The sequence below is a fragment of the Manis pentadactyla genome, chromosome 2 (genome assembly GCF_030020395.1).
Source record: "Manis pentadactyla isolate mManPen7 chromosome 2, mManPen7.hap1, whole genome shotgun sequence".
Taxonomy (NCBI): Eukaryota; Metazoa; Chordata; class Mammalia; order Pholidota; family Manidae; genus Manis; species Manis pentadactyla.
The window spans coordinates 85900795-86177790 of NC_080020.1; the positions used below are offsets into that span (position 1 = coordinate 85900795).

The window sequence follows — 276996 nt, forward strand, 5'->3', positions numbered from 1 at the left end:
TGGACAAATATATTTTATGTATTGTTCCCTGTATTTAGCATACAATGTTCAATTCTGTTTCTCAAGTTTTTGCATTTTCAAAATGTCTTAGTTTTTTGTTGTTGTTTATCAGGTTTGGTATCAGAATTGTGTTTGCTTATCAAATAAGCTGTGTAGCCCTGCATGCCTGTGGAGGGACATCAGTCAGCACGACAGTGTGGCTTCCTTCTGCTAGAGTGACTTATCGGTGAGTTTGGGGAAGAGCAGACACCTGCCTCCTGCCCTCCTCTTGGGAGCCAGCCTACCCACAAAGGACATGGTTTCTGATCTGCAACTCTCGGACACACATTTTACAGGACAAGACCCATGCGGGGAGCATGTGGTAATTCAGTGCTCCTTGTGGCAGAGGATGTAAACCATTCTAACTCTTGGGTTAGTTCTGAAAGGTCTATGGTTGTCACACATCTAAGCCACATACTCCAAACAGCATTTATTAGCAGTGAAGCAGTTATTTTGATTTCTGTCTGTTTAATTTCCTTGCTGGCCTCTCAATTAATTCTGACTTTTGGTGGGAGAAAATGGTGTTGTAGACTGGAACCCCTCAAAGCCAACAGTCTAATGTATGTTTAAAAGGAATTCTAGAAAGAGAGAATAAAATGGAGGAAAAACAATATTCAAAAGATAATGGATGCACAAATATGTGAATATATTAATACCGCTGAAAGGTACACTTTAAATGGGTGAATTTTATGATATTGAAATTATATCTCAACAAAGATGCTTTTAAAAAAGAGAGTGGCTGAAAATTTTTCAGAAGTAATGGAAGTCACTAATTTCAAAAACTACATATAAATCAAAATGAAGAAATTCCCAGATGAAAGTAACCATTATGATATAGAAAAGATCTTTAAAACTACCCAAAAGAACGAAAATCTGTAACAGTCTGGCAGTCAGGGTAGACGACTTCTCAGTGGAAGCCCATGAAACAATAGAATAGTCTCTCCAAAGTGCTGACAGCTAGAACTCTTTACCCAGCTAAATCCTCAGGTTGAAAATCAGGGTAAAATACAGACCTTCTCAAAGTCTGAGGTAATTTACTAATAATACACCTTCACCGATTAAGCCCAAAGTAGGAAGAAGGAAATAACAAGGGCAGAAACAGATCAACCTAATGGCTAGTAAAGGACATCTCTCCAGGAATGGCTCTGTCATGCTACTGGATCATTCTATTGGCATGTAAACATATGGCTATTTCTTCCATCTTGAAAGAAACACTCTTGACCCCACTTCCCCCACCAGCTCTACCCAGTTTGTTTCTCTGCTCATCTTTATTGGAAAATTCCTTGAAAGTGTTGTCTACACTCACTTCAGTTCCTTCCCTCCAGTCCTCTTTGAAATGGAGATTTGCATCAGGTTTTCATGGGTACACTTCACTGAAACTCCCTCTTGAAATGTCTAAATTGTGGATTTCAATACTTTGTACTCAATATCTCAGCAGCATTTAAACACAGTCTCTTCTCCCTGATTTCTCAATATTGGAGTACCACCAGCACTCAGCTCCTCATCCTCTTCTCTTCTCTATCTATACTCATTCCTTCATTGTTCTCAGTCACGTGGGTTTGCATGCCATCATATGCAACAATTGCCAGATTTCTATTTCCAGACCACACCACTCCTCTGTGCCCCAGACTCACCTATCCAATTGCCTAGTAGACACTCCACTTGGCCATCCAGTAGAAACCTACACTTAAGATGCCCCAAACTGACATTCTGACCTGTTCCCACCAACTGTTCTTCCCCAGTCTTCCCCATCTCGATTGTTAGCAATGGCATCTTTCTAGTAGCTCAACCCTAAAATCTTATAGTCTAAAAACAATTTTTCTCCTATATCCCACATCGAATCCAACAGGAATTTCTGTTCACTGTACTTCAAAATATCTCTAAAATCTGACCACTTATCACTATTACCATTGCTACTGCCCTGCTCTGAGTTTCTGTTTCTCACTGGACTCCTGTAATAGGTCCTGATTGGTCTCCCTGCATAGTCCATCCTTCTGCAGTCCAGAAACCCTTTAAAATGTTAGTTAGGTCATGTGTTTCCTCTATTCAAACCTTCACAGGCCCCCAAAGCAGAAGGCTTTCTCCACTACCCACCCTGTGCCCCCCCACCACACCTCACCTCCATTTCATCTCTGACCTCATCTTTAAGCTCTTCCTCTCCCATCAGTCCACTTCAGCCACACCATGCTACCCGCTGTTCTTCAAATGGCCAGGCTCCTGCCTTAGAGCTTTTGCTGTGTCCTCTGCCTTTAATACTCTTTTCCAGATATCTGCATGGGTAATGTCCCACTTCAAGTTTTTTGCCCAAATGTCATCTCAAACAGTCTTCTCTATTAAAGGTTGCAAGCAATGCCCCCCCAACACCCCACCACCACACTCCTAATCACCATACCTTGCTTTGTTTTCTTATGAGCTTTACTGAGATATAATTCACATATCATACAACTCAATCATTTAAAATATACAATTCAATGGTTTTTAGTATATTCAGAGTTGTGCAGCCATCATCCAAATCAATGTTAGAAGATTTTCATCACCCCCCAAAATGCCCTACACCCACTACAGTCACTCCACATTTCCCCCAGGTTCCCTACCTTAGGCAACCATTAATCTACTTTCTGTCTCTATGGATTTGCCTATCATGGACATTTCAAATAAATGGACTCATACAATTTGTGGTCCTTTGTGACTGGTTTCTTTCACGTAGCATTAAGTTTTCAAGGCTTATCCATGCTGTAGCATGTATTACTACTTCATTTCTTTTTATGGTTGAATAATATTCCATTATGACTAGATATACCACCTTTTGTTTATCCATTCATCATTTGGTGGTTTCCAGTTTGGGGCTATTTTTAATGTATCTGCTATGAACATTTGCGTACAAGTTTTTGTGTGGACATATGTTTCATTTTTCTTGGGTGTATACCTAGGAGCTGAATTAACTGGGTTCAACCTTTTGAGTAACTGCCACACTGTTTCCCAAATTGCTATACCATTTTATGTTTCTACCCACAAGGTATGTAAGTTCTAATTCCTCTATATCCCCTCCAACATTTATCATTGCCTATCATTTTGATAGTTGCTCTATTTTTACAACAGTACTTACCTTTACGATTTATTATATCATTTATTTTTTACATTTTGAAAAGAGTCTCTCCATCACAGTGGGAACTCCCCAAAGGCAGGGATTTTTGCCTTTTTTCACCTGTTGAGAGTGCCTGGAATATAGGAAACACTCAATAAATATTTGTGGGTTGGAAAGGAGTGAGTTTAGTACAACTGATACCCAAACTAGACAACTGCATGAGAAAAGGAAGTATAAGTGAGTCTCAGTTATCCATGCAGAAACAAACATTTAAATAAAAGATTACCAATGAAACACATTAGGATTACAAAAACCATGTGTACCTTAGATGGACAATATAAGCTAAAAAAAGACAAAGCTAGCTGCATATTGCCAACTACTGGGAGACATAGGGCCAAAGATTCCATGGCAATGTAATCAAGAAGTCATAACTGAATTTTGTTTCCTGAAGGGCCCATAACTCATTAACTATGAAAGAAGTAGAAAAACAAATCAAGGAACCAGTTTATCCTTCTGGAAGCCAGCAGACCAAATGGGTGCCAAATTGGCACCAAGTTTTGTAATAACTTGGGCAGATTCATGGGCAGGCTTCTGCACAGGAACACTGGATCTTAGCAAAGCTAGAGTGGGAAGGAAAAGTAAAAGGGAAGGGTATACAGGGCTGGGAACTAGTAGCTAAGAGGCTTGGTGCAATGCAGAATTCTAGTGAACATAAGCAGATGCTGGTATGCGATGGCGTCCATGTTAGTCAGTCAGTTTTGCCAGTAACCAGTCCATTCTCAGCAGGGCCCCAGCCACTGGCCCGGGAATAAAGAACAGAATCCAGGCAGGAAACAGGCAGGGTGTCAGACCAGCCAAATGGGTAGAGGGCAGGGTTCTAGTGCAAGAGAGGGGGCGGCAGGGGCGAATGAGAGGGAATGAAGTTCGGGATGGCCAATAAGTCTAGCTGGAGAACTGTCCAATATGGTGTGGTATATGAGATGTACTGGGGCCGGCGGGTGGAGAAGATGACAGGGGAAATCATGTCACGTATTTGTCTCTTGATTTTAATACTTTGTTTTTTTCAAGGGGAGATGTCAATCTAGCTCCCACAGGACTTTTTCAGCCAGCACCTCGATTTTGCACTCCCCACTGCACCCTACAGGATCCAACAAAATATCCAGTAAGCCATTCTAATTTATAATTGTGCCCCATTCCTTGAATAGAGAGGCTTTCCACAGTGCAGAATCTACCTCCACACAGTCCTCCCAACCCTTGCTTTTTTCCTTTAGGTGGCCCCAGATCGCCCCCAGGTCAGGACCGTGAGATTCACAGGACATCTGAACTCTGCCCACTGCACTGTGTAACCCTGGGGCTCCGCCTCTGACTGCCCTGACCTTTGAGGGTGGGAGAGGCTAGAAAACCACCCTTCCTTTACTCCTCGTTATCCTACTCTGTCACCTAGGTTTTCTACAAAACACATGTACGTTAGGAAGAAACGTCTTTCATCTGGGATGTGTTTTCTTTGCCAGAGCAAGTGTGTGGGGGAGGGGAAGAGGGAGGGGGTACCAACGTGCCCAACAGCCGGAGCACCTACAAAAACAATCTTCACATGGTGAGCACCGAGGGAAAATCTTACTAAGGAGAGTGACTTGCAACTCCGGGAAGGAGGGGCCGCTCTCCGTGGGCAGTCCTGGCGGCGATGGGGGGCGGAGGGATGAAGGGGAAAGAGATGGAGAGGGGGAAGGGCAGGGGAGGCGGAGGGGCGGTCCCGAGCAATTCAATGGCGCTTTGATTTAACAACTCCAAGCCCTTTGAAAACATTTTGCCAAGAAAAGCTTGCCATCAACACGTATAATCTCTTATCAGAGGTCCCTGAAAGCCCGGGCCCCGGGGTTAATTCCCCCATCGCAATGAGTTTGAATCAGCTCTAAACCCGCCGTGACATGAAAGCGCCCGAGCCTCGGGCCGCACAGAACCCACTGCGATCCGCTGACCGGGGAGGATTACGGGGCCTGTTCCGCGGCGAGCTCGCCGGCGGGACGGGCAGGCTCAAAAGAAAAAGAATAATTAGGGATAATTGCTTGTGTCCAAACATAAGCATTAAGGCCCCCTGTTCCCCTTTGGGACTTTGTGAGCCAGAATGAAAGAGACACCCCCTGTTTTGACAGCTGGACCAGCGGCCTGGATCCGTGACCGAGGGAGGAAGCGCTCCCGGCTGCTGGGAACGCAGCCGAGCCGGGCCGCGGGCGGGCGGGGGCCTGCGTGGCCGCGCCGGAGGAGTCCACGCGCGCGGACCCGCTTTCGTGCGCAGCCCTCCCTGCGCAGGAGAAAAGCGGGTTGTCTCCCCGGCCAGCGCCCGCAGCCTCGGAAGCGTGCTGCAGCCAGGGCCTGCGGCGGGGTGAACGCAGCCGCGGCCGGTTGGTAGAAGGTGGTGCGCGGACGTGACGCCCGAGGCGTCGGGTGCGGCTTAGCCCCGGGGGTTACTTCACTGGTTTGCACACCGAGCCCCAGGTGATTTCTTCAGACCAAGTAACGCTCACAAACGGGAATATCTGATGCCACCTCACTGGGAGTGGGGTGGCCTGAACCACATTTAGAGACACCCGAGTCCCAGGGTGGTCCCAGCCACATCCGGCTGCGCCCTTGAAGCTGAGGCCCGCGTAGGAGGCCTCCCTTCGTGGTTGGAAGTAGCAGGAGACTTAAATGCAGCGAGGGAACGGGCTTACTGTACACCCGTTGCATCAGGGCCGGCCAGCAAGGCCCACGATCTTGGGACTAGCTTCATGTTCTGGTTTGGCGCCAGGGCATTCTGGAGAGGAGAATGCACAGGCCTTGGCCAACAGACCTCCAGGGGCTGAACTTTCTGGAAACTTGGCTAGTTTGTGCTGAGTAGTCCAGAAAGCCACGGTGCCTGACAAGGCCACGCCAGGCCTGGAGGGATCCTGGAAGGAGGGGTGTGGGCGTGGGAGGCCAAACGTAGCTCCTGCCCGAGGGCTGCCAGCTCCTAAGTCTAAGAGCTGGGAGGGAGGACGGTGGAGGAGAGAGAACCTGACGGAAATGTGGTCTTGGAGACCACCCGGAACACCTGGACCACCCAAGCCGAGGCCTGGAACTGCGAAGCCTTGACGCCTTCGTGGCTAACCTGCTAGAAAGTCCAGAAAAGGGGAATGGGTCTTCCAGAAGGCCGATCTTAGAGTATCACCAACTGGAGTCTCTCGATGGCGTCGGCCGCGTCCACACCCGTGCCGCAGCCAGATGCTCGGCTTGCGTTCCCACTTCCAAATACGGATCATATGGGGGGCTGGAAGAGGAGTGGGGAAGCGGCGCGGCGGACACGCGGGCATAAGTGATTAATTAAAGGGAAACCACATCCGACAAGAAAAGTCTTCTGAAAGAAGCCGAGTCCGAGAGGAGCTCCCGACCCGGCAGCTGTGGCCCAGACGGCTCCGCTAGCTGCCGCGCCCTCCCCGTGCAGCCGAGGACACGCGCGGGGGCCTGCTGGACTAGCGGGGAGGACCAGGCTTGCCAAAACTGTGTGCTTTAAATAAAGCTCAAGGTGGAGAGTTTTCCCGATTCGGCCCGAGACTGAAGCCGGGTGGGGGGAATCTCGGCGCCTCCCACTGGGTCCTCCACAGTGGCGTTGGATCTAGAACCTAAACTCACCGAAGGTCCTGGGTCTGTACAGCAGAAACTTGTTTAATAAACCAAGCAAAGGCAGCATGGGTTCACCAGACACGACAGTGGTGGAAACAAAGATTTAAGATAGAAAGGTTCGGATCCAGGCAAAATGCACACTTGCCAACATTATTCTTTCCTCCCACTCCTGTGGTTTTGGGGAAATCCTATGAAAGCAACATTGCCAACAAATAGAGAAAGAATGCTATTTGCTGAATGTCTATTTTCATTTTGTTTCTTAATGTCCATGTTTATTAAAATACCCAAACCCCTCCCCGCCCCCGTTGAGGATTAAATGCAAAATAAATTTTGTAACTGTAGGAAGATTTTTAAACTTTTGTAACTGTAGGCTCCCAACAATTTTCTTGGCCAGAGTATAGCTGGGAAGATTCTGTACAAAAAAAATGTATTATTACGTTTCTCTGCTATAAAAGGATGGCTATCCCACATTTCTACTGTGAGTCTGAAAGTCAGGAAATTTAAAAGCCTGGATTTGCAAAGTACCAAACTTTTTCCTTCCACAGAAATGGGTGATGCTAACTGAATTTTTCAACTGCTTCACACGTTTCAGGTTAGGCCTCAGGCTTAGAGGCAATAGATGCTTTATTTATTTGTTCTAGAAGGGGTGGGGGTGGGATGGTTCTGATGACAGCAAGAGAGACCTTCCTGCTCCTTTCGCCTGATTCTGAATCCTCCTTTTTCTCTCTAGCTGCGCAATCAGGCTGCCCTAAAGAGAAGGCTTTGCTTTGGGGTCTTTTTTTGTTTTGTTTTTGAGATTTAATACTGCATATATTTCATCATGCCACGTTGGTTTCAACAACATATAAAAGCCATGAAATTTAATATTCAATTTCAGAACCTTGGCCAAGAGATAAAATTATTATTAAAAAATGATGCTTAGTCTTACTACGCTGATGGACAGTGACTAATGGGGTATGTGGGGGGGACTTGGTGAAGGGGGGAGTCTAGTAAACATAATGTTCCTCATGTAATTGTAGATTAATGATACTAAAAAAAAAATGATGCTTAGGAAAATGAAAACTTCCATGGACTATTTACTTCCTCAGAATTGTAACACTTTTGCTTAAGCGTCTGTGGGGCCCCCAAAAATGAGAGCAACACGAAAAGGTTGAGAAAGGGTGAAGTGTGAGAATGACGTAGTAAGTCTGAAGGCTGTGCCCCGCAGTCAGTCTGGCGTCCCGGAGTTACTCCTGTTTCGCCTTCAGGCCGCACCCAGACACCCTGGTAACCGAAGAGTGCGCGGCAGGAGGGAGGCGGGTCCCGGGCCCGCCGCCCGCCGCCGGCTGCGAGGAGGGGCAGCCACCGGGGGAGCTGCGAGCTCGAGCTTAGACAGCCAGGGGAAAGGGCTTTAAATAAAGAACACAACTCAGAATCCAGTATTGCAAGCTTTATTCTAGGGTGGGGCAAGTGACGGACCTGGGAGCTTAAGCATCGTGGGTTTTACGATAAATTCGCTTCGGCGTTTGTAAAACATATCTAATAGGCCCCCAACCCCCTCCGGCCTGCTGGGAGCCCGCCGTTCTACGAGGCGTAGGTTCTGCGTGGACGCGGCACTAGAACAGTGAGGACACTGCGTGATTACGAAAGTCCCCGCGAAGTTTAGGACTTTTAAAGAACCCTTCCTCGAAGGGCTGAGTGGGGAGACCGGGGCGTGAGCGCCTCCGGCCTAGAGCCAGCGGCTCGACAGGCTCACCCTCCCGTTCTGGCCCCGCGGCCCGGGAGGCCGCGCCCCGTCGTCCCGGTCTCCCCCCACGCGCATCGCGACCCGTGCCGCGGCTCTTAGACCCGCGAGTCTGGGTGAGGAAGGCGCAGCGTCCGGATCGCACTTGCAGCGATCCCGAGAGCCTGGGCCTGCTCCGCCTCCCGCCGGGGAGGTGCCGGGCGCCGCCGGCTCCCGTCCCCCGCAGAGGGCGCGCGTCTCCGGATTCGCGCGGCCAGGTTGGCCCGGGGTTGGGAGGGGGGAGCAAACAAGATCTTTCCCGGGGTGGGAAGCCCCGCCAAGCTGGGTGAACAGGCCACGCAACGCCCCCCTGGAAACTGGAAGACTGTGGGCAGCCGCTTGCCCCAGCCAGACGGAGTAAATTCTAGTTTTAAAGCAAATAGCAAGCTTCGCGGTTTAGCAGATGGATTCAGCTTGTACTTCTAAGAAGCAAATCAGAGTTCTGTTGAAAAACGCAGAAAGGTGTTAACACCTTCGAGTCTCCCTGATCTCCAAAGAGCTGCACATCCTCCATCCCCCGTGGCTGCCTGCAGTACTACTACAGCAACGAAACATTGGTTCGGTGGGGCGTTGGAATAAAGAACCATAAAAGCTAGAATTAAAACAAATAATACAGGTATTTTTACCAGTGTTCCTGTGCACATTCTGTACGTGTATGTGTATCTGTCTACACATAGAGAGATACATATATATATTTGCCAGAGTATATACTGGGGACTTAAAATTGCATTCTACAACTCCTAAACTACAATTATGCATCCCACCACATACAGCATGCTTGAGTATGCCGGGGTCTCCTCCAAGGCCAAATAAAATGCTATTTTATTTCAGTTTTCATCTAAAACCTCCAAACAGGAGCAACTGTACTTTTAGAATGAAGCTACTCTACATGTGAAGAGATTGGCATGCATAAATTATATTTACAATGGAATGTTTAAAACTCATTTATTTCTCTAATATAACCTGAGGCAGGCGTGGGGTTTCTCTTCTTGGCGGGGCCTTTCAGCCAAGTCGTTCTTGGCTTCCAGAGTAATGCCTGATGCTGTAAAACGCCAAATCTGGACAGATTTACACAGAACAGAAGCCTTACTCTCACCCTTCAAATTCCAGCCAGCTTTGGGGATTTTCCTATGTTCCAGACCCCCTGAATGTTTCTCCTGGCTATATGGTGAGCCTTATCCTATGGAAACTCAATCAAAATCATGACATTATTAGACACAAAAATGAGATGTGACATCATGTATTTTTTTTACTTTGTCCACGTTGTGGAACAAAAACAGTTGATTTGAAAGCTGCAGCTACTACAACACTGATGAAATGTGCATACATATGTGACAAAAAATTTGGAGATGGGTTTTATGGGTAAAAAAGGAATATTTGTAGTTCTTGAAACTGTCTTCACACAGTAGTTTTATTTCTTTCTAAACAATATTTTTATGGAGACAAAAAATGACAATAAAGGTATTCAAGGCCATTTTTCCAGACACCATCTGAATGAAACTGATTTCTTCCCATTGAGATAGGCATGGATTTTCCTCTGACTTTAAGACAAATCACTACTGTTTACATTGGTGGAAAGACCACTGAGAAAACTTCTTTCCTCTACTGCTAATGAAAAGTGTATTTAATTCCCCACAAATGAAACCTGGAATTCTTTAATTAGACTGCCAGGTGTATCACCATCAATAAATAGCATTTAAGTGCTATTTTAGGAGAGGGGAAGCTCCTCTGGTAGGCCTTGGCTACAGTTATACTTTCAAGCTGCTTATAACTTACCACACATAAACTTCAAGACATACATTATGAGAAAACATGCAAGTCAAATACGTATGTACATTCTGCAAAATCAAAGAAATTTGCATTATCCCACTTAGGACAGAGAATAGACAAAAAATAATTCTCCCTGATGGTAAATCTATTTGTAGCTGATAAGATAATTAAGATGATATTTTTCCCCACATAAAGTTAGTCACAAATACATGATGCTTGATGCAACCCTAACATGTACCAGCATAATATGCAGAACACCCTCTGAAGGACCCAAGTAATCCGGGATAGTTAAGGTACCCCTACATCTCCCTTCCCTACAGTCTCTGCTTGTGCAGAATAGTGCAAAGTACAACGTACTGAGTTAAACAAATATTTAATTTGTTCCATGTCCAAGGCAAATCAGATTTCAAGCCAACATATGGGCTCCAGCTCAGGGCTGGAGACATGGCCTCAGGTTGGGCCTGGGGGTGAGTGATGTGTATGGTCATTGCTGCAGGCTCTTACTGGGCCAAACGGACTCTAGGGCACCCACCTTCCCAAGGACTGTGAAGAGCCTGAGCTCTACTTTTATTCTAGAACCCATTACAGGTTAGAGCTCACTGCGGTGAGTCCCACACTGATGTGGTTTCAGAATTTAACTTCTTATTTGTCTGGCTGAGCTCCTTTAGGGCAGGCACTATGACTTATTGATTGGGGTTCCCCACATTTAGCATGGTGTCTGGTACATGGTAAGCACTTGATACAAGTCTGATAAACCACTTACATTGTTTATGTTCCTGGTGAAGAAGAGCCCCTTCATTAGGGTCTTTGGGTCTTCAGATGGCTGCAGATCACCTATATGCTGTGCTACAGTAACCACTAATCACATGTGGCTAGTGGTGCTTGGAATATGACTAGTCCAAATTGACATGTGCTGTGGGTATAAAATATATACTGGATTTTGAAGACTTAGTATATGAAAAAGAATGTAAAATATCTCATTAGTAATTTTTATATTGATTATATGCCAAATACTACTTCAGATATATTGGGGTAATTGAAATATATTTGTGGTAGGCCACCTCTAAAATGCCACCCAATGACCTCAGCTTCCTGTGGTCCTGCCCATATGTAATTCCCTCCATTAGAATGTAGGTGACTTAGTGGCTCAATTCTTACAAACAAGAATATGACAGGAGCAATGGGATGGGATATAACTTCCAAGATTAGATTACAAAAAGACTGCAGCTTCTACTCTGCGTGATCCTTCTCTCCCTCATTAGCTTGCTCCCTCTCTGTCTCTCACCTCAGAGCCCAGGTGCCAGTAAAGAACAGACTCTCATGCTGAAGATGCCAAATGTAGAAGAGTGGCCCTGTAAAAGAAAAGGTCATGTTAAGGAGAACTGAGGCACTTCAGCCGGCAGCCGGCCCCAACTGCCAGCCAGGCCACGTGAGAGGCGCAGACCCTCCTGCGCCTTAGTCAGCACTTCAGACGATGCAGCCCTGCCAATTCAATCTGACTGCCAAGTCAGGAGAAACCCTGAGCCAGAACTGTCTAGCCAAGCTGTTCCTGCATGCTGACCCACAGCAACTGTGAAATAACAAATACATGTTTTAAACTAAGTTTGGGGGTAATATGTTACACAGCAATAAATAACCAATACACTATTATTAAAATAAATTTCACTTGTTTCTTTTTACTTTTTAAAAATGTGGCCACTAAAGATTTTAAATGACACATGTGGTTCACATTATACTTCTATTGGACAGCACTAACCTCTGTGGCTCAAATGAAGCAAAAATGCTCCAGGTTTAATTTGGGACAGTAGGGAGCTGGAGTCAAATTTATGATATAGAAAACCATGAAATATTTAGGAATAAATCTTTAAAAATCTCTTATAATCTATAATCCCTTGACTAAACCAATTTCTACTACTCACTTATTAAATAGCTGTGGATTGAGAGTCAAGAGTTACCCTCTTCCCAGTTAGCCCCTAGTTGGCTGGAAACTGTATCCTGAGAGATCACTTCAATGTCCCTTCTAGCTATAACATTTTATGATTCAATAACTGCTCGTTTCAGCATTTTCTTGCTACCAAGGAGTAATGGTGGCACTAGAGATAGCTAGTTCAGTGTTTCTCATGGTCATGGACCAACATTCGCAGCCCCACCTGTCTAAAATGGTCTTTTAGCAAAGAGTGGTTGAGTGGGTCCAGGAGCAGAGTGGACAACCTGTGAGAAAGAAGCATTCTCCAGCACAGCCTAAGGGCTCCCACAATCCTGTGACCCTCCACAGTCTTCCCTGGAGTTCTTGCATCCCTGTCTTCACCACTCCTGACGTCTAGAACACCAGAAACTGCGTTTTCATTTAGGAGTTTCACAGTTAAGCTTTAAGTTGGGGACGAATGAAGGACTTAGCTTTCGATTTATTTGTAATTGCAGAACCACAAGAGCCAAGGTGATAATCAGGAAATCTCTTAGAAAAGCATATTTCCATTGGATTTTATTTTTCTACTTTAGTGACAAGTTCTCATACGTTTTCAGTGGCTACACATATCCGAATTTCCATCTTTTGGTCAGAAGGCCGCTCATCTGAGTCTGCTTTTCTCTGGTTATTTACAGCTAATCATGGAAGAGGACCATGTGACAAAAATGAATGTCATCTTCTGTGCTTTTTTCCTGCATTTAATTCAGTAATTTTCTTCCTTGTCTTAAATGCATTTTATTTGGACAGCATGATTGCAGATATAGTACGTGGCACTTCAAAGGGATGACTTCTCTATAATACTTTGACCAAAAATAGTCTACTAAAAGGATCATTGGTAGTTTCAATCACTTAAACATGACCTTTGATAAATGTTGCTGAAAACATTCAGCTTTGGCCTTACTGGATGAGGTGAAGGGCAGGGGACTGCTCCCTAGTGCATAGTGGCTGCTTTGAAATTTGGTGTAAGAAAGCTAAACAGGTTCCTAAAATAAGTTAGCATTAATTTGGCAGACGGCATGTATTGTTTCATTGTATTTCTTTCTGTCAGGTCTTTAATTTAAAATTATTATAACAATATTTTAGTCGATTTTAGATTTTCCTTTAGAAATGAGTTTTAGAAAGCTATTGTTAAACTGTAGTGGCAATCCTATGAGAGAATGGTAAAGTGATGTCATTTATATTAAGACAATTACAAATTCGAGCTTTGTATTAAGTGATAATTTTAATTCTAGACTTTGATTTTCAATTTTCTAAATCTACATGATTTTTCCTCAATAAAATCACCAGTGTTTGTCTAGATATACAAATATAAGAGAATCAACCATTTTAGATGGAACCAAAGCTTTCAAAATAATGGGATTAAAGACGTGTGTGTGCTTTCTGTTTCCATAGGCACCAACTCCAGATATTGCTTCACAGATATAAGCAAGCCAGCTTTCAAAATGCACTCAACATATGCTTCTGATAACTTTCTGAAACAAGTAATGAACAGCATGGTATGCTAGAGTATGCTTATTTAAATTAAAGTCCAAGAAGTGGTGGTTCTTAGTTTGTCATTTAAAAACCAATTTTCTTTGCTTTAGCATTTCTTACTAAGCAGTGTTTCCCAAATCTTGGAAAGCTTTTTTCTTTTATGTTTGCAGGCACGTGTTTTGTTTTATTTTAAGTAAAGCAAGCTATTATTTTACCAGTGAAATTCTATTACTTTCTTCAGGGATGGTGATTTATATTATAAAGGTGTAGAATATGAAATTTTATATATTCAGCTCTTGGAATTCAGTTGAACTATTTTCAGGCCTTTGCCTCCTCTTTAATCCTCCTCTCTCCTCCTTGCCCGTCTCCCGGCCTTCCCCAGCCACACACAATCTCACTAATCACTCACTCTCAGTAGCTCTCCCTCTGAGGTGGACCCTCTGCCTTTGGTGTCCCTGGACACCAGTGTCAGCATCAGCAGACCAGTTCTGGTTCCCGAGCCGAACACTAACCCAGTCGCTGGTGGCGAGTTCTGTGCCTCTTGTGGCCCCATCTGCACACACCCAGCAGGAGGATAGGTAGGATGCTGTCCCTTCCTCTCTTCCTTGCTAATACAAACAGGACTCCCCAAGCGTCTTGCCAGATCATCCCAACTTCAGCAAAGAAAGTGCTCACAGGGCAAGGAGGGGAAGAGGGAGAATTTATCAGGACTTGGCATTAACATTAAAAACTAGGAGAAGAGTTCCCAGGCACCTTTAAGTGTGTGCAGCATGCTTCCAATTGTCTTTCTGAAGTCCTGCCTGCTACTCTGTCAATGCCCCCAAGGCACTCCCATGTAATTTGCCATTACCAGCCATGCAAATATTTTTCTGATTCCCAACACAAACTTAGCCTTACAAACAGGTGCCTTTTAGGGCACTTGGGATATAACACACGTGTGGCTATTGTTCTGTTGCGTTGAAAAGGTGACAAAGGGCATAAGGGACTCTCAGGCCAGGCCATCCCTGGGTAATTTACCCTAAGCCTCTGTGTGGATCCAGACTCTCCTTTTGTTTGCAATCCAGCACATGATTCCTGCAGATGACTGACAAGGGCAGACTTGTAACAACATTATTTCAGGAGGATAATAGCCAGCCATCATAAATTCCTCTTTTAATAGTTTATTGCAGGTTGTAGCCTTTTAACAATGACTTTATTTTACAGCGTGAAGGAAAACAGTTCCTTGTTGCTTCTAGTCTCTAAAACCACCTTAAAACTTTTTAGTACCCTCAGAGAAAACTTAGTCTTTCATAAAATGAATCATAAATAGTTGAGTTAAGAAAGCCCCTGTTAAACAGGGAAAGAGAGGAAGGGAAGAGAAAAAAATAAGTAACTGCAAAACAAAAGAGACGTTCTGAGAGCTGCTACCATGAAGGTAAAATGTTAACCCAACTTTCATGGCCATCCTTCTATGTCTTACTTGGTGACAAACGAAATTGAACAAAGAAATATCTAAAAGCCTTAACCATAACTATGTAGAGAAATGAAAATGAGTTAGGAAGTAGCTCATCTGAGATTTGAACGAGCAACTCCAGTTTCATTTCATTTCTTGTTTTGTTGGGGGCACATCACTTCATTACCAATTCCTTGCAATGGAAAAGAGACATTACAACTTCCATTGAAATCTCATGTTTTGATAGAATTTCTACATTTTAACTTCAAATTATGCTGCAAAAGATCTTCACCACTGTCAGTACCTCTACTGTAAATGGCCATCAAGAAATAGATAAATAATTTTATGAACATCTAATCAGACGAGAAAGTTTGTAAGAGCATGTGTATCAATTTTTCTTTTCCTTAAAAAATGTATTGTCTTTAATTGGTAAAATTCATAAGCTTAAAATATCTTTTTAAAAAGCAATTCCTATAAAACACACATGGAGTTAAAACTATGCACATCAGGTACATATGTGACTAATCATATTTTTGATATATCTTTCTGCCTAATCATTAACTTTAAATGCCATATAAGAATTTGTAATCCACTGTAAATTATTTCATAGAAATAATTTAAGAGGGCTGCTGACTAATGTGAAACATTCTAGTTTCCACCAGCAGTTTGCTGCCAAAAGTTAAAAAAAAGAGTCCCAGATATAAGTTGACATAAATTATAGTGAATATAAATCTCTAATGATCAAGTGGCAGTTAGAAATTACTGAGTTTAGAAAATAGGGAAAAAACATATTAAACACCATGGAGTCTTTCCAGGTTCCATTTTCATATTAGGAAACTTGGTCTTTAAAAATTGCCACAAAGTCTTTTAACTTCTTTTAACATAGGACTTAGGGGTCCTATGTTTCAAAATATAATTTTAGGGTATATTGGGCATAGAAAACAGAGGGGAAATCATATTTTAATTATCAGAGAGACTGCCTAAGCTCTAATTTTAAACTGTAAGTTAGAAAACCTAGCTTTTAAACTAAAATGTTTAACTTTTTCAAGTGTTCTTCTCATAGATTCCTTTTGCAGCACCAATCAGATAACTCAAATTGTTAATTGCCCAAATAATAGTTATGAGGGGTTTTTCACCCTCTCAAGTTCTTAAGTTTTTCTGCAAAGGTGGAAACATTTGAGTGGAAATAATGTTCAGATTATAAAAAGAAGCAGCACATGAGTGAAATCAGGCAGCGTTGTCCTGACAGGGAGTCAGAAACCCAAAATAGTGACATGCAGCCACTCAAATGGCAGCATTCTTCAGGAAGAAATTCAAACTCAACTGAGTTTCCTGAGTTTAAAGGATTACCAGAAAGTATGGGGAAAAACAGTAAGTCTGGTTGAGAAAATTAATTCCCTCTCCAAATCTTATTCTTTCCTTCAAGATGTGACTCCAAAGAAAGACAATTACGTCAAAGAAGGTTAGGGGCCTAATTCTGAACACTGCCTTTTAAGCACATTCTAGAGGCCTATTAGACATCATGTAAACTGTAGACAGCAGCATTTCTACCACCCCAATACTAAACATCTGTACACCAGCTTCTTGGGAGCAGAGATGGAGACATATGCATTTTAATATATTCCAAGAATATAGTCCCAGGGGAAAATCTACCTTTCACCATATATGGCCATTGTGCAACTCTATCCAAGAACTTGATGCATATATTTATGTAATATCTCCTGTCCCTCTCCCCCCCAGGTTGGCAGAGGTTTAGGAAATACTTTGAGGAGGCCCCTGAAAAGTCAGCCTTCTAAAATATGAATGGTGCTGATGAAGAGAGAGCTGAAATGTTTTTTTGAGCATGAATTGGACTATGTGGGGTATGTCAGAGAATTTTCTAGCAGCCTTTCTAAAAACAAGTAGTTATATAAATGTATAGCTATTATATATAATAAACATTTTATTTGTATCAAGGGCTTTTGGTAAGTTGTGATCTTGACCCAATTCTCTGGGGAATATCTCAGGGTACACTGGGCTTCTGGTGATGGAAAAGCTGATCTGTGGGAGAAAGTGAATACTGGGTGATATTTTTTATGTGAACTTAAGTGACTTTGGGAAATTGTCCAATGCTGCTAGCTTAACACCTTGCTGATTATTAGGGAGGGAAATACAACTAAAAGGCAGAATTGCAATAATAGTATTCCAAAGAAGACATAGTATTAAAAATGACACAAAATGTTTTCACAAGTATAATTTGCATAATTAAAACAGTGAAAAGTTAGCATGCTCCAGGGTAGTGGTCATTTAAAGAACATAGAGCATGCATAATATAAGGCAAAATAAGAATAATAAAAATGCAGCTCTTTATTACAGAATTTTAATGGTATGTGGCAAGGCATGAGGTTGGGGTGTGGAAGGGGCAAGGGGTGTCAGAGGCCTGAAATCTAATTCAGCTCTGCTCTTACTAGCTTTCTGACTGTGACTACGTCTCCTCATCAGAAAGAAATGGAGATGATAATATTAGTCCTTCTTGTCTCACAGTTATTACGAAGATCAAATAAGAGGACAAATACAAAATTGCTTTGAAAACTGTCAAATACTACAGTAGGCGATGCTATTATATTCTCAACCATCATGTCAGTGCTAATGTAGGGCTCCCATGGGGAAGAGAATAATCCAAAGAATGTCATTGCCTCCATTCGAGCTTTCCTCAGAGGAAGGGCCTCCTCACCTCCCATAGTGTCCCCCACTGCTCCCAAAGCCACTGTGCCCAGAGGGTTCACCAGGAGCAGAGTTGGCACATTCATGCTCACAGAGAGGGCATGGCTCTATCAATCTCCCTCTACCTGCTGGTCTCCCACACATGTTAATAATAAAAGCTCCTCTCAAGCCTCCAGGATCAGAATATACCTTTGGAGAACAGAGAAGTTTCAAATGGCCAGTGCTGCCTGGCCTATTTTGTCTTAAAGCAACAGGACTGTGTTTACTGTGTTTCTACTCAACTCACCCTTCCTGCACAATATATTATATCTTAAATGTGTTCAGTACATTTTTACCTAGGAGTGATTTTAGTCCCAGTGGGGGAAAGGGACCTTAAAAATGTTAATTATCTGGAGCATAAAGCTTAACATTCTGAACTCCAAGATGGTATTTAAGCCTATTTAGATATTTTCCCAAATTCTTTAAGGCTAATGCAATTTCTGAATATACATTGTAATCCCTAATTATTTGTGGAAATGGTAGATGTGAGAAGACCAGATTAAATCTACAGATAATCCCAAAATCTCATTTTAGCCAACAACGCGGCTCTGTTCCCACCAAGCCAGCACTAGGACCATTATGAAGAGCAAGGCCAGGTAGAGCTCCAAGTCCCCCGTTGTCCTGCCCACCCTCTAGTGGAGATGCTAATGAATCAGCCAAACTGCCAGGAAAAAAAAAGCCAGCGGGAAGGAAAGTAGAAAATCACGGACCTGGGCCACTGCCAACCTAGAAAAGCAGCCGCTCAGGAATTGGAAGCCCTGGAAGCCTAGCACAAAGGAGCAGCCCACGTACCCACCTGGGGAGTCCTGAGCTGCAGTTCCCAGAAGCAGCAGGGCCCTCCTATTTTGCAAGGCTGCCGCACTCAGACTGTTGCTCTCTGCAGCTTCATCAGCTGTGTGTTCATGGAGGGTGAATAAGATCAAAGCTGCAGTTAGGAGCCTTCTCTCCCTGCTCACAGCACCAAGAACCAGTCAGTGGACTGGTCCAAGTGCTTTCCTCAGTTGAACACAATTCACTAACAGGATGAGGAAAGTAAGAGGAGGACAAAGACTGTTTTTGGACAATGTAAATCCCACTGACCTTTACTTTATTGTTTTTCCTCTCTGGATGATTTTTTTTTTTCTAACCTGATGGTTTATTAATGTGAGAACAGCAACGTTTCACAGTCCTTTTGAACCCAGGTCTAGTTTCAATAACATAAATTTTGACACAGTCTGTTAAGGTATTTGAAATTTCAAAATAAATATCAGTGAAACAAATCAATGCGAGTCATTTTAGAATAAAGGTTGTCAAAAGATGAAAGTATTTTATTAAACAATTTAATATTCTACTCAGCAGAAAACCAACAAAGATGCAGTTTGATTTTTGATAGGCTTATGTCTCCCCCCATCCTTTTCCTGGGCCACTTCCGTTTGTGTTAGAGCTCTCTGGCCTGGAACTTGTGGCTAGTGTTGGTTCAAATGCATCAGGAATTAAATCTGGAAGCGGGTTGAAGAGAAATAGAGACGTTTGAATGAAGGGAAGAGAACCGGGTTACCGCAGCTTCTCGGGGGTGGAATGATGTTAACACGTGGAAGTCTGTCCTAAGAGATAAAAGAGTTTGCGTGGAGGGGCCACGGTTGCAGAAAACAAGAAAAGGACCAGTATCCGGCCAATTAGATATAAAAAGCTGGCTCCTGAATTTAAACTTTCTGAACTACAGCGCTCAGGATTAACATAACTGGTTTATGTTCTAAATGATGTCCTTTAAGCTCGCAGCACCTCCAGGTCTCAGGATCTGCAGAGCCGGGGTAATACCCGGTCGCCCGCTGCCAGGAGGCCCGGTTCAGGGCTTAGGACAGAAGGGACCCAGGCAGCGGTTCGCCGCCTCTCTTCGCAGGGCGGCCTTCCTCCAGAGGCTGCACTGATTGTCCCCGGCTCTTGGGGGCGGCGGGACCCTCGGCCGGCACAGCTCTCAGCTCCCGAGCGTCCCTCGCGCGGGCCGGCAGCGGCGGGTGGGTGCGGCCGCGTCCAGGCTCCAGTGCCCGAATCGCCGCGGGCGTCAGAGCCGGGTCCGAGGAGGCGGGCGGCGGGCGTCCGGGCCGAGCGTGCTCACTCGCGACGGCTCCCGGGCCTGCGCCCGCGGAGACCCCGCTGCCCGCGCCGACCTTCTCGGCGGGCCAGTGTCCTCGGTCCTCCTTTCCTGCTCCCCGGCGGCCATCGGGGGGAAAACAGCGCGACCGCTCACCGTCACTTGCACGGCCGGGTCGCACGCGCGGGCGCCGCCCTTGAACGGAGCAGGAAAGGCTGCGCTCCCAAGGGGAAGGTGGCGATTCCTGCGGGACCGAGACCCCCGGGACTTCGAAAGTTCTGGCAGCTCCGCGGCGCCCCCTACCCGCCGAGCTAAGGCTGTTAGCTAAGGCTGAACAAGCGGGAAACCTCCCCGCGCCGGGGCTGGCCGCGTCGCTGACCGTAGCTTGATTTATCTATAGAGCGAGGGCAGCGGATCTGCAGTGTGGAGGTGGGAGATGGGGCTGGGGGCCGCCGCCAGCACCTTTGCACGTCTGGACTTAGGTGTTTACTTCAAGTCCTCCCTTTCACTGCTTCTGTCCGCCTAGAGGGAGTTACAAACGACTTCCACATCTTGGCACTACGTGGGTGCGTGGCCTTTCCTCTAGCCAACTCAGCCAGCAAGATTTTGGCTGCCAGAAAATGTGTTTCCTATCCAACATTTTTCGCATAAGGATAAAATATCATGTGTCTAAAAATGGTGAACTTCCTGTCTGGGCCTCCTTCACCCACCCTGGTTCCCCACTTAGGAATAAAACCCTAGTAACAAAGATTAGTTGGAAACCTGTTTTCTTTTGTACATCCCAGATTTCTGTGGGTTCAGTGTCCTGTGTCAGGTGAAATTATTCATGAGGCTCTGAACAGAGTTGATAAGACTTACTCCTTCCCCCTAGAAATTCCAAGTGGATTTAAATCACTCCTTGGTTGCTGCAGAAGGTCTGTGTTTTATGGGAGTTCTCTAGTGGGCTTTGAAGTATTTGCTTACTAAATCTGTTTCTCAGCTTCCAGATTCTGAATAAATTACCCACCCTTTCTCTCTGCTGCCACTCTGGTTGCCCCCCTCAGGTGTGAAGAGTGGAGATGTTCTCTGGACATTAGCTTGGAATAAGAGCTCTGGGACATAACAGTCAGCTGCCAGTCCTGGGACACCCATTTGCTGCATGCTTGACTTAGAGATTTAGAAAGTCTAATGGAATAGGCAGAGAACTGGGGCCCTTGGACCTTATTGTGCATGGATTTATCCCTTGCTCTTAGGATCACTTGACTAGTGTCACCATATACTATGTTGAGCCTGGTTGCCTTGTCAGGAATACTCATTTAGAGAATGCATTAAAATCCTCACAGTGAAAACATCTTGGAGTTTCTTTGAGGATTGCCCCTTGCCAGAGGTTAGTGTTAATTGATGTCAGGCAGGTCTGTTGCAAAGACTGTAGACTTCTATTTATTTTGTTGTTTGTGTAAGGGTTGGAGAGGGTGAAGGGAAAATGGGCAGCAAAGGCCCTTTGGTGAGCCAGGGAGCATTTAAGCTACTTAAAAAAGCACTGTGGCCTATCCTTCTGTGGGAGCAGGACGGAGTATGGCTCAGTTGTCCATTTCGGTGCCTGCTCTACTTGTCCCCACACTTTGCATACCACTAAAATCGCCGTTTCCCATTCACACAACGTATTGAAGAAGTAATTAAAGACTCGCCAGGAGATTCGAGAACACACACCTCTGCGTTGAGATTTGTCACATTTCTATGATTCACCTCTCTGGGGGCCTCAGCTGCACAGGGTTCCTTGATTCTCCAGCTGGGTCTTCCCAGGCAAGGACAAGGACCCTGTTACCCTTTTCTTATTCAGAGTTTCACTAAAACAACATCATCAACAACAACAAAAAAGTAAAACAAACAAGAAATCAAAACACACAAAAGCATCGACATCTGGCATATTTACAAAGCACAGATTTCTTACCCTAAGATAATTAAAGCCTGTCAGACTTGGCTGATCCTGCCTCTGGCTGGCCTCATGGCTTCAGATTCCTTTCGTTCACATCACTGCTGCTTCATCAGAGGAGGGAGCTCCTGTCACTCTGCTCCCTCATCTTTGGGGGCCTCTCCCTTGGCTGGACTCCTACTTTTGTGCACCCCTCACCCTCTTGCCTCTGAGTCTGAGGAAAGCATTCCCCAGTCCAGCCTCTTGGCGGTCCCAGGATTCCCCTGAGCTGCATGCAGGGAGGTTCAGAGCCCTCACCTGTCACTCTCTACTGTCAGACAGCCAGCCCAGGCTGGGGCGCTAAGCCCACCCTTCCAGAAGCCTGCCTACTTTGCACTCAGCCCTCCCCTGCCCACTTCTCCCCCAGCCAGCCAGCACCACTGAAAACCACCTGTTTTGTGTTTTGAAAGTCTGGAAGCACCCCCATCCTCCACCCTCACAGACCTCCCACTGAGTTCCAGTTTCCTGTCTAAACTCCAGATTCTGAGTTCTCCACTCATTGGAAGAACGTGAGAGCTCGTTGCATATTCAAACCTTTCCTACCCAGCTCTGACTGCAATGGTCCCCATCTCAGAGGAAGAGGGGTCTTGTGAAGTTCTAAGCCTAGCAGCCCCAGGGGCACTCCTTGGGCTGGTCAGAGGTCAGAGTGCCTGCAAAGTCACCATCATCTCTGCAGGGTGCCATGTCACTGATGAGTTCCCTAGAACACACTAGGAACTATTTTACAAATAAAATCTGTAACTCTGCTGTGGCATGTACTGTGAAATCACAGCCAGCAGTAAACCGGTTCACATACACACACACAAAAGGAAACTATAGGGTCACCTGATTGGCAGTTGCTGAATGTTCTGGAGATGCTGGTTTGCTCAATAATGTTTTTGGTCTTCTGTCAGTATTTGCTACCAGGTAAATGGAAGCAGGGTTCAAAGGTTGGAGAAAAACTTTTGGAAGATAAAAGGTTTAAAATTGACAAAGCTCTCCCCATATAGTAGGCAGAATAATGGCCTTCCAAAAATGCCCACTTCCCTCTCGCCAAAACCTGTGAATGTGTTACCTTACATAGCAAAAGGCACTTTGCCGATGTGGTGAAGTTAAGGATCCTGAGATGGGGAGATTGTCCTGGATTGTCCGAGTAGGCCCTGTATGATCACAAAGGTCCTTATAAGTGATAAAGGGAGCAGGAGAGTCAGAGTCAGAGCAGATTTGATGATGCTAAACTGCTGGCTTTGAAGACAGACGAAGGTTCCAAGAGCCAAAGGATACTGGAAGCCTGTCTAACATGCAAAGAGCCCGGGAGTGGATCCTCCAGAAGGAACACAGCCCTGCCAACATCTTGTGTTTGGTGCTGTGAGCCCCATTTCAAACTTCTGACTTCCAGGGCTGTAAAATAACAAGTCTGCATTCTTTTAAGACACTGAATTTGTAGTAATCTGTTGCCATGGCAACAGGAAATCAATGCCCTCCATTAATTTGTCTATGTGACTTGAGAAATACTTTCCTTTGGGTTTGATGGGAACACTCTGGCACAACACGAAGAACAAAACAGTGTCCCCATTCATTAATTTTCAACAGTAGTTATTTGCCGTGTGCTCAGTGCTCACTAAGCCCGGGCCTGGACCAGTCACTGTTATACAGCAAGAACCTTTTGTGGTAGGTATTGTCATGAACTTTTTGCAGAGGAGGAAACCGAGGCTCACCAGAGTTAAGTGACTTCCCCAAGGCCACACATCAGTAGCTGATAGGGAGACGAAAGGATATGAATTCTACTTCAGCTAATTCCAAAGCTGTTTCCCCCAACCTATCTTTATGTCCCTTCTCAGAAAGTAGCTTATGAACCCGTTTATCAACTCCATCCCATTCCATTTACAAGATACTCACTCTCATTCAGTCAGAGAACTGCTTTTTTGTGCAGGGTGGCGAGCCACAGTCAGAACTGCTGCCTGTAAAGCTCCTTTCAGTTGCAAATAAGGTTTGGGTTGACCCTTGGGCTAGTGGCATAATCGAAGTTCTTTATTTGCAAACTGGCCTTAGGTTCAGTTAAGGCACAGGTCTGAGTATCCCTTTATAGGTAAAGTCCAGGAGTGGAGAGATTCAGCGCGCCTCTCCCCTTGCTGGACCTCTGCTCTGTGCCGACTCCTCATGGGCGGTGAGGAAGGCACCAGGGGATGACCTGGCTGACGTACCCTTTGCCTGGATTCAGTGATTCTCAATCCCCGCCGCACTTGCAAATCACCTCAGACGCTAAAGAACCACTGCCAGACCCCACCTCAGCCAACTGAACCAGTCTGTGCTGTGGGGCCTGAGCATCGAGGGACTGTTTAGTCTCCCAGGTGGTTCTGATGTGCAGTCAGGGCCGCTGCAGGCTCCCTACCCAGGCAGAGTCTATCCTGAGCATGACATGTGTACCTACGTAGATATATGTGTCCGTGTGTCCATATACAGATATATGTGTCCATGTGTCCACATGCAGATATATGTATCTTTACATAGATATACAGATATATGGATCTGTGTGTACATATGCAGATATACGTATCCTTGTGTACATATGTAGATATATGTAGATGCCTCTGCCACTGTGAGGACTTGTTCAGATATTTCAGCTCAGCCAGGGCAGTAACCCTGCAGCCTGTCAGAGCACCCCATTGATTCTCCCAATCGTGTATAGAACCTCATTCACAGGACACTGCATGGCTGAGAAAACCCATAGGGCCTTTGCCTGAGCAGGGCACTTTAGGGTGACCAGTCATTCCAGTTTGCCCAGGACTTTGTGGGAGAGGGGTGTTGGCAACCATGAGATTTTAAATGGTAGCATCAGGAATGTGCCAGGCACTTTGGCACTACCAGGTCCACAGGAGTGAACTCTCCTGGCTGGGTGGTGGCACTCTGGCATCAGAAGACGGGTGTGCCTATGTGTATGTGAGTGAGTGTGTGTGTTGTGTGAGGGTTGCGTGAGTGTGTGTAGGGAGTTGTGTATTCATGTATGGGAGTGTGTGCAAGTGTGTGAGAGAGTGTGGGTATTCTGGGGACAGCAGGCCTCGCCAACCCAGAATCGCCCTACTGCAGTGGCTTCTAAAATATCTGAGCCTGTGCCAACCATGCTGGCCCTGAATCCTGAAAGGGAGCAGCCCAGAGGAAACTGGTGCCCTGAGTGGTTCAATGAGCTCAGGGGTAGAAATTGGACATTTATTTTGCTCTGTGACAGTATAATTAGCTTTTCGTCTTGTGAAGAATGAGAGGGCAGTGTGCTTTCTGACAGCTGTGGGAGCTGCCTTCCGGCCTGGATAAATCTAACATCCCCCTGTATTGTTACACCTGTTTAAACAAGGAACAAAATAGGTATTTATTTGAAGTTCAAGAGGCCATATGAGCCATGGCCTAAATATAGACCTGGATATAATTATAAAGATACTTAATTCTTTGTTCTGAGAGATTCTTGCAGTCTGCTATTCCCTCAGAGGCTTGGACAGTTTCTTTAAACACGTGTACTTCCCAGAATGAGTCCAGGCAGGGGCGAGGTGCCTCACGGAGTGCGTGGGAGACTCCCTGGCCTTGCTAGTCATTGGAACCACCAGGGAGGAGGCTTGATGAGGATGCCGATCTCCAGCTCCTCTCCTAGAGAGTCTTTCCTTTGTCTTAGAATGGGGGACGAGAACCTGTATCTGTAAAGCTCTCAAGGGGTAGTTCTGCTGACACTCAATGTTGGGAACCCCTGATCCAAGGCATGGAGGCAGGGGACTCCTCCCTGCGAGGCGTTTCTGGAACTAGGTCACAGATACTAATGCCATTTCCCAAGCACCCCTCCCACGCAGGCGCTTATCATTCTTCCCATTTTGCAGATGAGGCAGCTGAGGTCTTTCACTCATTTCTGTGCTATATACCGAGTGTCTTGGGCCTTTCAAGTCCCAGGCCCTTTTGAGACTGATGAAAGCTATAAACCCCCTTACCCTAAAACTGCACATGCACCCATGGTTTTGCACTTCGGAATGGTTCAGGGAGGCCCTGCAGCCTGTCCAAGAACCTCTGGTTAAGAACACCCATCCAAAAGGACGTTCCCTACAGGGAGTCTACGGACCGGCCTGGTGACTGAGCAAGGGCTTATGGGCATGTACTGTGGGGCTTACAGAACTTGAGAGCATGTTGAGGAGAGCTGTGGAGGCAAGAAGTGAGGGTGAGATGCAGCCCTTGCTTCCAGTGAGTTGGAAAGACACGACTGCACAGGAAGAAAGAACATGGAGTTCAAGGGTTGACACACCCAAGCCAGGGCTGACACAATGTGTTGCAGCTCAGTGAAGTGAGGTATCATGGGCTGTGGGAGGAACAAGAGGTCAGAAGTTAGGGCCAATCCTCGGAGGAGCCTGGCCTGCTCCAGACAGGAAGAGAATTCTGGGCAGAAGGAGCTTGGTGATGCTTTAGGGAAGGTGGGGAGAAAGCCACACCCAGGGCAGTGACAAAGAAAGCCAGCCCTTTGAAAAATGAAAATGCTGTGTGCTGTATGCTACGAAGTTAATTTCCCCCCTCAAAAAAGAAGGAAGGAAGGAAGAAAAGGGTAAAAAAAAAGTGCTTAACAGAATGATAACCTTTGTGGTCATCAAAAAATATGTTTACAATGAACAGTTACAGTATTTTAACACAAACATAATGTTGGATGATTGTGCTTTATTTTATAGAAAAAAATTACAATGATGAAACAAGTGCAGTACGAAGTTGTACATTAAGATTTGTGCACTTTCTTGTATGTACCTCAGTAGAAAAACTTTTTTAAAGTGAAATAGCCAAAATATGTTTATTTATAGTTCCCCACAGATAATGTGGTCCAGTAACAGGAAATGCATAGAAACATCCGTCAGTTTCTCTGAGACTCTACGCATAACCTCATTTGCAGATTCCTATCCGAAGTCTACATTAGAGGCTCTTTGTGAAGAGGGGGCTGGAACCACACAGCCCTCCAAACCACCCTCCCTACCTTGCACCCAGTGAGAGACACTAACAGTGTGGCTGAAGGTCTGTGCTGGGGAAAGGTGAGGAAAGTAGATGTGTGGGTTTGGATCCGATTGGAAAAGGCTCTGGGGCCCCACCGAGTTTCCTGCTTTGTCCTGTAGGGGGAGCGTCTGCTGTGTGGAGGGAAGTTTGAGGAGCGCCAGCCAGCAGGGTTGCAAGGCAGAGGACTCGGTTGGGAGCAGCTAGAGTTTGGGAGACGGGCCAAGAAATAATTGCAGAGGGCAGATGCAAGTAGGAGAGCCTGGACAAGAGCCAGGGAAGGGCAGATTCCAAGAAGGGAGGGTTATCCAGGCCTAGGGGCCGGGGAAAGAGAGCTCTGGTTTAGCCAAGGAGTGTCAGAAGCAGAATCGCAGAATCACTAAGGGTGAAGACAGCAGGCTCAGTGTTGCTCCATCCTCTGGTGGGAGGCAGGGAGGCTCGCGCTGAGCGCGTATCACCTTGCTTCCTCCCAGCAAGTGTCGCTATAGTTCCTTCAAGACAAATGCTGCAGGCAGGGGCCTTGGCTGGCCTGGCACTGTGTTCCCTGAAGGGGTTCAGATTCTGGGGAGTACTGCTTTATCCAGCTATCCAGGGGGTCCTTCTGTGTGCTCTGCCCAGAGCATGGCACCATAATGTGAGACTTGGGTTCTTTAAATATATAAGGGATTTCAGCAACTCCAGGGCAAGATGCCTTGCAGATATAAGCAGAATGTTTTCATAATAATAAACATGTGAAAATTAAAGTAAAAAACAAAGCCAAGAGTGAATCTTTAAGGTTAGATGGAAGCAGAGGGAAATGTATGAGCTGGGATGGAGTTTTACTCATTGGGAATAGCGGGAATTAACACAGAGATAAGCTTATGAGGAGGTAGAAGGAAGTATGGAGTCAGTATACCTGTTTCCCACAGTTGTCTGATTCCTTGTGAGCTTGAGAAACGCACATTGCCATTGTCTGGGACAGTGAAATTATTTCTTTATAAACTAGTTTCCTGCTTCTGAGTGTAATTTGTTTGCATAGAAATGAGCTTACTAAACACACCCAGAAATTATTACAAGATCTTTTAACCCATTTTTTTTGATTATTGAAAACATGCTGTGAATCTGATTTCCCATGTTTAGACAAAGCTACATATGTCCACTTTTAAAGAATAATAGCAACATAAAGATTAATTTAGCTCTATTTTCATTTAAACAATAATAGCAGAATAAAGATGCATTTACGCTATTCCCTGCAGCGGACAGGGACCTGTGACTACTTCTAGCCAGTGTGAAATGTCCACTCCCACCAGCTACCCAATGTGCCAGTGCCATGATCTTAGACGTCCCAGCCTCCAGACTGCAAAGGAATAAATGTTTCTGGTTAATAAGCCACCCACTTTAAGATACTTTTGTTACAGCAGCCAGAACACACTAAGATAATGGACATTTGCATTGTTTCCAGTTTTTCACTATCATTTACAATGTGGCAGTTGATACCCTTCCACATATCTCTTTACTCTCATGCATGAGAATTTCTTTAGGGAATGTTGTGGATAAAATGAGAGTTCCTGTGGCCAGAATTCTCACCTGGCCCTGGTTGACTAGCTCACTGCACACTTGTGGGCAATACATGGCTGTTGACTCTATATAAAGAGCTCCGCCCAGTGCTCTGGGCATGACACGGTGGCAGGGCTGCAAGGCTGCAGGAGAGCAGAGCAGAGGCTGGAGTGCTGGCAGCGCGGAGGACAGAAACCCAGAGGACCGCTGTGTGGGACAGCTGTGCAGAGAGGCCCAGAGGACAGCTGTGCAGGCAGAGGGGCCCAGAGGATGGCTATGCGGACAGAGGGACCCAGAGGATGGCTGTGCGGACAGAGGGGCCCAGAGGCAGAGACCAGCTTGCAGCATGCACACTCTCTCTGAGTGAATGGGATTCAAGTGACTGACCTGCCACCTGGAAATAAACTTGGGTATAACCCTTTCACCCCAAGAACATTTTGCTGTCATTTTCTTTGGTCACACTGAATCCATAGCAAACTTGCCTGGGGCTGAAACCCATTGGCAAGACAAATGTAACCAGAAGTAGAACTGGTGAATCATAGAATATGGATTTGCAGTTCTGGTTGATGTTGCCAAATGATTCTTAAGGAGGCCAGAACCAGCTATTTTTAGAGCTTTCAGTTTACATTCATTTCTTTGCCCTGTGTCCTAATACAGATGATGTTATAGATTTCACCTTTAGAGAATCTTCTCAACCAACCCTTATCCGAGATAGTTGTTTTACATTTTTAAACTTTAAGTCTTTTTTTTTTTTTAAGCAGACTCCCTAAAAATTAAAAGAATTCCTAAAGGTACAAGAACAAGGTAATAATAACCTGAAATCCTATCATCCAAAGAAAACCACTATTAACATTTTGGTGAATATCCTTCGCAATATTTCTGACAGAAATAGGTATGTCGATAAATGGAATCAGGCTTGTTTATCACCTGTCTTTTCACTCAACACCTGGAGATAGTTTTCCAAATTTACAAAACTCCTGTGATTTCTTGTAGCTTGGAGTTACTTTGAGGTTAGAAGATAAGGGGAAGGGAAAGGCAAAGAGAGAAGAAATAGTGGCGAAGGGCTCAGCATATGCTCCAGCTGATTCCCTGGTCCCAACCTTCCTAGGAGGCAGGTGCTGCTACCCATCAGACAGATGGGAAAATTAAGGTCACAGCAACAGGGCTGTGCAGTCAGAATCCAGTGAGATCTCCTGCTTACTCCACCTCATTTACTCCACCTATTGACTCCCTACCACTCTCCTGCGGGACTCCCCCCAGTCCTCTGTGAACACAGGGTAAAGGGGACTTGAAGACCCAGAAGATTCAAGGCCCACATCTCACCAAAACCTTGGTGACGCCAACAGGAGTGAGAATATCAAAACTGTACCCCACCAAGGTTGGCATCTCCTTTCCCTTCTTCCGCCACAGGGCAGAGAGGGCAGCAGTGTCTTCCTGAAGGCCTCTGAGGGGGTTACTCTGGAAATATCTTAGAAGGGACGGTGAGGAGACATGCCTTGAGTGGGTGGAAGAAGCCAGATCCTGAGAGAGGGTCCTAGCCTCTCCCAGACTGGGGACAGGAAGAAGGCTCAAGGAACAAGAGAGGCAGGGATTTGGCGGCTAGTGACCAAGTCTGTGGTCAGCATGGAGGAGAGATGTGGGGGCCTCTCTGAGACCCCAGGAGTGCCCAGAAGACAGATCATGAGGCATGGGGTCAGCTGTGCCTTCACACAGCCGAAGGAGCAATGATAAAGAGGAAACCACTGGGCCCAAGGACGTGGCCCCCTCATCATTGTTTAGCACCACCTACGCCCAGGTTTCTCATAGACTCCCAGGATTGGGAGAGGCAGCACCTTAATTTTTTTAGGCTCAATTTTATTTTGGAAAAGTAAAAGAATGAAATTTTCCTGGAATTTGACAATATGGGCATGGGACCTGTGCAGTCACCCCAAACCTCCCACTTAGAAGAGCTGCAGGCTTTAGTGCTCTGCTGTCACCATCTTGAAATTCTTAATACGTTTTGAACAAGGAATCCCACTTTTTCATTTTGCAAAATGAAGCCAGGCCTGCAAAAATGCATGCCTGCTGTATCCTCCATGGCAGAAGTTTCAAGAGTCTTACATCTTTAGGAGAAATTCTCCCTGAGAGCTGGGGCAGTAAATGGGAATGCTAACCACTGACCAAGCCCACTACACCACCCCGTACATCATAAGCACCCGTATTTGTTCATGGTACATTTCTATAATGCTTGTTGCCAAAGGAGTACTTTCACACATATTTCTTATGAAAATAGAGCTAAATATAAGCTTAATATGTATTACTATGAAACTAAATATGAAAACCATGATGGCCCAGAGAAGGGGTAGCTGAGATGAAAGCAAAGCTGCTGGTGGAGGGGGAGCGTTTTGGGGTGGCTTTCCACGGAGAGGGCTCCAAAGTGCCAGCGAGCCCTGAATGGTAACATGTGTGTCTCAAGCTCCCAGTAACGAGCACTTGCCTAGTGCTGACAGTTTGGAGCGTTTCTCTCTGCAGAATCCCATCTTGTTCCTTGGCTTTTAATCTGCGCAAATCTTCAGAAGTTATACATCAATCTGGAGTCTTCATATATATTTGGAACTAAGTAATCTGCTTGTGAAGCTGTCAGATCCTGAGGTTTAATGATGTCTCTGCAGTTGGTTCACAGGTTCTTGGAGCTTAAATGACTCCTTTTTGGAGTGAGGACACTTTTTTTCAAGGTCCTGACATTCACGCTATTCCAGCCTGAGGCTTCCAGAAGCACCCTGCAGAGACCTGAGTGTACGTGGGCGCTGGACGGAAATGCACTGGGGATGAGGGGTTTGGTATGATGGGTGTGACCAGGTGTAGGAGATGCCAGGGCCCTCCCTGTGGACTCCTCCCCCTCGTGCCCCCTCCTCACTGCAGGCTACTCTGTATAACTAACAGGAGCTGCTTCCTCTGTTTTCTTACAGGTACTGTTAAGCAGCAAGTACATATTCAGGCACAGACCAAACTACTGAGCAGAGAGAGACATCAGTGCCTTCAGGCTAGCCTGTAGTAAGAGCTTTCTGTGCTCTGGTCACTGCTCTAAGCCTCTTTGGTGGGTGATTCTGTTTTAACCCTTTTCAGTTTTCACTACCCAGTGAGAAAGGCACTCTTATTCTCCCCTTTTAACAAATGAGAAAAATAAAACACTGAAAGGCCAAAGTAATTGACTTAAGCTAGCACTTGTTGGAGCTGGAATTCAGAGCCTAGCAGAGTGCCAGTATGATCCTGTGCAGGCTACCCAGCGAGCTGGTGGAAAGAGGGAGCTAGCTAATTACAACAAGGACTCCGGAGTAGGTGCAAGCTGACACCCGCTGGGAAATTTGGGGTGTTTGGGCATGTATTACCCCAGCAGCGATGAAGCCCTGGAACACTTAGCCTCCCAGGCAGTGACCAGCCAAGGATAGGGCCCCCCCGGGGTGGCCATGGATGCATGTGTGCAGTAGGCAAAGAGGTACCACTCTGAGTGAGCACTGCAAGGGCGGCACTCAGGTTGTCCGCTGGTCCAGCACACCCAAGAGCACTGGGGCAGCCTCTACAGGAGAAGAGGCTATCACCCGAATGAAAGACCAGCTTCCATGAAAGACGTGGTCCACCAGAAGCTTGAGGGAATCAGAGAGGAGAGCTTGCTCTGCCTTGTGCTTGGACGGAGTGAAGGCAGTTGGGAAGGGCCTTCCCTTCAGGTCGTCGGAAACAGCTGTCGGAGCTAAGCAGAGGAGGCATCACATCCAGGGCAAGAGAGGAAGTATTCGGGCAAACCCCATGAAATTGCCATTGAGGTAGGTGAAAACAGTAGAATATCAGCAATTTCATTTGTTAATTTTAATTCAACCCAGCCTGCAGCAGAGGATCAGCTGTGGCCAGGAGAGGATGGTTAGCACACAGTGGACTGGTGAGTGCAGGGAGCAGAGAGCAGCCACCATGGGGGGCAGACACACTGGGTTTGGGCAGGGGAGAGACAAGGAGCACGTGCATGACACCTTCAAGAGAGCCCTTGAACTTGGACGAAAGCGTTTGCTGTCTGCAGCATTTCCCTAAGCAGGAGCGGGAGGCCATTTCGGTATCCCATGAATATCATTTGGGCCTTCTTCTGAGCTGGAGTGGCTCAGGAGTGAGGGTTGTGTGGCACACAGGAAGAGGCGGTCAGGCTGGCAGTGTCAGCTGAGCGTCATGGGAATGCATGGGCTCAGTGATCAGGAGAGGCTTTTTGGAGGAGGTGGTGAGCGCATCCTTCAAGGATGTGTGGGAATTGAAAGCAGGTAAAGAGAAGAGAAGACGGTGAGAGCTGGAGAAATCTAAAATTCCGAAAGTATTTTAGAACAGAGGAAGTCACAAAAATTCCATGGATACTATGATTCCTTTTTTGTTAAAAATATATATGAATATATACATATGCATCAAGTACACATATTCATAAAACAACGTATGGAAGAATACTTATTAAAATGTTAACTGTGCCATCATTAGTGGGTGGTTTTTACTTTTTTTTTTTTGGCTTATCTGTATATCCTAATTGTTCAGCAATAAGCATGTATTACTTAGATAACATTTTTTAAAAGGGTAAAGAATATAGGTTGCCCAAATCCTATCAATGTGTAAATGCTCCCTGTAGGAAGCTACTACCTGACTGTAAGTTAGAATTCTTCCAAGGTATTACTGAGATGGTGAACTCTACTAGATTTCTACATTGCTTAGTATATATAACGAAATGATTTACAAGCATGCACTCTGTAGGTTTGGTGCCATCTCCACAACTTGTTAGCTAGTAAAATGGAATAGTGGTAGTAACTATTTCATAGATTCTTTTTGAGCACTAAATTAAATGTTATTATTGACTTTTCTCCCTCTTTCTCTCACACACACATACACACCCCAGAATCTTACTTGAATGCTGCTCTTAACTGTCCTCATGAAGGCTTCTCAAACTTTAACATGTACACAAATAATCTGGGGATATTGTTAAGATGCAGGTTCTGACTCAAGAGGTCTGGGCTGGAGCATGAGATTCTGCATTTCTAAGAAGCTCCAGGTGGTGTCATGTGGCTGGTCCGTGGACCACACTTGGAGATGTGAGGTTGAGGATGAGTTAATGTCCTTTTCAGACATTCAGGAACAAAGTGCTCTTAGATGTATTCAGATATCCTTCTCTCTTAGGTAGTGTTATGTCATCCTGTTCATCAGAAAACATAAATCCTTACTTTGATGTGTAAGACTCTGTGCTGGATTCTGGGAAATCAAGGTATCTATTTTAAAGAGGCTTAAAGAGTTTATATTCAACACCTAAACATAAAAATGTAGGCAGCCATGAAAAGAACCTATCCTGGGTACTGAGGGCTGCAGACAGTGAATGGAAAGCAAGACTCCAGAGTGTATTTCAAATTCTACAGAGAACTAAAGTCCAATTACTTACTTTGAAACACTGAGGATTAACACATGCTCCAGATGCAGGGTTGCATTAATAAGTCTTAACTTTTAATGTGAGAGTCATGTCTCTCTATATAAATATATGCTCCCCTAGGATATGTAAAGTTGTGGCATATTGTTTTCGTAGTTGCTAGTCTTCCTCATTCCTCATGAGTGGAGGAACCATGGGTTGGGTTATGGAAGTCATCTGGAACATAAATATACGGGCTGTGGCCTCGCCACACCATTGTATCCATTGTTTAAGGAACATGTTTGTCTCATTTGGCTGCATTTTGTGAGGCTTTCAGCTCCTGCTTTATTCCATTTGAAGATTATTATTTGCTATGGAAACAGTGACGTCAAATTGATGTGGGTAGAACTTGGAGCCATGAATAAACACACAATAGTTCATAACACAGGGTGCCAGTTATTATCAGGTTCAGAGTTGCCAGTTTATATGGGTCACCCCTCCCAAGCTCTGTGTTTTAGATGGAGTGGCCTGGCAGACTGTGGGGAGAGAGTGCCCATTCTAAACAGCACCAGTTTCTTGGGATAGTTATATGGGACCTGCTGAAATAGGACATGGCTGCCCACAGGAGCAGTGGGGAAGAAGAGAGAGGTGACTTCATGGGGCACACTGAGGTAGGTAGTCAAATGTTGGAATATTTTCTTGAGTGGTTATTGCCCTAAGAAGCAAGAACTCTTTTTGGAGATAAGGAATGTCTATTAGTTGGGTCACTTTGGGATGGGCACTACCTGGAAAATGGGCCCTGGAGGGTCCCTAGAGTTGAGCAGACATGAAGTTGGCAGGAGCTGCCATGGAAAGCCCTGGGGCGAAGAGAACCTTTGGGCCTGGTTCTCAGTGAGAGGGGGTATACACAAGACTGTTATTGTTTTATCAGGTGTTAATTATGTTCCTGGAATTACATTCTTAGATTCGACCAATAAACCTTATGACCTGAATAGATGCATTACTTCCATCTCACAGATTTAGAAACTGAGACATAGGAAGGGGAAGACCTTGCTAAAGGTCATGACAGAATCATGGAGAAAGATAAGCCCATTCTGGCTCCAGAACCAACTTTTTTTAAACACCATTCTATGTCCTTCAAGAAAAAGAACGAACCACAACCTTAGAGTTCAAATGTATTCTGCTAAAAGTGCTTGTTACCACTAGACCCACGAAACACCCATGGCCTGGAGACAGAGCTCCCATCAGATCAGGGCAGGGGCACCTGCAGGGGGCCCAGGCTCCCTCTGCTGGTTCCCACTGGTGAAGGCCGTGTGAGCCGTAGACCCGGATCCCACATGCACAGGCCACTACCACCGTTCAGAGAGCTCCGACCAGGCTGCAGGCCTGGGCTAAGTGCCCAGCTGAGCCTCACAGAAACATCAAGGAGCCCAGACTATTCCATTTACAGATAAAGGAGACAGAAGTGTGCCAGTCTTCAGAGGCATACTCAAAAAGTCAGTCAGCCAATAAGGCCCTGTCCTTTGGCTACAGAAGTCAGCTCTTGTCTGTTCCACTGCACTTCATGTAGGCTGGAGACATGTGACTGTGACCTGGGCCTGCACACAGCCCACCAGGACAGTGTAGGAGGCCCCTTTATTGCTTTTGACAAGGCTAAGGGCAGACTGAGGCCAGAAAAACCTTCAGCCAAATTTACAATTTGTTAAGCAAAGCATGCTCCTTTCTTATCTAGAACCATAGCCTCGCTCTCAGAACCCAGCACCTTCCTCTGACCTGTGGCCTCCCAGCATGGATTGCCCCTGTATCACTCACCTGTGCACACCACTAGGCACTACTTACATTTCCCTTGTGTCAAACATGGGCCATAACTTTGAGGGAAGGATCGGCATGGCCATTTGACATGGGGCCCCAGTGTGAGGGTGAAGTTTGGCAAGAGGCAAGGATGAGGTTTCATCACAAAGCCTGATTTCACCCCTAAACTCTATCCTATAGGTCTTCCATAGGAATTGAAAACTCGAAGAAGGAAACAAAGAGAAAAAAAATCCCCAGTAGACACCATAAATGGAAAACCTCTGTGTAGTAACTCATGGGAAACTAATCCTCCAGTTCCCATGGCATCCAGGTCTGAGGGGGAAAGGCGTTCAGACTCCACAGACCAGGGCCAGATCTTTACGAGTTGTGTGACCTGATAAGGATGATGGGTATTGAAAAAGTGCTTTGTAAATTCAAAAATGATACCTGAGTACAAATTGCTTTTTTAATTACATAAAATACATGCCTTAGGAAATATCCAGGGAATGAAGCTCAGACTGGGGCAGATTAAAAGTGAAATTTAGGATCATGTAAGCCACTCAGGAACCCCGAATTGTACAATGCCTTAATTTCACCCTAGTCATCGGTTGTTGGCTTGAGGCCTGATTCCTAGACTTGCTTTTGAGTCATTTTCTTTCTGGAAGGCATGCTCATGTCCCAGTGGTCCTTTGCCGCCCCTTCACTCTCCACCCAGGGCCGAGAGGTCTGTCTGTGCAGGTTCAGACAGCCCAGCTGCAGGGGGCACAGTTCACATCAAAGTCTCTGTGAGTCAGACCATTGGTTCTTAAATTTGGTGGCACGTTGGAATCACTTGGGGGACTTTAAACATTAATGATGTCTTGGCCCCTCCTCCAGAGAGTCTCATTTAATTTGAGTTGCAGCCTGGGCACTGGGATTCTTCAAGCTGCGCAAGTGACTCTAACATGGAGCCAAGTTTGAGAACCGCTGAATTAGACTGTGCTGTGAATGGTGTCCACTGGGGATGTGTGGTACAGTCTGCTAGCCCTTCCAGTTGGCCTTGTTCACCCCCCACACATGATCTTCAGTGACCTCACCTCGCCTGTAGGAGTGTGGAAACTAAACACATACTTCTCTGCCTTTTGCATCAGAGTTTCTCTTGGGTTGGGACTGAGGCTGAGATGAGTGCAGGTACTGATCTCTGAGCCTTTGAAGACTCTCTTACACTTCTACATCCTTTTGAGGGCTGAGAGAGAGGCAGGGGTCTAATCCTGCTGAAAACTGGGAATTTTTCAAGCCCAGTTTTGGAGGCTGCCCAACTCTGGTGCTCCACCCTGGGCGAGCATGCTGCTTTGATCGCCTGGCTGAGTGATTTAGGCCCTCGGAAGAATCTGGCTTATTTCCCCTGGTGCCTAGGTCATTCCCTGGTCTTAAATCAGCCACTGTTAGCAGCTGCATTTTACTCTCTCAGGCCACAAGGGAACTGTGTAGCTTTTACTGAATTAGTGACTTAATTGCACCAAATATAGCACTAATGCCCCAAAGAAGTTATGGCAGCTCCCAAAGGTGTCTGGCTTCCCTGTACTCCACCACCCCCGGCACCACCTCCCCCACACCAACCCACTCCAAACTCAGGGAGTAAGTTTAACTCTGAACAATTCAAGTTTATTAAATCACAGCTTCTGAAATGAATGTACTTTTTTTTTTTGCATATGTCAATATCATTAAATCCTGCCATATGAATTTATTGTCACTGTTTCTGTAACAACTAATGTCCTTCAAATGTGAAAATGGGGGAAACCAAAAACCCGGAGAAATGACACAAAGATGTGACACAGCAAGTCCTTGGTGCTGTGGTTCAGTCAAAAGCTTGCCTATTTTACAGCTTAGATGCTCTGTAACTCATTGATGCTCCCCTGCTGACAAGTGCATCTGCCATTCTAAAATTACAAGTCCAGCTTCTTGGGCTGAAAGCTTGTATCTGGCATGTGTATTTATACTTGGCATTTCAAAGTTAATATTTTTGGTTCAGCAGAGAGGTTCAAAACAAACATTTCTGAAAAGCTGCAAATTCTTGAGTAGATATTTGAATCTAGACTGAACTGAGAGAGAAAGTACCAACTATGGAAGAGGCTGCTAGTTGTTTACTGAATATCTGTTCCACTCTTTTCCTTTGTAATAGAACAACAGTAACAACTCCATTTCCCAGACTCCTTTGCTGGGTATGGCCATGGGACCAAATGCTGGTCAATAAGATGGAAATGGAAATATAACATGGAGCCACTAGGAAGGCTTTCTTTGAATTAAAGTTATTTGGGGGTACTTAGGTATATGAAAACAAATCTAATCCTAAAGGATAGGTTATGGGAGGGTAAAAATTAATTGAAAGTCATTTCTCAAACTATGTTGGAATGTTTTTTGCCCATGTTAGTTCATCTTCTTGAGTGTACAGCATTATTTGAGAAAACATACATAACTATTTTTTTGTGCTCAGCAAGGTTAAGCAACTTGCCTAATGTCACCCAGCTAATAAGTGGCAGAGTCAGTATTCTAATTCAGCCTATGCTTTTATTTGGACCTGTCTTCCCTGTCAGGGGAGCAGGAGTTAATAACTACAGCTCTGCAGAATTTGTAGTTTTTAATCGACAATTTTATCATGTTTAATCCTCAGCAGGCTATGCAGTGGTTAGAATCCTTAATCCTTGCTAAACCCAAGGAGCCTGGGAGAAATTTGCTTTCCCCAAAGATGCTGTCCCTTCTGGCATCTGCCAGCCTTTGTAAGGCTTTTGTGTCTCTTTTCTTCAGGATGAGATGGTAAATGGTACAGACTCTGTGGAACAGGAGGGAAGAGACTGTTTGAGCTTCCAGAGGAAGTTACCTTTGCTTAGAAGATTTTAGTTACAGGTGGTGCCATGGACACGGTTTGTTGACCTTCTGCAACTGTACTTTCAAATCCAGCCAGTTACTATGCTGATAATGTAGCATGAGAGAACACTCAATAGCCGACATGGCTAATTAGGGAGATGACATTATGCCAACCCCTCAACATTAAGGAGAGGAGAGAGGGAAGCCTTTTTATTTAGGCCATTCTGGTTCAGTGAGTGTGGGTGACACACTTACTAAAGAGAATTTACCCAGAAAAACCAATTAAATGACAAGCTGTTTGCTTCTCTGTCCATATTGAGAATAGTCCGTTATGCTAATGTGGGGCCCACTGCAGAACTGTGAGGGCAAAGAGAGGCCCTGGAGTGAGGCAATTATTCCCTCTATGGACCATAATAGCTCTGAGGACAGGTACACCCGGGGTTTGGCTCACTGACTGCCAATAGAATGGGTTTCCTAAATGTTTGTTGCTTAAAGAGTTGAATGAATTTCTGAGTGCCTATAATGCTAACCCTGAATAATGTTTTTTCAATATCACACCTGAAGACCGTGGATGACATGGGAATAAAACCCCATCTTAAAAATAAATAAGAAATAGTTATATAATATATATAAAGTTGGGTCTTTTGTAGCTGGTCTTAGCACATTGTCACACTTAAAAGATATAGAATTAGATTCTCCTACATATAACAGACAAATCTAGATAACAGTGGCTTGCACAGTGCATTTCTCTCTCATTTAGAAGAGTAGACAGATGGCATCATGGACATTGGGGACCCATCCTTTTTCTATTTCTGCTCCAACTTTATAACAAGTAACTTCCATTCTCATGGTTACCTCATGGTCCATGCTGGCTGCTGGGGCTTCTGCAATCACATACAAGTTGTAGTCTTCAAGAAATGAGGAAAAGCACAAAGTCAAAAAAGGAATTCTCCCAGCTATCTGTTCACCAGGTAGCCCGGTTCAAAAATTTCTGCTTCCATTGATTGGCCAGAAGTTCACCACATGCTCAAACTTAGCTGCAAAGGAGGCTGGGAAATGCAGTCTTTTAACTGGGCACCTTGTCACTCCCTCTTTTTCCCCACTAATATAGGCCAGCAGTTGTCAACCTTTTTGGTCTTGGAAATCTTTTACACTCTTAAAATTTATCAAGGAACCCAAAGAGCTTTTATTTATGTAATATCTATTAGTGTTTACTATATTAGAAATTGAAACTGGAAAAAGAGGAAATATTTGTTTATTCATTTAAAAATTATAATATGTGCATCGATTCATCACCTAATACACTTTAAATATCTTACAGTTTTACTTGTCAATTACACCTCAGTAAAGCTGGAAAAAAATTAAATGCCACCAGGACTTTCAAAAAATTTAAAATGTAAGGTATAAAAATTATAATTATAACCCTATATGTGTAACATTTTTTTCCAAAGGGTGGGGGGAAAAAAGAGAGTGGTATTGTTTTACATTTTTGCAAATTTCTTTAATATCTGATTTAACAAAAGACAGCCAGATTCTCAGATCTGTTGCTACATTGAATCTGTTGCAATGTGTTGCTTTGGTTGAATTATATGATGAGAATTTGGTCTCACACAGGTATGTAGTTGGAAAATGTGAAAGTATTTTAAAAGTTTTTCAGAGAATTGTAGATATTACTCTTTGATGCCACACCAAGGCCCACATGGTAGTTCCTTAAAGGCTAATTGCACTGTGGAATCTGAACTCATATCAGTGAATATTTTGCACTCTTTTGCACACTGAATGCATTTTTTACCCACACATGACTTTGTAATATCATGTACTGGTCATGTGGAAAACATTTGTTTCCTGAATTACGCAGACTTTTCAAATGTTGACACATCTCATTATATTTTTTAAAATCACATTTTTAAATATCATTACTGATCTCAAAATAAAAGTCTACTTTTGGAGAAGTTGTCAGGCTCCCAATGACAAATTCAAGTTTTCAAAAATTGTAATTTTCACTTGAAAGGTTGAATGTTATCATTGGCAACAAATACTGTCAGTTATTTCCTGAGGAGTGACAAACTCACTTTGTTCAGTTTTGAGAAAATGTCTGCCAAATACACAAGCCTGAATAACCATAGTGCCTCCTGCCACAGGCCTTCGAGGACCACAGAGTAAGCTGGATGTCAGTCAGGGTGTCACTTGAGCACAGGGACCAGAAAGACAAGCCCTGCAGGTGAGCTCCCTCTGGCCTCCAAGGGGCTCAGATGAGGTGCAGACACACCCTAGTCTAAACCTGTCCAACTTTGGAACTTTGTAGACAGAGTTTTTTGTTTTCCCTTCACCATCTATTTGCCTTGTGAAGGATTCCAAACATGTTTTTGCAGCTCCCGTTCAAACTGTTGAAGCATCAGGGTGCCCTTCCCAGCCCGAGAGGCACAGGAGAGAGCAGGAAGGCCCAGGAGGGAAAGGCGTGGGGGCGGGGCCGGATGCCTGGGCCGCATCCCCTATCGCACCCACGCGGAGTGGGAGGTGGTGCACAGCTAAGCACGGTGGCTCCTTCTGCGGAGGAATCAGGTTTCTTAGGTTACTGTGTTTCCCCTCTGAAGGTACAAAGGTGAGTGAATGGCTGCCTGCAGTGAACAGCTTTTCCAGTTGTGAAGGTAGATAGAGGCTGGTTGAGAAAACTATCCAAGAACAGGGTGGAATCTGACCGGTGACTCTGTGTGTTGCTGTTATGTTGACATTGGTTGGTGTTTACCTAGCACTGGACGTAGCCAGCAAAGGACTTTAGCAACAACATGTAGGTGTGAAAAATCTTTTAAATACATGATGACAGCTCTATTCTCTCCCCCAGACTTTACGTGCATGTGTCCATATAGAAGTGTTATTCATGTTACAATATATTTGTGTCCACACAAATACATGTATACATACCACATTTGTATCTCTGTGTCTTGTGTGTTTACCTGTTCATACATAAGCAGCAATGGCCATGAAAATTATTTATTCTAGGACTCAAGATGATATTAGCAGTAAAAGTACATGGACAGAGATCATTTACTTCTCATTTTCCTCTATTCTAAAAATAACTTTATGAACAGCTAATATATGAACAAGGTAAAAAAAATCATTAATTAGCATGGAATTAAGTGAAAAGTGAATCTTCCTTCCTCTGTCCCAGAAGTGATTATTACTAGTTCTTATGTCTTCTTCAAGAGATATTCTATATATTTAAATAGAATATATACACACACATATCCCATTTTTAAAAAATTTATTCTTTTACCCTAATGAATGGGAGGGTTCAAACAGGAAAATCTCTAGCTTTTTACATAAGCTTCATGTTCAGCCCCTTGTGTGTAAGCGCAAACTCCAGCACACATATTTGTGTCTGTGATTTACACATGCGTAGGGTTTGTGTCGAAGGACAAATTCTTTGTTGTAAGAAAATTTCTGGAACGTAGAAAACTGATTTCCTTCCCAATTCATCTGGTTATTAATCTTCTTAAAAGCTCAAGGCAAATAAAAATCCCATATCTGAAACCACAAAGGTATCCCAGAGGCAGATGAGAATCATTCCCGTGAAGCTGTCTTCACTTTCTGATTTGTCATCAATCCTTCAGGACAATCCAGGAAAGGTTTATTTAGTACAGCTCTCTGCTGATTTTATAACCAACTGCTGACGACTAGGGACATAAAACTCTTGATGATTTACAAGTAGTAAATGGGCAAGAAATCCATAAATCACATCTTATAATAAGAGAACATTAGTGAACACACACACACACACTCACACACAATCTTATACATATCCACCTTCAAAGGAAGAGTTGTAACACATCCAGAAAATATATTTGTTTTTAATTTGAAGAGAATTGAGAAATCACTGGCAAGAGGTCTGCAATCAATAACCTCTGAGAGTTAAATTGTACCAGGTATTATTTTAATGTACAACAAGAGGCATTGCCCTTTATTTCTTAAAAAGGAGCCTCTGGTTCCCACTTATGAGATGTTCAAAGGAGTTCGTATTTTCTCTGAAGGGAAGAACTTTTTTTTTCCTAAAAAGTTTGCTGACAGAGTAAAAAATACTAAAGGTTGTCAGAGTTTTCTGATACTCTTGAAACTATTCTGGAACAGATATTTCTCAGGATAACTTTTTCATTTTATGTGTATATTTTTTCTAGGCCTGTGTTTAGAAAAATCCCTAATAATATGTTAAAAGTAGGAAAGATAAATTTCTAATTCCAGAGGTATTCTAGAGCTTCAGGGAACTGACAGAGAAGGTATGAAGTGAAAAATCTTGAAAAACATTTTTGTTTGTTAAGTGAAATTTAGCAAGTATGAATCTGCTGCCATGAATAGTTTGCCAACTGTCTGCCTCCCAAAATATAGTATAATACAGTTAGAACTTTAGATGAGTGCATTTGGCAAAAAGCTAATCTCATTTGGATCCTGATGCAGAAAAAGCAAAGAAGAACTAATAAAAAATAAACACAGAAAACTAGGGAAAGTTGAATACTGACAATATTTGATGATGTCAAGGACGTATACATTTTTTAGGTATAATAATGGTACATTTTTCTAAGTCCTTATGTTTTAAAGATACACAATGAAGTATTTTAGGATGAAATTATTTGATGGTTTGGATTTGCTTTTTAAAAATCCAGTTGGATTATATAAACATTGAATCATTATGTTGTATACCTGAAATTAATATAATGTTGTATGTCAGTTTTACCTTAATAAAGAAAAAAACCTTTAAAAAATAAAATAAAGAGGCAAAAACCCATGTGAAAAAAAAGCAGCCAGTTGGGGAATGGTGGGCCTGCATATAAATGAAACAAGTTGGGGGCCTAGATAATGGCCATGCCGGGTTTCATATACTATTCTCTCTACTCTTGTATTTGTAAATTTTTGTACTGTAGAAAACAACCACTAAGCTGAGCTAGAGAGACCCCCGATTATCTATTTAGAAAGCTCTTCATTTATCATTTCACACTTTTTATCAGCAGTAACAGAGGTGAGATGTGCACAGGGCTGTCCCTGGGGTCTTTGGTGCAGCTGGAGTCTCAGCCTACAGCTCCCTGGTTGCCGTGACAGGCAGGGACCCTGCTGAGGACTAGGCCCTGACACCTCCATGAGAGGCAGGAATCTCCCTTCTCTCAGTGGGTAAGTGGGCATTTATTCCAGTTACTGTGAGGAGCTTCTGTTTGGGGGAGAAACACCAGCCATCCAGGATGTGGGGCTTCAGCACAAGTGTACTCTCAAGATTGAACAGTAAACAAGGCCACTGAGGAGTCAGAGGTCAGAAGCTGAAAACAGAGCACCCCAGCCACCTCTTCACAAGCAAGAGGCTTTATTTTTATACTGTAGTGTGCGCCCCCTCCCCCCAAAAAAGAGGGAAGAGCATTTAAAGGGCTGGTTTTGTAGCAGAGAGCTGCCTGGTGTATTTGAAACTTAGACCCATGCCTGGCTCCAGGTCCGAAAAGGGAAAGTGACTGCAATCTCTGGGAGCACGCTGCTCTGCCCCAGCCGCCGCCACCAGTCCAGCAGCAGGGAGTGAATGCCCACTGCACTGCATGAGCCATCCAGCCGCTCTGTTCAGTCTCTCCAGCAGAAAGGCCCAGTCCAAATCATCTCCTGGGAAATGTTTCCAGATAATGGTAACTTCTTAAGAAAACGGTTTCCTTTGATTAACAAGCCTTTTTAGCTTTATTTTGAATTCCATATGGATCGCCAGAGGAGGCCCACCCACAGCTGAGGGCGGGGAAGGTGATGCCTCCTGGTGTTCTGGTCACTTAGATCTAAGCTATGCCAGCAAGGTCAGTATCACACCCCATGTGACTCTGGAACTTGGCCTGATTGGTAAATGTTCAGAATCTGGTGGCAGCTACCTCCTCAGTACCTTCCCAATTACTCTTCAGACACAGACTAAAATGTTGCACAAGGCTGATAAGGCCCCACAGGTTCTGGCCTGGACACCAAACCTTTTAGCACATGTGTAAAGCCAGGGCCACTTCCCGCAGTGATAATCTCAGGGTGGATAGTATAGCCAGGGCCTGACAGGTATCCCCAGAGCACAGCCTCCATTCACCCTTGACAACGTACTGAAAGAAGTGAGGAAAGGCAAATATCCAGATGATGGAGCAGAAACTCCACCAGGAGTGTGTCCTTACTGGTCAAAGAGATCAAGCAAGGACCTGGTTTTGGAATCCAAGAGCCACTCATTGGGCTTCCCATCCTGCTAGTGCCTGCAAGCCCCAATAAGGACAAAAAAAAGGTCATTGTGGAGCTGTCCTAAAGCAAGAGAGCAGTGAATGTAATTTCTTAGGCACTGGAAGGCAACTTGTTTGAGGCTATAGCAGCATGAAACACAAAGATTTCCACAGCCTGCAAGGTAGCTCCTAAAACTGCCTCCCACTCGGGATTTGCCAGGTGTCTCCCTCCTCTTTTCCTAGGTATTTCTTCAGCTCCTCGGACAGTCCCCAGAGATCGAGAGATACCAGTCATGTGGCCATTCATGTGAACCGTGCTCTCAGGTTATGCCAGGCAGGGCCCCTGACTCCACTCCGCCAAGCAAGCCCTCATGACCTACACAGCTAGGAAGCCTGATTTCCCCCTTACAGCTCTAAGACCCCTCATGAGTGTCAGAGAATGACTGATCGGTACCTGTCTTCCCAGCTAGACTAAAAACCCGACAGAGCAGAACCGTATCTACTCTTCTGTTTGTTTGGCTTTTCACTGTTATATTCCCATGTGATGGCCCGGTCCTGACACAAAGTAGGTGCTCAATAAATAAATGTTGAATGAATGAACAAATTCACATCTTCTAACCTTCTGGCTGTTGCAGGCCAGCCTCCCACCTCAAGCTCCTGAAGCCCGTTAGTCTGATGCGCTGCCTGAAGCATCATTACCTCCCTGTTAGCACCTGTTCTTGTCTAGGAACAAGGACAGTCAGTGCTGAATGACTGTAGTTTCTGCTAAAAACTCCCAAGGGCCATTTCCCTGTACATGAGACACCTGGCATCACAGAAACAAGTTGGCTGTCCTACTCACCTAGCCTCCACACACACATACCCTGTCCTAACATCTCTCTCCAACTTGAGCTTTCCTTGATGCTTATTATAACCCAAAGTTGGGACTATAAATCTATGGGGTTAGAAAACGTGAGGAGGGCAAGGGGGGAGGGAGGGAGGTATGCAGGTACCGAGTGTCATCGCCAGTAGCCAGGCCACTGGTGATGCTCAACCCTGTCCCTGTCACCAAACTTTCTCCCCAAAACCAATGGCCCACAGCCAGGAACATACTCAGTATTTCAAAAGTATGTTGAGCATAAAGCTAGTTTCCACAAACTCAATCATATTTTTCCATCATCTTCTATCATCAAACATGAAAATTAAGTTCTCATATAAAGAGGTTTTGTCCCTAAGATATAATAAACATCACACACACAAAAATACCAAGCTTATTTTAATCATATCCTTGGAAAGCTAGGTATTTCTGATAAAAATTAGTAAAAATCACTTCATGTATAAACAAGGTACCAAAAATTTATAGAATTACTAAATCCTGTCTTCTTTTGGGGTGAGCTCCCTCACCTTGAGTGGCCTTACCTTTATAGCTTAAGGAAAATATTTTCTTTTAAAGCTCGATGGTTTTAACTGTTCTAAAGTCTGTGAGTCTGTTCTGGTTGTTTATTACATCGTCCAGATTCAGAGAGATTGAGGGCACCTAATTCCTTCATAAAGAAGTATAAAGAAGGCAAGTATGTATTGGCCAGGATTTTCCAGGTGTTGACACAGCAGCTGCATTTTGTCTAATTCAACAGAATTTACTGACAGGTGCTTAGAGAAGCCTCCATATTCTGTTGGCCACTGGGTCCAGGTAGTTCATGCCCATTACAGACCGCACCCTGGGGTGGGCATACCAAGCTTCGCGCTTGCTGCTGTGAATGTCAGCAGCCAGAGTTGCTGTGATCCATTGATAACTTAAGGATTTATTGACACCATGGTCTTACTATTATTGATTTTGTATGGTTTAGCCAGCTCTCTAATACTATTCTAGCAGGAGGCATCCTTTATTTTATCTTATTCCAGTTTGTTTACTTCTTTGCAGCCTTTAAGATACTGATCCCTCAAGGGAAACTGCATAGCAGTCGAATTGCTTGGGATATGCAGATCCCTCGAGTACTGAGAACAGGCTCTGGGAAATCCCCAGGTGAGCCTCTTTTCTCTTCCCTTCTTCCTTCCCACCCCCCATGCTCACTACTGCGGAAACTGCCAAAGTCATAGCAGTAGTGATTTTTCCCATGGCTGCTGGAGTTACAATTGTGACACCCAGGCCTTCCCATAGGAAAGAGGTGGGTAGTGGAAAATCAGAAATCCCTGCTCCTGAACTGTATGCAGGGGATGTGTAGCTGTGCCAGAAGGGAATTCCCCCACCCCAGCCTAATTTGTACCAATCTGAGACATTTTACCTCCCACTTCCGCCTTCCCCCACCTTGAATGGTATCTGTCAGGCTGCCTGGGCTGCTCTGCTGTCTAACTTCTGAAGGTCACAGCACAGAACAGTTCATTCCTCAGCAACAGTGACTTTGATTCTATTTCCTTGGCTTCATAGTCTCTAGCGAGGGAGGGAGTATATCTCCTCATAGGGGGGAGGAGAGAAGCAAGCAGAGTCCTCATTTCCTGACTGTGTTTCTTCTGGCCCGTCAGCATCAGGGCTGGACCTGAAATGTGAGCAGAGAACCCCGATGTGTTAAAGCGCACAGTGCGACTCCCTGAACCAAGGCCACCAGGCTGGCAGTAGGCAGTCCAGAGATTTGTGTTCTCCCACCACCTTCCTTATAAACCAAACACAGCCATTGAGCACAACTGTGACAACAGGAAGGGATCATCCCTACTCCACACAGCATACCTGTCATTTCCACCATCCACAAAGGAAGGGTAGTCTTGATCATTAACAAATGCAGCGTTCTCGGGAGGGTAGATGGTGTAGTACTGAGGAGGGCTCGGTGCCGCGGTCACCACCCCTCTGGGTGGCATGAGACCACAAGCGCTCACCACTGGCTGCAGGTAGGCAGTGCTCATGCCAGCAGGCTCTTGAGAGCCGTATGGAGGAGGGATGTACTGCACCACGGTGGCGCCGTGGAAGGTGATGGGTTGGTTGATACCAGTGAAAACAAACGATTGTCCACCTGCTGTCTGCTCGGAGTCCAGGACCCTTTCCTCACCTTCTTTGCACAGCTGGCAGGAGAGCATTTTGAACTTGCACACGGCGATCAGGATGAATGTCACCCCAACTGACAGCAGGATGGGCCCGAGAAGCTGGGTCCATTCAAAGTGGGAGACACCTTGGTATTTGATCCAGCCCATGACGGTGAACGTGATCCCCACGAGTCCCAGGAAGATGCCTGAGAAAAGCAAGGTGGCGCCTGCCTTGTCATCATCAGACACCTGGATGTCAGCGGTGCTGGGTGTGTAAGGAGTGACCGAAAACACGTTGAGAGGGAAGTCCTCCAAGTGGCTGCTGCCCTGCTCCATCGTCCTCATGCAGTCACCCCACTTCAGGAGGGGACAGGGATTGTATGAGTGCTGAAGAGCAGAGCAAAAAAAATCACAGGTTCGGATTAGTTATAGAAGGACTTTGGGCTTCTGTGGTTAACAGAGTATAACAGGCAGAGACCTGAACTTTGTTTAGAAGAATAAAGGTCTGAGAAATGAAGCCTGAAGTTTTCTCATATATTGTCAACAATTGGAGGTCTCTGTTTTGCAATTCAATGACAAGGCTGCTTTCATTCACATTCATTCATTCACTCATTCAAGTGTTTATTGTGCCTGTCTTATGTGGTTGGAGGTGCTTTTCTAGACACTTCCTGCACTGTTCCAAGGCCCTGTTTGCATCTGCCAAAACCAGGAAGGTAGACATGGCAGTGAGCTCCAGGCCCTCTGGGGGTGCCGGGGCCCTTGATGTTTCTACCACATGCTCAGAAACCTAACCCAGTTTTCCTGCTGGGTCAGCTCATTGGAAATAGGCAGACAGCTATTTCTTGACTTTTATATTCTTTCCCACTTCAGGAATCTCCAGTTGTGATGAATGCTTAAACTTTCATAACTCACAAAGCTCTGGGGTCCTGCTCTTTTCTGGCCAGCTCCATATGCCTTTTGCTTTCAGGATCTGCAGAATAATTCCAGCTGTGGGAGAGGAAAGACACCATAGGACACCTTTCCATGTACCATATCACTGGCAGAGGCTGAATAAACACCAGGTATAACCTGGCTTCTTGGGGACACACACTCCGTGCCAACAGTGCAGTCCCTGGTCTCCATGGTGAAGCAAACAGCATCATTTTCAAGGCTGCTCTGTTGTGCAACCAAACCCAAGCTGATTTAGAGAAGAAAGCTTGATTGTCAATGACATTATCTGTCATTCATAAATACAGAATGTCAACACGTCCCCATGAATGTCCACCTCCTCAGAATAGTGATGTTAACCTTCTTCCTTTCCTAGACAGATCTCATCCAAACAAATGTCTCTCCTCAGTGACTAAATGTTGTATCAGCTCCCTCTTGCAGCATTGAGGAGAATGTCCAGGAAGAGTTGCCCTCTGGTTCTAAGGCAGGGCTTCCCAAACTTCCCTAATGATAAAGATTACCTGCGCCACTTTCTTAAAAGGCAAAATTGGAGTTCCCAACTCAGACCAACAGAACCACAATCTCCAGCAGGAGTAAGTGCCCCAGAAGATCCATCAGGAATCTCTGGAAACCCCACTTGAAGTTAATTCCAAGTGCTCCTGGGAGACATAGAACAAGGCCTTTAACCTCCAACTTCACTACCAAACATAGGAAAATAAGCAGTTGACCCCCTCAGGTATCTTCCCAGGTGTGTCCTAAAGCAGCAAGCATGGAGTGTTGCAGCAAGAATGGTGCAATAGGAGTGGTCTGCCCACTGAGCTAGATCAGAGATCCAGGGGAGCCAGTTTTTCTCTTTAATCCTAACAATTCTCGTGAGCTAGCCTGACATTCTTTTCAGGCTCTTAAACCCTGAGTTAACAGTTAAAACAGTCCCTGGCATTTAGGAAAATCTAGGCTATCAAAATTGTTCTTTTAAATCATTCAGTTTGTTTTCCATTTGTCTTTAGCTACACCCACTTGCAATTAAGAGAATAACTGGAAACACTGCAAGAGTAGGGGAGAGAAATCACCTTCCTGTAAACAGCCCACAAATATAAAACTGGAATAAATTTCAGAGCAGACAGGTCAGGAAATACTCCAATTATACTTTCAAGGTCAATAACCTCTCACCCCAGAAGCTCAAACTCAGCCTATGTGGTAAGCAGCAATTAAGAAAAAAAAAAGGTAACAAACCAAATTCAACAGCATGTTAAAAAGATTATACTTCATGACCAAGTGGGCTTTATTCCTGCAGTGCAAGGATGGTTCAACACACAAAAGTCAATTAATATAATACACCACATTAACAGAATGGAGAAAAAATGACGATGACAGCACATGTTCATCTCCATTAATGCCAGAAAACAAAACTCATTGAGATTTATTGGACACAGGCACAATTTTAGATATTTAGTGCCTTTACTCGCCAGTTCCTAAATGTAAAATCAGAACAGACATATTTGGTGATTGGCAAATCCCCATGTTGGCTCGGCTGCTATGGTAGGAAGAGCCAGGTACAAGTCCTTCCTTATCAAGATAAGAAAGCAAAGACAATGCCACTTTCCTGGAGAAATTGCAGAGATCAGCGTCACCACCAAAGACTCCAAATATCCCTGTCATGTCAGTATTTAATGCCCTGTTTGGCCTGTAGAGGAGGCAGACAAATCTTGGAGAATGACTGTTTATTTCAGGTGGTGATTCCAATTGCAGCTGATATTCTAGGTGTGGATCTTAACCGGAGTAAATCATTCACTGCCCTAGGTACCACATGTGCGGTGATTGTCCTGGCAAATGATTTTTTTCTACATCAACTTAAAAGAACTAATTCTGTCTCTACTATCTTCCAAAATTTTAATCAGTATAAATACACTGTCTCAAATGGCTTCTAGTCTCCATGATCAAGTAAGTCTCTTCATTCAATTTTCAAATTTGCTTTTTATTATAGTGATGTCATGTGCAATAAAAACACCCAGTTTTCCCTTACAGTTGTTGTACAAAAATATTTGGCATTGAAACTTGAAAAAGATTTGTTAACTAATATTTGTGAACCCTTTCCTTTGTCTTTAAGGTGAGCAATTAATTCACTCATTTCATCCAGAATTTGACCCTGTGTACTGGTGGGATAGTTCTTCTTCAATGAATAAAAATAATTCTTCTACTCTGAGTTCAGAAAGTCTGGCTGTTAAGTTTTTGAAAGTGTGTATATTCAATATACTATGTCCTTCTATAATAAAACTTACTTCTAATTAATTCCTTAAGCAAGAAAATGCAAAGGCAAATTCTTTGAGGTGGCGTTCTCAATGGATGCAGTAGCTGCTGGAGATATCTCCGGGCCCCATCTGACATTTTCTGTGCCATTTGTTATCTCATCAATGGGGCATGTCATCACAGACACAATGACTTTCCTTAAAATGCAGTTACAATGACAAATGAAAAGCAGTAAACTAGAATTAAATACTTAAAAGAAACAATGAAGATTGGTGAATCAGTCATTTAGCAATTTAGTTATTTAGCAAATCAACCTAGAGCCATTATACTATATAGAACAAAGACCTGTTAGGTCACTTTTATCCATGCTTTTATCAAAACATGAAAACTTAACCTCAGTTTCTCACTAATTGTCCAGATAAAGCTTTTTAGTACATTACAGTGTACCTTTTGATAACAGCACCCTTTTCAGGTTGGCTGGCCCTTTCAACTCATTTTTTTTTTTTTCCAGACTTGTACAGAGAAGCAAGCCACCTCCTTCAGAATCAGTTGTGACTCTGACCTTACAGAAAATTCCAGGTAGTGTTACATTTACTGGTTTGATCGTGGTTTATAATTAGGATGGACTTTGCTTCTCAGTGACAACTTCGTATATCTACTTCCAGGCTTTTAAAATTTTTTTCTTGCAAGCTTACACATTTCATTGAAATGAAATCACATTAAACTTTATTATTCTTCAGCTCTCTTTTTACCTAATAGCTCATGTCACCCTTCCCAAATCCATACAGTTTATTTTTTAATATTCTGACAAATGTGGTTGTTTGGTGCAATATAGCTGGGCTTTCTCAAGCAAGAAATATCAAGATATCAAATAGAGATTGTAAGGCTGGAGGCACTGGAGGGAGGAAAGCGAGGATAGTGCAAACGGAACAAAGACAGCACCAAATAGCTCTGTGCCATATAAGGAAGGAACAGACAGCTCTTCTGGGATTCCAGTCCCGTGACGTGCCGACAAACCCCGGATGCAGACCACCTCCATCCAGAAGGAGGAGACCTCTGGCTGTCCATCACCTGACCCTGAGCCAATAAAAAATTCCCCACATACCCCTGGCGTGGCCCACTTTCCCCTCCCCTCCCTGTGCTTATAAAAATTCCCGCCTATGTGGTTAGGGGCGACTTCTCCAACCTGTGTTTTAGACTGGTGAACGTTGCCCGGGATTGCGCTCAAATAAATTGCCTGGCCCTTTGTTGCCTCTCATCGCCTGCGTATTTCGGTTAGAATTTATCTTACAGAGATCAAGGATTAAGGTAATTATTTGCCACCGTAATAAAACAATCCGTAATCTGAATAAGAATGCAGGGTAAACAATTTTTTAAAAGTTAGTAATGGATGGTTGTGGCAAGCGTATAGGAAAATAGGCATCTTTAAATGTGCTTGGGGAGATTATTACTTGGTATGGCTCCTTTTTTGTTGGAGAGCAATATGGCGACATCTATTAAAACTTAAAGGCACTTACAATTCTCCTAGGATCATGACCTACATATTTACTTTAGACAAAAAATATCTTAGCAGAATAGATAATGAATTACTGTCTGTAATAACAAACAAACAAACCCTAAATGTCCATCAATAGTGGACTGGATAGAAAGTCATGGTGATAACAAATGGGTGTGGGCCAGTGTTAAAGAGCAAGACAGACTATGAGATAATCTCTAAGATGTGTTGTTTATCGAAAAAACAGCAAAATGGTATATTCAATATACCATTTGCAATGGGAGAGGCGTATGCTTACCATTGAATGTGTATATAAATATCACTGAAGGGATATCTGGCAAGTTGGAGAAGAGAATTGGGAGGGCATTTCAGTTATCTATTGCTATATAACAAATTACCCCTAAACTCTGTGGCTTAAAACACAATTCTGTAGGCTGAGTTTTGCTGAGAGTCGGGTAGGGCTGTGGTCATCTGTAAGCCCCACTGGTTAGACATCCAAGACACTTCACTCACATGGCTGAATTATGCTGGCTACTGTGGGGAGCTCAGCAGAGGGTGACTACCAGGCCTCCTATTGCGGCCCGTCCATGTGATTTCTCTCAGCATGGAGACCGGTTTCCAAAGGGCTGTCCTAAGGGCAGGTGTTCCAAGAGTCACAGGTTGAAGCCACAGCCTCCTGTGACCTAGCTTTGGAAGTCCCAAGATATCACCTGATTCATTCTATTGCTCAAGTAAGTCACTATGCCAACCCAGATACAAAATGAAGGAAATTAGATTCTTGCCCTCTATGGGAAGAATATTAAGGTCAGTGCCGAAGAACATGTGCAATAGGAGATATTATTGCCATTCTCTAGAAAAGACAGTCTTCTTCTTTTCACTGTGATACTGTTTGAATTTTTGTCTATGAGGATATCCAAGTGTGTCCCAAGATTTTAGATCAACCACATTTGTATACTCATTCACTAATGGTCAGTTAGTGACTTCACCCTTCTTTACTGGCAAGTTCTTGGTGGGCTCTGTGGGGACTACATTCTGTCACCATCAGTAGTAATGTCAAGTTCTGTATTCTTCTGAGTTTCTTGCATATTTTCACTGCTTTTTCAGAGTTATACCTCAAACTTCCTGTTTTTAACCACAATCCACATTTCCAGCTAAAGATTGTAATATTGAAATGATTATAGTTCAAAGAGATGAATGGAAAGTGACACTAAACACCAAAAAAAACAGAGTTTCGGAGGTTATCAGAGAATTCTTGTGGGAAGTGAAACTAAGCATGGTTATATATTTGTAAACAAAACATTTGATTGAACACAGTGCAGTGGGAAGAAAATTGCTGCGTGGAAGCTGTGTGTGTGTGTGTGTGTGTGTGAACCAATGACTTGTTTAAAAGTTTGATAAAGTGGCAAATTCATCTTTCAAAAATCTAGCTGCTTAGGCCATGATCCTGCAGTATTATCTATTTTCACAGCAATGTGGGCCATATACACTTTGATTTGACTACAAACAAAATACAACCAAATTTTCTGATAACAAAAAGTTACTAAATATTTCAACCACTCAAAGCACATAAAAGGCAAAAAACAAAGCTATGTGCTTGGAAAACATGGAAAAATAGTTATGTTAGGTTTGCTCTGATATATGTGTCTCAAAACCCTTGAAGATTTCAAAAGTTCAAAACGAATTTCCTCCCAAAAAGTTGGGTAAAAGAGACACTGCGTGGCTCCCTTGCTCCTAGCACACTGAGGGAGGGGAAGGGTCAGTGGGGGGGGAGGGGGCTGCATCAGGAAGCGGACAGGATGCTCCACCCTGTATAGCAGGACCCTTCCAGGATCCACATCACCCTGCAATCATGAGAAGATCAACAAAATCATAAAAGGTCTGGAGGGTGGGAATGGGTTCTCAAGGAAACTGGTCCATAGACCCAACTCTGCATCCAGTTATGAGAAGAAAACAGGGTCAGAATGCACAGCTCCTGAGCCCGCTGGGACTGTCCGAGAGCTCAGCTGGCCCTGGTATCCCACACCAGGCAGCTACTACCCCCATGAGGTATACCTATCGTTAGGGCTAGAGCAGCAAAAGCAGGCAGATGTCATGGAGAGGACAGCTAGGGTCCTAAAGCCATGCACTGGCCAGCTCTGTGCCTTCACAAGGCCAAGGGGAACATGAGCAAGGCCATATGCTGCTCAGCCACAGGCTCACAGGGGCTTGTGGCACAAGGATCAGTGCATAGTAAAGGCCCAGGGTGGACCCTTGACCCTGAGACAAATCTGCACATAAACGAATGTCAGCAGGAGGCAGAGATTTGCCAGAAATCTCAACAGTAGGAATTACCTACTGGTAGCCTGTTTAATTTACTTGATTGTGTCTGACCTTGGTGGCAGATAGGTATATTCACCTTTTACAAGAAAAGACATGGTGGTTGAATTATAGCTATGCTATCGTAACTACACTATGGTCATGTTGAAAATCAAAACTGTCCCAATGCATTTTACTTTGTTGTAAGAATAACAATATTTGGGGGCAGGATCACTGCTCTGCATTTATCCCATCTTCTTGTTTGAGCTTCCTCATGTCCCGGTGAGGGACAGTGCCTCATTTTTATAGATGATTAATCTCTGAAACAGGAAAGTGTATTATCTGACTGACTAGCAGCATAGGAGGACAATCAGTTTTCCGATTTTCAAATAGCTCTTCCTTGAAGGGCACGCACGCGCTGACATATGATCTGCCTGTGTTCCTGACAGGGACTGTGTCTGCCAAGGGTCTCTGGGGCAGGTGGTTCTCAGGGTGCTCCCTCGGAAAACCTTTAGATTTTTTTTCACCTGAACTGAATGTCACCTTGACGAGGCTAAAATTTAGGTCACAGCCACTGACATTTTCAGCAACCAAGGTGAGCCTCCCAGGCACCCAGCTCATGGTCTGAGGATCTTCTGGATGGTGTAGGTCTGTGTGAGGCCATAGCTCCCTTCAGAACTCAGGAATTTAGGTACTTGCGTACTTGATTTCTATGGTGCCACAACCACAGACTTAGAGACTTACAACAACACTCATTTAGTAGCTCAGAGTTCTGGAGGTCAGACCCCCGGAGGCTCTAGGGAAGAATCTTTTCCTAAGTTCATGCAGGTTGTTGCAAACTCAGCACCGTTGCAGGCACGGGACTGAGGGCTGGTCTTCTTGCCAGAGATTCTAGGAGTCACCACATTCCTTTTCCTGGGGCCTTTTCCACCTTCAAAATGGCTGTGGCTCTTTGAGTCCTTCTCAGACTTCAAATCTCTTTGACTTCTCGTTCTACCTTCTCCTTCTCCCTTATTCTGCTACGAAAGCCATAGAAAATTCTCTGCTTTGAAGGACCCATGTGATTAGATTATACCATCCAGATAATCCCTTTTTCAGGTGGACTGCGCCATATAACATAACACATCACAGGAATGACTCACATTCCACAGGTTCGGGGGGAAAGGGGTGTGGAATCTTTTTTGTGAGTAGCGCATTTTTAGAATTCTGCCTACCATACATGATCTGGTTCTGCACTGGGAGCCAAAGGGAGTTATTTAAGAACAAGTGACTCAGATAAGAACATCCCTACTGGGATGTGTTTGTCTCCAGCTTCATCCACATGGCTAAGGAAGTTTGAGCAATGACACCGCAGTGGGTCTTATGGCCCTTACCATGTCCCATCTGCTCTTGTGCAGTGGGTCTCAGTGTGGCCCCAGGACCAGCGGCATTGGCCTCACCTGGCACCTTGCCAGAAATGCACATTCTGGATCCCACCCAGACCTATAGAATTAGATGCTCTGGGTTGAGGTCCAGAGTTTAACCAGGTGATTCTGATCTTGCTCAACTGAGAACTTTTCTCTAAGGAGATCCCCAGTTTCCTCTTTTACGGAAATCAAAGGGGCATCAGATAGGTCATCTCTAAGATGACTTCCACTTCCAACAACCTACAATTATGTGACTGTCATAAAAATGAGTACACTGGAAACCAAAGGGTACATGTATACACCATCATGTGTGTGTGTGAGCTTACACACACATAGTGGTTCAGAGTATGAGCTCTAGAATCTTTTCTGCAATCAAATCCTGGGTCCAACAACTAGCTGTTTACCTGGGTCAACTGCTTAGATTCTCTGAGCCTTAAGTTTCCTCATTTATAAAAGAGGCTAATAATAGTAGCCACTTCATAAGAAGATGAGGATCCAGTGAGATGGTACAGGAAGAGCAAGCATAGCAAGCCCCGGGACCATCAGCTCTATTTTATCTTGCTACCTTTCTTTAAACTTTCCCTTGCGTACCTGAGGAGCTGAGCTGCGGTAGGACCAGAGCACCCAGGCCCTTGTCAGGGCGCCCGGAAGCTGCTGCCCGGGTACTAAGGATTAGCTGCTACTAGGCCTGAAGGCCAATGGGAACTTTCTATAATTCTTAGGGTCAGATTAAATCCTATTACTGCAAAGGAAGACATTTAGGTAAAATGTGTATATAATCCTATGACTGCATTTATCTCCTCTTCTGGAAAGCTCAGAAGCACAAGGTGGGGAAATAACACATCTTCATGTAGAACCCACCACAATGTGGAGAGAGGGACTGTAAACAACAGTCCATTGCTATCCATCTATGTCTTACATGTTTTTTATTGTTTTTATTTCGTGTACTCAAAGGGAAGGAGTAGGTAAGGCCTGGAATAGAGTCACACTGCGCCTCTGTGTAAAGTTTAGGTGAGAAAGTGTGTCAGTTTGGGGGGCATAAAGCACCCCTTCACCCAATCTCCCACCCTGATTCCACAGGCCTCACCAGTCAAGCTTCAAGAGATCTTTCCAGAGAGGTTTAGAATGGAGATTCCTGGGAGAGAGGAGAGGCTGTCAGCAGGGCCTGTTTTCTCTGAGGCGAGCTATGCTCTTCTCACCCTGCTGGGTAGTTCTTCTTGCACTGATGTGGGAGGGAGCCGGAGGCCACCCAGCATGAATGACGCTGCCTGAAATGGAATCCATTCTCCCTGCCTTAGGCAGGCAGTGACATGAGGGGCCGCTCCCCCAGCTGCTCCCCACCTGCAGACTGTTCCCAGACGCCACATGGCTCCATTAGCCTCAGTGCCACCAAGGGAGCGTCTCAGGCTGCGAGATGCTGCTCTGCTAATAACTATTAATAACCCCAGGAACTCTCTGGGAGGGATGCCGGCCAGGCCCTCTGCAGCCCGGGGCAGAGGGGTGAGAGCTTGCAGACACGTGCACTATTCGAGGTTGGTCTCCGGCTGTAGGTCTTCAGTAGCTGCCATTCTTTCAGTGCCTGGTGAAATAGGAGGCAGAGCCGAGGAATACTTGCTGCCCCCCCTGGAAAATGTCTACCGGCTTCATGTGTGGGGGTGCTCCCCCAGTGAGAGCTCACAGGGCTGCAGATCTGGGAGGTTTTGGAAGGCTACACAGTTCAGAGAGTGAGACGCGCAAAGATGCGTTCATAACTGCTCTTGATGTCCAGTGCTTCACTTATTCCCCATTGATATGTTCTACCTATTAATCCATTTGGCCTAATTAATCCTTAATGCAGACCAAGGTTGTACAATTTCGGGGGTGATTAAATATTCTTTCTTCTCTCTGTCACTCTAGAAAGCTCACTAATAATGTAATTCCAGTTAGTTAGAAGTCTGGATAACAGAGCATTCCACATTACAAAACAGTGTTTATAAAATGTCACTGTGGAAGGAGCCTTAGAGACCAATACCTAGCACCATGAAGATATTTTTAAAAGGTGCTGAATAAAAAACTGTTAGGAATAAAATTAAGTCTATAGCGCACTATAATGTATGTAAATTAAAAATCCATATGCCAAACAATATTCATATCCTATAAAACTACCCATCTACTCAAGTATAAATATCTTTCATACTGATGTGCTTGCCCATTGGGAGAAAAGGGATTCGTGCTGGGTATGGAGACATCTGACCCAAGGACAGCCCTTCCATAGCCAGGAGGAAAGGTGGCCATCCGTCCTGGTTTGCCTGGGACTGAGGGGCTCCCAGAACCTAGGACTTTTAGAGCTGACCCTAGAGAAGGCCTGAGCCAGGAGGACCAGTCACTCTAGCAGAAGGGGATTTATGCCACGTGGCCAGGTTCAGAACCTCAGCACAGGCAATCAGATCATCTGTCAGAAACAGGGAAACTGAAAGACTGCCGAAACTATGAGCAAAGAGAGGACACTGTATTTTAGGAAAACTGACTTTCAGTAGCTTCCTCCTTAAAAGCCACTGTTGCCAGTGGTGGATCCTTGTGGAAAGTCTTTCCAGATGCTTCCATTTGCCACTGACACATCTGCTGCCATCGCCAAGGAGACGGCTACAGCAGAGGGCTCTTCCTTTGGTGCTGAAACCAGTTCTCTGCACACCAGTGCTGCTAATCTTCCAAATTAAAAAGAAATGAGCAAAATCCAGCACACTTGAGAGTTCAAGTTAGAAAAACCAAGAGTGACTCCTACTGACTTCCGCCTTACGTCTTCTGGAGCTCATGAAGCTTTTAATCAGCCAAAGCTGGGCAGCAGTTTGTTTTCCCCACCGACAGCTGTGACAGCAGTTCCGTTTCTCATTCTCTTCTTATGTCATTACTCTGACACTGCTGTCATTAACTGGTGGGGGCTGTGTCCCCTGCCGTTAGAGCGGGTGGGCTTCTGTGACTGTCTCATAGAGTATAGCGGAAGCTACACCATGTGACCTCCAAGGTTAAGTCACCAAACACAGCTGCCACATTGTCCTCTGCAGCTCTGGCTCTGGAAGCCTTACTCACCCTGTGAGCTGTCTGACTGTGCAGGGCAGCCATGCTGTGAGGAAGCCCAACCTGTTCCCCATGCAGGAACCACACAGAGAGGCCCTGAGACAGCATGGAGAGAGACAGATGCCTGGCCAGCCCCCAGCTGCTTCAACCCTCCTCTCTTCCAACTCCAGCCAGCATGGGACTACATGTATGAGCAACCCTGAGCTGCAAGTGACCAGCCAAACTTTTCCCTAATTTCTGGTGCAGAGACCCACAGTTTATAAGAGATAATAAAATGATTGTGTTGCTTTAAGCCACCAAGTGTGGGGTGATTTTTACACGTAGGTAGATACCAGGAGCAGCTGGCCTTGAAGAGGTGATGAAGAAGCCTGTGGCATGATCTCTCCTCAGAACCATGGCTGCGACAGCAGGATCAGACAGACCTAGCCAAGGGCAGCAGGCTGTCCCATACCAAACCAGGAATATGACTGCACATTTGCGTGGAAGGCAGATTGGGGATATCTTAAAAAATAATTATTCATTTTACCAAACAATTAAAAAAATATTTTATGTATGGAAATATTTCAAATAAGTTAAAGGAAATAATTTTTTATTTGCAAGAATTGATCTCAATTCAACCTTCTCTTGGGAACATGCATGATCCACCACCAGCAATTAAAAGCAGCTGTTTTCTGTGTCTCTAGGCACTGGAACCCCCAGGTGGCCAGAGCTGAGGCTGGCAGACAGAAAACTGTGTACAGACCATAGACTGAACACAAGACTGCATGAACAGGCAAAGGGACAGAGCCTCTGCTAATAACTACTAATAACCCCAGGACAGGCAGAGGATGGAGGGTAAAGGGGGAAAGTTAGGGCTGCACATTTTTCCTTAAACAAGAGAAGTTGTGAGTTTAAGCTGAACATGTAATTGTTTGGGTAGAGAACATTTAATTCCAATCTCCCTTCTAGCCAGGTGTAGCCATATGACTAATTTCTGGGTAACAGAAGGTGAGTGGAAGTGAGTTATCATTGCATTCGTTTATTCAGTCTTTCATTTAGCAGCATTCATTGACCATTCGTGGTATGCAGAGTATGGCAGAAGATCTGGGTCCTATGGTCAAGAAGTTTCTGATGCAGTAGGGAGGACTTACTTGCAATCACAAACTCTGCTCCCAGACAGAATAAAAGATGAATTACAATGAAGTTAAACACAAACATCTAGAGTGTAGAGAAAGGAGTGATTAGTTTTGCGGAGGTGATCAGATAAGAAAGGTATACAGGAAGGTAGCATTTCACCTAAGCCTCCAAAGGTGGTAGGATTTTGGTAGCTAAGGATTCAGGGGAGGGCATTCAAGCAGAGGGAACAACATGTAAAAGGCACACACTCCGGGATGCAGGTTGTGCTCTCTGGCATACCTAGGAACCATCCTGTCTCCTTTGGTAATTTTGCTTCTCTCTGTTCTGTCCAACATGTGCTGAGCAGATTTTTTTTTAGGTTTAATTCTCGGAAGGCAATTATTTCCCTTATTGGTGTACTTCTGGAAGGAAGCCTTGTTACAGCCCTAAATATTGATAATTAAACCATTAGTGTTACTTATGGCAGCCACCACAGGGACCTGCTATGGGAAATGGCTGTGGGAATGACAAGTACACTCACTGGCCTCTTTAGCCCTAAGTTGGCACCATCTTCAGACAGGAAAAGCCAGTCTAGTTTAAATTGCCTCCAGGTAATAGTACCTCTGAGGCCCAAACCTACGTCACTTGGACATCTGCTTTTGAGCATGTCAGTTGCCCACCAAGAACAGGCTCATGAATGCAGCCCACTTCATAGCCTGCATCCTGAACTGTCTGCCTCAGGCACAGGGCCTCTTTTATTCATTTTTATCTCTGGATGGGCCCTAAAGTGATGCTTTGCACAGAGGTCAATCAATGTTTCTGAAACGGAATTTGGTCTACCTGCTGTGCCACTCTATTCCCAAAGAGAATGGATCCCAGTCAAGTTACAAACATTTTTAAAAGATATTCAGGACTGAAATGCAGGAGTTGGCTACAATGGCTACAGGGCCATGAGACTTCTCCCTAGAGATGAAGGAAGTAACAGCAGACTCTAAAAGGGGGTGTATCCTGGGAAAGTCAATGGCTCACCCAGAAGGGCACTGCCAGTCTGCTTTGCCCCGGGGGTTCTGTGTGTGTGACCCGCCTATCCATCTCTCAGTGGGTTTTTATGGGTCCTTCTTCGTACCTTCCTCTGCCTTGCTGCTCTTTCCATGCCTTTCAGGCACTTCATGGCTTGACTTGCCTCGTCATCTCAGATCCCCCACGTTTCTTTATTCTCCTCTCCTTTCTGACTTTCTTCCTGAATTAACTGTGATTAGAAGTAGGCCTACATCTGCATCTACAAGTACGATGAGGTGTATGTTTTCTGTTCTTTTTTTATTGAAGTGTAATTGACATATTACATTAGTTTCCGGTGTACAATGTGTATCATGTCATGATTTGATATTTGAATTCATTGTGAAATGAGCACAGTAAGTCTAGCTAACAGAGATCACCAGACACAGTTAAAAAATTTCTTTCTTGTGATAAGAACTTTTAAGATTTATTTTCCTGGCAACTTTCTAATACAATATTAGTAACTATAGACACTCATTTCTAAAGATGTGAATATAGAATGCGTAGTGGATGAACGGTCCGAGTGGTGCTGCATCTAGGACTCCGCAGCACCCCTCTTGGCCTCTCTCTTTCATTCGTCCATCTCAGAGAAGTCTCTTCTTGCTAAACAACCTCCGCATGAGTAATGATCTCATCCCCTCCTGTTCGCTCTCTTAAAAGTTCTGATTCCTCTGTCCTAGCCTCTCCCCTAGTTTCTGAGCACACGGAGGTCTCCAGACACCAAAAACCCTCCCCTCCTCTCCTTACCTCATGCGCTCTTCCTCAGCCATCACACTATTGCACCAAACTTCCTGAAAAATCATTTGTGTGCTGTGCCTCCATTTCCTCTCTTCCTGGGCAATCCCCAAGCCCTCCACCTCCCCGCCACCTCAGGAAACTACTCTGGCCCTGATTCCCCAAGCCCAAGGAGCAGTGAGCTTTTCCAGCCCTTAACCTCAGGGAAGCTTCTGTAACATCTCCCATCTGCTACCGCACATTCCTCTGGAAGCCAGTTCTCTCACCTGGGGAGGCGGGGCCTTCACCCTCTCCTGCCTCAGACTCTGTCTCTTCCCTTCACTGGCTCCTCCCCCTACTTGCTAACGGTGCACTTTCTGAAGGAAGTGCTTCTGGATTTCTTACCCTCCCCTTATAATGTTCAAGACCTCACCACCCAAGGCTCTGGGCAGTATCTCAGTGATTTTGAGGTCTGAGAGACATTTTATGCAAAAAAATGTAACCTTTTGTTTGGTGTGAGTAGCCTTTTTGTAAGGTGCCCTGTGAAAACCTGGTTCTCACTGTTTAGCAAACAGGGTCACCTGGGCCTTGTTTTTCCTGTGCCTTTGCCTTGAGACTTTTAGCTTGGCTGGCAGAATTCAGCCAGGGAGCACCCATGCAGGCTCAAAGAACAGTCAGCCAGTGCAAGGGTGGTAACTAGTTAACCATCCAGTTCCCTCCTACCAACAGCAACAGAGAAGTGCCTCAGTGCCCTGCTCCTGACACAACCTGTTTTGAGACCCTCCCTGCCCCAGGGAGCAGCCCAGGAAGCCAGGGGCCAGCAAAGCTGCAACCAGGTATTCATAATGCTCTTTGTTCCTGGAATTCTGTTCAAAAACAAGCACTTAGAAGAATTTGGAGAAAATTGTGACTCTAGCCATGTCTTCACAAATGTCCTTATCTAAGGAAAAATTTGTAGACTTTGGGCAAGCCATAACACCTCAACATTAATTTTTCATCCCCCAGTTATTATTATTATGGAAAGTTGGTGGGAAATGTTGAAAAGTCAGGAAAGTTGAAAGTACAATGAGAATCTTTATATCCCTATCTTCTTCAACAATTATTAATATCTGCCACATTTGTTTAATCTCTTCATGTATATTTGTGTACATATTTTTGTTCTTATTGTGCCCCTTGAAAGTAAGTTGCAGACATCATGACATATCAATCCTAATTACTTCAGCATGTACCTCCTAAGAATAAGGACATGCTTCTACCCAGCTACAATATTATCACAGCTAAGATTAACAGTCATTCTATAATGTCATCTAAGAGTCAGGCCATATTCTAATTTTCCAATCATCCTAAGAATCTTTTAGAGCTTGTTTTCACCAAATTAGGATCTGGTTGAGATTCATACATTACATTCGGTCTTTAGTCTATTAAAAAAAATCTTATTGAAGTAAAATTAACATTCAATTTTAATGCATACATTTTAAATGTACAGTTTTAGTTTTTAAATATATATATATATATATATATCCTTCCAATTAAAATGTAGAAAATGTTCCTTCATACTACCTTTGCAACCAATCGCCCCTTCACCCACTGCTGCAGGCAACCACTGATCTGATTTATATCACTACGGATAGCTTTGCCTAGTCAAGGACTTCATAAATCCATTAATACAGTTTATAGTCCTTTGTGTCTGGCTTCTTTTACTTAGCAAAATATTTTTGAGATTCATGCATGTTATTGCATATATGAGTAGTTTGCTCCTTTTTACTGCTGAGTTATGCTCCACTGTGTGAATATACCAGTTTGTTTATTCATTCACTCACTGATTAACAAATAGTTTCCAGTTTTAAGGCTATTATGATTAAAGCTACGATTATGACTTAAGCTATTATGAACTATAAATTATGAATTATGAACTGTATGTTACAATTTAAGCTATTATTATGAACATTCCTGCACAACTATTTTTGTGGACCTGTATTTTCACTTCTCTTGGGCAAAAATCTAGAAGTAGAATTTGCTAGATCATACAGTTAGTGTATGTTTAAGTTTCTAAGAAGCTGCCAAAATGTTAACAAAGTGTTTAAAACATTTTACACTCTTACCAGGAATATATGAGCATTCTAGTTTCTCTACATCCTCACCAATGCTCAATCTTATCAGTCATTTTTTGCAATTTTACTGGGTATGTAGTAGTATCTCAGTGTGGCTTTAATTTGCATGTCCCTGATAACTAGAGATGTTGTACACCTTTTCATGTATTTATTGAATATACATATATACATTCTTTTTGTGATGTATCTCTTCAAATATTTGCCCTTTTAAAAATTGAGTTGTCTTTTTGTTACTGAGTTATATATATAAGTCCTTTACCAAGTTTATGTATTACAAATATTTTCTTCTAGTCAATGATTTGACTTTTCACTTTTTTAACGGTATCTTTTGAAAAGCAATTTTTAGTTTTGATGAAGTCACTTTATCAATATTCTCTTTTAAGATTGGTGCTTTTTTCTATCCTATCTAAGAAATCTTTGCCTACCCCAAGGTTAGAAATATTTTCACCTATGTTTTATTCTAGAAGTTTTGTAGTTCTAGTTTTTATATTTACGTTTATAATCTATTTAGCATTAACTTTTATATATAGTGTGAGGTAGGAGTTAAGAATTTTTCATACATATATTTAGTTGTTCTAGCACCGTTTATTGAAAAGCCTATTTTTCCCATTGAAACAACCTTTGTAAAAAAAAAAATCAATTGAATATATATATATATATATATGTACATGTATGTATGTATTTATGTGTACTCTATTCTAGTCCATTGTCTATACTGTGCCATTATCACTATTTTGAATGTCTTGATTTACATCATTTTATAGTAGGTCTTGTAGTCAGTGTGTAAGTCTTCCAAATTCATTCTTATTTTCCAAATTATTTTGCATCTTCCTGTCCTGTATACTTTCACACAAAGTTTATAATAAACTTCCTATTTTCTGTTTTTTAAAATGGCTGTTGAGATTTTGATTGGGATTACATTAAATCTATAAATCTACTGGGGAAAACTGACATTTTAACAATATTGATTTTTCTAATCCATGATATTGTAAACCTATCTGTTCATTTGGAGACTATTTAATTTCTTTCAACAATGTTTTGTTTTCAATACACAGTTCATAAATGTGTATTTATATATAAATTTATTTGAAAGCATTAATTTTTAAATGTTATAAATAGTATTTCCTTTTCTAATTGTTAATGCTGAAATGCAGATATACAGTTGGTTTCTGTATATAGACCTTGTGTCCAGCATCCTTGCTTGATCTACCTTTTGGTTTTAGTATCCTTAATATTTTCTAGGATCACACCGTGTTTTACTCCTTCCTTTTCAATATGTCTGCTTTTTCCCCCTCACCTTTTTGCACTGGCTAGGACCACAGCAAAATGTTGAATAGAAATGGTGAAAGAAAACATCCTTCCTTGACTCTGCTCCTAAGGGGAAATATTCAGTCTTTTACCAAAAAGTATGATGCTAGATAAAGGTTAATAGATGCAGAAAAAGCATTTTGCTAAATTCAAAATCCACTAATTAAAATCCATAAAAACTCTCAGTAAATTTAGAACCAAAGTCAAAAGCATCTTTGTTGTCTCTTTTAAGATTGTTGAGTTTTGTTTCCACAAGCAGTTAATTTATATGTGCATTAACTCAATTCTTTTGAGACTTGTTTTTAAGCTTTGTTGATGCAGAACTGTAGTAGCAGGGTAAGCCCTCATCTTGAGCTGTGGCTTTCTGGTAGTCTATGCAAAGCCCTTGGTGTTCAGCGAGGCCTTTACACGCTGGTCGGTCAACACGCAAGCATCTACCAACTCTGTGAGCTCCAGAAGTTACTGTATTTACAGCTGCATGGTAGCCTTTCTTTCCCAGGTAGTTGTTTTTTACTTAACTGGTAGTGACTTCTCTCTAAACCTGTACAACTTGTAGCCAAAGAGTCAAAGGGTGTCCCATAACCTGCAACAACTTCTCTGCGTAATTTCTTCCTCTAAGATGTTCTACCCTGAAAATTCCAGCTGCCTTACCTCCCAGAACTCCAATATCTGTCTCATCAGCTCAGTAGGACCTCTGTATTCTGTTCGCATCCCCCACCCAGGGTTGGGCTCCAGCAAAGACCTCTAACAGAAAGCCTGGTGACAGTTAAGTCTCACCTCGTTTGTTTCCTTTCTCTCAGAGCATCCAGCCCTGTGCTGCCAATGATTTTGTCTGAAAACAATTATCTAATTTATTTTATACAATGTTCTAATTGTGTATGGCAGAATGGCTAGCCAGTACTACTTACTCTGTCATTGATGGAAGCAGAAGAGTCACTGATCTCTTTTACCTTAGTAGAGGGGTAAACAAAGTTTTTCTGACAGGGTAAGGTAGTAAATCTTTTAGGTTTGCAGGCCACACTGTTTCTGTTGTAATCATTCGACTATGTCATTGTAGCACAAATGGGGCAGGACCATTGAGCAAAAGCACAGAAAAGTCCAATGGTAGGAAAGCCAATGCCTCACTCTATTTTTCTGAGCCAGGGGCAAAGGGCTTAATTTATCTGAAATAGTTGTACAAATGAAGATTCACCAGCCCCTCAGACTCAATGAAATAGAATCTCTAGGTGAGGTCCAAAAATCTTCATTTTAACCAGCTCCACTGTAAAATAGGTCTAAGGAAAGCAGGTGTGATGAAAGTCAATTCCTAAGTGGAGGAAGCCATCTACCTGGGAGGAGGCTGCATTGTCCTCTAATTTGCCACAGGGCCTCCCAGGAAGGTAGACATCCCTCACTGCCCAAGGGCCAGGCAGCCCTTCTGTTTTAAAAGAAAAAGCATCGTGTCCTCAGAGACTGTGGTAAGTGAAAAATATGTCCACAGATCTTTTGAGACAGCTCTCTTCAAAATGTAGAAGTTCATTCCTCTCCCCTTGAGTGTTTGCCAGACTTAGTGACTCCCTCCCAACAAATGGAATGCAGTGGAGACTAGATCCTTAGAAACACTGCAGCTTCCCCCTGGCATTCCCTGAAATTTCTTGTTCTGGGGGAAGCTGGGTATCATGTTGGGAAGACACTTCAGCCACCCTATGGCTGTCCCATGGAAATCAACTGAGGCCTCCTATCAATAGCCAGCATCCACTTCCAGCCCCGTGGATGACCATCTTGGAAGCGGCTCACCAGCCCCTGGCCAGTCAAGCCAGAGGACCGTGGCCCTGGCTCTCATCCTGAGCATAACCTCATGAGAGACCGTAAGCCAGAATAACTCAACCGAGCTGCTCCCAAATGCCTGACCCACAGACACATGTTGGATAATATTGGTTACTGTTGTTTAAAGCTCTTTTATGGGGGGTAGTTTGTTATGCAGCATCAGGTAACTAATACAGGGACTTCATAAATAGTTTTAGGACTACTACTGCTGGGATGATGCTAGTGAACCCTATCTGCCACTCCATTTGAGGCAGCCAGTTTGAGAACAGCACCATGAAGGGCTCTGCATGCTTCCCTTTTCAACACATGTATCTTCTCAATTGGCTGCTGACTTCACAGTGAAATTCCCAGGCCTCCAAAGAACCAGGAGTCAGGGCATCCACCCCCCGGTTGAACTATGTTTGGGGATGACACCACTGCCCCTTCCTTACCCACAGAGTGTTCTTTTGAGACTTCTGTCTGAATGTAAGGCAGCTGAGCAGCCCCACTTCTGGCTGGGGAACAGCTTTCTTTTCTCAATGCAGGGCCAACAGTGCATGTGGGTATCAAAATTGCAGCCTTTGTTTCATTAACACCATGTTCTATAACACCGGATGACTGGCCATGATTTTAAAAAGTAACAAAACAATGCTTTGGTGCCAAAATACTCCAATCAACTCAATAGGGCCTATGAAGAAAAATTAAAATTTAAGGGATCACCAATGCTTGGTTTAGAGTGAGTTTGTGGGTGATGGAGCAAAGTACACTATTGTGATGTTTCCTTGTTGGTTTGATTTTGTAGTTGAGATCTCTCTGATAGGGACAAGTGAAAAGTGACTTCGCATCAAGAAAGATTTGAGTTTGTTTTTCTTAAATTGGACTACAGCCCAGTAAGTAATGGGCAAAGAATGTAAACAGATAATTCACAGAAAAGAAGATTCAAAAGGCTAACATTTGAAAAGATTCTCAATTTCACTCATAGTTAGAGAAATGTAAATTAAAAATGCCCTGAAATACAATCTCTTGCCCATCCAATTGGCAAAAAGCTAAAAGTTGGATTTGGATAACATACTCTGTTGAAGCTGCAAGGAAATAGTTGCTAATAGGAGTGAAAAATGGCACATAGCTTACGGAGGGAAATTTGACAATGTCTAACAAAATTCCATATGCATTTACTTCTTAATTAGTGGTGTCACTCCTAGAAGTTTGCAGTAAAGATACACAAGTCAAAACAACATAAATACAAAGTTATTCAATGTGACATTCTTTATAATATTAAAAGATTATAAAAAAGCTAAATGTCTACAATTATAAGAATGGTTGAACAGCCTATGGTATATTTACCAATGGAGTACTATGTAGCTACACAAAAAAATGAGAAATATCTCTACATATGGAGTGATTGCCAGGAGTTATTATTAGGTGAAAAAAGCAAGGTACAGAGCAGCATATGTGTGTGTCACACACACATACAGATATATAGCCATATATATTAGTATATATTACATGTTATACTATATAATTTACAATATACTAATATATACTGCAACTGTATATAACCATATTATACATTAGTGTATATGTATTGCAATATAAATATTAGTGGGTGGATATGTTTAAAAATAAAATTAAAAAGCAAAATTGACCTTAATATTAAATATAAGTGGGAATAAATGATGCTAATTGTATATCACAGTAATATGAGTGAAAAAAAATAATTCTTTAAATGACTTTCAACATACTACTCTGTTTACATATGTTCTTAGTGTGAAACATTTTAAGGATTTAAAAACCTTCAAAAAATTCTTTTACTTTACTCAATAGTTTTATTAGTAGCAATACTGAATTATAACTCAAAGAGAAGAAGAATTCCAAAGCCAGCAACCTACTATAGAAAGAGAAGACCCTCAGTGGTGCTGGACTGCAAACCTAGTTCCTTTCCTGAGCTGAAGGGCACCCCAGAAATGCGCCAGTGGGGGTGCAGTGCAGTGACGTGCCCATAGCCACATACCGCTGGGTGCCAAGGTCCCTTCCCAGTGCACAGCCATGAAGAGCACAGACCTGGCAAAGGGCAGCGGGCCCTGCCAGATTCTACCCCTGGGAACAGTAACATGTTACTTTTCTCAGAGTGCAGGGATGCAGCAGGGGAGCAGGTGGGCCGCACGCTGTGCTGTGTGCCTTCACCAGCCCTCCAGGCCCCTGGGGGGAAACAGCCCAACCAAAAGGCCGAGAGCATCAGGCCAGGCTCCTGGAAACTCCACTGCCCAGCAGCACCAGGCAGGAAAAGAGTTTCAGAGCCTAGGGAAAGAAATCCTGGAGGCAACTTAGCACCTGAGGGCCTGAAGGCCAGAGCACCACAGCTGCCATCTGGCAGGGCCTGGGGGACTTGGAGATGGGGAAGTGGTCACTCCCATGTGGGATCTGGGGCACCAGGAGGACGCTGAGTTTAAGAACCACAGCCCCTGAGGGGCTGGCTCAGGTTCTCCCCAAGGCTCTCCATCATGTTCTCTCGATCCCATAGAAAACACAGGCTGCTTCTTTTGGGGAAACCCCACATAAATAAGACATTTGACCCACTCTTTGTGGGTAGGCGGGATTCCCTCGCTAGCTCAAGGAAAGGTGGTTCACGGATGTTTAAGAAAGTGTCTTGTGCATGCTTTGGCACACAATAGCAGTGTGGCTCACCACCCCGACCACCCGCCCTGCCCAACTTCTGGCCCCTTCAGGCTGGAGTAGCCTCTGGGAGAACACAGAGTAGTTAAATTGCTGCCCACATCCCTTCCTCATTGGGTTGCTGTCCGCGCCTCTGCCCCGCTTCAGAGAGGGAGGGAATGAAGCCACAGTGTGCTCCCAACACTGGGCTCACTTAAGCCTGAGGGCCAGGGCACCCCAACCTTCCCCCAACCCTCCCCCAACCCCAACTGAGATAGGCAGCATCTTCAAATGGTCACCTGCTTCACCCAGCTGGAATCTCCCTGACTCCCCCAAAGCATTCCTTATTAGGGAATGCTGCATCCAAGTCGTCCACTTCGTTCCTGTTGGGGTACACCAGTTGCCAGCATGCATGATATTCCAAGAATCCTAGGTATGCAAGATCCCAGGAGGGCTCATGGCATGAAGCAGACCACTCATGTGTGGCTCCCCACAACAGTCAGAGGAAGAGGACATTGCACCACTCTGGCCCACCCACCACTCACCACCCCATGGTGTGTGCTTCCTGACTTCTCTCTTCTTTGGAGAAGATCAGGGTTTCCTGCATCCAGAGCGGCAGCGGCAGAGTCCAGCCCACCACACTGACCTGAGAACTCTCAGCTGAGCCCAGCAGGGGCTGGGAGGCACCTACAAGAAGGATCCCAGGCCTGGGAAGTTCTCAGACTAGTCTCCGCTTGGACAATCTCTAGCATTTTCCATTCCAACCCAACTAATATGCCCTCCCACTCTGCCTCAACTTGACAAGCGTCACTGATGCTCTAGCTGTAGAAATGCAGCAGTTTTGATCTCTTTCAACCCAAAGGAGCAAAGATAAAACCATGCTTTCTATAATAAATGAGTCCAAATTTAGGACTCCCATATGAGAGAGAAAAAGGCAGGTGACACAACCCTGACTTTGTTTCCCCACTGCCCTGGGGCTCTCTCCTGAATCACAGAGAGAACTTCCTAGGAGGCTGGAACCGGGAGACTGTGGGAAGCCCCTGTCAGCTCTGGAGACTGTGGCCCCACATCCTTCCCCTCAAGGGCCCTGAGGGTCTGGAAGTCTGAAGGAGCTCATGATCTCAGGTAATCTAGGCCAACACATGTCTCTGCAGTTTTTATTTCTAATCCACAAGCAGGGATTCCCAGGCGATAAGCATTACCCCCTGGAGATTTGGAATTCATTTTGGCCAGTCTGGAATGGGACTCAGGAAGTTATTTTCAACAATTTTTGTTCAAAAAATTTTCAGCAATCATTATGTATCTTATCATCATAGTTCCTTACAGATTGTGCAAGACTACTGTCTCTCTCTGCCCAGCTACCTCTTGAAGCTACTAACTATCTCTGGGTCCATCCCTTTCCTACAACCTGCCCTGGAATGTTGACCCCCTTCCAGGGAGACCCATCACCCATGTGGCCGCAAGCCTCTGCACCACGACCACTCAGAGGACCAACAGTCATGTCTCACAAGGATGCCACAGCGGCCGCCTCAGCCCCTCCTTCCCCTCTCCCCACCCCAGGCCGCTCCAGACTCTCAGATGGAAATCGGATGAACACATACCTGCCTGACCTCTCAGCTCTCATTCTGTGAAAACCTGCCCCCCTTGACAGGTCCCATACTTCCTTGGCTCATAAATTGAAGAATTCCTAAGGGGACCTCACCTAATCAAAAACTGCTTTAGTTTCAGTAGAATTGGTTGACAGGATTAGTCCATTTAACTGATCCTAGGAGAGAGCAAAGAATTCACAGGAAGGGGTTTCCATTGTATAGAGGCAGCATGGCAGCACAGCCCACCTTGCGTGGGGAGTCCTGCCTGAATTCGCACATCTCATCACTATTCTCTATGAGAGTGCATTACACCTTCCGACACTAGAGGAGGCAAATCTGGAAAAAGATTTCTTGGGCTACTGATGATAGTGTTTGGTGTTCAGAAATAAGTAACGTACATGAAAAGATGCTCAATATTATTAGTCATCAGGGAAATTCAAATGAAAGCCATCATGAGATGCCACTTCACACCAACTAGGATGGCTATAATAATATTTTTAAAAACAAGATAAAGTGTTGGTGAGGATGTAGAAGAATTGAAACTTTCATACACTGCTGGTGGGAATGTAAAAATATGTGACCTCTCTGGAAAATAGTTTTCAGTTCCTCAAAAACTTAAACACAAATTAGCATATCATTTAGCAATTCCATATGCAGGTGCATACCCAAAAGATTTGAAAACAGGTACATTCATTGTACATGAATGTTCATACCTGCACTACTCATAGCTGCCAAAAGGCAGACATAACCCAAATGTCCATCAATGGATGGACGCATAAACAAACTACATACAGATACAAAGGAATATTATTCAGCTCTAAAAAGGAATGAGGTACGTCTATGTATTACAATGTTGATGAATATCAAAAACTGCTAAATGGAAGAGGCAGACACCAAATGTCACATAGTGTACGATCCCACTTACATGAAATACCCAGAAAAGGTAAGCTTATAGAGATAGAAGTAGATGGGTGGTGGCAGATTTTGGGGGAGGGAGGGAATGGTGAGTGACTGCTTAATGTGTAGCAGGTTTAATTTGGGGATGATGAAAGTATTTTGGAATGAAAGAGAGGCAGTGCTGTACAACCTGTGAATGTACTCAGTGCCATGGAATTGTTCACCTTAAAATATTTCATGTTATATGAATTTAATCTCAATGAAACAAAATGTTAACACATATAAAGAAACAGAAAAGTCTACAAGGAGGGTTTTCAGAGGCTGTCATCCTTTGCCAGAGCCTTGATAGGCAAAGGATGCATCTAAATGATTCATTCCAGCTCTGCCGCCTGTGATTTCAGTCCTGCAGTCAACATCCTCACACCTTGGGACCCCTTTCAAGGCTGTGGCTTCTTTTGTCCCCACTTTGCTGAACACTGTAGAGAATGACGGAGGCAGAACAGACTTCCCTAACCAGAAGGTCAGACTGACACCCAAGCACTTCTAACTGCTCATTTATGTTTAGTAGCATATAAAAGTCAAATACCCAGTTACAAACACCAACTCTGAGCCATTAAAAGGGCTCTTGATTATATGAGAACTCATAAATGTGCAAAACTAATTCTGCCTACAAGTTTCTGCTTAATTATTTTAAACAAATAACAGCAGAAGGAAGGGGTGATAACCTACCTTTGGTTCTAATTTTAAAATGTGAATCATTAACCTACCAGGGGAAAAGAAACAGAATTTTAAGAGCAGTTCAATCCAATAAATGTCCAGTTTAGAAGTAGATTGGTGCTCCTGGTTCAGACTGCTCCCCTGATTTATTGCAGTGGCAACTTGCATGAAATCAGTCATTACTTCAGGTAAACTATTGGAGCATTAACACCTTTAAATCCTGTTTTTGGGCACTTATATGCTGGGTAATACTGACTTTTATGGGATTGTGGCTTGTGTGTAAAAGGCATAAAAGTTCACATTTTTGCTATGTCAAATTTTGTTATCAAAAGCGCTGTTACTACAGATTTTATATTTCAAAAGTCCAGCAAAACTGCTAATACTTAGTGATTATTTCTTAAGGTCTATATCTAGAATTAAATAAATATGTATTACTGTGCCAAACTCTACAAAAGCTTTTGCTCCGTAGCAGCCTTATGAGTAAGTCGGTGATCCAGAGAGTTTGGCACCAGTACATTCTAACAGAAAGGCACATCCTTCTGGACCTCTCCAGGGGAATCTTATTATCAAAGTACCCCAAGAAATTCCTTCTCCAAAAGTATCACGTCACTCTAAGGAGGATTCAGGACATAGGGATGCCGGTAACGGCTCCAGTGCGAATTACCTATTTACATTCTTTCAAAATGAAAGTAAGAAAAGAAGAGGAAGGAGGAGGAGGAGAGGGAGAGGAAAAAAGGAAGATGAGGAGGAAGAAATAATAAAGAAATGAGGAGAGTAATCTGGTTTCTCTGCCCCAGAAGCAATTAACCTTGGGAACAGAATGGACCGAGCTAAACATTAACCACTGCTGGCTGGCCTTTGACAGCACAGGGTGAGGACAGGCACCTGGGTTTCAAAACCAGCTAGATGGGCTCAAAACCCAACCTTACCATTTAGAAGCAGTGCGACCTTAAGTAAGTTAAACGGCCTCTCTGAGCCTTCATTTCTTCATTCACCCATAGGAATGATCTTACCCACCTCTTGGATTAGTAGGTCTGAATGTGAGACCCAGCTCAGGTGTGGTCCAAGCACTACCACCACGCCTGGAGGTTTGTTACCGATGTTGATGCTGAACCAGAGACATCAGAACGTAGCCGACACTATTGTATTTTTTTTATTAAAAAAACAAATTAAATAAAATAGTGATCAATTCTATATAAAATGGAACAGGAGTTCATGGTTCATGGTGGGGAAGGCTCAGAGGATGGAGACAGGGGCATGGTTGCTACAGTTTCTTTTTCTTCATACGTGGGAGGCAATTCAGATGAGAGACGTGGAGTGTGTGAGATTGCTGAGGTTGACACAGTCCCAGAAATTGTATATACAGGTTCACGATCTCTCTCAGATGCTGCACCCTGGCCCTCCGGAGTTGGGGTTCTGCTAGAAAGGAGGAGAGGGAACATGAATGGGAGGTGAGGAAACAGTACCATGCCTCAAGGACAAGGTTCTTGTCAAATATTCAGTTGTGTGCACTTAGGAACGTTTGCAAGGATCTAAGGGCAATGTCTTCTATATTCTATTTCTTATAGATATGTTTCAGTTTCTTACCCCTTACTTCCTTACAGCTGATTGTAACTTGTGATAGCCTCTTTCCTGCTGTCATTGGAAAGACACCGTCATTGAAAAAAATGGAGTACAAATAAAATGTGTAGATGCCCTCCCAAAAGAACACATACACACAATGCTACTCTTCTCTGCTATTTTGTCTTCTGAGACAGCTAACATATGGTGGACAAACTTGTGCAAACAGAAAATTAAGTCATTAAGCCAAAAACCTGAAGGGAGGCCGGAGAGCACACCAGTCAGTGGAGGGGCTCGAGCGACAGGCAGGCAGCCGTGCATCTCCCTTTCCACTCTGCTGCTTCCTGGTGTGTGCCCTTGGGCAGGCCTGTAAAAGGCTTCACCTCTCTAAGCCTCAGTTTCTTCATTTGTAAAATGGGAATGTTAACAGTGCCTTCCTCCTGAGTGGCTATGAGAATTACATGAAGTAATGCCAGAACTTTATTTTAGGACCTGGGAAAGTTCATTTGAAAAGAATCCAAAAATTTACTAATAGAATTCTATAAATGCCTAGAACCTAACCTCGCCTTCACCCACGCAGGACAATTCCAACACTCAGCTCTAGTCAGATCTGCAGCTCACCACCCAGTTTGAAGCACAGGAAGAACACATGCCTTAAAACATGGATGACCGGGTAAGGTGGCAGCCACCCCCCATCCCCTCTCTGCCTGGCTTGTTGTCCTGCCTTCTGCTGCTTTCAAAACTGCACAAGTCTCAATGTCTGGAAAGTGGGTATTTCCTGAGTCCTGTTCCTCAGGAAACAATCCCTCCTGCTTTGCCCTGTGAACTTTTCCAGCAATCCTTCCTTCACTTCCAACACCCTTGTGTCCCATTCAGGAAGACACCAGAACCTTTTCCAGCCCTGATCCTCCTTGGCATGCACCAGAACTCCCTCTTATCACACCTTCCCATCCAGTGGATTCTCCTGGGGTCTTTGGCTCCTTGACCTCCTGGCCTTAGCAATCTCTTCGTGATTCCCTCTCCAGCACCCACCTCTCTCCCGAGACCTAGGTTGGCCAGTCTACCTCAGAGGCCCACAGCTCCTCACCCCTCCACCGTGAGCCAGACAAGCCGCTCACCATCTTCTCCCTGCCTACACGGAGCTCAGGACCCACCCCCTTAGTCAGGGGTGTTCCACTGCCCCGCCTCTCACCCTGGACACATCTTGGTCTCCACTCCTCCTCACCAGCACGCTCCAGTCCAGGGTCCCCCCCACTCCTCCCCTTCTAACACCAGTCCCAGGCCCCGGTTCCCTGAGGCCTGTCTGTGAGAGCTGGCCTCCTCCAGCCTCTCCCCACTGTGAACTGCACTACCCACTGCTTGGATCCCACCGCCCTGTCTCCAAAACCTTCAGCCACATATGCCTGTCTCTGCCTAAAGGAAAGGCACTTAGACTTACGTTAGTCTGACCTCAAATGTGCCTCCTAATTTGAGGTACATGGGGAGCGTGGAGCCACGAATCTTGTATTTCTCTTCAATCAGAGAAGGCTCTGAGGCCCAGGGAACAAGTACAGCTTGGTCGGGTCAGGGTGCAGGCTGATGTTAACCATCACCCAAGTACTCCATTAGATACTGAACCCCTCTGTACCCTGATGAAGGTCCCTAGGGATCCTGCCCCTCCCCACGATCTAACACAGCCCAAGCCTAACACAGCCAGGGGCCTCCCTGACTGATGGGTGGTTAAACATTTTGAGGATCACCCAATAGGAGCACGTGAAGTTGCCCGGAGAACAGTTCATACTAACCTACATATCCACTTTTCTAATATTTATGTATGTGCTGCCCAAAGTTACCTGGAAGGTACTATTAATATTAAGGCAATAATTCTGATATAATGGCAGCAAAAAAAGATACTCTTTCATTACTCCTATACCATAGATAACTGGCCTGAGTTCAGGCATGGGCTGGAAAAGGTGAAACATGCCTACTGCTGAAGTTCACACAGAAAAAGTCTTACCTGTAGTTAAAAATACTATAGTATGAAGGAGGATTTTCATCTAGAAGCACATGGTTAGCCCCAGGACGTCGAGTTACTGCAGAAGTTGAAGACTCAGGAAAGTAAGGCGGTGGAGGGGGTGGGAATATTATCACAGCATCACCTAAGGAAACAACATTTCATTGAAGGTAGATGAGTAATAAATGCAAGCTAATCAGGGAGAGCAAAATAAACTAATTATATGTTTGGCCCATGACATAAAAGGTCAAAACACCTGTGCTATCTCCAGAATTGAAAAGTGGGCCCATCAAGTGCACAGAGACAGAGAGCAGAGGTTTGCAGGGCTGGAGGCAAGAGAACTGGCATCAGTGTTTAATGGTGCAGGTTTCTGTTCGGGATGATACAAAACTCCTGGAAAGTGATAGTGGTGATGGCTGCACAATATTGGGAATGTACTTAATGCCACTGTACACCTAGAAATGATTAAAATGGTAAATTTTAATGTTATGGATATTTTACCACAGTTAAAAAAAATAGTTGGCCTGTATTTCATAGCAAGTTTCAACTAAAGCATTTCTATAAAGCATTTGCTAATGATGTCCCTTACCTTCCTTGGGATGTCTACTGGAAATTTTCTCATTTTCAACCTATAATTTTAATTCATCAAAACTTAGCTGTTGGATAAAGTGCCTTGTTCCCCAAAGGCAAGTTTCAGCCTTGGATAAATGGCAGTAAGCTAGGCTGCAGCCCACCGTAGTTACTGCCATAGCTGTGTTTATGCTCTTACAGAATCTTTTATCTGCCAACATTTCACTCAGACTTTACAAAACAAAGTCAAATGCAAATAAAAGCTTGTTAATTGCACTTCTGTTGCTACTACACTTCACTCCAGAACCTATCTCTAGAAACTAGGGACCAGATGCAAACTCTAACTTGTACTCTGATTCCAATACAAAATGCACCATGTGAGTTTCTCAAAATATTCTAGACATTGGCAGCACGACTATGTAGAGGTCCAAAGGTAGCCTCTGATAAGTTGGCAGCACCAAATGACAGCTCAGGAAAATGGCGGAGAGAGGACTTGGCATCCTTGCAGGGAGGAGAGCGCTTTGCCTTTGCACTGGTGGTACAGCGAGCTTACCTAGTGGGTCCAGGATTCTTTAAAGCTGCCAGGCCTCCATGGGCTAGTGACCAATCTAGCAGGGCCCCGAACAAGTTGTTTACCCCTTCTCGGCCTCAGCTGCCGTGTCTGGGAACTGCAGGCCATAACTGTACCTGCCATGGAGGACAGGTAGGACTGGACTCATGGACAGGGGTTAAAACAGGGCCCGGCACAGAGCAAACCCTCTCAGCTGTGACACACCTGCAAAGGGGCTTCCTTCGCTCTCCACCAGCATGGCACTTACTTGCCCGAAGAAACCTCCCAGCTGGCAGTCTGGCGAGTGGCCCCACTTTCCACCTTGTTGCCTCAATCACTGCCCTGAAGGTAACTTAGCTCATCAGAAAACCTGTTAGCTCCATCTCTCTTTCTCGAAGGAGGCAGTGATTCGGGATGAAAATATGCTAAACTATCTTGATAAAGCATAATGGTTGTTCTGGGATTCTCACTGAACTGTTTAGAAGGTCTTAGTAGGTCAAAGAAAGTAACTTTAAATGTTCACTTTAATTATACATGGTAGAACTAAGAATTTGTGAATAAGCCCTTAAGCAGGCCAATCACCTATCAAACACAAATAAGGAAATGCTCAGAGTTACCACTTACCTCTGAGGCTTGTCCGTTCCTGTACCCAGCAGTTACCAGCCCCTCAAACCTTGTAACCTGCTCTCCCTGGAAAGAAGTCCCATCTCCCCCTGTGCTTCCCTTTCACTGCGTCCTGCAGGACTGGAACCCCTCTGTGAGCTGAGGACATACACCCCTCGAGGGAGGGCTGTCTCAGACACCTGCTGCTGTATCCAGGGTCAGCACTGAGAGGGCCCACAGGCGGGACACTTATCATGTGTTCTTGTTTAGCCTATTCCAGGGGCATCATGGAATGGCTGAATTTGGGGACCTAGCCAAGAACTGCCTATCACCCCTATTTCCCTCATCAGGCACAACTGACCATGGATAGACAATGTCTAGAGTCTTGTCAATTAGCTAAAAGGCATGATTTCTAAGACTTTAAGCCCTATCCCATAATATCAAATGAGAGAAAAACAAGGAATGAGGGTGCCAGATTTCTACAGGTTTGATGGGAGTTACAGGGTCAAGTGAAAAGACATTAAACTATGGGGTGCCCACATGGGGACAGCACTGCTCAGGAGTCACTACACACCAGCCCCAGCAGCCCTATCCCTCCCATTCCAGCCACCAGGGGGGAGGCCAGGCCGAAAGATTGTGATAGTAAACCTAAAGGGCACGCCGGGAAGTGCTCCCCGCTAATCGGAAGACTAGGAGCATCTGGTGACTGCACTTCCTAGTACCCCACTGTGTTCCCTGAAAGGGCTGAGAGCACCTGTGACACAGGGTGAGTCCTCTAGCCACGTCACAACTCCCTGGAACACTCGGTAAAGCAGGAAACAAGCAGAAACAGAATCACAGCCATGCGCCTTGGGGAGGGTGCTGTGCAGTGGCTGCAGAATATGTGTGCCCAGTCGCCTGGGTTTGGATCCTGGCTCTGCCACTTGTCAGTCTAAGATCTTGGGCAAAGTATTTGCTATCCCTGTGCCTCAGTTTCTTCATCTCTAACATGGAGATTCTAGGAGTTTCAGCCTCACTGGGCTATGGCAGGGGTGAAAGAATTTCACACAACAGGCCCTTGAAGAGCATAAGCTAAAGCCCTCACGTGGGTATTTGGGCCAAGAAGAAACCCTATATACATGATAGCTATTATTAATGTATAACTAATATTGATGGTGTCACCACAAGTATATTAAGCCAGGAGAGGTTAAGGACTTAACAAAGACAGCCAGGGATGAGAACCCAACTAGCCAACAGCACAAATAAGTAGGCTGGGAGCCTCAACCCTGGCTCAACATTACAACTGCCTATAAATTCACCTGCCTTCCTCTCTGAGGCACGAGCCACACATAGGGTAAGGCCTGCAGCCCAGGAACCCACACAGTGGCTCCCACTGGCTCCAGCATATGGCCCCACACTCACTCGCCACACTCCTCTGTTCCCTGCATGACTTCTGCTCTGTAGTCCTCTTTGCCTGGGCTTGTAGATGTCAAGGCTGTGGCTCCAGAGCTTTACCCTTTCAAAAGTAAGACACTGAAGAAAAAAGACAGTGATTTGCCAAAATGAACGGCATGGAGTTCTTCCTAGGTTGTGTGAAATGGAGGCCAAAGCTATGGAATTTGTTCTGCAGGGGCTGACTCTGGGAATTAGCAATCCACCCCTTCTGTGGAACTCGGAACCCCAAAGGAATTTCCAGGCATTTCACGGGCAAAGGAAAGGGCAGGTGCTGTCACATTTCATCTGTGTCTATGCCACTGCTTCCAGACTTTGGCCCCAGCTCTGAAGCCAAGGATGAAGTTACATAAAATGAAGAACAATGCAGAAAACAGTACAGAAGACCCCTCAAAACGTCAGACTCAAAATCCTATGATGCTCATGCTGGAAGGAATCTTCAAATGCGGTGTTCATTTTATAGGTACATGAATTAAGCCAGGAGAGGTTAAGGACTTAACAAAGACAGCCAGCCAGTGACAGCCAGGGATGAGAACCCAACTAGCCAACAGCACGAAGTGCCATGGGTTTCAGGCCTTAAAGTGACAGAAGTGCCCAGGCTATCCTTGCAGTTCCTCTCCCTTTCCTCTTAATTTGCTCTGTGACCTCAGTGAAGGTCACCAGTTAATGTCCCAGTGCTTTTGCTAAATAAGAAGGAATTGCTGTGGGGAGATGATGTGTACAAAGGTTCCTCTGGGGCTGACAGCAGCAGTCCTGGGTGTGTGTGCACAGGAGAGAGGCAGGGAGGCGAGAGGAAGAGGAGGAGGCCAGAGCTGAAGGCAGGCCAACGGGGCCTTGGTGCAATAGCCACCGTGGTGTGAGCCAGCACAGGGATGAGGGCCACCCACCTACGGAGACCTCGACGGGCTCCATATTCTCGGGATGCCTCTCTTCACCTTCAGAAGCATCCTGGTCCACATTCGAGCTGTTTCTCTTCTTAACATGGGCAACCACGAAGAAACACAGTCCCACGAGAACAATCAAGGGCCCCATAATCTGCAGGGACAGAAATCCACAAATGTGGGGCTCCCTGTCAGCAGTGTCTGTCTCATTCAGTGCTTCCTGCACCCAGTCCGGGCCACATCCCGGGACCCAAATGCCCAGGATACTGATGAGCATGCCGCTCGTCAGGAACAGAAACCCAAAGATGAGGCACTGGGCAAACTGGCGACTCTCGCCACAGATGAAGGCTTGGTCTGGGTCTGCCTGACTGCCTCGCAGGCGCCCCTCACGCAGCTGAATTTGTGCCCGGGAGCGGGCCAGGATCATGGCCCCAAGCCCGACCACGACACACGCAGGCCCAGCGGCCTTCGGCACCATGCTGCAGTCTGGGAGGGCTTCGAATTGGCAGGCCTGGAACCCAAAGATGGAGAGCAGGACCCCCACACACAACAGGATGGCACCAAAGACAAAAAGGAAGAAAATGAGCTTGCTGATGCTCCTGTCCTGCTGGATCCCATCTGGCTGAGCAGCGGCTGAAGGAGACATGGTCAGCAGAGGCCCTTCCCCGAGGCCGGGCAGGATGTGTTTCCTTCCCTCCAGAGGTTTCGACAGCTCTGAAAACATAACCAAACACCAGATTGAAGTGCACACAGGTACTCCTGCCCTGCCCTGTTCCTTTGCTGGCCATTTCAGAAATCATGGTAGGATGAAATCACAGGCCTAGGCCATGGTGAAACTGATACAGGGTAGAACAATGACTTGGTTTATGAGTCAAATGCATTGGCATTCAGAAACTCCTGAATATGTAATTTGATGAAGATATTCAAGACAAGGATATGCAGTTACCACGCACCTAAGAGTATCTAAAAAAACAAAAGTAACTGGGTGTGGCTTTTCCTGTTATGAATCTTAAAAACTCACTGGCAAAAAAACCCAATGATGATCTAGGGAAGAATCACAGGGATTATTTTTGATTTAAAGACATCCCGAATTTCATCACAGCTGCTCTGAGCATTTCCAATTTGGTAACTTTTCATTCAGTAACTAACTTCCCATTTCCTGTTTTAGACTGTGGCCACTTTCCATTCGGTGCTTTATTCTAAGGGTACATCTACAGGAGACCCGTGGTTAGTAGTTTCAGCTGAATGGGAATGTAGTTCAGGAAAACAGTGGGTTCTGTGGATTTTAAATCAATTCTGTCAAAATGTGACTCGTGAGTTCTCAAACAGGCACACACTGGAAATGCTCTGGCCTGAAATCTGGTGGCCGGGCCTGGCTGCTTGAGCCTGGGATGACCTAGGGGAGGCTGGTGCATGAAGTCAGGGGGAGCTGTGTTTCTAGGAGTGCGGGTGGCCTCTCGTTCACCCTCCTCCTTGGTGCCAACCCACTTCCACAGAAAGGTTTAAGCTCAGTTAAAAATAAGCAGCCGATAAAATCACCAGTTACCAAGCCCAAAACAGCAATAGAACTTGATTTTGAAAAGATTGTAAGTGAAATCAAGTGGGAAATCACCTTCCACGTGATCACCCAAGCCCTGTACTTCAAGGGTATCATTTATTAAATGTACCCCAAGCAGTTGTTGAAAAGCAGTCTAGTTTACCACACTGATATTATTATCCAGTTATCCTGTCTTACCGTAATGAATGGGATATTTTACTAAGACCTTTCAAGTTGAAGCATTTGAAAAGACAACCCAATATGAAGACCATTTGCACTTGTTCAAGGAAAGGAAATTTTAAAAATATTTTGTGCCTTTTGCATCCATGGTCACATGAAGGAGCTCAAGATTAAGGGTCCAAAGACATGGCCATCTTGACAAACTTAAATCATGTCCAAGTTGAGTCAGTTTAGGTAAAGAAAGCAAACAACTTTCTTATAGTAGGAAGTACTTTTCCAGGAAAAGCATGATAGGATCAAAAGGAAGTTGGACAAAGAAGGAAATACAGGAGGGCAGTAAGCTTCCTTTTCAAACCTGGACAAGCTATATTTATGAAGATGCAATTAAGCTGAGCCAAACACTTAAAGTATTGCCCTAACTTAAAAAAATTATGAATCATGTCATTTCTTTTGCTGGTTCTGGAACTAATGATGATTCTCTGCTACAAAGTCCTATCAGGAATTCATTGTATTCCTGCTACCTTCAACTTGGAAGTGAGTCCCAACAGTCTTAAGGCAAATTCCCAAATACTAGGGAAGTTAATTAGAAGCGTAAAACTGAGTATGTAGCTTCTTTTCCATGGCTTAGTGCACCAAGCACCTGGTATATGTTGATCCCCCATCCAAAATAGCGTGTAGGTAGTCAGTCTCTGCCTCCATCTCTCCCTCCTCTCCCTCTCATAGAGGCACTCAGAAACGGACACATAGATATCTACACTAATAGGTAATAAAACCTTTTTCAAATACCAACCTACAGTTAATTTCCCCAAAGCCAAATTCTCCTCCCTAACACTCTTCTAAAGGACATGTCCAAATCAGTAGCATTTCAAACCACGTCCAAAGCTCTGGTGGGTTTGGAGATGGAGGCAGAAAGAGGCAAAAATCTTTCCTAGGGAATAGCTTCGTGGGTTTTAAGGACCCAGAGCGCAACAAGAGCTCCGAGCGGCTCTGCTCGCCGGGTTAGCGCGGGGTCCTCGGGGCCGGCGCGGCTCCCCGCACCAAGCCTGGCAGGGGAACCGCAGGGTTCGAGTCGGCGGCCCAGAGTGCAGAGAAGCGCGGGGCCGGGAGCCGCTTACCTGAGGCCTCGTCGGCGTGCGCCCCGGGAGCCTGGCACGGGCCTCAGGCTCCGGCCGTGGGCGGTGGGATGGGCGCTCGGTCCGCCTCCGCCGCCCGATCCCGCCCCGCACCCTCCTACCTGCGCGGCGGGGCGCGGCGGGCGGGCCGCCACTGTAGTTACTGGAGGCGGCGGTGCCGGGTGGGGGCGCCGCGGCCGGGGGAGCGGCGGGCTGGGCAGGGCAGGGCGGACTGGCGGGAGCTGGCGGCCACTGGGGCTGCCCTACGGGGACCGGCAGCGCCCCCGCGCGAAGGTGGAGAGCCAGGGGCATCTCGAGGCCCAGAGCTGGCAGACTTGGCCGCTTCCGCGCCCGTGACCGTGAGCGCGAGGAATCCAGGAAAAATGGGTACCTCGCTGCCTCCCTGGCCCGCAGCCCTGGCGGGGAGGGGGTGGTTAGTCGAGGTTCCCCTGGCTGCCGGTACTGTGCAGCGAGGAGGGAGCCGGTGCCCTCAGAATCCCGGGAAGAGCGCAAGAAAGGAAAGTGCCTGCTCCGCTCTCCCGCGTGGCTGCGGCCCGGGCTGAATGCGGTCTCCGCGGCGCCCTCGGCCACCCCGCTGTCTGAGACGGTCCGCCTGCGGCCCTCCTGCCTCTCCGGAGACCTTGCTTAAGGTCGTGGGAGCAAGTCCCTCCTTCCAGCAACCCGAACAAGTTGTGCACACAGGCCATGGAAAGGAGCTCTCCCTCAAAATGTGAGACAAGGGTCCTCCATACCGAAGCCACTCAGGCGTGAGGTCCTAGCTCAAGACAAGCAGCAGGACCTCGGCAGACCCCGAACTGGGTCAGCTCTGTCCATTGCGCACTCACAGGCCCTCTTTGCCTTAGAACCCCCTTTCCAATTCTCATTCACTAATGATCTGCCGGAATTAAACTGGTAACTTTCCCTGCCCTTGAACCAGTACTTTCCGGATGGGTTTGCTAATCCCTGTGCTATTTGTAACCTGCACCGTGACACATGACATGGATCCAGTGTGCCAGTTTCCACACCAGAGGTCAGGACGCTGGGGAAGGTGAGTCAAGGGCTCAGTCCAAGCCCAGGAGCACCCTGAGCCTGAGGGCTTCCCTTCACTTTGCCTAAAACCCAGACAACACCAATTGCATTAACCTCTGTAAACTGCAAAAACTTTGCATACCTAATACACAAGTTGTTCCAGGTGTTATCACTGAGGGTGAAAAATGATCTCAGCTTAGCTAATCACCAGAAGTGAGAGGAATACTCTCAAAAACAGGGTCAGAGGAGAGCAAAGAAGGTTGTTTCCCTCCTGAGAGATGGAGGCTGGGTGAGTGAGACGGGCTTCCCCAGGGAGGCATACTGGACAGGGTCCAGCCTTGGAATTTGCTGGGGGTCCTTGCCCCAGTGGCCATATGTGGCCTTTTTCACAGCCAGGGTGCTCGGGCCTCTGAAAATCTCCACCCTAGCTGTGGACTGCTGACTGTTACTGTGATGAGTAACTAACATCACAGCCCCTTGATTTGTGCCAGGTTCTGTATTACCTACTTTGCCCATACCCTCTGGGGTTTTTTACTGTGTGTCTCCAGCAACTTAGAGGAAGGTGGGGCCAGAAGAGGATAAGGGAGCTAAAAAGCAGTCATTTTTCCATCGAGGAAACCAAGACCCCAAGATGTGACGTGACCTCCACAGCTGGTTAATGTGGAGCAAGGGCCTGAACCAGATGTACAGACTGTTCCTCCTGCACACACCTGTCACCCAGAGGACGCACAACACCCTGAACTCAGAAAATGGCTTTTCATTACGTAGCTTTTTGGTCATTATGGCAATACAGACACTGTCTCCCAAGGATATTGCAGTAATTTGTGTCCAGGGTGGAGATATTCTGGTCAATGTGTCAGGAAATACCACCTACTGGAAGGGCCTCAAAGTACACTTAGCTAATGAGCAGATAACCACCAGTTGTGATTGCACAACAGCTGTAAGCACTCAGCTTTCTAAGAACGTGGGCCCTGACTCTAGGATCTGCCCTCTCTACTCAGGCCTGCTCACAACTCCTGGTACAGAGGATCTCCATCTCCTTTCCCTACTCATTCTTTCCACCTCTCTTATGTGAGGCAGAATCTCTGGCAGCATTGTGTGTCAGCCTGCAAGGGCCCTGTTGATACAGCTGCCCCTCTGGTGCCACATGACTGAGGGCTGGCCACACATGACAGACTCGAATGTCCTGGCACCAAGGACGATCAGATTAACCTCTGCTTGGGATATCTGCTGTTCGGACTGTTTGTGTCTTTTGGATCCTGTTTGACTATATTAAACTCCTTGGAAACAATTACCAGTCAAGTGTGAAAGACATACCCACCAGCCTTCAAGGTGCTTGTCTTTGTAGAAGACCCATTCTTAGGAGAGAGACTGGGTGAGCTCATCACTGTCTAAAACCAAGTGGCCTTTTCAGCCTGCGTGGTAGTGAAAAAAGGAAAACCCAGATGGAATCCTTTGAAAAATCGCACCAGAACAAGCTGAAAAAAATAGATGAACCTTGAATTCAGGAAATAAATTCAGAGGGTGAAGCCAAGGCATGTAGTCACTTATTCACTGGGCAGATACTTAGTGAGTACTGACCATGTGCCAGTAAACAAAATACAAAATCCTTTGCCCTCTTGGAACTTCTATTTTAATGAGAAAACAGACATTAAAAGAAACATGGGAATTCTACAGAGCATTACAAGGCCGCAGGTGCTCTAAGAAATAAGAAATCGCAGAAGGCGACTGGGGCATGCTGAGGAGATCCCACTTCCAATAGGGTGGTTAAGGAAGGCATCTCTGAGAAGGTGACAGTGTAGCAAAAACTTGAAGGGAACAAGGAAGCAAGCATAGTGATTATCCATTACTGTGTAACAATTTACACCAAAAACTTAGAAGCTTAAAACAACGAAGATTTATTATCTCTCACAGTTTCTAAGGGTCAGGAATCTGGGACCCACTTAGCTGGGTGGGTCTGCCTCTGGATCTCTCATGAGGCTGCGAACAGTTGTCTGGGGTTGCATTGTCTGAAGGCCTAACTTAAACTGGAGGATCTGCTTCCAAGGTGGCTCTCTCCTCTGGTTGTGGGGAGGAGGCCTCTGTTTTTCACCATACGAACGTCTCCACAGAGCCACCTGAGTGTCCTCATGACATGGCAGCTGACTTCCTCTAGAGTGAGTCATCCAAGAGAGAGCAAATAAGGGGCAAGCTGCAGAGAAACAGTGTCTGAAGTCACACACCATCACTCTGTTTTATTCTGTTCTTTAGGATTGAGTCACTAAGTCAAGGGGTAGGATTAAGTCACTAAGTAGGCTTCACTCCTTGAAGGAGGATTATCAAAGAATCTGTGAACATATTTTAAAACTCTAACAGAGAACTACAGTGATATTTGGGGGTGGAAGGCAAGGGCACTTTAGGCAGAGGGAACAGCAGGTGCAAAGGCCCTGAGGCAGGAGACCATATGGTATATTCAAGGAAGAATCAGAGGCCAGGGTGGCTGGAGCTGGTGAGCAAGGGCATGAGGAATAGGAATCTAGAGGAAAGATGTGTGTGTGGTTATGGGCACCAGATTGCATAGGGCTTCATGGGCCATTGTGAGATGAGAAGCCTTTGGAGGGTTTTTTACCTGAGTGTGATATGATTTGACTTATTTTTAAAAAAGAACAGTGGTTTCTGAGTAAAAGTAGTCTGAGGGAAAGGAAGGGTGGAAGGGAGGAGACTATTCAGGAGGCTATTATAATAATAACCCAGGAGACAGATAACTGGCTTGTGTTTGGAGGTGATAAAAATAATTGGATTCTGTATATGCCTCGAAGATAGAGTCAACAGCACTTTCCACAGACTGGATGTGGATTTTGACTCTAAGATTTTTGGCCTGAGGAGCTGGAGGGATGGTTCTAGTGTTGACCTAGATGGAGAGGATTGAATGCAGGACAAGTTTGATGGGGGAGCTTCGGAGTTCACTTTGGGCATGTTAGCTTTGAGATGTCTGTTAGATGTCTGAGTGGAGAGGTTGAGCAGCCATGGAACACACAGGCCTGGAGTTCAGGAATTCTGGAAGGAATATTTTGCTAGGCACTGTCAGTTCTAATTATTACAAAATCAAGAAGGCTGGGCTCCTCCTCTGGAAGAGTTCACGTGTACATATGTGACTCCACCTGACAGTGGGAATGAGGGCTGTTGAGAGCTGAACAGGCACAAAGCAAGGGGCAGACTGGTGCCAACCAACGTGGGAATTTCAGATGTTTCCAGGGCACAGAGGGCAGCCAGCGTGGCTGGGAGGGATGAGTGTCTGTGGGCGTGGAGGCTTCTGCTGCCCTGCTCTCTGAGTGGTGCCCTATGGAACATGTATGCTTCACTTCTACAATCCAGGCCACCTGGCACTTGCCAGATCACTGCCAACCCAGAGAAGCAGCTCCAGGCAAGTGGGGTGGACTGGCTAGCAGAATACAGTACCACCATTTTAGAATTCACAAGATTGCAGAAAGACAATTAAGTCTTCCAGCTTCGAGTTTCCCTTTTGGTTTCCTCTCTGGTTTGCCCCAAATTTACCTCAGCACCCAGAAGGGTGCATTCTTCTTTTTCAATTCCAAACATTTCCTGGGGCTGGTGTACAGGAATTTGCTCTTGAGTGCCTGGTGTGGGATTCATGTGTCCACTAATATTTCTAGGACACTCAGCAACACCTCAGAGCTCTGCTGGGCTCCAGCCAGCTGCTTAACCCTGCAAAGGGTGTCACAGCCAGGGCAGACCAAGTTCCTGGGGCATTTTCCTCCTCCCCTACTGCTATGTTGGACTTAGACCTAGGCCAGAGAGGTAAGTCCAGGTTGGGATTGACTGAACTGGCAAGGTTGAGTTGCAGGTTTAGATTTGGCCCCTTAGCTAACCCCTAGTGCAAAGATTAATCTTTTGCAGTCGTTTCATCACCTGGTACATTAACTGCCTGGTACTGTTAATTTTGCATGGTTGATAACATCTCATCTGAGTGCAGCTAGCCAGAGCAAGGGGTTTGGAAGAGAAGTTGTTTCAGGGAGAGTGAGAAGGAGGACTTGCCATGTGGCAGAGGCTTCCACGTTGCCCAGGGACTGCAGCATCTGGGCAGCAGGCGAGGGACCAACGTGCTGACAGTAAGAGCCTTATGGGATGTAGTGGTCTCCTGGTATCTTATGTTGGCTCCATCAAATACTGCTGACTGGGTCCCAAAGGATGAATTATTCCCCCCAGCATGTAAAAAGGGGATGAGTCACACCTGAATTTAGATCTTGGCTTTGCCACTTACTAGCTGTGTAACTCTGGGCAAGTAAACAATTTCTCTGTGCCTCAGTGTCCTCATAGGTAACATGGGAATAAGCAGACCCACCTCAGAGGATATCTTGCAGAATACATTTATGGCACATGGTGGGCCATGAATAAATGTATTTCCAGCAAGCCACCTCATATTCCATCTGTGGCTCAAAAGGAGCCACAAACTTCAGGAAGGTTGATGTGACAAATGGAGGAGGTAGAGAAGGGGGCGGGGATCAGAATGCTCAGTGAGAGCAAAATGAGTCATGCTGACTTCCAACGCTCAGTTTAGAAAGCCCCTGTCAGCTCAGATCGCTTCTCCTTGCCGAACTTTCCCCAAGTATTTCTAGGAGTCATCAAAGGTATGCATCGCATAATCTGAAAAGCTAGCCATCCTGCATTATCTGCCCTGTTGCTCTACCTCGGCTCCACTGCTGTCTGAGCCGCCAGAGCTCCCGGGGGGCGCTCTGCAGCTGCTCTTATCCCCACGTGGTCCTCCCTGAGCACTCAGATTCAGGCCCTTCCCTTCCTGGATGCCCCTGATGATTCCAGAAAAGATTCAGATCAGCCTACAGCACTCCAAAAATATAACCAAGTGAAATAAATATGAAAATAAGTGAGAAAAAGAAAGAGAAGGTTGCCTGTATTTCCTGCATCATTCAAACAGCTTGTTGGTAATGATCAGGGTGGCATCCTTCTATCGTTATCCATACAGATAACTTACCTGTCTTAGGATCAGGTGTGTAGTCTGAGACTGTTGAGATGGCTCTCAGACCGGCCCAACCCAGACACCCAGGAGTGAGCCGCCCGCTGGCCCCAGTGCCAAGGTGGCGCCATGGCACCCAGCTGGGGATCCGGCAGGCAGGGTGCAGCCTGCCCAGTGGCATTGGTCATTCCTCACAGTCACACACTTGAACCCTTGGCTTCTTCTGCAGCAACTGCCCACCTAGAAAGTGAAGCAATACAAACCTGAGTGCCTGAGAGCTGGGCATCTGAGAAATTAAAAAGCAATTTGGCAGGAAGCCAGCTCCTAATGTCCCAGATTTTAACAAAAGGCCCCTTGTCTCAACCAGAGAATGCAGGTAAAGCCAGGGCTTGAAGCAATGTTGATTCAGAAAGCAGGAAAGGAAAACTGGTCTTTGGGGTTTTTTCTTGTTAACCTATCTCGCAAGGTTTTTGAAAAGATTAAATGTGTGCAGAGAGAAACCTGCTGTAATTTGTGCTTGGATGCAATTCCAGGAGAAATATTTCTCCTGAAGTAATGGCTAACCCCCACATGAAACCTATCTGTGTTTTGGTGATGTACATGTTTGTGTTTCAGAACAAGCCGAGGAGGTAACTGTGGTTGCCCCATTTTACAGAAGGGCAGGGGGCAGCTCCTGTGTTCCCTTGCTGGAAGTGGCAGAGCTGGATTGGAAGCAGGCTTCTCCCCTCTTCCCAACGGAGCCTGGAGCGCTGCCCACAGTATCCTTTTTCATTGCGCATGGGAGGTAGCTATGGCTATTTTTCAGTGTCAGTCATTCAGGCCAAGCTAACAAACTCCCATTCATTCTTTAATTCTCCAATTAAATGTCATTTCCCCAGAGAGACCTCCAAGTCTCCATCAGCCCGACTCCCACACCACCTTGGTTTCATCAGAGTACCTGGTATCTTTCATTCAGGGCACCTGTCACAAGCATAACTATTTATTATCCCTTTGAGGCCATTTCTCTCCTACCCTTTGCCATTTAAGCCACTGTGTCACCCTCTACCCTTCCTGTCACTGTCATCACTGACCTCCCAGATCTCCCTTCTTCCAGCTCAGGTTTTGGCACCTGGCACTCAGGTCTCTTCCATTTCAAATCCTGCCTGAATCCCGGATGCTTTTAACCTCACGTGGGTGACACAGGTGACATCCGTGCCTTCTCCTCTCCATGCCCTGCCTCTCCCGTCCCCCTCATATGACACCTCCCACCAGTCACGCTGGACCAGTGATGACCTCCAACAGCCACTCCTTCAAAAGCAGGAGCTGGAGCATCTCCTTCTGACCCTTTGCTTGCTCCAGATGATACTCTTTTCCTCTCTTGTGTAGCTTAGGTTCCATGGCCTGTCAGTTCAGGAGCATGCCTTCTGATGCTGTAAATTTCCAAGCCTGGAAATTTCATCTTTCATCACACCCATCTGGCCACGTGCCTTCGCATGCTTTCCTGGGCCCACTCCCGTAACTGAGTGCTGCTGCTGAAAGACTGGCCTCCAGAACCAGCTGCTATCTGTGAATCAGCAGCCCCCAAACTGAAGGCCTAGCAATGCCTGGCCACCCAACCCCTCCTGCTCCTAGACCCACATTCCACATGACCACTTTGGCAGGTGGCCCAAAGTCCAGTGAGCCCTTTCCTCTGCCCTGGTGTCCCCATGATGGCCTGAATCATGCCTGGACAGTGTGGTGTTTCAAGGGAAGACAAATCGGAGTGAACCCGTGGCTTAACGTGCCCCACCTGTCATGCCCCTGCCTGGGGTCCCAGGGTTACAGATCTTCAACTTGCTCTCAAGTACTTGGTTCCTAAAGCATAATGGCTTCTACCCCTAGTTGCGGGGGCTTCAAGTCTTAGTCTCCTGCTGTGCCAAAGCCAGTTCTTCCTTCATGGTGACTTTACCCAGACCCTAGACCAAGTCACCATTCCAGGCTCCCCTCCCGTGTAATGAATTCTTTCTCGAGGGCTTGAGTGTATTTCTTGCTGGAGGCCAAAGTCAGAACCACCACCATCCATCAACAAGGTGGAGGAAAGGACAGAGAATTTTCTCTCTACCCTTCTCAGTTCTCTGCTGAGACCTTGGGTAAACCAGAGAAAAACCAACAGAAGGTAACTGACATGGCTGCCTACCTCCTGTATGTAGGGGAGACACCCAGGGAAAGCTGGGTGAGTCCCTGAGGTGACCTAGAATTCAGGCTTAACTACCATGTCAACAGGAATGGGGAGAGGGATGTAGGCCTCTTAGGGGAGAGTACATGATCTTTAGAGATGGTGAATCGACCCTTAGAAGATTAGATGCGAGGTAGGACAGTTTGTGACAAAGTTTGTCTGGGTGTGTTGTTGACATTTAGTCTCTCCTGGGATCAGATCTGGTTGATGAAACTCCCAAGGAGAGGTTTTATGATGCCTGAGGTCCTTCTGGAGGATTTGTCTTCAGGCAGGTAAGGGAGTTCAGAGGCAGGCTGTCTCAGAATTTGCTGGTTTTGAAGTACCTGCAGTTCAAAACAACCAATATGCCTAAGTGGCACATTTTGGGGTGGCATACTCCGCTACCCTCCAGAGGTTTAAAATACAGTCAGTAAACTGTTTCTGTATAAGGCCAGATAGTATTTAGTCTCTGCTGGCCATTTGCTCTCTATTGCAACTGCTCAACTCTGCTGGCATTGTGGAAAGCAGCCTTAGGCTCAGGCCAATATATAAACAAATAAGCATGGCTATGTTCTGATAAGTTTATTACAGACACTGAAATTTGAATGTCATATAATTTTCATGTGTCACAAAATATTAAAAAAATTTTTCAACTAAAATCTTTTACACAAAGTATAAAAATCATGCTTGTTCACCGGACACACAAAAGCAGGAGGCAGCCAGAGCTGTCCTGCAGGCTGCAGTTTGCTCACTCCCCACTGAGGGGTGGGCCCTGCCCTACCGCCTCTGGGTGTGCACAGGTGTCCTGGACAAGGATCTGAGCAGGGGCCCCAGTGGCTCGAGCTCAGGCCATCTTACTCTAGGCGCCACAAGAGGAGTTGCCACTGGCACCCCTGTCCACAGTCCCTCTGGGCCACAAGGGGACCTTTTTAAACATAGTTCAAATTCTTTCCTCAAACCCCCCACCTTTTTGCAGCACAAAATCCTCTCCCAAACTCCCAAACACCATTTAGATTCATGGTGAAGCTAAATAAACCATCAGTCTTCAGACTGGGGTATTGAAAACCCTGAGGACATCCCAAGGGACACAGGGCATGTGTGGTTTCACAGGCCCCAGTTGCCACATCCTCCCGCTTTCCTAAAGCGGGTCTGCCCTTGAGTGCCGCCTGGCTCGGTGCCTTCTGCCATGACCCCCTGGGGTTCCCTGCCCTGCATGTAAAGGCCCCAGGACCTCAAGCAAAGGAGCAAGTCAACCATGACACCAGGTCAGTACTCGGCCGGGCAACTAATCCTTCCACAAGTCGATCAGCTTCCAATCACTGGCTTTCAACAGGATGGAAGGAAGGAAAGTGGTCTGTGGATAGAGCACTAGAAATAATTTTTTATGAAAAAATAATTTTGTAATTTGGCAAAGAACTTGGAAGAAATTCAAATTCCTCTATTTGCATCTACTTATTATGTAGATAGGGAGTACCAATTCTTACATCCATAACAGTGAAAAATAGGAATAAAACTCTCACCCTAGCAATGAGTAATCTGCTGATAGCCCTCATCCATTTCATTAATCAATACATTTCTAATAAGTTTTCTTTTTGTTTAGTGATTACCAGTATTTATAATATATTCATATTTGATCAATTTGTGCTAATAATTATACTAATATTTCAATCCAAAATAATCTTAATACTGTGATTATAGGGAACTAAAAAAGGTTTTATGTGCATATATTTCAAAGAAATATTTGATGAAGAAGAAATGCTTTCACATAAAAATATTACATTAGGGTAAAATTCTGTGGGGAGGAAGTATATGGAAATAAAAATTTACAATAACAAGAAATATGTAAGATGTATTACTATTAAAGAAAAGCAGGCTAATTTAAAAAAATACACTATGGTTCTATGAACTATGCGGAACCAACTTAACTCAGATTATTTTCAGTTGCTACCAAAGATAGCTGGAGTAACTGAAGGCTGGCCACTGCCCAGTATCACTAACAGCTGAAAACAAAGGTCTCAAAACAGCTCAGATGGCATGCTGTTAGACATTCTGATACTTACTAAACTTTTATTAACAAACATCTCAGATGGAATGCTATTAGACATATGGATATTTATTAAACATTATTAACAAACAGGCAGAAGCAGGAGCTTGATGACCTTGATTTGAGAGGCTGCCCATGACATTCCAGAGCCAGGGCTCTCTACTGCTCCATATGTATCAGACCAGGGGCCACTGTGTCAGACCACAGCAGTGGACTGGCCTGGGAGGGATGAGCCCCCAGGTGCCCTCACTATGGGTTGGTCAGCCCTGCCCCAGACTCATGGTAGAGCAAGGGATAGGATCACTAAAATCTTTTACACAGCCCACCTGTCTTGAATACTCTAATTCCCCCCTTGTCAATGCTCATTTGTCAGTAAACAGGACACTACTTTCACCAACAAAGCCACACTTCAGACCCTCATGTGAATTAGCAGAGCCCCATGTGCAGACTGAGATGAGGCAGAAATGCCTGTGCAAGCCCCCTGGGCCTGCCTTCCTGATCTTCGCTGACTCCTCAGACCCTGTGGTTTTGATGTCCCAGCTGCTCTGGTCATAGTTGAAGCTGAGTAGCACATTCACATTATCACACTTCAGCTGCTGGATTTTTTTTTTTATTAAGACATCATTGATATGCAATCTTATGAGGGTTTCACATGAGCAACATTGTGGTTACTACATTCACCCATATTATCAAGTCCCACACACACACCCCACTGCAGTCACTCTCCATCAGTGTAGTAAGCTAAGATGCTATAGTCACTACTTGTCTTCTCTGTGCTATACTGCCTTCCCCGTGACCTACCTACATTGTGTGTGCTAATTATATCGCCCCTTAATCCCCTTCTCTCTCCCTCCCACCCTCCCTCCCCAACTCCTCCCCTTTGGTAACCACTAGCCCCTTCTTGGAGTCTGTGAGTCTGCTGCTGTTTTGTTCCTTCAGTTTTGCTTCATTGTTATACTCCACAAATAAGTGATGTCATTTGGTACTTGTCTTTCTCCGCCTGGCTTATTTCACTGAGCATAATACCCTCTAGCTCCATCCTTTTTGTTGCAAATGGTAGGATTTGTTTTCTTCTTATGGCTGAATAATATTCCACTGTGTATATGTACCACGTCTTCTTTATCCATTCATCTACTGATGGACACTTAGGCTGCTTCCACTTCCTGGTTATTGTAAATAGAGTTGTGATAAACATAGGGGTGTATATGTCTTTTTCAAACTGGTCTCCTGCATTCTTAGGGTAAATTCCTAGGAGTGGAATTCCTGTGTCAAATAGTATTCCTGTTTTTAGTTTTTGAGGAACCTCCATATTGTTTCCACAATGGTTGAACTAATTTACATTCCCACCAGCAGTGTAGGGGAGGGTTCCCCTTTCTCCACATCCTTGCCAGCATTTGTTGTTCCTTGTTTGGGTGTTGGCCATCCTAAGTGGCGAGAGGTGGTATCTCATTGTAGTTTTAACTGCATTTCCCTGATTAGTCATGTGGAGGATCTTTTCATGTGCCTATTGGCCATCTGAATTTCTTCTTTGGAGAAGTATCTGTTCTGATCCTCCACCCATTTTTTAATAGGGTTGTTTGCTCTTTGGGTGTTGAGGTGTGTGAGCTCTTTATATATTTTGGATGTTAACCCCTTATCAGATATGTCATTTATGAATACATTCTCCCATACTGTAGGATTTCGGCTGCTGAATTTTCAAGGAAATTACGACATTTAACAGTGAGTGTCAAACCACTGATGTATTGATATCCCATTAAGCTTCTTTAAAAAGGATGTGTTTTATTTTCAAATGTGTGTACAACATGTTATAAACAGAAATCCTTTCTATTTAAATTTATGATGAAAGTTTTACAGTCAACTTTAAAATGAGGAAGGGGGTGCCTAGTTTTTTAAATTATTTCAGGGGTTACTCTTGACAGGGCTTCTTTGGTGAGGGGAGAGAGCTCCCTGGTCTTCCCTCTGCTTACCCTCCTCCCGGAGCCCTTGGGGCTCTGCATTCCACAGGCTCAGGTGGAGCAGCCTGCACAGCGCAGCCAAGCGACACTTTCTCGGAGACAGAGGGGGGCTTCTGGCCTTATAGTTTATAGCCAATACAGGCCCCTCAGAAGAGTCCCCCCAAATGAAGATCTGCTCTTGGGTGATGTGCTTACTCCACTTACACTGAGAAGCACCGGTAACTTACACAGCAGCAGCTTCTCTCTGTAAGATAAAAACCTAAATTTTACTTCACCAGCATCCTGTACACAATTCTGTTTTTGTTTTGTGTAAAGATGTGTACCTTATTAGACTATAGCATCACGAGAACAGGGACAGGTTGGAATTGCTTAGCACCATGTCCCCAGTGCCGGCAAAGTACCCGGCTGAGTCACGGTCGCTGCTCAGTGAATACATGCTGAATGGATGAGAGGTGATGTCATGAGATGAGACAGGATGCTGAGAGACGCAAACAAAACAGAACCAGGAGAGACCCTGTGTCAAAGCTGCAGACGGCAGAGACTAGGCCAGCAGTCAACCGACAAGATCGAGTGGTCCTGATGAAACTGGATGAAAGCCTCCGAGGATGGAAGATGCAGGACCTGGGCCCGCCACCTAGGCCAGGCTCCAAGGAGAGCAAGTCAGGGGTCCTGGGAATCATCAGGCTGAGCCGAGGTATGAATTTCTATGACAGACCTGGGACATAAATAATAATTTCTACTTGTCTGTGCCTAGTTGCTCCTGCAGGGCCTCAACACACCCCACAAGGATCCCTTTCAAATCTCGCTGTAGCTCTGCGAACTCGCCTTTCCTTTCCTACTTTCCTGCCAGCCTGGCCATGACCTCTTGTCTGTCTTCATTACACATTTGTTCTGTGGAGGTAATTGCTTCATTAAGTTTTTGAATTCATAATTTTGTATTTGGTCTCATTTTTTATCTGTCCCATGGAAACATATTTCTGGGGAGCACACTTCACCTGCCATTTGTTTTTCCACTCATGTTTCTCAGTCTTTCATTCTCTTGCCTTTTTATTATTATCAAAATTATTTTAAATCATTACCCTTCTGTGGATAACGTGGGTGCTACATGGACAAGATAGTTTTAGGAGTCACGTGTGGATTGAGGCCAGGCCTGCGCTCCGGGCCACAGTCGGAACCCCCCCACGAGCCAAGGTAGGTGCGAGAGTGGGTTCTTTCAGACCTTACTTCTCCCAAGTGAACCAAGACTGCAGGTATACAGCTCCTCAGATGGACCCTGGAAATACGACTTGTACGTGCGATTCTAAATTTGATCCTTCTTCTCCAGCATGAACTTGAACACGATCACATCCAGGGAAACTCCTGCTGCCAGGGCTGGTGCTTGTTCTCCTGGCAAAACAGTGTTTTACTGCTGCCCCTCACAATGGCGACTGGCATTTGGAGAACCGTGTATTATCAGATTTCTTTGGGCCTTGCACCTACCTTCCCCAGGCACCCTTCCCACTGGAGACGTTTGCTTTCACTGGTTAGCAAGCCTGTGGGGCATAGCCAGCCTTCGCTCGCTTCAGCCCACAGGAGAGTGCTCAGCATAGCCTCATATTCCATTGGACTGGCTTTGTACTGACAGCTCATTATTTTGTTTCGTGGTTTTGAATTATAAATGTCCTCCAGCTTTGAAAGGGGAGAGCTTGCATGTCTGTTTCCCATGGTTATTATTTGGGGACTTTTGAAGGGAGGAAGGGGGCAGCATTGTTTTTACTCTGTTTTAAAATAGGAAATCTCCTTGGGTTTGCTTGTCAGTAATGGGAGAGAGGCGGCAACCATTCCAGGTCAACCAGGAGACCGTGATGGGCACAGGGCAGAGGTCTGAAGAGTGCTTTGGCATTAATGATCAGACTGGGTTAGGCTAAAGCATTATGTGAGGTCAGGGGAAATGTGAGAGAAGGTTTTATTTGAAAAAGTCAATGGCATGATACTTTGGAAATCCCTCAGTGCCAGACTGTGAGGTTTTTACTCAATTCTGCATGGAAAGGAGATGCGCTGATAGTTTTTGCATAGAGATCCACAGGGCCATGGTTGGTAGGACAGGATGAGAGTGGAGGGGGTGCAGGGAGGGCAGTGAGAAGATGGTGCTGGCTTTGGGAAAGGAGGTCCTAAGGAACCAGACTTGCCCCTCACCCCTCACACACATACTTGCCTGTATGGTTTGATATATTCATACCATATGGTTCAAAAAAGATTTAAGCTGGTGTACAAAATATATATATAATCCAACTGTATAAAGGACAGTAACAAGTACCACACTATTGTAGAATCCTGTCTACCCCCCTACGTATTCGAATCCTCTGAAGGCCAGAACGATGTATTTTGTGCATCTTCCTCCTCCCTTACAGGAGGAGGACATGTAAGAATGAACAGGAGAGGGAGAACTAGTCTAACAGGAAGCTGCGTGTCCACCTTTCCTGGGACAGTAAGGTGCAAATTCTGCTACAAGCCACGAGTGGTTGGTTGCTTTAAGAGTTGGGAGCTTGATGGGGTGGAGCTGTCTGGGAGACCGCATGTTTCTGCAGTCCAGGAACATTAGGGAAATGCCAGCTCTGAGACAGTCCACCCCCCCACCTGTCCCGCCACAGAGTCTCTGGATACTGGTGGGCCCTGTGTACAAGCTCACAGCCTGCAGGGATCTGGTGCTCCTGGGGAGCTCTGCCAGCCAGCTAGGGGACTTGACCAGGTAGAAAATACAATGGCTTCAGCTAAGAACACTCTTTGCTGACAGCATGAGTGTGTGTCTATCAGACACTGTTATCTCACTGGTCTGGAGACAGAAAAATACATCAAGCTCATGTTTCTGGTATGTCTGCCTAGACAATTGTGCAATTTATGACTATGACCAGGGGGACTAAAAGATGGGAAAAACGTCTTGGAAATAATTGTACAATTTCACAGATCATTAGCAAACTTTACTTCTCATTGTCAACTCCAGAGGTGTAATATGAATTTTCTTTTCATCCCATCCTTGACTATTTATTATTCAAAAGAAAATTCTACCCTCAGTTCTTGGTACTCTTCAATCAGAACCAGGTCTCTCAACACCCAACAACTACAGGATGCCAGAGAAAAAGTACTAAAACACAAATTGTAAATGAATTAAATATAGATATAGCCATAGTAAAAATGTGTGTGTATATGAGGTGGTTCCTCATCAGATGAATTCTTAGTGATACAGTAGCTGGCCATTAGGTCAACATTCAACTCTCAAATATTCCAAGGGAGACTAATGGATGTTAAATCAAAATCCTCTGAGTAGAGCATAACTTTGTGTAATCTCAGCTTTCTAAATATAGTGAAAACTCACTAATTGGAGAAAGCAAGATTTGTTTGAGAAGCTTGAATTCCAAGCTTCCATTCTAGACAGGGAGACAGAGCACAGACAAGCAGATACAGAAAAACGTGATGTCCTGGAGAGATGAATGCTCTGAGCAAAAGGGACTGCAGACAAGTCACTGAGGAAGGCAGCAGACTCCCTTTCCTGGGAGGGACTTTAAAATGGGGCAGCGGTGTCTTCAAGACATCTTCAGGTCCGATTTGGTACAAGAATCTCCTGGACTCGTGGAGGCTGCTCTGGGGGGATTCTGAGTTTAGAGGGAGGTGGGGCTGAGGGATGCTCAAACATGCTCAGTAAGGATCAGCATACACTGCAAATGAGGGGATGGGAAAATACCTCTCTTGGTCCTGGTCTTCCGAAGGAACCATTTGTCTCTTTTATATGAGCAGATGAGTTTCATTTTAGACATTATCTCTCCTCCCTAGCTGGCAGATGCTTATCCCAGGGGGCCCTGCGTCTTCACCCACTTAGATGTCTCTGGCATTTTCAATTCGAGACATTTTCTTTCCCAAGTGAAAACCGTTATGTGGATGCCTGCTGGGAAGCATCAACACTCCAGGTGAGACCTGTTTCTCTTTGGGGCCAATAAAAGGAATGTGGATGGGAATCAGAGACCCAGTTCCATCTTGGCCCTGCGCAGGAGCCCGGCAACTTATTTAGTCCTTCTGTGCCTCAGTTTCCTCATCTGCAAAATTGGGTGATAATATCACCTCCCTGTGTGTATCTGCCCAGAGGCCAGGGAAGAGCAGAAGCTGGCCAAGCGCAGGAGGAGCAGCAGGAGTCCACTGGGCAAAGACTGCTCAGGACACGCAGGCAGGCAGTGCGGCTCGGACCTCAGTCCTGTCAGCTCACAGTTTGAACTCATGTTAGGGAATGACAGAGAGCACTGGTCACCCAGACCAGGAGCAGTAAGGAACAGAAGCTCTGGAGGAATCCTAACCCCAACTCTGTCACAGGATTCACAGGCAACCGTGCAGCTCAGGAGCGGGAAGTCTTTCCTCAGCCTAAATCCTTTACTCAAGCACAGTCTTACCAGAAAGCCCAATGTGTGAAACAAATCTGGGGCTGGACTCCCTCAGAACTCGGCTTTATTGTACACATCCTATCTGACCTGCCCTTTCTTCCTACGTACAAGGAAACTGAGACCCAGAGAAGCCAGTACTTGCACAGGATCACACAGCCAGTTCACACAGCCAAATGTCAACAGCCCAGAGGTCTTCTCCTGCGTCGAAGAACATGGATTTCAGGACTAGCCAGCAGAAGTGAGAAGGGAACAGAGAAGGCAGCCAGAGGTAAGCAAAGGGATCCCAGCCAGGGAGAATAAAGTCCTGAGAGAGGTGGAGGTCATGAGACCAGTTCCCAAGGAAGAGGGGAAAGGAGGCCCCTTGTAGAAAGACTGGGAGTGGGGTCAAGTCCTCTGAAAGGGGGTTCATAGCATGCAGCTGCTCAACTTGTGCCATTAAGACAGGTCTGCCATTGAGAAGAAGCACCAGGACCCCTTCAGAGGGAGACTCATGGAAGAGTAGGGCTCCTGTAAGCAGCCAGAGCCCCGGGTTTACTACGTAGTATGCCTGAGTTGGTGGGTCATTAAGTATTATCATGTCAGTAAAGCTTACTAGTAGTGTAAATACCCAACCTTGAATTAAACCTGTTAGGAATTCAAGAATAGTGAGACCAAAGTAATAATGTGATAAGGGCTATGCTTATTAAGTCTAAGGTTGCTCCTCCTGCTGGCTGTTAGTCGTTGGACCCAGGCTATTGGTTGAATTAATAAGCTAATGGTTTTGATGATTACTGATAAAGTGGCTTAAGGGGGATGGGTGTCCCTTGGAGCAGGAAATGGGCTAAAGATGCTTTTATTTTGTGACAGAAACCAGTAATTACTGTTCCTGCTCACAGGGGAGTGGCCATTGCAAGATTTATTGAGAGCTGTGTAGCAGGTGTAAATGAGTGTGGTAGAAGACCTAGTAGATCTGTTGAGGCACCAAATAAGTGACATGAGTATTAAGGGTCAGCCCTGTCCTTTATAAATGTGAATGGCTTTTGCTTTGGTGTAAGATGAACCAGTCATTATTGGATATGAATAGTCGGTTAGGTATGGAAAACAAAATGCTTGGGTATATAATAATCAGAATACCAATAGGTAATCCTATTGTAGTTGGGTCAACAAATCCTCACTCATTTTGTTCTCAAGGGGTATAATGTTTTGATGAGCTTAGTTTTGAGTTGAAAGATAAAAATGTTTTGAAACTTTTAATTAAAATGAGTAGTATTATAATCGATATAATAGTAATCATGTTCGTGTATCTAGTTGTGGCACATCATTAAAGAACGTTTTAAACTCTCAGTCTAACTCAAAAGGGTTAATGCTATTTAGCTTCTTAATGATTTTGTAATATAGATGCAGATCATTTTTTGAAATATTTTAGTGGAACTAATTTGAGGACAATAGGTGTGAAGCTATGATTTGAATCACATATTTCTAAGCATTGTCTGAAGTATAAGCCTGGTCGTGTAGATATTAAGGTTGTTAGATTGAGGTGCCCTGGAATGGCATCTGTCTTTAGGCCTAAAGAGGGAACAGCTCATGAATGTAGGACGTCTTCAGATAAAAATTAGTATTCGGATTGTATTTTTATAGGTATAACTACTCAATTATCAACTTCTACTAGTTATAGTTCTCCTGGCTTTAGATCCATTGTGGGAATTATGTAGGAATCAAAGTTTAGATCTTCATAGTCTCTGTATTCATAGTTTCAGTATCATTGGTGCCCTATAGTTCTTAGTTAGGAAAGGATTATTAATTTCATTTATCATATAAAGAATTTGTAATGAAGGTAGAGCCCAATAAAAATTAGAATAATAGCAGGCAGAACAGTTCAAACTGTTCCTACTTCTTGTATATCTATTGTATTGTGTGAACTAGTTAATATCAATGAATTGATGTTATAAGATGTAATGAATGACTATTAGTGTGTGATCATGAAAATGTACATGCTCTTTTTTAATAAGTGATGTTGCATCTTGGCAGCCTAATTGGAATGGATGTGCCCTAGAGATATAAAGGGTTTGAAACTGTAATATAACTTTGACAGAGCTATGTACTTTTTACTAATAGCTCAATAACTGAAAGACGTAGTGGTATGAGGTTGGCTTGAAACCAGTAGGAAAAGGTTTAATTCCTTCCTTATTTTAAATTTACTTTTAGCTCTTCCTACATATGATGTGGTAGGAGACATCCATGCAAACATTTGAGATTTGTATTTGTTAATCCTACCACTGATTCTTCTCAATTAGATGCAAATGCTTCTCAAATTATAAAAATTTCTGGTATTATTGCTGTCCATGAAATGAATGAACCCATGGATGAGCTGTTGTTTCATGTGTGTATACATCTGGACAGTTAGGTACTGTTGTGGTATTCCTGAAAGACCAAGGACATGTTGTGGACAGAGTTCTACTAATGCCTACAAATAAAGTTGTAAAATCTCTGTGTTACATACTGATGGGAATATGCTTAGTCATGTGGAGTAGGTTAATCACATATAGAAATATAGCCTGCAAATAATGGAAATCGATGGACAAGTCTTCCTATGATGATGAATACTGCTCCTATTAATAAGACATAGTGAAAAATGTGCTAGTACACTGTATGAATCATGAAGGACAATGTCTAAGGATGAATTATCTAGAACTCCTGTTAAGCCTCCTACTACAAAGAAGAAAATAAAACTGAAAGCTTATAATACGGCTGTATCATTTACTATTGCTTCCATGGAGGGTTGCTAGTCAACCTCTTACACTCCTGTGGTGATAGCAGTAATTATAGTAGCTGATGTTGATTCATGAGCATATTTTACATCTATTCCTATTCATGTGATAAAGCCTAGGAAACAAATAGATATGATGGATCAGACTATTTCTATATACCCCAAAGGTTCATTTTCTCTTAATATGTGATGATATGTGAAACTATCCCTAAGCGAGGTAAAATCAAGATATAAACTTCTGGGTAGCTGAAGAATCAGAATAAATGTTGGTATAAAATGGGATCATCCCCTCCTGCAGGTATTTAGATTCTGGTCTATTAATAATTATGGTGATTCTAGCAGAACTGGGAGGACTATAGTAATAGTACAGTAAAATTAAGAAGATCAAACAAATAGTGGTGTTTGAAACAGATATAGCTGGAGGTTTTCTATTAATAATTGTAATAAAATTAACAGCATCTAGAATTGAGTATACACTTGCTAAATGTAGGGGAAAAAATGGTTAGGGCAACAGAAGCTCCCTCATGGGCTGGATAGCTAGCTCACGGCGGAGATCCTGTCAGCCTGTTCAGTGTCTGCTTCAATCATTGGTGACACAAACGGTGGTGGAAGAAGCCAAAAACTTGTTATTATTTATTTGTGGGGATGCTGTATCAGGTGTTCCAAGTATTAGTGGAACTACTCAGTTTATAAATCCTCTAATTACAAGAGGTGTAATTATGAAAAAAAAACTATTGTGAATGCATGGGCGTTACTACTACATTTAGATGATCATCTCCTAGGAGAGCTCCAGCGTGACCTGGACTGGCATGGATTAAAAGGCTTTCCGCAGTACCTACCCTTCCAGCTCAGGCGCTGTAAAGTGCCATGTGTCTTTACAGTTTGTAGAGAATAGTCAGCAGTTAATGAACATAAGAAAAATGGCTAACTAAGAAAGCATTAAACTGTAAATCTGAAGGCAAAGGTCGAGCCCACGTTTTGCCAAGCCCTGTGCTGAATTAACACTGAATCGCAAATTCAAAGCAGCGGCTTCAGTTCTACTGGGGTTTCTCCCATCTTTCTGCCCTAAGCAGAGGTAGTAGACTGAAGCCAGTTGACTAGGGTACTTAGCTGTTCACTAAAGTTTCATGGGATGAAAGCCCACAAATCTAGTAAGGATTTTAGCTTAATAAAAGTATTTGATTCACAGTTGATGTAGGATAAAATCTTAACAATCTTTATCTTCAGGAATTGAGTAAATGATACTTAAGACTTGGAAGGCTCATGGTCTATGCTAACCTAAATTTCTAGTCGAGTACTGATAATGTTGGTGGTAGGGAAAGAAGTAATGTCAATATTATGATTAGTGGTAGTAAAAGTATTATTCATTTCATGTCTTTGAATTGTCACTTCATTTCCATGTTACATACTGATGGGAATATGCTTAGTGATGTGGAGTAGGTTAATCACATATAGAAATATAAATTGAGTAGTGCTACAATGGCTGTTAATAATGGCAATTGTTTTTATTTCTTGAATAATCATACATTTATGTTAGAAACCCTGCAAGTGGTGGGAGGTCTTCTAATGATATAATAGAGTAAGTATAGCGGTTAAGGGTGTTTTATTTCATATGTAGGAAAGAGAGAGAGTGTTGTGGTAGATTAATTATATATTAAAAAGTAGCAAGTGTTACTTTGCTGTAAAAAAGTGTAGAATTATTATAGTTGGATTATAAATTATAATCGCTGTTAGTCAACCTATGTGACCAACTGATGAATAGGCTATGATATTTCATAGTTGTGTTTGGTTGAGTCTTCTTCATCCTCCTGCTCTGACAGATAAAATAATTATCATTTTTAGATTAATAGATGATGACACTGATATAAAAATTAATAGTAGTACAAGTTATGTTAACAATATTAGGACAAATGCTAGTGGAATACCTTGTAAATTCAGATACTCAAAAGTAGACTTTGGAAAAATGAAAGTTTTATGACAAGGTTTATTATGATAATGATGCTTTTGCATTAAAAAGTTTATAGTTCTTGGCCAGGTTAGATTACCTATATTAAATTAAAAATAATAGCTATTATGAGAAGTATAGATGTGGTGGCTTGTGTCAAAAAACATTTGGTGAATGCTTCCATAGCTTGTGGGTTAAATTTTAAAATTAAAACTGGAATAATAACCCAGCAATTCCTATTCTGGGAATTTACCCAAAGAAAACAAAATCACTGATTTAAAAAGATATATGCACACTTGTGGTCTCTGCAGCATTATTTACAATAGGCAACATATCGAAACAACCAAAGTGCTCATCAATAGATGAGTGGATAAAGAAGTGGTACAGACACACAATGGAATGTTACTCAGCAATAAAAAAGGAAGGAAATCTTGCCACTTGTGACAACATGGATAGGCCTAGAGTGTATTATGCTAAGTCAAATAAGCCAGGTGGAGAAAGACAAACACTATATGATTTCATTTGTATGTGGAATCTAAAACAAAATAGACCCACAAACATAGAAAACACTTGGTTACCACAGGGAGTGGGGTGGGGGATGGGTGAAATAGGTGAAGGGGATAAAGAGGTACAAGGTACAAATTGTAAAATAAGTTCATCACAGGAATGGAAGCACAACACAGAGAATATAACCAATAATATTGTAATATATTTTTATGCTTACAGGGTAACTACACTTACTATGGTACCTGGTAATGTATATAATAATCAAGTCACTATGTTGTACATCTGAAACCAATACCATATATCAACTTTACTCCAATAAAAATAAATAAAACAAAGAGAAACTAAAAAAACCCTGAAATAATAGCTAGTATGTTTATTTGAAGCCTTTTAGATTATTATTCAGTGAGAGTTTATAATGACTATGATTCCTGAGATGATAGCTGATTTAGCTGACCCTAATCTAGGATATGGCATAATATGGTAACATGGAGATTTTTGAATTTTTAGGAGCAGGCTCAATCCCTAGAATTCTAGAAATATGAGGATTTAAGCCTCTATAATTTACTTTATCAAGTAACTTTTGCCAGACCTATTTCTTATGTTTGTGGTGAGATGCTTGATATATAATAATGGGTAATGATACATGTCATATGCAAAGAGCTAGTGTTAGTGGTAGGAAATTTTTTCTTAGAAGATGTACAAGTTAGTCATCTGAAATAGTGGATAGGATGCTCTAATTCTTAGGGAGGAAAATGGTAAGGAAAAGGGCTTTGATAATAAAATTGAATATAGTTCTGGTACACAGGAGTTGTGAAATGCTCCTAGGAGTAGAATTATTATAAATAATAAGTGTTGGTATATTCTCTTAGGAAGAATGGGGCAAATGAGCACATACTCAACATTGAAGCCCGAAATGAGTTCTGCTTCTCCTGTGAGGTTGAATGGAGCTTGGCTGACTGCTGCTAGGGCTGAGATAAATCACATTATGGCCAGTGGTTGAGATGAAAAAATTAGTCATAAATATTCTCGCCTAGTGATTATGTTGAGAGTGTAAAAGATCTGTTTATTAATAGGATTGATAATAGAATGATTGTTACTTCACATGAAATTGTGTTGTGCTGCTGCTCGTAGCACCACAATTAATGCATTATTCTGGATTTGAGGTTCAGTCTGTCCAGAAAATAGAATATACACCTAAGCTTGATAGGCTAACTTAAATAGTATACATAGGTTTATGTTGATGAATAAACATATTACAAATAATGGAATTCATATTGTTAGGGTCAAAGTGAGGGCTAGGATTGGTGCAATAATAAAAATAGATATTGATGATGTTAACAGTTATAATGGTTCTTTAATGACTAGCTTGATGGCATTGACAATGGGTTGAAGCAGGTCATTAGGTCCAATGTTTGGTGCCATATGGAGTTGTATATAACCTAGTTCTTCTAATTTTATTAGTGTAAGGAATGCTGTGAATAGAATGGGAAACATTAATAAAAGGTTAATAATAAACATATTGTTAAGGAGAGGAATTAAACCTCTAGTTATAAAGGTTTAAGTTTTATGCTGTTACAGGGCTCTGCCACCCTAACAAACCTTGTTCTTGGGCAGGGTTAGTATGTAAATTTGTTAAGATTGTATCATCTATTAGTTTGAAGTCACTTATGTAAAGTAGGTCTTATTTCTCTTGTCCTTTTATATTGGGAGAAATATGAAACAGAAACCAACCTGGGTTATTCTGGTCTGAACTCAGATCACACAGGACTTTATAATTATTCAACAAAAATTCAAAAACCATTAATAGTTGTTATGCCATTGGGATTTCCTGATACAGCCTATTGTAAACGCTATTGTTGCAAAGAGGTCTAGAATAGGATGGTGCTGTTATCCCTACGGTAACTTGTTCAGTTCAAGTTTCTGGATCACTAAGTGATTAAAATATTTTGACTAGTTGGTCTAGATTTTAATCACTTGTTTTATTCTCTGAGGTCACCCCAACCAAAATTGTTGTCAATATAAAGTTTTGTTAGCCCTTGATTTGGCTATTTTTGGGGTTTGGGAACTAATGAAGGCTCCATAGGGTCTTGTCTTATTCTGTCATTCCCACCTCTTCATGGGAAGGTCAATTTCTCTGATTGTAAGAAACAGGAAAACCCTCATGCGGCCATTCATACAAGTCCTTATTTAGAGGACAAATGGTCATGTTACCTTTGCACAGCCTGGGCACCATGGCCATTGAGTATTGTCGCTGTGAAGACAGTGCCACTGACTAGACACTGTACAGATGGTATTTTTGGTAAACAGGTGGGGTTTATGTTTGTGAGTTCCTTTTACTTTTTAAAATCTTTCCTTAAATGCATACCTGTGTTGGATTAACAACTGAGTTGAAATAAATGTAATAATTACTATTAACTCTCAGTCATGATCCATTCTGATAGAAGTTTATGTGAGAAATAAATCTTGTTACTCAGTGTAGCGCCTGTTAATTGATTCAGTATTAAGTTGGGAGTTTTAATTACTGAAATAATACAGTATTCAGCTTGAATGCTTTCTTAAGTGGTTGCTGCTTTTAGGCCAACTGTCTTATTAATCCTTACTCTTTAAGGAAGGTTTATCCTGTATTCTGGACCTCTTTAGATTATTGTTTGTCTCTATTTATGTTAGAACTATATTATATCTTAAGTAAATTTTCAGTCTAACAAAAATTCTGCTCTGGATAACCAGCTTTATCTTGCTGCATAGATGAGTTTGTTCTTTAGAAACTGATCACAGGTACAGTTTGGTTCCAGGGTATTTAAGTTCTCTTTGTTCATTTGTTCTAGTTAAATCATTATGCAAAAGGAATAAACTTTGCTCTTTAATACTAGTAATACTTCCTTCATCATTCCCTGAGGGTACTTTCTCTTGCATGCCAACCCACATTTCTATCTCCTATACTTTTGTTTGTAAATGAATGTCTTATTTATATTATAATTGAGCTTGATTAGTCTGGGCTAGCTTTGGTTCAAAGTGGTCATTTACGATGAAATCTCCTGGGTGTAAACTAGTGCTTTATGTGAGCTATACTTTGATCTGTCCAAGCACACTTCCCAGTACGCTTACCTTGTTACAACTTGTCTCCTCTTACATGTTCAATAGAAGAAAGTTGTAATGTAGGTTTTAATATTTGAGGAGGGTGGATTATTAAGATTATTAAAGATGGCAGCATGAGAGGTGAGACAGAGACCTCCTCCTAAAACTACATATAATATGAAAATATAATTAATATAACTAACCCTGAAAGAGCAACAGGAAAGAAGGCTGCACCAGAGTGCATACACCTGGAGAAAAGAGCAGACTTCATGAAACAGGGTAATGTACCAAGGCTGTAACCTGGTGGGACCCAAGCCCTTCCCCCACCCCAGCTCACCAGTGGGAGGAAGAGAAACAGCGGGGAGGGAGTGGAAGCCTGGGACTGCTGAACACCTAGCCCTGGAGATATGCTCTGGGAGCATGAACCTACATTGCATGGTACTCTGGGATTAGTGGAGTTGGAAAGCTAAGACAGGTGGAATACCTGGAGAGAAGGAGATTCCAGTTGCTTGTGGAAAACAGGAATTCATATCCGGCTGATCTGGGAGGGCAGTCTGAGAGATTTCCTAAAAGTGAGAAGGCTGCTAAAGGGGCAAGGATTGCACAGAGCTTACTGCTCAGGAAAAAGGACAGGTAGACAAAATTGTCCAGGTGTACTCTGCCCAGCAGGTTGGGAACTTTAATGATCTTCAGGCGCTCCATCCTGTCTGGCTACACAGCTCCAAGGCCCCCCACTGTGATATGCAAGCCTGCTGTGTCTTCCTCCCAGCTAGCCTGCACCTGGCTCGCAAATGGGCAGCCCCTGCCCTGGCATCAGGCCAGCCAGAGGGAAGCCCTGCCTATGGCAGATACAAACACAAAGCATAGAAGTTTACACCTGTGTGTTCAGCCCACTGGCTCTGGCAGTGGAGACAGGCATAGCAGCCAGGAAACATGGAACAGCTCTTTCCTTGCACCAGGCACCACCACCACTCCCCTGCGACCCCTGACATTGCTCCAGGGGCTGAGCAGCTCCAGAGAGTAGAGCTTCTGGTCACTAGAGGGCGCCACATACAAATATGAAACGTCAAAGGAACCTGGTTCAAAGCAAAACCTCAACACAAGAAAGAAAGGACTGAGTGAGACTGAATTAATAAATCTCCCTGAAAGAGATTTCAAAATAAAAATCATAAACATGCACATGGAGGTACAGAAAAATATTCAAGAACTCAGGAATGAATTTAGGATGGAGATCCAATCATTGAAGAGCACAATGGAGGGTATAAAAAGCAGGTTAGATACTGTGGAGGAGACGATAAATGAAATAGAAACTAGGAAAGAGGAACACAAAGAAGTTGAAGCACAGAGAGAAAAAGGATCTCTAGGAATGAAAGAATACTGAGAGAACTGTGTGACCAATCTAATCTGAACAACATTCATATTATAGGGGTACAGAAGAACAAGAGAGAGAAAAAGGGATAGAAAGTGTCTTTGAGGAAGTAACTGCTGAAAACTTCCCCAATCTGGGGAAGGAGATAGTCTCTCAGGCCATAGGTACACAGATCTCCCAACACAAGGGACCCAAGGAGGACAACACCAAAATATAGAATAATTAAAATGGCAAAGATCAAGGATAAGGACAGACTATTAAAAGCAGTCAGAGAGAGAAAAAAGTCACATACAAGGAAAATCCATCAGGCTATCATCAGACTTCTCAGCAGAAACCTCACAGGCCAGAAGGGAGTGGCATGATATATTCAATGCAATGAAGCAGAAGGGCCTTGAACCAAGAATATTTTATCCATCAAGATTATTTACATTTGAATGAGGGATTAAACAATTTTCAGATAAGCAAAAGCTGAGAGAATTTAGCTCCCACAAATGATCTCTACAGTGTATTTTGGAGGGACTGTTATAGATGGCAGTGGTCCTAAGTTTAAATAGCTGTCACCAGAGGTAAAAAAAGGGATAGACAAAGAATACAGAATATGATACCTAATATATAAAGAATGGAGGAGGAAAAAAGAATCTTCAGATTGTGTTTGTAATAGCATACTAAGTGAGTTAAGTTAGACTCTTAGACAGTTAGGAAGTTACCCTTGAACCTTTGGTAACCACCAATCTAAAGCCTGCAATGGCAATAAGTATACATCTATCGATAATCACCCTAAATGTAAGTGGTCTGAATGCACCAATCAAAAGACATAAAGTCACTGAATGGATAAAAAACAAGACCCAACTATATGCTACCTACAAGAAACTCACTTCAAACCCAAAGACATACACAGACTAAAAGTGAAGGGATGGAAAAACATATTTCATGCAACTAAAAGGGAGAAAAAAGCAGGTGTTGCAGTATTTGTATCAGAAAAAACAGACTTTAAAACAAAGAAAGTCACAAAAGACAAAAACGGACATTACATAATGATAAAGGGGTCAATCCAACAAGAGGATATAACCATTAAAATATATATGCACCCAACACAGGAGCACCAACATACATGAAACAAATACTAACAGAATTAAAAGGGGAAATAGAATGCAATGCATTCATTCTAGGAGACTTCAACACTCCCCTCACTCCAAAGGACTGATCAACCAGACAGAAAATAAGGAGACAAGAGGCATTGAACAACACATTAGAACAGATGGACCTAACAGACATCTACAGAACTCTCCACCCAAAAGCATCAGGATACACATTCTTCTGTGCACATGCAACATTTTCAAGAATACATCATACACTAGGCCACAAAAAGATCCTCAGTAAATTCAAAAAGACTGAAATTATACCAACCAGCTTCTCAGACCACAAGGGTATGAAACTAGAAATAAATTATGCAAAGAAAATGAAAAAGCCTACAAACACATGGAGGCTTAGCAACATGCTCCTAAATAATCAATGGATCAATGACCAAATAAAAAGAGATCAAGCAATATATGGAGACAAATGACAACAATAATTCAACAATGTAAAAATCTGTGGGATGCAGCAAAGGCAGTGCTAAGGAGGAGTATACTGCAATACATGCCTACCTCAGGAAAGAAGAACAATCCCATATGAACAGTCTAAACTCACAATTAATAAAACTAGAAAAAGAAGAAAAAATGAGGCCCAAAGTCAGTAGAAGGAGGGACATAATAAAGATTAGAGCAGAAATAAATGAAATTGAGAAGAATAAAACAATAGAAAGAATCAATGAAAGCAGGAGCTGGTTCTTTGAGAAAATAAACAAAATAGATAAACCCCTAGCCAGACTTATCAAGAAAAAAAGAGAGTCCACACACATAAACAGAATCAGAAATGGGAAGGGGAAAAATCACTAAGGACACCAGAGAAATACAAAGAATTGTTAGAGAATATTATGAAAAATTATATGCTAACAAACTGGAAAACCTAGAAGAAATGGACAAATTTCTAAAAAAAGACAACCTTCCAAGGCTGACCAAGAAACAGAAAATCTGAACAGACCAATTACCAGCAATGAAATTGAATTGGTAATCAAAAAACTACATAAGAACAAAACTCCTGGACCAGATGGCTTCACTACTGAATTTTATCAAACATTTAGTGAAGATCTGATTCCCATCCCCCTTAAAGATTTCCAAAAAGTAGAAGAGGAAGGAATACTTACAAACTCATTCTATGAGGCCAGCATCACCCTAATACCAAAACCAGGCAAAGACACCAAAAAAAAAGCAAATTACAGACCAATATCCCTGATCAATATAGATGCAAAAATACTCAACAAAATATTAGCAAACCAAACTCAAAAATACATCAAAAAGGTCATCCATCATGATCAAGTAGGATTTATTCCAGGGATGCAAGGATGGTACAATATTAGAAAATCCATCAACATCATCCACCACATCAACAAAAAGGACAAAAACCACATGATCATCTCCATAGATGCCAAAACATTTGACATAATTCAACATCCATTCATGATAAAAACTCTCAACAAAATGGGTATAGCGGGCAAGTACGTCAACATAAGAAAGGCCATATATGACAAACCCACAGGCAACATTAAACTTAACAGCGAGAAGCTGAAAGCCTTTCCTTTAAGATCGGGAACAAGACAAGGATGCCCAATCTCCCCACTTTTATTCAGCATAGTTCTGGAAGGTCCTCGCCATGGCAATCAGACAACACAAAGAAATAAAAAGCATCCAGATTGGTAAAGAAGAAATTAAACTGTCCCTGTTTGCAGATGACATGATACTGCACATAAAAAACCCTAATGAATCCACTCCAGACCTACTAGATCTAATATATGAATTCAGCAATGTTGCAGGATACAAAATTAGTACACAGAAATCTGTTGCACTCCTATACACTAACTATGAACTAAAAGAAAGATAAATCAGGAAAACAATTTCATTCACAATTGCATCAAAAAGAATAAAATACTGAGGAATAAACCTAACCAAGGAAGTGAAAGACCTATACCCTGAAAATTACAAGACACTCATGAGAGAAATTAAAGAAGATACCAATAAATGGAAACACATCCCACGCTCATGGATAGGAAGAATTAATATTGTCAAAATGGCCATCTGCCTAAAGCAATCTACAGATTCAATGCAATTCCTATCAAAATACCAACAGCATTCTTCAATGAACTAGAGAAAATAATTCTAAAATCCATATGGAACCACAAAAGACCCCAAATAGCCAAAGCAATCCTGAGAAGGAAGAATAAAGCTGGGGGGATTATGCTCCCCAACTTCAAGCTCTACTACAAAGCCACAGTAATCAAGACAATTTAGTACTGGCAGAAGAACAGAGCCATAGACCAATGGAACAGACTAGAGAGTCCAGATACAAACCCAAGTATATATGCTCAATTAATATATGATAAAGGAGCCATGGACATACAGTGGGGAAATGACAGCCTCTTCAAAAACTGGCGTTGGCAAAACTGGACAGCTATATGCAAGAGAATGAAACTGGATTATTGTCTATCCCCATACAAAAGTAAACTCAAAATGGATCAAAGACCTGAATGTAAGTCATGAAGCCATAAAACTCTTAGAAGATAACATAGGCAAAAATCTCCTGAATATAAACATGAGCAACTTTTCTCTGAATGCATCTTCTCGAGCATGGGAAACAAAAGCAAAAATGAACACATGGGACTACATCAAACTTAAAAGCTTCTGTACAGCAAAGGACACCATCAATAGGAAAAAAAAGGCATCCTACAGTATGAGAGAATATATTTGTAAACAACATATCTGACAAGGGGTTAACATCCAAAATATACAAAGAACTCACAAACCTCAACACCTAAAAAGCAAATAACCTGATTAAAAAATGAGTGGAGGATATGAAAAGACAATTCTCCAAAGAAGAAATTCAGATGGTCAACAGGCACATGAAAAGATGCTCCACTTCACTAATTATCAGGGAAATGCAAATTAAAACCACAATTAGATATCACCTCACACCACTTAGGATGGTCAGTAGTGAAAAGACAAACAACAACAAATGTTGGCAAGGATGCGGAGAAAGGGGAACCCTCCTACACTGCTGGTGGGAATGTAAGCTTGTTCAACCATTGTGGAAAGCAATATGGAGGTTCCTCAAAAAACTAAAAATGGAAATACCATTCAACCTGGGAATCCCACTCCTTGGAATTTACCCAAAGAATATAAGTTCTCAGATTAAAAAAGACATATGCACCCCTATGTTTATCACAGCACTTTTTACAAAGCCAAGATATGGAAGCAACCTAAGTGTCCATCAGTAGATGAATGAAGAAGATGTGGTACATATACACAATGGAATACTATTCAGCTGTAAGAAAGAAACAAATCCTACCATGTGCAACAACATGGATGGAACTGGAGGATATTATGCTTCAGTGAAATAAGCCAGGTGGAGAAAGACAAGTGCCAAATGACTTCCCTCATTTGTGGAGTATAACAACAAAGCAAAACTGAAGGAACAAAACAGCAGCAGACTCACAGACTCCAAGAAGGGACTAGCAGTTACCAGAGGGGAGGGGTGTGGGAGGGCGGGTGGAGAGGGAGGGAGAAAGGGATTGAGGGATATTATTTTTAGTACACATGGTGTGAGGGGTCACAGGGAAGACAGCATAGCACAGAGAAGGCAAATATTGAATCTGTGGCATCTTACTACACTGATGGACAGTGACTGCAATGGGGTATGAGTGGGGACTTGATAATATGGGTAAATGTAGTAAGCACATTGTTTTTTCATGTGAAATCTTCATAAGAGTGTATATCAATAATACTTTAATAAACAAAAATAACACCTTATGGCTGTTATTGATACTGGTAATATTCAATGTAAGCTTAGCTACAAGTTGCTTGACTATGTTAAGGCCTCAAATGGGCATAGCTGAATCACAGCATACACCCAAATTAAAAGAATACCAAATGTATGACACCACAGTTATATGTGAACATGGGCTGATTAGTCTTAGTCCATTGAGATGTCTTATTTAAGAGGTAAGTATGGGTAAATTTAGGTGAGATGGTCTTAAAGTAAGAACCAGATGCCAGATACAGTTCAATTCTAGAAATCTCCACATCTTAAGGGCCTGGAGCAAAAAGAGGGGCATGTTTGTGAATGAGCTGCTGGTTTTTCAAAGCTTGCTGACAAAGGAGAGTTGTTGGTTGTGAGAAGCATGGTGCCTAGAGTTGATGTGACTTGATGGGATATGTACCATCAACAATACTGTGCTCTATGTGCTACCAATCCTATCTAGTGGTTTATGATTATCCATGTGGAAGTGAATTTATGTACTATAAACCATTCTATGTATTACATAGTACTCATTATTTGTACTTATATGCATGGGGCACTTTATGATTATATATAGTATCTCATACCACCAAGCATGTATATACTAATACATTATAATTAAGTCATTTAGTACACCAAACATAGATCAGTGGGATATTCTAGGGTTTGTTTTTAACACTGATACAGCCCATGATGATAACGTTTCACTGTTGATGCGCAGCTGTCAGGGAATAGTTTAAATAGAATTGCAGCTTTAGATGTTGATGGTAGAGCTGGAGCTTGTTCCTTGATGTCTTAGGGAGGTTTTTCTTGATGTCTTAGGGAGGTTTTTCTTATTTTCTGGTTTATAAGACCAAAGTGATATAACACAAAGACTCTTCATTTTAGAAGACTATTTTCAATTAAGCTTGTGAGTGGTGTTAAGTACAAAAGAAAATAGAAGACTGATGCTAGTTGGCCAATGATGATTAATGGATGTTCAACTTGGTTGCCCTTCAATTCACGTTAATGTTAGTAGGTCTGCTACTAGTCAGAATAAGCACTGGCTGAGCATCAGAATAGTATGCTTTGTTGCTTTGATGTATGAAGTGTTGGGACAATTGCCAGAATTAGGATAGAGAAGATTAGAGTTAACATGCTGCCTAATTTATTGGGGGTGATGTTGACACGACAACATCAGGTGTCTGAACTTAAAATGGCTCTTAATTTTGCCAAAGGCTATACAGAAGACAATCTCAACCACACCATTCATACCTAAGACATTTCCTCTGTTCCTTCTCTAGATCATACTTTCCTGAAGAGATTATTTTGGCAGAAAAAAGAACTTACATTTACTTAGGGAAAAGAAATAAGGGCATTAACTTTAAGACAAAAAAAAAAAAAAAAAAGAACCAGAACAGAAACCTACTTCCACACATTAATAAAAAATAAGAAACAAATGAAAGTAGCTTTATCAATAGGACTAAGTGAAAGGCTAAGGCAGTGATCAAAACAGGAATGCCCTTATATAAAGAAATTCTTGTGTACTGTTTATGTCAACATAAGTTCAATGTACACTGTTTCTAAAACCATTTATCAAAAAACATTTTTTTAATATACCTACTCACTATAAAAAAAATTAGACACATTTTGCGGAAAGTAAAAAATCCCATTACCCAGGTTACAACAGTACATATTTTTGCAGATTTTGCTCTAGATGTACGCATGTTACAAAAATAGGTTATTACCTTTAACATCTAACAATACCATGGCAATATCTCCATATCAATGACTAAATCTTCATGATTATTTTTAATACACAGTATTTATTATCTAGGAGTTACCAATTCATTTAATTCTTCCAATTTTCTATTATTAGCAATGTTGTCACAGGCACCTTTGTGTACAAACGTTTGCTTTCTTGTCTTGTTTTCTTAGAACAAATTCCCAAAAGTGATCAATTATTTAAATGATACATAGTTTTGTTTTTTAAAGGCTCTGGATTCAAATTGCTCTTTAAAAGTTTATTATACCCATTCACTCTTCCTAAGGATAAAAAAGTAGAATTCTATTAAGTTTACCCTGCTCACTGCTGAGTTCAATTTTTAAAAAAATTAATTGGGATGAGTGCAAAGATTTGATTGGCAATATGCTATAAGGAAATATGCCTGTATCAGTCAAATTATGTGGCTGATCTGTTGGCCAGCTCGCTCACAGCCATTCATAGCCACTTCTCTCCTTTGCCCCTTTCAGTATAAAGCCTACTTGCTTTCTCTGCCTCTAACACAATTTTGGCCAATTGGAAGTTAAGAACTGTGCCAGAAGCTTCTGAAAAAGTTTTTATTCTCCTAACAAAAACGACAAACATACTTGGAGCTGCCCCTTCTCCCACCTTTGGATGTAAACACAATCTGGAGCTGTGACAGCCATAGTGTAACTATGAAAACACAAGGCCAAGACAATTACTTGCTGTATCATCAATAGCAGCAACACATAAACTTGCAGACTCCGCGATGTGGAAAAAAGTTTGCCTTTATTTGTTTAAACCATTCTTAGGGATAAGTGTAAAATACCTACATAGAGCAAGAGATGACAGAACAAGCCTTTAGGATTGACAGCCACAGACATCATTTACATGCACATTTAGGAGAAATGAATAGACAGTTAATAAACTGGAAAAGATGTAGAGTACATGGCAAAGGACTACTTTATTGGTACCATTTTCTCCTCCAAGGCATAACACACAGAACTGTATTTCCCATCTTTCCCTGCAGTTAGTTGGAACCACAGATCAAATTCTGGCTAATGGAATGTGAGCAGAAGTGATGATGCTAATTTTGGACATGACCCATTAAAAAAAAAATTCCATTTTCCCTGTCTTTTTTCCCACCTGCTAGCCAAATGGAGAAGATTTCTGAGCAGAATTTTGAAAAATGGAAAAATGTAATTATAAAAATGGGGGCAGGGGGAAGAGGCCTGGGTTCCTGAGCTGCTGTGTAGAGCAGAGGTCTTCCTCTAACCTCCTCAGGAGTGTGATGTGAGAGCATAGCATTTTTTTAGTGGTAAGCTTCTGAGGATCTTGGGGTTATGACAGCAGTTAGCATCATTCACTCTAAGAGGCAGGAGTAGGGGTAAGGAGAAAAAGAATGACGAAAAAAAGATGAGCACGTGGTATTAATGGTAAGAGTGCTACCTGTTCTCTGCACAAGTGGCCCAGCCATTTCCTATATGAACTAAAGTCCTTTGTATGATGTAGGTTTGACAAAGTTTTCAATGTTTACGATGAACTCTTTTTTCCTTTTTTTTGCTTCTTTCTAAACTCACTGGTTTTTGAAAGGCTTGATGTTCCTGATTACCTCTTTGAAAGAGTATGGTTTTAAAATTACGATGGTGTTCCTAAGCAACTGCTCATGAGAAAAGTCTGCTAAAGCTTAACATCAATTTAAATGGACTTAGAAAGATAGAAATAATCCCCTGTTAAACAATTTCCATATTTTTGGGTTATTCTCCAAATGAAGTTTTCCTTTATGACCAATTAAAACTAAAAGATCAATCTATATGCCTGTCCAAATAGTGATATGAAACTCAAAACCAATTACTCATTCCTTATCTTGCTTATCTTTGTCCTAACGTCTATGACATAGCTACTACTAGCAACAGAAGTACAAACACACATAAACCAACTGCTAAATTATATATTACATGTTTATTAAGGGTACAACTATGTAAAATTTACATTTTATGAAAAAAATCAAAAATATTTACAAAATTTTGTAAAATTGCATTGTCTAATTACAACTCAAAGTAGTAAATAACAATTCTTACTAACTCACATTTGTTAGAGTTCTGTGTTTACAAATTCTTTTGTAAAGAGGCAGCTACAAAGTTTATCAACTGTACATAAGCAAGAACCAGCTTGCTAAATACATTTCTCATTGAAAATCTGGTCTTTTTTACACCATTAGTGGATTTTTAAATGGGGAAAAAAATCAATATAAACTCATGGCTTCAAAATTGTAACCTGCACTCAATACAAACCTATGTATCAACACTTGGTCTGAAGACTGTGGTAATCAAGAAAGTGCAGAAGTTTAACCATTTCACTAGTTTGTCCATTTTAAGGTAATACTTGAGTAAAAACAAACATGGTAAGTATAATGGTGTCTGAATCCAGTAATAAAATATTAACTGCCCAACAAAAGCAGTCTGACTGCAAAGCAGTTAAAGTTAAGATTCCAGTAAGGGTCTGTAATTGGCATTAAAAAAGAGCACAATGTAAGTTAGAAATTCTGATTTTGCTCACTATTTAGTAAAGATGAACATCTTCGAAAACTGTCTTATGTGCTGCTTTAGTCAAATCTAAATTTAGAATTGGGCTAACACTGAATATATAAAAAAGCACATACTGTGTTACATATTGCTAATAAATTTTCTGCTGTATTTAGTAGAGCAAAATGTTATGTAAATGTCTAGTAGGGGTTTCATTTTCTGTAAAGCTTAAGAGAATAATTAGTGGTTTTATATAAATTATCACATATAACACAACCTATCACTTCTATGCAAAATGCAGGACACTGGTATTTATCCTTATAAATAAAATTCCCATTTGTAGATTATAGAACTTTGTCCAAAATATTTAACTCCTTCAATTAACCAGGATTTCCTATCAAGTTAGGTTTTTTACTAGTTAATATTAGTTTAAGAAATGCTTAACCCAATCCGTCACTTCAAATAATTTCCCTATTTTTGGCAGGGGACAATTAAATAAGAATAAAAACATACAAATTGGTAGTTTTTCCAATCACTGAAATGAAAACAAGTGATGACAGTACTTCTCTCTCTAATGCCCAAACTAACCTTTTCTTAGGATGTGTTCTTCATAAAATACTATGAAAAGTCATGCTCACAACACATTAAGTAAATACACATTTCCAATGATAAACAGTGAAATGTTAACTTGAGAGTTAAAATACCAGTTACCAATTTGCCATTATAGTTTTTCAGTTTTAAGATTTACATATTCTTGATGAGGTTACAGTGGAATATCTGAAGTAATTTTTTTCCCCTGTAAACATATGCCATTAGGTATATTTCTCTTTCTAGTGGCTACAGTGTATCACTAAAGAAGTGAGCCAGGACTTTTAAGTATAAATTAGCCTTTAATTATTCTGAATTCCCTTCCCAATTGCAACCAAAGGTATTGACAAAAATTGCAATTGTCTTATAAAAATGCTTGACCACCCTAAGGTTCTGAACTGAAGATCTGGACTGTGAGGAAGAAAGTAGGCACAATAATGAACACAAACTGGATAGGCACATTTCTGGTTTTTGTTATTGTTTTAAAAGGCACACATTATGCAATTCATATAAAAATAAATTAAATCTACAGCATTAATTCATCAAACAATCACAACTTCTATAAAGTTAACTAACTGCAGAAGTAAATTTCTCTGCTGTCTTTTGTAAGCTTATTTTAAAACACATTGCACTTGAGGATAAAAAATAATCGTTAACGCCATTTACACTTTATTATGTTTTATGAGAATCAAATTATAAATTTTTGGCATATACCTTGGACTCTGGTCTGATTACTTTATGGCACATAAACTCAATTTGATTGAGTGTTCTAAATTAACATTATCTAAACCTTAAAATTCATGTTCTGTTTGTCTCCAATATCAAACTTATGAAATTTCAAAGTGATCTCTAACTCTAAAAACTTACGGGAAAGCTAAATCAGTTCTCTGCTTGCTCTCCTGACATTTTAGGGCTGATATTATACCACAACTCCTTTTCTCAACAGATACTGAATATAATTAAAATTTTCATCCTATGAAAACTTCATTTCACTGAGAATCTGTATAAATGTGCTTCCTGAATATTGTAGATGATCATTTACAGCACTGAAAATCATTTCAGTGCTATTTCTTTCAATGACTCACTTCAATAGTGCAATTTAATGTTTGTAGTCAGCTCAATTAAATATGTCTGAAGTTTCAAAGACATAAGTTAGAATAGTGTTTGGAAAGAACAGATAATGCAGAATGGCAGGTCGGTACTACTCCCTCGAGCCAACTGCTTTCCCAGGTCCATCAACAATCTGCCAGATACCGTCCTGAAAAACACCAAGCAGACCCTTTGCAATTACAATTTCAAATGAACTCAAAGGAGGACGTTTTCACTGTAGTTACAGATACAGAACCCCAGTTTTCATCTACTGTTTACAATACATTAGAATCAGAGCACAGGTGTTCAGCTATACTGACCACAGGTACTCTTTTCCAGGTAGGTGTGTCTCTACTTGGTACCTTGTGCCAAAGGTCAAAGAAACTTCCATGCCTTTAGATTATAAACTGTTTGACTGTCATTTAGTAACTTATTGTTAGAACATAGATGTTTCCCACATATACTAGAAAGTTAAATCACCCAACTTACCAGTGGCAAACCGCTTCTTTACTAAGGAAAGCCTATAACCAGTGCCTATAAGTTCAACATCTACTCCTGAGAGGGTACTTCCCTCACTGAGGAATTGTACTGCAAGTGTTGTGGGCTTACTGGGTCCTTCTGCAAGATCAAATTTTGCTCGGAGGGACCCAGAACCTGTAAGGAAAAGATTAAAGAACTTACACAGGGTAACACATATTTCCCAGCCAAACAAGCAAGTAACCTAAACCCTGTTAATCCTATGCCAGCTTCATGAAATGTGTACAGTAAATGAAGCACTGCCCTGTTTTCACATCAGATTTAGTGAATTTGAATTTTTGTAAGTCAAAGAAAAGCATGGACTAAGATTATTTAATACAAATCCTTAGATGTGTTTACTATTGAGATTCCTATGTTATGCAGATGTTGAAGTGAGTCAAAAGAGAAGAAGGAAGTTACTGAGGGCAGCTGAGAGGGAAGCCCTACGAGGGATACAGAATAAAGTCAAAAGGTAATGGCTCACGAGTACCACATCATGGGGGTGGGAGCAGTAAAGAAGGAAAGACAGCTAAGATTGGGAAGCACTGTATCAACATTGCAATTTTCTACTCACCTTTCTTTAACTGTTCAAAGAGCTGTGAACTGCTTAAGGGTTTAACAGTTAAAATTGAACTGTTCTAGCATTATGCCAAATAGGTATTTCTGAGCTGTTTTTTCAATATAACCGTTTATTCAGCATAACTCAGTCTAATAACATAACAGCATAGCAGAAACAGCAAACCAAGTAAAAGGACGAATATGATAAATACTGTAAAAGAGCTCTTAGGAATTATGAACACAAAAGCACATAAAATGGTGGTGGGGATGACAGTGCAGTTTAGAGAGAGGTAACCACAGCTACAGAGATGGGAGGAGACCTGAGAGCACATGACCCAGTTTTAGGGAACTGTATCTACACTAGCAGAGCTGGAGGTAAACACACACGTGGAGGAGCGCGGCGGAAAATGAGACCAGTGTGGTGGCGGGGAAGACGCTCTGAATATCTCTACTTGCCATAATAAGAAATAACTGCAGGGAGCCACCACCAAGATAAGGAAGACAAAAACATTTCGTCTTAGTGTCTTAGAAGGGTAGAGAGGCCAAAGATGGAAAGTAGGGAAACCAACTACAAGTCAGTGAAACAGCCTAGGACTCTACATGACAGGAAAAGGGAGTTCAAACTAGGCGGGAAAGGCAAGAAGGAAATGTTGCATTTGAAAGGTATGTAGAGGAGGTAGAATCAAGAAGTAATAAAAGGTGCAGTCTAAGAGGTTTCCCAGGTTTCTGGCTGGGTGAAGCAGACAATTGCTGGTAGCAGGAGTGACACTGTAATAGCCTGCACAGCAGATGAACATTACAGAGAGAAATCTGGAAGAAGACACCGTAAGACTGATCCATCCGATACTACTATGCCCGGGTGCACAGATCAGATGGAAAGACACTGATCCCTAATTCTTGTTTGTTTGTTTAAAAATTTTTTTTTATTTTGTTATCATTAATCTACAATTACATGAAGAATATTATGTTTACTAGGCTCTCCCCTATACCAGGTCCCCTCCACAAACCCCTTTACAATCACTGTCTATCAGCATTGCAAAATGTTGTAGAATCACTACTTGTCTTCTCTGTGTTGTACAGCCCTCCCCTTTCTCCCACCCCCCCATGCATGCTAATCTTAATACCCCCCTTCTTCCTCCCCCCCCCTTATCCCTCCCTACCCACCCGTCCTCCCCAGTCCCTTTCCCTTTGGTAACTGTTAGTCCATTCTTGGGTTCTGTGAGTCTGCTACTCTTTTGTTCCTTCAGTTTTCCTTTGTTCTTATACTCCACAGATGAGTGAAATCATTTGGTACTTGTCCTTCTCCGCTTGGCTTATTTCACTGAGCATAATACCCTCTAGCTCCATCCATGTTGTTGCGAATGGTAGGATCTGTTTTTTTCCTATGGCTGAGTAATATTCCATTGTGTATATGTACCACTTCTTTATCCATTCATCTACTGATGGACATTTAGGTTGCTTCCATATCTTAGCTGTTGTAAACAGTGCAGCAATAAATATAGGGGTGGATCTGTCTTTTTCAAACTGGAGTGCTGCATTCTTAGGGTAAATTCCTAGAAGTGGAATTCCTGGGTCAAATGGTATTTTTATTTTGAGCATTCTGAGGAACCTCCATACTGCTTTCCACAATGGTTGAACTAATTTACATTCCCACCAGCAGTGTAGGAGGGTTCCTCTTTCTCCACAACCTTGCCAACATTTGTTGTTGTTTGTCTTTTCGATGATGGCAATCCTCACTAGTGTGAGGTGATATCTCATTGTGGTTTTAATTTGCATTTCTCTGATAACTAGCGATGTGGAGCATCTTTTCATGTGCCTGTTGGCCATCTGGATTTCTTCTTTAAAGAACTGTCTATTCAGCTCCTCTGCCCATTTTTTAATTGGATTATTTGCTTTTTGTTTGTTGAGGCGTGTGAGCTCTTTATATATTTTGGATGTCAATCCTTTATTGGATCTGTCATTTATGAATATGTTCTCCCATACTGTAGGATACCTTTTTGTTCTATTGATGGTGTCCTTTGCTGTACAGAAGCTTTTTAGCTTGATATAGTCCCACTTGTTCATTTTTGCCTTTGTTTCCCTTGCCCGGGGAGATATGTTCATGAAGAAGTCACTCATGGTTATGTCCATGAGATTTTTGCCTATGTTTTGTTCTAAGAGTTTTATGGTTTCATGACTTACATTCAGGTCTTTGATCCATTTGGAGTTTACTTTTGTGTATGGGGTTAGACAATGATCCAGTTTCATTCTGTTACATGTAGCTGTGCAGTTTTTCCAGCACCATCTATTGAAGAGACTGTGATTTCCCCATTGTACGTCCATGGCTCTTTTATCAAATATTAATTGGCCATATATGTTTGGGTAAATGTCTGGAATCTCTATTCTGTTCTACTGGTCTGTGGCTCTGTTGTTGTGCCAGCACCAAATTGTCTTGATTACTGTGGCTTTGTAGTAGAGCTTGAAGTTGGGGAGCGAGATCCCCCCCACTTTATTCTTCCTTCTCAGGATTGCTTTGGCTATTTGGGGTCTTTGACGGTTCCATATGAATTTCTGAACTATTTGTTCCAGTTCATTGAAGAATGCTGTTGGTAATTTGATAGGGATTGCATCGAATCTGTAGATTGCTTTGGGCAGGATGGCCATTTTGATGATATTAATTCTTCCTAGCCAGGAGCATGGGATGAGTTTCCATTTGTTAGTGACCTCTTTAATTTCTCTTAAGAGTGTCTTGTAGTTTTCAGGGTATAGGTCTTTCACTTCCTTGGTTAGGTTTATTCCTAGGTATTTTATTCTTTTTGATGCTATTATGAATGGAATTGTTTTCCTGATTTCTCTTTCTATTAGTTCATTTTTAGTGTATAGGAAAGCTACAGATTTCTGTGTGTTAATTTTGTATCCTGCAACTTTGCTAAATTCCGATATTAGTTCTAGTAGTTTTGCAGTGGAGTCTTTAGGGTTTTTTATGTACAATATCATGTCATCTGCAAATAGTGACAGTTTGACTTCTTCTTTACCAATCTGGATTCCTTGTATTTCTTTGTTTTGTCTGATTGCCGTGGCTAGGACCTCCAGTACCATGTTGAATAATGGTGGGGAGAGTGGGCATCCCTGTCTTGTTCCCAATCTCAGTGGAAAAGCTTTCAGTCTCTCGCTGTTCAGTATGATGTTAGCTGTTGGTTTATCATATATGGCCTTTATTATGTTGAGGTACTTGCCCTCTATGCCCATTTTGTTGAAAGTTTTTATCATGAATGGATGTTGAATTCTGTCAAATGCTTTTTCAGCATCTATGGAGATGATCATATGGTTTTTGTCCTTCTTTTTGTTGATGTGGTGGATGATGTTGATGGACTTTCGAATGTTGTACCATCCTTGCATCCCTGGGATGAATCCCACTTGGTCATGGTGTATGATCTTCCTGATGTATTTTTGAATTCGGTTTCCTAATATTTTGTTGAGTATTTTTGCATCTACGTTCATCAGGGATATTGATCTGTAGTTTTCTTTTTTGGTGGCGTCTTTTCCTGGTTTTGGTATTAGGGTTATGTTGGCTTCATAGAATGAGTTTGGGAGTATTCCCTCTTCTTCTATTTTTTGGAAAACTTTAAGGAGAATGGGTGTTATGTCTTCTCTGAATACTTGATAAAATTCTGAGGTAATCCATCTGGCCCAGGGGCTTTGTTCTTGGGTAGTTTTTTGATTACCAATTCAATTTCGTTGCTGGTAATTGGTCTGTTCAGATTTTCTGTTTCTTTCTGGGTCAATGTTGGAAGGCTGTATTTTTCTCAGAAGTTGTCCATTTCTCCTAGGTTTTCCAGCTTGTTAGCATATAGGTTTTCATAGTATTCTCTAATAATTCTTTGTATTTCTGTGGGGTCCATCGTGATTTTTCCTTTCTCATTTCTAATTCTGTTGATGTGTGTTGACTCTCTTTTTCTCTTAATAAGTCTGGCTAGAGGCTTATCTATTTTGTTTATTTTCTTGAAGAACCAGATTTTTGCTATTGTTTTATTCTTCTCAATTTTATTTATTTCTTCTCTGATCTTTATTATGTCCCTCCTTCTGCTGACCTTAGGCCTCATTTGCTCTTCTTTTTCCAATTTCGATAATTGTGACATTAGATTGTTCATTTGGGATTGTTCTTCCTTCTTTAAATAGGCCTGGATTGCTATATACTTTCCTCTTAACACTGTTTTTGCTGCGTCCCACAGAAGTTGGGGCTTTGTGTTATTGTTGTCATTTGTTTCCATATATTGCTGGATCTCCATTTTAATTTGGTCATTGGATCCATTGATTATTTAGGAGCATGTTGTTAAGCCTCCATGTGTTTGTGAGCCTTTTTGTTTTCTTTGTACAATTTATTTCTAGTTTTATACCTTTGTGGTCTGAAAAGTTGGTTGGTAGGATTTCAATCTTTTGGAATTTACTGAGGCTCTTTTTGTGGCCTAGTATGTGGTCTATTCTGGAGAATGTTCCATGTGCACTTGAGAAGAATGTGTATCCTGTTGCTTTTGGATATAGAGTTTTATAGATGTCTATTAGGTCCATCTGTTCTAGTGTGTTGTTCAGTGCCTCCATGTCCTTACTTATTTTCTGTCTGGTGGATCTGTCCTTTGGGGTGAGTAGTGTGTTAAAGTCTCCCAAAATGAATGCATTGCATTCTATTTCCTCCTTTAATTCTGTTAGTATTTGTTTCACATATATTGGTGCTCCTGAATTGGGTGCATATGTTTATAATGGTTATATCCTCTTTTTGGACTGAGCCCTTTATCATTATGTAATGTCCTTCTTTATGTCTTGTTACTTTCTTTATTTTGAGGTCTATTTTGTCTGATACTAGTATTGCAACACCTGCTTTTTTCTCTCTGTTGTTTGCATGAAATATCTTTCTCCAACCCTTGACTTTTAATCTGTGCATGTCTTTGGGTTTGAGGTGAGTCTCTTGTAAGCAGCATATAGATGGGTCGTGTTTTTTTATCCATTCTATTACTCTGTGTGTTTTGATTGGTGCATTCAGTCCATGTACATTTAGGGTGATTATTGAAAGATATGTACTTATTGCCATTGCAGGCTTTAGATTTGTGGTTACCAAAGGTTCAAGTTTACCTTGTTTACTACCTTACTGTCTGACCTCACTCGCTTATTGAGCTGTTATAAACACAGTCTGATGATTATTTCTTTCCCTTCTTTTTCTTTTTCCTCCTCCTCCATTCTTCGTATGTTGGGTGTTTTGTTCTGTGTTCTTTTTAGGAGTGCTCCCATCTAGAGCAGTCCCTCTAAGATACCCTGTGGAGGTGGTTTGCGGGAGGCAAATTCCCTCAACTTTCGCTTATCTGGGAATTGTTTAATCCCTCCTTCATATTTAAATGATAATTGTGCTGGATACAGTATCCTTGGTTCAAGGCCCTTCTGTTTCATTGCATTAAATATATCATGCCATTCTCTTCTGGCCTGTAAGGTTTCTGTTGAGAAGTCTGATGATAGCCTGATGGGTGTTCCTTTGTAAGTGACCTTTTTACTCTCTCTGGCTGCCTTTAATACTCTGTCCCTGTCCTTGATCTTTGCCATTTTAATTATTATGTGTCTTGGTGTTGTCCTCTTTGGATCCAGTCTCTCGGGAGTTCTGTGTGCCTCCGTAGTCTGAGCAACTATTTCCTCCCCCAGTTTGGGGAAATTCTCAGCAATTATTTCTTCAAACACACTTTCTACCCCTTTTTCTCTCTCTTCTTCCTCTGGTACCCCTATAATGCGGATATTGTTCCTTTTGGATTGGTCACACAGTTCTCTTAATATTGTTTCATTCCTGGAGATCCTTTTATCTCTCTCTGCATCAGCTTCTATAAGTTCCTGTTCTCTGGTTTCTATACTATCAATGGCTTCTTGCATCTTATCCATTCTGCTTATAAATCCTTCCAGAGTTTGTTTCACTTCTGTAATCTTCCTCCGGACATCTGTGACCTCCCTCTGGACTTCATCCCTTAGCTCTTGCATATTTCTCTGCAGCTCTGTCAGCATGTTTATGATTTTTATTTTGAATTCTTTTTCAGGGAGACTGGTTAGGTATGCCTCTGCAGATCCTTTCTCAGGTGTAACTATCTTGGTCTGGACCTGATTTTTTGCCTTTTCATGGTGATTGCAGTGGCTGTAGACAGGTTGCGGGTGTCAGCTGGGAGAAGAAAGTCCTTTCCTGCATGCTGGATGGATGGCTTGCCCTTCTCTGCTGCCTGTGACCGCTACCTGCACTCCTGGAGCAGCCACCAGGTTAATCTCCTAAGCTGCTGTGGGTGGGGTGTCCGTCAGAGCAGCAAGGAGCCCTGTGGGGAGTGGCAGGCACACCAGGTGCGCTCCTCCATGCTAGCGGCGACCCTGCCGGGCAGCTGTGTAGCAGCAGCAGCCTTTGGGTCTGGCCCGGGCGGCTGTGTGTTGGGCTGGGATTCCGGTCAGCTCCTGGAAGCATGCCTGCTCCCTCTGGCTCCGCTGCTGGTGTACACGGGGCTTTTCCACGCAGGCTTCTACCAGGCTCTGGCTTCACTGCCGCTGGTGCGCGTGAGCCATGCCCGGGCTGTTCGGGTGCACCACTGCGGGCTAGCCCTGCAGTGCACGGTTCTGCTCTTGGTTCCTTCTAGCGCTTCTGCCCCCGGCATGCCCCCACTCTCCTGCTACTGGGCCCATGTGTCGGGGTCTGCGCCAGTTGGAGGAACGACTGACAGGCTGTCTAGTCCTTTGAGGGGCTTCAGAGCTGCACTGCCTCTGTTTAGGGCACCTAAGTTCCCTCAGTATTCCCAGCTGCCTGGACAACTTTGTCCAGCTATGGGGTCCCTGTCTCTTTAAGACTTGCAGAAAGCACTCGCTTTTCTTTTGTCTCAGGTGCGCCGGTTGCCGGGACCTGCCCACAGGTTTTGCTTTTCTGTTTCTCTAATATCCAGCACCCCATGCACCTTGTGTCTGCGTTCCGGGTGTGAATTTCTAGAGCTGGTTGTTTAGCAGTCCTGGGCTTTCACTCCCTTTCCTGTTCTGACTCCTTTCTTCCCGCCGGGCTTTGGGGTAGGGGAGCATTCGGGTCCCGCCTGGCCGCGGCTTGTATCTTACCCCCTTCATGTGATGCTGAGTTCTCACAGATGTAGATGTATCCTGGCTGTTGTACTGCATCCACTGGTGTCTCTTTAGGAATAGTTGTATTTATTGTATTTTCATAAATATATATGTTTTGGGGAGGAGATTTCCTCTGAACTACTCATGCCGCCATCTTCCCGTGATCCTCTGATGCCTAATTCTTAACCACTGTCTAAGCCCTCCCTAAACTTGTATAATTCTTGAAATGCAACTCAATTCTGTGGAAGTTCTACCACAGGCAAAGAGCAGCGACCTTGGCAATCCTTAAACTTTACAATTATTTCTGGTCCCTCTTCTGGACATAAAGCCAGAACAGAAACAGATTTCTATTTTACAGTGTTCTAATTTGGATATTTCTTTTTAAAAGTTGACTAACCAAATCAGAACTACATTTGTACGATTTTTCCATTTCCTCACACAGACACTCTGATATCTGAAACAACAGAGGATAACTACTAAAATATTTGGTTAGAAAATTTGTCTTATTTTTGAGAGAATGAATTCTCCTCCTGCTAAGAATTTAAGTTTCAGTAAATAGAGGAAAAATACATCCTTTCTTTCCCACTAGTTATAAGCCCTTAATTCAAGTAGGATTTCTGGTTTACTTCAAGTTTCAACTAGGAATTTCAGTTTTATCCCCTCAAAAGCCATATAGTTGGCATAAAAGTACAGTCGGCCACCTGAAAATAGGCGACCTATAAATACCAAACAGCAACACAAAATTGCAGATTGCCTTCAGTATTTCACCCAATGCGTAGTTCTCTAGAAAAAGGCACCATTGGCAGGTATATAGTGAATAAATACAGACTGTTTCTGGCCTTTATGCAAAAATGCCTTTGAGAATAACTGATGTTTTATGTTTTGATCATATTATGCTTAAAATGTTCAAACAGAAAAAGCTTACCGAACTTGAAAAGCCAAAAAACCTACTTAATAGGAGATGTTATTGGAGATTAATTAGGCATTCAAGAGGACAGAAGAATTCTCTTCTCATTAAGAAAAATGTGAATAATTAACGTTAAAGACTTGATTCTGAGAATTCTAAACTGAGTTAGGGGAGATACTAGGAGTGATCAGCTAGCAGTCTTTTCCTTTGCACTGTGATCAAAAACAGATTGAAACTTGGTAGGAAGAGGCAACTAACCTACCTGCTTCTCCTTAAAATAATTATCATGGAATTGAAGGCAGTTGGTTAGTTAGTTTTACTAAGGAGAAATGACCAAGAAAGGTTATCTTAGGAAGATGGAGTAGGCAAGGGAGCTTTTTAAAGTCTAGAAGCATCTACATGATTTCTGGGGGTCCTAGGAGACCCTATTAACAGAATAAGCCTAAAGAGTGTGTTAAATCTGTTTCAATAAGTCATCAGATTACCTGTGTGGGATAGATCTATTTCTTTAATTTATTAGGTATTTTTTTCTTAATGTTAGCATATGAACATAAGAAATATTTACATATTAGGTGTATGGTTACAGCAAAACAAATTCTTTTTCTTACAGAGAAAGCCTATTCAATCTAGAGGGGAAAAATATTCTGAATCTCAACTGGTCCACTCTTATTTAAGGTGTTAACTTCCACCTAGTGGTTGATTCTAGAACTGAACACATGAAGTTCCAGGAGAAAACTTTCCATAAACATTCCTAAAAATCCATTTTCAGTAACATCACATTATTCAAAAAAAAAGCATGCACACACTTACCTCCATTATCTGATTTTTCTGAAATACCAGACAGTTTCCAGAAGGCTTTCATCTGTTCTGCATTCCTATAAGAACAAATATTTTCTGATTAAGTATGGTATCTTCTACATGGATGGGCACTCAAATGCATTTTAAGTATGCACTAAATTTACTTTCAGGAGTATCACCTGGTGAAAGTGTGTTTATGATATAAATAGATATAATGCTATATTCTTTCTCAATTAATGGAAATTTACCAAATTATGTAATTCTTCTAATTTCTACTAGATAAAGGAACATAGATGGCTTAGTACCTACATTACTCAAGGAAAACATACTTTTATCAATTAAGCAAATATAGTAGTCTATACTACTAATAATAGAGGGAACAAGAGGTAGTTAAGAGATGGAATAACTAATACTAAACAGATGTGTTCCTCTAGATATGCTAGATGCTGTATTTAACCCTTTAAAGGTTAATATTAGGCCTCTTGAATGCCTAATTAATATTTGCTTATATACTTTAGGTGCTCCTATGATGGGTGCATATTTACAAATGTTAAATCCTCTTGTTGGACTGTGCCTTTATCATTTAGTATTATCTTTATTCTTAAAAAAAAAAAAGAAGTCTAGAAAGGTCACACAATTTACATACAGGCAAAGTTGTACTGAATCATTCAAGTCTGGGTGGTGACAAGGCTAGTTTTATTTATTTCTGTACTGAGGCTACCATGGCTTGACTAGTGAAATGAATATCATCTTTTATAGCAGGGGTTATCTGGGAAAATGCACTAAAGCTTTTCAAACTTACAACTTTCAGAACTTGGGGTCTAAAAGTTGGGGGCCGCAACACAAATTTAGCAGGAATTGAGAAATCTGCTTCATTTACCATATTGCAGGGGGAAGAGACTGCATATTTGTGACCCCTCCATCCACTGGTACCACCACCTGTATGTTGGAAAGTACACTTGGTGCCACCATAGCTTCTGGGTTGTACTTATAATCCACTCTAAGATCTGTGGTACCAGCACTACATTTCCAATATGTTGCAAGATTTAGAGGAGTGGACTGAATACCATTTGATGATACCTTTAATGAGAAAAGAAACAATTGTCTTTGGCCTGAAAAGTAAACAAGTCATGTTAACGACACGTATACTTAAAAACAAGAGTTCACAGAATCAAAATAATGAGGGCGCTATTGCTAGACAGAGTAAAGAGGGCTCATCTCAAAGGAGTAAGAGTCACTCTGAAAGTGTGGACCTATGACTGCCTGTACCAAAACTTCTGTGATGCTTGTTTAAATACAAATTCCCCTGGCACCAAATGCAGAAAATCTGATTCAAGAGCCCAGGTACAGGGCCCAGAAATCACCATGTTACCAGATGATTCTTATTTATGCATGTAATGTTTGAATACTTTTCAACATTCAACACAGAATTCTAAGATTCTTTATGAATTTTAAGAATTTAAATTTAAAAGAGAAAAAAAGGATGCAGGTCTTGTATACCTGGAATTGAATACTTCCAACTTCAAAAGTTTAGTTTTAAACACAAGACCCAGTAGCCTATGTTTCTAGGAAACAGAGTAAAATGGTGCTGCTTAAGTTGGCCTAAAGTTTATTCCAAGTATTTATTTGTCATTTATTCAACAAACATTTATTTTGGCTATAGGAAAAGTTTCTATAAGAAATTTAAAATTATTATTGATGCAATTTTCCTTCCCTGCAATTAATATGATGCAAAATTCCTTCCAATTCTTCAGTTCCTTGCTCAAATGACTTCTTTTGAAAGGGACCTACTCTGATCACCCTGTTTAAATTTACAATGAAAACTGCATTTTCAATCTGCCTTACCTTATTCTACACACTTTTTCCTTTCTTGCTACCACAACATAATAATTTACTTATTAGGTTACTGTCTATCTCCCCATACTACAACAAGCAACCAGCAAGCACTGAATAATAAATGTTTGTTGAATCAATGATAAATAGGACAAAGACATTCTAAACTACTTGTATACACTGTGAAGTGATCATCACAGTAACTCTGGTTAACATCCATCACCACATATAGTCACAACAATTATTTTTCTCATGATGAGGATTTCTAAGATCTACTCTTAGCAATTCTGAAATATATTATTATTCTTAGTCACCATGCTATAAATTACATCCCCATGACTTCTTTATAACTGAAGTTGTACCTTTTGATGACCTGCATCCATTTCACCAGCCTCCCAACCCCTAACTCTGGCAACCACCAATCTTTTTCTGTTATCTGCAACCTTGGCTTTTTATTTGTCTGTTTATTAAATCCATATGTGATACCATGTGGTATTTGTCTTTCTCTGCTGACTTACATATCACCTAGCATAATGTCCTCAACCCCTGCTGTTGCAAATGGCAAGGTTTTGTCCTTTTTCGTGGCCAAATAGTATTCCATTATACATGTATAACTCTCTGATAGGGATTATACTCAATCTGTAGATTGCTTTGGATAGTATGGACATCTTAACAATATTAATTCTTCTAATCCATGAACATGGAATTTGTTTTCCTCAATTATTTTCATCTTCTTTTACAGTTTTCAATGTACACATCTTTCATCTCCTTGGTTATATTTATACCAAGGTATTTTATTATTTTTGATGCAATTGTAAATAGGGTTTTCTTAATTTTTCTGATAGTTTATTAGTGTACAGAAATGCAAAAGATTTTTGTGTACTGATTTCATAATCTACAATTTCACTGAATTTATTCTAAGTGTTTCTTTGGTGGAGTCTTTAGAGTTTTCTATATATAATGTCATTTGCAAATGGTAACAGTTTTACTTCTTCCTTTCCAAACTGAATGCGTTTTATTTATTTTTCTTGCCTAATTGCTCTGGCTAAGACTTCCAATACGATATTGAATAAAAATGGCAAGAGTGGACATCCTTGTATTCCTGATCATAAAAGAAAAGTTTTCAGATTTTATCCAGCTGAATATGTTTGCTGTGGGCTTGTCATATGTGGCTTTTATTATGTTGTGGTACATTCCTTCTATAACTATCTTATTGGGAGTTTTTATCATAAATGGATGTTGAGTTTTGTCAAATGCTTTTTCTGCTATCTACTGAGATGTGATTTTTACCTTTCTTCTTGTTAATGTGGTATACCACATTGATTTGCAGATAATCCCTGCAATAAATCCCACATGATCACAGTGTATGATTCTTTCAATGTATTTGTTGAATTTGGTTTGCTAATATCTTGTTGAGGATGTTTTAAATCTATGTACATCAGGGATACCGGCCTATAATTTTCTTTTGTTGTGTCCTTGTCCTTGGTTTTGGTTTTAGAATAACACTGGCCCTATAAATTAGGTTTGTAAGTACTCCTTCCTTATCTATTTTTTGAAGAGATTGAGAAAGATTTGTATTAATTCTTTAAATCTTTGGCAGAATTTACCAGTGAAGACATCTAGTCCTGGCCTTGGTTGTGAGGTTTTGAGTAGTGATTTAATCTCCTTACTAGTAATGGTCTTTTCAGATTTTCTGTATCATGATTCAGTCTTGGAAGGCTGTATGTTTCCAGGAATTTATCCTTTTCTTCTAGGTTGTCCAATCTATTGGCATATAATTGTTCATAGCAGTCTCTTATAGTCTGTATTTCTGTGGACTCACTTGTAATGTTTCCCCTTTCATTTCTGCTTTTATTCAAGCCCTCTCTTTTTTTCTTGGTGAGTATAAAGGTTTGTCAGTTTTGTTTATCTTTTCAAAGACCCATTTCTTAGTTTCATTGATTTTTCTTTTTTTGTTGTTGCTATTTCATTTATTTCTGCTTTGGTGTTTATTTTCTTCCTTCTACTAGCTTTGGGCTTCATTTTTTCTTCATTTTCTAGTTCCTTAAATTGTAAAGTTAGGCATTTTTTGTTTGTTTCTTGAGGTAGGCATCTATCAATATGAACTTTCTTCATAGAACTGCTTTTGGTGCATCCCCTAAATTTTGATATATTGTTATTTCCATTTAATTTTCTCGAGGTATTTTTTTTTTTAAAGATCTCTTTTGGTTTCTTCATTGAGCCTTTGGTTGTTCAGCATCATATTGTTACCTCTCCACACATTTGTTAATTTTCCAGTCTTCTTATAATTGATTCCTAGTTTCATAACATAACTAATATATCTCATATTAGTCTTTTAGGCAGCATACACAGATGGGTCTTATTTTTATCATCCATTTAGCCCACTATGATTTGAGAATTTAGGCCATTTACATTTAAAGTAATTATTGATAGCTATGTACTTATTGGCTTATTGTTCATTGTTTTTCTGGCTGTTTTGTAGTTCCTTTCTTCTTCTCTTGTTCTCTTCCTTTGTGGTTTCATGACTTTCTTTAGTAGTATTGCTTATACTCTTTTCTCATCCTTTGAGTATCTAGTATAGGTTTTTGCTTTATATTACCATGAGGCTTACAATAAAAACCTATATTTGTAATAGTCTATTTAAGCTGATAACATCTTAAATTTGAACATGTTCTAAACCTCTACATTTTCATTCCTCCCCATTTTGCTTTTTATGTCGTATTTTATCTTTTTACCTTGTGTATCCCTTAACTAATAATTGTAGTTATAGTTATTTTTTACTACTTTTAAGCTTTTAACCTTCACACTATGTTTATAAGTGACTATATTTGCCTATACCAGTGAGATTTATACTTTCATATGTTCTCTTGTTTCTAATTAGCATTCTTTCTTCTCAGCTTAAAGAATTCCTTTAACGTTTCTTGCAAGTCTGGTTTAGTTCCTTTTGCTTTTGCTTATCTGGAAAACCCTCTATTTCTCCTTCAATTCTGAATGAAAACTTTGCCATGCAGAGTATTCTTAGTTGGAATACTTGGTTTTTGTCTTTCAGGACTTTAAATATAGTGTGACACTACCTTCTGGCCTGTTAAGTTTCCGGTGAAAAACCTGCTGATAGCTTTATGGGGATTCTCTTATATGTAACAAGTTGTTTTTCTCCTGCTGTTTTTAAGATTCTCTTTGTCTTTAACTTTTGACATTTTACTTATAATGTGTCCTGGTGTGGGTCTTTTTCAGTTCATCTTATTTGGAACTCTCTCTGCTTCCTGAATCAGGATGTGTCTTTCTTTCCCCAGGTGAGGGTTTTCAGCCATCAATACTTTAAGTAAGTTTTCTGCCCCTTTCTACCTCTTCTGGAACCCCTATAATGCAAATGTTAGTCCACTTGGTATTTTTCCTTAAGTCCCTTAAGCTGTCTTCACTTTTTAAAATTCCTTCTATTTGCTGCTCTGGTTGGGTGAGTTCTAATTGCTCTGTATTCGAGTTCACTGATCCTTTCTTCTGCTTCATCTAGTGTACTGCCAAACCCCTATAAGTGTATTTTTCCAGTTCAGTTGTATTATTCTTCAGCTCTGATTTCTATTTGGTTATTTCTTACATTTTCTTTCTTTGTTAAAGTTCTCACTGTTCATTCATTCTCCTGAGTTTGGTGAGCATCTTTAGGATGAAGACATTGAACCCTATTGGTAAATTACTTATCTCTGTTTCACTAAGATTTTTTCCTGAGATTTCCTCTTCTTCAGTTTCGAACATACTCCTGTCATTTTGCTTGACTCTATTTGTTTCTATGTATTAAATGAAACAGCCACCTCTCCCAGTCTTGAAGGAATGGTACTGTGTAGATGAACCTTTTTGTTCAACCTTGCCATAGCTCGATTGTCTCTCAAACCTTTGTGATTGTCCAAGCAGCCTATTTTATTTTTAGTGGCTCTCTGTTGAGGGTGTGTGAAGACCTGAGCCCCAAAAGGGAGGATATCAGTCAGCACCCAGAGTCAGGCTGACTGTAAGCCAGACCCTCAGGCAGCAGCTATTTAAGTAGCAAATATATATGGTGCTGTGGGACCACAAGCATAAGCCCTGCCGGCCATCAGACCAGGCAAACTGGAGGTGTTCCCTGGGTAAATGTCATAAAAATCTAGGCTCCAAATAAGTGTATAAGCTCTTTTCTGGAAGAAACTACTAAGCTGTAGCAAGGCAGAGGGTAAGTGTAAAGATAGCATGACCCAGCCTACATTCTCTGAGAGCACCTCTGCAGGTCTCCAGATGCGTGCCAAATGTGAAGCCTGCCCTCAGGCCAAAGCTACCAGATGAGTAAATAGGCTTCTTTTACAGAATGACTGGGGGTGTGTTTCAGTCTGCTGTCTGTGCAGTGCCCTCGGGGTGGAAGCCTGCCAAGAACTGTCTTTCTGATTGTTACAGTCCCATGGGATCGTGGAACACAAGCCCCCAACCCTGGCCTCCACAGCCAGGTGATTAAGGGACATCCCCTAGGCTGCAGCCACTAAAACTGGGGCTCAGATATGTTTAAAAGCTCACCTCCTGGAGAGACTTATGTGGCAAAGGGACATGCTAACATGGCACCCACCAAGGAAATATGAAGTCTTAAGAGTTAAATATATATATACACACATTTTATATATATATATATAAAATGTGTGTATATATATATATTACATTTTATATATACAAATTTATATATATATTTTTTTATATACAGAATATATATATATACACACACACACACACACACACACAAACACATATATATGGCACCCGATGGTTTTACCAAGGGAGAGGGAGAACACTAGAATGGTACCCACCAGCATCTCTGTCCGGAGAGAGTATCCCAACAGGTCCCAGACTCTCTGGCTCATAGTTCAGGATTAGTAAATGAATCTCTTTTATATATAGTCTAGATGCCTCTCAAATAGCTGCTTATGCACTGGGCACTCACTGAGTCCATGTGCAAGCCATTTCAGAGCCGCTTCTTAGATCACTATAGGCCTTTGAGGCTTGAGGAGGCATTGGTTTTCAAAGCCGGATGTTTTGGGGGCTCATCTCTCAGGTGCAGGACCTCCAAAGTTTGGGTGCCTGATGTGGGATATGAACCCTTGGCTCCTCAGGGAGAAGCTACAGGTTTGTGAGTTCCCTTCTGTGTGGGGTAACATCCAGGGGTGGGGTTTAGAGCGAACCTTTAGCCTCTCCTACCCACCTCAATGTGGACTTTCTTTCCTTTCTTGATGAGGAGTTGTTCAGCTAATTTTCAGGTCTTTTACAGAGGAAAATGTTCTGTATGTAGCTGTGGATTTGGTGTGTCTGTGGAAGGAGGTGATTCCGGATTTTCCTATGTCACTATCTTGGGCTCCCTCTCTAGGTCTGATTTGGTTTTTTTATTGTATTTTTTTCTCCATTAGTTTTCATAACTGGTTATTTTAAAACACAGTAACTTTTGTATGAATTTTTAAACTTACCACTTAACTAAATTCTCCTATAACAAATAGCTTCTCGATTGTCTCGAGTTTTCCAAGTATGTATCACCTATATGTAGTAATAATTTTGGTTCCTCTTTTCCAATATTTATTACTGTTTTTTTTTTCTTTTGTGTAATTGTAATTACACATCCAGACAAATCTTATACAGTAACAGAAAGAAATCATGGATGTCTTTGTCATTCCTAACTTTGACTGCTTTAGGTGTTTCATTATTAAGAGTAATGCTAATAGTCCTTTCAGTTTAAGGACACATTCATAGATTTACTTAATATTTTAATCTGTAACAGATGATGAATTTGATCAAACTGGTCAAAATCTTCATAGGCTTAAGAGATTTTCTAACATTGAAAAATCCCCACATTCCTAGAATGAGCATTTGGCTATGACATATTATTCATTTAATAATCTGCAAGATTCTATTGTTAATATTTTAATGTAGGACTTTCAGAATGAAAGGACACTCACCTGATACTTTAATACATCTACATTAAAATAAGAAGCAGCTGGATTTTGCTCTGATAGCTTCTTGAGGTAGACAGTGACAGCTTGCATGTTCATCCAAAAATCTTTTGTGTTAGAATCACACTGTGATGGATCACTGTATATATAAGAAATAGTTTTGTTATTTTATTTGCCTTATTTTTACCCTTTGCCTCTTTGTTATAATGTGGTGACCTTGGAAAGGGCAGTAGAAATAAATCAAAAGATGGAATGAGCAAAAACTAAAGTTGGGGGATAAAGAATAGAACATAGCAGAAGCTTTACCTGAAAGATGATGATGGACGGACAATAGCGAGGTGTTTAACAAAAATTACCACCACCAACAAAACAAAAAGACAGAGGGCTGTTTAATCATAATAAATAATTTTGATATTGCCTTCAAACAGAATATTGCTTCCAAGAAGAAGAAAGTATTTCTTAAAAAGAAATTTTACCTTGAAAACAAAAGTACACAAACCTGAACACAAGTTGTGCATTTGGAAGAATTTGCTCTAGTTTGCTAATATTTTTCACCCTGAAGCATAGCACAGCTGGAGATGGATTGCCAGTGAAGACTTTAATAATTCCACTTGGAAATGATATTGTCATGTCACCAGTGATCTTCACAATACACCTGAAATTGGGGATTTTGAAAAATTTAAGTGTTTTAAAAGACAGTTTAATCTCCATTTAGAACCTATTTGGTTTAAAAAGCTTTTTATATATCTAAATGATCTTTTATCATAATTATGAAATTATTTTTTCAACGTAATTATAAAAAAATTATTCTATGTGAAATAACATACTCATCTAGCATCATCTTTTCCTAGAATTAAATTAAACTCCAAACACAAATACAAGCACACTGAAAACAGTCCCTCACTTGCTCGCCAAAAACATCCCCTGGCTGTTCCCTTAAGGACAGTGCTTCCACAATCCCCCATTGCAGCTATTTTTTTCCCTCCAAACTGCACAAAGTATTGGGTCTGATGGTGGCAGTGGTAGATGTCCTCCTTAGTGCCTCACTGCCTCTTCCAACTCTATATTCTTTCTTCTTCCCTAAAACCACAAGCTTCTTCTGAAACTCCTACCATCAGACTAAACTACTTGCTACCCCATCCTTTTCAAGTCATGTCAAAACTCTCATTTTCTGAAAATTTTAGCCACTGGTTTGTCAATCTCTGTATCACTACTGCTATCACAATTTCTAGTGATTTCAACATCCACTCAGACAATCTTTTCAATACTTTGGTCACCTAGTTCTTCAGCTCCTTACTTCAAGTGATTCCAACCCACCTCAGCCACCCTGCAGCCCCTCCATAATCTCAATTTCAGACTCCCCACTCATCTAATCTCCACTTCCTAGTTTTCCCAACTCATTCTGTCTGGTATTACATTTCCAACAATTCTCCAACCTCATCAGAACCTCCACCACCCATTGTCCCTACCACCTTTGTCACTAATCTTCACTCATTCTTTTACATTCTCATTTCTTCCTACCTAGGTATTTCCTAGGCCATCATTATACACGATCCTTTGCATAAACCCTCCCTTGTTTTTTTTCACTTGACTCTGCTTGCCTGGCAAAACAGTCTTGACTAAAATGAGCTCCTCACCTACAGGTGAGCATGACTAGAGAAAAACAACCATTTAGGCAAACCTCTCAATTGGGCCCTGTAGTGTCACCTGACAATTCAACATTTCATTTCCCAGATCTTTTCATACCTTCACCTTTCTTCTCTAACCTGCAATATTCCCTCCCCCAACTCATAGACAATGACCTCAAATTTTTCTAAGGAAATAAATTCAAGAAACTTGTTCTTCATTCTCTATTAAACTACTGCATCACTATGTATTCATACCTTCTGCCTTCCCCTCCAGTTTTAAGAGATGATCAGTTTACATAACTAAGGCCAATCCTTTTGCTTCTGCACTAAAGCTCATCTCTTCTTACATACTAAAGGACTCCACTCATACAACTAACCCCTCTCCTTCCTGCAGGTTCAATTTCTTCCATAAAATTTGGATCTTTGCCAATAGCATACAGACATACTGAAACATATCATCTTTAAGAAATATAAAAACTAAAATAAAACCCTCCTCTGATTCAACTCTCTTTTTATCCAGTTACAATCCCATGTCTCTGCTTCAACTTAGAGCAAAGCATTGTGAGAGTTGTCTACATTTGTTCTTTCCAAATATAGTTGTCTGTATTTGCATCATCTCCTGAACTCCCTCCAAGCTTGTTTTCATCTCCAACACTATATTAAAATTGCTCTTGTGAAGGTTACCAATGACCTCCATGTTGTCAGTGGTAAATTTTTCCTGACCTGTCAACAACATCAGATACAGCTTCACATCCTCCTTCATGAAAGGGTTGATTCTTAGTTTCTGGGGCACTGTTCTACAGATTTTTCTCCTCATTCCCTTGTTGCTTGCTGTCTCTCATTCCTTTACATTCTCATTTCTTCCTACCTAGGTATTTCCTAGGCCATCATTATACACGATCCTTTGCATAAACCCTCCCTTGTTTTTTTTCACTTGACTCTGCTTGCCTGGCAAAACAGTCTTGACTAAAATGAGCTCCTCACCTACAGGTGAGCATGACTAGAGAAAAACAAGCTCCTTTGCTGGATCATTCTCATCTTCCTTTTTTTTAAACACAGGAAGGGGCTAGGATGTAGTTCTTATCAGCTCTCTACTCCCTAAGGCCCTTAGCTTTAAGTATTATATGCAAGTTAATGACTGCTAAATATTTTATCTCTAGCCTGGACCTATGCCCTTAACTCCAGAATCACATATTCAACTACCAACTTAATATCTTCACTAAGTTGCCTTAGTTACTTCAAACTTAGCAAACTACTCCTTCGGCAAATCTTGACAACTTTTTCAAAATATCTTCAGAACCTCGTTACTACTCACCATCTCCTCTGCTAATACCCTTAGACAAGCTACCATCACCTCTCACCGGGACTTCTATGCTTAACCCTCTCTCTCTCTCTGCATCTACTCTTGGCTCCTTCTAGTTTATTCTCCATATAACAGCCAGAGTGCTCTTCAAAAACGTTAAGTAACCTCATCACTCCTCTGCTCAAAAGCCTCCACTGGCTTCCCACTTAACTTACAATAAATTCCAAACTCCTTATCATGGTCTACAGTTCCTAGTTGGGACCATGGATTTGTCTTTGACTACTGTCTGCCTTAGTGATACTTGAATATGCCAAGCAAACTTCTACCTCAGTCCCTTATACTTGCTGGAATGCTCTTCCCTCAGATATCTGCATGGTTTGCTCCTCAATGTCTTTGAAACATCTGCTTAACTTAACCTCAAGGTTTTCTCTGATCATTCTATCTCATATAGTAGCCCTTTATTATAATTCTCTATCCTCTTACCCTGATTTATTTTTCTTCACAGCATACATCAATACTGCTACTTTTCATGCATAACATTAGTCATTCAGCATACATTCATTCATCAAATATTTGAGTGCTTACTTGTGCAAGACTGTTGTAAGTGCTAAGGATACTTTAAGTAAAACAATACAAGCTCTGAGGAGAAGAACTTCATTTTACCATGAGTGAAAACTAATAAACTTTCTTTCATGATAATACTAGTTTACAACAATCTTACATACAGTAAGCACTCAAATATTTAATGAATGAATGTATGCTGAATGGCTGTTACACATGAAAAGTTGGAGCAGTCTCATTAATCTAAATATCATTTTAAGAGAATGAGGCTAAAGCAATCCTGCAAGAGTTTCATGTATTAAACATGCATTCTAGGTCTCTCTTGCAAATACAACACTTCCTTCCACCAAAGATTCAGGCCAAGATTGAGAGTTCTATCCCCATCTAAGTTAGTTGCCATCATCCTTCTCTACAGATGTCAAAGAACAGATGTGTCGTATTGGTTATAAAGCCTATAAAAAATCTGGGAAGAAAAAAAAAACTACACTACTGATTATAGTGTGTTTTTTTTAATTTAAAGACAATCCCTCAATGACTATATTTGACAGCAAAAGGTAGGTATACAAGTAATACAAATCCTTAACTTTTACAGAAACAAAATATAACTCTTAAAATTAACCGAGCCCCTTCCTCAGACAACACACACACTCTGATGCACACATGCACACACACACACGTGTTATTTTTTAAAAACTAACTTGGTGGGATCTGCTCCTTTAAAGTAGGCGTTAACAGATTCTGTAAGGGCAACTGCCACAGGTAAAGTGTCCTGATTTCCAAGGCTCACAGGGCTGGGACCTCGTGAAACACCTAGAATACACAATTCATTTGTTAAATCCTACAGAAAGACATTTATTAAATACCAAGACAGATTCACAATGTTAGCTTGTCACAAATGACTCTATTACTGGTTTCAATGATGCCCCAAGTATAAACCTGGAGGTTAAGACATAGAGCATAAAACAAATTGGAACATAATGCAAAGGACAAAAAAAAAATCAGGAGAATGTCACTTTTTTTTTTTTAAACAGAATGATAGAGAATGGCTGGGTTAAGGAATGTCAGACAGAAAAAGCCCTTCATCTGATGAGCTAATATTACTCAAGCATGGCTTCAAAACCATTCAGATACTAAACTGTTTCACATTCTACCAGTCACATACTTTAAGACATTAAACTGGACTGTTTTATTTAAGCTATTTCCATCCATTAGATATTTCTGAGTAGGGTGATGTTTCATATCCTATTTACTATTTTAATTCTTTTATCTCTTTTTGCCTAATGACTGTATTGAAGTCCCACAATAGCTGGCCTTGACAACTAATTATTTTCCCTTAAATAACCTATACAAATGGATGTGCACATACAGTCATTGATAACATTAATGTGTGCTACTGCTTTGACATTAAAAATAAACTACAAAGTTAATTCTTTTCAATTATCTGATTTGGGTATATAAAATGATAATTCTATAAATAGTTTCCCTGTAAATTATTATGCCCATTATTGAAATATTAGCAAGTAAAGTACTGGGAATCTGGGAAAAAACCTGAAACTCCACTTAACATTTTGGCATATACCCTTTTGTATTTCCTATTTTTGTTTTCCTTTCAAGCCCATACTGCACATGCATACTTCAAAAAAGTGTTTGACATAGGAAATATGCACTTAAGTCCTCCCCCCCAAAATGTCCAAATTTGTATTATTCAAAATAATATCTTTTAGAAATAAAACTTTCCTTGTATTTATAAGGAGAATATGCATTCTAATTTTGGTTTAACTGCTCCATACTTAAAAAATTGTATATTTTGAAAATGCAGAGAGTTTAAGTGATACGTTATGAAATTATCAATGGATATCTTTGTGGAATTCCTTTGAGCTCAGAAGTAAAAAAGAGAGGCTCACTCTCAACTATTTTCTACCTTTATGGCTCTAACTTTAGCTCACTATGTATAGGGTTTTGATGTGAGAGCTTTTGCTCTGGTAGTTTAGGTATTGTAATGTTTTTAAACTGACATCTTCACCTTTTCAAATAACTTTGTCTCTGGTTCAAAGAGCCTCAGAGGTAAGATTTACTGGTATTTCCTAATGCTGAGGAAAGAAGAGCAGGGAGATAGAAGATAATGAAAAAATACTGTATGGTTTTATAATTAGGGATTTGATATCAATGGATCCTGTATAGCAACTGGACATAATTAGTACAAAACTGAGAGTTAAACCTTAGAGTTATTCTTGATTTCTGAGACACCATATATTGCTGGAAAAAGGAAAAATTAGATAACAGTATTTTAGGTGCATTTTAGGATCATTAGTCAACATATATTTGCTTTTGATACCTTGTGAAGTCTCACAGTGCTTTTCAATTTCAGAGACTGTCCCAATCAAATTATCACCTTCTACCATATTTAAATAAAACAAAATATTGCAGGAAAAGAAAATACTTTCAAGAAACAAGAAAAACCAAAAACTTAAATCTAAACAGACAAAGGAAGAAGCATCACAATAAAGAGAGCTTTTTCGGGAGACTTAAAGAACATTTGCTATACAAAATCCATGTTATACCCTGCCTGCCTGTATCATCATTGTCACCTACTTGTCCTCCTCCTGTTCCCAGCACTGGCTCAAACTAAAAATAAGCATGTACCAACTCAATCAAAATTACAGTTTCCATCACAATTTGGAAGCCTTTCAAATGATCCAGAGATAATGGAAAAGAATTAAAACTAATTTTGGTTACCCAGACCACCTGCCTGATTTGTAATAGGATACATCTATATCTTATAGGACAAAAATATGGATTCTGCAGAAATAAAAATGAACAAAACCACATATACAAACAAAATATAAGAATAAAGTGCCTGTTACAGCAAACAAAAGACAAACTTATTAGGTATATTCTGTTTACCTAAAGTTAAAAAATGGGAAAAATGCTATGTTTATGAAGGTATATAAAGCAAGATCAAATATCATATTTGGAATCGAGAAACAATTTTTTATCTCATTTCAGCCTACATTATTCATGCCATTTTTACAATGACCACACATATAAGATGCCTTTTTCCTGTGTGAATTCTGCTAAATCAAATTGGATATAATTATATCAGCTTAATTAGGGCTGTGATTTTCAAACTTAGCATGCATTCCAATCACCTAGAAGGCCTGTTCAAAGATTGCTAGCCTCACTCCGATTTTCTATTTAAAAGCTCTGCATTTCTAATAAGTTCCCAGACAGATGCTGCAGGCCCAAGGACCACACTTTGAACACTACTGAATTATGCTATTAGTGCCAATCAGTGATTTTCCATTATCAAGAATAAACTCATTACTACTTAAAAGCAGCAGCAATGGGGACAGTTATAATTTTGAGAAGTTTTGTTCCCAAAACACAGCTGCTTTGTTTAAGTAGCTTTGTACTTTATTACTCTGTGGATGAGAAAGGTAGTAAGAATTTGTAGGAAGAATTAGATAAAGGTGATGACAGAATAAAATCTTAAGCAAAACCTAGATAAAATACTGGATTTGTTTGATGAGGTTTAGGTTTATGTCATTATGCCCAAGTATCTACTTTTAAATCTTTGTTTAAATTCTTACAAAAAGAAAATAATTCACTGCAAGCAAAAAAATCACTTTTTTACAGTGTGCCAATTGTTTTTAAAACACAAACTTTCTTAGGAACTCAATTACCAGTTCACAGTAGAAAGGACTGCATTATATATTGCCTTCAACTATTTATACTGGTTGGTAGTTTATAAATTTCATGACTCTCAACAATGCTTATCAAGGTTACAATTCTTCTATTCATATAACATAAGCTATCAAAGAGAAAAAGGAAAATGTGGCTAGTTTGAATTATCAGGTGTGTATCCAGAAAACCAAAATTTCTAATGTTAAATTCTTCACCAGCCCACAAAAAATAAGTATCTCAGCCTGATCATACTGTGGATGCTAACTTTCACATGTTAATCGATAATAATCACTTACCTACTGTTGGAGTATTGGCAGCACTTAATGAAGCAGAAGATGAGATAGAGGAAGAACTTTCTGCCCGAGCTAAAGGAGCAGCAGGAGGTGGACTGGTATTGGAAGTTACAGGTGGGCTGAATGGCCTGGGCTTAAAAACAAGAAGTTATTTATCAAAATGCTAAAACAATTACTCCATTATCAGAAAAGATTTTTAGGTATCAGGCAAGATTAATTTTAGTATACTAAACCAAATTTACTGTGTTTATTAAACTACAATTAAAGATGCCATAGGTCAAGTCATTTTCAAGAATATATTATAAGCTGAAAGGCTATTTTAAAATAATCCTATTGAGAATCTTGGTACATAAAACATTTTCTGTATTTTAAAAAGTATGCTTAAGACAGACTCTCAGAAGTTAAATTATTAAACAGTATAAAGACTTTTCATACATACTACCAAACTGCTTCCCAAAAGGGTTACTCACTTTATCCTATTGCTTATAAACATAAGAGAATATTTTTCTGCACTGTTCCTGGCAATGAATGGATGAGAGTTATAAGTAGGAAATCTAAGTTTTAAGAAGTTTTTAGCTGATTAGATGGTAGAAATAAAATTGGCATTTCCCTTGTGAATTGTGTGTATTAGCTTTGTCCGATTTGGTTTTGGGAAGTTTTAGTATTACCTGAGTTTTCACTGTTTGCTGTATTTGCTGTAAAAATGTTCTTCCTAAATATTGCTTACTCCTTTTTCTTGGTGTTTACAAACCTATCTACATTTTCCTTTATAATTCCTTGTAATGCCTCCTCATTGAGTTCACCCCATACAGAGGCTTAAGAAAATCTTAATTCTACTGTGTTCCCACTTTTCTGAACATAAAGAGTGTGAAATATAACTACAATTCATTTTTTAACTTAGTGAACAGCTTTTTTCCTTTCAAATTCCTAATTGTTCCATTACATTAGCAACACTTCCTGAGGTGTTACATTAAAAAAAATACATTATTTAGCTTATTAAAAATAACCTTTTCCTGCTTCTAAAAGTATTAACTAAATACAGTGTTTATTTAGTGCCTAGACCATGGGTTAGGTACTACATACAGAGTAGTGACCAAGAAAGATATTGTTCCTGTCCTGAGTTATTTGAAAGAAATGGAAAACAAATGACAAAAACAAAACCCTGTAAGCATTCATCCACTAAAATTACTCAGCTCTTCATTGCGTGAGTATCAATTTACAGATACACACTTTTATAAACATTGAGTTATACTGCCCAAAGTGTTTTAATATTGGTTTTTTTAAAAAACCTATTAACTAGTTTTAAACTGTTCATTCCAGAGCACAGTTTTTTCATGACTCATTATTGTGAACAATAAGTAGAAAAAAATACAGTAAGATGTAAAAATAAAAATGCAGCTTTTTGTCTGTATATATATGGAGGTGGTACAGGACATGAGGTCTAATATTAAATTCAAAAGATGATCTTAGACTTACAAGCTTGGAAAAAGTCTTGATCAATTACTATGGCAGACATTTCTTCTGTGGCAACATGGCTTCATGACCAACATCATGAGGATGCATTTTTACAATTTAGAATGTGCATTTATATTTTTTTAGGAAAAGGCAGAAAAAGTTCTTTTCTCAAGTGATTTTTTTTCTCTTACTTCAGAATGGCACTGTCCAGTGTAGTAACAACTAGCATTTAAATGTGGTTAGTTCAAATTTTAAATGAGCTGTAAATGCAAAATACACAATGGATTTTGAAGAATTGGCATACACACAAAAAGAATGTGTCTATTCTCTATAATTTTTATATTGATTACATGTTAAAATTATATTTTTATATACTGAGTAAAACAAAATATGTTAAATTTCACTGTTTTTACTTTTTTAATGTGGCCTGCATTATATTTCTATTGCACAGCACTGCCTAAGAAGAGTGGTTCTCAAACAATGACATGAAGCAGAATCCCCTAGGGGGCCTGGTAAATGAAACACAACTAACTGCTGGGCCATTCCTCAGAATTTTTTATTTGTCTGGGGTAAAGCCAGAGAAATTGCATTTCTATCCATTTCTACCAAGTTCCCAGGTGAAACTAATGCTGCTAGTCTGGGGACCACACTTTGAGAATCATTGCTCTAGAACAATGGCGGGTTCTCTGTAGCAGTGTGGGAAGGCTGTGGTTTTAGAGCTTTTGAGCATCTATTAAAGGTATGAGCCCTTTCTCCAGAAAAATGTACACAGAAGCAAGGAAAGGGCACTACAATGTTCAAATGGAGAGAATTCAAATCAGCATAACCTTTCTGGTGGACAATACAGCAATAATCATCAAGACCCACTTAGTTCATGGATTTCACTTTTAAAATTTTTACTAAGAAAATAGTATCTGCAAAGAAATACAGAGAAGGATATTCATTAAGACACTGTTTATTTGTGAGTTATTATATAATCAAATTTCTGAAAACTTCTGGAAATTTAATGGTGACAATAGTGTGGAAAATGGTACCGAAGACAGAGAATTTATATGTGGAAGCCACTTCCAACACTGTTTGATGAAGCCCATAAGGGTGGCTCTTAGAAGGCTCTGACGCTGGGTCCAGGGAGTGAAAGTTAACATGAAGGATTCAACTATGAAAGTCCCACTTTTACTTATTTAATAGGCTTATAATTTAAGATTATTTGGCAAAGGATCTTACCACTTTAAAAAAGTTTGAAAACTATGGAATAATTCATGATATAGAAAGACATTCCTAAAATATTTTCAAGTGAAGAACAAACACATAAAGTATGACCTTTATATACATGTATCATTCATAATAACTTTGTGGAACAATTAATTGCACTAAACAATGTTCTAAGTGTTCTGCATATAAAAACGTTTAAATCTCACAACCACCCATTACCATTATAGCTATTTTACTCATACGAAATTGATACTCTGAATAAATAGCTTTCCTAATACTACTCTGGTAATTGGTGGCTATTAAGTTGTGCTTTTAACAACTATATTTTACTGCCCCTGGATAAATAAATACTTATGCATTCAATAAGTAAATGATATACATATAAAAATATTAACTGGTTACCTTCAGGTGGTGAAATACAGAATTTTCTGTTTTCTCTATTTTCTCAGTTTTACAACATGATCATATACTTCTTTTGTAAACAGGAAAAAAACCCATGCTATTAAGATGCAGTAATTTTTATATTACTTAAATAATAACTATCTCCTTAGCAGCTTATACTTAGTCTTTCATTTCACTTCCACTAAACCTGTCCTTTGGGCTAGGAGGTAAAGAAAGACGTCACCATTTCAACACTTGGTGCTCAAACCTTTTCATTTACTCATGAAACATTCCTAACTGTGTACTATGTAACAGGCATCATGCAAAGTATTAAGGATATGAAACAATCTAAGGCACATCCAGAGAGGGGGGAGCAACACAATGTATATATGTAATTTGTGCACTAAGAGAAACACAGCAAAGTATATGGGTATAAGGAAGAGAATGGTTAAATCCACTGTAGGGAGAGAAGTAATGATCAAAAATGGTTTTACCTAGGTGGTGCTACCTGCTGGGTCCTAAAGAAAGAGGGCAAGTTCCTACATAGAAAACAGGGGGTTCATTTCAGATAGAGGGAGCACAGTAAGACATAGATGCGTAAAAGCATGATGTTTTTGGAGAACAGTGGAAAGTTCTGAGTGGCTGGAACCTAGGTTGCAAAGGGGAGAAGTTAGACAGTTTGGTAATACAGGTTGTTGAAGCAACTATTTATGAAGAGCCTTGTATATTAAGCTAAAATATTAACTGGAGATGTATATCAGGATAAAAAGCAGATTAAGCTTGACTTTTAGAAATTTGATGTTGATAAACTAGAAATTAGTAAAAGTTAAAGCAGGACAGATTGGAGACCTCATCTGAATAGAACCCATGTATTTTTTTTCTTTGATTATCTGACAACTTTATTATAGACATGCTTTTTTTTAAGCAGTATGTACTTTTTAAAAAGTCAGTTAAGTCACGTGACCTCCAGTTTCCTTAGGTATAAATAAAGCTGGACTAGATGCCCTCTAGGACTCTCCTGGTAGTATACTTCTAAGGCCTAGGAACAGATCACCATTTCTTCCTTAATAGTTGACTTTAAGCAGAATTATATGAAAATTGTTTCTTAATTGTGTAACAGTGGGTACTAAATGGTGTTTTTATAATGTGCCAACTTTCACAGGAAATCTCTTTCTTCCTGCACAATGTCTTGCTCCAGAGATATAATCAGAGATATCATGGGGGAATGAAGGAAGTGTCCACTAAGAAAACCTCCAGAAGAAAATTCCAAGCATTTAACTGTAAAGGGGCATATAGAAAAATATCATTTGCATCTTAAATCAAAAGTTATAACTTTAAAAACAAAAACAACACCTGAGTACATACTATTTCATTAATCCCACTGAGTTTGCCTGAAGTAAGCTTTGGTCTGGAAGAAGGCCTTGGAGGTGGGACAATGGTGCCTACAGAAAGAGGAGTTGTGGGCCTGGCTGGGAGAGGGAAAAAGAGAATTTAAAGAAAATCATTAGTATGTAGTAATCCTTACATAAAGACATTCTACTATAAAGGAACTATTAGGATTCAAAGCTCATTTTTCATAGTTTTTAAACATAATTATAGGTATTTGTTAAAATACTGGGAGTCTATCAAATAATGCTATTTTTTAAGCTACCAATAAAATTCCTGGAAAAAAAGATTAATTTTTCAATAAACCTGACATATGTAATATAAACTATATTCTTGTTTCAATTATTTATAGATATTAAAAATTAATCTGATAAATTAGCTGGTGCAAATAAACCAATTTAAGGCCTAAGGTCTTTAGTTTATCGCCAATATATCTACTTTGAAGACAGTAATTCAGGACAAAGCCTTTGAAGAAACACCTTCAGAATAACAACATGAACTCTAAATAAAATACTTACCTTAGTTAAATTTATAATATATTTTAAGTTGAACCATACTATAACATTTTTTTGGTGATATTTTTAATACTTTTAATTAAGTCTACTAAAAAACTTCCTCAAATTCCTATAATTGTTAAGTACAGAAAATATACAAATCCTATATAAATTTAGTGTTCACTATTTTTCAATGACATTTGCAAATCTTGCAATTTTATACACCAGAAATACTAACCTCAGCATTTCTAATAAAAAATAACTCACCATAATAGAAATTAATGAATTCAAGTCATGAAGAATGAAAAATGGAAGTAAATATGTTTAAGTAATCTTTAATTAAAATGATTTTCAAATCTTGTTGGTCTATTCTAAAAAATGGGCTGTAATTCATACTGAAGGCTATATAGTATGGATAGGAAGAAATATATTTCAGTAAGTTCCAGAAGTTTACAGATATGCGAAGTTAAATATATGAAGAGACCTAAGTATATATAAGGGGAAACAAATAGTAAAGCTGAGGACCCTTGGTCAACAATGGAAAACTGGAGGCGTGAAAGTAATGTGCATGAAGGTGGTAGGAAGGTAGGAAAAGACCTAAAGAAAAAGGCAGCTACACAGGAGTGAAAATAAATGTATGGGGGGAGGAAGGGGAGGTATGGAATCATTTAGAAACCACATCATATGAAGGGATAAAAGATAAAAGCATAGTTCAGGTTGCTTGAAGAAAACAATGACAAACAGGTAAGAAATCAAGTGCAGACTCTAAGGCTGCAGCCTTCTTCCCATCAGCACCAGTTCTTTCATGCTGCCCTCCTGCTTTAAGCTGTATACTGGAAAAACTCTTATAGCAACCTAAGGACTATAACACTTCCCTGTGCTATGACCTATTTAAAGATATGTTTATCAGCAAAACCAGCACTGACCAATACTCAAGTTATTTCAAGCTTCTGAGAGATTAACAAAGTAGAGTCATTTACACCTGAAGGTCATTACTGATCAAGTGGTCTGTCCAAATCAGACTGACTCAAACCAAGCCTGGTAGAAATGTGAAGTTCAGCTACTTCATATAAGCAGAATTTGCTTTTTGAGGAAAGCTAATAACAATACTTATTAATATACTACAGTTTACAAATGAATCTATTAGCTACAAATTAACAAATTAATAAATTATAAATGAATGCATCTGCAATGCCAATTAGGAACTTCTTCTAGAAGCCTTTGAAAATGATTACTACAATTGTTTACACGCTTAAGTGTCTTAACTGTGTTCTGTGTTTTGGTAGTGGTGGTGGTGATGGTAGGCCTCACTTCTAAGAAATATCTATTAAATGCAGTATTTCAAGAAATATGAAGTGACCTGTAAAGTATAAACACATAGGAGATAAGAGCTAATCAAGACTGGTCCTCTGACACTACCTGAGGTAAACAGACAACATATTTACCATACCATTCTTTTACATGAACAAAGGCAAAAACTAATCTAGAATCCATGACCTAGATGATGATATGGAAGAAAAATCAGCACCGTGTGGTGCTTCTGGCAGTAATTTTTGAGGATTCATAATACTATGGCAAAGGTGACTTTGATCCTCAGAGACACAGCTGTTGGAAGATCTTCATGAAAAGCAACAAGGTCCAAAGGTACTTTCAGTCTTACAATGCAATCTCTGAAATGACTTCTGAGATCCACTGACGTAACTGTAAGAAGTTCATCGGTAAAGGAAATCCACTGACTTTGCGACCACGAAGCACAAGGAAACTTGTCTCTTTGGTGGTACTGTTATAGCAGGAGAGAATAGAGGGTTAATGGACATATACCTGGTGACTGGCTTCCTAGACCCAGAATCTGACCTGGTTTTGAGAAAAGATTCAATTGCCATATTCCCAGACAAATCAGTGGGAGAGAAAGAGTTCCTGTTCTGCTTATTAAGGTCAGATGAAGGACAGTAAAACAACTGAATATCAGAAGCAACAGAAAAATTCTATAACTAAAATATGAATCTATATAGCCAGGTAATTATCTTCTGTCAAGTTAATGTTATTTTAATTACTCAAAAACAGAAAAATTTAATATATGGATGAAGAGCATGAGCTCAAACTTGGTACTAACTGAGGAAAATAAGGATATAATAAGTTTAAAATGCAAGTGAGTAAAACTGAGGGTCCAAAAATATATAAAGCCAGAATTATTCCTGTTTTCACAAAGGAATATAAGGTAACTCTAACAGTTGGTAAAAATCTGACAAGGTGTCAAAGTGATGTGCTGTGTATATGTGTTACTCAACAAAGTATCTCACTGTTCCATTGATCTGGTTCTGTTCTTGTGCCAATACCATACTGTTTTGATTACTATAGCTTTGCAGTATAGCTTGAAGTCAGGCAGTGTAATAATCCAGCTTTGTTCTTTTGTCTCAGGATGGCTTTGGTTACTTGGGGTCTTTTGTGGTTCCATATGAAATTTAGGATTATTTGCTCTAGTTCACTGAAAAATGCTGTTGGGATTTTGGCAGGGATTGTACTGAATCTGTAAACTGCTTTAGGCAGTATGGCCATTTTTGTTTGTTTCATTTTGACAATATTAATTCTTCCTATCCATGAGCACAAAATCGATTTCCATTTATTTGTGTCTTCTTTATCTCATGAGTGTCTTATAGTTTTCAGAGTATAGGTCTTTCACATCCTTGGTTAGGTTTATTCCTAGATATTCCTAGATAGATTCCTGCATCTTTTTGATGCAACTGTAGGTGGAGCTGTTTTCCTGATTTCTCTTCCTGCCAGTTCGTTGTTACTATATAGGAATACAACAGATTTCTCTGTATTAATGTTGTATCTCGCAACTTTGCTGAATCCAGTTATTAGTTCTAATAGATTTTGGTGGAGTTGTTAGGGTTTCTATATATAATATCCTGTCATCTGCACACAGAACTCATACACCTCAACACCAAAAAAAAAAACCCAAATCACCCAGTTAAAAAATGGGCAGAGGACCTGAACACTTTTCCAAAGAAGAAACACAGATGGACAACGGACACTTGAAAAGATGCTCCACATCACTAATAATCAGAGAAATGCAAATCAAAACCACAATGAGGTATCATCTCACCCCAGTTAGAATGGCCACTATCCAAAAGACAAGAAAAGACAAGTGTTGGAATAAGAGAATGAAACTGGATTACTGTCTAACTCCATACACAAAAGTAAACTTGAAATGGATAAAAGACCTGAAGGTAAGTCATGAAACCACAAAACTCTTAGAAGAAAATAGAGACAAAAATCTCTTGAATATAAACATGAGCAACTTTTTCCTGAATACATCTCCTCAGGCAAGGGAAACAAAAGCAAAAATAAACAAATGGGACTACATCAAACTAAAAAGCTTCTGTACAGTAAAGGACACCATCAGTAGAACAAAAAGGCATCCTACAGTATGGAAGAATATATTCGTAAATGACATCTGATAAGAGATTAATATCAAAATATATAAAGAACTCACATGCCTTAACAACCAAAGAGCAAATAACCCAATTAACAAACGGGCAGGGGATCTGAACAGACACTTCTCCAAAGAAATTCAGATGGCCAACAGGCACATGAAAAGATGCTCCACATCGCTAATCATCAGAGAAATGCAAATTAAAACCACAGTGAGATATCACCTCACACCAGTTAGGATAGCCAACATGCAAAACACAAGGAACAACAAATGCTGGCGAGGATGCAGAGAAAGGGGAACCCTCCTAAAAGCAATATGGAGGTTCCTCAGAAAACTAAAAATAGAAATACCATTTGACCCAGGAATTCCACTCCTAGGAATTTACCCAAAGAAAACAAGATCACAGATTCAAAAAGACATGCATCCCTATGTTTATCGCAGCACTATTTATAATAGCCAAGAAATGGAAGCAACCGAAGTGTCCATCAGCAGATGAATGGATAAAGAAGATGTGGTACATATACGCAATGCAATATTATTCAGCCATAAGAAGAAAACAAATCCTACCATTTGCAACAACATGGATGAAGCTAGAGGGTATTATGCTCAGTGAAATAAGCCAGGCAGAGAAAGACAAGTACCAAATCATTTCCCTCATTTGTGGAGTATAACAACAAAGCAAAACTGAAGAAACAAAACAGGAGCTGACTCATAGACTCCAAGAAGGGACTAGCAGTTACCAAAGGGAAAGGGAATATGTTCAAGTATCTGTTGATTGTTTCTTGCTGTTTTACAACTATTAGGTACAGATTGACTTCCCTTCAGAATTCCAAATTGTTTTGGGTTAAGGTTGCCTAAAATCCATTTATAATTTCTTGTTAAAAATATTAGTTTCTAAACAGTCTATTTTTAAATACTAGTTTTTATTATTAGTAGTAAAATGTTACAGCATGGCTTATTATTTAATTAACCTACCAGAGTGTAATGCATAGAACAAAGATTTTAGAACTAGTAAGATTCAGGTTTCAATCTAGGTTTCAATCTATGCTTCATCATTTCCTATTATATGATCTTGGAGAAGTTCCTGATCATTTCTGACCTTTCCTTCTTCCATTTATAAAACAAGAACAATAACAAGGATTTCACACAGCAATTATTAATTTCTATTTAACTTTAAGCAGATGAAATTAAATAGACTGTGTGTAGCTCCTAGCAGTAACATAGCAGGAACTTGATCAATTCAAGTTCTCTCCCCACCATTCCAGCACTCCCTTGACCCCAAATACTATACAGCATTTCTGAAATCCCAGAGGAAGGTTGAAGAGCAACTTAAAATGACTTTATTTTCTTGCTTTGAACACACAGTGATTTTATTAAACATACAGTTCTGATACCTGCTTTGACTGTTGGCTAATGGGACTTTATATTTTGAAGAAAAAAGAAACATATTCTTGCCAAAACAACAACTAAGCATGCATCAAGTTCTTTTATACATTGCTTGGTAAGTGCTAAAGCCGTTCTGGAAAGCAGTTTGGCAATAAGTATTAACAGCGTATCTTGTGACTCAATCTTGCATTGATAAATTATTATAAAGATATTATGAGACATGCACAAAATTCATTCTATCCATGGATGTTCAGAATACTAGAAAATTAGATGCAACCTGAACGTCCATCGAGAAAGGACTGGTCATACTAATGTACATATATGCAGTTGAATTACCTATAAACAATAAGAATTATTTAGGCATTGGTATGGGAATGATGCCTAGGAAAAAATACATAAATTTTAAAAAACTGGTGCTTGCTACATGTTCATTTAAGCTATAGGGTCTTTAAGCTAACAAAACCAGTATAAAACCACTTTTATCTGGTAATATGATCAAAGAACAAGCTTAAAAAAATTTACCATTTATTATAATACACATACAATGAATAAATCAATTAGAAAAAGCAGTAACTAATGTATTCCTCAGTTTAAAAAAATGTATATATATGTGTATACATATTCACCTGATGATGATGATGAAGTTAATGAAGCTGAAGATGAATCAAGAGATGGTCCAAACAAGGGGTCCCAAGCAAGTAAATCACTGGTCCCTTTCCTACCATAACATTTTAAAAATAAGGATTTTAACAAAGGAGTATTTTATTAGTGTAAAACCTAGTCACTTATTTTTATTTCATGGAATTATAAAAGCTCAGTATATATAATTAAAAAGTTGGATATTCTGCCAATGGAACATACGAAGAAACTCAATTAGCAGATTTAATAAACCAGTATTTGTTAACTGCTAGAAGCTGAACCTACAATAACATTGTATGATGTTGGCAGAGAAGAGAAGAGAAGATTAATCCCCACTGATCACACCTTCTTATACTCTTAACAATCTTAGGGGTTGCCAGAATGGGAAATAATAATTTTAGCTTTACAACTGAAGAAAAGCAGTACTTTTAATCTAAATGAGCTGCTGAAGGGCACATAGCTACTTAATTCTACAATTGTGTCAAATCTGTTGATTCACAGATAGCACCAAGTCTTGGACAAAAAATTTAAGTGTTATGAAATCAGATAGAAATTTTCCAAGGACATATTTATTTTCAAAGATGAAAAGAATTTTTTAAAAAGTACTTCTCAAGTACAGAACTAAGCCTGGCTATTTGATACAAACTTCAACGGTCTGATTACTGTAGAATTATTCATGCGTAGGATTTCTCCCTTGGCAATTCACTCCCTGGGCCACTAAAGCAGTCTGGCAAAATGTTTGGTCATGCCTTTTTATGAGAGGTAACTATGACGATGGACAAAATTATCAAAACAGCATCAACATTCTAATTTCAATACCTTATCATGCTGCATAACCAAAGATTTTCCTCCAGACCTCTTGGAATCCACTGTACTGCTTACTCTCGGGATTTGACTCCTAGCTCTTTATTTAATATAAAGTTTTATATGAATCTTTTCTCTTTTTCATTTGAGTCACACCCCTTTTAAAATGCCTAATCTCTAAGACTCTGATGCACCTGACCTTTGCCAACACCTCTATTAATTTTTTCCATATTTACTGAGGTATGATTAACAAAAACTTTAAAGTATGAATAAAAAGATTACTCCGTACTGAGACAGTATTTTAATGTATCAAACTACCACTGCTTTTTTCAACCTTTTAAAACATTTTTAAACTTAAAAAAATCTTAGAAAAGGTGCCCACTACAATGAAAATGTTACAATTATTTATAAGCACATATCTACTATCTCAAATGCACCTAGATGGACGCACTACATATTGTATGATGAAGCCTGGAATCACAACTGCATAAATGATATCCAAAAACAAAGTTTTACAACACTGAATATCTTTAAAAATGATAAATGAAATAAATTTAAACAGGAACTTACTCATTGGATGCTACAGATGACTTAGATTTTGTTAACTCTTCACCTAATTAAGAGTTGAAATATTAAGAAAAATTCAGAGTCTGAGTAATAAAATATTTTAAAGCTAAGAGAAACACACACACATCTCATTACTATGAACAATTTTAAAATTCTGGAATTAATAACAAATACAATTTTTAAAATTCATGAAGAAAAGGAAAATAAGTAACAAAGTTTCTATCTTGCTTAAAATTACAAAATAATAGCTGAATTTCAGCTAAATCTTCATTTCTTCCAACATCTTTAATAAAAAAATGACATAACTAAACTATTATATTCATTAAAATGAAATTGCTGTCTCAGAAGAGAAAAACATGAACCACAACTTTAAAAATTAGAACAAATGTTCAAATACTTATGTAGGTATTATTCAAGAATTTTAACGGATGAATAATGCAGCATTTTTCATGTTCTAAGACTATTATTAGTGATTATTATATTGACCAAAAATAGTTATTAATTCATGGACATCCTACTTTGAAAAATTAGAATTTTTGTTGCAACCTACAGCAAGAGTCTACAAATAGTGTTTTGCTACCTTTTGCATTTGTAATGTGAATCATTTCATTAGCATTATTGTGCTGTGTTCCATCTTTCTGCAATCTGCCCTCATCTCCTAACTCCAAAGTAGCCTTCTTTCCTACATCCCCTATCATCAACCTACTCATCATTTCTTTTTTAAAAGTAAAATCCTACTTTCAGTTTGGTATATTCATTATGCATTTTGTAGGTCTTTCTAAATGTGCTGGAATTTTTATTAGGATTGGTGTTATAGTTTAATATTATTAAACATTGTGTTTACAAGATTGCATAGGTTTTGAGTATGCTGACTCAGCTGTTTTTCCCACGACCTTATTTTTAATGCATAATTCTGCAAAAGATGTTTACACCTTTATACTAAAAACACCCCAAAAGTTTTTAGTATAATTATTATACTAAAATACCATGTAATAGACACCTTTATACTAAAAACACCTCCAAAATGTTTTTAGTATAATGGTTATTATACTAAAATACTATGTAATAGAAATAGCAATTGTGCCATGACTTAAAATAGGTAAAGCTAATAAAGCTTGCTCATAAATGCCTTCCAGTTCATGAGGCAGTTATACCAGTTAAACAGTTTAACATTCTTAAAACAGAAGCTACTCTTAATGTCTATTAAATTTATCACGTAATTTGCTAAGCTTGTAACCTTACATATGAAATTATAGAAATAAATGGTCTATTCTCATTATGAGCCTTAATGACAGACTAGAAGGATACTCATTTTAAATAGAAGACAACATATCTCTATTATTCCAGCAATTAGACATGCTTTAAACTTGAATACACAGCTACAACATTTTTCAGGCATCATCAAAGCCAAAATAATCAATTTAAATATCAAACTTACTAGACAAATTCCGATTCATCTGCACCTAAAAAAAAGGCAAAAACGAATTGTCATTAAACAAATATGTTATTTGGTAATGAAATATTTTGTAAAATGTTAATATTGGAAACCTAATTTTAATTTGTTTTCAGTATATCTGCTCAATTATATACAGTATTTACATAAAAAGATGTATAGAGAACTTCCAATAGTTTTTGTTTTATAGTAAAAATACATACTTTTAACACTCAATAAATGTTTAAAAATATTAACATCTACAGCAAGATACTGTAACTTGCTAATTAAAAAATTTAACAAATATTTTGAAAATCATTTTTTTAAGTCAATAGGTAAAAATATAAAATCTTGGACTTACTGGACTGTGTCTCTAGTAGTACATGGAGAGAAAAAGAAGACATAGTGTTTATTTTATAATTTAAAATACTATATTTTCCTGCTCCAATGATTTGTCTATTTCCTTCTGGATCATATGTAAAATCTATACACCTTAAAACATACACATTATTTGGAGGGGAAGGATGTAAAACTTAAGCAAACTGGGCAACAAAATATACTCATGATATCCTCTTTTCTAACCCACTGTTAAGTATTAAAAATTTTGTTATGTATTTTCTGGGTATGAGACTCACTGTTTTTTAAACAATAGAAAAGGGAGAAGAGCTGAAAGAGAAAACTTAAAACCATCAGTGATTCACTAGTAGATGTCTAACATTTTGGTATATATTCCTTTAGGCCTTTTATTTATTTACATATTTGTTTTAAATTACTTATGCTCTTACATAATAAAAATTTTAATAGTTTCTTAACTTCTTATTACACACATATACCACAATTTATTCTTGGAATTAATCTTAATATTAAATAATAATGGTAGAATAAAACCTCATTTCAGAACTCTATTTTTGGTTGAAAGAAATAGTTGTAAAATTAAATTCTAAAAGTTCATGACTGGAAGAAAAACTTTTTTTTTTCAAACAAAGACACAGTGACTGCTTAAAATATACAATTGAGTGACAATATGAAATGGCAAAAACTTTTATTCTCTATTATCAAGGAGAACAGGTTTAATATCAACTGTGATAAGCATGAATATATATACTGAATTGTCATTCTCAGACATACTTTTTTCCCATAGTTTAACATTTCTGAATTTAGAGTATGATATCAGTAAAAAGATATATTATGGTGTTTCTTTTCTCCATCAAAAACTATTAACTATGGTATTTAGAATTGAGGGATCAACCAGTATCACTAAGAATTCTTAACTTTGTCTTTCTTAATCCTTGCCTGAGGAAAAGATTAACACTGCCAGTTCACAAAACTCTGCCTGAGACATACAGCACTGTTTATAAATACAACAAATGACAGAAATAGTGGACTTTCTACATTTTTGCTTCTTTGTACAACACTTTCAGAAAGAAGCAAAACTAAGCCAAACTTACAAGTTCATTAGCCTGTATAAAACTAAAATAAAAAGATTATATATTTATTTCCTCATCAAATATGCTTAGCTATTGCTACATGATGCTTTACTTTTTATGATTCCTAAAATTAACCAGATTTTAGGCAGGTAGACCAGGGAAAAAAAGGCTCCAAAGGCACACAGACTTGCTCATCATTTTTTTTTACTTACAGATACTGCTGGGGAGAGTGTGATATTTCCTATAGATACTTTTAACTCATCCAAGGAAGCCACTGTGTGGTGTGAGTTATTTGGATGCACAGGTTTGATTTCTATCCGATACTTCTTTGGTTCTTCATCTTCAGAATCTGAATCACTAGATGAGTAGAAATGGTTCTCTTTGGTATGTGAGTATCAGTTAAAGAACTTAGTTTTCAAATTATCTTAATGCATAACCAGTTTTTCACACATTATAAAGAGGAGGAACACCTTTAAGAGATAAGATGGACTTTAACAGAAATATAACTACTAACTTGTATTAATAAAAATATGTCAAATGAATATGGAATAATATTTTATTACATTTATGTATGTGAAGTCTTTATTAAACAATAGGTTCTTTTGTTTTAGCTGTCTACTTATATGCCAATACGACCCATAAGAATATCCAGATGATGAAAGGATATCATTCTGATTTGCTTCTGGTTTTATACTATAGCCTTCTTCATCCACATCAGGAATGTTCTATGAGGGAAAAAAATCTTTAATGATGGCTCCAACTACAAAAATATAAAAGATTAGCAAAATAGCCTTCACTATAAATGAGTGTCTGTATTATTCATCAAATATCAACAGATCAAGAAAATTATTAACACTGTGCGAAAATTACATCTTTTTAGTTAACTAGCTTTAGATCATATTTCATGCTTCAGATGTCTGCAAAAAGCACTGCAAAATGTTAACAGGAGAAACATCCATAGAAGAGAATAGGTATTCAAGTAGGAATGCGAATAGTTACTTATGTAGATAACCAAAATTTCACCCAAGTCTACAAAGGGAAGAAGTAAAAGCACAAGACTGTGTATCTGGGGAAGAGAGGTGGTGAAATTAGAGGACAGCTTAAGTTAATGAAAATATGTATCAAAATAAAGAACAAAAACACAAAAATAATAATAGACTACCAAGAAAGTCAAAGATACACTAAAATATCATTGCTTACCCATGAGACTGACAAAAATTCAGATCTTGAAAATACACTGTTGGCAAAGCTGTAGGGAATGTATTCTTATACCTTGCTGATACAAATACAAAATAGTATAATCCCTACAGGGAGATATTTAACAATATCCAACAAAAATACATACGTGTTAAGTCTTCCACGCAGGAATTCCACTTGTAGGATTTTTACACCAAAGATAGACCCCACCCCAAAGAACTTAAAAATACATATGCAACAAGGTTATTCATCAAAGACCACCTGTAACTCATAATTATTGGATAGCACCTAAATATCCAAGCATAGTTGAATAAACAATGGTATATACACAAAACAGAGTACTATGCAGCTCTTGTTTAAAAAAGATGAGAAAGGTGTCCGTGAACTGGTATGGAGTGACTTCCACGAAATACTAGTAACTGAAAAAAGGCCAATATAAAAAAATTATATATAGTATAGTATCTTTTAAGTAAGAAAGGGAAAATTTAAAAACGTATAGGTTTACTTAATGGGAAAAATCCACTGAAAGGATAAATCAGAACAAAATAAAGTTAGTTACCTGTAAGGGAGGGCAATGGAGATGGGATACAGGAAGAAGGGGCGCTTCTCTAAGTATGCTTTTGTGGTTAGGTAAGAGAATATTCCTACTTTTAGGAAATATACATTAAACTATTTAGGGATAAAGGGCCATTATGTATATAATTTATGCCCAAGTGGATCAGGTCAAAAAACTATACACACATAAACATATGCACATATACTGTAACTTTAAAGCAAATGTAGTAAAAAGTTAAGGGTATACTAGTGTTCTTTGTAATATTCTTGTATTTTTTTGTAAATTAGAAGTTATTCCCAAATAAAGTTTTAAAAATGGGAAAAAAAAAAGGAATGCCAAGAAATGCCAAAGTATCAGTTGTAATTCAGCAGCCAACATCCTATTACTGGGTAAGTTTACCATTCTTCCTCCAATCACTTGCTAAAGTTAATCAAGAGGAGTATGAAGGATTGCTAATCTGAGAGGAGGCACAGCACAAGGTCAAGGAGAATTTAGAGCAGAATTTATTATGGCTATAGCTTCCAAACTGAATAAATAGTCTAATGTAGCCAGCAATGAGTTAACAGACTGGATTAAAGTCTAGAAGTGAAAAATCTAATAGAGGGTAAAGAATAGATTTCATAGATAAAAAGATGACAAGTAATTATGACCCTAGAGCAGTGAGTTCTGCATACTGCTAATATGCAAATAACTTTATTTTTAAAGTATTAAAAATAAACTTTATCAAATATGGATTCATTAGAAATCAGAATAAACATATCTTTTTCAAAGTACTTTATTCCTATTCCCAGTACCCTAGAAACATACCAGATATTTAATCTCCTAGAGCTTCTATGTGGGATTTGCTGACTCTACTTTTAAATTTGTTCACAATATGCTATATGGTGTGATATAATTTAAGTAATACTGAGCTGTTTTCTATAGGACTGAGCATGCTGTTTTTGGATCAGCCTCCTGCAGATTACAACTGTAAACTTCGATCGAAATATATAAACAAGTATCTGCAGGTACTGGAGAGTGCCAAAACCATTTAAAAAGCTATATAACAAGGGATAAGCTCAAAATAAATCAAAACAGAATTCTAAGAAAGGTTCAAATAACCCACAGGAAGACTGGAAAATGAAAATGAAAACAAAAAACAGAAGAACAAACAGAAAACAAACAAAAAATATAACACTTGAGCTCTGGTATGTCAATAACTAAATATAAATGCTCCAAATGAAACAAAAGACACAGATTGTCAGAGTGGATTAGAAAAACATGACCATACTAACTATATGCTATCTTCAAGAAACTCACTGCAAATACAAACAACACAGGCAGGTTGATAATAAAAAGACAGGAAAGAAAAATACCATGTAAACATTAATTTTTTAAAGAAGTAGAGTGACTGTTTTCTGCCTTATTACCAGATAAAAAAGACTCCAAAAAGAAAATTACCAGGATCAGAAAGAGACATTATGTCCACATAAAAATACTGTACACTATTGTTCAAAGCAACTTATTTCTAATAGCCAAAAACTGGAAACCATTAAATATCCTCTAATAGGTGAATAAACTTTGGTACATCTATACCATGGAATAAAAAGGAATGAACTAGTCATACATGCAATAACATGGACTACCTCCAGAGAACTGTGCTGAGTGAAAAGAGCCAATCTCAAACTGTTACAAACAGAATGATTCCACTTAAGTAACATTCTTGAAATCACACAATTATAGAAATGGAGAAAGATTAGTGGTTGCCAGAGGTTGAGGAGGGTAGGGTGGAAGAAAAGTGGCTGTAAGAGGGCAATCAACATAAAGGATCCTTGTGGTAATGGGAGTGTTCTGTTTTGATTCTATCAGTGTCAGTATCCTAGTTGTGATACTATACTAGTTTTGAAAGACATTACCATCAGGAGAAACACAGTGAATAGTATGCCTGGGGCTGCTCTGTACTATCTTTGCAACTTTGTGTAAATTGATAAATATTTCAAAATAAGTAATGATTCCCAGTGTTTTCAATGCTAGAGCTATGCACAGAAACATTATCTTAATAAAAACTTACACATTACCTGTTTATACCTTTGTCCATTCAATCCAGTTTCTATATTAGGGCCCTGCACTGCTGGAGCACAGCATTAAGTCAAAAGTAGTATGAAGAAGAAAAGAACAGGTAACTTCACCCACCAATCTTAAAGGTAGTTTTGGTGGATGGTGATGTGATTTTAAAATTATATTGAGACAGAGCTCACAAGTCCATGGAATGTTTCTCAATTTGTTTAGAATCAGCAAAGTGGTCAAAACCGAAAGAAAAGAGCAATTCACATGTCCTTGGTCAATCTTCATCTCAAAAGACATAGTCCCTCAAAATTTTTCCTTAATCACATAATCTTTTAAAAAAGGAACTTAATTACCCCTTAATTATACAGACTTCTTTTTAAAAAGAAAAAGGAAGATAAAGGATAACTTCCCTACCAAGTTAGACTATTGATGTTAGGTAATTATTAAGACTAGCCATAAATAAAAGGTCATAAATAGACCATAAATAAGTAGTAATAGGCCATATAAAAGATAACAAAAACTGAAAACCTACTTCCCCTGCTGACCACCACTGAAATCCTTCTCCCTAAAGGTAACACAAGTGTCTTGTAACTCATTCTTTTAAAGAAGAAACACATATAACCACCTTTGTATTTTCTAAAAAGCAGTTTCTTAAAGGATCAGACTTGCTTTTATTTAGTAAACTCTTTCCACATTAGCAGACACAGCAATATAACTCTATAACATCTGACTTCATCAAGTGAATATTTAATTTAACCAATTCTTACTTTGATGGATGCTTTAGTGTTTCCAGTTTTTTTGCTAATATAAACAATGTTGAAATAAACATCCATCTCTAGCTCTCCCTGCTTTGCCCCCCATATACAGTAGTCCCCTCTTATCCATGGAATATCCAGTGATTCCCAGGGGATGCCTGAAACCATGCATACTACGAAGTCCTATATATACTATGTTTTTTCTTATACATTCATAAAGCTTAATTTATACTACCACAGTACAAGATTGATTATATATTATAATAATATACTGTAATAAAGGTTGTTTGAATGTGGTTTCTCTCAAAATATCTTATTTTACTGTACTTACTCTTTCTCTTGTGATGATGTAAGATGATAAAATGCCTAAATGACAAGATGAAGTGAGATGAATGACGTAGGCATTATGACAGAGCAGGCTACTACTGACCTACTAATGATGCCTCAGAAGGAAGATACCTGCTTCTAGGCCATGGTTGACCACAGATAGCTGAAACCACAGATAAGGGGGGACTACTGTATGCATATATCTTGACCAAATACATATGTAATTTGTGAATATAGCCATAACAGTAAATACTTAGCAACAGTACTGCAGGGTCAAAAAGAACTTACATTGCTGTTTGGGGAGATACTGCCAAACTATCCTCATGACAAACTGTATATTTACATTCCCACCAATAGGATGAGTGGATCAAAACTTTTGCCAATATGATAGGTGGATATAGTAATTTCTCATTCTAATTTGTATCAGAATGAGACTACTATACTGAACAGTATTTCTTACGGTTATTCATCACTTTTATTTCTTTTCATGGAAAATTACGTGTTTTTATTCTAATGTCCTGTTACTGGAGGGCTTGCTTACCTTTTACACTAATCACTATATAAAGTTTATGAAGGAAAGTATTTGGCACCTTGTTACATACCTTGTAAATTACATTCTACCCATACCCATTTATCTTTAGTAATTCACATCTATCGATGCTGTTTTTTTTCCTAATTTTATAAGTTTTTCATTTCTACTAAAATGTATCAAATATTTCGTACATGGCATTAGAATTTTGTGCCTAAAAAAGCCCTTTTCTAATTCCAAATAAGTGCTGACTAAAATTCAAAACTGATAAATAATGTTAGAGAACAGTATCAATGAGCTGAGAAAATTTAAAATGTTTTATTTAAGGGAGTATATATAAAATAAACCATTAAGTATAAAAGAATTGTACTTAATATTGCAGTCATCAATAAATGATACAAATAATTCAAAAATGCAGGATGAGAAAAGCTCGGAGGGCGGAGCCAAGATGGCGGCATGAGTAGAGCAGTGGAAATCTCCTCCCAAAAACATACATATTTTTGAAAATACAACAAATACAACTATTCCAAAAAGAGAGACCAGAAGACATAGGACAACAGCCAGACTACATCCACACCTGCGAGAACCCAGCACCTTGCAAAGGGGGTAAGATACAAGCCGCGGCACGGCGAGGCCCGAGCACCCCTCACCCCAGCTCCTGGCGGGAGGTGAGGAGTCGGAGCAGGGAGGGAGAGGGAGCCCAGGACTGCTAAATAGCCAGCCCTAGCCATCCGCACCAGAGCGCAGACACACAGTGTATGGGGTGCTGGATACTAGGGAAACAGGGCAGTAAAATCTGGGAGTGGGTCCCCGCAGCCAGCGCCCCTGGGACAAAGAAAAGCAAGTGCCCTTTGAAAGTTTTAAAGGGAGAGGGACCCCATGGCTGGACAGAGGCGTCCCAGCACAATCAGCTCAGCAACTGGGAACCCAGGGAACTCCGGGCGCCCTAACCCCCTGGGCAGCAGCGCAGCTCCGAGGCCCCTCACGGAGATAAACAGCCTCCCGCCCGTTCCTACTCCAGCACGACCTCGCCATAGAGGAGCCCATAGCAACCACACGTGGAGTTTCCTTCACAGCAGCCAGGTAAGAATCAGAGACCCCATCTGCGCGCAGCTGCCCAACACAAGCCGCTAGAGGTCGCCATTCTCCCAGGAGACGAAGGCCACAAACCAGCAAGAAGGGACATTCTCCCACTTGACACGTGCCAACTACCCACGACTACCTCTATCACGATGAAAAGGCAGAAGAATTTGATACAGACCAGATTAACCCAGACAATCTCCCCTGAAAATGAATCTGGGGAGATAGACCTAACCAATCTTCCTGAAAAAGAATTTAAAAGTAAGGTCATAAATATGCTTATGGACTTGTAGAGAAATATGCAAGAGCTAAGGAGGGAGAATACAGAAATAAAACAATCTCTGGAAGAATTTAAAAGCAGAATGGAAGAGTTGCAGGAGGCCACTGATGGATTAGAAACCAGAGAACAGGAATGCATAGAAGCTGATGCAGAGAGAGATAAAAGGATCCCCAGGATTGAAACAAAATTAAGAGAACTGTGTGACCAATCCAAAAGGAGCAATATCTGCATTATTGGGGTACCAGAAGAAGAAGAGAGAGAAAAAGGGATAGAAAGTGTATTTGAAGAAATAATTGCTGAAAACCTCGCCAAACTGGGGGAGGAAATAGTCGCTCAGACCACAGAAATACACAGAACCCCCAACAAAAGGGACCCAAACAGGACAACACCAAGACACATAATAATTAAAATGGCAAAGCTCAAGGACAAGGACAGAATTTTAAAGGCAGCTAGAGAGAAGAAAAAGGTCACCTACAAAGGAAAACCCATCAGGCTAAATCATCAGACTTCTCAAAAGAAACCTTACAGGCCAGAAGAGAATGACATGATATTTAATGCAATAAAAAAGAAGAGCCTTGAACCAAGAATACTATATCCAGCACCATTATCATTTAAATATGAAGGAGGGATTAAACAATTCCCAGAGAAGCAAAAGTTGAGGAAATTTGCCTCCCACAAACCACCTCTACAGGGTATTTTAGAGGGACTGCTCTAGATGGGAGGACTCCTCAGGCTAAATAGATGTCACCAGAGAAAATAAAATCACAGCAAGAAAGCAGACCAACCAAATACTAACTAAAGACAAAAAATAAAATCAACTACCCACAAAAGCAGTCAAAGAAAACACAAAAGAGCACAGAATAAAACACGTAACATATAAAGAACGGAGGAGGAGGAAAAACAAGGGAGAAAAATAAAGAATCATCAGAAAGTGTTTATAATAGCTCAATAAGCGAGTTAAGTTACACAGTAAGATAGTAAAGAAGCTAACCATGTACCTTTGGTAACCACGAATCTAAAGCCTGCAATGGCAATAAGTACATATCTTTCAATAATCACCCTAACTGTAAATGGACTGAATGCATCAATCAAAAGACACAGTAATAGAATGGATAAAAAAGCAAGACCCATCCATATGCTGCCTACAAGAGACTCATATCAAACACAAAGACACGCACAGACTAAAAGTCAAGGGATGGAAAAAGATATTTCATGCAAACAACAAGGAGAAAAAAGCAGGTTTTGCAGTTCTGGTATCAGACAAAATAGACTTCAAAACAAAGAAAGTCACAAGACATAAAAGAAGGACATTACATAATGATAAGGGGGTCAGTCCAACAAGAGAATATAACCATTATAAATATATATACACCCAACACAGGAGGACCAGCATATGTGAAACAAAGACTAACAGAATTAAACGAGGAAATGGAATGCAATGCACTCATTTTAGACTTCAACACACCACTCACTCCAAAGGATAGATCCATCAGACAGAAAATAAGTAAGGACACAGAGGCACTGAACAACACACTAGAACAGATGGACCTAATAGACATCTACAGAACTCTACATCCAAAAGCAACAGGATACACATTCTTCTCAAGTGCACATGGAACATTCTCCAGAATAGATCACGTACTGGGCCACAAAAACAGCCTCAGTAAATTCAAACAGATTGAAATTCTACCAACCATCTTTTCAGACCACAAAGGTATAAAACTAGAAATAAATTGAACAAAGAAAGCAAAAAGGCTGACAAACACATGGAGGCTTAACAACATTCTCCTAAATAATCAATGTATCAATGACCAAATTAAAATAGAAATCAAGCAATATATGGAAACAAATGACAACAACAACAAAAAGCCCCAACTTCTGTGGGACGCAGCGAAAGAACTCTTAAGAGGAAAGTATATATCAATCCAGGCCTATTTAAAGAAGGAAGAACAATCCCAAATGTATAGTCTAACGTCACAATTATCAAAATTGGAAAAAGAAGAACAAATGAGACCTAAAGTCAGCAGGAGGGACATAATAAAGATCAGAGAAGAAATAAATATAATTGAGAAGAATAAAAGAATAGCAAAAATCAATGAAACCAAGAGCTGGTTCTTCAAGAAAATAAACAAAATAGATAAGCTTCCACCCAGACTTATTAAGAGAAAAAGAGAATCAACACACATCAACAGAATCACAAACGAGAAAGGAAAAATCACGACGGACCCCACAGAAATACAAAGAATTATTAGAGAATACAATGAAAGCCTATATATTAACAAGCTGGGAAACCTAGGAGAAATGGACAACTTCCTAGAAAAATACAACCTTCCAAGATGACCCAGAAAGAAACAGAAAATCTAAACAGACCAATTACCAGCAATGAAACTGAAGCGGTAATCAAAAAACTACCAAAGAACAAAACCCCCGGGACAGATGGATTCACCTCGGAATTTTATCAGACATACAGGGAAGACATAATACCCATTCTCCTTAAAGTTTTCCAAAAAATAGGAGAGGAGAGAATACTCCCAAACTCATTCTATGAAACCAACATCACCCTAATACCAAAACCAGGCAAGGACCCCACCAAAAAAGAAAACTATAGACCAATATCCCTGGTGAGTGTAGATGCAAAAATACTCAACAAAATATTAGCAAACAGAACTCAAAAATCCATCAAAAGGATCATACACCATGACAAAGTTGGATTGATCTCAGAGATGCAAGGATGGTACAACATTTGAAAATCCATCAACATCATCCACCACATCAACAAAAAGAAGGACAAAAACCACATGATCATCTCCATACATGCTGAAAAAGCATTCGACAAAATTCAACATCTATTCATAAAAACACTCAACAAAATGGGTATAGAGGGCAAGTACCTCAACAAAATAAAGGCCATATATGATAAACCCAAAGCCAACATCATACTGGACAACGAGAAGCGGAAAGCTTTTCCTCTGAGATCGGGAACAAGACAGGGTTGCCCACTCTCCCCACTGTTATTCAACATAGTACTGGAGGTCCTAGCCACGGCAATCAGACAAAACAAAGAAATACAAGGAATCCAGATTGGTAGAGTAGTTAAACTGTCACTATTTGCAGATGACGTGATATTGTACATAAAAAACCCTAAAGACTCCACTCCGAAACTACTAGAGCTAATATTGGAATTCAGCAAAGATACAGGATACAAAATTAACACACAGAAATCTGTAGCTTTCCTATACACTAACAATGAACTGATAGAAAGAGAAATCAGGAAAACAATTCCATTCACAATAGCATCAAAAAGAATAAAATACCTAGGAATAAACCTAACCAAGGAAGTGAAAGACCTATACCCTGAAAACTATAAGACACTCTTAAGAAAAATTAAAAAGGACACTAACAAATGGAAACTCATCCCATGCTTCAGGCTAGGAAGAATTACTATTGTCAAAATGGTCATCCTGCCCAAAACAATATACAGATTCGATGCAATCCCTATCAAATTAACCAACAGCATTCTTCAATGAACTGGAACAAATAGTTCAAAAATTCATATGGAAACACCAAAGACCCCGAATAGCTAAAGAAATCTTGAGAAGGAAGAATAAAGTCGGGGGGATATCACTCCCCAACTTCAAGCTCTACTAAAAAGCCACAGTCATCAAGACAATTTGGTACTGGCACAAGAACAGAGCCACAGACCAATGGAACAGAATAGAGACTCCAAACATTAACCCAAACATATACGGTCAATTAATATTCGATAAAGGAGCCATGGACATACAATGGGGAAATGACAGTCTCTTCAACAGATGGTACTGGCAAAACTGGACAGCTACATGTAAGAGAATGAAACTGGATCACTATCTAACCCCATACACAAAAGTAAATTCAAAATGGATCAAAGACTTGAACTTTAAGTCATGAAACCATAAAACTCTTAGAAAAAAACATAGGCAAAAATCTCTTAGACATAAACATGAGTGACCTCTTCTTGAACATATCTCCCCAGGCAAGGGAAACAAAAGCAAAAATGAACAAGTGGGACTATATCAAGCTGAAAACCTTCTGTACAGCAAAGGACACCATCAATAGAACAAAAAGGTATCCTACAGTATGGGAGAACATATTCATAAATGGCAGATCCGATAAAGGGCTGACATCCAAAATATATAAAGATTTCACGCACTTCAATGAACAAAAAGCAAATAATCCAATTAAAAAATGGGCAGAGAAGCTGAAGAGACAGTTCTCTAAAGAAGAAATTCAGATGGCCAACAGACACATGAAAAGATGCTCCACATCGCTAGTTATCAGAGAAATGCAAATTAAAACCACAATGAGATATCACCTCACACTAGTAAGGATGGCTACCATCCAAAAGACAAACAACAACAAATGTTTGCGAGGTTGTGGAGAAAGGGGAACCCTTCTACACTGCTGGTGGGAATGTAAATTAGTTCAACCATTGTGGAAAGCAGTATGGAGGTTCCTCAAAATGCTCAAAATAGACCTACCATTTGACCCAGGAATTTCACTTCTAGGAATTTACCCTAAGAATGCAGCACTCCAGTTTGAAAAAGACAGATGCACCCCTATGTTTATTGCAGCACTATTTACAATAGCCAAGAATTGGAAGCAACCTAAGTGTCCATCAGTAGATGAATGGATAAAGAAGATGTGGCACATATACACAGTGGAATATTATTCAGCTATAAGAAGAAAACAAATCCTACCATTTGCAACGACCTGGATGGAGCTAGAGGGTATTATGCTCAGTGAAATAAGCCAAGTGGAGAAAGACAAATACCAAATGATTTCACTCATCTGTTGAGTATAAGAACAAAGGAAAAACTGAAGGAACAAATCAGCAGCAGAATCACAGAACCCAAGAATGGACAAACAGGTACCAAAGGGAAAGGGACTGGGGAGGATGGGTGGGTAGGGAGGGATAAGGTGGGGGAGAAGAAAGGGGGTATTATGATTAGCATGCATAATGTGGGGGGTGGGAGAAAGGGGAGGGCTGTGCAACACAGAGAAGACAAGTAGTGATTCTACAACATTTTGCTATGCTGATGGACAGTGACTGTAATGGGGTTTGTGGGGGGGACCTGGTGTAGGGGAGAGCCTAGTAAACATAATATTCTTCATGTAATTGTAGATTAATGATAACAAAAAAAAAAGAGAAAGAAAAGGGGGATTACTCCCTGATAGGATAAAACTAACTGCAAATCAACGATTAGTGCATGCTTTACATATCCTTAATTTTGATCTTTTAAAGGGTTTCAGATGATCAGCTATGGAGGTACATTTTTCTGATAATATTCCTTTCTCTTAAAAAAAAAAAAAAAAGCAGTTCCTGTGTGGTGTGATCTCCAATAGGTTCTTCACAATGGTATAAAGGGCATATCAAAGTGTGAGAAAAGGGTTTGTTTGTGTTTATACAGAGGATCAAAGCCTAATTTGGCTACCCAGAAAACGAATTAAGATACGATATGAAGAAGAACTTCCAACATCAACATCCTCTGGAAGAGTCATTCCAGAAGATGATCATCAAAAAACTTCAACAAAGATCCTGGCACTGTTGCAGTTGTAGCTGCATTCATCCCACAGGTTCCTGGACTTGCCATTGGAATGAAGAAGGAGATATCTAAGCTGGCCTGTGCATACAGGAAAACAACAAATTTGACTGGATCTATACTGTCAGAACTCAACCAAGAATTAAGAGAAGTGCAAGTTGCAGCGCTCCAAAATCGTGCGACTATAGACTATCTACTGTTAAAAGAACATGTGGGATGTGAACAGTTCCCAGGAATGTGCTGTTTTAATTTGTCTGATTTTTCTCAAACTATTCAAATTCAGTTAGACAATATCCATCATGTCATTGATAAGTTTTCACAAATGCCTAGGGTACCTAAACTGGTTTTCTTGGTTTCACTGGATATGGCTGGTAATTGTAGGTCTGCTTTTGTTATGTAGCTGTATTCCTATTATGTTAATGTGTGTACGCAATTTAATTAGTAGTTTAAAACCTATACATGCTTATGTTACTCTACAAGAAGATATGTCAAAGAAATAATCAATCTTCCCATGTTTTCTTCCGTCTGCTACTTCTATAGTTTCTCTTCTTCCTTCCTAATTACAACCCTTTAGTAGAATTCGTGCCTCATATAGAAAATTACCGAGTATCATAATTCTTCCAAGTGGTAAAAATACCTCAAGACAAATGCTGGGCATAGAAGCCACAGGGCATAAATCTGCAAAGAAGTAAAAAGCTAACCTTTTCAAAGAATATTGCTTCTCTCTCACTTACCAACTTTACATTTCCCTGTATGGCCCCAGAAGATGACTGGTTAGCCAGAGACGGGTAAGATTCCTCAAGGGAGGAACAACTTAAGACAGGCACAGTCGCAGGGGGGCCACCAGGTGAGAAATTGGGATCAACAGAGGTGAGGCTTAGAACCTCACCCCCCGTTTTGAGAGAAATATTCTGCATCCGTGGATGTTTTGTTGCCTTTGTCTAGTTTGGATTAATACTTAGTCTATAGGCACACACCTGATCATCTACATTTGCCCTGTTACAGCACTAAATTATGTTTTCTACCTTTATCTTGCATCTACCTACCACTTCAGCATTTTATTTTAAAAAACAATAATAATAATAAGGGAGAAATGTGGGATTCACATATAAATCAAGTATAAAAATCAAACGAATAATCATATCTGACTTGATTGTTTATAGTTCATGATGCGTGATCAAAACTGAAAGTTTCTGTGATATGACTGCCCTTGCACTGTTCACCATTTAAGAACTTATTCACTATGTAAGAACTTGTTCACCATGTAAGAACTTGTTCGTTATGCTTCAGAAGATTGGAGACTGTTGAGAATTAGGCTTGGGTTTGATTAATGATTGTTCACTGAGTCCCCTATACAGAATTTTATTCTTGTTAACAACCATTTGATCAATAAATATGAGAGATGCCCTCTCAATCAATCAATCAATCAATCAATCAATCAATCAATAAATAAATAAAAATGGGCAGAGAAGCTGAAGAGACAGTTCTTTAAAGAAGAAATTCAGATGGCCAACAGACACATGAAAAGATGCTCCATATCGCTAATCATCAGAGAAAAGCAAATTAAAACCACAATGAGATATCACCTCACACCAGTAAGGATGGCTACCATCCAAAAGACAAACAACAACAAATGTTGGCGAGGTTATGGAGAAAGGCGAACCCTCCTACATTGCTGGTGGGAATGTAAATTAGTTCAACCATTGTGGAAAGCAGTATGTAAATTCCTCAAAATGCTCAAAATAGAAATACCATTTGACCCAGGAATTCCACTTCTAGGAATTTACCCTAAGAATGCAGCGGCCCAGTTTCAAAAAGACAGATGCACCCCTATGTTTATTGCAGCACTATTTACAATAGCCAAGAATTGGAAGCAACCTAAGTGTCCATCAGTAGATGAATGGATAAAGAAGATGTGGCACATATACAAAGTGGAATATTATTCAGCCATAAGAAGAAAACAAATCCTACCATTTGCAACAACATGGATGGAGCTAGAGGGTGTTATGCTCAGTGAAATAAGCCAAGTGGAGAAAGACAAATACCAAATGATTTCACTCATCTGTTGAGTATAAGAACAAAGGAAAAACTGAAGGAACAAATCAGCAGCAGAATCACAGAACCCAAGAATGGACTAACAGTTACCAAAGGGAAAGGGACTGAGGAGGATGGTTGGGAAGGGAGGGATAAGGGCGGGGAAAAAGAAAGGGGTCATTACGATTAGCATGTGTAATATGGTGGGGGGGCGCCACGGGGTGGGCTGTGCAACACAGAGAAGACGAGTAGGGATTCTCCAGCGTCTTACTACACTGAAGGACAGTGACTATAATGGGTTTCACGGGGGGGTGGGGATTTGGTGAAGGGAGGAACCTAGTAAACATAATGTTCTTGATGTAATTGTAGATTAATGATACAAAAAAAAATGCATGATGAGTACTAAAGTAACTGCCAAATATATCTGCTGACTTTTTCAAGGGTATAACAATCAAGTGGTAAGGTAAATGTTGTAACTCCAAAAACACCCTGTTTCTAACCCTAAAATTCATTAAAGTCTTTATTTTCACTGTAAATTTATCAACAAATCATAATTTTCTTATTTCTAAGCTGAAATAAGAAAGAAAAATACTAGTTTTACTTTAGTTCAGTAACATCAAACACAATGTTTTACAAATTTACTTTGGTACAACATTATGCTGTAGAGGACCAAAATGTTTTGGGAATACAAGAAACAAGTTACACAGGGAAGAACAATAAGCAAAGGAGACAGCTTGAGTGTACTATACTTATCAACATGGCCAGTGTCTAATCAAAATTTGAAAAATGTGTCTTGTCTGCACATTGTTTACACCATTTGGTAAATCTACTATCCTACTGTAACCCCAGGGGACTCCATTTGATATCTTTTTAAATTATATATTAGAAATATATTTAAACAAGAAATATAAAGAAACTTTCTTCAAAACAAAACAAAAAGCACACAAAATATTAACCGTGGTTGTTACTGCTTTTATTTTCTAAAAATGACAATCTCTTACACAAATACATGAACAGATAAAATAGTATTTTAATAGATATAATAAATTAATTAGTGATATCATATTTTAAAATAAAATATGCAGGTTTGAGATCTGGCATGTTGCCAAGAAAAAGCAACATGCTATGGTACTACTCCAGTTTTAAGAGTAAAATGTCCACTTTTTAAAGGTAGGCAGAGCTACCTCCTGTTTAATAGGAGAGCATCTGGCAATGTAAATCAAGAAATGCATCTTACTGTAATTATTAAATTAATTTAAAAAAATAATTTTAATGATAAGTTTACCATAACCTGGTTCAACCCAAATATGCTGGGTATTTCCTAATGAAAACAACTAATTTTGATTGTTTGAATCAAAGTAAAATATACTTACAAGTGAATCTGCATCAGGGCATTCCCTATTAAAACAAACAAAATATTAGAAATAGTCAACTATTTGAACTATCTAATAACTACACTATATTAAAAGGGTTGGCTTAACTTATATTTAACTGTAACTTTTACTTAAACTCTACAACTCTAAAAAATTAGAAAAATCAAATTATGAAGATTAAAATATACCAAATAATTTTAAAATTCAAAAGACATTCCTATACCCATAATACATGACAAAATAAAACACAAATAGCTTACAGGTATTTTAAAAACTACTTTTAAAAGAACTTCTTTTCCATGAATACACATATGAATCACATCAAGGAAGCTGTCAGTTCTACAAGGATTTCTAATGGCTTCTAATTCTTCAGGTAGAGATGGTTAAAAAAATTTCCCTCTCAAAAGAAAGCTTGGCTTTAACAAGGTCTATATTTATATTTATTGGTAAATAACATCTTTAAATGAAATTTTTTTTAGACTTTGGTTTCATCTGAAATATTTTCTATAAGCTAGTATACATAGCAGTCAAAACTACTTTTCTCCAAATATATTAACTGAGTAAACTTCCAGTTGAAACAGCTTTCTAAAGTAATATGTAATATAGTTGAGAACTGATATTTTATCTTTTAACTGATAAGCAAATATCAATTTGGATATAAACTAGCAAAAACTTATTTTAAATATAAAACTAAAACATAAAGATGACCAACCAAATAAAGAACTAAATATGTAAAATTAAAGACACTGAGGCTGTGAGGAATAAGGTTAAAATTCCTATATATACATTCTAAAACAAATTCTCAAAAATTAGAGTGCATATTTAAAAGGCATTTGGCTTGAGACAGTTAGTGCATGGAATACCAGAAGCTGCCTCCTTAATAACAGACTGAAAACACAGGCACCAGGTATATTTTAAGAATAATGAGCAATAATAAAACGTACTAAGTATGCAAGATAAACAGGTAATCTCTCTCTATCCAAAAACAAAGCACAAACCAGAAAAATGTACAAACTGAATTTTGTTACAGGAAGACAGGATAAAATAGACTGAAAAAGTGAAAAAACAGGGAGAGTACTATACTGCTTTTAATCTAAATGGAAACAAAAAAAGAAATGGGTAAATGCAAACCCCACAGTTCTTTATAGCCACTTAAAAGTCACATAAAATAGCAAATTTGGAATAACATCTTATTATTGATAAATGAGGAATATTTTTTTATTAAGGTATCACTGATATACAATCTTATGCTCAGATTTCAAATGAGCGACACTGTGGTTACTACAATCCCCCTATTATCAAGTCCCCGCCGTATAGTCCATTACAGTCACTGTCCATCAGCATAGTAAGATGCTATAGTCATTACTTGTCTTCTCTGTGCTATACTACCTTCCCCGTACCCCCTCTATATTATGTGTGCTAATCATAATGCCCCTTGATCCTCTTATCCCTCCCTTCCCACCCACACGCCCCAGTCCTTTCCCAAACTGTTAGTCCATTCTTGGGTTTTGTGAGTCTACTGCTGTTTTGTTCTTCAGTTTTTGCTTTGCTGTTACACTCCATGGACGAGTGAAATCATTTGGTACTTGTCTTTCTCCACCTGGCTTATTTCACGGAGCATAATACCCTCTAGCTCCATCCAGGTCGTTGCAAATGGTAGGATTTGTTTTCTTCTTATGGCTGAATAATATTCCATTGTGTATATGTACCACATCTTCTTTATCCATTCTTCTGCTGCTGGACACTTAGGTTGCTTCCATGTCTTGGCCATTGTAAATAGTGCTGTGATAAACATAGGGGTGCATATGTCTTTTTGAATCTGTGATCTTGTTTTCTTAGGGTAAATTCCTAGGAGTGTAATTCCTGGATCAAATTGTATTTCTATTTTTAGTTTTTTGAGGAGCCTCCACACTGCTTTCCACAATGGTTGAACTAATTTACATTCCTACCAGCAGTGTAGGACGGTTCCCCCTCCTCCACATCCTCGCCAGCATTTGTTGTTGTCTTTTGGATGTCGGCTATCCTAACTGGTGTGAGGTTATATCTCATTGTGGTTTTAATTTGCATTTCCCTGATGGTTAGCAATGTAGAGCATCTTTTCATGTGCCTGTTGGCCATCTGATTTCTCCTTTGGAGAAGTATCTGTTCAGATCCTCTGCCCGTTTTTTGACTGGGTTACTTGCTTTTTGGTTGTTGAGGTGTGTGAGCTCTTTATATATTTTGGATGTCAACCCTTTATTGGCTCTATCATTTATGAATATATTCGCCCATACTGTAGGATGTCTTTTTGTTCTACTGATGGTGTCCTTTGCTGTATGGAAGGTTTTTAGTTTGATATAGTCCCACTTGTTCATTTTTGCTTGTTTCCCTTGCCCAGGGAGATATGTTCATGAAGAATTTGCTCATGTTTATATTCAAGAGAGTTTTGCCTATATTTTCTTGTTTGAGTTTTATGGTTTCATGACTTACATTCAGGTCTTTGATCCGTTTTGAATTTACTTTTGTCTATGGGGTTAGACAGTGATCCAGTTTCATTCTCTTATATGTAGCTGTCCAGTTTTGCCAGCACCATCTGTTGAAGAGACTGTCATTTCCCCATTGTATGTCCATGGCTCCTTTACCATATATTAATTGACCGTATATGTTTGGGTTAATATCTGGATTCTTTATTCTGTTCCACTGGTCTGTGGGTCTGTTCTTGTACTGGTACCAAATTGTCTTGATTACTGTGGCTTTGTAGTAGAGCTTAAAGTTGGGGAGCGAGATCCCCCTACTTTATTCTTCCTTCTCAGGATTGCTTTGACTATTCGGGGTCTTTTGTGGTTCCATATGAATTTTAGAACTATTTGTTCTAGTTTGTTGAAGAATGCTGTTGGTATTTTGATAGACATTGCATCAAATCTGTAGATTGCTTTCGGCACAAATGGCCATTTTGACAATATTAATGCTCCCTACCCAAGAATGTAGGATGAATTTCCATTTATTGGTGTCCTCTTTAATTTCTCTCGAGAGTGTCTTGTAGTTTTCAGGGTATAGGTCTTTCACTTCCTTGGTTAGGTTTATTCCTAGGTATTTTATTCTTTTTGATGCAATTGTGAATGGAACTGTTTTCCTGATTCCTCTTTCTGCCAGTTCATCGTTAGTGTATAGGAGTACAACAGATTTCTGTGTATTAATTTTGTATCCTGCAACTTTGCTGAATTCTGATATTAGTTCTAGTAGTTTTGGAGTGGAGTCTTTAGGGTTTTTTATGTACAATATATCATGTCATCTGCAAACAGTGACAGTTTGACTTCTTCCTTACCAATCTGGATGCCTTTTATTTCTTTGTGTTGTCTGATTGCCAAGGCTAGGACCTCCAGTACTATGTTGAATAAAAGTGGGGAAAGTGGGCATTCTTGTCTTGTTCCTGATCTTAGAGGAAAAGCTTTCAGCTTTTCACTGTTAAGTATGATGTTGGTTGTGGGTTTGTCGTATATGGCCTTTATTATGTTGTGGTACTTGCCCTCTATACCCATTTTGTTGAGAATTTTTATCATAATGGTTACTGAATCTTGTCAAACTCTTTTTCAGTATCTATGGAGATGATCATGTGATTTTTGTCCTTCAAATGAGGAATATTTTATCAAAAAACCTATGCATACTCTGAGGAAATGATCCAAGAGAGGCCCTGAAATCGTAAATTCAATCCCTCTATAGAATCAAACCAATTAAGATATCAGAACACTTCTACTTCCTTCTTTTTTAAAATAGAGTTTAAATATAAAAGTTAAGTGTAAAAGTTCTAAATAGGTCATTCATTGTCTGGCCTTATGCCAGAGTGTGTCAGTCTTCATTGTACATCACTCCTATTTGCCTTCACAGTGCCTATAATGAGAGCTGCAGATGAAGACCTATGAAGAACAAGCTCTTCAGCAGGACCCCTCTTCTATAACTGCTGGCATTTCAAATGCCTTCAGCCTATCAGAAGCAAAGCCAAGAGCCTTTGGCATTTTAAGCAAAGTGAATTCTAAAATTTTTTCTGCCAAGAAGTGTTGAAAGGTAAAGGTGGTATGGTGGTTTAAGCATTGGCTTTCTGCCCTGCTTTTGGTAGAACTATTCCAATATCCTAGCCTAATGACTATATTGGAAAATTACTCATCATGAAAACCTATTTTAAAAGCACAGAATATTCAAAAATATTATATGCTCCCAGAATGAACAGCTATTAAAACTGTATGTCATAAAAAATGTTCATTTAAGGCCATTACTCTTTATGATATCATCAATAACAGAAGAACTGGCTACCTTAAAAAAACTGATTTACAAATCAATTGTTTGGACTGCAATATTTGTTTCCAATGTTATAAAACGAGATTATAGACTCCATCCCCTTAACCAAATACCCACTTCATAAATACTCAAAAAAAAATTTGCAGAAATACTATCTATACATAGAAATCATTTTGTAATTGGTCTTGATTTGTTAACCAAATAAAACTTGGCAGGGGAGGAAGAAACAAACATTTTGAGTGGTAGAAACTCAAGATGATAATACAACTAGGTAGGAGACAAGAACACCCAAAGTAAAAAATGTTCTCATACTGAAAACATAAGTAAGTGCCCAGCAAAATAAGTACTGCAAGAGTTCTGTGATTATGCTAGAGAGGCAGGGATTTTAAATGAATTTTCAGCCAACATTACTAGGTCAAAATAAAAATCAAGACTTTTGATCAGTATCTCTTCAGTCTAAAAGGGTTGAGTAATTACAGAAACTAAGCTTCCTTTAATTCCAGTTTATTTCTGGTTAATCAAAGCTCAATGATTTTCAACCCCAGGTATACAATAGTAAATCACATAGGCTGCTTAAAACAATACAAAACAAAAATGATGCTGGGCCTTGTGCCCTGAGAATCTGGTTTAATCAGTCTAAGGTGAGGCCTGGCATGAATATATTTAACTTTCCAGGTAGTTCTAATGTGTAGCCAAGGTAGAAAATTTCACTTAGTTAATACCAGTTGAATTTCTCATATGCTAATTATATATGTTTTGTATACTAATTTGTTTTTTCAAAAGGTAAATTGGATTTATACTCTATCCTCCATCTAAAAACGATGACCTAATGTAAATGTGTAAAACATGTTAGGGCTTGTTTTCTTCCCCATTAAACATTTTCCATGTATGTATATATAAGCCTATATGCTTAAGATTTGTCTAGAAGAATTTTCATCAAATGTTGACCATGGGTTTCTTAAGCATTAAGATGCAAAAGAATTTTTAGTTTTCTCTGAACTTTCAATTTTTTAAAAATATGCATGTATGATTTTATAAAATAAGTGTCTTTGGTTGCCACTTCAAGACACAAACCTTTCATATTAAAATTTTAAAATACGAAAAGTTAGTACTTGTAACTAAAACCAGAGGAACCAGCAAATGTTTAGAAAAGTTTGTATTTTTCCCATTATTTCCAAAATAATTTTTTCAAATTCAAACAATGGTTTTATTCTTAATTATCATAATAGAAAGGATTTTTACAATATTTAATATACTTACACAGACTCTGCATCCTTTTCTTTTTTAATTATTCCTGGCAAACCAAAAGTCTTTCTTTTCCTTGGTTTTATACCTTAAAATAAATGTATATTGTTACAGAAACATTAACTGTTCCTGATAAATACATTATAAACTCAAGAGTATATCTTGTATCTTGATGCATAATTTGTTCATAAACTGATATTAAATTAGGATGAAAGAAATAAAAGAATCAACTGCTAAGCCCTAATATTTAAATCAGAATTATAGTCTGTTTAGACTTCTCTCATGCTAACATAATACAGCCTACTATTCAACAAAGGGTTATAGAATATTTACTTGATCAATGACATTGTCTTTTTTTCTCCTAAGCCTCCCTTAAATCACCTCAGGCAAAATAAGCATTTGCAGATATCATAAAACTTCAAAGAAAATATATCAGCCATGTGTTATATTTTGCTGTAAATGCAGGTCAAATCATGTTTGTTGTCTAGAGGGTCCAAAATACAAATACACTGTTTAAATAAAAAGATATAACAGACCCATTAACAATAAAACATGGAAAACTTTTAAATATGGCATTCTTTTGCCCATGTTTTCTCTAATATAAACAGTAAGTTGATCTACCATATATGAGGAACAAATATCTTTATTTTGCCTAATATGGCAATTCTTCCTCTTCTTACATGACAAATTCTTTAAGGGTCAGTCATGCTATTGACTGTGGATGGATTCAGCACTTAAAGTTTAGCTGCTTACCCTTGACAACTAGAGCACAACTAAGCTAACTTCTCACTTTATACACAAGGGAACTCCAGGATATTTTTTGTTTGTTTTTTTAACTCTGTGTTATACAATTAGTAAATACTATAGCCAGGATTACAACCCAGGTGTCTTAGAACAATGTACTTATTTTCATACAAATCTAACTCCCTGACCGTACAGTTGCATAGCATGTTATAATATTTTAAAAATCAAATACATTTTTATTCTCACACAGTAGGCATTAATTATTATCCACATTTTACAATAAAAGTGAAATTTTGAAAACTTAAATACTTACGCTCTCAAACAGCTAGCAACTAAGTATCCCAGAGCTCTCCTAATTACTCCAATAATAACCTTACAAATGACAGCAAACCGTTTTTCCAAATACTTACACAGGTCTTGGAAAACATAGAAAACTCCTTTCAAATTATTTCTAATAGCTCACAAAGTGAGATGCATAAAACATGACAAAAATAGCAGGTATTTCTTGGGTTTCATAGTATGAAAAACATCAATTTAAACAAGAAGGGTTGTGAACCCTTTCTCCGAGTCAAACCATCACCCATTTTTAATGATTGTGATATTAACATTAATGCACAATCTCATTAATTACTGAAATGCTACCCACTATAGAGTAAGCATTATACTTTAATGTGTAATGATGAACTTTATATTTATGACATGAGAATGTTTAAAGATGGATGCCGATGGAGCAAACAATCTCAATGTATACTTGAAAACAAATACATATTATATTTAATCTTTTAAAATAAACATTCTAACATACTAACATTGCTTTGGGCAAACCTACTGTTTATTTATTAAGTAAAGATTAGTATCTGCAGACCTTCAAACCATATTTAGGTCCTTTACATCACTCCACAGACATGCTGACACCAGTGGATACCAGCCCCGTTTTATTTCTTCAATAAACAGAAGTTATCAGCTAGCTGCCACACATTACAACTAGTCAACTTACCTTCAACTGCACTAGCAGGGTCACATTCTTCAAATTCAATAAGGCCTAAAAAAATACATACATATGAACAAACTGCTAGTTCAAAAAAAAAAAAGGCTGGTAGGAAATAATCAGATCAGATTCTATTACATGTTTTTAATTGTTCTGAAATGTGTTCTATTACATCTTTTTAATTGTTCTGAAATGTGTTTCAGTGTTATCTGATAATATTAATTAAAATATCAGTAGTAATTTTAAAAATCGAGTAACTGAAAAAATTGAGACTACTCACATATTATTATGATCACAATTTACTGAAAACCTGTTATAAATAAAACCACAGAACTGGAAGAACAGAGACCTAACATGCAGCTTCTACATTCAAGAGGCGTGTGGTATATAGTTACAAGAAAACAAGAAGAGTAGTAAGAGGCAGCTGCTGAGTCCTTCCTTGGTTGTGCTCATGGAAAGGGCAGGGAGACCAAGACAGTAAATACTACTAGAACATAAGCTTGGGGACTTGTCTGTCTTGTTCACCACTGTGAACTGGCAAACAATATGTCTTCAATGGGTATCTGCTGAAAAACTTAATGAATTACATACTAGCTAAATAGTGATGCTGGGATTATAACCCAGATCTCTCTAACTGTATAGTAGGTCAAGGAATTTGAACTCTAGTTTGTAGGCAATGGAAAAGTTTCTCACCTTCTCATGTGAGAAGGTGTTACACACACCCTGCAAAGTGGTCTTACAGGAAAATTAATTTAGCACTAGTATGACAAATACACTGGCATGAGGGATAGAGAGGAAGAAGATGATAAAACAGAAATCATTTGCTGTGGAGTAGAAGAACAAAGAAAATACTGAAGGAACAGAACCCAAGAATGGACTAACAGTTATCAAAGGGAAAGGGATTTGGGAGGATGGGTGGGAAGGGAGGGATAAGGGGGGAAAAGGGGGCATTACAATTAGCACATATAATGTAGGGGGGTGGGACATGGGGAAGGCAGTATAACACAGAGAAGACAAGTAGTGATTCTATAGCATCTTACTATGCTGATGGACAGTGACTGTAATGGGGTATGTGGGGGGGACTTGATAATGCGGGGAGTCTAGTAACCATAATGTTGTTCATGTAATTGTACATTAATGATAGCAAAATAAAAAATAAAAACAAAAAACCAGAAATCATTTGGAAAACGATTAAAACAGTCCTCAAGTGGCAGGCCTGCTGAGACTAGCATTAAATGCCATAAAATATATAATATTTCATATATGTGAGATAGCAAATTGTTTGGATAGTAAAGCAGCACAAGCACAAATTACTCTCTTGAAATATCCTCAAAGCTAAATATCAGACTAAAAAATTATCTTCCATTCAATTGTCATTTTAGCCCTGTTTTATAATATGTAAATTTATGCAAGTCTAGAATTTTTGTAAAATAACTTTTAATTTGTCAATGGTAATTGGTACAATCTGCTAAATCAAGAAATTTAAAAACTAAGGAGTGGATAATACAGGATTTCATTATTGATTCTTCAGAGACATTAAGCTTAACTGTAGTTATATGCTCATCAGTGATAAGAGTTCTCACTGATCTTTTATTATGAAAGAAAACTACTGATTAGCAAGAATGATTTTTCTACAATTAGGAGCATCTAAAATACTGACTAAATTGTCCCTCTTCTTAATCCCAAACCTAAGATTTACTTCTTCAGTTCTAGTTTCTATTTAAATAGAGTAGATGAACATTTAGTATATAAGCAGAATTACTAAGTCAGAAAAGTGAGGTGATAAGGTCCTAATCAATTAATTAGCAATACCTTCCTTACTACAGCATTATTATGATATATATCATATGACTAAAGCAAAAATACATTCCCTACTTCCACCAAAAAAAAAGCCTTAGTCAGAAAATGCCCCAGTTGAGAAGAACTTCAAGTCCACTCTGCAAATCTGGAAGCTAGGAATTCATTAAACAAAAGGATAATGAGCTTGTTCCTAGAATCCTTTAGAGGCCTACATTAACAGTTTACAAAAAGATGAGAACTGAGAGATCAATTAAGGTAAAGAATTTTAGTATGTACATCGGATAATTAGCAACTTTTACTCGGCTAAAAATTATGAATAAAAAAATCTCTACCTTAATTACCAACATCTTATTATGTATTAGCTTTATCATTTAATAAAGCTTGAAAGAATATAACCACTTATCAAATAAATCTAAGAAAGATTTTACCAAAAAAAAGGCAACCAGGAGTGTGGTTAATCAAACTAATTGGTGCCCAGTAACTATTTATAGAAGCTCTAATACTCAGACTATGAGCTTATTCTAGAGGGAAAAAAACAAAACATCAGTGACAAACTTCATTACTTACAAGTATTTAAAAGTATAGTATCTAGAAAGACTTTAATAATATTACCTTAGCAAAATGGTATCTATTCTTTTAAGATCTTTGGATGCCTTTGTATGTGGGAAAATAGTAAAGGCATCCCCCTTAACTCTATAAAAAGCACTCTCTCATACAGAATTCTACATTTTTTCTCAAAACCCTTTTTCCTATACCAGACATACCTTGACTACTTTTCTCTTTATCTTTCCTAAACATCATCTTAAAATCCATTTAATGAGGAAATGTCCAATAAACTATTCAAAATAACAAGCACTTAAAAGAAGATAAAATCCTTTCTAACTGTAAAATACATATTAAAAATTTTAAACAGTACCATCCACACTTTAGCTTTTCCATTAAAGATAGAAATATTAACATTTTTTAGTATAATAAAATTAAATACAACCTTTTTTTAAAAATCACACATGAAAAAGATAGTCTATTTCCAGTGGCACACTCTCCACATGTTGCTTCACATGGCAAAGCTTTGCATGCCTGGCTCAGGGCCAGCTGACAGCTCAGCGGGATATCAAACCAAATTCTAACCCCCTTTACAGGCATGTCACTTCTGAACTATTTCACAAGGAGAAAGTTTATTCAGCATCTACCTCAAATACAGTCTACTGCCCATTATTCTGCTATTTAATCATAAGACAAGTAACTTTTTTTGACAGTACCAAATTAGAGTGAGAGTCAGAAAGAATAGTTTGCTACAACTGGAATTTCAACTGTTTTAGGCTCAATTAATTCTGTTGTCAAAATAAATAACTGCTCTTAGCACTTAAGATTTTATGCTGGGCCACAAGGGCAATTTAGTTTGTACAAAGCAAGTAAGACCATTTTGGCTCTGTCTCCTGATGCTCTTTTATACATTATCTAAAAATGCTATCATGAGTTCAATTAAAGGCAGAAGAAATTAAAGGCAGACTTTCAAGAAGTCAACGATCTAAAGCAAAACAATTCTTACATATGATGCTTTAATTATCAGGTAGGAATAAACTGTTGCTACCAACAAAAAAAAAAAAAAAAAAAAAAGAAAGAAAGAAGGAAAAAGTCAGCGACTGGAAGAATTCACCCAAATCTAATTGGGATCAAAACTTTTAAGAAATGTTACAAGAGAAAAGACAATTTATTTAACAGTAATCTTTAATCACAAATATTTTATGAAATAAGGATTTTTTAAAATGTAAAACATTTAATTAACAGTTCCCATTGTTTAGAATCAATTCTAAATCCCAGGCCTCCAACAGGGCAAATTTGTGACTAGTCTAGTAAGAATTGGCCTCAAAACTCACAGTAAGTCTGAGCTGGGTTACCCAAATCAAGCATGTTTCTGCATATGCCTAGCTAAAACCATAGAACGCTTAGTTCTAATTAGAAGCCAACGTAAAACATACAAACATGACCAGACCCCAAAGTCTAATAGAAAGAAGATAATGAAGGGGGGGTCAGGGAGAGAGAAAGGAGGGAAGCAAAGAGAAGGAGATGGGGGAGGAGAAGAAAGAGAGAGGGGAAAGGAAGGAGATATGACTCCTAACAATGGGAATTAATGCCTACATTTCAAACTTGCTCCTGGGCCTGTAGAGCACAACATAGCCACAATCCTACGTGCCAGGGATGAAGAACTAGGCAGATTAACATGAAAACGAGCATCAAACTCCAGCTTGTAGTGATTTGCAAAAGACATGGAGGCTCAAGTTCTGGTTTTGCCACTAGCTTCCTGGCTGATTACTTTGAACTAGTTACTTACTCTTTTTGAACCTAAGTCATGTCATTTTTACAAATGATGCGGGATACAACCTTTTGCCACATTTGCTTTCTTTTTCTCTCTCAAGACATACCTATACACACAGTTTTTTCTTTTTTTGCTTGCTAAATCATTTGAAAGGAGGTTGCAACATCAATGCCCCTTCACTTCAGGAGTATTTATTTCAATAAAGGGTTTGTAGAAAGAACTCCCTCAATCCAGCAGTTCCAAATTCCCAACTCCAAGTTGAATCTCCTACTACAATGCTTCCTGCATCAGAAATCACGTGGAGGGCTAGTCAAGCTAGAAATTAATGGGCCCCACTCCCAGAGTGTCCTATTCAGAAGGTCTGGGTTAGTGCTCAGGAACTTGCATTTTTAACAAATTTCCAAGTGACACAATGGTCCTGGAATCACATTTTGAGAACCTCACTTCTAGGGGCCATTGTCCCTAGGTTCATTGTCAGATATCCAGTAAGTCTAGACAGTACTTCTCCAATTTCACTGGGCATACAAACTGCCTGGTGATCTTATTACAATGCAGATTATGATTCAGTAGGCCTAAGGTAGGTTTTGAGATCCTACATTTACAACAAGCATCCAGTGATGTAATGCTACAGGTTCTCAACAATGGCTGCACATTAGAATCAGATGAAGAGTTGTAAAATATAGTTGTACCAAAGATCCACCCTAGACCAGTGAAATCAGAATTTCAGGGATAGCATACTGTTTGTACAATTAAAAAAAGAAAAGAATTAAAAAAGGAAAGGGGAAAAAATTTCTACAAATGATTCTCACATGTACCCAAGACTTGAGAACCAGTGATATGGCAAACTTAGGAACCATGGTCTTAAATGAAAGGAAGAGGTTTTTAACCATGGCATTTCTGTCACTATAAAACCTTCCAAATTCTCATCTAGTGCTCCAAAAATGTAATCTTAGCATGAAATATAATCTCCTCCTACATCCGAAATCCAAAACTGACTGAGTCATGTTTTCACCCTTTGTAATCCTGATAAAATCTTTGGTAATTATACCCAAGATCCCTATAAATTTCTTTTCTGGGAACTTCCCCCTTCTCCACAAGTGGTGCAGGAGCCTTGTTTATACTGCATCACCTATTAAGAACTCAATGGACAAGAAAGATTACCTGCCCAAGATTACCTGGACCAGATTCTCTCTCAGAAATTTGGAATGGAGCAAAAACCTGGGTTAATTCCGAGTTGTGGTAATTAAGGAACAAGTAAAACTAGAAAATTAGGGAACAAGTAAAAATACCTAGAAATTACTGCAAGGTCACCCAATGGTCATGTGCCTGGAAAAGCAAAGCAAGCCATTTAGTAAAGAAAAAAAATAATAAAGCAGTAGAAACACAGAGATTGAATGAAGGGAAAAGGATACCTAGCTGTTCCCACAAGTTTGGGTTTCTTTCGGCAGCCTGGCTAAATTCCTGATTTTGTATACTTTGGGATACCTCAGTATATTTGCAATAAATTTCAAGTTCAAATTAGTGTGAGTTATCTTCTTTTACATACTGCAAAAAGAACTAACACTCTCTTGCTATTGTTATGCACATGTAAAAACTGTACTCTGTTTACTTTGCTTTTTTACTTCAGTTTATTGCCAGTGCTTGTATATTTAATATTTTTAGTGGCTACTTTAAATTAATGAACTAAACTTTCCTTAAATAAGTCCTGCTCAAAACAACTTAATCATTATTGGAAATCCTCAAACAGAAACTATAAACTTTTATTACCATATAATGAAAATAGACAAGCTTTTTAACACAATCTCTCATTTAAACATTTTACATACTGGCTTAACATTTTTAAGTTACTTATCCTTTTGTTTCTTATAAATGGATATTTGCTTAATTTTATGAATTATAAACAGCATAGAGTAAAATTAGCAGAAGGACTATAAAACAGGAAACTTTAAAAATGGATTTTAACCTCCTTGGGAAAGTAAAATACATGAGAATGGGTAGGAATACTAAAATAATGTCAGCAGAACATGAAGATACTCAAAATTAGAAAACACCTGTTTTTCATGATCTTTCCAACCAGTTGCTTTGATATCCAAAGCATCCACTTACAATGACTCAAATTCCAGAAGAGCCAAGGTAGTACTACAGTTAAAAAGTAATGACAAGAACAGTACAGAGGTTCCTCAAAAACTTAAGAATAGAACTATCATATGATCCAGCAACTCCACTTCCGGGTATTCATCTGAAGGAAACAAAATCACTACCTTGAAAAGATACCTGTACCCCCATGTTCATTGCAGCATTACTTACAATAACCAACAGGGAGACAACTAAGGGTCCACTGAGAGATAAATGGATGAAATACTGTGTGTATATGTATAATGGAATATTATTCAGCCATAAAACAAGAAGGAAATCCTGCCATTTGTGACATGGATGGATTGAGGGCATTATGCTAGGTGAAGTAAGTCAGAGAAAGACAAATACTGTATGATCTCACTTATATGTGGAATCTTTTAAAAAAACAAAAAAGAAAGAAAACTCATAGAACAGACTGGCATTGCCAGAGGTGGGAGATGGGGGTTAGTGGGGGCATATGAAATGATCAAAGGTACAAAATTCCAGTTAAAAGATACAGATAAGTCCTGGAGATGTAATATACAGCATGGTGACTATCATTAATAATATTGTTGTAATGTATGAAATCTACTAAGAAAGTAGTTCTTAGAAGTTCTTATCAATGAAAAACAAAGTACCAATGTGTGGGGACAGATGTTAAGTAATCATTTTGCAAAGAAATATATATCAAATTATTATTTTGCACACCTAAAACTAATACCAGGTTACATACCAATTATCTCTCAATTTTAAAAAAGTAATGGCAAAAAAATGTCAGTATATCTAAGTACTATGAAATAGTCTTAATGAACAGGAAAAATTTTTAATGCTTTTAAAGTGTTTCTTAACTGACCTAAGAAAAAATGGTCATTTTCAGTGCAGGGAAAATAGGTTAATTTTTAAGCATAAAAATTTTTTAAGAACAGGACGTTTTCTTTTTACTATGTGTATCCCATAGGACTAAAACTAGTTTAGGAAGAAACTCATCCACTAGAGGGGGCTCTTACAAAGCAGGAGAAATAAAATGTTAATAGCAATCAATAGTATACGCAGTTGAAGGTTAGAATACATCTTACAAAACAAAATCCTTTAACTACATGAATTCCATAATCACATGCAAAATATTCTGAGTGTTTTATTTTACTAAAAAACACAACATTTTCATCATTTCAATGGGCCCCCATTTTCATTTGATCAGGTATCCATGAACTGAATATATATGAAAGAGCTGTAATTCATCACCTAAAACAAGTCAACTAGAGAATACTTATCCTTTCCACTCCACCCCACCCCACTCTTTTTCTTTTTTAGTTTTAGAACCACTTTTTTTTAAAGTCATCACATATATATATACACAATGTCAACAGTCATCCAGAACCAATCACGTAATTCTGAGTTTAGTGATTCTAGGAAAGCCCATGTCTACCATACCTGGCCTCCCTCTTACCTCTTGCTATTTAGTTACAGGAATCTTCCATGTCTTAATATAGCTTAAGGCCAGTAAATTTACATTTATAAAGAAGCAATATCCAATAGTCGGGAATGTATTCATTTTTGAAAAAGACATTTTTAAAGTACTCAGTGTTGTATTAGCTCATGTAAATCTGAGGCAGGTGTTATTATTATCCCTGCTTTACAGATGAAGGCACTGAGGGTTAAAGGTCTCACTGCTCGCAAAGAATACACCACAAAATACAGGCTAAGTACTGTGCTATATACCACAGACAACAAAACCACTGAAATTTTTACTGAGATAATTGTAGATTTACACACAGTTGCTAAAAACAAAACAAAGATTCTTTGTACACTTTGCCTGGCTTCCTACAATGATAGCACTTTCAAAATTACAATACAATGTCACAAACAGGATACTGATAATGATAAAATCTACCACGCATTCAAATTGCCATGTAAGGCATTTTTAACCAGCCAATACACCTTTGTTTTTTATTCTATCAACGCTTCTAAACACTCTATAAAAATTGTTTGTTCCCCAATGTTTTTTACCTCTCCTAACTGGTCTTTGCTTACAATTTAATCTCTTTACAATTTTAAGGTTTCATGCTCTTCTGTAGTTACATTATCTCAAGAGCTTCATTTTCTCTATATGTAAACTTATTTAGTTCTTTTCTAATTTCTCCAAAGCATAGGCCTTGGGGTCAAGAATCCTGGCATTTAATCCTAGCTCTGCCATGTATCAGCTTAGACAAATCATTTACCCTCTCACCATTTCCCTCATCTGTAAGATGAGACTAATAGTACCTCCTTACAGAGCTGCTGAAGAGCAAAGTCTGCCTGCAATGTAGTTGGCACAGCACAGGGCACAAAGTAAGTGGCTCACTAACTTTAACCACAATTACTTACTATTTCCTCACCAAGACTCTTCTAATAGCAAATCCATCCACTCCAACTCCTTAACATCTTTAAGTTACCATTATATGCCCATTTGTTCATTCATTCAACAAAATGCACTGTCTACACTTAAGCTAAACAGATTAATCAAACACAGAACTTTTCTTTACAAGTGCAGAATTATTTTAAATTCAAGGTAAAGAGCAACAATGCAAAAAAACAAAAGCATATTTAAAATTCTTTAGCACTTTTGATGAAGGAAGCTAACACATGACCTGGCTGTTTTAAGAGTCTATTCAACAAATAGATGGGAAGACCTGAGATATTTCCTAGACAAGGACATAAGATCAACTAAGGTACCAAGGAAAAAAGGGAGGCATATACAGGAAAGAGCAAGCAGTTCAGTTGGCTGCAGTGAAGGGTACCAGAAAAGGAAAAATGGAAATTAAGACTAAAGGACTGGTCAAGGCCAGATCCTGAAAGGCTCTGAATCCAAGAGAAGTCTGAATTCCATTCTGTCTATAATGAAAAGTCAAAGATTTATGAGTAGTGCAATTATAAGTTCATAATTATACAAAGTATAAATGTGCTATAATATGTAAAATGGATTACAGAAGAAATCTTTACTATGTCCATATTTAGAAACCTATTACTGCAATTAATAGGGAGAGCATGAAAAGAAGGTCTAAGAGGAAAAATACATACATAACTGAATCAAAACAATTTGAAACTTATTAAAATGTGGGAAGAAAAAGGAAATGAAGATGATAATACGTTTCAAGCCTTAGTTCTGTGTATTGCACTGAAGAAAAATGGTTCACACTTCTCTACATCATTTTCTGAATTTCAAACCATACTTTAACTTCTTTACTGGACTGAAGTATTTTTACCTATGGAGTAAGTAAGTATCTTGCAAGAATGTAGTATAGAAACTCTGTCAGAGAGTCAAGAAACCTGGAAGACTAGAAGCAGACTGGACAGGGGGAGGGAATGGGCTACTTTTTACATCTGATGTACCATAACATGCTCATTAAAAGTGAGATGCAGGATACCAATAATTATCTGCTCAAGAAAGAAGAACCCGGATTCCTGTATTCATTTGTTCACTGCTGTATTCCCAGTGTCTAAAACAATGTCTGGCATACTGTTAGCACTCGATAACTTTACTTGTTGAATACATATTGAATGAGAAAAGAAAAAAGTGATTAAATTTTAAGAAAGGTTCTTGGCCTCAATGCTCTGAGGGTTCAATATTCTCTCCCACTCTTTTTCTTATTAAAATGACCTGTTGCTAACTGTATTTTCAAAAATATAAACTGTAATCATTAATTTAGCAAAGGTTATAATAACCATTTTAAGTACTTTACATTATTAACCATTAAAGGTCAAAAGAAAAATCTTAATTGAACATATCATGAGAAAAAAAGAAAATGATATCAGATTTTTAGGAATGTCCCAAGCTCCAATTTGCAATTTTGGAATTTAAAAACAAACACATTTGTTGTTACATGGGAAATTTAATACATTTCCTTGCAGATTTAACATCTTACCAGGTCTTTCCTTCCCAGTGCCTTTTGACTCAGCAAATTTTTGTATCAAGCTTTCAACTGTGGTGTTAGCCATGTTATTTATAAATTCTTCATGGACCTATTCAAATGAGATAAAGATATTTTGTTTTTCCATAAAATCTTACTGTATTTCCGACACAACTTCACAAAGCAATTAAAATTTATTACATTTAAATATGTATTTTTTGACCCAGGGCCTTTGAGAACTTTCATTTACACTTAGCACTGCTGTTACCTAACTTACAGTGTTAACAGATCTGTGGGTACCAACCACTGTTTGCATGAACCCCTTAAGACTGGTCTCATGGCCTTAGAAGTAAAGGCAGTTTCCTTACTTAGAATGTTTTAGAGATATAATTCTTGTGATAAATAAACCTTATTAGACAACAAAAACAGTTTAACATCTTTAATAATAAAGAATAACGTACTTAATCTTTCTCTTTTGTAATTCTATGCATCCCAAACTGTCATCATTAAATCACTTTTGTATTTTTGGAAAGTTCCTAAGCACAAGTTCTACAACTTACTGAAGCTGCTATTCTAAAGTTCAAAATGGTAAGACTTCACAAAACATATTTAAAAAGTGGTAACTTCAGACTTTTAATGTAAAGAGGATTAAGCACAGTTAATTTTTTTTATTAAGGTATCACTGATATACAATCTTATGAAGGTTTTACATGCGCAACATTGTGGTTACTACATTCATCCATATTATCAAGTCCCCCGCTCACACCCCACTGTAGTCACTGTCCATCAGCATAGTAAGATGTTATAGAATCACTACTTGTCTTCTCTGTCCTATACTGCCTTCCCCATGACCTCCCTTCATTATGTAAGCACAGTTAATTTAAAAAATTAATTTGAATTATCATCCTTGGTGGACAATCAAAAATCCAGTTTCTTTTATATTTAATACATATAAGTACATATTCTTTAACTAAAATAACTCAGTATCACATTATGTGCTTTGAATTTTTAAAGAGTCACAAATGAATATAAAATTTTCATGAATCAGTTCAAAAAAGTAAGAACTTACTTGGCCTATTTGCAAATGGATTTCCTTTATGGCATTTGACAAGGATTCTATAATTTCCTTTATGTGAATAAGGTGAGCTTCTTCAATATCTTGAAATTTCTGCATAGCAAATATAAAAAGCTATGTATACACAAAAAAATACACTCACGTATGTTCCGAAATCAAAAGACCTTTTAGAAGTAATTTCAATACAGCTATCCAAATTTAGCATGTTACCATTACTACTTTAACATAAAACAATGCTTTAGACAAATGGATCTAGTAAACATACTGAAATATAGCACTGAGATAAGTTACCTTTTATTGTCATTTCAGAGGCATATGTGAACTTTTTCAGAGTGTGAAGATACCACAAATTGCAATCTAGAACCATGGTCAGAAAATTAGAAGACCCAAAAGAGAACAGTGTCACAAAAACCAAGGGAGAAGTTCTTTAAAAGCTGAAAAACAGCTGGAGGGCAAAAACTAAAATTTACTTCTGAAGACTTTACAATCTAGACTCAAAATGTTTTTCTAATCCTTGAAATTTTAACATATAGTCCTCAAAAGAGGTAATTGTGGTAAAAAAAAATGGGGAAAGCTTGTGAACTCTATCTCAGCAGTTCTTAACTGAAGGTGGGAATGTATCAGATCACCTAGCAAATGTTTTCAAACTATAAAACACATGACCCTCCACTACTACCTGGTAATGGGGGTGGAAAGAGATGAGAATGTTGTTTGGAAAAAGTTCCCAGATTATTCTGATATTTATTCCTCAGGAAGAAAATCACTGCTAGGACTGGCTTCACAATAAGCCTACGAAAGACCCTGAAAAATACTGAAATATCAAAATTTGTTTCATTCTGCTTGACCCAGTGTTTTCCAGATTTTTTTGACCACACAACCCTTTTTGTTTTTCTTCTTCTCTGACTATCTATTAATATCTCACAGAACAGTAACAGTCCTAAAAACAGGATTTGGGAAGTGCTGAACTAGCTATTTTCAAACAAAATACATCTGTCATTTCCAATGCACAAATCTGATTACCGGTTTTTTGCCAAATTAAATCAGTTCTAAGGAATAGACCTAAATGCCTTGTTATTTTTCTCTGGTTAGTTTATCAAATTAAATTCCTTCACCCCGTATTTCTTCAGCACTGAGCTACACCATCAGAAATCACTAAGCCAAGTGATCATATCCATATTTGTGTAAAGGATCCAAACTTTAAAAAAATCACTATTGCTGAAATTACAGTTTTGGCAGTAATGGAACAATAGACCAAAAACTTAAATCAGTTTTATTCATGAGGAATGGCAGAGTTAAAATAGAGTGCTTGTCCTGATTTACTTTGACTAAGTCAATGAGAAAACCAATACTACATGATTCTGAGTTACTCTTAAGAGCTGAGGAATATTCAGCAGGATTATGATTCTATTTCATGTTCATATTACAAATTGCCCTCAGCTTAAATTTCTGCAATTTAATGAACAAGATTATTTTCTCATAGACAGGTAGACCCAAGTCCAGGAATGCTTGGTTGAAAAGTCACTTATTTCATATGTATAAACCCTAATTCCAAGAAAATTATGTCTTCTCATTCTCTTTGAAGCAGCTATGCTAATTAAGGCATATCCTTAATTATTTAGAAATATCTTAAAGAATGAAGCCACAGAGAAACTCAAAGCATGACTGAGATGCAATTTTGAAATTGTATGGGTCTTTTCTTGGGGAGGCAGAATCTGCTAAACATTACCATTTCTCAAAACTAGTGACTACTAAACTCAGTAATTCGGCAATGGGAAGATAGTCTCAAGTGTTTCATTATAAATAAATAAACTTCTTGAGCAAATCACAGATTTTCCTCTTTTCACAATGTTCATATGTACTGTTATACTAGTTAAAAAAAAAAAAAAGTACAATTTTGTCAGTCAGTCACTAGAGATATACAAAAGCATTCTAATACTAAAAGTCCTTAGTCTGAAGTTGTTGGTTAAGCAAATCTCAAGGTTTCCTTGAACTGGCCATCTAACTAAAAAATATTGCCATATTGTTTCAAGTTTTTCAAGTATCATTAATAGACATTGTAAGACACAAAAGCACAAAGAGAAATCGCAATTTTAATCGTGCTTATTTTCAACCCTAATGAAAAAAATTAAATCACAAATAACTCAAGTAAATTCTAATGTCTTTCACCCCACAAATTCAATTTCTTTTCCCACTAATAAATACAGGTCCTGCCACCCAAATCTGATACTCACTAGACTGATAGGCCCTTCCCACAGGAATCAGGTAAACCTACTGGGCCTGAAACATAAGGGAAGTGGAGAGGTAAAGAAAGAAAGTGGAACAGAAAATGACAGAAACAGAAGTGGAAGCAGAAAGAAAGAGTAGTTAATCTGGTCTGCCATAGTGCATGTGTGACAGAGAGACAGAGGGAACTGGAGAGAGAACAAGCATACATTAACATAGCATACTAATATCTTTATTTAAAAGCAGCATGGTTATACATCTGCTCAAACAAATTAATGTTCTCATCTTGGAAATGGTGGGATAAACAATTGAAATGCCAGTTTGAAAAAAAATGTTATGAGGAAGCAGAAAGAGATAAGGAGAGGAAAAGATGAGTACTGAAAATTCTTTAGAAATAGTTTTATAAAAATAAACAAACAAAAAATCCTGACTCCAGCAAATTCTAATCCCTGTTTTTCCAAATTAAATAATTGAAAGGCAAACATTTTCATTGATAAAAACTCATCGCTTTTATGCAAAATTAACATAACAATAACTGTCTTATAAACAAGTGTTCCTAATGATTTAAAAGACAAAAGAGCACTTCCTGAAGTCTACAATAACCTCAGTTGCTACAGAAATTGAAGCTATTTACCTCACTTCATATAATACAACTAAACCCTTCTTGAAACATTATCATTTCCCAGCTGCCATGACAATACACTTCCTAGCTTTCTTCCTTCTCTGGCTTCTTCTACTTGCGTTCAAGTATCTCTTCTTCTACCAAACTGTCAGTGATGAGTCTCAGAACTTGGCCCTTTCCCCACACTCTCTTCAAAGGTGATGTAATTAGACTTTGTGTCCTGAGAAGCCCCTATTTTATATAAGCTCATAATCCTTTCTTCAAAATCGTTGGAACGAGGCCATGTAAAGAAAAATATTCAGGAAATATGGTCAAGGTGGTAGGCATATAGCAAAAAAGGAAGGTGTAGCCAAGGGATTCAGGTTTGAGTAATACCAATGTGGCACCTAGAGCCTGGTACACAGCCTGGCTCCTTTCCTGGCAATTTATAGATTTATAGATCTTTTAAATTGCAGATCAGATCATGTTACCCTGCATACAACCCTTCAGTGTGTTCCGACTGTCGCCTCAGCATACAGTAAATAAAATTCACAGTATATTAGATGATGATAGGTGCTGAGGAGAACTGTGCATTTTAACATTTCTAATATTAAAGTTATGTGACAGAAAAATTACATTATTTATATAAGTAAACAAAAAAGCCTATTTTAGATTTAAACCTTTAAAAATACAAACCTGAGCTGTTTCTGTCATTTTCTGTTCAAAATCTGCTTTTGCTAATGCATATTTTTCCACATAGAGTTTATAGGTATCTGTAGCTTTTTTAGATTTTACAGCTGCCTGCAAGAAAACAAAAATATTTTGAACTACACAATGATCTTTATTCTTTTCTCATGTTAATATGAAATAACAATTTAAATGATTTTAAGGGATGAGGCTGATGCTGAATTCAATGACATAAACTTTAATACCTTTTTTCAAATCCTTTTCAGTAATATTTTTTGTTACACTCACTCAATACAGAAATTAAATGCTGATTCCCCTTTTTGTCTGATGAAATGTGCTCCAAAGGTTAAAATACGCTCATTATAACCCAGAGTAAGATCATATAAACACATTATAACAATGCAGCATTACTAAGAACCCAATAAACAAAAAAAAATGTAACAAAAACTATCAGAATATGCTTGACACTCCTTTCTATACCTGTAAACTTTCCTCCCTCCCACAAATACATATTCCATTTAATGTCTGAGAGTGACTATAAAGCTAGCTCAAAAGTTGAGAAAAATCTGTTTTTCTTAATGTTTCTCAGCTTCCATTATGCTCCAGCAAATCTATATATTTGTTAATTACTACATATTTTTTCAAGATTTCCATTTAAAAAATTGTTACTGCATTATTATAGTTAATTTTATTGAAGTCACTTATTCAATAAAAACAATACTACATTAAATTAAATTACACATTGAGGAATATGAAGATAAATTATATAGGGATCTCTTCTTTCATAAAATTTTCTAAAAATATACTTCATAAAACAAGTATAACCTATACATAAACAACCAGAAACTGGTAAAAAGTAACAAAGCCACCGAAATAAAAATAAAGCCTATGTAAGACATTCAGGAGAAGTAATGATTATGTGTAACTTGCTGGGTAGGGTAGACACACAGCTGTCAAGAAACTTGACTAGTCTCAAAAAACTGATCAATCTGGACACAGGAAGTTTAGGTGGGGGGTGGTATTGAAGTAAATAAGAGTTTAATTAAGATCAAAAAGAGAGAAGCTACTAGATTTCAAGACACAAAGATCTCCACTTTCTTGATGAGTAAGAGATAGTCTGCTAAATGTGAAGAAGAGTAGGGAAGGTTTGGGAGCTTCAAGAGAATGAAAAAAATTTCAAACCATGGAGGTAGAGGGTGCAAGAGACAGTAAATAGATGAGTAAAAGTACTGCTAAGAGCCACTGAGGGTTAAGTAAAGCTAGAAAACATGGAATTTGTGTACAGCCAATTGCAACCAATATGTAATTATTTTCCAGCTATGTTCAAAAGCCTAAGAGTAAAAAACAGGAACAAAAGGTTGGGTTTACCTGAATGTTTGGGATTGGCAAGAGATGTATACTGCCCTACTCTCTAAAAAGGCAATTCTGTACTCTATAAAATATAACTGCAAATATTATATTAAACATATATACTCTCTGTTTCCTGCCTTCTTAAATAAAGACTACATAGGATGTGGGCAGAGGACTTTTTTCCAAAAAAGACTGTATAGAGGGCCAAAAGACACATGAAAATACACCCAACATCACTAAATCATCAGGGAAATGTAAACCAAAATGACAACAAGGTATCCCCTCACACCTGTCAGAATGGCTAATATTAAAAAGACAAGAAATAACAAGTGTTGGTGAGGATATAGAGAAAAGGAAACCCTCATGCACTGGCTGGTGGGAATATAAATTGGGGCATCCACTACAGAAAACAGTATGGAAGTTCTTCAAAAAATTGAAACTAGAACTACCATATGACCCAGTAATTTCGCTCCTGGGAATTTACCTGAAGACAACAAATTTCCAGTTCAAGAAGATATATTCTCCCCTATGTTTACTGCACCATTATTTACAATAGCTAAGCTATGGAAGCAACCTAAGTGTCCACTGACAGATGAATGGATAAAGAAGATGTGGTAGATATATACAATGGAATTTCTCTCAGCCATAAAAAAGAATGACATCTTGTGGTCTGCAACAGAATAGATGGACAAGAGGGCATTATGCTAAGTCAGACAGAGAAAGACAAATACCATTATTTCACTTATATGTGGAATCTAAAAAATAAAACAAATAGAAATAGACTCAAACACAAAGAACAAACTGGTGATTGCCATGGAGCTAGGGGAGATGGGCAAAATAGGTAAAGAGGATAAAGAAGCACAAACTTTCAATTTGATTTCAAAAAAGTCAAAGGAATTAAAAGTACAGCATAGGGAATACAGCTGATAATATTTGTAATAGCTTTGTATGGTGATGGTAGCTATACTTATTTGGTGAACAATTTGCAGTATATATAATTGTTGAATCACTATGTTGTACACCTGAAACCAACATAATATTGTGTATTAGCTATAAGCCAATAAAAAATTTTATCTTGTAAAGGGAACTGGTTTTGGAGCCCAAAGAAACTGGATTTAAATTCTGGCTCTACATTACCCATTTGACCTTGTACTTAAGCTTTATACAGTTCTCCCATTACTAAAATGGGAATAATACCATCTATTTTTTAGAGCTTTACAGGGATGAAATATAATTAATGAAAAATGATTGGGACAGGGTCTGGAATACAGTTATATCTACAAAATGTTACTTACTATTACTGTAGTTTCTGAAGGATTGTCAGGAACCTACATCACTAAAGTTTACTGCTAAGGGTTGCACTGAGCTCTCCATCCCAAGAGTAAGTGGCTAAAACCTGTAGTGATTTTCTAGTCTATAAACTCCTATGGACTTTTTTTTTTAACTCTTTTCCCACTGTCTGGTCATTGACATTATTTCAAACTACTGTTACTATACTTCCTCTAACATCCTGTCCCTGTTCAAACACGTAACAATTAGATGAGATGAATATTCAGAGTTTACTAAGTACGTTCATATGCAGCCTAGATAACCAAGTTTGCTAGAGCTTATTTAGAAATAACTTTAATGGCATAGTTATCTGGGTTTCCCTTTGGATTATTTATGCCAAGAGACTTTAGTTCCGTCTTTCAACTACCTAAATTTCCAGTCTTTGTAAGACTAACCAGCAGCCTAACTGCATGGAGTGATTTTTAACAGCATTTTAGCAAAATGATGTAATCCCAGTGGTAGCCTCTTCTCTCCACTGGTAGTCTCTTCTCTTTGCTTGAACCTCATCCTAACACCTACTCTTTTTCTCTGCTACATATCAAGTCATTGTCTAGTAATTTATGTGTCAGCTACTGATAAAAACATGACTTTGATCACTCCTTGAGATACTTGCTATTTGAAATTTCCAGAAAAATGGACAACTCCTGATAAATGTAACTACAATGATTGTGTCCATACTTCTAAAAAGGAATTTCATACAATCTTTCCTATTTTCTTTTTTTAGGCTCTGTACAAAATAAGATGCCTCCCCCTTCTAAACATACCAGTAAAATCTCCCTCTAACCTCCTGTTCTTCACTATTAAATATGCCTTGGCGCTCCCAAAAGAAGGAAACTAAGGGGATAGTATGTATTTCGCCTTTAATAGCTTTCATAACCATCTAGCATGTTGACAGGCACACAATAGGAACTAAAACATACATTTACTATTGCACACAAATGATCACTTTATAATCCTACCATCAATCAGAAAAACATTTGAATAAACCAGTTCAAAAGGCAAGAATCTAATCTATAGCCTATATTCAAAATAAGTTCTTAATTTTTATTATATTAATGAACAGGAAAAAGTCAAGTAATATTTTGCTATAATGATTATTTTTCTGAGTAAACATACATGCTATGTATTAGTTTCTCACGCACAAGGAATTTATAATCTAACAGAAATAAAAGATTGTCTGGAGGACCATTACTCTTGATAGAAAATATATGATGTATTTCTGGAATGTAAATAAAGTTAAGCATTTCACAACATTATTCATGCACTTAAAATTATAGATTTTATGAGATGGAAGGAAGTTCCTAAAGCATTTCCTCTTTTAATAGTCCCCAGAATTCCAACTAGTTTTGGTACTCAAATCTTTCAAGTCAACAGGGGTAGAAACATTAATTTTAAAATTTTAAACAAGCATATTTTCATAACTTGTTTTTCTCCCACAATATTCTCACTGTAAATATTGGTCTAACCATTTAACCTGGCATACAAATTTATTTGTTGACTATTTCCAACCAAAAAATGATCTTCACCCTCCAATGTCAGGACCTGGATCTGACTGAATTGTGAGATGTCTTCTGAAGGGCACTTTCTGATACTAGAAAACTGTGTAATATTTCATTTCTCTTATTTGGATGTATCAAGGAAGGAGAAAGAATACAGCCTTTATAAATCCTTATTTTTTTTTACACCAGCTCTCACTCTTCAAAGGTAAAAATAATATGCCAGAATCTTAAGGAAATTACATACCAACTTAGAGAAGCATCTTGAAAAAGTAACAAAAGTAATGGTAATAAAGGAATGAAATGAAAAAAAATTATTGATTCACAAGGTGTTTAGTGACAAAAACAAATTTAAACTAAAGTTATATATAAAAGGACACAAAGGCAAATTTTAGAATGTAATTATACTGGGACAGCTAGATTTTTTTGAAAGCAAGAAGCTGTCTCTCACAGGAAACTAAACAATTAAGTCAAAGTAACTTTCTAAATAGTATATATACTTGGTAATTCTATAAATTCCAAGGTAGAAACTACATGTCCTAGTAGTAACAAACTTGGTCAACTTTTGGAATGTCATTATCAAAAGGGAAGTTGAAGCATTTGTTTTTAAATGAGGAAATTATGCTTTAAAAGCAACAGCTACATTTCTTCTCATAAATAAAAGATTAGCTTTAATAGGTTACCTATTGTGAAAATACATTTTAATATCCTTCATTTTATTCATTTCCTCAGCATTATAAATAAATTTACTGATACAATACCAGAAATATTTTTAAGTGCTGGTAATTTTTATAGTAAAATCCTATGAAGCAAATACATACATACAGGTAAGTACTTAGTCATAGTCCACAAATAGGAGTACCTTCTAAATGTTTTATTTAAGTAAGGGTTTGTGAGTAAAGATCAGTAGCATACCATCTCATAAAGCACCAGTATTTATGTTTTCATATCTACCAAAGGAAAATTGGTTGAAAGATCTGTTTAAAAAAGCAAACTATATTTGTGTTAATAAAAAACTTCTTTTTACAGGCCAAAATAATTACTTACTTGGACTTGGATTCGAATCAGAGACCCATTAACACATCTCATATTATAAACAAAGATACTGCCTCTAAGCAGAACAATTAGAAAAAAGCACCCCCTCCTCTGAGCTGTTCATCCCACCACAAGGCAAGTGAAGCAAGCATATAGGCCAGATTCAGTCACCAATTCCTAACTCTAGGACACAACCATGTGCTACAGCTCCTCAATATGTTAATCAAAAAGAAATTCTTTCATCTAAATCACTTAATTATGTTAAACATTTTTCTGGCTTCTATCAAAGGATTCAGATAATCATTTCTTTAAGTATAATCTCTAGCTACTATACATTTTTCAGAAGGTCACTCACTACATACTGGGTACTATATTAAGCCAACTGGGTTTCACACACAAAAAAATAAAGAGTGTGGTATTTAACCCAGGAGTGCTTTAACCTTCTGGAAAGTTTCAACCAATTTAGAAAGCAGACTTGCATTAATGACATGACAGGGCAGTCATACCAATTCACTAAACTGTATGTTACTGTATGTAAAGTAAATGTTCCTAGAAGCTCACATTTTAAGAAATTAATCTTATTTTGAAATACGGTCAACTTTTTTCCGTATTTGTTCCTATCCTTCATATATTCTGGGAAAAAATTAAATATTACATAGACGAATGAGGCCCCATGTGCTTCTCAGTTTTGTTCCACTCACTTGCTCCACAAAGATAACTCCCATCATATGGCTTAGTGCTTACTGTCTCCATGCATGACCCTAATACGCATTTACTTATAAACAAAAAGGGTTTTTTTAAACAGAGAATTAAAGATCATGTAAAAGGCATCAAGATCTATATATTCTTCTGGAACTGTTTTGCTCACCATTATGCTTTTTATATTTATCCATGCTAATTTTTTTTTGCTTTTATAACAAATTTTAGAGCACAGAAGTATAATAAACCTTACGAATCCATCACTTAGCTTCAAGAGTCCATGCATTCTTGCCTCTCCAATTTTTTTTTGCTAGAGTATTTTTAATCCCAGATCTATCACTTTACCCCTACGTAGTTCATTTATTTGAAATGCTGAATAGTCCCATTATATGAAACATTTTTTATTGCTCAACAGTTAAGGTTGTTTACATAATAAGAATTTTTTTCCAATTTGACAATCAACCTATTAGCAGAGGAATCTAATTAATTTATATGTATTATGGTATTATGGTATATTTGCATTTATTTCTTTCTACTTATTTTGAGTTTTCTGTCTACCATTCTTTTTCCTTGCTTCTCTATTCCTATTTCCTCTCTTGTTGGAAAATTTTAATATCTTATCTTTGCTTATTTAAAAAATTTAGAAGTTATGCTTAATGTACATACTTGATTATTACTAAATCTAATGTATCATTAATGGTAAAGCACATTATCTCACACATCACTAAAACAGAAAAATGCTGTTAACTAAACCATAAAATAATGCTTTCTTATCACTTCCAATTTTATTTTATACATTTAAAAGAGATCTTTCAGGCTTACTTTAATGTAGATTTTTATTCTGTCTCACTTCTGTGTGATACAGCATAAAAAGGAAAGCAAAATGGATTATTTGAAATAATCCGAAAACTTCTTCATAGTCAAATTCTGATCTCAATTACTTTCCATTTCAAGGATTCCTGAGGTCTGGTTTTTCCAACATATTATCTTTGATGGCACCAAGAGCATTATGGACACTGCATCTCATAAAAATGCTCAATCATTATTACCTCCAGGTTTTCTTACAAACACTAGTACTCATTTTTTCTTGATCTTACCAGGTCTCAACAAAAGGTTCAAACAAGAACCAAAACAATTCCTTCCTCACACAGTCTTAAAATGGTCTATTAAAACATCAAACTGTTGCAGTGGTCCAATCATGCCACCAGGTACAACCACCCAATCTGCACAAGCAATAAACTACACCACAAATGCCACCTTACCAAACAGTGATTACATAATACAATCAACTGAAAATGCATTCTGATTTCAGAGAAGTGAGGAAAAAGAAATACCTGGTAGCTTTTTCTATGGTGTTTAGGTCTGAATTTACCTTTAACCTACTTAATAGCAAGAATGTATCTTCAACCTGAGGATTCTTGAATTTCTCCAATTCTGAAAAATTCTGAGCTACTAACTCTTCAGATATTACTTGTTGAACATTTTCTCCATTTTTTTTTTCCTTCTGAAATTCATATCAGATGAATGAATGTTCACAACCTTTACTTCTCTGTACTACATCCTGGGTGAATTCCCATAGTACTACCTTCCAAAGTCACTCCTTGACTACATTAAGTCTAAAGTTTGTCTTCTCTATTGATAATTTCAATAACTGTATTTTTTATTTCCAAGTTTCTAATTAGCTATTTTCTTATCTAGATCTTATTTCACTATGCTTCTTTTAATTTCTTAATCTTCCTTAATTTAGGTATATATTCACTTATCTTGCTGAACATCCTCAACACAACACACGTTTATTCATCTGTTTTATAAATTTAAATTTCATCTGGAGTGAATTCTTATTCCAATTCTTAAATTTATTGCTCTGCCTTATATTAGATTTCTTAGATTTGCTCTTGAATTTTGGCTATTTGCTCATGTCAAACGGGAGGTTTCTCATCCGTGCCCCAACCTTCTCTCTCCCCCTCCATCAGTGCTATGAGAATATAATGTAAATGTTACCTCCTAGAATTGTGTTACATTCTACCCTTTGTGCTCACCCATCCCCACACAGCAGTTTTTCAGTTGTCTCCTGACAGCCCTCCAAGGCCCCAATTTAGTATCAGTTTTATAAACATAGTTTTGAATTACTTCTATGGAAGAATATTAGGGATATGGACCAAATAGTCATGAATTATTTCTTGGCTTGATACCCAGTCAGAATTGTGTTTATGTTTCCAACTGCCGATTAAGGATTAGCCCTAGTCAGCTGCCCATCTTTTTTCCCCAGCAACTGCTTCACACAGTGAATGAGGCTCCTTGTGCTTCATCTCAACTGGGAAATGAGATATTCCACATCAAACAAGTAAATGGTTAAACTACTTTGAAAGGGGGGGAAAAATCTACTTTCAATTAAAACGAGAGTAGGGGAAAGGGTTGTGGTTTACCACAATACTATATAAATATGCTCAAATCACCCACCCACAACATATATTTTAAAGCTTATCTTTAAGTATCTATGCCTTTCTGAATATACCAAAGTCTTACTTCAAAAATTTTTTACCTCAGTTAAATCTTATAGAAAGGAGTATCTCATCACTTATCATATTATAAAAGCATCCTGCAAATGTGTCAATGACATAAAAAAAAAACATTCCTTTTTATCTATTTGCTCACCTATTTAGCATATACAACATATCTGACAAAACCTCTGTTTCACTTAGTTATCACTAACACTCAGAGGCACAGTGTCTTCACCTTTAATATGAGATCATTCTTGAGTGTCTGAAGATTAAATTTGGTATTCTACTTGAAAGTGCTTTGAATCCACAGAGGTATTATTTTTTATTACTATTACCTTTTCTATTTCTCTTTGTGTAGCTCCTTCCTTTTTCAAACGTTCCTGTTCTACACACTTGGCATTGTAATTTTCCTTGGATTTCTGGAGGGCCTGAGTTATGCTCTGAATGGTCTGAACAGCTTCCAGAGTTCCTGCAACTTCTTCTTTAGTCTGTTTGGTATGAAATGATTCATCAAAATGACTGAAATGTAAAGCACTCAACATCTGACCAATCAATCATTAAGCAAGAAAAAATTGATACCTTTTTATGAGATTTTACTTGCTCTTCTCCATACTTCTGAACTTCCTTTATTAATTCTTGTAATTTTCTAACAAGATCCAAGTGACAATTTGCTAATTTCTCTGTAGATGTTTTGAACACATCCCATACTGGAGCAAATGTTCTAAGGAAAAAAAAAACATGGGAATAATTTTCTAAAAGAGAAAAAGTTTAAGAGTCTAAAATACAACCAGTGGAAATAATAAGGTTATATTCAATAATTTTAAATAGATGAAATTAAAATAAATCACAAATGAAATGACTGACACACTGACCTTGGGTTTTTAATCTTTGGTTTATTATTTAAAATATTTTTGGACCTTAGGTACACAAAAATGAGTCAACTACTTACCAAAGTCTGACCATGGCCCTCTCTTAATTATATCATATCATTTTCTGAGTTTATTTGGTCAGACTTATAGCAGAAGCCTTTCTAATCACTATTATTAACCATTAACTTATTATCAAATTTCAATTTTAGACTATTTAGTTCTCCACTTAAAATGCTTCATCAAAAATAAAAGTTCTTCTAAATTGAAACATGCATAAGTTAAATTTGCACTTTTTTTTTGTCTTCATCATAATTGTAAGATTTAGAACTGTTTCTGAAACCTTGTTTACTATCTATGTACTTCAACAAACACTAAGAGAGTCCCGTTTTTACTACATGGTACAGGGTGTATGACATACTTTCCTATCACTTTCTTAATAATGAGAATTTAGTATTTTCGGTAGGTTCAAGTCTTCCAAGAATTACGACATTTATTGTCTTAGGTAATACTTAAGATACCAATGGTTAGTTTAATCCAATCTGGTCAGCACAGAATGATATAAGGATAATTTTAGCCTATGCTTTCCTCAGTTACTTCCTCAACAGATATTTTCAATAACACTTGCTTTGTTCTATGATAAACCTTCTAGAAAACAAATAAATAGCAGCAATGATCACTGAAGCAAGAGGGTAGGTAAAGAAATTACTTATCCTAATATGTACTCTCTGCCAATTATTACATTTTTTACCTAGTAGGAAAGCTAACTGGCAATGATCATTTTAAGCAATAATAAGTTCATGACAGATGGTAAATACACTTACCATGGTGAGCATTTTGTAATGTGTGTAACTGTCAAATCACCAGGTTGTACACCTGAACCCAATATAATACTATATATCAACTATACTTCAATTTTTAAAAATTGTGAATAATAATAATAAAGAAGTTCAAACAGGGTAATTAAAATACCTAGAGTAGGACAGTTCTGATTAAATCTCACCTTACACTTTAAAATTTAATCACTAAATCTGACAACTAGTTACATGGAATTTTTCAAGAGAAGAGTAAGGTACCCAAAAAGGATCCACTCACTACGCACCAAAATACATGTTCATCACTTCATGTAAACCTGATATGTAATAGTCTGGACTTCACAAAGCAGGTAAGATGGGAGTGTCCCTTTACTTTACGAAAGGATTTTTTACATTGAAAAGGGGTTTAACATGATATTTCTCTAAATATAGATTTCTTCATTTTTTAGAGTTTGATAGATATAATTTTTTTCTGGTTAAGTAATACACATTAATATATAAGCACTAAGAAAAAAAAACTGACAAATCCAAAATATGTTTTCATGCAACTAAATACAGAAAGATAAAATTAAATTTCTTACCTAAATATGCCTCAATAAAACAATATTACTTAAAATATTTATGATCTTAACTAATGACACTAAAATACATACACAAAAACCACCTATTGTTATTTATGTGGCATTTATTATGTCACATTCCAAAGTAGAAGTGTCATTAACTTTATTCTCAGGAAACACAGTTGAAGTCAATCCATATTTTTTCTATCTCCCATCTGTTAACTTAAAAATAAAAAAAAAATCCTACAATAAAAGTGTGGCCAATTGCTTAAGGTTAGCTTCCACTATTCCAGTTACTTTCTGCCCCTTCTATTATGGTCAATAAAGAAATTATGTTTTAGAAGAGTCATATCTACATGGAAGCTTTAGAAACAGAAGGCTGTCAGAAAAGGAAAGAAATGGAAAAAAGAAGAAAGAATGAAGCTGTATCCTGGGAGTGGAGGGGAAAAATAAATGGAAACAAATGAAAGGGAAAAAAACAAAAATCAACTACGAGTCCCCACTCTCTTCTAGGTGAAAAAAAGGTGGCATCTCCCCAACCTTCCCAAATGCTGAAGATCCCCTTGGCTGTGGCTTTTAGCACCTATATAATGTCACTATCCTGAGGATGAACTAAGAGTCCAAATCCTCTATATCCAGGCACAAATTAGGAAGACTCATTTAAATTTACAACCATGCTGGAGAATACTTCAAAAAATAGTCATTCTTAAACCAGTTTGATCACAGAACCATATGTGAATCTGATAACTGGTATAGACCCTCTTCATCAAAAATATAAATTAATACACAAAATTTTGACATAAATTTCAAGGGATTCACAGATTCATCAAAACCTCAGAGAAGAATACTTCCCTCCCTATCACTATAGAAATCCTTATAAATATTATTCTAATTATTTTAACATCTTAGTTAAAATGTGACTTTTCTCCAAATTTTAGATAATTATATCAGATTAAATATTCCTTCCAGAGTTGTTACAGTTGAAATTATATAATTATTCTTTCCAGAGCTGTTACGGTTTATGATCACATCTCAATTTAAATATATTCTTATTATTAATAATCACTTTTCAAAGAATACATTTCCTTAATACAAATTTTTAAGATGATGACTTAATGATAGTCTATAAAATCATGAGACATTTTTAATACATTTTGATCATATCAATAAAGTTAGTGAGTTTTTAAAGATCACTGCAACAAAATTTAAATACTTACAGAAAACTAGAACATGCATAATACAATATTTATTATCTCAAAATTATACTACTGAATGACTATATAGTTTAATAAAAGGGAAATAAAGTTTCACTTACTTTGACAACATTAACTAATTCAGCAAGTTCAATTATATTTTCTATCAAGTCAAGAATATACTCAGACACATTTTTAATACACACATTAGATAGTATTATATTTACAAACTATTATACCCTCAATGGGAACCAAATATTCTCAAGAACTTTGCCTAAATCAACACTGAAAAAGTTCTTCAAAGAAATAAACTCACCCAAGTTGAGAATAATTGCTTGCGGATTTTGCTAGTTTTGTCATTGACCTGGAGTATGCTTCCTCTATTGTAGCTCTGTTAAATCAAATTCCATATAAAAGCTCGTTTAATGACCAAACACACAGTAAAGTGATCAAAATACAATTAAAATTATAGAAACAAAAGGTAATTCAAGCTATATATTTTAAAAATATTGAATTATACACATTATGTATTAGTATATATATTATTATATTTTTTTTTAAGAAATATGTATGTAGTCAGGAATTTCGAGCTTATCTTAAAATATCCTCTGTGCACATCTACTTAGAGAACTAGTGTGATATAGAGCTGAAATAATTTATATCACTAAAGAAACTTAAATGAAGTCACTACTACTTTATCTTTAGTAACAATGCTTATTTGAACATAAAGTATAAGAATGCTTCCTGTACTCTCTTTCCTTTTCTCTTTCCCTCCCACACTCTCTCACCAGTAAACTAATTCAGTATGAAAGTCATTAATATTTAATACTTCCTTGGTGTACTTAATAGAGGTTTTATTATTCAACACTGTGATTTCATTATTATGCACATTTAACAGAACAAGAGATTGATGATAGTCTTTGCAGAAAACAATATAAATTACTAGCAAGTCTGAGATTCTGAACTTCACAGCTTACTCTATTTTGTGATAAATCTAAAGTATTAGTAAGCATTTTATACTAGAATACTGTGTTTTATATAACTATTATTTAGCATATAGGATTTTCTGCTTTAGAAAAATCAACCATTAAATATGGAATAAAAAAATTTTTCCCACAGACACATAACCTACAAATATAAAATATGGAGCTTTCTGAGACAACACTACAAAAGGTAAGTTCTGTCTTACCTCTCCCATAACTACCCTGTCACTTCATAGTCTGTGCCACTCTTAACAGGGCAACAGCCTACAACTACCCTTGCCCTCCCGTTAACTTTGATAGGTCCAACTAACTCTACTTTTAATGTCCAAATCTAGATCTCCACATTGTTCTTATATCAAACTATCTGCTTAATATATAAATGCCTCAAGCATAACTCTACTTAGGTATTTTAACCACCTCAAACTCAGAATATCCAAACTAAGCCTATGTCCCAACTCTTACCTAACCCCATACCCACAAAAATCAGCTTTTAACAAAAAGGAATGCCACCATCCAAAAGATAAACAACAACAAATGTTGGCGAGGTTGTGGAGAAACATTCCTCACACTGCTGGTGGGAATGTAAATTAGCTCAACCATTGTGGAAAGCAGTATGGAGGTTCCTCAAAAAGCTCAAAATAGAAATACCATTTGACCCAGGAATTCCACTTCTAGGAATTTACCCTAAGAATGCAGCACTCCAATTTGAAAAAGACAGATGCACCCCTATGTTTATCGCTGCACTGTTTACAATAGCCAAGATATGGAAGCAACCTAAATGTCCATCAGTAGATGAATAGATAAAGAAGATGTGGTACATATACACAATGGATTATTACTCAGCCATAAGAAAAAAACAGATCCTACCATTCACAACAACATGGATGGAGCTAGAGGGTATTATGCTCAGTGAAATAAGCCAAGCGGAGAAGGACAAGTACTAATGATTTCACTCATATGTGGAGTATAAGAACAAAGGAAAACTGAAGGAACAAAACAGCAGCAGAATCACAGAACCCAAGAATGGACTGACAGTTACCAAAGGGAAAGGGACTGGGGAGGACGGGTGGGAAGGGAGGGATAAGGGTGGGGAAAAAGAAAGGGGGCATTACAATTAGCATGTATAATGTGGGGGGGACATGGGGAGGGCTGTACAAGACAGAGAAGACAAGTAATGACTCTATAGCATCTTACTATGCTGATGGACAGTGACTGTAATGGGGATTTTGGGGGGGACTTGGTGAAGGGGGGAGCCTAGTAAACAATGTTCTGCATGCAATTGTAGATTAATAATAACAAAATAAAAAATAAAGGAACTACTGATAGTAACTGCCTCTCACTGATGGAATTGTGACTTTTTTCTGCTCCTGTAAACATCTATGTGCTTTTTAGTATACTAAACTACAAGGGTAGTGATTTGATAATCTAAAAGAAGTTAATACAAAAAGAAATATTAATATCTCAATGGGTAAGTGTAACAACAAAAAAGAGTTTCTATTTCAAGTAATACTAAACTGATACAAAAACTTCCCAATGAGAAAAACTGGAAAAAGATTGGGCAGAGGAATGACTAAACGGCATCAGGCAACTAAAGAGGCAGTTAAGAATCAGTGGGCCAAGATCCAAGAGGAGGATATCCAGAGAAGTGAGTCAGATATGTAGAGCAGCTTTTTCCTTAGGGGCATCTAAAAGAGGTAAGCGGAATCTAAAAACAAAACAAAACATAATGAACAAACAGCAACAGACTCACAGACACAACGAAGTGACTAGTGGTTACCATGGGGAAGAGGTTAGGGTGGATAAGTGAAATAGGTGAAGGGGATAAAGAGGCACAAAATCTCAATCACATAATATGAATTAGTCATGGGGATGGAAGTACAGCATAGAGAATAAAGTCAATAGTTATGTAACATCTTTTTATGTTCACAGATAATAACTACACTAGTTGGGATGAGGACTTAATAATGTATGTATCTCTTGCATCACTATGTTGTACATTTGAAACCAATATATATTGTATATCAACTATACTTGAATTTAAAAAGAGTAAATGAAAAAGAAATAATAACATATCCATCTTGTTAAAAACAAGTGGAGGAAAGCACAACAAATTCGAAAAAAATTTACAAATTCTGTATCTGAAAAATACAGTAACAAAATTAGTATCTCAATGTATGGGGTTTAACAGCAGATTTGATACACTGTAATGAGAAGTGTAAACCGGAAGAAAGGTAAGAATCTATCCAGAAAACCAAAAGAATAGAAAACAGAGAAGAGAACTAACAGTCAAAGGACAAAGCAAAAGAAGTCTAACACATGTGTAAAGAGAGAAAGAAAGAAAGAATGAGTCAGAAGAAATATTTGAGGGTTAATGATGGGGAATTTTCCAAAACAGACAAAAGATATCAAGTCAGAGATCTAAGTAGCCCAACAAACTCTAAAAGAACAAATAAAAAGACACCTATACCTACTCACATCATAGAAAATCTGCTGAAAAATCAGAAAAAAAATCTGAAAAGCAGCTAAACCCTTACCACCATCAAATGTTACCTACAAAGGAGCAATAATTACACTAATAGCTAATATCTCAACAGTAAACAATGGAATGATCTTCAAATAATTTTTTTTTAATCTAGTAAAATGCAAAACTCTAAAACTCCTAGAAGATAACAAAGGAGAAAACCTAGATGAGCTTGAGTATGGTGATGCCTTTTTAGCTACAACATGAAAGACATGATCTATGAAAAAAATCATTAATAAGCTGGACTTCATTAAAATTAAAAACTTCTGCTTTGTGAAAGACAATGTCAAGAAAATGCAAAGACAAGCCACAGACTGACAAACTATTTGCAAAAGGCATATCTAGGAAAGAACTGTTATCCCAAATATGCAAAGAACTCTTAAAACTCAACAATAAGAAAACAAACAACCTAGCTTAAAAAAGGATTCAAGACATTGATATCACATCAAATACATACAGATGGCAAATACACATATGAAAAGATGCTCCACATTATATATCACAGGGAAATGTAAATTAAAACAGGATACACTACATACCTATTTAGAATGGACAAATTCTGGAACACTAATAAAGCCAATTACTGGCAAGGATGTGGAGCAAGAGGAATTCTCATTCATTGCTGGTGGAAATGCAAAATGATATATATAGCCCTTTGGAAGACAGTTTCATAATTTCTTACAAAAATAAACATACTTTTACCCTACAATCCAGCAATCACATTCCTTGGTATCTACCCAAAGGAGCTGAAAACATGTCTACACAAAAACCTTCAGATGTTTATAGCAGTGTTATTCGTAATTACCAAAGCTCAAATTGCCAAGATGTTCTTTAGCAGGTAAATGGTTAAATAAACTGTGGTATATCCAGACAATGGGATATTATTCAGCAGTAAAAAGAAATGAGCTATCAAGCTGTGAAGACATGGAGGAATCTTAAATGCATATTACTAAGTGAAAGAAGCCAATTTGAAAATTGTATGATCACAACTATATATGACATTCTGGAGAAGGCAAAAATATGGAGACAATAATAAAACAAAGCACCAAGGGTTCTTCAGTCAGTGAAAATACTCCGCATTATAATATAAAGATACATGTCACTATACATTTATCCACTCCAAAGAATGTACAACACCAAGAGTGAACCCCAAGGTAAATTATGACTTTGAGTGATTCCGATTTATCAATGTTAAGTTCATTCTTGGTAAAAAATTTCCATTCTGGTGAATGATGCTGATAATGGAGGAGGCTATGCACATGAGGGGCAGGTTTGGGAACTCTCTGAACCTTCCTCTCAGTTTTGTTATAAACCTGAAACTGCTCAAAACAAAATAAAACCAGACTTAAAAGAAAATCTACCAATTGTAATTTTATACCCAGCAAAAATATAATGAAAGTAAAACCACTAATGAAACAATGGATCTAGGGGATGACCATCAATGGCTACTAACATCACAAAATAGATATAACCAGATATTATAAGCCTCAAATGGAAATACATAGCACCATCTAAGAAGTATTCTTGTCAAAATACTGAACTGAATTTGACCACGCTGCTAAATTTAAATGATTTATAGGTAATATAGACAAATGCTGAATAAAACTATGGATATGCAATTAGCACATTCCAGAATGTGTGACCCTCTACAGAAAAATAATCTGACTTCTTCAACAAAAAACAAAAGTTGAAGGGGATAGAGTATCTACAGATAATGAGACTCAAAAACACATCAACTAAACATAATGTATAAATCTTGCTTGGCTCCTGACTGGAGAATATCAACCACATGCACTGTGTCTGTGGGTGACAAACAAGGAAAATTGAGCAATGACTGGATTATTTGTTGATATTAAGGAACCAATCCTGTATTTTTAGAAAACATACTATGGTTATTGTTCTTTAAAAAGCCCTTATCTTCTGTGACATGCTTATGGATGAAATGTAATGTTTGTAAATCTGACATTTGCTTCATAACAATTCAGTAATAGTGGTACAGAATAGGTGAAACAAGAATGGTCATAACTTACTGTTGAAGTTCAGTGATTGCAACATGGAAGTGCATGATATTAAGTTTGTAACTTTTAAGTAAATTTTATGTATGTTTGAAATTGTCCATAATAAAAAGTTCTTTCAGTAACGATAAACTAAAGATATGACCACTAACAAAAATTGAGAATTCATCACCAGAAAATCCACATTAAAAGGAATATTTAAAAGGTGTTTTTAAAACAGAAGAAAAATGGTCCAGGAAAAAGTATCAAAGAAAAAGTAAGTGAATTTAATAAAACTAAATAATGCTACATGAAAATACTAAGAATGTAGAAGAATAATTCATATACCTGATTTGAACAAATGAGCTCAATTAGATATTAGAAAATATTTTTCAAATTATAGTTTATTTTATTAGATGAGTAATATTATTATTTTTAAGTCCTTAGCTGTTACAGATACATACATAAGTATCTACGGACATACTAACTTGATGCTAGGGAATTGCTTTAAACAAAACTAGCAAAATACTAAAAATTGCTGAAATTACATTATACTTCATTTCTTACTGATTTATATTTCCTCTATTTTTTGACTGTTTTAGTTTTTCCATATTAAAAAGTTAAAAAAAAACACACATTACATAAGTGGCATATAAGTGTATATTCCACAATAAAAAAATTTCCTTAATGTAAGACTTTTAATTCCCATAGTAAAAAGTTACACACAAATGGCATATGGGTGGTAGTATTCTAATGCTGCATTTTCAAGAAGGTAAAATTACCAATTATTATTGGAAGTTAAGAGGTCAACAATATAATCTCAATTTTATAATCATAAATGATAACCATAAAAGAATAGCAGAGTAGGGTATTACTTCTAAGCTAATAGAATTTTTTTTAAACAGGCCAAAAAGCAAGAAAGAGGAGAAAAAAACACATTAAATAGAATAGAAAACAAATATCAAAATAGTACAGCAATTGGCAAACTACAGCACCAGTAGCCAAATTCAGCCCACTACCTGTTTTTGTAAATAAAGTTTTATTAGGACACAGCCATGCTCATTTATTTACACGTTGGCTATGACTGCTTTTGTACTAAAACTGAATAGCTGTACAGAGATCAGATGCACACAAAGCCTAAAAATTTACTTTCTGGGCCTTTACACAAAAAGTTGGGCAACTTCTGAGACAACTAGAACCCAAATATGTCTGCAATTACACTATGTAAGTGATGAAGTAAACACTATAATTAAAAGACAACGAATGTAAAAATGGCTTTAAAAATATGAGAAAAACACATGTAAAGGGTGGGAGGCTCAAGATGGCGGCATGAGTAGGGTGGTGGAAATCTCTTCCCAAAAACATATATATTTTTGAAAATACAACAAATACAACTACGCCTAAAAGAGAGACCAGACGATAGGACAGTACAACAGCCAGGCTACATCTACATCTGCAATAACTCCACATCTCACGAATAGGGTAAGATACAAGCCACGACCCGGCAGGACCCAAGGACTCCCCCAACACCAGCTCACTGGCAGGAGGAAAAGTCAAGAGTGGGTAGGGAGAGGAAGCACAGGGCTGCTAAATAACTAGCCCTAGTAGTCTGCACTGGGAGCACAGACACACATTGCATGGTGTACTGGATATTAGAGAAACGGAAAAGTAAAATCCGAGATGGAGACTGCGAGCGGGTCTCCACAGCCGTCCCCCTGGCACAAAGAAAAGAGGGTGCTTTTTAAAAGTCTTAAAGGGACAAGGGCTTAATAGTTGGACAAAACTGTCCAGGCAAACTCAGCCCAGCAGGCTGGGAATCCTAAGGAACATCAGGTGCCCCAACCCTCTGGGGGATAACCCAGCCCCGAAGACCCTCACAGTGATAAGCAGCCAGCTAATCATTCCCCCGGCCGGTGCTACAAGCAAACCGGCTGACCTGCCACTGTGGCAGAGCAGCCGGAGAGCAGTCCCGCCCACAGCAACTACACAGAGTCTCCTCCCAGCACACAGCTAACCACAACAGATCCAGAGGCTGCCACCGGTGCGCAGCTGCCTAGCACTGACAGAGGAAGCCGGAGCAAGGTTCGGAAGGCACAAAGGGGTGCCTTTCTAGCAGGAGAACACACCCTATGCATCTGCCACTCCCGCAGGGCTCTGGGCTATCTGAGGGCTGCCCCGCCCATGGCAGCTGAGGAGATTATCCCAGAGACTGCTCCTTACCTGCAGGTAACTGACACAGGCAGCGGAGAAGGGCAAGGCAACCAGCAAGCAGGACGGGACTTTGTTCTCCAGCTGACACATGAACCACCTGCCTACGACCATCTCTATCGCCATGAAAAGTCAGAAGAATCTGGTTCAGTCAAGAATCACTCAGACAAACCAAGAGAGAGGGCATGAGGAGATAGATATAACCAATCTTGCTGAAAAATAATTCAAAATAAAGGTCATAACCAGGCTGATGGACCTGGAGAGAAATATGCAGGAGCTAAGGGATGAAGTCTGGAGGGAAATAACAGAAATGAAACAATCTCTGGAAGGACTTAAGAGAAGACTGGAAAAAGTGCAATAGTCTGTTAATGGAATAGAAATCAGAGAACAGGAATACAGAGAAGCTGAGGCAGAGAGAGAGAAAATGATCTCCAGGAATGAAAGAATATTAAGAGAACTGTGTGACCAATCCAAACGGAATATTATTTGCATTATAGGGGTACCAGAAGAAGAAGAGAGAGAAAAAGGGATAGAAAATGTCTTTGAAGAAATAACTGCTGAAAACTTCCCAAAGTTGGGAGAGGAAATAGTCTCTCACACCATGGAAGCACACAGAACTCCCAACACAAGGGACCCAAGGAAGACAACAACAAGACATATATTAATTAATATGGCAAAGATCAAAGACAAGGACAGAGTACTAAAAGCAGCCAGAGAGAAAAAAAAGATCACCTACAAAGGAAAAGCCATCAGGCCATCATCAGACATCTCAACAGAAACCTACAAGCCAGAAGAGAATGGCATGATATATTTAATGCAATGAAACACAAGGGCCTTGAACCAACAATACTGTATCCAGCATGATTATCATTTAAATTTGAATGAGGGATTAAACAATTCCCAGACAAGCAAAAGTTGAGGGAATTTGCCTCCCACAAACCACCTCTACAGGATATTTTAAGAGAATGCTCTAGATGTAAGCAATTCTAAGACTAAATAGATGTCACCAGAGAAAAAAATAAAATCACAGCAAAGAAAGCAGACCAACCAAATACTCACTAAAGGCAAAAAATAAAATCAACTACTTATAAAAGCAGTCAACAGGAACACAAAAGAGTACAGAATAAAACACCTAACATACAAAGAATGGAGGAGGAAGAACAAAAAGGGAGAGAATTCCAATCATCAGACTCTGTTTATAACAGCTTAATAAGAGAGTTAAGTTGGACGATTTGATAGTAAAAGAACCTTTGGTAACCATGAATCCAAAGCCTGTAATGGCAATAAGTACGTATCTTTCAATAATCACCTTAAATGACTGAATGCACCAATCAAAAGACACAGAGTAATAGAATGGATAAAAAACCAAGACCCATCTATATGCTGCTTACAAGAAACTCACCTCAAACCCAAAGACATACACAGACTATATAAAAGTGAAGGTATGGAAAAAGATACTTCATGCAAACAATAGGGAGAAAAAAGCACGTGTTGCAGTACTTGTATCAGACAAAATAGACTTCAAAACAAAGAAAGCAACACGAGATAAAGAAGGACATTACATCATGATAAAGGGGGAAGTCCAACAAGACGATATAACCATCATAAATATATATGCACTCAACACAGGAGCAGTAACATATGTGAAACAAATACTAACAGAATTAAAGGAGGAAATGAAATAGAATGGAATGTATTCATTCTAGGAGACTTCAATACACCATTCACTCCAAAGGACAGATCCACCAGACAGAAAATAAGTAAGGACACAGAGGCACTGAACAACACACTAGAACAGATGGACCTAACAGACATCTACAGAATTCTACACCCAAAAGCAGCAGGATACACATTCTTCACAAGTGCACATGGAACATTTTCCAGAATAGACCACATACTAGGCCACAAAAAGAGCCTCAGGAAATTCAAAAAGATTGAAATTCTACCAATCAACTTCTCAGACCACAAAGGCATAATAAAACTAGAAATAAATTGTACAAAGAAAACAAAAAGGTTCACAAACACATGGAGACTTAACAACAGGCTCCTAAATAATCAATGGATCAATGACCAAATTAAAACCGAGATCAAGTAATATATGGAGATAAATGACAACAACAGCAAAAGCACCAAATTCTGTGGGACGCAGCGAACGCAGTTCTAATAGGAATGCATATAGCAATCCAGGCCTATTTAAAGAAGGAAGAACAATCCCAAATGAATAGTCTAAAGTCACAATTATCGAAATTGGAAAAAGAAGAACAAATGAAGCCCAAAGTCAGCAGAAGGAGGGACATAATAAAGATCAGAGAAGAAATAAATAAAATTGAGAATAAAATAGAAAAAAATCAATGAAACCAAGAGCTGGTTCTTTGACAAAATAAACAAAATAGATAAGCCTCTAGCCAGACTTATTAAGAGAAAAAGAGAGTCTACACACATAAACAGAACGAGAAATGAGAAAGGAAAAATCACAACGGACCCCACAGAAATACAAAGAATTATTAGAGAATACTACAAAAACCTATATGCTAACAAGCTGGAAAACCTAGAAGAAATGGACAACTTCCTAGAAAAATACAATCTTCCAAGACTGACCCAGGAAGAAATAGAAAATCTAAACAGACCAATTACCAGCAAAGAAATTGAATCAGTAATCAAAAAACTACCCAAGAACAAAACCACAGGGACAGATAGATTCACCGCTGAATTTATCAGACATCTAGAGAAGACATAATACCCATTCTCCTTAAAGTTTTCCAAAAAATAGAAGAGGAGGGAATACTCCCAAACTCATTCTATGAAGTCAGCATCACTCTAATACCAAAACCAGGCAAAGACCCCACCAAAATAGAAAATTACAGACCGATATCTCCGATGAACATAGATGCAAAAATACTCAACAAAATATTAGCAAACCGAATTCAAAAATACATCAAGAGCATCATACACCATGACCAAGAAGGGTTTATCTCAGAGATGCAAGGATGGTACAACATTTGAAAATCCATCAACATCATCCACTACATCAACATAAAGAAGGACAAAAACCACATGATCATCTCTATACACGCTGAAAAAGCATTCGACAAAATTCAACATCTATTCATAAAAACACTCAACAAAATGGGTATAGAGGGCAAGTACCTCAACATAATAAAGGCCATATATGATAAACCCACAGCCAACATCATACTTAACAGCGAGAAGCTGAAAGCGTTTCACCTAAGATCAGAAACAATACAGCGATGTCCACTCTCCCCACTGTTATTCAACATAGTAGTGGAGGTCATAGCCATGGCAATCAGACAACACAAAGAAATACAAGGCATCCAGATTGGTAAAGAAGCAGTTAAACTGTCACTATTTGCAGATGACATGATATTGTATACAAAAAACCCTAAAGACTCCACTCCAAAACTACTAGAATATCTGATTCAGTGAAGTTGCAAGAAACAAAATTAACACACAGAAATCTGTTGCATTCCTATATACTAACGACGAAGTAGCAGAAAGAGAAATCAGAAAAACAATTCCATTCACAATTGCATCAAAAAAAATAAAATACTGAGGAATTAACCTAACCAAAGAAGTGAAGACCTATACCCTGAAAACTACAAGACACTCTTAAGAGAAATTAAAGAGGACACTTCCAAATGGAAACTCATCCCATGCTCTTGGCTAGGAAGAATATTGTCAAAATGGCCATCCTACCTAAAGCAATCAACAGATTCAATGTAATCCCTATGAAAATACCAACAGCATTCATTAACGAACTGGAAGAAATAGTTCTAAAATTCATATGGAACCACAAAAGACCCGAAATAGTCAAAGCAATCCTGAGAAGGAAAAATAAAGTAGGGGGCATCTCGCTTCCCAACTTTAAGCTCTACTACAAAGCCACAGTAATCAAGACAATTTGGTACTGGCACAAGTACAGACCCACAGACCACTGGAACAGTATAGAGACCAGATATTAACCCAAACATATACGGTCAATTAATATACGATAAAGGAGCCATGGAAATACAATGGGGAAATGACAGCCTCTTCAACAGCTGGTGTTGGCAAAACTGGACAGCTACATATAAGAGAATGAAACTGGATCATTGTCTAACCCCATACACAAAAGTAAATTCAAAATGGATCAAAGACCTGAACGTAAGTCATGAAACCATAAAACTCTTAGAAAAAAACATAGGCAAAATCTCTTGGACATAAACATGAGCAACTTCTTCATGAACATATCTCCCTGGGGAAAGGAAACAAAAGCAAAAATGAACAACTAGGACTATATCAAGCTGAAAAGCTTCTGCACAGCAAAGGCCACCATCAATAGAACAAAAAGGCATTCTACAGTATGAGAGAATATATTCATAAATGACATAGCAATAAAGGGTTGACATCCAAAATATATAAAGAGGCCATGCACCTCAACAAAGAAAAAGCAAATAATCCAATTAAAAAATGGGCACAGGATCTGAACAGACACTTCTCCAAAGAAGAAATTCAGATGGCCAACAGACACATGAAAAGATGCTCCACATTGCTAATCAGCAGAGAAATGCAAATTAAAACCACAGTGAGGCATCACCTCATACCAGTTAGGATGGCCACCATACAAAAGACAAACAACAACAAATGTTGGTGAGGATGTGGAGAAAGGGGAACCCTCTTACACTGCTGGTGGGAATGTAAATTAGTTCAACCATTGTAGAAAGCAGTATGGAGGTTCCTCAAAATGCTCAAAATAGGAATACCATTTGACCCAGGAATTCCACTTCTAGGAATTTACCCTAAGAATGCAGCAGCCCAGTTTGAAAAAGACAGATACACCCCTATGTTTATCGCAGCACTATTCACAATAGCCAAGAAATGGAAGCAACCTAAGTGTTCATCAGTAGATGAATGGATAAAGAAGATGTGGTACACTAGAATTATCATGTATATAAATGTTGAATCACTATGTTGTACACCTGAAACTAATGTAATGTAATACTGTGTGTCAACTACCCTCCAATAAAAAATAATTATCTACCAAAAAAAAAAAAGAAGATGTGGTACATATACACAATGGAATATTATTCAGCCGTAAGAAGAAAACAAATCCTACCATTTGCAACAACATGGATGGAGCTAGAGGGTATTATGCTCATTGAAATAAGCCAGGCAGAGAAAGACAAGTTATCAGATGACTTCACTCATATGTGGAATATTAGAACAAAGAAAAAAACTGAAGGAACAAAACAGCAGCAGACTCACAGAGTCCAAGAATGGACTAACAGTTACCAAAGGAAAAGGGATTGAGGAGGACGGGTGGGAAGGGAGGGATAAGGGGGAAAAAAAGGGGCATTATGATTAGCACACATAATGGTAGGGGGGCGCTTGGGGAGGCTGTAGTACACAGAGAAGACAAGTAGTGATTCTATAGCATCTTACTATGCTGATGGACAGTGACTGTAATGGGGTATGTGGGGGTACTTGACTAAGGCAGGAGTCTAGTAAACATAATGTTGCTCATGTAATTGTAGATTAATGATATCAAAGAAGAAAAAAACAGGGTATTCTGTATAATTTGCTTATATTTGACCTTCTATAATATTCTATAATTTTCTTCACATAGTTTTTTGTACATTTTTTGTTACATTTATTTGTAATTACTTCATCTATTTGGTACCTATTATAAATTATATATTTTCTTCCAAAAAAAAAAAAAAAACACATGTATGTTACAAGAACCAGCAAAGGAAAGAAAATGTTATATATATCATGCAAACACTAACCAAAAGCAAACTGTAATAACAAAGTGGACTTCAAGGCAAAAAACACTGCTAGAGATAAGAAAGGATACTTTATAATGATACAAAGTTCAATTCATCTGAAAATGGAATAGTTCTAAATCTGTATTCACCTACTAACATGGCCTCAAATACATAAAGCAAAAACTGACATAACTACATGGATAAATACACAAAAACCACAATCAAAATGAGACATTTTCATACAACTCTTTCAGGAATTGATAAAATGAGGATTAAAAAAAAGAAAAACCAGTGAGGATATATTACAGTTAAACAACAGAATTCACAAACCTACCATAAAACATACATATAGACCCCTATACCCAAAAAATGCAATATATAGTCTTTTCATGTTATATGCAGATATTTACCAAAATTTACTCTATCCTGGTCCATAAACCAACTGTCAACAAATTTCAAAACACAGAAATCACAGAGTGTATTCTCTAACCACAATGCAATTTAGCTTGAAATCAATAGCAAAAATTTAACTTTAAAAATTAACACATATTTGGAAATTAAGAAACACACTTCTAAATAACCCAGGAAGAAAAGAAAGCACAATGAAATTTTATATTTAAACTAAATAAAATGAAAATTCTACTTCTCAAAACAAGTGGGATGCAACAAAGGTAATGCTTGAGGGAAATTAATAGACATTTTAAATGAGTATCAGAATCAGGAAAAAAGGGCTAAAAATCATTAAGTATCTATCTCAAAAAGTCAGGCAAAAGACAGCAACTGAATACAAAGTCAAAGAAAATAAAGAACAGAAGTTAATGAAATAGAAAATAAATATACAAAAAGAAGGGATCAACGAAGTCAACAGTTGGTTCTTATAAAAGAACATTAAAACCAACAAATGTCAAATGAGATTGATCATGAAAAAAGAAAAGGCATAGATAATGTCAGAAATGAAAAGTGGAACAGATCCTGCATTTTAAAAGTTCACAGGAAGATATTAAGAACAACTTTTTGCCAATAAATTTGAGAATTCAGTTGAAATAGAAGAATTCCTTTAAAATATAACTCATAAAACTCACAGAACTGGAATATCTGACTAGTCATAAAGCTATTAAAAGAATTTGAATATGTAATTTAAAACCTTCCAACAATTTCAAAACCACATAGCTTTACCAGAAAATCCTATGAAATATGTAAGAAACTATAACCTTCCCCAAGTTTTTCCAGAGAATAAAAATAGGGTATGCCCTCCAACTCATTTTATGAGACCAACAAATCTTGACACCAAAACCTAACAAGGACAGCTAGACAAAGAAATTTTCAGGCGAATCTCACAAATATAGATGCAAAAATCATAAATAAAATAGCAGCAAAATGATCCACCAATACATTAAAAATGGTAATACATCTCCACCAAGTTGGGTTTACACCAGTAATGGGAAGTTAGTTTAACATGCAAAATTCAATAAAATTCAGATTGAGGGGAAAAAAATAAAGAGAAAAAAAAATCTATCTGCTCAATAGATACAAGAAAAATATTTGACCAAATTTAACATCCAGTCATGATTTTAAAGAAACAAAACCCTTACCAAAATAGTATTGTAAAAGGGAATATCCATAATCTCGTTAATAGTAGGAGAAAACTTACAATATATTTAAGAGTAAAATATGAGAATGGAAAAAGACAAGAATGCCTGACATCACCGTTTCTATTCAGCATTTCACTGGACATATTAAGCCACTACAATGGGTCAAGAAAAAGAAATAGAAGTTATACGGACTGGAAAGGAAGAGAGAAAACAGTCATTTGCAGAAGGTCATTTATACACATAGAAAATCCAAAAGACTCTGCAGCTAAATTATCAGAATAGGCAAGAATTGCCAGGTTACTGCACACAAAGTCAAAACAGAGGTTTTCAACCTAATCAGAGAGATTAGGAAATGCATCCCTGGAGAAGTAACCACATTGCTGAGCTCTAAAGGATATATAGGCATTCTAAGTGAAGACAGAAATAACATGACAAAGTCTGGACTGGAAGAAGCTTGTCAATAAAATGGCCAATGTTTCTGGAGAGGAAAAAAAAAGGAGACTAGTGTGGGCTTAAGTTTGAAAGGTACTTTGCAGGTCAGACCATGCAGGCCTATATTAAGAACAATGAGAAGCCTTTGAAATGGTTTCAACAGAAGAGGTAATACACTACTCCGCAATTTTAAAAAAACACCACAGTTACAGTGCAGAGAGTAAGTTACAGGAGAACAAGAATGAATGTAGATAGACCAGTTAGGAGTTACTGCTACACTGCAGGCAACATTGATGATAGTTTGGATCAGTGAAGTTAGAAATTCATTATATCAAAAAATCGGCACTGAGGGCCTAGTAAGGGCAGGAAAGAGAACAGTAAGAACAAAGACAAAAACTCCCTGCCCTTATGTAGTTTATTATATATTCTAGTGGGAAGAGATAGACAAGTAAGTAAAATATCACTCGCATTCAGATGGTTTTTTTGTGCTATGAAGAAAAATTAAGCAGAGGAGGGGGAGTGGAAAGAGGGTTTGTTTCACTGCCCACAGAATCATAAAGGAATTAGATCCTGGGTAAAGAAGGGATGACCAGGAGTCCTGGAATTCTTCTGGTGACTGATATAAACAGGACTAAAAGTCATAATGATCTCAATTATTTTCCAAAATTTAACTTGGTAATGAATTGTTAAATAACTTATTAAAAAAATACATACCTTTCTCTTACAAAATCTGCTAGTTCTTTTGTCGATATCTGTCCATGTTTCATATTATGGTAAAGGACATCAAAGCCACTATTTTTTTCCCCCTAAAATATAAAAAGAGTTTTAGTTTAACAAAAAAAGAGACCAAAATGACTTAAGAATAACCCCACATTAACTTATATGCAATTCTAATGCTGAGGTGGGCTGTTTTTCCTTAATTTAACATTGTTGGTCTTTTTATAACTTTAAACTGTATTAAAGAATACTATATACTTTGACAAGATAACAATTTATTATATATACATATACACAATCACACCCATAAACACTATAACCACTCATAAGGGTATATTATAAAATTAAATCTGAAATTTATTTAATATGTAGCGTAATTTAGAAAGGATAAACATAGACCTTATAAAATACATTACTAGATCCCATTTCAATTCATTTAACATGCATTGAGGAATTACTGATTTCTTAACACAGTCTGTATTTAAGATAACTAAACCTTGACTTATGAGCCAAGACAGCATTACTACTAATGACATAAGCACTGAACACCACAAAAAACTTCATAATCACTAATAAAAGTTTCTCAGTAAATTTAACTTGAGAAGTGAGAAAGGAGATAAAACTTAAACAGAAAAGCACTAACAGCCTAGTGTCTAGTCTTCAATTATTAGGAAATTAACAGAACCAGACCACTATACAATCTCAGAAAACCTCTACTGCTGTTTAATTCAATGAACACTAAATTAGCAAGTCATAGCAAAAAAAAAAAACATAAGAAATATCTATTTTAAAGGTGAAAAAGTCTATTAATAAATTAAGCTCATGACAGCCTCTTCAACAACTGATGCTGGCAAAACTGGACAGCTACATGTAAGAGAATGAAACTCAATTATTGTCTAATTCCATACACAAAAGTAAACTTGAAATGGATCAGAGACCTGAATGTAAGTCATGAAAGAATAAAACTCATAGAAGAAAACATAGACAAAAATCTCTTAAATATAAACATGAGCAACTTTTTTCTGAACGCATCTCCTCAGGCAAGGGAAACAAAAGCAAAAATGAACAAATGGGACTACATCAAGCTAAAAAGCTTCTGCACAGCTAAGGACACCATCAGTAGAACAAAAAGGCATCCTGCAGTATGGGAGAACATATTCAAAAATGACATATCTGACAAGAGGTTAACATCCAAAATATATAAAGAGCTCACATGCCTCAACAACCAAAAAGCAAATAACCCAATTAAAAAAAAAGTGGAGGATCTGAATAGATACTTCTCCAAAGAAGAAATTCAGGTGGCCAACAGGCACATGAAAAGATGCTCCACATTGCTAATTATCAGGGAAATGCAAATTAAAACCACAATGAGGTATCACCTCACACCAGTTAGGATGGCCAACATCCAAAAGACTAGGAACAACAAACCCTGGCGAGGATGTGGAGAGAGGGGAACTGTCCTACACTGCTGGTGGGTATGTAAATTAGTTCAACCATTGTGGAAAGCAGTATGGAGGTTCCTCAAAAAACTGAAAATAGAAATACCATTTGACCCAGGAATTCCACTCCTAGGAATTTACCAAGAGAAACAAGATCACAGATTCAAAGACATATGCACCCCTATGTTTATTGCAGCACTATTTACAATAGCCAAGATACAGGAGCAACCTAAGTGGCCATCAGTGGATGAATGAAAAAGAAAACAATCCTACCATTTGTGACAACATGGATGGAGCTAAAAGCTATGATACTCAGTGAAATAAGCCAGGCAGAGAAAGACAAGTACAAAATGATTTCACTCATTTGTGGAGTACAACAAAGCAAAAACTGAAGGAACAAAAACAGCAGCAGACTCACAGACTCCAAGAAGGGACAAACGGTTACAAAAGGGAAAGGGGGTGGGGACAGCAGGCAGAAAGGGAGAAGGGGATTAAGGGGTGTTATCATTAGCACACATAATGTAGGGAGGCCACGGGGAAGGCAGTATAGCACAGAAAAGACAAACAGTTACTCTATAGCATCTTACTACCCTGATGGACAGCAACTATAGTGGGATATCTGGGGGACTTGATAATATGGGTGAATGTAGTAACCACAATGTTTCTCATGTGAAACCTTCATAAGATTGTATATCAATGATACCTTAATATAAAATAAATATTTTTAAAAATTCCTTTTTTTTACTATAAAACACAATATTAATATAGTAATAGTAATAAAACTTAGAAACAAAACTAGCCACTGGTCTTCACTTGGAAAGAAAAGGAAAATTCATTCTAATAAGGATGTGATGCAGAAGAAGCCTGCTGAAAAAGCACTAACTAAACATAAAAACTCTGCATGATTACAAATCTTTTTGTCATTTATTCCCATTTGGAGACCATTTACTGAGTAATGAATCTGACTCCAGGCACTATTTTCTTTAACAATGTCACAAACCTATTAATAAAAATATTTACTGATCACGAGCTTTTTCTTTGGCACAAACTAAGCAAAAAGTTTAATATTTCAAATGACACTTCTCTACACATACATATCTAAACCCACACATACATACAATCTTTTAAAGAAAAATTCCTCTGATGGCAAAGTGGCTAACAAAGAACCCAAGTTTTATGCCACCTTGTGAAGAATTACTTTGTAGCTTTGATAAGAGATGATAGTGTATTAAATATATACATATTACATATATATATATGTGAAAAAATACAGTAGGAGCATTAGAGCTTAGATCTAGGCCCATTTGGCTTCACTGTCTTCACCTGAACAAAATATTAAAAATTCTGGGGAAATGGGGAGATACTACCCTTGAAACTACAATAACAGCTCATTATAATTTGGCCACCACTTGAGATTACCCAGTTTGGAGGTTTTTTACTTAAAGTACACCCATGCAGTTTCTTTAAGTTTTACAGTAGCCATCAACCTTTTTAGTAGATGGTTCTAATTCAAAGAAAAGCAAAATAACAAATATTTCTGAATTGCATATCCATTTTATCACCCCATTCCTTTAAGTGAGTATGTTCCTGTTTTTCAAACATCAAGTTTTTTTCTTATATTCTTTAATGCAAACAGGCAGAACTTGATTTTCTTTGGATAACTACAAATACACAAATGTACAAGTAATGTGACAACAAACTTTTATTATCACAATTACAACTAGCAATGTCTGCTAATTTTCAATATTTTACTAAAACTATAAATCATTCATGCACTTTGACCACGCAATTCCCTTTTAGAAATCTGTACCACAAAAACACACAAAGACAAATGTGGAATAATATTCACTGCAGTACTGTTTGTAATAGTGAAAAACCAGAAACAACTCAAAACATCCATTAAGATTACTGGTAAAATAAATAACAGTATATCCTACACTGAAATTCATGACTATAGTAAAAAATAAAATTGCAGATTTTTAAGTATTAATTTTAAAAATCTGTCCAGATATACTGTCAATGGAAAAAAGACTCAATTATCATAATAGCCAAAAATAACCTAATGTTGGGAACAACTTAAATGTCCATCAACTGATCAATGGATAGACAAAATGAGGTATATCTATACAATGGAATATAATTCAGCAATAAAAAGGAACAAACACTGACACACACAATTTAATGGATGAATCAAACACTTTATTAAGTGAAACAAGTCAGACATAGGAGACCACATATTGTATGATTCCATTTACATGAAGTGTCCAGAACAGGCAAATCTACAAAGAAAGTGGATTTAGTGGCTGCCTAGAGCTAAGGGTGGAAAAGAGCACTGACTATAAAAGAGGGGGAGAGATTTAATTATTAAGAGGATGAAAATGTCCTAAAACTGATTTACGATGATGATCGCACAACTTAAACTTACAAAAAAATGAATGAATTGTACACTTAAAATGGACATATTTTATGATACATAAAATATGTTTCAATGAGACTTTTTTTGAAAAAGCAAGGTGCAAAACAGTATACATAGTAGGATTTCATTTTCATTGATAAAAAATAACATATACACAAAAGGAATCTGAAAGCATATACAGCAAGCTTCTAACAAAATTATTTCTGGGTAGTGGAATGATCAGCACAGATTAACTTTCTAATTCTAAAAAATTTCATAGTAAGTAAATAAATAAGCTAAGACTTTAATACAGAAGTAACTGAGTTAAAAGCTACCACGACAGCAGTTTTTAAAATGCAATTTTCTCCCCAATATACTACAACTGTTGACATTAAATCTTGATTATTATGGCTTGTTTTTCTTCTGCTGCTGCTCAAATTTTTAGATTTTCCTTTTCTATAAGTTTTGAGATATAATTCACACACCATACAATTCACCATTTAAAGTACTCAATGCAGTAATTTTAAGGATATTTACAGACTTGTGCCACCATCCCCACAATCAATTTCAGAACATTATCATCACCCCTAAAAAAGAAACCCATAACCAAACAGCTAGATTTTTAAGAGTAGGTATTTTCTCATCAGTGGAAAGCTTATCTTCAGCTGGCTTATTCATTAGTTTAACAAACATTTAAGTAAATACATATGTCCAGAAAATATTTTGTAAGCAAATGTTTAAAGCAGCATTATTTGAAATAGCCAAAAGACAAAAACAACCCAAATGTCCATCAATGGACAATGGATAAGCAATATGTGATATATCCATACACCAGAGTATTATTCAGCCATAAGAGGAATGACGTACTGACACATGCTACAACACTGATGAACCCTAAAAACACCATGCTGAGAAAGTAGTCAGTCACAAAAGACCATATACTATATTATTCCACTTATATTAAAGACCATAATAGGGAAATCTATAGAGACAGAAAGTAGATTAATGGGTTGCTTGGGGAGGGGTGAGGTAGGAAGTGATAAAAGGGTATACAGCTTCTTTTTGAGGTAATAAAAAATGTTTTAATATTAACTGCAATGATGACTGCACATATCTGTGAATATAATATGTAAAACATATCTCAATAAAGTCAAAAAGTTAAGTAAATACTAATAAATTCTTGCAAAGAAATTTTCAGTATTAACTGACAAAAACAGCTATGAATACCACTGCTGGTCCAAGAAGCATAATCAACAATAGTTTACACTAAGACAGGCTCTTTTATCTGCTGGTCTCAATACATTTTAAGAGGTAGCACTCTCCCAGAAAATCCACTGACTTTGACCTGGAGCAAATAAAATTTCATTAACCCAATACAAACAAGCATTATAAATCTTTGAAATAATTCCTTATAAAAACTACATATATTAGAAATTATAATTACAGAAGGCAAAGTTTCATCATCCTCTGAAGATACAAGTCCAGAATCATACAGGTCCTTTCAGAACCTACTGTTCCCTCTCCTCTTAACATTCTAATTTAAACAACATCACTGCAGTTAACAGTTTGTTCTATTACCAGATTCCTTTTTGCATACACACAATTAAATGTTAGTTTTTAATACGAAAATAAGATATTATGCAAATTGTTTTACACCTGAATTATTAACTGAGATTTAACTGAAAAGATAGTTAAGTTGTTAAGTAAAGTCACCAAAGATATTTTTTTAGTCTAATACAGTCTACAAGTGAGATATCCTTTTTCAAGTAAAAAGTCTAAATAAGTCATCAAACCTATTTTGGAGACTCAAAGGTATCCTTTTCTGGTTACCTTTATAACATGATTTTGTACTTAGGAAGTGTTAAAAATAGATACAAAATACAATCTATTTACACTTGAAGAAAAACATTCATGTCTCTACTAACAATGCTATCACATTCATTTTTTAATGAAAAATAGAACCGTTTATGTACCTGGGTTTTTAAAGATACTGCAATACTAATGGTGGAAAAACACAAAGCTATAACTCCCACAGATTTTAGTTAATGGTTTGAAACTTCACCTTCAAAGAACCTTAAAGGACAACAGTAAATTAAACACTAAAAATACTAAATCTAGCTATTCTTCACTTCTCATGAGCTCAGGAGCTGGAAAAAAGGCAATAGAGTATAAACCATACAATCAAAATATGAATTTAAAAGTTGATTTTACTTAGTTTACTTCTTAATTTTTGTAAAAAAGATTTTGGAAAGGGAAGAGTCAGGAGCTGCTCTCCTATAAACAGCAACATGCCTAAACCTTCCTCTCAACTCCAAAATACCTCAAAAATAAATACCACTTCCACCTCTTTAGTTTTCCTTTTACTGGAACTCTCACTGACATTTATTAGATAACCTTGGACAAGTCACTGCAAAATATAACATTAATATGTGTTTGGTATAGTCTCACTTTAACCTGCCTGCTCTGAAAAGCATAACAAAACATTTAAATAATTTTAAGGCTATTTTTTTCTTTGAACAATGGTCCCTCTAGTGAAGAATTTTCTAGATGCTTTTGATGGGAATTCAACAAATATGCAATAACAGCTCTCCAGTAACACTTTTGCCTTGAAAACTGCTAGAAAGAAAAGGATAAAAATAAATGCAAGCAGTTTTTCTATAAGTAAACAAGACATTCAACCACAAGTTACAATCTCTTCCAGTAAATGTTAGTTATATTTATACACTGAAATTTTCAGACATGATCAATAAAACTATCCTGCACAGCTAATGACAAGATATTGCTAAAGCAGAAAACAGTGAACTGTCACTATTTGCAGAAGACATAATATTACAACAGAAAATCCTAAAGACTCCACCAAAAAACTGTTAAGAACTAATAACTGGATTGTCAGCAAAGCTGCAGGATACAAAATTAACACACAGAAATCTGTTGTTGTCCTGTATACTAACAATGAACTATCAGAAAAATAAATCAGGAAAAGAGTTCCATTTACAACTGCATCAGAAAGAATAAAACACCCAGGAATAAACCTAACCAAGGAGATGAAAGACCTGAAGACCTGTACTCGGAAAATTGTAAGACACTCATGAAAGAAATTAGAGAAGACACAGGGAAATCTATCCCATGATCATGGATAGGAAGAATTAATATTGTCAAAATGGCCACCCTGCCTAAAGCAATGTAGAGACTCAATTCAATCCCTATTAAAATACCAATGGCATTTTTCAATGAACTAGAGCAAAAAATCCTTAAATTCATATGGAACCACAAAAGATTCCAAATAGCCAAAGCCATCCTGAGAAAGAACAAAGCTGAGGGCATTATGTGCCCTCACTTCAAGCTGTACTACAAAGCTACAGTAACCAAAACAGTATGGTACTAGCACAAGAACAGACCCACAGATCAATGGAACAGAATAGAGAGCCCAGATATAAACCCATGCATATATGGTCAATAAATATATGATAATGGAGCCATGAATATGCAATGAGGAAAAGGCAGTTAACTGATGCTGGGAAAACTGGACAGCTACATGAAAGAGCATGAAACTGGATTACTGTCTAACTCCATACACAGAAGTAAACTTGAAATGGATCAAAGACCTGAATGTAAGTCATGAAACCATAAAACTCTCGAAGAAAATAGAGACAAAAATCTCTTGAACATAAGCATGAGCAATTTTTTCCTGGTCACATCTCCCCAGGCAAGGGAAACAGAATAAAAAATGAACAAGTGGGACTACATCATACTAAAAAACTTTGGTGCAGTAAAGGACAGCATCAGCAGAACAAAAGGCAACCTAAAGTATGGGAGAATATACTTGTAAATGAGTCAATCTGATAAGGGGTTAAGATGCAAAATATATAAAGAACTCATGCCTCAACACCCAAAGAACAAATAACCCAATTAAAAAATGGCCAGAGGACCTGAACAGATGTTTTTCCAAATAAGAACTACAGATGGCCAACAGGCACATGAAATAATGCTCATCACTAATTATCAAAGAAATGCAAAACAAAACCTCAATGAGATATCACTTCACACCAGGTAGAATAATGGCCACTACCCAAAAAGATGAGAAATAACAAGTGTTGGCAAGGATGTGGAGAAATGGGAACCCTCCTTACACTGTTGGTGGGAATGTCAACTGGTGCAGTCACTGTGGAAAGCAGCATCGAGGTTCCTCAAAAAACTAAAAATGAAATACCATACAACCCAGTAATTCTACTCCTAGGAATTTACCTAAAGAAAACAAAATCCCAGAGTCAAAGAGATATATGCACTCCCACGTTTACTGCTGCATTATTTACAACAGCCAAGTTATGGAAGCAACCTAAGTCTCCATCAATAGATGACTGGATAAAGAAGATGTGGTACTTATACACAATGGAATGTTATTCAGCCATGAAAAAAAGAAATCCTGACATTTGCAACAACATGGGAGGACCTAGAGGGTATTAGGTTAAGTGAAATAAACCAGGTGGAGAAAGACAAATACCACATAACTTCATTTGTGTGTGGAATCTAAAAACAAAACAAAACAAAATGAACAAAATAGCAGCAGACTCACAGAAACTCAGAAGTGACTGGTAACTGCTATAGGGGAGGGGTTGCGGTGGGTGGGTAGGAAGGGTGAGGGAGATAAAGGGGCAAAAAATTGTCAATCATAATATAAGTTGGTCATAGGGATGACAGTACAGCATGGAGAACGTAATGATTCTGTAACATCTTCCTATGCTGACACATAGTAACTACATCAGTGGAGGGTGAGGATTTAATAATATGGGTAACTGTTGAACCACTGTGTTGTACACTTGAAGCCAATATAAGATTGGATACCAATGATACTTCCAAATAAAAAAAATGAAATAAAACAGTGACTAAAGATGTAAAATGAGCACTGCTCAGCAGTTATAAAGTACTTGATGCCAGTACAAAAGTCACTTAAATATGTTTGTTGGTTGACTCAAAGAAATGAATCTCGTTACACTAAAAAAAACTGTTTTCTCACCTCTCAGATACTCTTCCCCTATCTTCTTAATTATAACTCATCTCTTCAAGTTAAGTCCTTAAAGCCATCTAAATTGATATTATATATTTTCAACAAAAATAGCAGGGGCAAACAGTTGTGAGAAAATTTGTTTTCCTATCTTTCAATTTTTCTGTAATATTCTGTAAGTGAATGTAATTTTCATTACTTCCAAAATTAAAAAAAATAAAACAATTTCAGCTTTCTCAAAAACTTCAGTCTATGCTTGCAAAGACAGAGAAGGCTACCTTCTTAAACTGTCATCTTTTTCACATTAATACTTAAATCTCAGCCTCATAATTCATAAAAGGAAGAAAACAAAAACAGAAACTAGACGTAACTAAATGTCCAAAAAGGTGAGTGGCTTAAAAAAAAATTACGACCTATCCATTCCATGGAAACCTATGCAAGTCACTGAAAATAGTTTCAAAGAATATTAAACAAACAAGAAAAATGCTTGATGGTAACATCATTTGAAAATACCAAGATATAGAATATATAGTAGAACCCATTTTGAATTTCGTGTTTTCAAAGAAAATACTGTAAGATAGAAGACTATACATTTTATTTTTGTCTATATTCTTCTGTGTTTTACCTATCAAGTAATAATTTTTACCTTTTTGTATCACTGTTCTAAAATCCTTCCCAAAATGAACTTATGCAGCCAAATCTGTACCAATTACTCACTTTCAAATTTCTCCTGTGACTCAAAAATACAACATAAACTACTCCACCTCCCAAAAAAATATCTAAGGGCCTCACAATAAAATCTAGTGCCATCTAAACTACTGTAATTTTATAATGTCTACCTGTCAAGTCTACTTGAATCAAGTTAGGTGAATCTGTAATATGCATTTTCATAGCTTGATAAGAGTCCAATTTGGGCATGGGTAACTAGCAAACAGTTACACAAAACATATTTTAACTTGGTGTATGTTCTTTGATTGTATATATACATAGGTCATGTCTGGAAGGTTACATAAGAAATTGGTAATAGTGCATTTGGGGAGCTCTCTATGGCTGCAGAAAAGGACAGATATATTATACTACATTCCTTTCTGTACCTTTTAAATACTGAATCATGTAAATTTTGCAAATCTGTTAATTAATGTATATATGTAAATATATACACATATATACTTTTTAAAATTTTAGTATATCATCCAGTTGGGTCATATCCTAAGCAGGTACCCCAACTACTATACTTGGAAATTTCAAGTTATAAAAACAAAGTCTACATTCTGTATTTCTATTGTCACCTCAACTAATTTTCTAATGGTATGTGTTTTTAAATTTTCATATAGATAAATAACCTCAAAGACTGTGTTTGTGTGTGTGTGTGGTTATGCATGGTTGTTAGTCTCAATCAGGATACTAAATTTAGATTAAATAATCAAGCAAAAACATAATAATATTTTGCATTCCAAAGTCCTATTAATAGTAACCGCAGATTTTTTTTAAAAAGTTAATCCTCCCAGCTTATCTGTGTAATGATATATCAAATTTTGGATATATAACAAACAGCTGCAATTTTATTTAAAAGTAAAGTATGACAATACCAGTGAGAGCCATGAGTAAGTAGAATGAGATTTCTGTATTAACTAAATAGTAAAAGAAATAAGGAAAAAAATTAAAACTTCAGGATAAAAATACCTAAAATAATTGCTACTCATTCTCTCTTAATGAGCTGACTAGAGATAATCTTTGGAAAAAATCGCCTAACTAAAAATGTCATTACAATGTGATGCATGTTAAAGAAACCTGGTGTCTCTGGCAGATTTCTTCATATCTTATACAGACTGGGATTATGTAAAATTAAGTTTATAAGGTATTACATCAGGTACGTTGTGCTTGCTTATTTTTTCCATTATGAAATCTATTCCTTAAAAAACATTTTTTAACTCCTGAATTTAAAAAAATGGGTTTATATAAAAATACAAACCCATTTTAATTAGTATAGCACAATGTTGACACAATCTCAAGAGTATTATAAACTAGCAATCAACTCTAAGAAAGAAGCAGTGTATAGTGACATTTCCTCACTGTAATATTTGTCAATAACTTTTTAAAGTTACATAATCTTTTGAAAGGCTAACAACTGTTTTTATATATTAAAGGCAATGGTGTAAATTTCTGTTATCAAAATTATTTTTGCTGTCCAATTTTAAGACAGAAGAATAACATTTTCAACTTGATTATCAACGGCACTACCCTTTGTGGCAAAAACTGACTTATCAGCAACAAAACACCTGCTGTGTAGGAAGTGCTGAATACATTTTTCTCTTCAAAGTACAGTATTAAGAAAAAATTTATAATGTAGCATATAGCTTTAGGAAAATAAAACTGTGTAGAAAAAGACAGGATGTGCTGCTCTCAAAAGAACCTGAAGAGAGTTTCAATAATTCAAACTTTGCTCTAACAAAATGCCACAACAAAAAGGTTTGTCTTTATGCAGGGTAAAAAAACAATTAATAGGTTGTTTCACTAGAAACCTTAAACTTTAAAGGTTCCCATCACCGCACTTTGACAAGATTTATTTTGTTCTGACAGTGCCACCTTAAATATTGGGGGAGAAAGGTGGAATTATTATATTAAGTTCCCTATTTTAAGAATTGATTTTATAAATGATCCTGGAATACATAAATTTTTAAGTTGTCTTCAACAGAAAACTATCAAATTGTCTGAAGTTATTTATTTAGTTTCTAGACTTTCCTAGTTCAGTTAGCCCTCTTTTGGAGCTTTTTAAGCTCCAATTTAGAGAGCTATCAGTCCCAATTCCAGGATTGGAAGTAAATTAAAATGTAATCTAACTATTTGTACTCAAATAGTGGAAATGAAGGCAAAGACAAACATAAATCAGACTTGGTATTCTCTCTAGATTTCAGATACCCAAATTTACTCCTGTTCCTCTATGAAGAGACACAAGCAAAAAGCATGCAAAAACTTGTTTATAGAAGCATTATTCATTAATTGCCGAAAACTCAAGCTAGGCTATATTCTAAGCTCAATTAACAAAAAACAAAAGACAACTAACTTTAAAATGTTACTACGCAATTTGGAATTAAGTTAGCAAACTTCAAAAACACATTCATGCACCAAAACATATGCAAAACATTATAAATATGTCAATTTTTAAAGGATCCTTAAAAAATTTTTAATTGCTACTGTAAAACCTAAAGTCTAAAATTGATAGGCTGTGTATCCAACTATACTTTAATTAACTAACAGAATTGATAGGCAAAACCTAAAATTCATATGAAATTGTAAGGGACCCAGAATAGCTGAAACAGAAAAAGAGGACCAAAACTGGAGGGCTCATACTTATTGATTCCAAACCTCCTACAAAGCTATTGTAATAAAAACAGAGTGGTGCTAGCATTAGGACAGGCAACGAAATGAAAATGAAAATCCAGAAACAAACCCATGACCATAGATGGTCAACATATTATTTTTAACAAGGATGCCAAGAACATTGAATGCAGAAAGAAAAGCATTTTCAACAAGTGGTGCTGGAACAACTTGATACACCTCCAACACCAAATGAGATGGTATATTTCTTACCTATATACATGTATAACAGCCACAATATTATACACAGCAGTAATAGTGTAAGTTCATTCGGGTACCAGATTCCAATGTATGTAAATATGTGGGAGGGGTATTCCCACACATACTTACATCAAGCAATTCTCCAACACAAGCACGGTGTTGGAAAACTCAACTCAATTCTGATGCTGTCTGCCTGGAGACAGCACCAGATTCCCAGGTTAAGGACTCCATCCTACAAAACTGCCTTTCACCCCCCACTCCAGACTCCGGTCGCAAGCCCTAAGCAGTTACCTTTGCTTCTGACCTACTGGCTACCGACTGGAGCTTTCCACGACCTTCCCCTAAGGTTCCATTAATTTGCCAGAGCAGCTTATAGAACTCAGAAAAACACTTAACATTTACCAGTTTAACAAAGGATATCCTAAAGGATACCAGTTAACAGCCAGATGAAGAGAGACATAGGGCAAGGCCCCAAATAAAGGAGCTTCTATCCTAGTGGAGCTTGGGGCCTGACTTGGTGGCATGTGGAGGCTTTCTTTCTCCGACCAAGAAGAGCGGGAAGAAGCAGGATGCAACCGAACAGAGAGAGCAAGCTCTTCTGGGTTTTGTGAGGGCTTCACTGCATAGTCATTATTGACTAAATTATTGGTCATTGGCTGATTCAACCTCTAGCCCATTAGGTGTAGGTCTCAAAGTCCTCATTAACATGACAAAATACCCACTCACTAGTGAAAGAATTAAATTGACCTTTTCTGGCAGCATACACAAAAATTAACTTTGAATGGATCATAGGCCTAAAGGTTAAGTACTAAAACTATAAAACCCATACAAAACATAGGAGTAAATCTGTGTCCTTGGGTTAGTTAAGATGTCTTATATAAGACAACAAAAGCATAAATGATAACAGAAAAATTAGATCAATTGGACTTCATCAAGACTTCATTAAAATTTAAAACCTCTGTGCTTCAAAGGACACGATCAATAAAGACAACCCACAGAATGGGAGAAAATATTTACAAAATCATATATCTGATAAAAGACATACCCAGAATATAAATAGAACACTTATGAAACAACAATAAAAAGACAAATAACCCCATCTAAAAACGGGCAGTGGATCTAAACATATTTCTTCAAAGAAATATATAAATAGGCAATAGCACAAGATGCTCAACATCGTTAGCCATCAGAGAATGGCAAATCAAAACCACAAGGACACATTTCACATCCATCCACTATAATAAAAAAGACAGATAAGTGTTGCCCAGCATGTGGAAAAACTGGAACCCTCAGACATTGTCAGTGGGTTTGTAAAATGTCTTTGAAATCTTGGAAAACAGTTCGGCAGTTCCTCGAAATGTTGAACTGAGTTACAATGTGACCAAGCAATTTCATTCCCAAAAGAAATGAAGACGCATGTTCACACAAAAACTTGTACAAAAATGTTCTTGACAATGTTCATTATTCGTTATTATGAACACTCATTCATTATTCAGCAAAAAGTGGAAACAACCAAGTCAAGTATCTATCACCAATGACATACGAATAATAAAAATGGCATGTATATGCCAAGGGAAATAAGTACTGACCCATGTTACATTGTGGATGAAACTTGGAATCACGCTAAGTGAAAGAAGGTCACAAAGGACCACATATATGACCCCATTTATATATGTCCAAAACAGATAAATCCATAGAGACAAAAATCTACAGATTCGTTAGTTACCTAGGGCTGAGGTAGGAGGAAAATGGGTAGTGACTGCTGATACAGGGATTCTTTCTGAGGTGAAGTTGTTCTAAAATTGATTGTGGTGATGTGTGCACAATTCCATGAACAAAGAAAATATCTTTCAATTGTACACTTAAGTGGCTGTGCTATATGGATGTTAACTGTACCTCAATAAAGCTGTTTAAAAAAAAAGTAATGTCTGGTATTTATGCCGCTTGTGGAAAACAAGAAACAAGACAAGTGACTATGAACTGATTGGATTACTAAGTAAATCCATGCTTGAGACTCCTAGAAAAAAGGATTTAAGACACTTCTTATTCACTGAAAGATTACTCCTTTAAATATTTCTAAATCTTAACTAGAATGGAATTGTAGTACTTGGAACTGTCCGGACATAAAACGAGATTCACCTAAGATACCTGAATAACATGTTACTTCCCCAGGCATGGCTCATCCATACTTCCCATTACAAAAAACAGTAACTGCAAAAAAAAAAAAAAACACTCCACAGGAAGACTGGGAAGTCCTTCTCAAAGAAACACCTAATACTAACACTGAGGTAGGAGGGGTGTGGAAAGAATGAGGAAGGGGAAGGAGCACAGGGGACAACGGGAAGTCTCGGTGCACTTAAGCCCAAGGAATTCAGTTACATTAAATTCAACTTTTATACGCTTTGCGAACAGGCCCAGAGGCAAAGTCCTGGACGCAGACCAAAGATCCGAGCTGCAAGGCCGAGAGGAAGTGCTGATCCAGCCCAAGCCCGCACGGGATTTCCAGTGGAAATGGGGGACGGAGGGAGCAAACGGGTTAAGATGGGGGACTGCGGTGCGGGAAGGAGGAGAGCCCCTCAGCCGGGTCCGGCCGGCAGTAGCCGGCCGCGCACAGCTGGGGGCGGCCGCGGAGAATGCCCGGCGCCCCGAGCCTCCGGCGGGGCCGGATCCCATCTCCCGCCCCATCCGGCGCTTTGTCCCAGCGCTGGCGGCTGGCGGCGGGCGGCCCCTCGGCGTCCCTGCCGCGGGCTGAGGGGCCGTGCTGACAGCCTCCGCCCCCCGCAAGGGCTGCGGGCCTGCGAGCCGGGGCGGCCGGTGACCCGACGCCCGCCGGGCTTCATCCAGGCAGGACCCAGCGGCGGCGGTCCGAGGACGCCCGCCCAGCCCGCGGAGCCGCCGCCGCCGCCGCTCGAAGCGCACGCAGGCCGAGGTCAGGCGCAGAAAGTCGCGGACTCTGAAACCCACACAATTTCCAACATCCTTCTCTTACCCAAAAATTCTCCACGAAATGCGCCATGACCATCCTGCCACCGCCGCCGCCGCCGCCGCCGTCGCCGCCACCGCCGCGCCGGGTTCCTCGTCCGCGCCCGCCCGCCGCTGTGTAAACACGGGTCCGGCCCCCTCGGCGCCCCCGCCTTTCACCGCGCCGCCGCCGCCACCGCCACCGCCGCTGCCGCCGCCTTCTTGCCGGAGACCGGCCCGCGCCCTCTAGGGCGCATGCGCCACCTAGCGGCTGCCGCCGCAGGCCAGCACTTAAACGCCACGGCCCGGTTGCGCATGCGCTTCGGACTGCATGCCGGGGTTTTAGTTGCCTTCCTCACTCCCCAGCGCGGGTGCGGCTGAGGCTGAGTGTTCTCTTGGGAATGGTGGAGAACCAGGTCCCTAGGAGTCACCGGGGAGGCCCGCACCCTTTGCGGTGTGAAGGGTACTGGCCCAGGGACGGAACGGAGAGAGGAGCCAGCCAGCAGCTGTGGAGCCGGCTACCTGGCTGCCCACTCTATTCCTCCTCACAGGTTTCACTTCCCCGGCCTTGGAGTATCTCCAAAGGACCTAAGTCTGGGCCAACTGGGATCAGGGAAACTTGGCTTCCAGCCACCCGAGGAGACTCTGAGAAACCTTTGGTCAACAGGGTGTCTCTCCTTGACCGGGAACTAAGAATCAAAACAAAACTTTACAAGGCCGGGAAAAGAGGAAACGCCCTATGTCGCCTGGGAGCCACTGGAGCTACGCAAGACCCAGGCACGAAGTCGCGGCTGAAGCCTCTGACCCCTAGCACGCCGGGCAAACCTGTCAGGACGGCCCACGGCCCGAACATGACCTGAAATGAAGGAATTTCTCTGACCTGGGCAGTTCTTAAAATTAAGTCTCTCCCAGGACTTGTTCATGTAAATCCATGGTTCTCTTAGCAACTTGTACATTTTGGAAAAAGAAACAAGTTTAAACATGCCTTGACACAGCAGAGCAACTCGGTCTCCTTCCCACAGCTTGCCTTCGAGAGATTAGGGAGAAAAAAATGAAACCCTTGTAGTGAGGTCTCAAGTTCACTGCCACCAGGTCAGCTAGGACCGAAATTTGCCGTTCTTGGAGCCAAGCTCCACAAATGGATTAAGTGTAGCTTTAACTATACATGCACATTGCCCCCTCCTCACATCTTGTAACTTCAAACATAACACTACAACACTGTTTCTTCATGGGAAATCGTTTTCCTGCTTAAAAGTGAAATCCGTACCGTGCCTTTCACAAGGATGAAACTAAAATGTTCAATTAGGAATAACTGGATAATAGAATCTTTTTAAGAATATTATACACACACATATATATGTATGTAGGAAGTAATGATAAGACATCTAGGATTCGTTTCAAAATACTTCACTGAGGGAAGGGGAATGAGAGAAGTATACATGAAACAAGATTGACCATGAGGTGGTAATTGTTGGAGCTGGATAAATGGAAACATGGTGGCTCACTGCTCTGCTCTTTTTTGTATATGTTTCCTATTTCCTTTCTTTAAAATGTCTTCTTAACACTGCCACACCTAGTTTTTGGGAAAGTCAAACTTACATATTTGCTACAATTCTCTAAGCTGAAGAAATTCCAGCAGAAACATAGCCATCTACATCGCCCTGCAAATGGGCTTGATATTAAATTCCTTACATCACTAAGCACTACTTCATTTAGACCTGGGTTGGAGAGGCCCTTATCCTGGACTTTATACATCATATGTATCATTTAAAGGACTGTGTATATCATAAACCCACACATTTATTTATTCAAAAACACACAGGTGCCTCTGCCACTCCTGATCTGATGCAGAATATTGGCCCATGACCATTGGTACCCTCTCTCATGAATAACACTACTCAGGCCCCTGGGAAACACTTCTTCCTATCTCTTGCCCTGTGTCTTCAAAACAAAAAGTATGACTCCAAATGCAGTGAAAATTTGTGGGTGGTACAGCTGCCCATATCAGACAGAGACTGGAGTCCAAGCAGAATTTTAGCAGAGGTGCTTAGGTAACAGAGAAAACAAATTAGTTAACTTGTCAAATTCTTCCTCTTGAATGCAATAGAATTTTGCATAACAAAGTATTGTTTTGCATAATAAGTGGCATCACGCTTAGATTTCCCTTTTCTTAGTGTTCCAATTTGTGGTTCCAACACTGACAAGCATAGTGTTCAAATAGTTGCACATGGTGCACTGGCCTCCATTTGTATTCTTACCTGGTCCCATAAATATTAGAGGCAGGCCTGCCATGAAAATATTCTGTGTAATGAAAGAGGTTCATTAGGGCTAAAACACCATACACTGTAATTGCCTGGTGTTTAAATTGTGGGGCTTTATAGTAAAGAGTGATTAAGGTGACTAAATTTCAGACAAAATGGAGTGGTAGAAAAAGGTGGATGATATCACCCACAGTCTGTCCTCTCAAGTGAGGTTTCCAAGGGTGCACTTACATACAGCACTAGCAGAGCACAGATAAGATCCTGAGTGGGTAGCTCACTCTCATGCTTAAAGAATTTATGCCCCATACACTTAGCTCTTGCTTATCCAAACACATTCGGAAATCATTAAAAACTGACATAGATAACAGTATTCCCCTCACTTCCTATAATACCTGGCACTTAATACCATTCAGTAAATGTTAAGTGAAAATGGATAAATGATTAAGCCTATCATATATATGTCAAAGTAGATGAGACTTTGGATATGCAATAACTCCTTTATTCTTTTATTCATACTCTTGATTGGTCTTTTACTCATACTCTTAATTGGTACTAGATTTTAGAGCTTATAAAAATGTCATTATTTAAGTTCTACTTAATTTAATTTTCTCACATTATTTTAAATATTTTCAAAAGAATTCTTCTGGGTTCAATTATACTTCTTAAAGGATAAGCTACCTTGTGTAATAAAAATAAAATTAAATTGAAATAATAATATTCAAGATGGGCTCTCACAGGAGATCTATTGGAAAGGGGTCCCTAAACAATTTGGCGTTCAATTTTTGGGTGCCCTATCACCAGATTCATCTTCTTTCTCTAATTATACCTGCTAACAATACATTGGCTTCCCAGGGACGATGCTGGTCCCCATTAAACTCTGGCCCAAACATGTATGTTATAACACAAACTGTAACATTACTACTAAAACATAACTTGATAAGTTTAGCAAATAAGAGAGGAGAAATTAACACATAATAATCTGAATCTAAATTCTCTGGTTTACAAAATATGGCTTATCTCTAAGATTTGAGGGCAAGGTGCCCAGAGAACTTCCCCCTTTCCATTCTTTAGTTTGATCTCTCATTTCCCGTCCTGGGTTCACAGCTCATATCACATTAGTCAACATTTAGTTACAAAAGCCATTGCTTCATTACTTCATTAAAACTAGTTCTATTCCAGAAGAATTGGCTATAAAGTAAAACACATTTTTCCCAATTATTTTCAATATAATTCTGCAAATGTACTCCCACTTATTTCCAAGATGAGAGTGACAGAAGAGAAGCTCCTATAAATCTCCATTTCCTGCAAATTTCCTCAAAGGTCAGCATCCTGTGTCAGATGTCATAGTCCTTCTCTGTACTCATCTCACACTTGACAGTAACAAATGACAAAAGAACTAAGCTTCATTAAAAGGCAGAAGAGAAACAGGCAGATTCCTGAAGCCTGGTGTTCTCTTGTTTTTTTCTACTCAGTAGCAGCATACTGAAAGCAAAAGCTTTATGCAAAACAGAAAGATAAGCAAAAGCTGAGCAGTTGGTAACAAGCAGGCTGCTACACAAGGTCCAGGAGGTAGAAACATGTTAAACTGCAGAATTGAGCTAAATTATCACCCTTACACAACTCTTCTTAGTTCAGAGTAGCTTGCTAGGCACACCTTTCTTCTCTCCTGAGTGCACCTGGGATTGACGTCCTGCTCTTTGACGTGGCATTATCTCTTTCTCCAGAATAAAATCTGCTTTCCAAGGGACTTTCTAAACATGCTGTCCATGAAAGAAGCACAGAAACTCCTGACAGGTTGTTCAGAGGTTCACAGTACTAGGGACCTCAGGGAACCCACAAGAGTTTCAAAAATGAGAAAAGTGAAATTGCTAACTTACAGAAAGTCATAAAGATGATGATAATGTAAAAACATACAAAAATGTTTGTTATTAATGTAAAGTGCAAAGACAGAAGATGACATAGAAAATGTCCTAGCATAACAAATACTTAAAATATGCATATAAATGGATAAAAATGAAAAGAAACATGGAAAAAATGTATGTGTGCTAGGGTGGTGAGGTTATGATAATTATTAAACATTTAAAATTTACTTGAATGTAGTAACATAGTACAATCTAAAAAGCAACTGCTGTTCTTTGTTTTCATTTAAATATAAACATAACTGGGCCAAATCTTAAGACTTTCATTATCTCTTTTCTCTTTTTCACTTACTTAGGCAATAGACAATTATTGAGCACTAAATACAATGAAAGACTGTCTCTGTTCTTAACAAATTCACAATCTAATACAGACTCATGATGAAGAATAAAGTGGAGATGATGATGGCAATTACAAAATAATGTGTCTACAAGAGTGCCTGGTTGGCACTCTAATTTACAGTTTATACTTGGCAACTAATAAACATTTATTAAATGAATAAATGAATGAATCACTCATTCAGAAGGATAAACTCAAATTCAATTTGTGCTTCTTTCTTCTCCTTTCTTTTCTTTTTCCTTCCTCCGTCCCTCTCCTTCTCCCTCTCTGCCCTCCCCCTGCCCACTCCTTCTCCCTCTTTAACAAGGAAAGTGACAAGAAATTTCTGTGGATTAGCAGTGGGGGTCCTTCCATCAGCACAGTGGTTTGGGGGCGATAGGGTAGCAGAATCTAGAACAACTTCTGAAACTCAGTGCTTCTGGGACTACCTAAACCTCTAGGAGGCAGCTGTGCATGGGGATTGGAAGAACAGAGCCATAGTCGCACAAAAAAAGAGGCACTTTTGGCTGAGCTAAGAATAGAGTGGCTTTAGTCTCTGTTAAAGATTCACTGAAGCCTGAGCAGAGATCTCAGCCTCCGATGGATAGGCACCTTCTGCACATTGTGTAGTGCCAGATTTCAGCAGGAACACAGTATACCAGTAACAAGCATAATCTCTGAGATTCTTGGACAACTGAGGGAAAGGAAGGAGCACCATTTGTCCATTTATGTTACAAACAGTTATTGAACTCCCATATTAAGCAAAGCCCCCTTCTAAACACTGGCAATACAAGAGTAAAAGAGACCAGTTTGCTGCTTCCATGGTACTTAGTCTTTGGGAAGACAGATCATAGGGTATACATACATGAAATCCTTTTTGATAATGGCACATGCTATGAAGTATAGTTGGGATAGATTAAGCTGGGGAATGGGGTCTTCTTTCCTTAGAGTGGCCCCTCTGAGGCAGTGACATCTGAGCAGAGACCTGAATGAACCAAAGAAAAGAGCCATGCAAACATCTGCAGAGAGGTCCACACTGAAGAATCAAACAGTGCAAAGGCCCAGAGTCAGCAATTAGCTTGATTTGTTCAATTAAATGGAAAGAAGACCAGTATAGTTGGAGTGCAGTGATCAAACAGAAGATCTGAAATGAGGTCAGAAAGGAGGCAGAGTCAAGTCAGGGGTGAAGAGGTTGGTTTATACCCCAACAAAGATCCACGCACTGCTATAGGTGTAGATGCACTCATCCCACCAGTTCCTGGACTTGCCATGGGAATGAAGAAGGAGATATCTAAGCTGGCCTGTGCATACAGTAAAACAACAAATTTGACTGGATCTATACTGTTGGAACTCAACCAAGAATTAGGAGAAGTGCAAATTGTAGCGCTCCAAAATCTTACAACTACAGACTATTTACTGTTAAAAGAACATACGGAAGGTGAACAGTCCCCAGGAATGGGTGGTTTTAATTTGTCTGATTTCTCTCAGACTGTTCAAGTTCAGTTGGACAATATCCACCATATCATAGATAAGTTTTCACAAATGCCTAAGGTGCCTAACTGGTTTTCTTGGTTTCACTGGAGATGGCTGGTAATTACAGGTATGCTTTGGTTATGTAACTATACTCCTATTATGTTAATGTGTGTGTGCAATTTAATTAGTAGTTTAAAACCTATACATGCTGAAGTTACTCTACAAGAAGATTTGTCAAAGAAATAATCAATCTTCCCATGTCTTCTTCCGCCTGCTACTTCTATTGCTTTTCTTCTTCCTTCCTAATTACAACCCTTAAATAGAATTCGTGCCTCATATCAAATTTACCGAGTATCATAATTCTTCCAAGTGGTAAAGACACCTCAAGACAAATGCTGGGCATAGAAGCCACAGGGCATAAATATGCAAAGAAGTAAAAAGCTAACCTTTTCAAACAATAAGGCTTCTCTCTCACTTACCAACTTTACATTTCCCTGTATGGCCCCAGAAGATGACTGGTTAGCCAGAGACGGGTAAGATTCCTCAAGGGAGGAACAACCTAAGACAGGCACAGTCGCAGGGGGCCATCTGGTGAGAAAATGGGGAGCAGCAGAGGTGAGGCTTAGAACCTCACCCCCCCTGTTCTGAGAGAAATCTTCTGCATACGTGGATGTTTTATTGCACTTGTCTAGCTTGGATTAACACATAGTCTACAGGCACACACCTGATCATCTTCATTTGCTCTCTTACAACACTAAACTATGTTTTCTACCTTTATCTTGTATCTACCTACCACTTCAGCATTTTATTAAAAATAATAATAATAAAGAGAGAAATGTGGGATCCACATATAAATCAAGTATAAAAATCAAATGAGTATTCATATTTGAACTGACTGTTTATAGTTCATAATGCATGAGCAAAACTGAAAGCTTCTGTGATGACTGCCCTTGTACTGTTCACTATGTAACTTATTCACTATGTAAGAATTTGTTCTCCATGTAAGAACTTGTTCATTATGCTTCAGAAGATTGGAGACTCATGAAAATTAGGCTTGAGATGGATTCATGTTTGTGCATTGAGCATTGACTCCCCTATACAGAATTTTATTGTTGTTAACAACCATTTGATTAATAAATATGAGAGATGCCCTCACAAAAAAAAAAAAAAAAAAAAAAAAGAGGTTGGTTTATAGTCCTAAGTGGTATAGAAAGCCATTGAAAGGTTTTAGAGCAGCAGAAATATGATCTGGTTTATATTTTAAAAGTTCACATTGTGCAAAGGGATTAAAGGAGGGTCAGTATTTAGGAGACCACTTAAAAGATAGATGTTATAGTCCTGACAAGATAAAATCGTGGTAGGGCGGAGCTGGGGACAGCAGTGGAAGTGGTAAGAAGTAATCAGGCACAAAATCTACTTTGAATGTAAAGCTGACAGAATTTGCTAATGGATTGGACATGGGCGTGAAAGGAAGAAATCAAGGATGGTCTTAGGAGAACTAGATGATCTAGTTTAAAGGTGCCACAGACATAGAAAAGATATGGAGAGCAGCAGGTTTGAAGAAAGGGAGGAGGATACATGGTTCTTTTTGGGCATGTTAGCTTTGAGGACCCTATTGGAAATCCAAGTGGAAATGTCTGTCAGGTAATTAGACATAATTTTACAGCTCAGGCTAGAGGTTGCATTGAAGACATAAAATTGAGGGTCATCAACAGAGAGAGAGAGAGAGAGAGAGACCTGATGAGATCATATAGAATAAGGAGAGAGAGACTTTTGGTTTGAAAAAAAATCTCTGGACCACTTTTGCACTTACAGGTCACAAGAAATGGATGAGCCAGCAACAAGGATTCATAAAGAGTAGCAAAGTAGGAGAAATGACAGGAAAAAGAGATGACAGTAAAGCCAAGACAACGTTTTAAGAACTGGTCACTGGGTGACAAATACTGAGAAATGACCCATGGATTTAGCAGGATGGAGGGAGGCTTGGCAAATGTTGATTCTTTGAAGTGGTGGAGATATAAGTCTGATTAGAATGGGTTGAAAAAAAGGAAGAGGAAGAAAAGAGCAAATAAGAAGACAACTCATTCAAGAAGTTTTGCTGTGAATGAGAGCAGTGAAATAGGTGAACATTGAAGGGAACAAGGGATGAGAGGGGAGAAGTTCTAAGATGGGACACAATAAATCATGCTAGGTGCCAGGGGGGATTAGCTAAAGAGAAGGGAGAAGGGAGACAGTTGTAGAAATGTGTCCTTGAATAGAGGAAAGGACACGGAATCCAGAGTTAAACTGGAGCATCACAGGGGTGTTTTTAGATTTCCAGCTAGTAAGCCTAATAGGATCTTGATCAATTCACTGGAATAATAACAGTAACTGCATAAGCAATTTCAGTTTTGCATGGGGAAGAGCATTTCCATGTATTATCTCACGGAATCTTCACATCAACTCTGTGAGGTCACTACTGTCATTATTCCAATTTTACAGAAAGGAAAATACGCTTCAGGAGATTAAAATACGCTTCAGGAGATTAAATAAGTTGCCAAGTTCATAACACTAGTAAGCGGTAAACTGATGCTAACTTGTAAACAGAGGCAGGAACAAAGTGTTATGAAAGAAGAGAAGAAAGGCCTCAAGCAACAGAAGAAGCCAAAAGTAGATGAACGGTCAAGGGTGAAGGTTAAATTCATCCACCCAGTATTTTTATGTATGTTTGGTTTTTTAAACTCGTGGTCTGGAGTTCATCAGTTGTCACATTCTTTCCACAAAGAAGTCCCTTCCTTGGTTACTGTCTCTCCAACCAAGGTGCTCTAAATGGATAGAAATGTTAACTAATAACGATCCAATAAAGCTTTCAAACAAATTTAAATCTTACTGTTTAAAAAAGCTTTGTCTCCAAAAATCTCTTGGACATAAACATGAGCGACTTCTTCATGAACATATCTCCCTGGGCAAGGGAAACATAAGCAAAAATGAACAAGTGGAACTATATTAAGCTGAAAAGCTTCTGTACAGCAAAGGATACCATCAATAGAACAAAAAGGTGTCCTACAGTATGGGAGAATATATTCATAAATGACAGATCCAATAAAGGATTGACATCCAAAATATATAAAGAGCTCACACACCTCAACAAACAAAAAGCAAATAATCCAATTAAAAAATGGGCAGAGGAGCTGAATAGACAGTTCTCTAAAGAAGAAATCCAGATGGCCAACAGGCACATGAAAAGATGCTTCACATCACTAATCATCAGAGAAATGCAAATTAAAACCACAATGAGATACCACCTCACACCAGTAAGGATTGCCATCATCGAAAAGACAAACAACAACAAATGTTGGCGAGGTTGTGGAGAAAAGGGAACCCTCCTACACTGCTGGTGGGAATGTAAATTAGTCCAACCATTGTGGAAAGCAGTATAGAGGTTCCTCAGAATGCTCAAAATAGAAATACCATTTGACCCAGGAATTCCACTTCTAGGAATTTACCCTAAGAATGCAGCACTCCAGTTTGAAAAAGACATATGCACCCCTATGTTTATCACTGCACTGTTTACAATAGCCAAGATATGGAAGCAACCTAAATGTCCATCAGTAGATGAATGGATAAAGAAGATGTGGTACATATACACAATGGAATATTACTCAGCCATAAGAAAAAAACAGATCCTACCATTTGCAACAACATGGATGGAGCTGGAGGGTATTATGCTCAGTGAAATAAGCCAAGCGGAGAAGGACAAGTACTAAATGATTTCACTCATATGTGGAGTATAAGAACAAAGGAAAACTGAAGGAACAAAACAGCAGCAGAATCACAGAACCCAAGAATGGTCTAATAGTTACCAAAGGGAAAGGGACTGGGGACGATGGGTGGGAAGGGAGGGATAAGGGTGGGAAAAAAGAAAGAGGGCATTATGATTAGCATGTATAGTGCGTGGGGGACACGGGGAGGGCTGTGCAACACAGAGAAGACAAGTAGTGATTTTACAGCATCTTACTACGCAGATGGACAGTGACTGTGAAGGGGTATGTGGGGGGGACTTGGTGAAGGGGGGAACCTAGTAAACATAATGTTCTTTCTGTAATTGTAGATTAAGGATACCAAATATATACTGCAAATAAATAAATAAATAATGAAAAAAAAAATGGGCAGAGAAGTTGAACAGACATTTCTCCAAAGAAGAAATTCAGATGGCCAACAGACACATGAAAAGATGCTCCACATCGCTAATCATCAGAGAAATGCAAATTAAAACCACAATGAGATATCACCTCACACCAGTAAGGATCGCCACCATCCAAAAGACAAACAACAACAAATGTTGGTGAGGTTGTGGAGAAAGGGGAACCCTTCTACACTGCTGGTGGGAATGTAAATTAGTTCAACCATTGTGGAAAGCAGTATGGAGGTTCCTTAAAAAGCTCAAAATAGAAATACCATTTGACCCAGGAATTCCACTTCTAGGAATTTACCCTAAGAATGCATCATCCCAGTTTGAAAAAGACAGATGCACCCCTATGTTTATCGCAGCCCTATTTACAATAGCTAAGAAATGGAAGCAACCTACGTGTCCATCAGTAGATGAATGGATAAAGAAGATGTGGTACATATACACAATGGAATATTATTCAGCCATAAGAAGAAGACAAATCCTACCATTCGCAACAACATGGATGGAGCTAGAGAGTATTATGCTCAGTGAAATAAGCCAGGTGGAGAAATGATTTCACTCATACGTGGAATATAAGAACAAGGGAAAAACTAAAGGGACAAAACAGCAGCAGAATCACAGAACCCAAGAATGGACTAACAGTTACCAAAGGGAAAGGGACAGGGGAGGATGGGTGGGAAGGGAGAGAGAAGGGGTGGGGAGAAGAAAGAGGGCCTTACGATTAACATGTATCATGTGGGGGGTGGGGCACGGGGAGGGCTGTGCAACACAGAGAAGACAAGTAGTGATTTTACAGCATCTTACTACACAGAAGGACAGTGACTGTGAAGGGGTATGTGGGGGGGGACTTGGTGAAGGGGGGAGTCTAGTAAACATGATGTTCCTCATGTAATTGTAGATTAATGATACCAAAATAAAATAAACAAAACAAATTAAAAAGCCTTGTCTCTCCTCTCTATAATTTCTGATACATGGAAGAAATATAATTGTCCAAAAACTCAGATTCTAATCAAAATCTAAAGCTGTCCCACCATTAACAGGACATCTGGTCATTGTATTAAAAACCAGTCTCTTTTTACAGGCAAAAGAGAAGAAAACAGACAACTAAATTAGCCTGGAGACATGACTGGAGTGTTTTCTATCAAATCCCTCAAAAAGGCCACTAAATTCTGATGAACTGTTTGCAGGCAGACAACTAGACTGGGCCAAACTGGCCAGATGTTAAGGTGACAAAATAAAATTTTGTTTCTAGCCTGCAACTCCACTGGATGACATCTGCTTTGATATACTTTTCAAAATAGTGTTTCAGGAACAAACTGTCACCAGTTCTTGTTTTTTTCCATCTAGGTTCAGAAAATGTATGTAATTTTTTTCTTCCCACTTCCCACGTGCCAGCTAAAACCAGTTCTTTTTTTCAAGCTATCTGCAAATATATCTCCTCCAGAAAAAGAAAGTTGCTAAGCCATTACTTTCTGTATAATCTCTTATATTTTTTCTCTATATTCACTGATACATCCTTTAGATTAAGTAATTTTATATTTTGTAATTGGAAACTACTGTTCTTTGTAGCATCTTTCTTGTTTTTTTTTTTTCGCAGGCATATGTATTTTTGTTCATGGTTGGGGAATTTGCCGTTCTTTCTTACACATCATCCCCTATTTTTCAGTTTATCCATAGGCTCCCACACTGGTGGAAAAAGAAAGAGGATGTATATCTACAAGCATATATCCCCATTCACTCACTCAATAATTTTGTGTTGTATTGTGTCTTGGTACTGTTTTTGATGTGTGATACACAGTAGTGAAGAAAGCAAGGAAATCCTGACCTCAGAAATCTTATTGCCCAATAGGAATAATAGGCAAAAATGAAATAAAACAAACAAGTAGATAGATAGCATAATGTCTGACATATGTTAAGATAAAATAATAAATACTGCATTAACAAAATATAGCAGGGCAAGGCCCATATAATATTGTATTTAAAAATAGCAGATGGGAGACTATATAGAATATGGCTCTGGAATTAAACTGCATGGGTTTCAGTACTGGCTCTCTCTTTTTTTTTTTTAAATTTTTTATTAAGGTATTATTGATACACATTCTCATAAAGGTCTCGCATGAAAAAACAATGTGGTTACTACATTTACCCATATTATCAAGTCCCCACCCATACCCCAGTGCAGTCACTGTCCATCAGTGCAGCAAGATTTGCCTCTGACTCTTATGAGCACTCTGACCTTGGGTAAGTTACTTAGCCATTTGTGTAACTCAATTTTACATATATAACGTGGGGATAATAATAGACCTACTTCACAGGGTTGTTGTAAGGATTATTTAAAATATGGAAGCACTTAGAATAGCTCCTGGCATATAGTAAATTCAATAAATGTAAGCTATTATACTATTTAGAGGCCCAGGGACTGTTGGTGGGGGGAGTGGGGGTGCTATTTCAGAGAGAATGTTCAAAGAAGGCCTATGTGAGGAAGCAAATTAAGTGAAGGAGAGAATCATGTGATGTTAGGCAGAAGGAAAAGCATCTAGAGAACAGTGAGCTTGGTATGGCTTGAGCAGAACAAGTGGGTAAGGGTTGTAGGAAATGCAGTAAAAGTTGGGGGCCAGGTCCATGAGTCCTGTAGGCCACAGGAAAACTTCAAGTGTGTTATTCTAAAAGTGTTGAGAAGCAATCAGGGGGCTTCCAGCAGAGGGGTATATGACCTAATGTTTAGGAGGACCATCCTAGTTGCTGTGTGGAGAATAAACTACATAGGGGCTGTTAAACATTTACCAGCACATGACTGCACAGCATTCAAGCTATATTAATAGTAGAAAAAAGGAAGGTGCAGAACAGAATGTATTATATATTCCCATTTGCATAGGAAGAAGAAAAACATGTGTGTTTGTATACATACATGTTTATGTCTATATACACATATTTAGATATATGCAAAAATGTTATACATGTAATCTATGTATATGTGTATTTTCTCATATATATGTAAGCAGCTGATAACTGTGATCACCTTTGCACTCGATCTTAGCCAAAAAGCCAAGCTGTTATGATAGATACCAAATGAAATAGTCCTGACAAAATAGTTTATTTCCCCCTAGGGTAACAGTCTACAATGGGTGTTGCAGATCACAGGACAACTCTTCACCACACAGTGATTCAGGGTCTCTAGCCATATATGCCCAGCTCTTTGGAAGAAGGGGACAACTGATTTTGGTATCTGGCAAGCAGGTTTTGCCAATGATACGTTGTGTCTCTTCAATCAATTGGTATAAGTCCTTTATTTCTGAAATATCCTTTTGAATTATATCTTAAATATTTCTTAAATGTCCCCTTGAAACACTTATTTCAGTGTTTAAACTGAAAGACACCATCATGCCTATATACGTTTTCCTTTCCTTGTCTTCCAAAATTACAGTTTTCCTCTCTGATGCTTACTCTTTTTAAAATTTTCATTTTGTTCATTTTTTTTCTCAGTCCTGTCCTCTGTACCTGCCTCACTAGGTTTTCAGCAATGCCTTAATTTTCCTTTGTGCTGCTTCCTGTGTCATGTTTGCATCTGCAATTTTTATTTTCTTTCCACTTTTGCCTGGGATCTGGTGTTTCATGTTTCATCAGCATGAAAACAAGCATGTCTTCATGTTTCTATCTTTTCTTCCGTGAACTCTTACATTTTTGTTTTGTGCTGTTGTTTTATACTGATGGATTTAATAGAGATAAAATTTTAAAGCGTAATTCACAGCAATTTGCTTGGTCTCAATTTTTATGTGCTCCATGATAGAATTCTTCACCTGCCATTTGTTTTGCTTGGTTTCTGCCACCTCGTTCTTTCTCCTCTCTTTTGGTATCCCTGTGCTAGCTCATTTCTTTCCTTTTTGGTTTAATTACTCAACTTGAAACAAGGTAGCTCTCCCAAGACTAGCTATTTACTGGAGTTTTGTGTGAGAGAGGTCAGGACTGTATTAATAGTCAGCACAAACTCTCCTCATAGCACAGGCTCTGTGAGTCAGTTCCTGTAGGTTTTGCTTCTCTGCAGCCCACTTGAGGTCAGCATCAAAGGGGTGGCACAATGCAGTCCTTCTTCCTCTCCCTCTTCCCTCAATAGCAGACAGCTTCCTGAAAAATATGATTAGTCTATGATATTTTTTGCTCAAATCTACTTCTTCAGCTCTTTCTCAGTACCAAAATGAGTCCAGAGAAGTTCCCACCACCAGCACCTTATTCCATTGTTGCAAAAAAGAGATTATTGATTCTCATCTTAAGCTATGCACTTTATTATGGAGTCAAGGGTTCTGCTGGCTCTTTTTTCAGATCTGTGGCTCTGGACACCATGCTTCCCTGCATCTCTGTTTGACCTTTCCCACTTTGGATGACCCTTCTTCCTGTTTTAGCTTCAGATGCCTTCTAATTTCAACAGATACAAAATTGGCATTACTGTTTCCATTCTTCTTGTTATTTGTGGGTGGTTTCCAAAAGGAAAGGCAGGAAAGACTAACTTTTCTTTGTTGTGTTAATACATAGATATCTTCAGAAGATAATTTTGCATTAATTCTGCCTAGCATTTAATAGTCCTTTCAGTCCAAATACCTCCTTAGTTCTGGAAATGTTTTCTTATTTCTGTGATAATTTCCTCCCTTCTATTCTCACAGTCCTATGCCTAGAATATCAGCTATATCTATCTTCTATGTCTTTTGACATTTTCTTTCCTTCCTTCCTTCCTTCCTTCCTTCCTTCCTTCCTTCCTTCCTTCCTTCCTTCCTTCCTTCCTTCCTTCCTTCCTTCCTTCCTTCCTTCCTTCCTTCCTTCCTTCCTTCCTTCCTTCCTTCCTTCCTTCCTTCCTTCCTTCCTTCCTTCCTTCCTTCCTTCCTTCCTTCCTTCCTTCCTTCCTTCCTTCCTTCCTTCCTTCCTTCTTTCCTTCCTTCCTTCCATCTTTCCCTCCCTCCCACCCTCCTCTTTTTTCTCTCTCTTTCCCTTCCTTCTTCCTTATTTTTTGGCATACCATTTTGGAAGAATCTCCCAATTCAAATTTCCAACTCATGAATTGCATATTCAGCCCAACTACTAGGTTTAGTGATCGTATTTTTAAATTTTCATTTATTCTGGTTATTTCGTAGCAGTCTCTTTTTTGGATATGATACTGTGGGTAAAACTGCAGTATTTCCAGAATCTCTCACCTAGCTTTAGTGCATCTCCATATCAATAGGTGTTTCCAAGGGGTGGAGAAGTACTCTATCTCCATATCAGTAGGTAATTACATGAGCCAGTGAGGGCTTACCTGGACTGGAGAGGTTGAGTGGAGCTCTCTTCTGCAGCCGTCTTGAGAGAGATGGGATGACTGCTTGTACGAAATAAACAGGTTTCTCCCACTATATTTCTCCCTTTAACTGAGTTTGGTTTCAAAGGTATTTTGCCCTGGGATTTCCCCCCCGGAGTTATATCCAGTGGTAGTCAGCAAGACCATCTGAACCCAAAATCTGTCTACATGGGTGCGACCCTTTGGCGGGCTGCCTCTAGAGATGGTGGGGAGGTGCCGGGAACCCCATGTGGATGGTAGGGAGGTCCCAGTGGCTGCAACGGTAGAGGGTGCAGCTTCACCCTGGAGCCCCCTATCTGTGGGGCTTCCAATTGGAGAGCTCCTAGTGGAGAATTGGTTGAGGGAAAAGCACCTCTTAGAGGGGTGGAGCCTTTTCCAGAATTGGGGAAGGGTGGAGACACCAGAAGTTGTGGAATTAGCCCTCCATGAGATAGAAAACTGCATAGAGGCCCTGAGTGGCCATGTAGCAGCTGGAATTGTAGGATCTCTTTTCCTTGATATAGTGGAAAGCATTATCGAGGAAAGAGAGGATTATCGAAGAGAGAGAGAGAGAGAGACTTCATCAGGAGAGAGACACAGTTCAGCATCACTTGGAGAAGCAGGGTGGACTCTTCAAAGGGAGGAGCCACTCCTTCCCCAGGTTGTGGAGCTCTCCATGCTCCACCCCTATACCCAGGATGAGCTGGTGGATGTGAGCATCCATTTTCAGCAGGAGCTGTCAGAACCTCTTCCTACATGGCTTCTGCATCTCTGGGATACAGGGGTTGAAAACATTTATTATGTCAGGTTCTGAAATGGGTAGACTGGCTTCCCTGACAACTCACCCTTCCCTCTGGCAGTGGTTGCAAAGTGCCCATCACACCTTAGGGCAGTTTGGCCTAATCAGGGTGATTTGCCATACTTAGCCACTAGCTGGAAAATGTGTTCAGAGCTCCAACAGATGTTACAGGAGCTGGGCATGAAAAATATCACCAATAATATGAATACCCAAGGCCCCGATGAGTTGTTCACCATAGGAATGAGCAATCTGGTGCTCCATACAGCTCCCCCATTTCTCTTTGTGTCCCTAGTGACTATTCTTGCCTCCCACATAGGGCAACCCATAGGGAGGCTACTCATACTTTAGCAGATCTGGGGGAAGTTGAAACAATAAGAGCCCAGAAAGAAGTACAGGTTACAGCTGAAAGGAGAGGTGCAAAGGGCCCCGTGAAGGTCTCTGTTGGGTCCATGCAATCAACCTCCAAATAACCGGGAGATGCGTGGATGCAAAACCAAGAGCATTTATTGGGTAGCCAGCATGCTGGGGTCTCACACTAGCAGGTGGAGACCCCAAAGTACAAGTTCATTCTTCTTTTATACATAGGAATGGGGTCATGTGTAGAGCGGGCTGTGCGCAGAGCAGGCAGTGCACACAGAGCAGAGCAGGCCATGCACAGAGCAGGCCCAGATATGACCTGACCCTCACCACAACCAACTTGCTCACCAACTACCTGGACCAGTTCCGTCCAGGTGGAGCAACACTCCCGTCTGCCGGGTGGGCGAGCCATCCACCTTCCACTGGCTGGGAGTATCTGGCCAGCCCTGGCAACTGTGTTGGCCAAATCCCTGCAACTCCTGCAACCTCCCCCTGATGTGATCTGTCTCTCACAAAATAAAGTCACCTACAAAATGGAGCAGCATTAGTCAGGACTCTTCATCCCCCCATTGAGTTTTATTCTACTTCAAATCTTTGAAGTAATGGAATAGGGTCTTCCTTACTCAAGGGCCTGTACTGAGATTTAAGGACCATGAGTTGGATGGTGGCTATCCTGTTTCTGTACAAATTTGAGGAGGGCATTGATAAGGCAGGGGCCACATGTAAGAGTCAGTATCAGAAGTAAGAGGGGACCTGCTACTGCTGATAATAAAGTTGTTAGCCATGGGGACCAACTGAAAAGGCATCTTGGACCTGAAACAAAGCTTGTAGGGAGGAAAGAAAGTTTTTTTTTATCATTTTGCTCAGTTAACAGATCCAGCTCACAAATTGGGAAGGATCAGGGGAGGCCTGCCAAACAGGATTTCAAATGGGGTCATGCCCAATCTATAGGGAGTGTTCTTGACCCTGAACAGAACAAAGGGGAAGAGAGTCACCCAGTCACCACCAGTTTCTAGGGTTAATTTGGTTAAAATCTCCTTAATGGTCCAATTCATCCTTTCTACTTGACCTGAGCTTTGGGGGTGATATGCACAGTGTAGCTTCCAATTAGTCCCCAATATATGGCTCAGCCCTTGTGTTACCTGAGAGACGAAAGCTGGTCTGTTGTCTGACTCAATAAAAGCAGGAAGGCCATACCTTGGAATAATGTCTTCTAGGAATTTCTTGGCAACAACTACAGCAGTAGTTTCTCTTTTGATTAGAAAGGCTTCTACCCATCCGGAAAAGGTATCTATCTAGTTCGGTGAAGCCAGGAATCCAGAGGCGGCAGAACCCTGCTGTCCCCAAGAACTCTCTGACAGCCCATCTATAGTCTGGCCTTGGTAGCTGGAAAATAGTGTCTTTTCTGGCCTGGAATAGCCATTGGTGTCCCCCTTTGAGTTTGTATCCCAAGTAGGTGACTTTTTTCAGATCCTCGTGGAGGGCCTCGTCGAAGATGGTCAGTGAGTTCTTGAATCCCTGAGGCAACCTGGTCCATGTTAGTTGACCATTCAATCCATCCTCTGGATCTCTCCATTCAAAAGCAAACAGCAGTTGACTCGAGGCAGCTAGCAGTAAGCTTTGCATCTTGGGGGATCGGGTACTGCCACACACGGACAGGGGTGGCAGTGGCCTTTAGTTGGACCACTATCAGTGCCTGATGCTTTGCCCATCCGATGCCTCCCGTCTTGGCCCATACTTCTGGGATCTCTTTTAGCCACTTATGGAGGAGCTCATAGTTGTCTTTTCTCTTCTCAGGCTGGTGTAAAGTCTATGTTCATCTTAAGCAATAAAGTAAGAATGCTGATGGGGGCTCCACTCTGGTCGTTTACAGAAACCGAGTCACCCTGAAAGTGGATGTGGACTCCCACCTTGGATAGCAAATCTCTCCCCAGAAGTGGGTAGGGGTACTCAGGGATAACCATGAATGAGTGGGATACCCATCCCAATTTTAGGTCTATGGGTCTTCGGGTAGTCCATGAATATTGGTTAGATCCTGTGGCTCCCTGTACCCTGGACTGTTTGGGAGAAAGGGACCCCATGCGGTTCTTAAGGATTGAATGTTCTGCTCCAGTGTTGACCATAAAAGTCACTGGCTTCCCCTCCACATTCAGGGTTACCCAAGGCTCGGGGATGGGGGCCGAACCCCATTCCCCTCAGTTGTCTAAGCCTTCTATCTGGAGGACCTTGTGTACCCTGGCTTCTCTCTTGGGGCACTCATTTTTCCAGTGGCCTCTCTCTTTGCAGTAGGCATACTGATCTCTCTGCAGCGGGTTCCGGCCCTTGGGGAAGGCTTTGGGATCTCGAGGGCCCCGTTGTTCAGTCAGCCTTTTTAATTCTTGGTTCCGGGCAGAACCTTCTAACAAATTAGCCAACAAAATCTTAGCCAACCCGCAGGTCTGTCACTCTTCTGGGGTGTCTCGGTTATTGAACACTTTCTCAGCCACTGCCAAAAATTCGGCTAGCCTTTTTCCCTCAAAACCTTCTAATCTTTGTAACTTCCATCTGATGTCTGGGGCCGATTGATTGACAAAGGCCAAACTTACTGTGGACCGGTTTTCAGCAGCTTCTGGGTCCAGGGGAGTATAGGTCCTGTAGGCTTCCAGCAGTCTCTCAAGGAAAGCTCCAGGAGGTTCTGTGGGCTCATGTTTCACCTGACTTACTTTAGACAAATTGGTGGGATGGTGTGCTGCCGCCCGGAGACCTCCATCACGATCTGGCAGTAGACAGTGAGCCTCTCCTTACCTTCATCCATATTGAAGTCCCAGTCGGGCCTACTTGAGAAGAATCTGATGTTTATAATATCTAAATCCGTGGTTGGTCTCCCATCGACCCCTGGGACTAGTTTCTGGAATTTAGTCAGGACTCTCTCTCTTCAGTAGTAAAGAGAACCTGTAAAAGCTGATGGCAGTCATCCCAGGTGGGCTGGTGGGTGAAAAGGACCAAATCCAACAAATCTATAAGTTTACTGGGTTTCTCAGAGAAGGGAGGGTTCTGCCCTTTCCAATTATACAAATCACTGGTAGAGAAAGGCCAAAGAATTAAGAACTGTTGGCCATCTGGGCCCGGTGGGCCCACTGCCTGCAAATGTAGGGCCATGGTGCCTGGGGTGTTCTCGGGAGCTCGTCGGTCTCAAGAGCGAGTATGAGGAGGACTAATCAACATGGGTAGGTCCTCCGGGTCAGGTTCCTCTTCCATAGGTAAAGGTTCAGGAGGATTGGGGAGAGGAGTGGGGTCCATATGGCGGCAGGTGGAAAAGGATGGATCTTCTGAAGAGGGGTCTGAAGGGGGGAGGACAGGATAAAAGGTGGGGCTAAAGGAACCGAGGGATTGGGATTCAACTTGCGGGGTGCCTTAGAGGAGCTTGGAGCTTTAGAGGAGGCAGTGGCCACAAGGGTCACCTTTAAAGGTGAAAGAAGGGGAGACAGCCATTTAGGTCAACTTTCCACTAGAGTCTGCCAAGTGGCGATGTAAGGAACCTGGTCGGGGTGCCCAGGACGTCCATATACAATGTCCTTGACCCTGAAAATGGTGGGGAGGTCAAACGTGCCCTCCTCAGACCACCTGACTCCAAACTTAAGCCATTCGTTCCTGCAAAAGATAGAACATTTACCCCTTTCTGACAGCAGGACCAAGATCTTTAGCCTGGGTTCGAAAGTCACTGAAGCGAGATATGAAGATAGAGGAGTAGAAGGAGTAGAGTGCAACTGGCCCATGCCAAAGAGAAACAAGAAGACAAGACAGACAAATATGAGTATACAAACAGAGAACACAATGTTAGGGTGCCTTTTTCCAAAAAGAAACCAGACAAAGAGGAACGGCCTCTCCTGTAAAAGGGCTCTGTCAGGGAGTGACCTCCCTTCTCCCACCAGACTGAAAAATAAAGTCCAAAAAACAGAAGTGAGTGAGGGACGTCTCCGTGCTCACCAAGGTGCAGGAAAAATAGTGCATCCACCTAGTCCCCAGACTGCCAGATCAGGTTTCCGTCGATAAACGGCACAAATACAAGGACACACGGCACATAAACAGGCAATCAAACACTGCAGACACACTCACACTTACCCGCACTCTCCACATGGTCGCTGTTTATGGGAGCAGGATCCCGGACGAGCCCCCAAATGTTGGGTCCATACAATTGACCTCCAAATTACCAGGACACGTGTGGATGCAAAAGCAAGAGCGTTTATTGGGTAGCCAGCATGCTGGGGTCTCACACTCACAGGCAGAGACCCTAAAGTACAAGTTCATTCTTCTTTTATACATAGGAATGGGGTCGTGTGTAGAGCGGGCCGTGTGCAGACAGGGCAGTGCGCAGAGTGGGCCGTGCGCAGAGCAGAATGGGTGGTGTGCAGAGCAGAATGGGCAGTGCGCAGAGCGGGCGTGCACACAGAGCAGAATGGGCCGTGCCCACAGAGCAGGCCCAGATATGTGACCTGACCCTCACCACAACCAACCCGCTCACCAACCACCTGGACCGGTTCCCTCCAGGTGGAGCGACACTCCCGACTGCCGGGTGGGCGAGCCATCCACCTTCCACTGGTCGGGAGTATCTGGCCAGCCCTGGCAACTATGTTGGCCAAATCCCTGCAACTCCTGCAACCTCCCCCTGATGTGACCCGTCTCTCACAAAATAAAGTCACCTACAAAATGGAGCAGCATTAGTCAGGACTCTTCAGTCTTGAGGACCCAGATGTGGGTTGATTTGATAAAGGCCGGGGTAGTGAAAGTAAAACTTGATGGGCAGCCCAGTAGGATCTTGTTAGAACTGTGGCACCAATTAAAGCCAGAGCAGTAGTTCCAGCTCCTGTGGTCCTGGGCACAGAAGTCAAAGGCAAAGCCCCATATCAGACCTGTGTCCCTGTAAGACTTCCTGGGGACAGTACTCAGGCTCTGCCTGGGCTTTCACCTCCACAGGATGATGATTGGGCATCTGGTTTGACTGAGGGGAGCGTCAAGTCCCCACCTCAGTGGATGTGGTGGGGACCAGAGGCCACATGTAGAATTAGCAATTTATTGGTCCCCTGTGAATGTACAACATGTCCTGGTGCTGGTGGACACAGGAGCTGAATGTTCTCTGATTCATGGCATAAATATCATATCTCCATATCAATAGGTAATTACGTGGGCCAGCAAGGGCTTATCTGGACTTGAGAGGTTGGGTGGAGCTCTCCTTCTGCAGCCAGGTTGAGAGAGATGCAGGATGACTGCTTGTAAGAAATAAATGGGTTTCTACCACTTTATTTCTCTCTCTGACTAATTTTGGTTTCAAAGGTATTTTGCCCCAGAATTTTCCCCCTGGAGTTACAGATATGCTTTCAAGTAACTCTGAAGATATTAACTATGTTTAATATGTTCCATTAACTATATTTTTTATTGTGGGCTTGTTCTGTTGAATTTGGTGCTCTCTTTCATGTTCTTGGTTTTTGCAAAATGTTTGTTGATTCCTCCTTTTCTGTTCCTATTTGTAGGTTCAAGTCTAGACTGAACTTTATTCATAGTTGGAATGCATTTCCTCACTTCAAATGAGACCTCCTGTTTACCTGGCAGTGAATGCCTATTTTGATTACAGGAATGTGCTCCATGGGATTGTGGAGGGGTAGGCAGGCAGACTATGTAGGTAACTTCTCTTCTTAGCATGGTTTCCCTGACCCTCCGGGCATTGTCCTTTTTCTCTAATCTTAATTTACTCTGGAGCAGTGGTATGCTAGTAAATGTTTAACAACCAGATCTAGGGTGGAGGAGGAAGCCTTGATTTGCAGCCTTTGCTGATTTCCATAGTATAAATTCTCCTACCCTGGCAATTTCAAGCTAGCAATATAACATTACTGAACCTGAGTTGGGAAGAGATATGCACAGAGACACCCAAGAGCCTGGCTTCAGCCCTCCACTGCTCTGGGTCTGCTGTGATAAACAGCTACATTAGAAACCATACCAATGGCTCTCATCTGAGCCCATACAGCAGTACCAGCTGCTGCAGGAGAACCTCCAGCAGTTGGCAAGTTGGTGGGGTTTTAGCAATAAGGCTCAATTGATTTCTTTGTTCCATTAACTACTCGAGTGCCCTCTTCCCAGTATGGGTTTTAGGTTCTTCCACTCTGCTCGATTTTTTTGTCAATAGATTCTCATTTCTTTTATACCTTTCAAAAATTTCTTACTATTATGTTGTTCTGGAAGCACCCTTTCTGTTTTTCTTATGCTGCTTTGAATTTATTTTTCTATTCTTTGCCATTTTGGTGGGATTTGGAGATGGAGAACCAAAGCAGAAGTCCTACTTCATGCCTTAACCTGTTTCATTAAAAGTCATTTTCTCTTTTACCTCAGAGGTTGTCTCCTCCTCCAACCATTTTCCTGTAAGCTCATTGTCCTGAATGTTGGTTTGACAAACCAGGGCTGTGAAGAGGTTTCTAAGGAAACTGGATTGAGGCTGTTGATCACTCCACACAGGCAACAAGAGGGGAACACACTGCTCTGTTCATAAAGGCCATTCACACTGGCAGAGAAGAACAGCCCAGCATGTGCCCTGCCTCTGGAGTGACATGGGGTGACAGGTATCTTCCCAAGGTGGCCAGAGCAGAAGGATCCAGGTGAGCATTTTCTACTCTGAATAGGTCAAATGAGAGGGCTACTCAGATTTATTCAGAAGGTAGTTGATGGTTGTCAGTCCCACATCTCCTCAATGAGTCTTCGGTTAATGCTACTTAAACTCAAACGCTTGGAAGACCCTCTCTGGCCAGGAGCAACTTTTACTTCCCTCTGGAGAATGCTCAAGTAGACACAATGCGGCTGTCCCTGGGGCAGAATCCCCTTCCAGTTAACTATTTGACAGGCACTGTTCTAAGCCTTTACGTGAGTTAACTCCTTTACTCTTCATGACAATCTGAGTAGGTATTATTATTATCCTCATTTTACAGATGAAGAAACTGAGAAACAGAAAGATCACACAGTCAGTAGGTGGTGGAGCTAGGATTTCAACCTGAGAAGTCTTGTGACAGTTGTGATGAGTTAGTACTGGTGGTAATTTCCAGGTAGGTGTGTGGGTAAGTATGTTGAGTCTTCCCCTCTAAGGGAACACTCCCAAAGCACTGCTAAAAAACAACCAGGGAGCAGCAGCTCCCACATCTTTCTCAGCTGTGGGCTTTGCAGACCGTCCCAGGTCATATTAAAGAGGTGGATTTACAGCAAGCCTATCTCCTTGTTACAGAATGTGTTTTCCAGAAATGAGCAAAACAGTATCTCCCATATCACATGTTCTTCTTATATTATGACTTTGATACTTTTCCTATTTCTACACTGAAAATAATGTTATGTGACTTTTGAGGCTAGGTCATAAAAAGCAAATCAATGTCCATCTGGTTCTCCTGGACACCTCAACTAGAAACCCAACCATCATCCTGTAAAGAAGCCATAACCCATGGAAAGGTTCATATCTTCAGGAACTGAGACCCAAGGAAAATATCCTGAGATGAACTCCCAGCCAACAGCCAGAACCAACTTGCCACTGGTATGAATGACACATCTTGAAAGTGGACCCTCCAGTCCCAGCAAACCATCCCAGCCAATGAAATGTGGAGCAAAGATGTACTTCCTTTCTAAGCCCAGCCCAAAGTGCAGATTCATGAGCAAAATAGAGTATTGTTCTAAGCCACAGGGTTTTGGAGTGGTTTGTTATGCAGCAATAGATACATTCCTGGGTATTACCTGCTTGTCTTCATAAAATCCAAAACTTCAGTCTCATAGGTGGTGTTTACTCTGATGAAATTTCCCCAAGTTCTGCCAACAAGTTGCTTCAGGAGAGGAAGAATATAAAGAATATATTTACAATATTCCCCTGATTTCATTTTTTACTTGTAAATCTTTAATTTTGTTAGAATATATTTTAGTTTAAGGCTTGATATAGGAACCTAACTTAATTTTCTTCAAGTTATCACATAACTTTTTGCTATATTTTCCATCATTTTGTTATTGATTTAAAACATCACCATTATCATAATTTGGGACCCAAAAGGCAATATTATCATAGTAAAGGAAAGCAAGAAACAAGCCTACTTGCAAAGAAAAGGACAGCAAGGAAACTTGCTAATTTTGACCCTCACACTGGATGGAGAAGGTAATCTCTGCTAAAATTTCGTAACCACAAGTTAGCATTTATATAAATTTGTAGCCTGAATTCATGCTGCTTAAAAAAACAAAACAGAACAAAATCCTCAAGCAGAAAACTTATTTCAGTTGCCCTGGGTTACTGACATGTCAAATAAGCAGCAGAGGCAAACAAAAATCCTCTCTGGAGGACAATAATTTCAATGCATGTAAGAATTTCCACATATAAAACTCCAAGAAATATGAGAGCAAAGTTAAAAATCACAAAACACAAGAAAACCAGGCACATGTGAAAAAGATACCAGAGATACCAGGATTAGACACCCAACAAATTCAGATACTGAAATTATCAGACACAAAGTATAAACAACTATGTTGAGTATGTTCAAAGAAAAAAAGAGATGAAAATAATGAGCAAGGAATTAGAAACTATGAAAAATGATCAGATTTGAGGAAGAATCAAGTAGAATTTTTAAAAATTGGAATAAAGTTGATATACAATATTATATTGGGGTCAGATATCCACCATAGTGATCAACTAGAATTTTTAATTCAATACTATACTAATTAACAATTAAAATTCAGTGGAAGAATTAAATGGCAGATTAGACAGAACTAAATACAGAATTAGTGAATTGGAAAATAGATCTCTGAAGACACTGAGGAAGAGATGAAAATAATAAAGGGTTATTAAAAGATATGTATTATAGAAAGAGAAAAGTGAAAGACGGTGTGAGTAAGACAGTGGGAATCTCCTCCCAAAAACATATATATTTTTGAAAATACAACAAATACAACTATCCATAAAAGAGAGACCAGAAGACACAGGACAACAGCCAGATTACATCCACACCTGCAAGAACCCAGCACCTGGAGAAAGGGGGAAGATATAAGCCGCAGCCTGGTGGGACCCGAGGCCCCTCACCCCAGCTCCCGGCGGGAGGAGAGGAGTTGGAGCAGGGAGGGAGAGGGAGCCCAGGACTGCTAAACACCCAGCCCTAGCCATCCGCACCAGAGCACAGACACAGAGTGCATGCATGGGGTGCTGGAAACTAGGGAAGCAGGACAGTAAGACCTATGAGCAGGTCCTGCAGCTGGCGCCCCTGGCACAAAGGAAAGTGAGTGCTTTTTGAAAGTCTTAAACAGACAGGGACCCCACAGCTGGATGGAAGCATCCCAGGTCACAGTCTAGCAGCTGGAAATTCCAGGGAACTCCAGGTGCACTAACCCCCTGGGCAACAGCTCTGAGACCCCTCACGGAGGTAAAAAGCCAAACAGCCCCCCATCCATTACCCCTCCAGGGCCCCACCATAGCAGAGCAGCAGCCTGAGGCTGGCCATGCCCACAGCAAGGGAGCTTCCTCCATACCGGCCGGGCAAGATACAGAGATTCAGTCTACATGCAATTGCCCAACACAAGCCACTAGGGGTTGCAGTTGTCCCAGTAAAGAAAGGCCAGGAGCAAGTACAAACAGTCTTGACTCTCTCAGCTGACAGACAAGTCAATAGCATACCACTGAACCTATCAACATGAAAAGGCAAAAAAATTTGATCCAGATAAGACTAACCCAGACATCTTTGACATCTTCTACATCTTCCCCTGAAAAGGAACCTGGGGACATAGATTTAACCAATCTTCCTGAAAATGAATTCAAAACAAAAGTCATAACCATGCTGATGGACTTGCAGAGAAATATGCAAGAACTAAGGAGGGAGAATACAGAAGTATAACAATCTCTGGAAGGACGTCAAAGCAGAATGGATGAGATGCAAGAGACCATTAATGGACTAGAAAACAGAGAACAGGAATGCAGAGAAGCTGATGCAGAGAGAGATAAAAGGATCTCCAGGAATGAAATAATATTAAGAGAACTGTGTGACCAATCGAAATGGAACAATACCCACCTTATAGGGGAACCAGAAGAAGAAGAAGAGAGAAAAAGGGATAGAAAGTGTCTTTGAAGAAATAATTGCTGAAAACTTCCCCAAACTAGGGGAGGAAATGGCCTCTCAGACCACAGAGGTACACAGAACTCCCATGACAAGGGATCCAAGGAGGGCAACACCAAGACACATAATAATTAAAATGGCAAAGATCAAAGACAAGGACAGAGTATTAAAGGCAGCCAGAGAGAAAAAAAAAGTCACTTACAAAGGAAAACCCATCAGGTTATCATCAGACTTTTCAACAGAAACCTTACAGGCCAGAAGAGAATGGCATGATATACTTAATGCAATGAAACAGAAGGGCCTTGAAACAAGAATACTGTATCCAGCATGATTATCATTTAAATATGAAGGAGGGATTAAACAATTCTCGGACAAGCAAAAGTTGAGGGAATTTGCCTCCCACAAACCACCTCTACACGGCATCTTACAGGGACTGCTCTAGATGGGAGCACTCCTAAAAAGAGCACAGAACAAAACACCCAACATATGAAGAATGGAGGAGGAGGAATAAGAAGGGAGAGAAATAAAGAATCATCAGACCGTGTTTATAATAGCTCAATAAGCCAGTTAAGTTAGACAGTAAGATAGTAAAGAAGATAACCTTGAACCTTTGGTAACCACAAACTTAACACCTGCAATGGCAATAAGTACATAACTTTCAATAATCATCCTAAATGTAAATGGACTGAATGCACCAATCAAAAGACACAGAGTAATAGAATGGACAAAAAAGCAAGACCCATCCATATGCTGCTTATAAGAGACTCACCTGAAACCCAAAGACATGCACATACTTAAAGTCAAGGGATGGAAAAACATATTTCATGCAAACAACAGAGAGAAAAAAGCAGGTGTTGCAATACTAGTATCAGACAAAATAGAATTCAAAACAAAGAAAGTAACAAAAAGATAAAGAAGGACATTACATAATGATAAAGGGCTCAGTCCAACAAGAGGATATAACCATTATAAATATATATGCACCCAATACAAGAGCACCAACATATGTGAAACAAATACTAACAGAATTAAAGGAGGAAATAGAATGTAATGCATTCATTTTGGGAGACTTCAGCACACCACTCACTCCAAAGGACAGATCCACTGGACAGAAAATAAGTAAGAACACAGAGGCACTGAACAACACACTAGAACAGATGGACCTAATAGATATCTATAGAACTCTACATCCAAAAGCAACAAAATACACATTCTTCTCAAGTGCACATGGAACATTCTCCAGAATAGACCACATACTAGGCCACAAAAAGAGCCTCAGTAAATTCCATAAGATTGAAATCTTACCAACCAACTTTTCAGACCACAGAGGCATAAAACTAGAAATAAATTGTACAAAGAAAGCAAAAAGGCTCACAAACACATAGAGGCTTAACAACATGCTCCTAAATAATCAATCAATCAATGACCAAATTAAAATGGAGATCCAGCAATATATGGAAATAAATGACAACAACAACACAAAGCTCCAACTACTGTGGGACACAGCAAAAGCAGTCTTAAGAGGAAAGTATATAGCAATCCAGGCATATTTAAAGAAGGAAGAACAATCCCAAATGAATGGTCTAATGTCACAGTTATCGAAACTGGAAAAAGAAGAACAAATGAGGCCGAAGGTCAGCAGAAGGAGGGACATAATAAAGATCAGAGAAGAAATAAATAAAATTGAGAAGAATAAAACAATAGCAAAAATCAATGAAACCAAGAGCTGGTTCTTCGAGAAAATAAACAAAATAAATAAGCCTCTAGCCAGACTTATTAAGAGGAAAAGAGAGTCAACACACATCAACAGAATCAGAAACGAGAAAGGAAAAATCACGACGGACCCCACAGAAATACAAAGAATTATTAGAGAGTACTATGAAAACCTATATGTTAACAAGCTGGAAAACTTAGGAGAAATGTACTTCCTAGAAAAATACAGCCTTCCAAGACTGATCCAGAAAGAAACAGAAAATCTAAACAGACCAATTACCAGCAACGAAATTGAAGCAGTAATCAAAAAACTACCAAAGAACAAAACCCCCGGGACAGATGGATTTACCTCAGAATTTTATCAAATATTCAGAGAAGACATAATAACCATTCTCCTTAAAGTTTTCCAAAAAATAGAAGAGGAGGGAATACTCCCAAACTCATTCTATGAACCCAACATCACCCTAATACCAAAACCAGGCAAAGACCCCACCAAAAAAGAAAAGTACAGACCAATATCCCTGATGAACGTAGATGCAAAAATACTCAACAAAATATTAGCAAACCGAATTCAAAAATACATCAGAAGGATCATACACCATGACCAAGTGGGATTCATCCCAGGGATGCAAGGATGGTATAACATTCGAAAATCCATCAACATCATCCACCACTTCAACAATAAGAAAGAAAAAAACCACATGATCATCTCCATAGATGCTGAAAAAGCATTTGACAGAATTCAACATCCATTCATGATAAAAACTCTCAACAAAATGGGCATAGAGGGCAAGTACCTCAGTATAATAAAGGCCATATATCATAAACCCACAGCCAACATCATACTGAACAGCGAGAACCTGAAAGCTTTTCCTCTGCAATCGGGAACAAGACAGGGATGTCCACTCTCCCCACTGTTTTTCAACATAGTACTGGAGGTTCTAGCCATGGCAATTAGACAAAACAAAGAAATACAAGGAATCCAGATTGGTAAAGAAGAAGTTAAACTGTCACTATTTGCAGATGACATGATATTGTACATAAAAAACCCTAAAGACTCCACTCCGAAACTACTAGAGCTAATATCGGAATTCAGCAAAGTTGAAGGATACAAAATTAACACACAGAAATCTGTGGCTTTCCTATACACTAACAATAAACTAATAGAAAGAGAAATCAGTAAGACAATTCCATTCACAATAGCATCAAAAAGAATAAAATACCTAGGAATAAACCTAACCAAGGAAGTGAATGACCTATACACTGAAAACTATAAATCACTCCTAAGAGAAATTAAAGAGGTCACTAACAAATGGAAACTCATCCCATGCTCCTGGCTAGGAAGAATTAATATCGTCAAAATGGCCATCCTGCCCAAAGCAATATACAGATTCGATGCAATCCCTATCAAATTACCAACAGCATCCTTCAATGAACTGGAACAAATAGTTCAAAAATTCATATGGAAACACCAAAGACCCCGAATAGCTAAAGCAATCCTGAGAAGGAAGAATAAAGTAGGGGGGATCTCACTCCCCAACTTCAAGCTCTACTACGAAGCCACAGTAATCAAGACAATTTGGTACTGGCACAAGAACAGAGCCACAGACCAATGGAACAGAATAGAGAGTCCAAACATCAATCCAAACATATGTGGTCAACTAATATTCGATAAAGGGGCCATGGACATACAATGGGGAAATGACAGCCTGTTCAACAGGTGGTGCTGGCAAAACTGGACAGCTACATGTAAGAGCATGAAACTGGATCACTGTCTAACCCCATACACAAAAGTAAATTCAAAATGGATCAAACACTTGAATGTAAGTCATGAAACCATAAAACTCAGAAAAAAACATAGGCAAAAATCTCTTAGACATAAACATGAGTGACCTCTTCTTGAACATATCTCCCCGGGCAGGGAAACAAAAGCAAAAATGAACAAATGGGACTGTATCAAGCTGAAAACTTCTGTACAGCAAAGGACACCATCAATAGAACAAAAAGGTATCCTACAGTATGGGAGAACATATTCATAAATGACAGATCCGATAAAGGGTTGACATCTCAAATATGTAAAGAGCTCACACACCTCAACAAACAAAACGCAAATAATCCAATTAAAAAATGGGCAGAGGAGCTGAATAGACAGTTCTCTAAAGAAGAAATTCAGATGGCCAACAGACACATGAAAAGATGCTCCACATTGCTTGTCATCAGAGAAATGCAAATTAAAACCACAATGAGATATCACCTCACACCAGTAAGGATGGCTACCATCCAAAAGACAATCAACAACAAATGTTGGCGAGGTTGTGGAGAAAGGGGAACCCTCCTACACTGCTGGTGGGAATGTAAATTAGTTCAACTATTGTGGAAAGCAGTATGGAGGTTCCTCAAAAAGCTCAAAATAGACTTACCATTTGACCCAGGAATTCCACTCCTAGGAATTTACCCTAAGAACACAGCACTCAAGTTTGAAAAAGACAGATGCACCCCTATGTTTATGGCTGCACTATTTACAATAGCCAAGATATGGAAGCAACCTAAATGTCCATCAGTAGATGAATGGATAAAGAAGATGTGGTACATATACAGAATGGAATATTATTTAGCCATAAGAAAAAAACAGATCCTACCATTTGCAACAACATGGATGGAGCTAGAGGGTATTATGCTCAGTGAAATAAGCCTGGAGGAAAAAGACAAGTACCAAATGATTTCACTCATATGTGGAGTATAAGAACAAAAGAAAACTGAAGGAGCAAAACAGCAGCAGAAGCATAGAACCCAAGAATGGACTAACAGTTACCAAAGGGAAAGGGACTGGGGAGGATGGGTGGGAAGGGAGGGATAAGGGCAGGAAAAAAGAAATGGGGTATTACAATTAACATGTATAGTGTGGGGGTGGCACGGGGAGGGCTGTGCAACACAGAGAAGACAAGTAGTGATTTTACAGCATCTTACTATGCTGATGGACAGTGACTGTGAACAGGTATGTGGGGGGGACTTGGTGAAGGGGGGAGCCTAGTAAACGTAATGTCCTTCATGTAATTGTAGATTAATGATACCAAAATAAAATTTAAAAAAAAGATACATATTATAGAATAAGGTCTAACAAACATTTAATTATAGTTTCAGAAGTAGATAAGAGATTAAAAGACAAGTGAGAATTGATATTTTAAAAGAGAATGGATAAAAACTATTAATGGACATTGGTCTTCAGACCTAACAGGTCCCATGTGTCCCAAGTAGAATAAATTTAAAAGATTTCCATGCTCAGATTCATCACATTGAAATATACACCAAAGGGGGAAAAAATCTTAAAAAGGCAGATTGTCTTCCAAAAAAACCCCAATTATTCTGAAGACTGACTTCACAACAAGGTAAAGCTTAAGAAAGTAGAATATCTTCAATGTGTTGAGAAAATAAATGTTAACTTAGAATTACCTATTAGGCCAAAATATCTTTCAAGAAGCAAAACAAAATTAAGAGGTTGTTTTGAAACAAGTAAAAAGAATTTACTACAAATATACACTAAAGGAAATTCTGAAGTATGTGCTTCAGGCATATAAAAATGAGTTTAGACAAAAGATTTGATATATGAAAAGAAATGATGAGGAACAATACTACTAAACTTTGTCATTGGATGACATTTTAGGTAGTCAGGGCAAAATAGCTAAGAGCACCATAAAAGAATAAAAGAATAAAAGGATATAACTTTCAAAATAAAAGAAAAAACATGGATTAAAGAAAGATGAGAAAAGTTTAATCAATCCAAAAACAGTCAAGGAGAAGAAAAAAGGTGGCATAGAAAGCAGAGATAAATCAATATATAACAGTAATTATAATATACATAAATGGATTAAACTCCTCCATTTAAAAGACAAAAATGGACTGGATTTTAAAAAGCAAATCCAGACTCGGAAAAAAGATGGTGGCTTGAGAAGTGAGACTTAAATCTCCTCCTCAAACCACATATAACATGAAAATATAGCAAATACAAACTAATCCTGAAAAAGTGAAGACTCCAGAGCAGACTGCCTAGAACTGGGAATAAGAGAAGATCTCACAGAAAAGGGTAAAGTAGCAAGGACATGAACTAGTGGGACCCAAACTCTCCCCCTACTGTAGCTCACAGGTGGGAGGAAGAGAAAAGGAGAGGGGAGGGAGGGTGTAGAAGACCCGGACTGATAAACACCCAGCCCTGGAATCTGTTCTGGGAGCATGTTACATGGTGCTCTGGAGATTAGTGGGGTTGGAAAGCAAAGACAGGTGGAATACTGGTAGAGACTGAGATTCCAGCCACTTGTGAAGGGCAGGTACACACAAATGGCCTCCCTGGGACAAAAGAAAGGTGGGCACTTTGAAAGACTTCCCAGCAGCGAGAGGGGCACTAAAGGGGCAAAGATTACCCAGAGCTTGCTGCTCAGGAGAAAGGGCAAGTGGACAAAATTGTCCTGGGACACTCAGCCCAGAAGGTTGGGAACTTTCAAAAGCATCAGGTGCTCCACTGTCCTGGCTGGCAACACAGCCCCAAGGCCCGCCATATCGGTAGCCTACTGCTCCTTCCTCCCAGCAGGCATGCAGTCCACACACCTGCTGTCCCTGCCATCATGCCATGCCAACTGGAGGGTGGCCCCGCCTATAGCAGCTACAGGAGCACAGCAAAGAGGCTCCTCCCCATGTACTTGGTCCACAAAACCTGGCAGTGGAGACAGGTGGTACACCCAGGAAGGCAGGAAAGAGCTCTTTCCTCCCTGCAGGCATGGGTTCCACTTGCCTGTGACCCCCGCCATTGCTACAGGTGCTCCACCGCTCTAGAGAGGAGAGCTTCTGGGCACTAGAGGGTGTTGCCTACACAAAGTTATTATTCCCTAGAAATCAATAGAAAAATGAAATGGCAAAAAAAAATTTTGTCCATAAAAAATACAGGAAAAGATGATACAAAGAGGGCTTAGTGAAACTGAAATCACTAGTCTTTTTGATAAAGAGTTCAAAATAAAAGTCATAAGCATGTTCACAGATCAACAGAAAAATATTCAAGATCTCAGGGAGGACCTCAAGAGAGAGAGAAACTTTGAAAAAAAACCAGTATATGAAATGAAACATACAATGGAGGGATTTAAAAATAGATTAGATGAGGTAGGTGACATGGTAAATGGAATAGAAATTAGAGAACAGGAATACAAAGACACTGAGGCACAGAGAGAAAAAAGATCTCTAGGAACGAAAGAATAATAGAACTGTGTGACCAACCCAAATGGAACAATATTTGCATTATAGGGGTACCAGAAGAAGAAGAAGAAAGATAAAGGGATAGAAAGTCTCTTTGAGGAAATAATTACTGAAAACTTCCCCAATCTGGGGAAGGAAATAGTCTCTCAGTTCATGGAAATGCAAAGCTCTCCCAACACAAGAGACCCTAGGAAGACAACCCCAAGACATATAATTAAAATGGCAAAGATCAAGGACAAGGTGAGAGTACTGAAAGCAGCCAGAAAAATTAAAAAAATAACTTTAAAAGGAAAGCCTATCAGGGTATCATCAGACTTCTCAGCAGAAACCTTACAGGTCAGAAGCGAGTGGCATGATATATTCAATGCAATGAAACAGAAGGGCCTCCAACCAACAATACTCTACCCAGCAAGATTATCATTTCAATTTGAAGCAGGGATAAAACAATTTACAGATAAGTAAAAGTTGAGGGAATTTACCTTCCACAAACTGTTTCTACAGTGTATTTTAAAGGGACTGCTCTAGATGGAAGTGCTCCTAAGGCTAAATAGCTGTCACCAGAGAAAATATATCACAGTAAAGAAGCAGACCAATTAGTTACAAAGCAAATGCAAAATTAAATCAACTACTCACAAAGTTAGTCAAGGAATACACAAAGAGTACAGGATATGACAACTAATACATAAAAAGTGGAGGAGGAAAAAGAAGAAGGGGGAAGAAAAGAACTTCTATGTCATGTTTCAAGTAGCATAATAAGTGAGTTAAGACAGACTATTAGTAAGGAATTGCCCTTGAACCTTTGGTAACCACAAATCTAAAGCCTCCAATGGCAATAAGTACATATCTACTGATAATTACCCTATATGTACATGGACTGATGGCATGAAACAAAAGACACAGAGTTACAGAATGGATAAAAAAACAAGACCCATCTATATGCTGCCTATAACAGACTCACTTTAAACCCAAAGATATACACAGACTAAATAGTGAAAGGATGAAAAAAGATATTTTATGGAAATAATAGGGGAAAAAAGCAGGAGTAGCAGTACTTGTATTAGACAAAATAGATTTCAAAACAGAGAAAGTAACAAGAGACAAAAACAGACATTACATAATGATAAAGGGGTCAGTCAAACAAGAGGATATAACCATTATAAATATCTATGCACCCAACACAGGAGTACCTACATATGTGAAACCAATACTAACAGAACTAAAGGGGGAAACAGGTTGCAATGCATTCATTTTAGGAGACCTCAACACACCACTCACTCCAAAGGACTGAAAATAAGGACACAGAGGCACTGAACAACACATTAGAATAGATGGACCTAACAGACATCTGCAGAACACTCCACCTAAAAGCAGCAGGATACACATTCTTCTCAAGTGTACATGAAATATTTTCCAGAATAGATCATATACTAAGCCACAAAAAGAGCCTCAATAAACTCAAAAGGATTGAAATTGTGCCAACCAGCTTCTCAGACTACAAAAGTATGAAACTAGAAGTAAATTATGCAAAGAAAACAAAAAATCCCACAAACACATGGTGGCTTAATAATATGCTCCTAAATAATCAATGGATAAATGAACAAATAAAAACAGATCAAGCAATGTATAGAGACAAATGAAAGCAACAACTAAACTGTGGGACGCAGTGAAGGCAGCTCTAAAGAGGAAAGTATACTGCAATCAGCCTTACCACAAGAAAGAAGAATCCCAAATGAACAGTGTAAACTCACAATTAATGAAACTAGAAAAAGATGAACAAATGAGGGCCAAAGTCAGTAGAACGGACATAAAAAAGATCAGAGCAGAAATAAATAAAATTGAGAAGAATAAAACAATAGAAAGAATCAATGGAACCAGGAGCTGGTTCTTAGAGAAAATAAACAAAATAGATAAACCCCTAGCCAGACTTATCAAGAAAAAAAGAGAGTCTATACACATAAACAGAATCAGAAATGAGAAAGGAAAAATCACTACAGCTACCACAGAAATACAAAGAATTA

The 276996-nt window shown here is 39.4% G+C and overlaps 3 protein-coding genes and 1 long non-coding RNA gene across 5 annotated transcripts; 1 reads left to right on the top strand and 3 right to left on the bottom strand.

Annotated features, from left to right (window-relative positions):
* Positions 1-46785: 46785 nt before the first annotated feature.
* On the bottom strand, positions 46786-48089 carry TMEM174 (transmembrane protein 174). The gene is made up of 2 exons (XM_036886107.2): positions 47378-48089; positions 46786-47189 (listed from the first exon to the last, which is right to left on the bottom strand). Exons 1-2 carry the CDS (start codon positions 48010-48012, stop codon positions 47084-47086), a joined length of 741 nt encoding a protein of 246 aa, XP_036742002.1. The 5' UTR covers positions 48013-48089; the 3' UTR covers positions 46786-47083.
* A 26056-nt stretch (positions 48090-74145) lies between these two features.
* Positions 74146-83556, bottom strand: TMEM171 (transmembrane protein 171). Of its 2 annotated transcripts, none has more exons than XM_036886087.2 (4): positions 83436-83556; positions 80610-81317; positions 76572-76713; positions 74146-74431 (listed from the first exon to the last, which is right to left on the bottom strand). In XM_036886087.2, exons 2-4 carry the CDS (start codon positions 81247-81249, stop codon positions 74236-74238), a joined length of 978 nt encoding a protein of 325 aa, XP_036741982.2. In that variant the 5' UTR covers positions 81250-81317; positions 83436-83556; the 3' UTR covers positions 74146-74235. The 2 variants fall into 2 exon arrangements, with proteins under 2 accessions (XP_036741982.2, XP_036741981.2); XM_036886086.2 differs by having other exon boundaries at positions 74146-74434.
* Positions 83557-118209: 34653 nt separating this feature from the next.
* FCHO2 (FCH and mu domain containing endocytic adaptor 2) lies at positions 118210-241542 on the bottom strand. The gene is made up of 25 exons (XM_057494400.1): positions 241376-241542; positions 225969-226060; positions 210079-210153; positions 206908-207049; positions 206664-206816; positions 197928-198032; positions 194402-194500; positions 193348-193444; positions 183223-183267; positions 181497-181569; positions 175965-175989; positions 160873-160933; positions 160421-160593; positions 158788-158812; positions 157353-157395; positions 155966-156057; positions 150003-150106; positions 145593-145722; positions 142311-142422; positions 138620-138775; positions 138127-138259; positions 131220-131419; positions 130352-130416; positions 120958-121122; positions 118210-120637 (listed from the first exon to the last, which is right to left on the bottom strand). The coding sequence occupies exons 1-25, from the start codon at positions 241406-241408 to the stop codon at positions 120615-120617; spliced, it is 2421 nt and encodes an 806-aa protein (XP_057350383.1). The 5' UTR covers positions 241409-241542; the 3' UTR covers positions 118210-120614.
* A 21913-nt stretch (positions 241543-263455) lies between these two features.
* On the top strand, positions 263456-265739 carry LOC118912703 (uncharacterized). The gene is made up of 3 exons (XR_005024876.2): positions 263456-263594; positions 264303-264565; positions 265305-265739. It is a non-coding gene; the product is annotated as an uncharacterized LOC118912703 (long non-coding RNA).
* Positions 265740-276996: the final 11257 nt, after the last annotated feature.

What these genes read in the sequence shown, in the direction of transcription:
- TMEM174 (XM_036886107.2), bottom strand. Translation starts at nt 48,012, where the DNA reads ATGAGGACGATGGAGCAGGGCAGCAGCCACTTGGAGGACTTCCCTCTC. An exon ending in GTGGATGGTGGAAATGACAG is followed by an intron (nt 47,190 to 47,377) that starts GTATGCTGTGTG and finishes CTCACATTTCAG; the next exon opens with GTCCAGCCCTGATGCTGACG.
- TMEM171 (XM_036886086.2), bottom strand. Translation starts at nt 81,249, where the DNA reads ATGTCTCCTTCAGCCGCTGCTCAGCCAGATGGGATCCAGCAGGACAGG. An exon ending in GCCCGTCGAGGTCTCCGTAG is followed by an intron (nt 76,714 to 80,609) that starts GTGGGTGGCCCT and finishes TTGTTTCCTTAG; the next exon opens with GTGATGCTGTGATAATATTC. An exon ending in TATAGTATTTTTAACTACAG is followed by an intron (nt 74,435 to 76,571) that starts GTAAGACTTTTT and finishes CCTCCTTTCTAG; the next exon opens with CAGAACCCCAACTCCGGAGG.
- FCHO2 (XM_057494400.1), bottom strand. Translation starts at nt 241,408, where the DNA reads ATGGTCATGGCGCATTTCGTGGAGAATTTTTGG. An exon ending in TCAGTGGGATTAATGAAATA is followed by an intron (nt 145,723 to 150,002) that starts GTATGTACTCAG and finishes CTTGTTTTTAAG; the next exon opens with CCCAGGCCATTCAGCCCACC. An exon ending in AGAAAAATCAGATAATGGAG is followed by an intron (nt 121,123 to 130,351) that starts GTAAGTGTGTGC and finishes TTTTCCTTACAG; the next exon opens with GTTCTGGGTCCCTCCGAGCA.